The following is a 217,544-nucleotide window of genomic DNA, read 5'->3' as shown; positions in this document are numbered from 1 at the left end:
GGAGTTCCTACATTAAGCCCACATGCAAGGAAGGGAGATTGTGCAAGGGTGTGAAGACCAGGAGTGCGAGGGGTCACTGGGGGCCATCTTAAAGGCCACCTACCATACTACCCTTCTAATTGACCCTAACAATAAAGAAGTAAAATTTAAGAGTATTTTATGAAGCATGGGGTACAGCTGAGTTTTCAATATATATTGCATTGCTGTGAGTTTGTATTGCAATTTTTTCTTTGGCTCAAGGTAAAAATTCTTTTGTATTTTTTAAAAAAGATTTTATTTATTTATTCATGAGACACAGAGAGAGAGGCAGAGACACAGGCAGAGGGAGAAGCAGGCTCCATGCAGGGAGCCCAATGTGGGACCTGATCCCAAGTCTCCAGGATCATGCCCTGGGCTGAAAGCAGGCTCTAAACCGCTGAGCCACCCGGGCTGCCCAAAATTCTTTTGTAGTACAAGAAGAATTTTGGAGGAAATTGTGTAAAAATTCTGTCTCCTTCTAGCATGGCCATAAATCTGATCACTGACTCTTACATTGTTTAATTTTCCAAAATTTTTCAAAATGTTTTCCTAAGGTTTAATATAACATCTGCTATAGCTCCATACTTATTCTTCAAGCTGCATCCTGTATTTCTTCTTCAATTTATCAATGCATTGGTTACATTTGCATAAAATGCAAATTATATTCCTTGGTGAAACATCAAGTGTCTCTACTTTGAATATGAGAGTTGTTCTGGTTTCTTCTTTACACTACTGAGTGAACTAGAGAAATAACTTTTCCACTTCTTTTCTCTATACTGCTTAGTTACTACATAAGTAATTTTTTTCCTAATCACACATTTCCTCAAAATAACCCAAAGAACTGTGCTAAAACTGGAAATTATAGGTAGGTCAGGCTCGACGACAGTTACTTAACCACTGAATGATAGTGCCTCAGGTAAAGAACACTAAAGTTTTACTAAATGTGCAGTTTGAGTACTTCTCTTGATTGAACAATATGTATTGGGAGCTTTGTGATACTTTGGAATCTAATTTTAGATTTTAAACATGTGTAATTACTACTAAAAAGTATCTATAATAAGTATATCCAAACTAAAGCATAGATTAGGAAGTTTTTTTATTTCTGTACTCTTGAATTATGTAAAAATAACAAAAACTTAGGACATACAGAGGCATCTGTGGAAGCCCTAAGATAACTGTACTATCTTTAATAACAATGCTTCATATTTTTAATATGCTATGGTATTTCTATTTAAGAATCATACTTTTCCCCCTTATCTAAGTATCTCTATAATTTTATGAATAATCTATCCAAATATGCATAGCAGGCCTTTGGGAGAGAAAAAAAATACATTCAACATTTTTCTTAACTGACACCTGACTAGGTTTTTAAAAAATATAAACGTGCTATCCTATCAATTTTTATCTTCAATGACATATGAAAGGTCCAAAATCAAATTGGCAGTCTCCACAGCCACCTGCAGGCCACTAAGCTTAGCAGTAAAACAGTCCAAGGTCAGGTTGTCGGCTGAGCCTGTAGCTTCATGTGGAAGGTAGGTTTGTGGTACAAAGGGATGCCGAGTACTTTTTAAGAAAGACCAGTGGAGTTCCTCCTGGCTATTATAGAGTCCACAGCCACATCTTGAGAGCAAATCTGGCCAGTTAACAATAGAGGGAGCCTCTGCGTGAGCAGACCAAAAGTGTCCATACTTCATGTCGGTAAGAACTTCACCTCCATCGTGTTCTAAAGAGCCAGCGACAGATTCTAAGGCACTGCAGAATGCTTCGGTGCTTAGTTGAAGTTCTGTTTGAGTACATCCATCATCTTTGAGAATGCTTTCTGGTTCATTACAAGTCTAAAGAGTAATAAAACCATTGAAAACACATACACAACCGTATTATAAAAATGGTTCTTAAAAATAAGATACTTGATCAGACCCTTATAAAGTTATTACTTATGCTCAATTTCCTTAGGGGTTCAGCACAATGTTAATGGGCAAACATGGGTCCTCTGGCCAGGCTATTATCCCTTAATTGGGTTGGTTATAGTATAAATATATGCTAGTCTGTTATCAGAATGAATGAATCAGAATAAACCCCATCATCAGCTTTCTCTGAATGACTGCCCAGTCATGCCTCCTCAATATATGAACAAGGCATAATGCATATATTAGGAGGAGGTTCCTGAAGGCTAATATCCAAATGAAGTACTTAGCTGGCAAAGTGTTTGAGATTTGTTTAAAATGAGAACACACATAATTATTGAGACAAAAGCCATTTAGGGACATGTGCAATTTTCACATCAATGTTTTAAAAATAATCTAAATTAATTGAAAGGTAATAAAATGCTAAACTTTTTTTGTTCCACCATTCTAAAAAAGTTTATCCTAGCAATTTCATGATAGAAGTAATATATTAGCAAGCTAATAACTGAATGATAGTTAAAACCCATATCCAGGGATCCCTGGATGGCGCAGCGGTTTGGCGCCTGCCTTTGGCCCAGGGGCGTGATCCTGGAGACCCGGGATCGAATCCCACATCGGGCTCCCGGTGCATGGAGCCTGCTTCTCCCTCTGCCTGTGTCTCTGCCTCTCTCTCTCTCTCTGTGACTATCATAAATAAATAAATAAATACCTTAAAAAAAACTTAAAAAAAAAACAAAAAACAAAAACCCATATCTAAATTATTTCAAAGCAGCAATCGCTTTTTTTTTTCTGCCCAGGTGGTATGAACCAGATGAGACCATCTTTACTGTGTATTCTTTTCCCATATTTTCAGTGCTGTGTTGTTTCTTCAAAATCCTACTCAAAAAACTTTCCTCTTCCAAAAAACTTTTTCTAGTTTACTTAATTCAATTTGCAGGCTATATTATTGTATATTCAGCATCAATACATGGGCACTAATTTTGTTTTTCGTAATGTATATTCTAGTAACCTTTCATGAATGGACTTTATCATCAAATAGATTTTAAATCATTTTGGGAACCAGGGTGGGGTATATCCGTAAAAAGCATGTATTCTCTCTCTAATCCTAGTCAGCCACTGGAAGCTATGCAGTCTCTCTTGCTTTCTTTTTTTATTTTTAAAGTTCAATGCAGGGCTTGAACTCACAACCCTGAGACTTGAGCTGAGTTCGAGTCAGAAGGTCAACTGAGCCACCCAGCCACCCCCTGCAGTCTCTTGATAACATTCCTGACTAACCAAAGAATCAACTGCAAATATCTGGAAAACACATACCTTTCTGTATCCATTTTCAAATAAAGTAGGTCAGTATTTATGAAATAATCAGAACTATCCTGCACTAAGTTTATCTATTATCAGGACACAGAGTTTCTTAAAATGAATAAAAAACATTCTATTTGATAGAATTTATATCATAAATAGATGCAAATTTAAAAATTATAATAGAATCTAGTGCTTAGAATGCTTTATTAAATGAAACTAAGTCTTTTCTTGATAGTCCAGAAGGTACTGAGTATTTTATAGAATCTTAATACTTTCATTATGACTATCAATTATTATCGTACCGCGGCAGTTGAAATCTGTATATAATTTACATTACCAGAATGCTCATTTCAACACACAGTATTTCACAATACTCAAAGATTGTGATCATTTGGTGAAAGGCTGGATTGATAATAATCGTTGTGATAAAGATACTACCTTATATTTGCAAGTATTATTTTCCTCAAGTGTTTTCAAATACAAAATCTGAATTATACTACTGAGAAAGTAAGCATTAAAAGCTGCAGGGTATTGTGATTTGGTTTATTATCTATAAAACAAATGTTGCTGAGAATTTAGATAATCTGAGCAGACTACCTAACCTACCTTGTGTCTGATATATGCTGCCAAATGAGTTTCAGTACAGCCGCCTCCCAACAAAACACATGGTTCCTTGATGGTTAATTGCAAAACATGCAGTGCAGTTTGACATGTGAGCTAAAAAAGAGACGAATTATCAGAATCAGACATTGGCATCAGACACACAAAGAAATATAACCATGTTTTCAAGGGAACTTACGTAGTAGACTCAGAGCTGAATTTTAGTTGCAAAAGAAAAAACTTGTGTTGCCAAGGTTGTAATGTAATTAATACATTTTGGAATAATAAAGATTAGAAATTAAAGAAAAATACTTTAGCCAGATGTTTGTCTCCATGGACAAGATTAATATCATCTTTCATATATACTTCGTTCTTCAAACTGAGATTCACAAATGGATGGCCTCAAAATAACTGGGTCAGCAAGGTTTGCTAGTATTTCTACTAAAAAAAATTATTTCAGTCTAAATAAGTTAGCTGTATACCTGCTATAGAATACCATTCAAGTTGCTGTGGAAGTAATAATATCTACAATCCAGTAGTAATAAAAACAGAGACCTTTCATATTTACCAAAGATATATTCTTGAGTATACATGAATCCTTAAGATTGTGACCAATACCACAGGTTATCACTTTTTTTTTTTATGATTTTAGTTATTCATGAGAGACACAGAGAGAGAAAGAGAAAGAGAGAGAGGCACAGACACAGGCAGAGGGAAAGCAGGCTCCGTGCAGGGAGCCCGACATGGGACTCGATGCCGGGACTCCAGGACCACGCCCTGGGCCAAAGGCAGGCACCAAACCGCTGAGCCACCCAGGGATCCCCCAGTTATCACTTCTAAGTTGCGTTTGTTATTGCTGGTAGAAGACAATAAATTCTATTAAGAGGTGGATGATGGGTATGGCTGGGGAACTAATTTTCTCAGTGAATTATTCATACACATTAGCATAAAAAAGTACAGAGTTCAAGTTAATTACTAAGAAAGTTCACATGTTAAAAAAAAAGAAAAGTTCACATGTTAAAGATCTTTACATTGCTTGTAAATACTAGAAATAGTAACTGGTAGCACGTGCTACCAGTCTACTGTAATATCACAGGTAAGTAAATCAGCTTACTTATGACTTTAATTCCATCATTTTTGTTGTTTTTGCTTTCTATATCACCTGGGAAAGTTACAAAAAACAAAATACATAGCTCACCTATATGAAAAAAACTATTGTCTATTTAATCCCTGCCTCAGCCCCTAGATAATGGAATGCAGTCTGTGACCTACCTTCAGCTCATCCCAGGCAGTATCATTTCTGTTGCAGAGAAGCAAGCTGCAGATAGTTGCTTCATAAGGAATAAGATGAAGAAAATGTTTGAAGCCAAATTTTGCAGGGCACAAATCTTTCACACTTCCATAACTACTAGGAGAGATTGAGCCTATGGAACCAATAGGCTGTGTTCCTATTTTTTAAAGTTTAGAAAACACAAAATATATGAGTAAAGATGGAACTTAATAATCATTTAAAATTGATTCTTAGCCAATATTAAAAGTCCCACAAGCATATACTTTAAAACGTGAAATATAAATAACAAGATGCTTCTAATACCTATAAAACAAGTAGTATTCTATTAAAATGATATACAAATAAAGCAGAGGTTCTTTTGGTTTATAGACTTCATTGAACATCTGTTAGGAGCTATTTTGTATTCTCTAGAAAAAGGCACACAGAAATGTGAGTATATTTTCTGGGAGCTTAAAAAATTTGCAGGAGCCCAGAAAATAATCACTGAACAACTAGACTTCTTTGAATAATTTTTCTCTTCTGAAGCCTCAAAGATTAAGGAATACTTGGATGATCTAAAATTTAAGGATTAAAAAAAAAACCTACAAGATTTATTATTTCATTTGGTGGGTGCAACAGAAAATCTCTGTATTGAGAGGATCTGGCTCTGCAGCTTATGACCCACTGGACACGAAGCAAGTCACTCATGTCACTTAATTTTTCTGAATGGGTCCCCCTACAGGAGTAAAATGGGGATGGTATTATCTCCTTCACAAATAAAACAAATCAAAGGTTCAATCTTCTGTATGCCCATGACAAGCTTCAAACACACCAGGGGCCCATGCACAATAGCCCTACTTAATCTGTATCAATAAGGAGGAATGTTGTCTGAAAGGGGGGAGGATGGAGGTAACATTAACTTAGATAAACTAGGGACAGTGGAAAACATAGTTTATCTGAGCCATGGGCTCAGGTGTAGTTGTTTTCCCCCTTCATCTCCAAAGGTCTTTGCTCCCAAGAACCAGGATTAAAGCTGTGGCTATTTACACTATGTTCTAATTATATATGGGATAAATAAGAATTGTTGGCTGGTATGGTAACCCAGTGCCCCCTTGAACTATTTTTTTTTTTTTTTTTTCTAAGATAGGTAGAGACACAGGCAGAGAGAGAAGCAGGCTCCATGCAGGGAGCCTGATCTAGGACTTGGTCCCAGGGCTCCAGGATCACGCCCTGGGCCCAAGGCAGACGCTCAACCACTGAGCCACCCAGGTGTCCCTAAACTATTATTTCTATGGCAAAATGTTTCACATTTTAATATTTTTGAAGTATATATTCTTAAAAAGATTTTATTTATTTGAGAGTGAGAGAGAATGAGAGTGCATGAGCAGGGAGGAGGCGGGGAGGGAGAGGTAGAAGCTGACTCCTTGCTGAGCAGAGAGCCTAATGAGAGACTTAATCCCAGGACTTTGGGATCATGCCCTGAGCCAAATGCAGACACTAAACCAACTGAACCACCAAGGCACTCTGTTTTTTGTTGTTGTTGTTAGAGAGAGTGAATCTTTAAAACTCTCACAACCCTGAGATCATGACCTGAGCTACAATCAAGAGTAGGACACTTAATCCACTGAGCCACCCAGCTCGAATTTAAAAACTAAATAATCTGTAATACCCAATATTTACAACCGGAAAAGTCATGAAAAACCAGTAAATATTTAAAACTATGGGTCTAATCCAGAACATCAACAATGAGTTCCACAGAACCATTTCCATTATTTAATAATTTCCACTTTGACAATCGTGGACAGCCTTATAAAGATAGGGCAATAACACAGATATTAGGTATTCAATACTGACATACATACTACCACCTTTTAATGACTTGTTAATAACTAAAAACTAAAAATAGTAAACTTTAACAATGGCTTGTCTGATAAGTGTTGCAATTGATCAGAATGGAATGACTGATATCAATGCAATTAAAGGGATATTGAAAGTGGCTCAAATCATGAACTCTACATTGTCAGGTTTCTTTGGCTGTAATTAATAGGTGAATATCAACCTTATGTCTGATTTTAATTTACAAAATACAGTGAATTTCTTGCCTGTTACAATTCTGTACCTTATCACGTTAGTCAGTTAAACAAACGTTTTAGAACACCTACTGTGGACCAGGCCTGTTGTCCGTACTAAAAATAAAAGACAGTCCTGATTCTCAAGCTCAGCTGGAAATATCTGGGATATTTAAAGCTAGTGTGCGCACACATCCACCCACCTACCCACCCCTAATTACGAATTTAGGCAGAAGTACAGTAGTGAAGAGGTAGAAAAGTAGAGAAAAGGAGATATTTTAGCTATAAAATTACCTTCTGAATATAATGGAAGAGGTTTGTAATATTCAAGTAGAAGAATTTTGTGTAAAGTATTAAAGACCTTAGGATTGTGAAGCTGTTAAACTTCTCCATATTCCTAAGGTATTTGGGGGAGTTAATGGTTTTAGATTTTTAACGGATTCTGTAGCCTTTTTGGGATTGGAAAATACCTAGAAATTGCCATAATCACTCAATTTTTAGAAAATGAACATTATAGGATGTTTTTGAGAAACCACCTTTTCTGGCAGAAACGATACACATGCTGTTGAGGTTGGCAGCTTCTAAAATTTTTCAAGATGTTAACAGTGACACACATCAAGAAGGTCTCCGCTCAAAAAAAAGGGGGTCATTTATTAACTGTAAGGAGCAAAAGCTGAAGGTGCTTTTTACCTGTCACTTTACTCAGGGGTTCCATCAGAGCTACTCCAACTCGGTCTATGGCAATGACACGATGCATACTGAGAAACTGTTTCAAAGACGGGTGTATAACTTTCTGACACACAACAAGATCTACGTGATCACTGACAAGCTGCCTCCCTAAGCTGAGCAACTGCTCCAGGACTGCATTTTCAAGAGAAACCCCGTAAGTGACCACCATAGTTCCTTCTCCAGTATCAGAGAGATCTCCTGATAAAGAAGCACAAAAGAGTGCCACCTTGAAGGCTTCGGATTTTTTGATAGGTAAGATCTTCATCAACTGAATTTCTGACATTTCAATAAGAATTCCGGGTAATACACTAGAATCTAAAACCCTCTGACCTTTTAAAGGCACAATTATACTGTTTCCTAAAATGAGGCGGTCTTTGGTGTTTTCTGGAATTGTAAGCAAAAAGGCTCTCAGAATCAAAGCACTGAGATGGTCTCTTTCCTCTCTGGTGAGCATACAGGCAGGTTTACTTGTAACGATACTGCGCACCAAACAAAGGAGGGTCTGAGGACTACTAAAGTCAACTAGAATTCGACAACCACAGGACTCGGACTTGAGGTAACTGGTGCAGAGGCTCAAGAGATGCTGATTTAATTTAGTAACAGTGGTGGGTGTCAAGCCTGTTCTCTGAACATTTTCAATCAGATTGCAGCAAAGAATGGCTGTGAATAAGCCACAGTCCCTGAAGCATGACACGTGATTCTGCATGGATGTTGTCAGGATCTTTAAGATGGGATGGGTGACGGGAAGGTTAGAGAGTAGGGCCGACGACTGTGAGGTTGTACACACACAGCCTCCGAAGCCGCTATGCACTTGCTTCAGCCTACCCGAAGGGCCATAGCTTGATGTCAGGATTCCTTTCAAGACACAAAGTGTGGCCCTGACTCTCTCACTTGTCAGTGGCTCACTTTTACACAACGACGGCTTTTTAGCTTCTAAACGAGACATCTTACTTCAGGTGGTAATTGGTGAAGATGGCTTTTATTTTGTTAACCATGTTTTTTCTATTTACTGCATTGTCAGGGGTCTTGACATTTAGAAAAAAAAATTAATCTTCAGGAATGGAAGTCTTGAACATGTAACAATGTGGCTATAAAACTAAATAGCTCCAGATTTATGAAGCTAATTAGCATGTAATGACTTAATGACATATTAGTAATTCCAAATATTTATTTTTTACTTCATTCTCCAATACTTTGTTGTTTGCCTCTAGATTGAGATTTTACAGATTCTTTTGCAGCCCTCTGTATAAAGTATGTTCCAAGATGGACACCTATGAAAGACACCCCAGCTACAAGAAGCCAGTTCTTTCTAATCCAGCTGGTGTTTTTCATCTCTTCTTTCAATATCAAGCTCAGATTCAAAGACGCTTCTTTCTGTAAGAAATAAAGGAAAAACATTTCAGAGAAGTAATTCCAAACATTTAATAGAATGCAGCTTAATATTTTGATGCTCTGCTCCCTCTTTAGATAAAGGAATTACTAATTGGCACAAGACTCCACAAAATCCACTCAGGCTAACAGTCATTCCTTTGTTCTTCAATGAATCCCTACAAGAAAAAGTACTGATATCTGAATGATTTTGGAATGCAGAACATCATAGCTAGAAAGCTTACAGTAAGGCTATTTGAAAATAGTATGCCTCTATAAGAGAAATGCTACATTATAAAACTCATTATAAAACTGAGTCTTTAAAAAAAAAAACCCAAATGTTTTTATTCTCTAACATCAAGATTTAATGTTTTTTCTATAATTCTGGTTTACTTGGAAACCGTAGGTCTAAACAAAGATACACTTACATCAAACCCTGCTTGTAAATAATTATGAAATAAGAGCACTGTTAGTCTCTTTATAGTAGACACACTCTGTATTGTACAGGCTACCTCTAACTGTATAAATCTGCACAGCACATTGTACCAAAGAATAAGCCATGTCTTTTGGGGGCATCTGGGTGGCTCAATCAGTTAAGCGTCTGCCTTTTTTTTTTTTTTTTTTAAAGAATAAACCATGTTTTCAATGTTTGGCTAACATCAGAACTAATTTTATACAGTTTTATTCCATTAATCAATGATTGCCAGTTTTAATGTCCTACAACTGAATCCTCTCCAAGACTCTGGTTAATGACAGTACATATAAAAACCAGAAGATATGCTGTTTGACAAAGAGAAAAATGGGATCTGATTTGCAATTTGATCTCAAAAGGTCTAAATACAATAAAATGTTAACAAGTGCAGTTGCAACTTCTGCTGGCTTCCTTAACAAAGCTGTAAATAAATTGTGTGCCTTGAGGCATAAAATCCTGACACTTTAATAATGTGTGCAAAAAACATAAAAAATCTCAGGTCATAGACCTTATCTGTTGAGGTTAGGTGCTTTGAAGGTGAAGATTCAGCCAATTATTATTTTCAGGAATATGATAATTATGCTCATCACTTGGACAGTATTTAGCATAAATAAAACTAATTGGACTACCAGACTACAGTATACCTGAAGTAGATTATGGCATACATAGTGTGATACAGACCAAAAAGGTGATGTGAAGATGTGCAAAGAGGTGAGGAGAGGGAGGGAGTGTTATTCAAAGTGTTATTTTGGTTACCACTCCTCCCCATTTAAAGGACTGTAACCATGGCAACTGGGCCCAATAAAGGAAAGGCAATGATGGCTAGTTTTCTCCCCGCAATAAAGCTTTGGTCGTCTTTTTTTACAAGATGAGGAAAAAATCTTTCATCTTAAGCCAGGAACAGCCAAGGTACTTAAATATTATTTCAATGGTTATTTTAGATTCAGCAAAATCTGGGACATACGTTTAAATGAAACCTTAGTGAAGTGACTTCCATACATTATTTTACATGATATAGTACAACACAAATCATAAATCATAACAGAAACTGAGACCAATAAAATGATTTTTCTAGTTAAAAAATATTTTTTTTTCAATATGTAACAGTGACACGCAACTTTTCAAAAGTGGAATTTGTTAAGTTGGCACCTCTAACAGTCTTGTGGTAGTGAGACCAGTAACCCCATCTTTTGGCTAATATCTCTACAAAATGAGAAAGGAAGAAATCACTGAAAATGCTGGTGACTCCCAAATCATTTTTAGGATGTCAAAATTTGCTAACTTGTGGGTCTAGATCCATATAAAACAAGCTACAATTGAAAGAAATGAAATGAACCAAACATATTCTATAAGGCTGGCCAGTTCCAAAGGCTACCATACATGAATGACTGACTTCCTGGATGCATGGGCTTGGCAGGCAGGCTTTTGCAGTAATGGTAACTTAATTAAAATAACAGTAAAATTTACATGACTGTATTCTGAATTTAGACATACATTATAAATTATGATTTAAAGAAATAAAAACAGGTAAAGTTTTCTCCTAAAAAAAAGCCAGGTTTCCTTGGAGAAATGGCTGATTCTAGGTTTGAGGTAAGAAACACACAAGATGAGCTCAGGACTGTTTTTTTTGTCAAAAAAATAACATATTTGGGTCATATTGAAGAGCATAGGAAAAAAAAGAGGCGTCAACTTGGAGGGCATCCAAGATGGTACAATTTGAGTCATAAAAATAATATTGATAATAATAGCTTGAGATAATTCAAATAATATGCAAACTCATGAATTCACATTGTCATCAAACCCCAAAACCCTCATTGCTATTAGGGCATTAACTCATTTTTGTAAAAACTGATAAAGAAAATAAAGCAATTATCTTGCTTTTCCTGATAAATGCATTTTGAGGGGAAACTGAATTGCTGATGAGGGAAAGTTGTTCTAGCTCATAAATGGAAAAGGAATGACAGAATTTGAACATCATTTTGCAACCCCTAAGGAAAACCACCTTTATGGCTGGCAAATTACAGCCCATGGGCCATATCCTGCCGACTATTTTTGTAAATAAATTCTTATTGGCTCATGCTCATGTATTATGAATGAATGCTTTTGTGCTACAATAGAAACTTGAGTAGTAGACTGTATGGTCTGCAAAGCCTAAAATATTTACTGTCTGGTCATTTATAGAAAAAAGTTTGCCAATGCCTAGACTAGAACAATGATCATAAATAATTTTTTTTTGGGGGGGAGGGTCAAAGGAAGAAAGACAGAATTCCAAGCAGGCTCCACACCCATTATGGAGCCTGTCATGGGGCTCGATCCCACAATCCTGAAATCATGACTTAGCCAAAATCAAGAGTCAGACACTTAACGGACTTGAGCTACCCAGGTGCCTGATCATAAATAAATTTCTAATAGATTTTATAATGGAGAGATTGGACTGATAATGTACTTTATTTTTTTGGAAGATTTTATTTGGGCAGCCCCGGTGGCTCAGCAGTTTAGTGCCGTCTTCAGCCTAGGGAGTAATCCTGGAGACCTGGGATTGAGTCCCACGTGGGGCTCCCTGCATGGAGCCTGCTTCTCCCTCTGCCTGTGTCTCTGCCTCTCTCTCTCTGTCTCTCATGAATAAATACATAAAAAAAATCTTTAAAAAATTTTTTTATTTACTTATGTGAGAGAGAGCGTGCGACAGAGAGCTCAAGCGAGGGGTGGGGAGGAACAGAGGGAGAGGGACAAGTAGGCTCCCTGCTGAGCAGGACCCAGGACCCTGAGATCATGACCTGAGCCTACGCCAGAAGCTTAACTGACTTAGCCACAGGCGCCCCATGACGCACTTTAATCTTAGCAACACTGAAAGTGGACTAGATATTAAAGGTGAAACAATATGATTCACTAGGATGTATACCATAATAGCACATCTGTGAAGTATTCTTTTTCAAGAAGAAAAAAAGTAAATCAGAGCAGGCCTTCTGATCTAACTACCAGATACAGGAGATACGGGAGTGAGAAACTCATTAAATGACAAAATGAGGACTCAATCAACCAAATTCAGAATGTGGGACATTCAAAAAGCAGCAGACTGGAAGGGGAAATCTAGTAGTTGAAAAGAGAGAGATAATATCTATCAAATGCAGTATGTGGACCTTGTTTGGATTCCAATTCCAACAAACCACCTATAAGGGAGATTTTTTATTTTATTTTTTATTTTTTAAAAGATTTTATTTATTTATTCATGAGAGACACACAGAGAGAGAGGGAGAGAGAGGGAGGCAGAGGGAGAAACAGGCTCCATACAAGGAGCCCGACGCGGGACTCAATCCCAGGAGTCTAGGATAAGGCCCTGGGCCGAAGGCAGGCGCCAAACTGTTGAGCCACCCAGGGATCCCCAGGAGATTTTTTAAGAGACAAATTTGGAAATACATACACGGCCCTGGGTATCCAATGGTAGTAAGTTGTTACCATTAATTTTTTTAGTGTTGTTGGTGGGAACATGAACTGGTACAGCCACTCTGGAAAACTGTGTGGAGGTTCCTCAAAGAGTTAAAAATAAAGCTACCCTATGACCCAGCAATTGCACTGCTGGAAATTTAGCCCAAAGATACAGATGCAGTGAAACAGCAGGACACCTGCACCCCAATGTTTATAGCAGCAATGTCCACAATTGCCGAACTGTGGAAGGAGCCTCAGTGTCCATCAAAAGAGGAATGGATAAAGAAGATGTGGTTTATATATACAATGGAATATTACTCAGCCATTAGAAATGACAAATACCCACCATTTGCTTCAACATGGATGGAACTGGAAGGTATTATGCTGGGTGAGGTAAGTCAATCGGAGAAGGACAAACATTACATGGTCTCATTCATTTGGGGAATATAAAATACAAAAAATAGTGAAAGGGAATAAAGGAGAGAAAATGACTGGGAAATATCAGTGAAAATGAGAACATGAGAGACTCCTAACTCTGGGAAACGAACAAAGGGGTAGTGGAAGGGGAGGTGGGTGGGGGGGATGGGATGACTGGGTGATGGGCACTGAGGGGGGGCACTTGACGGGATGAGCACTAGGTGTTATGCTGTATGTTGGCAAATTGAACTCCAATAAAAAAAAATACAAAAAAAAAAAAGATAGCTTGTGCTATATGAAAAAAAATTTTTTTTTCAGTGTTATAATGCACTTACCGTTGTGTGTGTATTTATCCTTAATGTTAAAGATATACACTGAAGCTTGGGATTTGCTTTAAAATACTAGCAGCAATCAAAAAGGGGGTGGAGATGGAAGGATAGATAAAAGAAGACTGGGAAAATATTGTTAAGTGTTAAAGCTGGGTGATGGATAATCAAGACTTGAATGTACTGGGATGCCTGGGTGGCTCAGTGGTTGAGCGTCTGCCTTTGGTTCAGGTCGTGATCCCGGGGTCCTGTGATCAAGTCCCACATCCCGTTCCCTGCTTCTCCCTCTGCCTGTGTCTCTACCTCTTTCTCTGTGTCTCTCATGAATAAATAAGTAAAATCCTAAAAAAAGAGTTGAATATACTATTCTCTATTTTGGGATATGTTTGCAATTTTCCATAATAAAAGTAAAAGTTATGGAGTGCCTGGGTGGCTCAGCTGGTTAAGCATCAGACTTGACTGAGTGACTTTCTTTTTTTCTTTCTTTCGTAGAAGATTTTATTTATTTATTCATGAGAGACAGAGAGAGAGAGGCAGAGACATAGGCAGAGGGAGAAGCAGACTCCCTATGGGGAGCCTGATGCAGAACTCGATCCCAGGACCCCGCGATCAGGACCTAAGTCAAAGGCAGATGCTCAACCATTGAGCCACTCAGGTGCCCCTCAGACTTGATTTGGGCTCAGGTCATAATCTTCGGATCCTAGAACTGAGCCCTGTGTTGGGAATCTGTGCTCAGCAGGGAGTCTGTCTCCCCCTGCTTGTGCACCCCTCCTTGCTAAAATAAACAAATCTTACAAAAAGTAAAAACTAAAAAATAATAAGGTACATATAGCAGTACATTTTTTTTGATAGAATCAGTATTTAACTCACTCTGAATCTGGTTTAACATTTGCTCATCCCAAACTTGTTTTAGTATCTGTTTCTGATGCTTGACTAGCAGTGTTGATCACTCTAAGACTTCTAAGTGCTGCAACACTGACATCCAAAATCTCTATTTTTACCTTAATGTTTTAGAGGGGATGTTTTCTTTTCTCAACTTTACTTTTCCTCTAGGAATACCTCAATAATATTCCTTGTATTTCTTTTCACAGAAGGAGAAAACAAACCCCAAAGTTTGGCTATAGTAGGCCTCCAAACTCCTATGACAAGAATTAAAGGGGAAAAAATTATGCCATAAGTAATACACATACACACTATATTACACTATACATGAATTCTCACTCCCTCTACACACGCACACCTATGCACTCTCTCTAATGATTTCATTAGTCTAGAAAAGCTCAGAGAAAAAAAAAAAAATCAAGCATCTAATAAACTCTAACTCCCTGATCATGTCCACTAAAACTCCCTTTATAAACACAAATCTTACATAGAATGTCTTAAGGATACTTTTTTATGAAGCTTCTGATATTTTACTATTTGGCTTTTTATAATAATTGTCTAATACTTTAAGCCATGCTCTTTCCTTTCTCTTTGAGAGCATTTAAAAAATAAAATCTTGATTTAAAATAATGTAATATTATATCATAGTTTTATCATGTCAAAATCATAGACCTTTTAAGAACGAGGAAAATCTTACTGAAGTCTTCCTTCTATAAGGAGCTGACCCTAAATTGACCTACCTTATGTCAAAATTTAAAGCACATTATTACTCATCTGAAGGTCAAAAGGTATATTAAGATAGAAAATGCTCCACAATTATAGGGCTATAATTCTCTATTTGGGGCCAGATTAATTTCATAATTCAGAATTTCTGGGATTTTAGAAAAATAATATAGTGACTAGTACCCATAATCAAAATACTATAGAGTTTAATACCCATAAGCAATATAATCATAATATAACACTCATAATCGAACATAACAGTATTTCTGCAGTGAAACTAAATATTCATATTGAGTGAAATACAGACTGTAAATTGCCTCGTGTTAAGATCAAATTTTGCTACCAAAGGAATTATGACAAAACCTTTTGGATTTTAGAACATTTTGGAATTATACTTGAGGGATTATAATCCTCAATTATGTAACTATATTCTCTTACTTTAGTGACTCTCAGAAGTAAATTATTTTGAAGCTAAAATATTAGATACAAAAAATTATAGATATTAAAGAAGGAATACAATTAGTATTATTTGCCTTGGAAAGAAACAGAACAATAAAAATAAAGGAGAGAACTTTTATAAGTTACAGATTTATATGCTCTGGGATGGATTTATGGCAAGTACACAACTGCTCTTTTGGACACACCCAAATGATCTTTGCAACATCCTTAATGAAAAGGAAAGGATAAGTAATGGGCTATTCTTTCTCCTTTCATTCAAATGACTCTGCAAGGCAACTGTCAAAGGTCTCCATGGAACAAACTTTTCTAGAAGCAAGCGCAGAATAATATTATATCAGTGGGTCATAATAAAAACAGTAGGTAACTTATTACCAACTTAAACTTTTTCCTCCCAGAGCTATTTTTTTTTTTAAAGATTATGTTTCTCGGGGGATCCCTGGCTGGCTCAGCGGTTTAGCACCTGCCTTTGGCCGAGAAGTGATCCTGGAGACCCGGGATCGAGTCCCACGTCGGGCTCCCTGCATGGAGCCTGCTTCTCCCTCTGCCTGTGCCTCTGCCTCTGTGTGTGTGTGTGTGTGTGTGTGTGTGTGTGTGTGACGAATAAATAAATAAAATCTGTAAAAAAAAAAAAAAAAAAAAAAAAAAAAGATTATGTTTCTCATCATTGGAACATACCATTTGGTTGACCAGATTAAACTGAACTTACCTGAAGATTCCAAGCCTGTTATTTCCCTTGGATGTGATTCTTCGGAGGACATCCAAGTTCCGGATTTTCTGGCTCAGAAACATTGTCCTTATTAGGCATTTGGAAAACAGGGCTGCTCTTGATTCTGTGCCATCCCATATGTATGAGCCCAACTAAAGGTACCATGACAATTAGAACTTTATAGTCTTTCCAGAAGTTCTGAAAACTCATAGTACTTCAGCATCAGTGAACCTAGGAAAAGGGCAACAGGTAAAGTAGAGACAAGAACAAAACAACTCCCTTCAAGTTACATCCATGAACTGTTACAAGTAGAATATTGCACTCTAATAAAAGTCAACTATTAAATATTTTGGGGCGCAATATAGTGTAATATTAACTAACAAAAATGGGTTTGTTGGGGCAAGCCCGGGTGGCTCAGTGGTTCAGCGCCGCATTCAGCCCAGGGCGTGATCCTGGAGACCCGGGATGGAGTCCCACGTCGGGCTCCCTGCATGGAGCCTGCTTCTCCCTTTGCCTATGTCTCTGCATCTCTCTCTCCTTGTCTCTCATGAATTTAAAAAAAAAAAAAAAAAAAAAAAGGATATGTTGTAGGTTCAAAGGGATAGCAGGAAGTCAGGCTTGAGAAACTTATAAAGCAACATAAACCTTTAGTTAAAGATTGTAAAGGAGCCATATGACCTGCTAGAAAAGCTATAGAAATCTTTGGAAATGCTCATGCATAGATATCATTTTCCTTATATAATTAATTATATATTCTCTGAGCCACAGTAAAATTAGATTAAAAAAATTACATTTAGTCAGAATTTTAACAGAAGAATCAAATGGTAATCCTTATACATGCACTAAGAATTTAGATTCTGCATTCTGACACACGTAAGTGATGGTGTTTCAGCTGAGATTGGGACAGTCATGCATGGATTCCACACGTAGCAAGTGAATTTTGGCATGCACTCTGAGGTAGAATGAAGTAATGCCATTTCTACTTATGTCCGGAAGCACAGGATTTTAATGTTTACCCTTATAACTAATAACTCTACCCTATAGGGTTTACTGTCTACCCAGTTTACAAAGAGAAATTGGGGCTAGTAGCCTGCCTGGTGTTACAAAGCTAGGTGGTATTTAAAAAGATTCCTTTCCTCTGTCTTGGGTTTGGAAAGCATGGGGTGTGGTCCAGGAAGTCTGTTTTTGATGATCTGTTGGGTTTGGGAACTTGAGTCTGGACAACCTCTAAAAACTCATTATACTTTTGAATTTAAAGGATGCTCATTAGATTTTAGGGGTTAGACTTATGACACTATGCATGGGCCCACTTTCAGAGTTCCTTTCCGAGCACAGAAAGACAATAAGGACTACTCCATCAACTAAGGAGTATAACTAAGAATTAGAATTAGGTTCAACTGCACGTATCTGAGTTTCAGTACCATGCAGTCTTTTATGTTACAATAATTTTGTATGAATGCCATTAGAAAAATGTCTGAACAGAACTTTTACTCTTTTCCCTTTTAAGTCAAGATTAAAATATGCTGCTAATGAGTTAAACACCTTAACTGCCTCAGTGTTCTGTGTGCATTAAAAATAGAGGGGTACGTGGGTGGCTCAATCAGCTGAGCATCCGACTCCTGATTTCCGCTTAAGTCATGATCTCAGTGTCCTGAAATCCAGCCCTGTGTGGGGCTCTGTGCTCAGCAGGGAGTCTGCTTGGGATTCTCCCTCCCTCCCTCTGTCCTATGTGCCACTCTAACACATGTGCTTTCTTTAAAATAAATAAATCTTAAAAAAGAAATAAACAGGGATCCCTGGGTGGCGCAGCGGTTTGGCGCCTGCCTTTGGCCCAGGGCGCGATCCTGGAGACCCGGGATCGAATCCCACATCGGGCTCCCGGTGCATGGAGCCTGCTTCTCCCTCTGCCTATGTCTCTGCCTCTTTCTCTCTCTCTCTGTGTGACTAATAAAAAAAAAAAAAAAAAAAAGAAATAAACAGAAAGCTTAGAGTTATGCCTATGTACACATATCACTTCCAGCATTAGAAACCCTTTCTCCCAGTGTCCAAATCCACATTTTATAAGGACTTTGTTGTAAAACTTAAACTATTATATGGAAAAAATAATGGCCTACTTTGTAACTGAAAGTATTTTATGCCCTTTTCCTGTTCTAAAGTGCTCTTGTGGGACCCTTGGGTGGCTCAGCAGTTTAGTGCCTGCTTTTGGCCCAGGGCGTGATCCTGGAGACCCTGGATCAAGTCCTGCATCAGACTCCCTGCATCAGAGCCTGCTTCTCCCTCTGCCTGTGTCTCTGCCTCTGTCTCTCTCTCTGTGTGTCTTTCATGAATAAATAAATAAATAAATAAATAAATAAATAAATAAAATATATAAAAAAGATAAAGTGCTCTTTTATCCTATATACTTTTTGTAACCTTTAGGGACCATACCTTTTATTGACATACTTATGTTCTGTCTCTGGAGAAAGCCAATCACAATGAACTGTATCATTAAATTTCACTGTGAAGCCCACTGTACAAAATGCCTTCAATTTGAAGATACAATAAAACCCTTCGTGATTTGGGGTAATGAGGAAGAACTATAGTAAGGACTACTTCATAGAGGGAAAGAGAGACAGGCTGCACCAGTTAACTGGCTTGTGTTGACAGATTTGATATTTTGTCCACAAAATACCTTCAATGAAAGGTTTCAAAGATATCGTCATTCATATCTAGTCTCATCAATACTTACGGTGACTCCAGCACCTCCGACACTCTCGACATGAGGTTATCAAGACACATTACTTTTAATGGATGGCATCTCTTCTATTCACAGTTTACTTCTCCCTGATTACTAACATAATTCAGTATTTATCAGATTTTTCTTGAATTACAAACTTTTAGGGAAACAGTTTACAGAAAAGAGAGTTGTTTGTATAAAAGAATAAAATAATAAAGTTGGGACAAAGAACTCAATAACTAAAATTCAGAACCAATTGAATAAACTACAATCTGTAACAGCTATGTTTGGGAATGTGTACAGAATATTCTCTCCATGTAGAACACAGTGTGATGATGTACCTGTAAACTTTCTTTGAGAAGAGTCTGGATTAGCATCAAGTTAGCGTACGTTTAATGACTCCTTGGGTTATCCAAGGGTTAAGGACAAAGGAGGCATTCCATTTTATTTACATAAACCTGTGTTTGACAGTCTATTATTCATTTCCATTAGGATAACTTAAGGGTCTATGTATCTTTTTCTACACTTAGGCTTAGTTAAAACTGGGAATTATTATCTATTTTGGTTGAAAACTCATTATTGGCCATTGTCACTGAGGTCCCGTTAACAGGCTTCCTGGTTAGCAACTAATGTAGACTGATCTAATGATTAATTGCTTTAATGTTTATGCAACATCTACATGCCCCCATTTCCTCTATATCTCATATACTGATTTGGCTGATGGGAGCGAGAGGCAGGTAACTATTTTCCAGTAATAATTCTGTTGTACTGAGATGCTTGGAAAACTATCAGGATCAGGATGATAGGGCTTTTTAATTTACATAAAAATACTACCACACTGTATACCTAATAGTCCATCTCCATCAAACCAGATGGAACTAGCAATCTTTTAAAATGGTACAGAAACTTTAATCTTCTTCATTTCTTTCATATAATAGCTTTCCAGCAATCATATGTATCCAATTGCCTGAAGAACCCACTTCCCAGGACAAAACACATTAGACTTTATTAGGTAAAGCTCATTATTAGTTTTAAGAAAAAAAACAACAGACTTTTGAAATTTGACATTCAACCTGGAAGTGAGGTAATATGCTCCTTATTTTATCCCTATCTTCTTGTGAAGCTTTAACATACAATCAAATATATTTTGGGGATAAAATTTTAACAATTTTTCTTTTTTTCAATTCTTTTGTGGGATTTTTTCAAAATGAAAAGTAGCATCCTGCCATTTCTAATATGATATAGGCTTGCTTTTTAAAGTTAGAAAATATAGGGCAGCCTTGGTGGCTCAGTGGTTTAGCGCCATCTTCAGCCAGGGGAATGATCCTGGAGACCTGGGATCGAGTCCCACATCAGGCTCCCTGCATGGAGCCTGCTTCTCCCTCTGCCTGTGTCTCTGTCTCTCTCTCTCTGCCTGCGTCTCTCATGAATAAATAAATAAAATCTTTAAAAGTAAAAATAAACTTAGAAAATATATAAATAAGGAAAAGAAAGCTCAAAACGTCTGTCATCTTTACATGCTGTTTTAATAATCTTTTCTTGCCTAAGAATATAAATCTTCATTATTTTTGATAGCTGCATAGTTTTTGATTGTATGCAGATAAGCTAATTTGATAGATCTCTGATTGACAGAAATTTGAGATTTGTCTCAATGTTAAAACTTATTGCTAAATGTGCTATGGCAACAAAAATTCTTTTTTTTTTTTTAATTTTTTAAATTTATTTATGATAGTCACACAGAGAGAGAGAGAGAGAGAGAGAGAGAGGCAGAGGGAGAAGCAGGCTCCATGCACCGGGAGCCCGACGTGGGATTCGACCCCAGGTCTCCAGGATCGCGCCCTGGGCCAAAGGCAGGCGCTAAACTGCTGTGCCACCCAGGGATCCCGGCAACAAATATTCTTGAAAATATTCCAGAGTCCTTGCTTACAGTCCCTATATGCCTCAGGATAATATAAAGAATTATCAGATTTTTTTCATTAACTCATTTTCCAAATGAATTTATGAGATTTTTAAAACCTTGACTTTTACAAAGTCTCATAGTATCCCTGAGCAGAAGGGATACTGAGATTCAATTTGGGAAATGGGAAATTAAGCTAAATACAACTTCTCTTGAGATAGTCCTTCCCTCAAAACACCTGGCAAGTCATTGCAAGTGAGATAGAGCTCTTTTACTGACAGGAGAGATTCCTGAGTCTGAAACAAAACAAGAACGCACTCAAAATGATCAGATTTGATGAACAGTAACAGGCTGGTCCCTGAAAATAAGGAAGTCCTTCCTGTTTATTCATTGAGCTTTACAAGTTTGCCTGGAGTGAAGCAACAGAAATGAGAGCAGAATGATTTTTCCTCCTCCTCCTTACCCGACTTTGGTGGACCTGCAACTGCCTTTCTCTTATCTTTTCTGAATCTTCTTTAAGCGCACTTTTAACAAACCAAGAAAGCATGGGACTCTTGGAAAGATGAGAGAAAGGGAGAGAAGTAAAATTACTAAGTTTAGGTCAAGTAAAATAGCATGTATAGTTTTATTAATTGAAAGGACTTTCGTTAAATTTAAAATACATTCAGAGGCAATCTTAACACAGATAATGCTTTTATATACTCTAATCTTGCATTATTCCAAAGGTTTCTCATTTTGTTTTCATAGCAGTTTTATGAGGCCACTTCATAAATGAGGAAAAAATATATGATTGATTCCAAGATTACTTTCAGGTAACTGTGGGACTCAGCTTGGGTTTTGGAGTCCTAAAATCTTGGCTGGTATTCTTTCAGGCCATTTTCAAAAGTCAAGAATTAGTGACCCAGCTTTGGCAGTAGAGTTAATCAGAATTTTCAGTGCACGATGATGGACAAGAAGAACATTCTGAGTGCATCGTGCACACTTGTAAGAGTCACCGAGATCAACTATCCTAATGCATTAAGCCTGGCATGTTTTTCTGATTCTCATGTCAGGTATGTAAGAGGTTAACACTGGTCTTGTGCCAACTTATCCAAAATTAAGAGTCTATATCCTGCAAATACACATCTGTGACCTACTAATAGTTCAGATTAGCTGTGCTAATTTTAGTTCAGTTTTCTTTAGCTTAATTCTTAGTACAGAATGAACAGCAAGAGTTAATGAACAAAATGGGGAGAAGCTTGCTTTATCTCCTCCACCTTAATAAAATATTGTAATCTTCTGAGTACATATAAATAAAAAGGCCAAGAAAGGAAAACACAGATATATTACTTCAGACCACAAATAGTATCTCAAGTTACAGTATTTCTGTATCTAAAGTAGCAACTCTCCCTCCTTCTACTATGTATTACAGGAATTATCTCTTCAATTTCTACCATTAAGGCCTCTGACAGGCTTGCTGCAGCTTGTCACATCCAAGCTAAATGAAGGTTTCTGGGTGACAGGACAGTAAGGCAAAGGACCAAAAGGCAATGAAGCTTCCTACCAAATCCTAAACAGCCTGGTTCTAGATGTCAGTTTACTCTTTCTGTGTAGCATCATGTCAATTACAACCATCAAGTTTTGTTACTGGCCATTACTAAATTAGGCCTACAGCAACCTAGGTCCAAGAAATATTCTGTAAAAGGTCATCACTTTGTCTACTGGGCTTGCTGAGCGCCATCTGCTGGTCTTTTGGACACAATGTAAGGTAGATTCTAATTCAGGCTTTCATTACCGCTCTGCTTAAAAGTATTTGAAAAATAATAATTTTTAAAAACTTCCACCAAAAGTAATTTAAATGTGAAGAGGACATTAGACAGAATGTTAAACAAACAATTAGCCCAGATCTTGTAATTATATGTGATGAAGTTTACTGGAGCTGTAGAAGGCCTTTTCTTTTACAATGATAATGGTGGCTTTAGTTATTTGGGAAATCTTCATTTCTGAACTCCAATCTCTGACATCAAAAATATCCTCAGTTTTTAATATGGCAGTTTAAATGTTGGCACTTTCTGTGTATACATTTGAAATTTCTGTGTACTGTCTTCATGCTTATTCAACTGAGTGACATATTAGAGATCAAGTGTTTCTTTTTTTCCCCCCTTTTCTATCTGTATCATCAAAAATAACAGTTTTGCTGAATTTTCATCTTGTAAAAACACACACACCAAATACATTACTATCAGCTCTTGGTGAACTGAGTGGATCATACCCAAGTTCTAAAGTTTCTATTTGGTAAAATCCTACGATAGTTCTCCCCACTCCCAAGGTCGGCTTGACCTACACCCAGTAGCTACTGTGCTTATAGCACAGCTGGTCTAGAACACAGTGAAGGTCAACGTTATGTATTTTATGGTCTCTACTACCTCTCCCACCATTGATGTGAATTCAGTGTCTTTATAAATAAATAATATACTGAAAGCATCACAAGTTATATGGGAGCTTTACTAATTGTCGGCAGCCCAAAATTTGAACAGTGAATGAGTGATTAGGGCCTAATGAAAAAGTAAATCAGTTTACTTCAGGCTGTGTATCAGAAAGGTTGTGCTGTTGTTTAGAGTTTATACCTAAGTATACTTAAACTTTACATTCCCTTGCTGTTTTTACAACTGGCTGCCATTTGATGCTGAGGATGGTCGGGGAAGGGGAGTGCGTATCATGCTGAAAGCCAAATTGTTCCAGATCAAGTGTGCAGTTAACTGGTCCCTTAGGGCTACAGCAGTGACCACATACTCCTAGTTAGCTCTGAATCCCTAAAAGAGCGATTTCTATCTTCATCATTTTCAAGAGTTCTATTTTACTCTGCACCTGTTTCTGCAGCTAACCTCAGGGCCAGAAGAAATTGTGGCTATTGGGTATTAGCACTCTCAGCTTCCTGTCTCACATGTAAAACTGATCCATCTCAGCTCATCTTACGCTCCTTCCTGCTACTCCATTATCCCTCTTACATCTCCCACCTCCTACTTATAATGGGTCTTCCTCCTCTGCAAAACCTGACCATTTTTCCCCATTGAAGAGCCCAAACAAATTTCCTAAAGCAACTGCCCTTTCCCGGTCTCCCTTCCAGCTACTATGCACACGGATTCCTTTCAAATAATGAATCCTTTCCTAGAGTCACTTCCCACTTCCATTTTCAAACTCAAGTAATCTGCTTTTGTTCTCCACTCTCCATGGAAACTGCTCTGTGAAGATCACCAATCTTTCCCTTACTTGATCTCTGAAGCATTTGGATGTGTTCCAGAAACTCCCTTAAGTACCTGGGACTCTGGTCTGTTCCTTGTGAGTCTCCTTTAATGGCTCCTCGGTTTCTATCCAGCTATTCACCCTCATCAAAGACCTGTTCTCAGTCGTCTCTGTCTCTTCCCTGTGTCCGTTCTCTGCGTGGTCTCACTCACATCCACAGCTCCTATTATATATAGCACATCCATCCATCAATGTTGGCTGCACCTTCATCTTCAGCTCACACACATCCAACTGCTACTGTTCACCTCTACCTGTACCCACAAACAGTCTAAACTCATTTCACATAAATATGAATCCTCTTTCATTTCCAAACTGCTGTTCTACCTCTATTAACTATTTTGGTTAAAAAACAAAAACAAAAGCATTACCTTCTAAGCCTTTCGAATTCAAAAGTCTGGATATAGTGGTCTCTGCCTTTTCCTTGTATTCCTCATCAAATCAGCACCCAGTCCCGCCATTTGACATGATAATCTCATATAACCTCTCCCCACAGTCATAGTCCAGACCCTCATCACTTCACGTGATGTCCCTGCTTATAATCTCAAAGTGTGGTCCAGTCATCAGTAGCATTAGCATCATCACCTTATGAGAAAGGCAAGTTTTTGGGCCACCTCTGACCTACCAAATCATAAACTCTAGGGTGGGGTCCAGTAATCTGTGTTTTTTAAGTTAAAGTTTGAGAACCACTGTTCTCTTTTGCTCCTCCCTAAATATTCTCCAACCATTTAACAGCCATCTCGCAAAAAACCCAAATCTGGTTGTTTATGCTTTGCTTAGAAGCCATTAGTGATATTTTTTTATTTGAAGGTGAAATCTAAATTTCTTAGTACAGCACCGAAGCCCACCAGGATCTAGTTTCTATTTACTAGTTTTCAGAAGGTAAAGCACAGCAAATCATTTTAGTAAGAAGGCACTGCTGGGTAGTGCGATTAAGGGGATGAACTGTGGAATCCTATTGCCTGAGCTTTCAATCTCCACCTCAGCACTTCAAAGCAATAGTGTATTATCATTTAATATTTCAATTAATATTTGGTTGTAATTTATAAAACTGAAGAGTATTGTAGAGACAGATCCCAAAACAGTGTTTCTATCACTTGGGCTTAGCAATTTTCACGTCGAATACATGTGAGATTAATTCTATCCAAATGTCTATTGGGTACTACAGGACATTAGGCTGGGTGAGGGTGGGACTACTGTAATGAATGAGGCATGGTTCCTGTCCTCAAAGAGAAAGCTTGAGAAGAGAAAGGCACAATCCAAATAAAACATGATTAACTGCTGTATGCGAGCAGGAAACCCCCCAAAAACAAAACAAAACAAAACTGTAGAGATTAAAAGTCTTTACCAAAAGTCACTAATTTTTCAAAACTTCTGGACCTCTCAGTTTCTCCTCTCTCTTCCTCTGAATTAGTTCCCATCTATTTTTACGTACTCCATCTCTAGTCATAGCAGGGAGTCAATAGGTATGAGAACCAGTAACAGCCACCCACTGTAACAGAAGGTAGCAGCCATTTGTTTTCTGTTGTATTCTCAGTGCAGAGCAAAAAGCAGAGTATCTTCCCCCACCTTGTCCTGCACAGGGTAGCTCATTCTTGTGCTTCAGCTGTAATTCACGTGTCACCTACTCAGCCTTTTTCTGAGCACCCACTCTGAATTTCTTCCCTCTCCCACACCCATTACTCCCTAACACATCCCACCACTACCTTCAAAGCCCTACTGTTGTGGGGGAATGCTATGATGTGCCACCCCGATCCCCTTTAAGAACGAAAGGGTTATTTCCCTAGCTCTTGGGATTGCGGAGACAGCCCTCAGTGGTCAGCCCCCTTCCAGGAATGACTTGGTTGAAGAGCGGAGGTCTCCCCTTCTTTTCAGTACAGCAGGCATCCAATGACCAGCCAGGTGGACCCCAGTACCACAGTTAAAGTTCCCTTGGGGCTGCAGTGCAGCTTAACTTTTTCTATCCACCAATTCCTGCTTCCTTTATTCCTCTGTGAGACCCAAAGAAGTTCTTCCTAATAAACGTCCCGCCCACAAATCTCCTCCTTGGAGTCTGCTTCCCAGGGAACCCAACCTCGTATAATCCGGAAACATCCTGCTCATTATCAGAGTGCTTGTCTATGGTTTCTTCTCCCATCACTAGAACATAAGCTCCATGGGGGTCAGGGACTGTGTCTGTCTTGATCACTGCTGAATCTGCCAACTCGGCACACTGTCACCGATATCACTTGTTTATGAATAGAAACACAAATGGGCAAGGGTAGTGAATGACTGGATCAAACTGCCAGAACTGAGGGCCTCCGACACAGCAACAGTATCTGGGCATGGTCCTGCTCCAGAAAAAGATGAACCTGACCCGGGGGGGTTTCCATCTCTAAAGGATTTCCGTCCCCATAAAGTCAAGTCCCCGGAGCCCTGCTTCTGCTTCCACACACTGGGCACTAGCCACGCGGTGCAACAGTTCTGACGTCCAGGTCCGCGTCAGGTGGCCCCAGCCCCAGCCCCAGCCCCAGCCCCAGCCCGGCCCGGCCCCTCCCTGCGAGGGCGTGGCCGGCCAGTCCCGCGCCCCAGCGAGCAGCGGGCGGCGCAGGCGCAGTCGGTGCCTCGGCGGGAACACCTCCTGCATCTCCTCCACGCGTGGCCGCGCACACGGGGCGGGCGGGGGCGGGGGGTCTACACCCAGAACTCTACCTCTACGGGAACACTTGCACCAGCAAACACGGGCTGCGGCTACGTTAAGTGTCGGTCTTTAGCTTTCCAAGAAGCCGGCCTCCTCCTTGTCCCCGCCCCCAAGTATCCTTCAGCGAAGACGCCAGTGACCTTCCTGAGACGGGGAAGGAGGCACCACCAAGTCCACCTCCCCTCTCTCCGGGCAGGCAGAAAGCAGGTTTTCCACCTGCGGTGCCAGCGCTCTCACCTGCCCGCCAGCCGCTGAGCCTCCCTAGGCCGCCGCCGCCAGCTGGCCCCAGAGGCCGGGCCCCGCGCAGCCGCCGCAGCCGGAGCTGGTAACCTGCGCTCGGCGCGCGGACACGGAGCATGCGCGGCGCTGGGCGGGCGCGGGGGCGGGCGCAGGCGCAGGCGCGGCTCACAGGCCGCTTCTCCGGGTTCTCGCGAGGTTCTCAGCCCAGAAAGCCTTTGGCCGAGACCGGAAGGAGCCGGGGGCGGCGCTTATTCGGTGTTGGTCTCGGCGAATGAGTTGCAACTAAGGAATTTAAATAACATCAAGTGGACGTGTCAGGGCACAGAATCGGCCAAGTGGCGCGCACTTCAGAGCTGTTATTGAATGAATGACGAAGTAGCCAACGGTTTTCCGCAGCCCGGGCTTCCGAGGGCGCCGACTCGCCGTCAGGCGCCAATTGCCTCCAAAACCAGGAGAGAAGGACTCGCTCGGCCCCGCCTCCCTGGATCGGGCTGGAAAGCGGACATGCGCAGTGAGAGCCGGCCGCCTTCACGGAGCTTTCGCTCTGAGCCCTGCCTCTGAGGAGGTCGGCAAAGTGCAACTTTACCCTAAACAAAGTGGCAGGTCGGGCGCTGTCTCCCCATCCTGCTTCCTGCTTCGAGGACACAAGTTTTAGTCTGTGGAGAATTCAAAAGAATTACGAAGTTATGCGTATCGCTATTTTAAAGTTTATCCGGCATCGTGAAAGCCACTTTTGCTTTCCGACCTTTTTAATAACCTAATTCTTGTGCTAGTAATTTCCCGGTATCAAGAAGCTCTGTACCACAGAAACGCGTATTTCGCCCCCACCCCCCCGCCCCCTCCATCACCTCCACCCCCCCGCCCCCTCCATCACCTCCACTGTCTAGCACTATGGGTAACCGCGATTCATTACCTGCCAATCATACGGCGTTCCTAGTCTCCGAAGAGCCAGTCTTTTCCGCCATTTTTGTTTTGGGCCCTCCTTGAAAAACGGGCGGAGGCCATTTTTCTTTGGGGTAGATTCCTCGCGCTCTCCGGGGCCCCTCGCCCAGCGCTTCGCCATCTTGGGTGCTGGTTTTGGCTTCCGGCCGGCTGTGAGGCCGCCCCGTTCATTTTGTGTTTGGGCGGCGGCTGCGTTTTTACCAACGCACGGGGAGACCCTGGGAAAGGGGAAGTAAGGCCGAAGCTTGGGTCCCCAAAGCATCTGAAGGTGGGCTGGAGAGCCTGCTCCCTGTTGAGTCTGAGTTCCTCAGCCAAGTACTACTACATCTGTGACCCTGGACAGTAACAAAACTAATAAAAGCCCGAACCCAAACCCTGCTACTATCATAGGTAAGAACCTGGTACTCCTGACAAGCGAAGATGTTCTTTCCCTCGAGCTGTTTGCTCATCTCTCTCCCCTTTGGTTTTTTTTTTTTTTTTCTTTTGATTTTTAAGCTTTTTCTGAGTTCTTTCCCCTGTGCTTCCACCTTTTTTCATTGTTTCCAAGTGCTAAAGAGTTGTTAACATAAGAGTGTGGAAAACCTGGGCATAAAAGTGGAAGTAGGGGTCTGGAGAATTTTTTTTTTTTTTTCCCCTAGGGAAAAATGGAGTGTAGTGAATGGGCCAGGTATTCGTATCAACCTGTGGCTGCCCACAGCCGTCTGTACAAATACAGTCTCTTCTCAATCTGTTTTAAGTTATGGCCTACGTACGAATGGTGTCTGTATGTACTGCCCGGTCATTCATGTATTCATTGCAGTTACTGAGTACCTGTTGTGTGCTCGGCCATCAGGATTCTGCAGTAGACCAAAAGAAGACAAACCAACCAACCCTTTTCTTTCATGGAGTTTACAGTCTAACTGACCTGAGCAAGTAGCAATATTCTGTGATTGTTTGCACTGCTGGACTGTGACGCGTATCCCTTTGCTTCTTCCTGGATCTCCTCACCTTCCTTTTTTTCTGTACTAGGGATCAGTTGACACTTAGGTCTTCGGTCCCCCGTGCCATCACATTTGTAGGCCAGGTGGCTAATTTTATGACCAATTTTCAGGTTACTTACTTAGTGTCTTGCTCAAAGTGTGGTTTACCGACCGGCATCACCCTCGAGCTTCTTAGAGACTTTAGTGTCAGACCCCACCTCAAGACCCACTGAATCGGAATCTTTTCTATTGAGTGGACCTTAAAATTCAAGGAACATTAATTCAGAACAGGAACTAGAGAATGTCTCTTTTCAACATGTGTTTCTTTCTTAATTTTTTTTCCCCCTTAAGGTTTTTATTCATTTATTGGTGAGAGACACACAGAGAGGCAGAGACCTAGGCAGAGGGAGAAGCAGGTTCCCTGCGGGGAACTGGATGCAGGACTCCTCCCGGGACACGGGGATCATGACCTGAGCGACCTGAGCCGAAGGCAGAGGCTTAACCACTGAGCCACCCACGTGCCCCTCAACCTGTGTTTCTTAGTTAACGACACATCGTCAGTTGATTACATGTTTTACATGCAGTGGACCATACGACATGTTTTCCTGGGTTTTTCTTTTTTAATTTTTTTTTTTTTTTATTCGAGAGTGGCAGACCAAGAGAGAATCCCAAGCAGGCAACAGGCCCAGTGTGGAACCGGAAGCGGGGCCCCCTCTAAAGAGTCCTGAGATCATGAACTGAGCCAAAATCAAGGGTCTGCTTGAGCCACCGAGGAGCCTCTTTCCTCAGCCCTTAATGGGCTGAGCCACCCAGGAGCCTCTTTCCTGTGCTTTTAGTCCATCAAGTTGATGTCAGGGTACCAATTTAGCATTCCAGAAGGTTGAGGATTTGTCAGCCTGGTATATTATCAATATAACTGTAGTCATGGCAACACCTTTGCGCATATTTTACTTTTAATTTATTACAAGTTGAATTCAAAAGCCTGCATGTTTTCAGCAGTTCAGTATTGACTTGGAAAACCTTGGGCGCTTTTATTCCCCATGTTTTGTTTTGTTTTTTTTTTTTTTTTTAATGCCATCTTGCTCTCTTCTGTCTTCCTGTAATGAGAACTCTAAATCTCACTTGTCTCAGGAATTCTCAGTCCTGCTTCTGAAAGTGGGGATGGTGGGATGGGGTAGGAGCAGCATCATTCCCCTGAATTTCCTTGTATAGTTTTATAATCCTTCTAGCCACTGTCTTCTAGGCAACCACTCATTTCTCTGTCACCATAGATGTCACTATAGATAAGTTTGCATTTCTTAGCTTATCTAAAAGGAATCTTAAGAGTGCTGGTTTTTGGTGGAAGTTGGGAGAGTGGCTGGTGTCTTTTCAGGATTGAGAGCCTTCTTTGTTACAAGTATCATAGTTATTTTTAATTGCTAGGTAGTATTCTCTTGCTAAATGTACTGTGATTTGTGTACACATTCATCAATTGAAGGACTTTGAGGTTGTTTTTATTTTCACAGTACCCCTTTTCACATTGCTTTGTTCTCCAGCTTATTGGGATTCCAGGAGGGGGGAAAAGTCCAATTATTTTGTGTGTCCGTGCCTTCTATATATACTGAACAGAGGATGCCAGTGGTAAAATGGGTATGTTTTGGGATTTTTAACCTTGGCCTCAGTCAGTTTATGAATTAATGTTTTATGAAACGTGTTATGGCTTTTTATTTTTTTTTTTAAGATTTTATTTATTTATTCATGAAAGACACAGAGAGAGAGGCAGAGACACAGGCAGAGGGAGAAGCAGGCTCCATGCAGGGAGACTGATAAGGGACTCTCAGTCCATCCGGGAACTCCAGGATCACGCCTTCAGTGGCAGGCAGACACTCAACCACTGAGCCACCCAGTCATCCCTGTGATGGCTTTTTTAAAATGTAAAATGCATGCGTTGACTTTTCAGTTGTAGCTCTTGATAAGTACCTGCCTAATCATTTTAAACTGTGTTAAATCTTTAAAGCCTACTCTTTGTATATTACTTTTCGGAGATTGAAAATGATAACGGATGCACACTAGGAAACCTGCCCACTAGGTAACAGAGTAGACATCTAAGTGGAGAGTACCACTCATTTAGTGTTGGTATGGGTACATTTCTAAAGTCTTTGCTTCTGTTACAGAAAGGCAGTGTCTCCTGGTTATTATGGTATTGACGTTTTGTGCTTGAATAAATCAGAGCTGGTAACTAAGATTGGGTTTGACTTACATTAGTTATAGGATAATGTATAGAATTTGCTGTTATAACATCTTGGACATTTAAATTCATTTGTGTCCCTATGTTGATTCTCTAGGTAGAAAAGGTTGAATTTTTTGTTTTGCAATTAAAAATTATTTTTAGGGATCCCTGGGTGGCGCAGCGGTTTGGCGCCTGCCTTTGGCCCAGGGTGCGATCCTGGAGACCCGGGATCGAGTCCCACGTCGGGCTCCCGGTGCATGGAGCCTGCTTCTCCCTCTGCCTGTGTCTCTGCCTCTCTCTCTCTCTCTCTCTCTCTCTCTCTCTGTGACTATCATAAATAAATAAAAATTAAAAAAAATTATTTTTAAATTTATGGTAAAATTCATTCTTTCTGGTATACACTTTCATGAATTTTGACCAATGCACTGAGTTTCATAACCACAGTGTCAGTCAGAATGTAGGACAGTTCCATCATATCCCTTCCCCTGCCAAATTCCCTCCTGCTGCTCTCTTAGTAACTCTACCCCAAAGGAGCAACCAAAGAAAGATACGCAATCCATCTCTATGGTTTTCATGTTGAAAAGATTAGATTTTAAGACAATTACATTAATGATTATCAAAAGGTTTTTTTGTACTGTGAAGGTGACTGGAAAACAGTTGTTATCAGTGTGGGACTTGGGATACGAAGTGGATTGCTTAGTTGCTCTTGATGCCTGCAATGTTTATAATGATTATGGTTAATAGAGACTGAGTAACTGATGGAAGAAAGTTAGAGTTTGAAGGCGCGGGTCAAGAAAGAATTCTTGAGTCATCTTCGTGCAAAAGGTGATTTTATTAAAGCACAGGACAGGACCTGTGGACAGAAAGACCTGCCCTGGGGTCTTGAGGAGAGGCCCATTATATTCTTTCAAGTTGGTAGGGGATTAGGGACAGCATAAGTCTCTCAGGTATTTTGGAAATAAGGTTTCCAGGATCCTGAGGGGGCTAGCTATTGTTAGGAAAAAGTCATTTATTACCATTTAGTAAAAACTCAGTCATGAGATTCTTCAGATGTCTATCAGTGGGTCATATGTTGTAGGATGATTGCCAACATGTGTCTTTGTTGGGGGGCGGGGAGGGTAGAGATAAAGAGAGTTTCCAAAAGGAATTTTTATATGTTAAAGTAGACTTACTGGTTCCTGGGGTTCATGCTAAGATTGCCTTTTGCCTTTCGCAAAGTGTCAACATCAAGGCAGTTGAGCCTCTAGAGGAAGGTCACGCTGCCTGTTTTGAGGACTTGTCAATGGGCTGTTGGTAGTAAGGAAATTTAATAATTTCTCTTCTGCCTTTGTTTCCCACATCACAACCACTGATGTCTCAGGAACTCTGCAGGTACTACCTATCAGATCTTATGTAGTTCTGAAAGGATCTCTAGGTAGACACTCATTTATTATCCCACTTCATAGACAAGAAAACAGAAAACTTAGAGAAATTGAATAACTTGTCTGAAGTCATAGAGTATGACAGGATTTTAAGAGGCAGATTTGAATGCATCTCTCTTTTACTAGAGCCTGAAGACTGCTCACCGCATGAGCAGGTGCCAGTATCTATTTCTGACAAAGGATTAAATAAAAATTAGATCTTGCCTATTAGGGAAGCATCCTATGCCAGGACCAGTGAGGATTTTCTGTGGGTACAGCAGGAAATAAGGGGCCCAGATCCTGGGCTAACTGACTGGTTGAAGGGTGTAGAGGGACTGAAAGATAAGACTGTTCTGTGGAATTATTTTTGATAGGGGATTTCAGTATTTGACTGACATTTAAAGACAAAAGGAAAAAAAAGCCCAAATGTTTTTGTCAGTTGCATTATCCTCCTTCTACTGTTGGAGACTCCCTGTTTGTTTTTTGTTTTGTTTTCCTTTTCTACAAGCTGATTCTGGCATTCACAATTACCATAGGAATAATAGGAAAAGCTAATTCTTTCTTACAATGAAGTTGCCTTCTTAAGCTTTATCTGAGTTGTCAACAGCAAGATCTTTGCTCATTTGTCGATTTCCCTTGGTATTTTGTTAAAGTTTGTGATTCCTTCCTTGATACTCTTTTTTGGTTTTTGTGTTTTTGTGATTTTTTTTTTTTTTTGTGATAAAAGTAGATTGAATGGGCAGGAAATGAAATTATTTCTTACTCTTGAATTATAGTTGTTCCTTTAGGTGTCCAGGGCCTTTGTTGTTTTTCTGTTTCTCCTGTTTTTCTCTGTTTCTCTCTGTTTTTCTGTTTCTCTGTTGCTCCTATAGTTAGCACAACCTTTTTAAGATGAGAAAAGGAAGTATAATAATTTTCTTGATAAAATTTGAAATCCAGAGATTAGAAACCTAAAGTTAATTTCTAGCCTTCTTAATCTGGAGTGGTTGCTTTGGTTTATGACACAGGCCAGCAAATGTAAAAAGAAGACAAATGTGAACTTCAGAGTGCCTTGGATTTTCCCACAGTATAATCTAGAAGGTCACTGACTTTCTTTATTAGCGTTTATCTCTGCTGTGTATTTAAATGACAGGACAATCATGTGATAATGTTTAATCTACTTCCATTCCCTCCCAAAACTAATTTTCCTAAGGATCTTAGGATCTTTCCGTCTCTATGAAAAAGACATTAATGCACACATATTTTTGGTAGGGTCATACTCTATCAAAGTCTCCTCTTTATGAAAAGAATGCTTGTTTTCAGGCCAGAGAAAGTGGGCTTGAGAATGCGGAATAGACGATGAGATGTTATTTGTAAGATTTATAATATACCCTAACTTCTCAGTATACTTATGTAAATTATGTTTTCAGATATTTGGAAAATTTATCTTCTTGGAGATTGTCCTGAACTTCTTAAAATCAGGCAATAAACTAAAAATTCCACTGAACTTGGACTTCAACTAGAAGCTCTGATAGATAGCAAGACTTGTTATTATGCTTTATTTTTTATTTATTTATTTTTTAAATTTTATTTATTTATGATAGTCACAGAGAGAGAGAGAGAGAGAGGCAGAGACACAGGCAGAGGGAGAAGCAGGCTCCATGCACCGGGAGCCCGACGTGGGATTCGATCCCGGGTCTCCAGGTTCGCGCCCTGGGCCAAAGGCAGGCGCCAAACCGCTGCGCCACCCAGGGATCCCTGTTATTATCCTTTAAACCCCAGGCACTGAGCTTGTTGATGATGATTCTTCTTTTTTTAAAGATTTTATTTATTCACAAGAGATACAGAGACAGAGGCAAAGACATAGGGAGAGGGAGAAGCAGGCTCCCTGTGGGGGGGCCCAATGTGGGACTTGATCCCAGGACCCCAGGATCACAGCCTGAGCCAAAGGCAGATGCTCAATAAGGCACCCCTTGTTGCTCCTCCTTGAAAGCAACTTTAGGCCTAGGAAAGTAGTTTTTTTAAGGTGCATACTTGCTTTTTGTGTGTGTTTGCACATTTACGTTTTAATGATCAGTAAAGCAAGTGTAGAAAAACCTCAGGGTTTTCCCAGATTTAAAATTGAATGAATACAGAGGCCAATAATCTTCTCCATTCAAATGAATGTTAGAATCTCCACTTTTTAAAAACAAGAAAAATCATGCAGTGAAAAACTAACACTTATGGCCTAAACTTCAACAGTACCTCTGATCTGTTGCCCGTTATTTTCAAGAGGAAACGCTTTGATCTTCTGTTTACAAATTTATGTGTTTTACAACTTGTTCAACTTAGGCTGCATGATACATTCAACTTAAGTGTTATTTATGTATTGAAATAGGTCCAAAGTGCTTTGACCTCTTTTTAAGAAAGCTTAGTGTAGAGTTTGGGATTTGGTGACAGTAGGGATTTATTAGATTAAATAGGTAGTAGAAGTTTAAAAAACATAAAAATAGCCTGGAGCCCCTTATTTGTAACATCAATAGGCTCAAGTCAGCAACCCTTGGATGCACACCTGTGCCCTGCACCAGGTGTCAAAGAAGATAGGGATGGACCTTGTCCTCAAGACACTTATGGTCAGACAAAGGAGAGAGAGAGACTGAGGACCAGAGTTATATGTAATTTGCTGAGTTGAGTATGAGAGTAGTGGTGGTGTGAGGTGCCCATGTGGCCCAGAGAAGAAAGTGATTCACTTTGGAGACTTAAAGAGGCCTCTAAGGAGCAGATGGTGTCTGAGTTGGGTTTGCGAGGATAAGTCCCCTTCAGAGCGAGAGGATATCATTCTCCAGGACTGCTGTGTGGGTGAAGGTGGTGAGAGCTAGAGCTGCATGTTCAAGGATGCACGGTGGAGGTGGCTATGTGGGGGCAATGAAGCTGTGAAGTTGCTTGAGCCTTGAGATTGAGGTTTGGACAGAGGGCCTGTGAAATGTGTGAGATCCTAGCCAGTAATACTGAATAGAGTACTCCTGCTCAGTTACCTCTAGTGATGGCTTTGGGGATAGAGAAGTGCAAAGATGGAAACAGGATTTATTTTATTTTATTTTTGTTGTATTTTATTTATTTTTTAAGATTTTATTTATTTGAGAGAAAGCGAGAGAGAGAGAGAATATGAGGTAGGGAAGAGGCAGAGGGAGAAGCAGATTCCCCACTGGGCAGGGAGCCCAATGCCAGGTTTGATTCCAGGACCCCAGGATCATGATCTGAGCTGAAGGCAGAAGCTTTTTTTTTTTTTTTTTTTTTTTTTAAGGCAGAAGCTTAATTGACTGAGCCACCCAGGTGCAGCAGGGTGGTATTTTAAAAGCCTCTGGTTGTGGAGACCTTCAGGATAACCAGCTCTTTGGGGTCTGGGACTTCTGGCATCATCAAGTAATGATTTTTCCTTCTCATGGGAGGCAGATGGATCCATCTTTGACTGTCATCTGTTCTGTCTCAGATGATGGGTTGTGTGCTTGAAGTAAGAGAGCAGAGTGTGTGCTTTCCCCAGATTCGCTAATAAATGGTCATTCTGTATTTAAACTTCATGGTTTTCAGCTTTTAAGAAAGAATAGTGAGAGACATACCTCCCTCCCTCCAATGGGGAGATAAGAGGGTGAGTCATAATTGGTTGTTGCACAGTGGTTGTAAAGGCATGAGTAATAGAAGGGATCAGGAAACTCTTCTGCCTCTACTCCCTACCACCTTGCCAGACCTGCAGACATGGCTAGGAGATGGGTACCTTGCTCTGGATACCACCTTGGCCTGTTTTTCTATCGGATTGTTTAATTTTGGATTGTCATCCTTTGCTGGTTATATGTCTTGGAAATATCTTCTCCCAGTTTGTCGGTGCCCCCCTCCCCATTTCCTTATGATGTTTATTGATGAAGAGAAGTTTTAGGCTTTTTATTTTGAAATAATCGTAGATTCACAGGAGGTGGGCAAAAAAGGGGGAGTCCTCTGTAACTTTCCCTAGGTTACCCCAGTAACAATAGCATGCTTATAGTGCCAATATTAAAGCCAGAGAATTGACATTGGTACAATATGCAGAGTTTATTATTACATTTAAGCAGTTTACATGTATTTATTTAGTTCTGTGCCATTTTATCATATGTGTCTGTTCACATAACCAGTACCAACAATAATCAGGGTTTGGAACAACACTGCCATAGGCTCCTTCCTGCTACCTCTTTATGTAATGCCACATACTACTCCTCCATCCTTAATCTGTGGCAGACTTTAATCTGTTATTCATGTCTATAATTTTGTTATTTCAAGAATATTATATAAGTGGAATTCTACATTATATAACCTTTTCAGATTGTCTTTTTTTTCACTTAGCATAATTCTCTTAAGATCTACTCAAGTTGTTACCTGTATCAACAGTTCATTCCTTTTTTTTGCTAATACTCTGTGGTATGGATATACCACCATCTGTTTAATCACTCACCCTTTGGAGGACATTTGGGTTGTTTCCAGTTTGGGGCTATTATGTATAAAGTTTGCTGTGAACATTTGCATACAGATTTTTCTGTGAGCCTAGGTTTTCATTTCTCTGGGATAAATTCCCATGAGTGAAAGTTTCGAGTCATATAGTAAGTGCATATTTAGTTTTATAAGAAATCTGTCTCTCTTCCATTGTGTCTGTACCACTTTTATGATCCCACAGGCAGTGTAGGATGTAGAGATCCATTTTATTTGCATCCTCATCAACATTTGGTGTTACTGCTATTTTTAATTTGCCATTCTGGTAGGTACGTAGTGATGTCTCATTGGGGTTTTATTTGCATTTCTCTGCTAGCCAATGATGTTGAGCATCTTTTCATGTGCTTATTTACCATCTGTATATCCTCTTAGATGAGATATCTGTTCATGTCTTTTGTCCATTTTCTAACTGGATTATGTTTTTTTATTGGTGATTTTGGGAGTTCTTTGTAACTTCTAGTTCTAAAACTTTTGATGGATATATGAATTACAAATATTTTCATCTAGTCTGTAGGGAAGTTTTAATTTTAATATGCACCATTCTTTTTTCTTTATGGTTTGCACTTTTTTTGTATTCAGTTAAAAAAAACTTCCCCTTTACTTTGAGTTCTTGAGAATGTTCTTGAGAGGTTCTGTTTTTTTTTTTTTTACATTTTAGTCCATCTGAAATTGATATTTGTGTGTTGTGTGAAATAGTGATCCCGTTTCATCTTTTTCCAAATGGATAAACAGTTGTTCAACAACAATTTATTGAATGAGTAATCTCTTCATTTCCCATTGATCTGCAGTGCGACTTCTATCAGCCATTTCCATAGTGTGTAGGTTTGTTTTCTGTCCTTTCAGCCTGTTTAACCTTTGCCAATTCATATTATTTTCTTTACTGTAATATTGTAGTTTTGCTGTATCTGGTAAGACAACCCACCTCCTTTGTTTTTCTTGACTTCTTTTTTCCTTTACAAGTTATCTTAGTGCCCTTTGCTCTTTCTTAGATTCCTGGTTCAGGATTATACTTAGAATTGCATTAAATTAGAAGAGCAATTTGAAGAAGTCTTCCACATTTCCTATTCAGTTTATTCCTAGATGTTTTATATTTATGGGATTGCTAGTTTAAAAGATATTTAAAAATTGACATTTTCTACCTGTTTCAGAGAAATTCTTTTTAATAGTTTGTCATGAAGCTTGTTTGCTATATTTTTTTATAGATGCTTTTTTATGATTAAGAAACTTTTTAAAGTTTATTTTTAGTAATCTCTACCCATCATGGGGCTTGAACTTAAAATCCCAAGGTCAGTCACACATTCTTCTGACTGAGTCAGCCAGCACCCCTATGATTAAGAAATTTCTTTTCTCAGATTTTTAATGTTGTTCTTTATTTTTTCCTACCTCTATTAAAATGGCCATATGTTTTTATTCCTACTTTAATTTTTTAGTATGGTGATTTTTCTAATATTAACCCAACCTTGCATTCCTCTGATAAACGTCGCTTGGTTCTGGCGTATTTTTTATATGTTATTAGAACCAAATTGCTCCTGTTTGTTTAGGTTTCTTGCCTCTATTTTCATGTGTAGAATTGGCTGTGATTTTCCTTTCCTTATGTGGCCCTTGTCTGGTTTGGCTGTCAGGACTTAATAAAATGAGTTGTTTTATGGGGGTAGGGTCCCTCTTCTCTTGTCTGGAGGGATTTGTAAACTGGTATTATTTGTTCCTTGAACTGCTGTTGGATTTTCGATCACAAAGATTTAAAAATAGAAGAGACCTGAGACTCACCTGTGTAACAGTCTTGCCCTACTGAGATAGGAAGATTTAAATGCTGAGGCTCAAATCCAGAGGACATGGTTCTCTGTACCATGACTCAGTCCTTTCATCATTCCAGAAACCCTAAAGTTAAGGTAACAGCCATTTTATTTCTTTCACACTGAAGTCCATGCAAAACCATATAACAGAGGCTAGGAAAATACCCCATTATCCCAACAAACTTGGTCCCTTAGGCTTTTAGCCTTATCTGATTAAGTTGCAGAACCTAGAGGGGAGAGGGAGCCTTGGGAGACAGGCGCTGTGACATGTCGCTCAAGGATAGCCTAGGAGAGCTGGCAAAAATCTCACTGGTTCCACTGTTGAGGGGCATTAATATGTATATTGCCCAGTGCCCTAAGAGGTGATAACTTTCTTCTGAATATCAAATATTCACCATGTGGCATTTTTTTATGAAAGTCATAAAGATTCAATATACTTTTTGGAAAATTTCCGTAATAAAATGGTTGGGTGCATAAATGACTCAACTCCTATTTGGAATATTTCTTCATCCAACAGACATTTCTTAAGTACCCTCTAGTGTCAAAGCAGTACTCTGAGGGTTCACCTTTGAGAACCTGTTCTTACCAGGGTAGGTAATAGTGCTTTAACCATATTTGGGAATTCACTATTTCACTATTAAGTTCATTTCTAGCACTTGTCCCTAATGGTGTAATGAAGCAAAAAAAAAAAAAAAAAAAAAATGTGTCTTCCTTATCTAAAATGACTTTAGCAGATTTGCAGGCTCAGGGTCTATGCATTGGCTATCCAGATGTGTTTTGGGCTTTATGTTGGTGGACTTTATTTTTTTTTTTTTTTATGAAGATGTATGCAGTCACATAGCACAATAGTTAAATTAATGCAGATTACATTTCCTTAGCTGTAGACTTCCTTCCTCTTCATTGGTAAGAGAGAAACACCACTCATGTAGCTCTATTTGAAGTCTTACTCTGTTGGGATCTTGTACCTTCTTGGTGGGAATGTGGGGTGGGGGAGGAAAGGGGATTTGAAGGAGAGAGGGTACACATACCTTGATAGTCCAGTTAACAATCGACCTTGGCAGTTCTGCAGTTGACAGATGGTATTCGTTTACCCTTCGCCGAGTTGACAGGACTCTTCTCTCACCCTTGACCCTCAGCTGTGAGACCCTGGCCTGGTCTTACAAGTATACTTTTTAGAGGAATAGATGGCAGAGCTGAGAGTAGATAGTTTGTGAGGTTGTGACTCTAAAGTTAGCTCTAAAGTTGTGACTTGTTGAGCCTTCAAATATTGTGGAAACAAATGAAGAAATTATATACATTGAGAGGCAGAATGCCACATGATACTAAAAAACAGATTAAAAATAAGCAAAATGTAAAAATATGAAATAGGTGAAGGGAATTAAGAAAAAATATATGTGCAAAATATATAATGTAATTCCTTTTCCCCATGTGGCCTAATTTTACATTAATGGACCATATTATTTTATATAAAAATATATACTGTTCAGTCCTACATTCTTACAGATCATACTTTTGAGATTGGGCTTTGATGATACTTTTTTTATTAAAGATTTTTTTTAAAATTCATAGAGACACACACACACACACAGAGGCAGAGACACAGGCAGGGGGAGAAGCAGGCACCATGCAGAGAGCCTGACGTGGGACTCGATCCAGGGTCTCCAGGATCATGCCCTAGGCTGCAGGCGGCGCTAAACCGCTGCGCCACCGGGGCTGCCCTGATGATACTTTTTGAAGAATCCAGTCCTTTAAAAATGCAGCTATTCTTTACTGATAAAAGCAAAAAGAAAAAAAAAATGACTATTTAAAAAAAGAATACTGGAACCTTATCGTGAAGTTGAAAAAATGTAACCTTCACAGTAACATGGGCTATAATCTAACAGATATGGCTTGAAAGCCTTGCTGCAGCCTTTGGTGTGGTCCACCTGTCCTTCAGGAAAGGAAGGACATATGGGAAAACCAGTGTACAATTAAGCTTCAGTTTGGTTGGGTACTTGCTGACAAAATGTTCTTTCCCTTTTCTCTGTCAGCTGAAAAATTTAAGCACCCTTCAGTGGAGGATTCCCTAAATTCTTGGCAGAAGTTTTTCAGACCTAATTTAGTATATTTAAGGGGACTGATTTTGTGTTTATCAGGCTCAAATAACAGAGAGATCTACTTAAAGTTTGCAGGACAACGTTTATAAATGTTGTTTCCAAACATGTGTTCCTGATTCTCTAAGAACTTATTTTTTTCCATTTACACCTATTTCTAAATGAGGTTACTAGGTGAATGTTCTTCAGAATTTCTCTAAATCATTTGCACTAGATCATTCAGAGAATAGAAATGAATAATTAAAGTGATTTGGGGTTTGGATAAAGATATCTTTGCCTAAAAGAATAGAACCAACTGTGGGTGGCACAGTTGGTTAAGTGTCTGACTTTGGCTTGGGTCATGATTTCAAGGGTTGTGAAATTAATTAAGCCTCAATTGGGCTCAGCGCTCAGCAGGGAGTCTGCTTGTCCCTCTCCCTCTGCCCCACCCCATGCTCTCTATGTCTCTCTTTCAAAATAAATAAAATCTGGCATGCCTGGGTGTCTCAGTGGTTGGGCATCTGACTTGGGCTCCCAGGGTCCCAGGATCCAGTCCTACATCCTGCTCCCTGAGAGGAGCCTGCTTCTCCCTCTGCCTGTGTCTCTGTCTCTCTGTGTCTTTCATGAATAAATAAATAAAATCTTAAAAACAAAATAAATAAGGTCTTAAAGTAGAATCAAAGGTTATCACATTTTGGAAAAAAAAATTACCAGATTTTAAATCACCACCGACCAATTGTTAACACTGCTCAAGTGCTTAGTGTTTATAAATGATTGCATCAGGGGTTTTCATATATCATTTTATTTAATCCTTTTGATAATTTTGAGTGAGATATTTCCCTATTTTTTAAATTCGTGATCTGGGACACAAAAATAAGTGTTTTTTTTTTGGTAATGAAACCAGATACTCTCAGATTGCACTGTCCATTATGGTAGCCACTGATCACTGGTGTCAAACACTTGACATGTGGCCAATCCAAATTAAGATGTGCTGGAAACAAAATACACAGCTGACTTCAAAGCCTAAATTCAAACACTAAGAATGTAAATATTTTTATAGTGATTACATGCTGAAATACTAAGGTGTTGGATTTATTAGGTTAAATTAAAATATTATTAAAATTAATTTCCTCTATTTCTGTTTACTTTTTTATTAACTGCAACTGCAAGAAAATTGAAAAGTACATCTGTGGCTTGCATTCTATTTCTGTTGTACAGTGTTGCTCTATGTACCTGTGCACACAATTGAAACACGGGAGGGCAGCCCCGGTAGCTCAGCGGTTTAGCACCGCCCTCAGCCCAGGGCATGATCCTGGAGACCTGGGATCGAGTCCCATGTCGGGCTCCCTGCATGGAGCCTGCTTCTCCCTCTGCCTGTGTCTCTGCCTCTCTCTCTGTGTGTCTCTCATGAATAAATAAAATTTATTTAAAAAAAAAAAGAAACAGATGAATATTTCCATGTATACAGCTTGTGAATTATGGCATCCTTTTCACTTCATTCCTTCCTCCAGAGCAACTCTCTTCAACTTGCTCTTCTTCGTGTTGGAGCCAAATTTAGCACTTAATGATTAGGTCCATATCACTAAATTACTTGCTCAATTTCTGCTTAAATTTTTCCTGTTGTGGTGGAAGTTGTAACTGTTTTATATTGATTTTATTTAGGCTCTGCCTTTTTTTTTTTTTTTAAGATTTTATTTATTTATTCATGAGAGACACAGAGAGAGAGAGAGAGGCAGAGACACAGGCAGAGGGAGAAGCAGGCTCCATACAGGGAGCCTACATGAGACTTGATCCTGGGTCTCCAGGATCACACCCTGGGCTGAAGGTGGCGCTAAACCACTGAGCCACCCGGGCTGCCCTAGGCTCTGCTTCTGAAAAGTCTGCTTAGTATTAATGGGAGCTCTGGCTCAGTTTAGCTCCTATGCCCCTGCTGTATAATATGCACATACACACATATTCCCCATCCTCATAATATTACTGTAAACATAACATTGCTTAGGTCAAGATTCAGTGTTTGTTATCATGACTACACATGCTAGCTGTAAGTGAGCTGTGTATGAACTACTCTTTTTATTTTCTGCAAAGTTTTTGTTTATCCTAGGATTAATATTGTCTTGTTATTCTTCAGTTGCCTAGCTTTCCATGTTCCTGCTCTAATTCAATCTCATATTCTCCACCATTTTCTGATTTTGCATGCTTGCAGATGCTTTTGAAGATGTATCTCCTGGAGACTTGTAAACTGCACTCATGGTTCTCTCCTGGTCTAGCCCATGATCTCATTCAGGGGCTTTCACCAAATTCTAGGATTTCCTCTGCCTTTTGCCTATTGTGGCCTTCCTGTTTCCTGTATCTTCCTCTTTCTTGATTAATTTCCTCATTTTGGCGAAACATATCTTCAGTAGCTTCCTGAAAAAGGATGCATGGGACTTAAATTTTTTAAGACCCCTTGCATATATCTAAAAATGTCCCTTCCCCCTCATGTTTTTGTTTTTTCTTTTTTTTAAGATTTTATTTATTGATTGATGAGAGACACAGAGAGAGAGAGAAAGAGGCAGAGAGAGAAGCAGGCTCCATGCAGGGAGCCCGACGTGGGACTCGATCCCGGGTCTCCAGGGTCACGCCCTGGGCTGCAGGTGGCGCTAAACCTCTGAGCCACCGGGGCTGCCCTCCCCCTCATGTTTTAAATGAAATTGGAGTTTGGAGACAATTTTATTTAGAATTTTGAAGATATTTCTCTATTGTCTTTTAGTCTCCAGAGTTGCTTTGAGCCGTTTGGAGCCAGGCATTCACTTACCACTCCTTTTAACTTACCTCCTACTCCTTTTTTAAATTTTTTTTTTTTTTAAATCTCCAGTGCCTGATGTTTTACTGTGATATATGCCCTAATATGAGATGTTTCCATCCTACCTTTCATATTATGAGTCCTCCTGTACTGGTCCTTTAATTTTTAATTTATTCTTTCTTATTTTTCATCTTTTTTGTTTTTGCTGAAGTTTCTGAATGACTTACTGAACTTGGTCCTCTAGCACTTCTATTAAGTATTTTATTGCAGCTATCATTTTGTTATTTTCTGAAAGTTTCTTATTTTTTTTTGTTATTATATTTATTGCTTTATGGTTGCAATGTTTCCTATCTCCCTGATATTAATGATAGTTTTTAGAAAATGGTTTCTTTCTCCATGCATAGTCCAATACTTTTGGCCAAGTATTTTTTTTCTTGTTTGTTTTGTGTTCTTTCATGACAGTCTTTCCTTAGACAACAGGTGATTCCTACTTGTTTCCTTTTATTTGAGAGTGGAATATTAAAAAGATGGAAGTCAGTTCTGCATGCAGATGTGGGGCTTGTGGGTGTGGGCTTCACTTTGGAGCCATCTGTCTAGGCTGTTTCCTTGGGGAATCCCTGGTGTTACTACTTATTGATCATACCTTTAGGTTAAGTCCAGTTCCCTGAACGGTTTTAGTCTCCTACTTGGAGAAGCTAGGCAGGGTAGAGGGGTGTATTAGTTAAGAGATGCAGAACTAATAGAAGGAGTATAAGTATTATAGGAATTGGCTCTTGCAATTATAGAGACTGAGAAGTCCCACCATCTGCTGTCTGCCAGCTGGAGAACGAGGAAAGCCCATGTGTAATTCATTCTCAGTCCAAAGGCCTGCGAACCAGGAGTGCTTAAATCTGAGGACAGCAGTATCCCAACTCATAGATAGTAAATTCATCCTTCTTGTACCTTTTTGTTCTATTTGGGCCCTCAGTGGATTGAATGATAACTACCCACATCAGGGAGGGCCATCCACTTTACTGAGTGCATCAATGTAAATACTGATTCCTTCCAGAAACACCCTTACAGATACACCCAGAAATAATATCTTATTATTTATCTGGGCATCCCTTAGCTCAGATAAGTTGACACATAAAATTAACCATCATAAGGGACATACAGGTTGGGGAACATGCATATCAAACAGTTTGTTAATGTTCCCTTAATTTTCTCTTTTTTCTGTAGGGTATCCCCTACTTTATGCTGTGCCTGGTGCTTTCCATACCAAAGATCCTCTGTCTTACTCTCTTCAAAAGATAATTCTCTACACGAGGGTGAGAGAGGACAGTTGGCCTGGCTGAGCACAGTAAAGGGTTTGAACTGTGTGGGTCTACTTATATATGAGGTATCATTATTATTATTATCACTGGTTTTTTCCCCCAATAATACAGTACTATAAATGTGTTGTTTCTTATGATTTTTTGTGAGGGGAGGGGCAGAGAGAGAGAAGGAGAATGAGAATCTTAGCAGGTTCCATGCTTAGCATGGAACTCAATGAAGGGCTGTATCTCACAACCCTGAGATCATGACCTGAACCAAAGTCAAGAGTCAGACACTTAACTGACTGAACCACCCAGGTGCCCCAATGGTGTTCATTCTTTAAACATCTGGTCGAATGCACCTGAGCCTGTGCTTTCCGTTGTTGTTGGTTTTTAAGTTACTGATTGAATATTATGTTTATATGTATAAATATGTATGCATATATGTATTATAAAGTAGGCTCCATTCCCACTCTGCAGCCCAATGTAGGGCATGAGCTCATTGCCCTGAGGTCAAGACCTGAGCTGAAATCAAGAGTCAAATGCTTTACTGACTGAGCCACCCAGGGCCCCCAATATATTTTTAAGACCAGTTAAAAGTAGATGTTTATCTTGCAAATGCTTACTGTTACATGATTATTCAGCCAAACTTTCTCCTATATATGATTATATAGAGATTTTGATACACTTGCTTATAACTTTTTTTCTTCTATTAAAGGTCTGTAATTACTCTGGAATCAATAATCCATGGCGTCAAAGAAATTTGCTGTTAAAGTAAGTAGTGCTTAATAGTCTTCTTTAAAATGGTTAATCATTTTCTAATATAACTGAGTTCTGTGTTCACTGACAGCTGATGTTCTGAACTTGCCTTCTATTCTTAAAATTAGGTGATTGAAGATTTGCATGTTAAGAATGAGATGGGGGAGAAAAGAAATAGTTCATATGGTTATGGGAATTTCTTGCTTCAGGTCTTCAGTAAGATGCCTTTGGTCATAACTTGGTGCTTAATGTTAAAAATTGTATTCACATATATGTGTCCGTGACATGATTTTTGATTATGAAAAAGCAGATAAAAATGATGTAGGCAGCAAATGCCGCAGGTGGGTGAATGTCAGGAGAGAGGTCTCTTGTCTGTTGGTCCTCTTTTGTTTTTCTTTTTTAAGTATCCCTCCTCTATCCCTTGATGGCTGGGGCTGAGACCTTCTCAGATGTGAGGGGTGATGGGAACTGAGGGGAAGAATTTATAAATAGTATGAGGTCTCTAAGATGCCTTCACTGATGCTGGCTGTTGACATTTTTTTCTGTGCTAGTATTATATTAAATACATTCAGAACACCAAAACAGACAAATTACAGTTGTTAACCAGATCAGATACTAATTAATATTGTAGTTATTTTTTACCAAGTCACGGGTTATTAGATTTACAATGGATATATAAATTTCATTGCTTACAATTATCTCTTGTGTCCCCATGTTCTATCATATTTCTTATGAGAGATTATAAGTGGTGAACTTTCATCATTTGTCTTTCTAAAAAATGTATTTTTGTCTTAACTCTAGAAAGTTGATTATAGAAACCTAGGTTGAGCATTATTTTTTCCTTGGCACTTGGAAGATATTTTTCCATTGTCTTCTGGAATCTGTTATTGCAACCGAGAAATTTTGTAGTTATTAATGTTTAAAACCACCTTAAAACTTAGTAGCTTAATACAAGCCATTTTATTCTCTTGTGATTATGTAGGTTGCCTGGTATCATTTGGGTCATCTTTTTCTCTTTTTGATGGTGGCTGGGACAGCAGTATCTTGGTCCTCTAGCACTTTTGCTGGGGCTGCAATTACTGGGAACCCAGTTCAGCTGGAACATCAATGATGACATGCTCACATAGCTGTCACTTGTTACTGGCTGTGGTTGGGACCTTACCTGGGGCTGTTAATTGTTGCCTGTCAGTTCTCATTCACCTGGCTACTCCCTGTTGCTTGGGCTTCTCCATGCTTGGTGTCTGTGTTTGAGGGATGGTGTCCAGAGCAAGAGTTGCTAGAAGAGAGAAGATAATTTGCCAGTTCTTTGAAGACCTGGGCTCTGAAGTCTCAGGTGACACTTACACTGTACTCTATTGGTCAGAGCACTCAAAGAGCCCAGCCCAAGGGCAGCTACAGCTTTTGATGTGAGAAGCAGCATGTGCTCACAGGGAAGCAAAGATTTGTGGGGATGCATCTGTGGAGAATAGTAACCACAAGAGGTCTGTTGCCTGTCTCATTGTGATTTCTTTCATAGTTATCTGGGTTATAAACTTTTATTTTGTTTTTGTCTTTGATGTTTTACAATTTTCACTATGAAGCCTCAAGCCATAGGCCTGTTTTTGTTTTATCTGGCTTGGGATGCAGTTTGCATCTTTATTTTAAAGATTCACATCTTTTTTTTTTTTTTTTTTAACAGTTTTGGAAAATTTCAACCATTTTCTCTTCAGATACTACTCTTTATTCTCTTTATTCTCTTCTAGAACTTTCATTCATTCATTCATTCATTCATGAAAGACACAGAGAGAGGCAGAGACCCTATGCAGAGGGAGAAGCAGGCTCCTTGCAGGGAGCCTGATACAGGACTTGATCCCCGGACCAATATCATGCCCTGACCGGAAGGCGGACGCTCAACCACTGAGCCACCCAGCTTCCCTCTGAACTCTTATACTAAGTTTTCTGGGTAGTCTCACAATAATTTCTTATGTGCTTCGAGGGTGATATTAACTTGTCCAAGACAGAGTCCGTGTGGGCTGTCTTCGTGCAAAGCTCTGCCAAAACTGTCAGTGGCCCAGTAGGTCAGATAGTTCTGGTCAACCACTGATTTTGGACCTCAGGTGCCTAATTATACCAGAGATGAGTCTCTTGATTTCTAAGCCATACACAATGATGAGGCGGGTTCTGCCACCATATTGCCCCATCTCAGCTACCCTAGCAAGGCCTGGAACTTAGCTCCTAGGTCATGCCAGACAGGGGAATTATTCCAGCCATGAGTCTCAAACTAGCAAGTTAGGGATACAGACAGCATTCTGACACATTATATGGAAGATTGTATGCATCATGTTGTGATTATATCTGTACATCTGATCACACACAGGCAAGGGGCTGGTGCTTCGCTAATCATGCAGCCTAAAAAGCCCCACCACCCAAGCATTGGGATTCCATTCTGAATGTCTGACATCCTGTCCTGCCAGATTGGGTGTATTGGCCATGAGCGTCATGGGGATCTACACACCTGCTACTGATGCTCATCATGTGCCTTTTCTGACGAATGCTATTCCAGTAGACTTGTATGAGTATTGTTGGCCATTTGCCTTTTCTTGTTTCTCTTAATGTCTCTATGCTGCATTCACAGTGATTTTTATTAGACCTCTTCCAGTTGATTAAAATCTTCTCATCTGTATTTAGTTTCCTGTTTAATCTGTATTTAATCTACTCTTTGACTTTATTTTTAGTGACTATATTTTTCAGTTGAGAACTTGATTTATTTTTTTTAAATTCATATTCTATCAGTTCTTTTTTTAAATATACTTGTCTTATTTTTAAATGTTCCCATATCCTTTTATCTTTATAATTTTAAAGCAGTTTATTTCATAGTCACTTATAGGTTCTATTATTTCCATTATTATTTACTAAGTGTGCAATAAATTGGTGATTAAATTGCTGGATTGTTCATGTGTGGAACAGTTTTTTTTAAAGACTTTATTCATTCATTAGAGAGAGAGAAAACACAAGTGGGGGAGCAGCAGGCAGAGGGAGAGGGAGAAGCAGGCCTTCTGCAGAACAGGCTCGATTCCAGGACTTCGGGATCATGACTTGAGCCAAAGGCAGATGCTTAACCACTTGAGCCACCCATGCCCCACAATGTGTGTAATTTTTAATTGTGTGCTCATTTTCAGTCACATCCTATGCATGTGCATGTGTGCTTGCATACATGTGCATACGCACACGTGTGCGCATCAGGACTTCTGAGCCCTGTAGTGCAGTTGAGCAGTTTCACGTTTACTTCTACTGGAGCCATTGGCATTTCAGTGGTTTTGGACCAGGCTTCATATTAATGTCATGGCTTGGGATTCCACCACCTTGTGGGTAGTACAGCTTTGCAACCCACAACAGAATCTGGCACAAGGTTGGTGTTTTTAGTATTTTCCAGTATTTGCCCTACTGTTCTCCCTTCTCTTCCTTCCCGCTGAAGCCCTGGTTGGATGGCAAGCTTCCAAGTTGCTTCCCTTGGTCCACAAGCATTGATTATTTTTAGTTGCATTTTCATGAAGGTCACAGTTTATCAGGAGAATGAAGGGAAAACTATGGAATAGTTCCTGCTCCAAGAAATTATGGACAGACTTACTGTATAAATCAGAGTATTGCATGAGGATAGCTACAAATCCCATACGTACATAGGTGTTGAACATTGTACAAAGAACTGAGGTCGAAGTTCTTCACAGCTCTGGGCTTAAGTGGAATGAGTTCCTTCAGAACTCTCCTTTCTCTTCTATCCCTTTAGGGCATCAGGATCCCAGCTCTCCACTATCCTGACTGGTTCAAACCTTCCAAAGGGGTGATCTTACCCCCCCCCCCCCCCCCCGCCCACCAACACTGTACAGAGATATGATTGATATACAACATTGTGTAAGGTTAAGGTGCACAATGCAGTGATTTAGTAAACATAAGTGGTGAAATGTTTACCATGGTAAGGTTACTTAACATGTCAGTCACATAATTGCCATTTTGTTGTTCTTGTGGTGTGAACATTAAAGCTCTACTCTTACACCTTTCTAGGATACAAAACAGTATTGATAATTGTAAGTCACATTAGATCCCCAGGACTTACTCATCTTCCACCAACATCTTTCTGTTTCCCCACCACTTAGCTCCCCACCATTCTATTTTGTTTCTATGAGTTTGATGTTTTTAGATTCCATATATAAGTGAGATCATACAGTATTTGTCTTTCTCTGACTTATTTCACTTATAAGAGTGTATTATATTCTCAAAGTCTATCCATTTGTCACAGCAGCAGGATTTCCTTTTTTTTTTTTTTTTTTTTTAAATTGGCTAACATTCCATTGTGTATTTATGCTACATCTTCTTTATTCATTCATCCACTGATGGACACTTCGGTTGTTTCTCTCTCTTGCCTATTGTGAATAATGGTGCAACGAACATGGGGTGCAGATATCTCTTTGAGATAGTGATTTCATATTCTTTGGATATATACCCAGAAATGGAATGGTTAAATCACATGGTAGTTCAATTTTTAATTTTTTTGAGGAAGTTGTGTACTGTTTTCCATAATGGCTACACCAGTTTACATTCCCACCAATCCGGTACCAGCTAAGGTTTCCCTTTCTCCACATCCTTACCAGCATTCCTTATCGCTTGTCTTTTTGATAGCCATTCTAGTAGGGGGCGAGGTGATAGGGTTTTGATTTGCATTTCCAAAGGAGCAGTTATTAATACTTTTGGGGTTTTGTTTATTTATCAGTCTTTCCAGACAAGAGAACCATCTTTTGGCTTTGATTTTTTTTTTTTCCTGTAGTGTACTTTTTTTTTTTTAATTAGTTTTCTATAATTTTTTTTAAAGATTTTATTTATTTATTCATGAGAGACAGAGAGAGAGGGGCAGAGAAGCAGGCAGAGGGAAAAGCAGGCTCCCTGCAGGGAGCCTGTTGCAGGACTTGACCCCTGGACCCCAGGATCACGCCCTTGGTGGAAGGCAGGCACTAAACCGTTGAGCCACTCAGGGATCCCTGTTTTCTTTAATTTAAATTTGGTTTGCCAACATACAGTATGTAATACCCCATGCTGATCACATCACGTGCTTATTTTCTATCTTACGGATTTCTTTATGATTTTCTCCCTTACATGTTCTTTAAACAGATTTACTCTTCTCTGTCCAGTTTAAGGTGGAAGCTTAAATCATGGAATTTGAGCCTTTCTTCTTTTCTGATACATACATTTAAAGCTATAAACTTTTCTCTACAACTGTTTACTGCCTTCATTGTATCCCTCTCTTTTTATGAGATGCAGTTTTTGTTATTTTTGTTTATTTGTATTTGCTAGAGATTTTGTTTTTCAAATAAACATTTTCTAATTCTTGCTGTGATTTAATTTTTTTTCCTCTTCTTTTTGAGTGTGGGGTGGGGAGAGAGAGAGAGATTGAGCACAAGAGCAAAAGTGGAGATGGGGGAAATCCTAAGCAGGCTCCCTGCCCAGCATGGAGGCAGATGCAGGGGTTGATCTCATGACCCTGAGATCATGACCTTAGCCAAAACCAAGAGTCAGACTCTTAACTGATTGAGCCACCCAGGTGCCCCTGTGATGTCATTTTTTTTGTGATGTCATTTTTGATCACTGGGTTATTGAAATGTATATTTTATTGTTTCTAAGTATTTGGGAAGTTTCTGATCATTTTGTTGTTTGGCATAATTCTTTTATTTTGAAAAATGTTCCATAAGCACTTGAAAAATGTGATGGTTGTCAGGTACATTGAAGTATATATGTCATTTAGATTAGGTTTGTTGATTTTATTGTAAAAATCTATTTTTTTTTACTAGTTAATTAGTAACCTAATATTTACTAATAGTGTTTTTGTATTTTTGGGGTAAATACCCAGTAATGGAATTATTGGATCATCTGGTAATTCTATTTTTAATTTCTTGAGGAACTTCCATACTGTTTTCCACAATTCTTGTACTGACTGCATTCTCACCAGCAGAGTACAAGTTTTCTTTCTTCTTCACGTTCTTGCCAATACTTGTTTTTTGTGTTTTTGATTTTACCCATTCTGACAGGTAAGGCAGAACAGAGACATTCTCAGAGATGCAAAGTCTAAAAAAATTTCCTTCTAATGTACCCTATTTTAGGAAGAATGTGGTTTTCCAAAATGAGGGAGTAAACAGAGAAGGAGTGAATTTTAGGGTCCAGAATTTTATAGGAAATCTTGCAGGTGAGTGCCTGAGTAAATCCCATGTGATCAGCAGTGTGTCCTGCCTAGAAAGCAACCAGTCGAAATGACATGGGACGTAGGGTTCCATGGAAGATGTCGCACAAGAAATGGAAGGATGAAATACCTCACATATTTGAAGGTAGAGAGATTTTTTTAGGTCTGTCAGAAAGTGTGTCAGAAAGGAATGATGGAGTGATAAGAATATGGGAAACTAAGCAAAAGAAAATGAAACCACTCTTTCTTTCTGTGCAAGATTGGAAGGTAAGCAAGGTACACTACATGGCTCAGCTTTGAACGGAGGGTACATTTCATATGTTGTGAACTCCAGATTTTGGGAGACTAGGGAAGGAGATGTGTGGGTAGTGGGTTGTAAACATTGTCCTCATGTTCAGTAGAAAGTATGTGAAACTGGAATAATAAGAAATTGGTAGAATCACATAGTATTTAGAAAAATGCTAGTAAATACCATATCAAATAGCTGAAATTTTCATTGTGGTTGCTCCTGGTGAGAGCTGGGGAGGGTGGTGACAGGATAGGGCAGAGGAGGCCTGTTTTTGATAAAGCATTTTAATCAGTGTGTATATATCACTGTAATCAGTAATTAAATGAGTAAGTGAAGTTCAAAAGAAATTAACCTTAGCAAATTTTCACATAGATGCATGTACTTCTGGCTCTCTGGGTTGAAAAATACTTGGATAGAGCATGGTTCCGAAAGTAATAGAAAACTAAATAGTTTGCCACTTGCATCTCAGTTGTTTATTCTGAGACTTTCTCTGGAATGGTATTAGTTATCCACGCAAACCCCTTATCCTTCAAATGATGAAAAGCCTTCTGACGTTCCTGCATGTAAGAGAACTTTTTTTTTCTTTTTTTAACTGCTGTGTCCTTGTCCTTAAACTTTTTCTTATAATTGTATCCTAGGCCAGAATTCCAGGAAATGGCAGCAGTGAATGAGATGACACAGTCCTTGGAACCACAATTTTCAGGGTCTTTTGACATCTGGGTTACTACAGCTTGTGGTGGGGAGATTAAGTCCTATACTTCTATGACTCTTTTCTCAGGTGTTGTGGTGACAGCTGACCTGTGTGTTCCCAGGGCACCTTTGTGATCTCAATTCTAGGTCTGCATCTACCCCCGTATCTTAGAATTTCCAAAATCAGGGGTCAGGGGTTAGCAAATTATATCCCACAAACTAGCCGGTTGCTTTTGTAAATAAAGTTTTATTGGAATGCAGCCGCTCCCATTTGTTTATATATCGTCTCTGGCTGCGTTTATGCTATACTGGCAGAGTCGAATAGTTGTAACAAAGACCTCATTGTCTACAAATCTGAAATATCTGTCTATATCAGTAAATCTTGGTTTAGGTGAATAAATTAATCTCTTAAAGCACATCTCCATTCCTACTAGCCACAATTCAAGTGTTCAGGAAGCACACGTGGCTAGTTGCAGCTATATTGGACACCATGGATATAAATCTATGCATCCTTCTGTGCTCCTGCCTCCTTACCCCTTGTCAGAGTAAGCTTTCAATGAAGTTACCTTGGATTAAACTGGCTGCAAGGGTGAGTAAATTAGCAAGGCCAAGATGAGGCTGTTTCTTTTCCAAGTGGAAACAAGAAATAGACATGGACATCAATTGTGTTAATTATGGACTTTTATCCATGAAATCACATAGTTTTAGTAAGAAGAACATAAATTTGAATAATAAATTAAGGCCCAAAGTGTCAAATCAGTATATATGGTGTTTGCCTCTGAAACGTTTGGGTCCATCCTCTGCTGTAAAGGTCCTTTTAAAAGTATGTAATGTTGCTAGGTCTCATTCCTGATAATAATTACATCTTAGGATTTAAAATTTTCAGCTCAGGTTCCAGCAAAGCAGTACTTTGAAAGGTTCCTACCTCATTGTCTCTGTTTGTAGATCATTTCCTCTGCTTCCTGCATCTGTTTTCTTGGATTAGTTAGGTATTATACCAAAGTCTAGAATTCTTTTGGCTACAAAGCCTGCTCTGCTGTTTTCCCTCCCCCCAATCTACTTTATTGTGGGTGGGAAAATTTTTGTTGGGAGGGCTTGATTAATTAGAAGGGATTCCTGGCTTCCCTAGCAGTGGCAGCCTGGGAAGATTACAGAGCCTGGCTTAGTGACAGGCCAATCTGTATTTAAGGAAAAACTCGGACCAGACAGATTTCCCTGGAATGTGGATCTGGCTTTGTCTTCTTTCACAGAGAATGTGTAATGACCCCCTCCTCCTTCCCACCCACTCCAGGAGACTTAAAGCTTTTACTTTTGCTGTTGATATTTGTCCACTTTTTTTTTTTTTTTTTTTTTTTTTGGAGTATTTGTCCACTTTTTATTCTGGGGACAGTGGGGAGCTGGAATTTTGGGATAGGAAGACTGAGTCATTTTCTGAATCTAAAGTAACAGGTTTAAGATTTTATTAATGTTAGAAGGACAGGAGAGATTTAACTTTAAAAAAAAATATTTCCCTGCATCTTTACTATCTATATTTTTCTTTCTTTTGTAGCTATTCTAGTTTTATGTACTGTTCTGAATTTAAGTTAACCTTAGTCTCTACATTTCTTAGAACAACTACAAAAAGAAATATGTCCAAGAAGTGACAGTAATTTCCCCTTTGTAGTAAAAGTGAAGAGCAGTGCTTTGAACTTCTAGAGAAAGAGAAAGTTGAATAGCAAATGGGCTTTTGTCTTGCTGGCTTGCCTCAGTGAACCACTTCAATTCTGTGTCCTAGGTTTTTTAGTCTACCTAAAGGGGAATGTGGTACGGACCCTGTCATCACTACTCATTTGAAAACTGATGCATTGACTTTATGTATTACATTGAAAAAAAAAAGATTTATACAAATATTTTCATACCAGTTGAATTCTAGGTAATGATTTTCTACTAAATTTTAAGAAAGAATAAAACTAAACTGTCCTAACAAATTACAGAAATTTTAAATGGTTGCATTCTTTATTAGAAATGAATTTGAATGAGGAGTACAACCCTTATCCCTGGGAATGTTTTTACAAAGGCATTTGTCTTTGTCTTTTTATCAAGGTAAAAAGAAGTATCTCTGTATTTCTTCTCCGGGTACTTAAACTCTTCTCATCTTCCAGTTCCTTCTTAATTTTGTCTTCCTGGGGAGAGCTTTTAAGTTTTCAAGACAGAGCCAATAAGAGTCTGCATAGTGGTGGATGACAGGCTCCAACTAAAGTACGCTGCTCTTTGTCCCCTGTTGCATGTTATCTGTTCTGTTACACTGGCCGTGCTGGAAACTGTAGTCAACTCAGTGTGTCCTGATTACTTGATAGACTCGAAATAAAATTCATCGAATTCACCAATAGTCACCGAGTTAATTCTGCCTCAGGTTTAAAGCTCTGAGGTTCTTTCTCACTCGTAGGGCATTTGCTCTGAGTGTTGATGACTTTGAAACAGAGTTCTTGTTGGATTTGAAATGAAACTTCCTTTTCCAAGCGTTCTCTCTGTCTTTCTGGCCAGACACCCAGTTTCTGGGCTTTCTTTTCCCAGTCTCTTCTTGTACATATAAGCTCATGTATTCTTTTCTTTGGATAATTAGAAAGTGCTTAAAATACAGCCCTGGCTTCTCATCCTCTTTTCAATTTCAACTTTCCACCTGCCTCTATTAAATCTCTGCCTAAATTGATTCCTAAGACCTCAGACGAAGAATTCAGTGTGTCATAGTTTTCTGTTAAACTACCTTTTGCTTTGAATGTCCATAATGCTATCCTCATATGTCCCAGGCTTGTCAAATTTTGATATCTCCTGTCCTGTATTCATGGTAACCTGTATAAGGCATGCACCCTCTGCAGAGTATCTTGGGCTTACTTGGGCCCCTTTTTAAAGATTTATTTATTCATGAGAGACACAGAGAGAGGCAGAGATGCAGGCAGGCTCCATGCAGGGAGCCCAACGTGGGACTCCATCCCAGGTCTCCAGGATCACACCCTGGGCTGAAGGCTGCGCTAAACCACTCAGCCATTCAGGCTGCCCTCTGTCTTCTTTTCTTAAAAATTCGGACTTTATGATCCTTGCGGTGTGTGTTTCTTCATTAATCTCCGGACGATCTCTATTCCTTTCCTATCCTGCCATTCTAGTTTATCTAGACAAGTGCCAGGATACTGTTTTCTTAATACTGTTTTCATCATGTCACTTCCTTAAGTGATCAGAGTAATTCCTTTTGTTTTATCAGATCTGATCTGAACTCTCTGGCCTGATTTAAGGCACTCTGATAACTGTTCTTTCTTCCTCTTTAACATTGACCCATGTTTTCATCTTGGAACTTGGGAACATGGCCCACCTATTCCTCTGAAACTGATGCCTTTGCATTTCCTGCAGTGATCTAGCCAGTGGTTTTCTCACTTCCTGTACTCTTTTACCTTTTCTTCCTTAGTGTCTATACAACAGCTTGTACCAGGCTTGATTAATGACTTGCTTTTTCCTTTGACACACAATCTAAACTTTTCTCACATTGCTTATCCTTTTTCTTTGTTCCTTTGACTGTTATGTGCAGCTTATGTTTTCTTTTTCTTTTTTTAAGATTTTCTTTATTCATGAGAGACAGAGACAGAGAGATAGGCAGAGACACAGGCAGAGGGAGAAGCAGGCTGAAGGCAGATGTTCAACCACTGAGCCACCCAGGCATCCCAGCTTATGTTTTCTATATGAGCTCCAATTATTGATATATATGTTTACACACAGTTTTACAACATACCATCTCAGCCACATTCTGTGAGAAGAAGGACTTGTACTCTGCATCTTTTGTATTCACACAGGGCTTGAGTAATCTGGAATATTTCTGAGGTGCTCAGTACCCACTCACTTTCCTTATTACAGAGACGAGTTTTTTTTTTCCTTATGATTCATGGAGAACAGGAAGTCACTTGTGCTTAGAGTTATTTCTTACTGGTGGTTTTTTTTTTTTTTTTTTTTCAGTTGCAAACAGGGAATGAATGTTGTAATCCTCAATTCGTGGTACATTTCTTTTCTTAAAAAAATTTCATTTCAATCTATTTCTCCTTTTAAAAGTCCACAGTTCCACTTTGAAAATATTTTAAGTAATTCTTTTGAAAATGGCCTCTGTTAATAGCCAAAATGACCACCGCTTCTGTAGGTTTTTTAGGAAAGTGAATTATTTTTGTATAATGTTAGTTACTTGGACATTATCATATTTCATTTTAATTAACACTACATTAAGGTAGTTTTAGACCTTGATATTTTAATTTTTCCAACATACATACATATGCTTTGTATATTATAACTTACTCTAGTATAAAAAAAAAAATAATTCTGGATAGAAAAGTAGATTCAGGATCTTTCACCAGATAGGAGAACTCAGTAAGTTCCTTGGATTCTCTCTGAAGGCTGTAGAGGGCATCATTGTTCTGTGTTTTGTTAAGTATGTGTGTCTGCAGACATTGTGATTCAAGAAAACACACCAGCTAAAGTGCTTTTAAAATCCCTGGCTCATTCCTAAATTATCATGACATCCTAAATGCGGGTGTTTGTTTGCCTGGGAGTTGTGTGTATGCTCTCATCCACAGTCTGTTATGCCTGTCGATGTTTAGTTTGTTCTGTCTTATAATTGTTCTAACCAGGAAACAAACACCACCATTAACTGAAGCAGTAGAAAACAATCACAGCAATCTAAACTGGCCTCAGAGAAAACATTCTTAGAGTGACACAAGATTGCCTCTGGTGTTCTTCCTTTCCAAATTCAGGAACCGGAAGTGATAGGTTGAGAGTGAGAAAATCCCCCTTGTCCTTGGAATGCTTTGGAAGCCCAGCACCCCCCCCCCCCCCCCCCCCCCCGCCGGTCCTAGCAGTAAAGCCTGGAGGATTTGGTTGGAAGTGGCACGAGTCCTTGAAACCATGGTGTTACTACACTTACTGCTCTTTCTACTCTCCTTATTGCCATCATCACTGTTCCTTTAGGGGATGGATGCATGGTTGAGGCGTCAAGAGGTGTGTGGGGGCGGGGGGGCTGACAGAGTGTTCTTGGATTCTTTAGTCCCTGGGAATTGCATGCAGATGACATTCCACTGAAATAGCTCTGTGTGCAGCAGTCCAGTCAGCCAAATCATGGAAACATGCAGAGTTCACTTACTGTCCTTTAAAAGCTCCTCTTACAGTAATGTCTTGGAATACCCATGATTAAGTAATATAGGAAGCTGGTCCACTGCATATATCACTTTGTCGCATGTGAGTAGCATGTGACAGTAACATTCTGATTTTAAGACTACAAGAAACAAAAAAAAAAAAAAAAGACTACAAGAAACATCAAGTAATGAGTTTTAAACAGTGACGCTACATACACACACAGGCATGTGCTGTGTTTTGCAAGTGTGGTATGAGATGAGAAAGAAAGTTACACTGTTTGTTTCACAAAGGTGTAGTGTCATGTAGATGCTGACATGGCATATGCCAGGCCTAATAGCCCAGTTCTCATTACCTGAAGATTCACTATATATTGTATATATGGATATATTATATATGGATAATATTGAGGTTATGCCTAGTCCTAAATTTCTGTTATTGGCTATATTCTATTCATGTTGTTTTAAGTTCTTTTATAGTACTTCTTGAAATTGAGATCATCCGGTTTTTTTAAAAAATTGATTTTTCATGAGAGACACAAAGAGAGAGAGGCAGAGACAAAAGCCCGCTTCCCGCAGGGAGCCCAGTGTGGGACTTGATCCCGGGACTTCGGGATCACGCCCTGAGCTGAAGACAAACGCTCAACCACTGAGCCACCCAGGTGTCCCAAGATCATCAGGTTTTTGAGAAAGAATTCTAGAAGATGAAATTAACATCGACATTTAATCAGATTTCCTGAATTCACATTGTGGTTTCACTTGTGAAAATTGGATGACTTGGGGTGAATCCTGTTACCTCTCTGGGTAACTTCATTTCTTCAACTCTAAGAGAGGAATAATAGCGCTATACGTTTGACTTGTTTCCTTGTGAGCATCAGATATATAATAAAAGACAATGCAGTGAAAGTGTTTGGGAAAATTATATTTTATACACATCATGGCCCTTAGTGATTATTTTACAGTGATAATTTGTACAATAATAGAGGGACGTGGTGTCAGCATCTCACTTGTTCCTGGTCTCATAATTCTTTGGAGTGAGGACTAGTCTAATTCTTTTCATATGGGAGGTATCACTTAACAAACTTGCGTTTATGCTGGGCTCTGGGTTAGGCACTAGAGACACAGGGCTGATGATCACTCTTCCTTATCCTTAGGAGGATTTGCAATGATAAATTAATGTGTCAAACTGTAAATAGCAGTAGGTTCGTGGAACACAGATGCCAGAGTGCCCCGCTTAGCCTAGTTGTAAACAGATGAGTACAGTAGTCCTCCTTTACCCATGGGGGGGTGCGTTCCAAGACCCACCCCCATGGATGCATGAAACCAGAGAGAGAGAGAGAGAGATATGTATATGAAACCATATATATATATAATGTTTTTTACTGTATGTATATATGTCTGTGTATATATATATACACACACACACACACACACACCCCTAAGATAAAATTGAATTTACAAACGAGGCACAGTGAGAAACAATAATAAAATAGAGAAGTTATAATGATAAACTGTAATAAAAGTTATGTAAATATGATCTCTTTCAGAATATCTTATTACACTAATTCTTCCTGTGACAACATGAGATAATAAAACACCTATGTGATAACATGAAGTGAGGTGAATGTGTAGCATTAAGTTATTGTTGGGCCTAAGCTACTACATATAGTCAGAAGGAGGATCATCTGTTTCCTGTCCTTGACTGACTGTGGGTAACTGAAACTACATTAAGTGAAACTGCGGACAACTATTGTACAGTGATTTTGTTCAGGTTTATTTTGAATGGGATGTTGTGGCAAAGCCATAGGTCAGTCAGTTGGTTTGGTGTCTTATTTGTGTGTCAGTTTACGTGGTGGACTACAGTGGCAGGTAGCCGGGGCTAGAAGTCAGGGGGGTTTAGATGTCCTTGCCATTCCTGGCTACGGACAGGTGAGTCCATCTCTTTTGTTTTAGTATCTGTAGTTGTGTCCCCAACCAGCCCCAAACTTCATAATCCCGTGGGTCAGAAAATCCAGCCAGGCAGTTTTTCTGCTTTACATGACATTGGCTGGGGTCACTCTCTGGAATGCATTCAGATACTGACTTGGCTGGAAATCTCAAGAAGGCCTTGCTCACATGTTTGGTTTTCCTCCATGATGCCTCCTTTTTTGTTCACAGGATGTCTCATCATTCAGTAGTGTAGCTTGAGCGCCCTTAGAGCATGGTGGCTGGCTTCCCTAGAGAACTTGGCAGTGGAAACCACAAAGCTTCTAAGGATTGTGTCTAGAGCTAGTAAACTGTTTTTTCCACCATATTTTATTGGTCAGCAAATCACAAGGTCAAGAGAGAGGAAATAGACTCTGCCTTTTAATAGGAGGAACAGCAAACATATACAGGGAAGGTGAGGAATTGTTGGTGGCCATCTTTGGAGATTTTTTTTACTAAAGTTCCCTTATCTATTAAATGAAGTGTTGAATTAGGGAGTCTCTAAGGATGTGCTCGCCCTACATTTTTATGATTCTATAAATTTTTATTTGAGGAATTTTTTTGTGTATGTTATAGTGGAAAGAATTTGGTCTTTGGAGACAGAAAGGTCTGGATTTAAATCAGGGCCTTAACATTGACTTGCAGTTTCCAAAACGACATACTCTTTCTGAGCTTTTGTATTCAGCTGTTAAATAGGGTTAAATAAATAGTGTTAACATAAACTCTCTTCTGGGATAATTGTCCATCGAAGCACAGAGTCATCTTTCAGAAAGTGTTAGCATTCTTTTCTTTCTATTCGTGTTACCTGACATGGGCTTTTTTCAAAGCCAGTAGGAGTTGAAGACATTAATTGCAGGTCTTTTTAATTCTAATATGAAGATGTTCAGGTCTTTAATCACGTTTTGTGGGTGATAGGATATTTTTGTGAGATCAGAAGCTCAAACAAGACGATTCGGCTTGTTTACCCATGTTGGTGTTATGAATTATCCCTCGAACACATTGCTATTTAGAAAACACGCTTAAAAATAACTAATTTGAAAATGTATTTTGGCCTGTGCACAGCTGACTTATTTGGCATTTCTAGTATCTTTTGTCTGGAAGAATGAAAAAAAAAAAAACCCATGTGGGGTGGCCAGCATTCTGTCTGGTGGTTTTGGACTGTGAGAGTACCTCGCCCATGGGCCAGGACCAATAGGTGAACTGGGACATGTGCTTCCACTGCCATGTGAAATGGGTCCAAAAAGCTCAGAGACTGAGAAGAGTAAGAGAAAAGAAAGATTGTATTCACTGAAGCACTAACTGTCATAGTGCTTTCCTTGGATCAGCAGCATTAGCATCTCCTACACTAATTGTGGTATGTATTTTTGTCATAGTGTGATTGTGAAGGTTAAATGCAACAATTCATATAAAGTGTTTGGCAAGGGTAATCATTTTAATAAATATTAGACATTATAATAATACTGTCATCATAAATACTAATCATTTTGATTAAGTTTTTCTTCCAGGATGTTTCATGAAGCAACTTATTTTGCACTTCTTAAAGCTGCCAGAGTTCTTTTTAGTCCTTTTTAAAGTTTCACAGATGGTCTGTCAGTCTAGCTGTATTTCATGTTGTTATGTAAATGAAGACTTGTTTATGCAATGTCTTAAGGTGTTTCTTACAAAAGCTCATAGTTCTAAAGAAGATATTCCTCAGTCTAAAGTGATGTTGAGAAATCATATAACATAGTTATGCAAATATGTTCAAAGCCTTAATGTTTGTGGGAGTCATTTATGCCATTTAATGAATCCCCAGGCAATGTCTGAACTCTGGAGTTTGCTTTTAAGGGCCATTCTGTCTCTAGACCTCCTTTCTTTCTTCTTTTAGATCTTGATGTCCTTAAACAAGTCTCTGTGGAAGTTTCCCCCCCGCCCCCTTTTTTTTTTTTTCCATTTGTGGTCTCATAAGGATCATGGTTAACCCCAAAAGGAAGGCCAGCTAGGCTGTGGGGGCCTGGGCTAGGGCCTGGAGCCTCTACACCTCAGCCTGCTGCCTTATTCACTTCCTCTTTTCTTCTCCTTAGCACTATGTTTAAGCCAAATCTCAAAGTGAAAAGCAGTTTATTTGTCTTTGGGACTTGCTGATTCAGAGGCATGGGTGCTCTCTGGGATGTCACTGTCTGACCGCTGAGCTGTCAACTATCCTTTGGCTGAGCTGTCAGCTTCCTTCTGGCGCCTCCTTCTAGGACTAGAAGTGGTTGCTTTCCCCAAGGAAGCCTCGGCTGCAGGCCATGGCCAATGATTGACAGTTTGTCTTGGTTATACTTGCTTGTCCTGGCCCAAGGGCTGGTGTTTATCCTCATATCTCTTGCCTCTCTGGGGGAGGATGTAGAGTGGCTCATATAAAACTGCTGTTCCCTTGGAGAATGAGATACTGAGGCAGGGGCCCCAGAGAGCATTCTGCTCTGGATTTTCAGCAATTGTTCCCTGGAAGCTCTTGCTGTGTTCCATGGAAGAACCCAACTTCCCTGTCCCTGCTCCAGCTCAATGGTACCGCTCCCAGCAGTTTAATGTATTGAGGTTCTGCATAGAATTTAATGGGGGAGGGGAGACATAAAACACATTGAAGAACACCAATGTAGTTCAGTTCCTTCACAGCGGAGGTCAGAATCCCTGTGGAGCAGAAGACAGAGATCTGAAAAGTTGCCCAAGAGAATTTTGTGCCCTACAAAGAGAATAAGGACTCTATTGGACTGGTGGTAGTGAAGGTTCATTGGAAGAAGAAACAAATCTGGCAGGCTGCCAGGGCTGAAAAAGGATACTTCATGATAAGGGAATGGAAGTGTCTCAGAGTACGCCAGCATTGAGCTTCCTGAAGGCCTGGAGACAGCTTTTGGCCCCCCATGGCCCAGCTCCACCATGGACTTTTCTTTGACAAGCAGGGCCCTGGTCTCTGCATCTTCCTGACATTCTCCCTCTGCTGGTATCTTTCTGCTCCCCATGCACGTTATAAAATGTGATGGCTCCTCACCTCCCAAGTGGTAGATTTTTTAACTTCTAGAGGTGAGCTTCGGCAGGTACCCACCTTTGCTCCAATGACTGTGAAATAGGGGCAGTGTCACTTAGCACATATGTGGTTGTCCATGCCTATACTTAACCTTGGGCATGGCAGTTAGAAAAAGGGGCACAGAGTACCTCAGAAGTTATGCAGTAGTACTTAGGGTTTAGAGACTTTACTTTGAGATGTCTCCTTGGCAATCCCATAGACAGGCTTTCTTACAGAACATAATAATGAGTACTTAAAGTTTGTAAGAGGCCTCAGGGGCATCCTGGAGATAGCTAGAATAATCTGACCCTTGAGAAGGTTCTCTTGGTTACTGGGGATGAGGATGATCATAATTAGGGCTTTACTTACAGTTTGCAACTTGCTTTATTGTTGGTATGTATACTAAGGTGCTTGAAGGTTGTTCACATACTGTAGTGTTTGATATGTTATGGTAGTTACACCAAAATATTACTACAGTCAGGAAAAGTATCAAAGAGGATGTCATTCTACTAACATTTCTGAATGTCTACTCTACAGATGACATTGTGAGTCAGGAGAGGACCCAACCTTGAGTAGCGTGAATCTGTCATTAAATCTTAAACTTCAAAGCACTGAATACATTCCAAAGACTCAGCTTTGAGCCCACATATTTGATTTTTGACTCAGCATTCCATTTGCATTTCCTCCAGTGTGTGAAACAACGAAAACTGAATTGTAGATTTAGTATTTTTAATTGTCACCAAATAGTGCTGCTAGCCACTGTGCAGAGTCTTTTAACAGCTGATGAAACGCTTTTTTAAAGATGGCCTGGTGGGATCAGATGTTGCTGCATCATTGCCAATGCCGCCTGAGCCTGTTTCACTTCCCACAATGACTGATTCTCCATCTGCCATGACAGTGCATTCCTGAGCTGCTGCCCCTTCCCTGGGTTGGTGACTAGAATGTTTATTTTTAGGAGAAATTAAAATTATCCAGAGAAGGGTGTTTTCTATAAAATTTACATGACTCAGCCCTTTACTGCAGTAATCAGGGAGGGGTGTGTGTGTGTGTGTAGACCTTAAAACACTTTTTATAAAAAAATTAAAACTACCAAAGGGGAGGAGTATAATGAACACTGCTGTGCCCATCACCCATATTCTATGTTGTGGACAGTTTTAAATTAAGTAATATGTAAGTTGAAGGCTGGTTTGCAAAAAGTGAGTGGTACCATGTGACCTTAACACTCATGTGTTTAAACTGAGTTTTCCAAATTTCAGCACTGTTAATAGTTCTTCACAAAATCAAAAGAGTCTGTTCTTTCCTTCAGTTTAAATTCTAAGAAATATTATTACAAGTGTATAGGTACAAGAGATCTTGTTAGGGTGTTAATGTGGATAGTCCATGGCAACAGGATCCATAAAAGCTGCTGATTTTGGTTGTCTAGGTTCTGAAGATACCAGAATTCCTTAGATTTCTGATTCCTTAGATTTGGGGAGTATTACTGCACAATAGTGATATAGACTTCACTAGTTTTCCTACCTGTGGGGCTCTATTTTTTTTCTTTAAGATTTATTTATTTATTTGAGAGAGAAAGTAAATGGGGAGAGGGGCAGAAGGAGAGAAACTTCAGGCAGACTCCCTGCTAAACATAGAGGCTGACTTGGGGCTTGATCTCTTGACACATGAGATTATGACCTGAGCCGAACCAAGAGTCGGAAACTCAACTGACTGAGCCACCCAGGCGTTCCGCCTACCTGTGGGATCTTGATTCCTTTTCTCCAACATGGGGATAATGTGTCAGTTTTCATAGCATTGTTACATAAAAAATGTCTAACCCAGTGCCTGGCAATTAGTAAGCATTCACTAAGTCTCAGCTATCAGTAATCACATTAAAGACACAGCTGGGAGATAGAGCTGTTCTAAGATTGTGCAGGCTCCTTCTTGCCCTTTCAGGTATTTCATTTCAGCAGCCTAGTATGTGAAGCACAAGTGTGGTATGATGGGGTTGTGGGGTTGTTATTGTTGGGTTTTTTTTTTTTTTTTTTTTTTGGTCACAGGCTCTCTCTTAAAAGCTTTCGTGATAGCAAAAGAACGGTACTCATATTTATTACCTACGGAACTGGTGTTTGTCACATATTAATCTATTTAATTCTCACAACATTGCCAACTACGCTTTACTGTTGACAGTCATGGAGGTAAAGGACAGTGAGCTTGAAGAATTGGCTCAGGTTGGAGGTTAGAATGGTAAAGTTAGGTTTCAAGCCTGGGACCTCTTACTGAAAGTTGTATGCTTTGATGAAGAAGGCAGAGACTGCTAGATGCAGTCTTGTAAAGATATTAGTTAAGAATTGCCCTTGACCAGTAATAATAGGACTACTTATAGATTTTAATTTTTTTACACTTTATTTAAAAAATTATTTTATTTTTATTTGACAGAGCACAAACAAGAGGAGTGGCAGAGGGAGAGAGGGTGAAGCAGGTTCCCCACTGAGCAGGGAGCCCGATTTTGGGAGTTGGTCCTAGGACACCTGAGCCAAAGGCAGACCTTAACCGACTCAGCCACCCAGGTGCCCCTAGATTTTAGTTGTTAATGTTTAAATAACTATATTACTAACATTTACTAGCTGTATTAAAAACCCTCTCTTGGGAAATAAGCAGGGCAGATGTAATTATTAAAGAGGGGACCCTGGAGCTCTCAATTCTGGTTCTTTATTGCCCTCCCTTCAAAAAAGTCTTTCAGTGAAAAAGATGCATTGAAGATCATATTAGTCATAGGTCAGTTTTGGGCTCCATTCTCCTTAATGAACCAGGCCACTTCTGCCAAGCCCTTCTTCGGGTAAGTGCCCCTCTCAAGGGAGAGATTCTTGAGCTCCTTTGGCTTACCAAATGGATAGGGTGAGAGAGAATGAAGAGGGACAGTGAGAGAGGAAGAGGTCAGTCCCAAAGCAAAAGACATGTTGACTCCATAGTTAGGGAAAAGGAAAAGAAAACTGCCCAAGAGCTAGAGTTCCAGGGACAGGCTGGTCAGTCCTTCCCCAACTAAGGCCTCTGCCTTGGTCTTGACCTAGTTTGAGGGAAGAAGTTAGGGAGACCTTGGGAAGTGAGTGGTATCATTGAGCTCTACCTAGATGCCCACATATCAGTGACTATGGCTTCTTCCCAACATGACAAATCTGCCTCTCCGGTTGGGGATAATCTGGATAGTCAGCTGGTGTGGATGCAAAGTAAAAATCAGTGTGCGGTAACCTCTAGACTCTTCGTGTACTTCTTTTTTCAAAACCTATGGAAAATCAAAGAAATCCTGAAATGCATAACGAAGAAAAATTGTATGCCCACCACTCATATTTATATTCTAATAGTTAATATTTTTGCAGTATTAACCTTTATACTTTTATTTAAAAACAGACAATAGACTTGTTTTATACAAACTTGTTTTATTAAAACAAAAAGGACCCTTTTTCATTATGAAGAATTCAAATATGAAAAAAAAGATCACTCAAGATCTCTTTTGGAAACAGCTCTTGCTAGCTTTAGATGAACGTCATTCCAGGTAGATACTATGAATATATCATATATACTGATAGAATGATCACAGCAAAAGGTAGAAACACTTTTGTTAAATCTTGGATATTACAGCTGTTACTTCAATTAAAAACAAAATGTAATTTTACTTTAATAGTAGAAAAAAGCTGAAATGAAATGTAAGGAATTGTATCTCAGATTTCTTCTCATGTAGATTTTATTTCCTGAAAGATATCCCTAAGATTAAAATAGTTTGCAAATAAGCAGCTGAACTCATTTTTTAAAAGCCAGATTTCAGCCTTAGGCCCCAGAATAGACCATTTGCTTTAAGAGTGGGCAACAGCCTCTCACCCTTTCTTCTCATCTCACTATTTTTGTTATTTTTATGTTTTTCAGTTTTGTATTATTGACATTTTTGTCCCATGCTGTTCAGTATGGTAGCCACTAACTGTGTGTGGCTATTTAATTTTAAACTTAAATTTACATAAAATTAAAAATTGAATTCTTCAGTCTCACCACATTTCAGGAGCTCAGTTAGCCACAGGTGGCTAGTGAGTTAGTGCAGGTATTACAGAAAGTTCTCTTGGACAGAACTGTGTGTCTTGAAGGGGTTATTGGAGGTGCTTATCCCGAATTCTTTCATGTTTGAGACTGTCTCTTATTTGCCATTATATTTGCAGGCTACTTTGGCACATATTTTCTTTCCCTCAGGATCTCGTAACAGAACTTTCACCAGTGTCTTCTGACATTAAATACTGCTGTGGAGAAATGTAAAGCCAGCCCAGTATTTCCTTTGTTATACAGATGACTTGTTTTTTTATTCTTGGATACCGGAAAGATTTCATAAATATCTCTCAGTCTGGAGTACTGTCATATCTTCTAAAAAAAAAAAAAAAATTTCTGGAACATTTGTTTTTTGGTCTACAAATTCTGTTCATTCTTCATCCCATGGAGATTTTTTTTTTTAAAGAATTTATTTATTTATTCATGAGAAACACACACGGGGGGAGGGAGGGGAGGGAGAGAAGCAGGCTCCATGCAGGGAGCCTGACGTGGGACTCGATCCCTGGTCTCCAGGATCAGGCCCTGGGCTGAAGGTGGTGCTAAATCCCTAAGCCACCTGGGCTGCCCCCATGGAGATTCTTAGGTTGTCTCTTATCCTATGTTGTCTATTATTCTTAGTTGTCTCATCTCTCACCTGTCTGTTTCTTACGTTGCCCACTTCACAGATAGGTCCTCCTATTAAATTATTTTCATTCGCTTTCTATATTTACTTTTCTCTAATTGTTTTAATGTCTTTGTTTCTTTTATTTTTTAATCTGAAATGATTATACTAACCATATCATCATGATTGTCAGTAAATTAGTTTTTAGGGTTGGTAATTTCTTGTCTTGTTTTGTTTTCACTTATTATTTATATAATGATACTAATTTTGATCGAGTCCCGCATCAGGCTCTCTGCAGGGAGCCTGCTTCTCCCTCTGCCTATGTCTCTGCCTCTCTCTCTCTCTCTCATGAATAAATAAATAAAATCTTAAAAAAAACCCACAAAAAATAAAAATATTTGCTGAGTCACAGTTTCTAGAAATCTAGATGCATCTTGTTTAGGATTTCTCACAAGGATTTAATCACTTGTCAGCTGGGACAGCAGTCTTCTCAAGGCTTAGTTAGGGAAGATCTTATTTCTAGGTCACTCACATGATATTGGCAGGATGTTTGAAGTGCTCACTGGCGGTTAGCTGGAGACATCTGTTTCTCAACACATGTGCCTCTCCAGAAGGCACCTCACAACATGGCAGGTGGATTTCCTCAGAGAGAGCAAGAGAGGGTGCCCAAGATGGAAGCACAACCTCTTTGTAACCTAACCTCAACATTATATCACATAATCACCTCTGCCACCTTCTGTTTGTTAGAAGCAAGTCATTAAACCTAGTCCAAAATCAAGGGAACAGGGTTATAGAAGATCGTGAAAACCAGGAGATGAGATCATTGGAGGCCATCACACCCTCTTTACCATTTTATTCTGTTTTATCATTGTCTTTGGGTTCTTGATTTAATGAATTTTCTCCCTAGCCCTGAGTGGCTTGGGTTTCTTGAAGCAATTAGATACTCCTATTTCTCACATTATGCTTCCCTTTTAGAGTGGCATATGCCTTTTGCACATGTTCCTTTTTTATATCGTGCTTTTTCATAGAAACCCAAAGCCATGCCATTTATTTCGATCTCCATTTTCTGTGGCTCTGTTCACACATTCTATTTGCTTTGATACAGTGTGAATGACTTTTTTATATTCTTCCCTCTGTATCTGATGCCAGTTAATTTCCCTTCAAACTAAAGTTTGAGGATTGGGTATTTTGGCCAGTCCATTTTTATGAAGCTGTAAAGGATGGTCTCTGGAGGAAGGAAGCTCAGTTGCAGTAAGGAAGTTAATACCACTATATCTGGATCCTCCTCTCTTCTGAGGTTCTGTTAGAGGTCCTGTGCCAGAATTCATTCCTTGTTGGGGAAGGGTGAGGCAGGGCTAGATCATCTTCTGTGAAAACGTTCTGTTGTTAACTCTGCCCTCCAAAAGGCTGTTTCCCATATTTAATAGAAGGGAATAAAAAGCAGGTTTGCTGGAGTAGGCAGATAAGCTGAGGCAACATTTTGGGGTGATGACTCTAAAACTAAACTATAGGGGATCCCTGGGTGGCTCAGTGGTTTGGCGCCTGCCTTCAGCCCAGGGCGTGATCCTGGAGTCCCGGGATCGAGTCCCACGTAAGGCTCCCTGCATGGAGCCTGCTTCTCCCTCTGCCTGTGTCTCTGCCTCTCTCTCTCTCTCTCTCATGAATAAATAAATAAATAAAATCTTAAAAAAAAATAAAACTAAACTATGATGACTCTTGCACAACTATATAGATTTATTAAAACTTATCAAATTGGCAACCTAAAATAGGTAAATTTTATGATATGCAAATTAAAACTAAATAAAATTGTTTTACAAAAGCATATTTGTTCAGTGTGCTTTTCTTGAGAATTAGAAGTATTAAGAATAATTTTCAGGATGGTGATGACTCAGTAGTCCCAACAATTCATGTTTATTAATTAATTTAGTGGACGTGTACTACCATTGTTAAGTAAAACCAGAAAGATAGTTTTATAATTATTATGGAATGAGTTGATTGGTTCTCTTTAGCTTCACTAGCAACCAACATGCTAGTTTGCTAGTATTGATTGTATGGTATATAAATGAAAATGTCCTACCTAAATGTTGCAAAAATGCAAATGGATTTTATTTATTTTCCAAATGTAAAAGAAGCCAGGAGCAAAAAGAAGAAAATGTGAAGTAATGCTTTCCTAAAAATATTCTATGATGAGCTAGCCTTTTATTTATGTAGAATCGAGTAGAGCCAAATCTTGATGATCTTAAGATTGCAAAGATTTGATATATTGTAGATAAGGAATTACAAAATTACAACCTTCATTTTTTTTAAGATTTTATTTATATATTTATGAGAGACACACAGAGAGAGGTAGAGACATAGGCAGAGGGAGAATCAGGCTCTCACAGGGAGCCCAATGCAGGACTCGATCCTGGAACCCTGGGTTCATGCCCTGCGCCAGCCAGACGCTCAACTGCTGATCCACCCAGGTGTCCCACAAACTACATTTCTTTTAGCAGGAGCTTTTTTTTTTTTAAATTTTTTTTTATTTATGATAGTCACACAGAGAGAGAGAGAGAGAGAGAGAGAGGCAGCGACACAGGCAGAGGGAGAAGCAGGCTCCATGCACCGGGAGCCCGACGTGGGATTCGATCCCGGGCCTCCAGGATCGCACCCTGGACCAAAGGCAGGCGCCAAACCGCTGCGCCACCCAGGGATCCCCCTTTTAGCAGGAGCTTTATTCACTTATCTAAGGTATCTTTATTGGGTGCTCATTACTCTGGTAATCAATTAGTTGCAAAAAGAAATATGGCAAGCTTCCTACTGGTCAGCCTTCAGCAAACAGATAGGTAAAGACTTCTGCGTGCTTGTCACTGTTAGGCACTGTGGTGGGACATACGAAAACTGTGAAGTCCTTAAAGGAGGAGCTGGATCTTACAAATTTCTTTTTATATCTCTGATCTTTGTATATTACAGATGTTTTGTAAATATTTAATGCGTGAGTGAATAAAAGAATAAGAAAGATGTACTCCTTATCTTCCAGAAAAGTATATTCTAGTTAGGAGACTAAATTACATGCATATGAAAAAGATAGATGATAACACAGGGCCCCTTATACATCCCAAGTATTCACATTGTCCGAGTTGTGCCTGAAAAAGGTGGAGAAGGGTGGTGGCTAAGAGTGCTCAGAAGAGCCAGGAGAGTTAGTGATAATTGAGTGGGTACACCTGCATCCTGAATAAGAACAGAGAATATTCTTGAAAAGGCCAAATGCACTGGCTTCAAGGTAGAAATGAAAATGGTTTTCTGGAGATCTGGGAGACAGGACAGAATCTGGATGCAGAGGAAAGAACTGAGAAAATTGAGTTGGATGGAAAGAGTGGCTGTAGTGCCCATGGCTTTGAAAGCATAAGTGTAGAGATTGGGTTTGTTTTATTGGGTACTGTGGAGTCAGTGGGTTCTTGAGCCAAGAAACAATTAGATTAAAATTTGTAAACTCACTCTTAAAGTTACTGATTGACCCTGTGGATAATTTTGCTCTTTTTTGCAAATCAATATGCAAGATGCTTATGGATTTTAATAAGGTTTGTACGTTTGATTGTTGCATTTTCTTTTTTTTTTCTAGCACCTTATGCACATTCTTCATTTTTTAATTTTCCTACATAGGGATTCTAACATAGTCTTGCAAATAAAAACAAAAATATTTTATTTGAAACATGGAGGCAGAAATTCATTGAGGGTGTTGTATGCAGGACACAAGTGAGGAGTTTAGATGTGAGGTACTACACAGGATGGTCAGAACATCATCGAGGAAGTGATGAAATGCTTCTGGAGGAAAGAGAAGGTGCTGCTTTCTGCTTGGGAGCCAAGGACTGGAAGATGGGACCTGTGCACCAGGCGCTTTCCTATGTTTTCTTTTAGTTCTCACCACCTCCTGGTAAAAATCATCCCTAAGACAGAGGAGAAAGGAGGCTTAGGGCTGATATATATGGAAGTGAGCATCTCAGTCATAGGTCTGGATGAATTTGTTGATAGTACGTTAATAGGAAAGGCAATCAGTCTTATAAAATAACTCAGTATTGTTAGATCTCTCCTGGGATAATTGATTAGGCAGAGGATATAAGCAGAGCAGTCCAGTGTCCCTGTTTATGAAAAGTTAGACTCTAAGATCATAGTCCCTTGAGTGTTGTTTAGAATCAAGTTAGTTACCCTAAATACCGAACCCTGCTATTTCTCAGAAGCTTTAAAAATTGTCCTTTGAAAGGATTTCTAGTCTGAAAAATTTCTCCTGATGAAACAAAGTAATGCCCCAGATTTTGCATTCAAACGTACTTCGTTTCTTTCAAATAATCAAATGAAAGGTACGATTAAGTGTATTGGTGTAGTTCTCTTCATCATTTGATTTTGATTTGTTTCAGTGTGGGCCTTGCTGTCCTACTCAGTAAGCAGAGCAGCCCCCAGACCTTGTCAGCTGTGTACTCTCTATCCTATACTGTAGAAAACTCCTCCTTCAATAGTTCTTGGAAGGTTAATGAGGACACCCACCACCACCACTCCTACCACCCCTACATTCATTCTAATCCTGCTCTTCTATTATTGCTCTTATTTACTCAGACATTTTTTGGAACTGTAATAACTTGTTAGATCTTGTGCTGTAAAACATAATTCCCAATTTTCCAAGGCCAGCTGTAAATCAGGATTCTAAAGGCCTTAATGGAAAAGGGTGGGTATGTGTTTGTTAAGAGGCCATTTAGAGAAACCAGTTCCATGTAATTTTTAATACAGTTCTTTGGATAGACTTTTTTTATGACTCACTGTTACAGATGTCATTAATTTATAATGGAACATAGACAATATGACAGTTATCTTCAGACTCAAGAATACTTAGGCACTAAGATGAGTGATGATTGAACAGAGACTGCTGCAAAATGCCACTGCCAGGATGCAGCCCTAAGATGAAGGATGAGCCTGAGCCTTGTTGCCTTTGACCCTGCTCTGCCGGCCAGCTGCTCTCTGTATATATAGCCTGGGTGGCAGAAAGAAACAGGTCTGCTGGAACTCCAGGGCCCTCGAGGTGTCGTCTCACCAAGGGAAATTCCACACATGTGTTTTCTTTCCTAGGCAGGCTAAGATGTGTGAGATGAGCAGTCTTGGACAATGTGGGAGATACTTCATTTGTTCTTCCTCCACAGTCATGTTTCCACATATTCCCCTCCTCTGGACAGTAGACATTTTAGATGAGGGCTGGCCTGTGACAAAAATATTTCAGGCTTTTTTGTGAGGGAGGATATTAAAATATGTTGGTGAGCATTTATTGACCAAATGGAATCATATTTTTCCCTTTGCGTTTATTTTTTAACGTTTTTGAAATGTTCTATGGGCTTTTGCAAAGTTAGCTTGCTGTGGATGGGAGAAGTCCTACCTGAGTTTGTAAGTAGGGCCTGTTGTCTCTGGACCTTGCAATATGCAATATGTGCCAGTAGCAGAGAGAATCTTCTACTAAATAGGAAAGGTTGCAGGTATAGAGTTAGGAGACCTGGAGTCCCCTCAGGTCCTGAGTAGAATTCTCTCATAAGTGCTTGATATGCACTGAATTTTGTCCCCCACCTCCCACAAAGAGATGTGTGGAACTTCTAAGCCCCAGTACCTCAGCATGTAACCTTATTTGGAAATAAGGTCTGTAAAGAGGTAATCAAATTAAATGATGTCTTTAGTGTGGGCCCTAAGCCAGTATTACTGGTATCCTTATAGAAAGGGGAAATTTAGGTGCAAGACAGGCATGGGGGGAAGATAGAACACCATCCTCGAGCAGAAGAACGGGGGACATGGAATTCGTTTCATGCCAGGAGTAAGGTATCGAATAGATTTTCCCTCACAGCGCTCAAGGGGGAACCTACCTCATTGCACCTTCATTTCAGACTTCTAGCCTCAAGAACTGTGAGACAATAAACTTTTGTTGTTTTAAGCCATCCACTTTTTGGTACTTTGATATGGCAGGCCCAGGAAATGAATACAGTTCTAATCCATCTCCCTTCGCCCCACAAAGCCACAAAACTTTGAGTGAGTCTCTCAACCTCCTAGACTTCTGCTTCCTTATTTGTCAACTAGCAGCCTTGGAGTAGATGATGTCAGGACCTTCCTGCTCTGACATTTGATGATTAATACTTCAAAAAGTGTACTCCATTTCCAGCAAAGTAATAATTGTTACATTTCTTAATATAGCTAAAACACGCAAAGAAGAAGTTTTTTTCAGTTCCCGATTTTGTTCTTTTCATTCAGGAGTCATTCTTAATACTTCCCTTTATCTAAGAGATTGGGCAAGGCTGTCCCTTCCAAGTTGACACACTAAACGAATGACAGCTTGTCTAGTCCGTACGTAATACGTAACCAAAGAACATGTCACTTGAGAGCATGCGGCTACATTCTACTGGTTGGAAGTTAGCATGTTTTGGATGACATTTCATTAACTTTTCTTCCTTATATCTGTAGGATGATTTCTTTTAGATGTCCACAGGCTTACTCTATTTTTCCCAAAGGAACCTGCCACGTAGATACAGGCCGCTCAGGTATTTGCTGGAGATCTTACCTCTTTGGTGACTAGCAGCACAGCAAGCACCCTGTGCACTGTGAAGTGTTCTTCCTGCCAGAGTCTCACATGTCCAGAAGTTCTGCAGGGGAGCTTGGTTCCTTCTTGCTTGACTTGTCAATAGCAGATAGTTCTGTCTACTGATGCAGCAAAATTAAGACATTGGATTTAGTGCTGTCCTAGAGGAATGCAGTGAGGAGACAGTTGCCCACCTCTTCAAGAAATGTCTTTCCTCACAAAATCAGCAACTGAAGCGTGTAAGATATCTTTGAAATAATGCTCCCTTTGGATCTGCTCTGTAGTTTTTTTTTTCTTTTTTCCCCTTAATCTTTATATGATAGTGAATTTTTTTTAATGTGCCTTAACCTTGTTAAGAAAAGATAAGTAAAAGAAAGTTATTTTCTCACTCTAAAAAAAAAATCACGTATTTTATTCAAAGTACAGAAAAGAAATTTTTTAAAACAAGATAAATGTAATGTTTAATAGCACTTGCCCTCCTATCTGAGGCTCTGTCATGTTCTTCCTATTTTCTCAGGGCTCTTTTATATCTTCTTCCTCTATTAGGATATTCCTTCTTCTCAATCTGTTAGAACTAAAAGACCAGGGAGTCAAGTTAGGCCTAGGAGAAGAATTTCAAAAGAGAATGGGAATAGCCATGATGGGATATGGCTGGGTGGGCCTTAATGGCTCTTTCTGTTTTCTTTGTACTCCTTAGTGAAAGGGGTAGAGAAATGATTAACTTGAGGATGGTTTTACTATATCCAGCCAAATTAAAGACAAAGATTTTATTCACGTTTGTTCACAAGCTTATCTGGTTCTTCAAGAATTACTGTGCTGTCTTCTAAAAGTGTTTTATATTTTCATGCATGACATCTCCCTCTTGGCTTCCAGTCTGACTGAAATTGTCTTCCTCACTTTCTTCTACCCCACCCATTTATATCTATAAGTCAAAACGCAGGGAATGGCCTAAGAATGTCCTTAGTCTTAATATTTATTCTAAAGAGGCTCCAATGAATCACCTGCACGGATTAGAAAGAACACCACAACTTAGAAAAATACCATACCGTGAGAGGCCTTAGGAAAGAATTTCTACGGAAACCTAAAAAACATGGTGTGTTTTGAAAAGACTTCTTTTTAGTACTTAAAAGTAGTGAAAATCTCTTTTTTTAATATTAAAAACCTTCTCTGTATGTCTGTACATTAATTGTTTATTACTATAATTTTGTTTCTGAATAAAATAATTAAAAACCTTCCATTTCTGGCTCTTCTTTCTTCGTGCTGGTTCTAGGCCTCTGCACTGGATTAAGCAGAGTAGCAGTGACAAAAGAGATGGTCCCCTAATTTGTCCATGTCGTTTGTCGTTTTCTGTAACATTTTTCTTATGGTGTCAGAGGTGGGTTAGAAATAAAACTCATGAGGAGTCATAGTCTCATAGATTCTTAGAATAAGATTAAGGTCCCACATTGGTTATTCTGATGTCACATTGTTGAGACTGGTCACTTGTTCTGTGAATTTTGCCAGCTCTTTAGTTCCAGAGCCTTTTCTGGAGACCTAGTGTTTTGGCATTTTTATTTCTCCCTTTGTGCTCTTTCCAAAGGACTCTGAAAGGATGGTAGATCTTGAAACCCAACCATCGTGTTGCTCTTAGTTAATAGAAGTTGAAAAGATTTGATGGGTCTGCAGTTAAAAATCATTAACCAAATAACAACTTAGATTTTTTCTTTCATTGTTTTGTTGTTTGTTTTAAAGCATCTCTGTCAATTTTCCTTCTCCCTGTGAGTATAGTTTCTCATGGTAAGAGTCCAGTGTGCATTCATTATTTGATTTGAATGCTCTGATTCAGTGGCTCTCAACTTGTTTTCTGCTACAACACAGATGGCTTTCACATGCTTCACATACTCACAGGGGGGTATCTAGGCCTATGCAGAATTCTAGGCAAGCTACTTGTAATTCCACCCCTTTATTTCCCATTCAGGAGAGTACAGTGAAAAGCAAGTGAAAGAATGGCTCTATCCCATTGCTGTCAGTTGGCTCCATTTCTTAAAAAGCAAATGGTTACAAACTTTGGCACTTGATTATTGTCTTTTTTAGTTATTTGTAGATTTGAATGATTTTTACTATTTGTATCTTATGTACTTAATAAAGTGAATAATGACATAAGCAACACCTTTGTACTCATTCTCTGATTTGAACATCTCATAACATTTTGCCAAATATAGGCAATATCTGTCAACTTCTCTTTAAGAATATGCAGTTAATATTTTAATGTTCTGTGTTTCTTCCTCAACTTCCCTATTTTTTAGATTATGATTTTATACCACTGAGATTGTTCATATTTATCCCCTTTAATCATGTTTATGACATTGTTTGGTCTTAGTTCTTAGTTCTTTGGTTTGGTTTGGGTTTCATGCATAACACTCTTTCCTTCCCCTTGACCACGTCTTCTCTGTTTACCCCTCAGTGGCCTGAGTTACTCATGCAAAGGAGTCTTTGAGAATGGCTCCTGGATCCCATGTTCCCTGAGGGTTTTTGCTTTTCCATTTTTGACATATATGGCTTTATGTTGTGTGTATTCTGGACCAGCAACTAGGACAGGTCTAACTCTTTCCCTCAAAGCTTTTGGACTTTGTCCATTGTCTTCTCCGATAACCAGTGTAAGGAAGTGTCCAGATAATTACCTTGTTTCTATATAAGAACAATTCACGAAAGTTTTCCCTTCATGACTGGATTTTTCTGTGTGCATGGCTGAAGAATGCCTGAGTTCTATAGCCTAAGCACCATTAAGCAATTACGCTGTATCAGCCTTCCCCAAAACATGATAGATCTGAAGATTTATTTATTTCTTAATTTCAGAGGGCATTTCTTCTATTAAATCTTTATACTTTTGTACTAGGTAATAGTTTGATACATACAGAGAACATGTGTAATGTATTTGTAAACTATGAAGCACTAATTCAACAGAAATTCGTGAGCTCGTCACCCAGCATCACAGCTAGTACAATGTCAATATCATTGAGTTAAAAAAAATGACAGACACATTTGAATCTCCCTGTGTACCTCTCCTCAACCTGTAATTCTTTGGCCTGCTCAGAAATAATAATTGGTATTTATTATTTCTTTGTATGCTCTCATGGCTTTTCTATAAGCAAACATACCTATAAGCAGCATATAATACTGATTTGCATGTTTCCAGACTTCATATAAATGGAGGCAGCCCTGGTGGCTCAGTGGTTTAGCACCACCATCGGCCTGGGGCATGATCCTAGAGACTTGGGATTGAGTCCCACGTCAGGTTCCCTGAATGGAGCCTGCTTCTCCCTCTGCCTGTGTCTCTGCCTCTCTCTTTGTGTCTCTCATGAATGAATAAATAAAATCTTTAAAAATAAATGAATTAAATAAATAAATAAGTGGTATGCTGTGCATAGTTCCTGCAGTTTGTTTTCACCTTGTTAGGTCAGTGATACAATCACATTGGGACCTGTATCTCTAGTGATGGGTCTGCTGTGTAGGTTTGTTTTCTCTTTCATAACTATATGCCATTTATTTTCCCATTTTTATGTTGAATGTGTAAGTTTTTTCTCATTTTGTGCTATTCCCAGCAGTTTCTGAGGTGCATGCTGGTGTAGTTGAGGGAGAGTTGTACACAGTTGCTAATTGCTTTAGGAAATATACCCGGGATGGAATTGCTGGACTGTGGGAAACTGCTCATTTTTCACTGGACACTGCAAAGTGCTCTCCACACTAAAGTGCTATTTTCCCTACCACCAGCAATGTTTGAGAATTTCCTATTCCTCACATCCTTGGGAATTCTTAATATTGCCAGAAATTTTACAGTCTTGCAGGTATAAAATGATATCTTAGAGTTGATTTTTATTTCTTCTACAGGTGTCCATATCTTTACTCATTTTTCTGCAGGATTATTTGTATTTATCTTTTGATATAATCTTTATCTGATATACTGATCTTTTGTCATTTGTATGTATTGCAAAAACTGATCTGTGACTTGATCAGAGACAAAGTAAAACCCAAGTTTTAAATTCCAGTAGTTAGATTTATCAGTCTTTATGATTTGTGTTTTTTAGATCTGGTTTAAAATATCCATCTTTCCAAGCAAAATGTGTCCTATATACAAAAGGTGCCCTATATACAAAATTTTTAGAGTTCGAGTTTTCATATTTTGGTCTTTAGTCCACCTGGTATTTGGTTTTATGTGTGACATCAGATAGGTATCTACTTTCACTTAATTCCAGATGGAAAGCCAGTTGTCCCAGAACAACTTATTCTTTTTCCACTGATCTGTAATGCTCTTTTGTCATATATTATAATTCTAGATATACATAGATGTATTTTTGTTATTACCTTGTCTCTTGATAAGCCAGTGCCAACTTTTTAAAGATTGAAATATAATTGACTTATAACATTATATTACTTCCAGATGTATGTGATTTGATATATATCTATATTGCAGAATGCTCATCTTAAGATAAATATTGTTAATATCTGTCACTACAGTTACCAGATTTTTTCCTTGATGAAAAGTTTAAATTTTTTAAAAATTATTTATTAAGGTTTTATTTATTTATTTGAGAGAGGGAGAGAGTGTGTGAGCTCAAGTAGTGGGAAGAGGCAGAGGGGGAAGCAGACTACCCCTGAGCAGAGAGCCTGAGACAGGGCTCCATCTCAGGACCATGACCTGAGCCGAAGGCAGATGCTGAACCAATGGAGCCACCCAGATGCCCTTAACTTTTTTTTTTTTTTTAAAGCTTGCTTTATTTATTAGAGAAAGAGTGTGCTGGGGGGGAGGCAAAGAGGGAGAGAGAGAGAAACTCAAGCAGACTCTATGCTCAGCACGGAGCCCATGTGGGGCTTGATCCTATGACTCTGAGATCATGATCTGAGCTGAAACTATCCAGGAACCCCTTTCGATGAGAGCTTTTAAGTTGTACTTTCAGCAACTTTCAAATGTACAAAATAGTATTATTAACTAGAATCATCATTGCATATTAAATTCCTAAGGCTTATTTTATAACTGAGTTTTTACCTTTGACTACCTTTAATATCAGTTGTTTTGATTACTATAACTTTATATTCTACTTTTAAATTCATTTTCAAAATTGTCTGCTCTGGGCCTTTGATATTCCTTAAAAATTTAGAATTTTGATTCAAGTAACATTGATTTTGTTCATCAGTTGGAAAGTTTTGCCATCTTGATCATTTAGAGTCTTATCTTTTAACCAAGTCCATACTGGCCTTCTGAAAATCTTTTATTAGTAGGTTTTTCCTGGGCTTTTGTTACCATTGTTGCTACTGCTACTGTAAATGGGATTTTTTATTCTGTTGTGTTTTGTCATAGGTTATCACAGGATTTAGGAGAGTTCTTCATTTTTTATAGATTGATGTTGAAACCACCAACCTTATTGAATGAACTCTTTAATAGTTTCTCAGATATTTTTTTTAATGTAAATATTCATCATCTACAAATAAGTTCAGTTCTCTTTCATTTAATTCTATATATCCATTTTCTGTTTCTTGAATCATTGCATTGGGTAGGACCTCTGGTTCAATGATGAATAGATGTAGTCTGTACTTGTCTTATGTCTGACTTGAAAGAATTTTAGTCTCAATATTAAGAATAGCATTTGTGTTAGGTCTAGATAGATACAGCTTTTCTGATCAAAGAAGTTTCCCACTCGTCTGGTTTGCAACCATACTGTCTCATGAATGAATGTTGAAATTTATTAAAGATTTCTGAAAAGCATTTATTGAACTGATGATATTTTGATCTTTAATCTCTCGATATGGTATATTTTATTTGTAGATATTCTGATTTTGTCGATATTATTCCTGGGATAAACTCTGCTTTGATTGGCCAGTATTAGGTTTTAGGATTACTGTAGCTATTTTAATAAGTGAGCTTTATTTTCAGAATTTTTTTTTTACTGTCTTTGTTACTAATCTTACTAAATGAGTTGAGTAGATCACCCCCCTTTTAATATTCTTTAGTAGTTTGCATAAGATTGGGATTATCTGTGTCTTGAAGACTTGGTAAAACACTCTTGTGAAACTGCCTGGGTCTTTGGGGGTAAAGTTTGGGAATGTAGACTTCTGATTATTGGCTTGTTTTCTTTATGTGTTACTGATTTGCACACATTTTAATATTTATTTTGAGTCCACTTTAGTAGTTAACATTTATCTAGACAAATAGCCGTTTCTTCTATATTTTCACATCTATTGCCATAGAATTGAGTTATAAGTTTTTCTTTTCTTTCTTTCCTTTTTTTTTTTTTAAACACTACTTTGGGGTACTGCTGGTGGCTCATTTGGTTAAGCATGTAACTCATGAACTAGGCTCAGGTCTTGATCTCAGGGTTGTGAGTTCAAGCCCTACATTGGACTGTGCTGAGGGTGAAACTGACTTAAAAAAAGACTCTTTAAAAATGCTACTGTATTTAAAGTTCTATCAGTCTTTTATCCAATATTATTTGTGCTAGAGGTTTGCCTGCTTAATTTGGTTTTGTTAGTAATATTTGCTATTTTTTCATTTACTGTTTAATTTTTACTTTCTTTATTCCTCTCACTTTTTCCCCCTTCTTCTATCTCTTCCTCTTTCCTTTAGTTTGCCCTGCCTTAAAATGAAATTATTTTTGGTTCCTTCTTGTGTTTTGGAAAATACACAAAGACTCTAAAATTACATCTATATATCACTTTAACTGCATGTTATATGTTTTGATATGCAGTACTTTAATCATTGTTAATTTCTGAATATTTTGTGTTTATTTATTTTTAAATTTATTTTGTGTTTTTTTTATTCTTATTTCCTAATTCCTGATTTATTTAGGATTGCATCTTGACTTTCCCAAACAGATAGTCCTAAAGAGCACCTACATTGTCATTTTCTAATCTAACTGCCTATATTATGGTTAAGAGGATGTGGTCTGTATGATCGCAGTTGGACATTTGTTGAGGTTTCCTTTCTGACGTGGTTCTTGGTCTGTTTTTGTAAATGTTCCTTGTATAATTGATAAGAATTGGCATTTAGCATTTATTAAATGCAGGATTCTACTTAAAAATCAGGTCAAGGTCATAAATTTTTTAAAAACATTTATTCATGAGAGACACACAGAGAAAGGTGGAGACACAGGCAGAGGGAGAAGCAGGCTCCTCGCAGGAAGCCCGATGCAGGACTTGATCTCAGATCCTGAGATCAGGCCCTGAGCCCAAGGCAGATGCTCAGTCGCTGAGCCACCCAGGCGTCCCTCAAGGTTATAAATTTTATTGCTCAGATATATGCTGCCTGATATCTCAGCTTCTGATAGTTTCTCTCACAATGGTTATAGAGTGGTTTTCTCCTTATAATTTTGTCAGTTTTTGCTTCATGTATCTAGAAGCCATGTTGCTAGGTACAAACAGATTCAGGATTGTTCCATCACCCTCCTGTATTTCTCTTTTTATTGTCAGATATTCTCCTTTAGTGATATTAATGTTTTTTCTCTCTGATGATAGTTTGTTTGATATTGACATTTTGGTTCAAATTTGCAAGATATTTGCTTTTCCAACTCTTTCTTTGCCTCTTCTCTTTCGTAAGCAACAGGTAGCTATTTTTTGTTTGCTTCATTATTTGCCTAGTATAATATAATATGACCTCTTCATTGATTACATTAATCCTGAGTATTAATATATTTGGACATATTATTTGCACTTATTTCGACAACAGTACCTTTTGCTTATCATTTATTTACTTATTTATTTTAAAATATTTATTTGAGAGCGAGCAAGCATGAGTTGAGGGGAGGTGGGAAGGGGCAGAGAGAGAAGGAGAAACAGGTTTCCTGCTGAGCAGGGAGCTCAACGTGGGGCTTATTCCCAGGACCCTGGGATCATGACCTGACCTGAAAGCAGACCCTTAACTGACTGAGCCACCCAGGGGCTCCATCATTTGTTTTCTTTATATCTTTCCCTTTCTTGCTTTCTGCCAGATTAATCAAAACTTTTTGTTTCCTTCCCACTTGAAGTCCCTCTTCTGTTTGAGAATATATATATTATATGTATTATATATGTATACATATAATAATTCTATTCTTATGGAGTTTATTCTTAATTCTTATTATATAGTTAAAATGATATTCAACTACAAGTAGCAGGAACCCTACTTATATACAAAAAAATAGGTATTTTTGTTTTTACATAGCACAAAATCTGGAGGTGAGCCTGCCATCAGGGACTGTGGCTCCTTTCAACTTTCTACTCCATCATCCAGAACTCTTGGCCTCTCCTCATTCTTGCTGCTTTACTGCTGCAAGCTGGTCACTGCACTTCCAGGCATCACATCCATCCATCAGGCAGCAAGAAATTGGGAAAGGCAAATGGGTAAAGAAAGCTGGGCCTACCAAGGAGTCCCCACCCCACTCCCCGATTTCTTTTTCTTTTTCTCTTTTTCTTCTCTCTCTCTCTCTCTTTTTTTTTTTAGTCAGAAAAACAAAGGCTTTTCTGAGAGCACCAAGACCCTTCTATTTTGTTGGTCAGAGCTGTGCCATGTAGCTTTCCATAGCTGGAAAGAGGCTGGGCTGAAATTGAGAATAGGCTTTGAGGAAGGGCCATCAGCAGTGTCTTCCACACAAACTTTAATGTAAATTTTTCTGATAAACTCTAAGTCTGCTCTAAGACTTTATGATAGCTTTTACATCACAGCTTCCTTTTAATTCCTGATATTTAATGGTCTCACTATAGTGTGTCTAAGTGTGGATTTATCAATTTGCTTTGTACTCAAAGGTCTTTTCATCTGTAGAATCATTTCTTCAATTTTGGAACATTCTCCAGTATACTCTCTTCAGATAGTGTATTTCCACCATTCCCTCCTCTGTTCTTACTCTTATTCCAGTCTTATAATTCATCTTCTATGTTAGCTGTGTTCTGTCATATGTATGGGTTTCTCTCTTTCCTTGTACTGTGTCCTGGGGAAATTCCCCAGCACTATCTGCTAGCTTACTAATTTCTTTCTTTCTTTTATTTATTTTTTTCTTTTTTGTCATCTCACTTCAGTCTAGACTTGATGCTGTCTAAAGATATTTTAAAATATTTTCCAAGATTTCTGATTTGTTCTTTTGGTATTTTTCATTAGTTTCTTTTTTTGTCCCTTCCTATATTTTTAATTTCTTAATATTTTTAATGAAAGCTGTGCTTTTATTTACCTCTTTAAACTTCTCAAACATACTTATTTCTAAGCCTATGAGACTTTTCTAGAAAATTACTTTACCTATTGACTTTGTTGTTCACCTTTCTTAACAGAATTCTTTGTATATTTTGGAATTCAGGTTTGTTCATTTTCAGTAGGTGGTGGGCGTGGCAGCTCTGCTGCTGCTTTTTGGTTTTTGATTTTCTTTTGTTGCCCTCTGTATGAAATCTTTACCCCAGCTCTTACATTTTCTAAAAAGCTGCCTCTTGCCCCTGAGAACCAGCTCTCTTTTCTTTTGGCTCCTTCAGCATGGGGTCTAGAGCCAAGTCATAGGGTATGTTTAATTAGTTACAAAGCTTACATTTTTCATGTTTTAAAATCTTTCAGATTAAGATACACAATGTGAATACACACATGCATTCATATATACAACTGTGAAAGTATCACAAAGCAATTATTTAGCTCTCATAATGCTTTAGAAATGTTTCTTTTAACATGTAGTAGTATACTTTCCTTCATTCAGTTTCAGAGTGTTCACTATACTGAGTTAAACAAAATACTGATTCTAAACCCATAAGCTGATTTCAGGATCCACTAATGGGTTACTGTTTGGAGAATAGTTTCTACTGTATATGTGATAACTTCCATGAAAGTTAACTATTGTGCCTCACCTTCCCACTAGTATTATTGACACAGGAAGTATTCAGACATATTAAAACTATTACATACAGACAAGAGACACCTTCTGGTGTCCCTGAAAATGCTAAGAAAGTGGTATTATATATGAGAACAAAGGCATTATTTACCCCTTTTCACAGAGTGTGGCATAAAATCTATTTGTTCTGAAATAAAAGCTATTAAAACTTTAAAATAAATTTAAAAATCTTTTTTTTTTTTTTTTTTTTTTTAATTTTTTTTTTTTTTTATTTATTTATGATAGTCACAGAGAGAGAGAGAGAGAGAGGCGCAGAGACACAGGCAGAGGGAGAAGCAGGCTCCATGCACCGAGAGCCTGACGTGGGATTCGATCCCGGGTCTCCAGGATCGCGCCCTGGGCCAAAGGCAGGCACCAAACCGCTGCGCCACCCAGGGATCCCAAATTTAAAAATCTTTAAAATAATCTTTAAAAATCAAGATGATAAAAAAACATTAAATTCTTCCATCATAAACTATAACTTAGGTTTAACTGGACTAAAAGAGCAAATACCACTAACTGTGATGATTGCTGTCAAAGGTACAAATAAACTCAAAACCTGAATGCAAGAAAAGGGCATGTCAATGAAAAAGCAGTATCTGTGATTAAAACATGATTATTGCACAATTCTTAGATGATAATTTAAGAAACACATACCACTTTGTTGGGAGACCAGAAGGCTATTTAAAAATCCTGACCCTTTTATTTTCTGAGCTCTGGGGATAGAAGGAGAGAGAGCCTTGCATTGATGATGTTCTGTGTCAAGATCTTGCAGGTAGTTTTTTTTCATGTGTGTAAAAGAGGGACTTTTCTAAAGGCTTTCTATTACATCCTTTGCTCCTGCCCATGCCCCAGGTACTCCTTTTGGAATAATGTTTTGTTGCCAACTTTATTTTCTAGGGTAATGTTCTTGGTAAAGATGTTTCCAAACCCAGCATCAGATGCAGAATGTATGATGGAAGCACATGTATGATGTATGTGGAGGGATAGAGCACCAGAGTGCTCTAAGACCAGTCTGTCTTTTCCTGAGTTCATTTGGCCTGGGCTTCTATCTCCCCTGGGCTGATGATGTTTGAGGAGATCAGCTGGTTGTTTTGTTTACATGAATAATACCTAAAAGTAAATCATGAAAGTTCTTATGTGAAGTGCTGGTGTAGCCATTATGTACTTGCATCAATGGCAACTAAAATAAGTGAAACTTACAGTCACTTTGTAACTAGAAACATTGGTGGTGGCAATGATAATGATAATGATGGCTAGCATGTATGAATATGAGCCCTCTCATAGACATCTGTCAATGAACAAATAAGCATTTGACATGGAGTATCTCATGGAAAAGTATTTCATGTAAGACAGCTGTCTTGTGACTTTTCAACTTTTCTTCAGATGAGAAATTGGGTGTGAAGATTAATTTTATGTGTCAACCTGGCTAGGCCATAGTGCTCAGTTTCTGGTCAAATACCAGTCTAGATGTAGCTGTGTCAGTATCTTTTAGATGAGATTAATATTTAAATCAGTAGACATCAAGTAAAGCAAATTACCCTCCATAATGGTGGGCCTCATCCAGTCAGTTGAGAGCCTGAAGAGAAAATATTGAGGTCCCCCAGAGAAAGGAAGAATTCTACCTTCAAATTGCCTTCTGGACTCAGGCTTCCCATATCAACTCCTCCCTAGGTAATTAGACTGCTGGCATCTCCTGTATATTTTGGACTTGTCAGCCCCCCCAATTGTGTGAGCCAGTTTCTTAAAAGAAATTTCTCAGCACACACACACATCCAATTGGTTCTGTTTCTCTGCAAAATCCTAACTTACACACTGAGATAGCCTCCATGCTGTCTGAAGTTTAATTCCACAACCTGTGTTCTTAACCAATATAGAAGAATTTCCACCATATACTAATGATTCAATTTAAATTTAAATTTAATTTGTTCTCTCCTCACCCCGTGGTCTGTCCTCTCAAAAATGGTATTAGTAAATAGAAGGAATTCAAGCTTAAAAAAAAAATGAGCTGTCTTCATCATAAAAAGTGGACTCACTTTCACAGAAGAGTTGCAAGTTAACTTGTTTGCACTTGCCAAAGAGCTGGTAGACAAAATGTTCATGTAACACAACAGAATACCCTTCTTCCAGGACTGTAACTGCTAATATTTCTGTCCACAGAAGTCTCCTGTTTTACCTTCTCTCCACAGTTCCCACTCCAATTGTTTCTTGAGGCTGGCAGGCAAAGGCCCTCACCTGTCAGAGAGCTCAAGACTTACTTTACAGCCACAAAGAGTTGGTGATCATGCCAGATAGCAGGTTATACTTACTTTTACTTACTCAGGTAAACAGACTTAAAAAGGTCTGATGTTGAAATTAAAATTGTTATCGCTATCAAGAAAAGTTTATATTCTAACGTATTAATTTCTTTTTATTTTCTCCTGAGACAAAGATAACTTATTTAAAAGTTTAATAATTTAATAACATAATATTTAATAATCATTTTTATTATTATTTTAAAAATATTTTATTTATTCATGACAGGGATAGAGAGAGAGAGAGAGAGAGAGGCAGAGACACAGGCAGAGGGAGAAGCAGGCTCCTTGCAAGGATCCCGATGTGGGACTCGATCCCGGGACTCCAGGATCACGCCCTGAGCCAAAGGCAGACACGCTCAACCGCTGAGCCACCCAGGCATCCCTTAATAATCATTTTAAAAAATGCACTTCTACCTTTCAGTGTTTGGATTGCCTATATAAAGATGTAATCAATGGGTTCAGTGTATCAGAATTCTGATGAATAGGGGAGACCATTTCTTCTTAAATAGAGGTAGACGTGATCATTGATGTGCATTTTGTTTCACTAAGCAGAGAATGGTCAGATTTTTCATAGGGTGGTGCTAAGAGAGCAGTTAATGATTTTTTTTTTTTTTAGGATACTTACTCAGAAGGGGAATTCACTGACTGTACCATACTGGCCGAGATTTGTAATCCTCAGTGCTAGCAAAGGCGTGGCTGTTGCTGTAGGAGCCTCCTCCTTGGTCTCCCCTTGACTGTACCCTGGCCTTCCATGTAGCAGCCAGAGTGATTGTGTGAAACACTTGTCAGATTGTATCATCCCATAGAGTCAAAGTCAGAGCCCATGTCCTCAGCCCTCTGAGATCTGATGTATGTGTGCATGTGCATCCTTGCCCACATGTCCAACTGGCTTCAGCCTCACAGGCCTTCTTGTTATTCTTTGAAGGCTCCAGCCCACGTCTCGTGGCCATTGCTTTTGCTACTCCTAGAATGCTGCCTAGAATGCTTCCCCACCCCCCACCGCCGCCACCCCAGATATCTGCAGAGTATACTCCCTGTCCTTGAGTTTCTCTTTGAGGCCTTCCTCCAATTCTTTTAATCCAATAACTCTCCTGGTTCCCAGCATTTCCTGTCCTTTCTTATGCTTTATCCTGCTGTACTACTCAAATCCTTGTCTAATATTTTACTTTTTTATTTTTTGATCTGTCTCTATTACAATGAAAACTTTAGGAAGGCAGGGATTTTTACCTGATTTATTTACTGCTATATTTTTAATGCCCAAAATAATGCCTGGCACATAGTAGGTGCTCAGGAAATATTTGGTGTATCTGCCAGTGTGTACAAGAAGCTCTTCAAAATGTGCATCTAGCTCTTTAGACTTGATTGTCTGTACTACCTTTCTTGCTACTTAACCTTGGTGTTGGTGACTGTGATCTAGTTCTCTTTCTAGTTAAAATTGCCCTGGAATGTAGGTGTATATTCCTCCAGCATTGTTATGATAGTGGGCCACCACCATTATGGCCTACCCTACTCTCTGTCCCATTGCCTCCTCTTAACTTAGTAGAGTTCTCTCTGGATGTGAATGGAACCTTTCTATGTGCCAAGGTTTAGGTGGGGCCCTAGGATGTATATGTTGCAGTCCTCTTGGGAGCTCCTAGGTCTCCAGACCTTTTGTCTTCCAGAGCTTCCTAGGGGTAAAATAGCTGCTGCGTCTCCTTAATAGCTGGGATGTGGCTAATGGGCAGATTTTAAAGATTAAAAAAAAATTTTATTAGCGCAAGTGAGCAAGTGTGCGCGTGAGGAGAAGCAGATGGAGAGGGATAAGCACACTGTGCTGAGTGTGGAGCCTGACATGCGGCCCAATCCTATGACCCAGAGATCATGACTTGAGCTGAAATCAAGAGTCGAATGCTCAACCGAAGGAGCCACCCAGGTGCACCTAACGGGCAGATTTTAAATATGGAACCAGACATTGCCAGATGCTGATCTGCTCCCCTGAGAAGTAGCCAAACATGTTGTTTTCTGTAAAACTGCTGTTGAGGGGATCCCTGGGTGGCGCAGCGGTTTAGCGCCTGCCTTTGGCCCAGGGCGCGATCCTGGAGACTCGGGATCGAATCCCACGTCGGGCTCCCGGAGCATGGGGCCTGTTTCTCCCTCTGCCTGTGTCTCTGCCTCTCTCTCTCACTCTCTCTCTGTGACTATCATAAATAAATAAAAATACCTTTAAAAAAAAAAACAAAAAAAAAAACTGCTGTTGAGGCCAGCCTGCTGCCCCCTAGCACAGGAGGATCTGCTGTGTGTACCCTATGCTTTTACAAGCAGCTTTGCTGCTTTCATTTGAAGGACAACTCCATCCACAAATATTGTGACTTTATATCAGGCAGAAACTGCTCTTTATATTAGTTTGCTGGAGCTTTTGTAACCAAGTACAACAAATTTGGTGGCTTAAAAACAGCAATTTATTGCCTCATGGTCCCAGAGGCTGAAAGTCCAAAATCAAGATGTCAGCAAGGCCATGCTTTCTCTCTGAAGGCTCCACGGGAAGATCCTTCCTTAACTCTTCTAGTTTCTAATGTTTGCTGGCAATTCTTGGTCTTTCTTGGCTTGTAAACACATCATTCTAATCCTTGCCTCCATCCTCACATAGTCCTCTTCTCTGTTTGTGTCTCTTTTACCTCTTACAAGGACAATGGTCATACTGGATGAAAGATCCACCCTGCTAACCCCATCTTCACTTATTACATCTGCAAAGACTGTTTCCAAATAATATCACATTCACAGGTACCAGGAATTAGTACTTCAGCATATCTTTTGGGGGTACATAATTCAACTAACAATACTATGAAGAAGGAGCAGCAACCAGGAAGGATGCCTAGATATTTTGTATGGGTGAAGAGCTGAGCTGACCTCCTTTTTTTTTTTTTTTTTCTTTTAAGATTTTATTTCTTTATTTGAGATGAAGATCATGAAAGAGAGAGAGAGGGAGCATGAGCACAAATGAGGCAGAGGGAGAGGGAGAAGCAGACTCCCCACTGAGCAGGGAACCAACCCTATGTGGGACTCCATCCTAGGACCCTGGGATCATGACTTGAGCCAAAGGCAGATATTTAAATAACTGAGCCACCCGGGCATCCTGACTTGACCTCCTGACAACCTTGAAATTCTGTAAATATGTTTGCCTTTACTGTTGGCTTATTCTAGGACTGGGGTCTTTTGTTTTCAGGCCCTGTGGGATTCAGTTAAGTGTATGTACCTTCTTTTTTCTTTGGGTTCTAAGAGCCCTGGGAGAATGGACAGAATACTTATGAATGGAGAGTTCCCTTAAATGACAGGAAGAATCAGCCTCCTTCAGGCATAGGCTGGTCCCTTGTGGGAGTTCATGGACCTCTAGTGAGATGCTGTGGAAAGCTACAGCAGGACACTGGACATGGTGGAGAAATGGTCAGAGCCTCTTGAATATAAAGAGCCCCTTTACAAGGGCTCTCCCAGACCCTTTATGCTGCCCCTCCAAAGATGTTCTCAGTGCTCCTTATTTTAATAATTGCTCTGTAGCATCACTGTGTATCAAGTGGGAGCCACTGAAGATGCTTGGAGTTGTTGGAGAGGCATATATCCACCATGTTCCTTTAATCATGGCTCTGCATTTGGGAAGTGTAACATTGGACTTCCATTTCTCTCCTTTTACTGCAGGATACCGTTACAGGATGTGTGTGTAGGAGTCCCAGCAGTTAGAGAGGGGCCTCTCAGAGGCTTGTGGGATTTTCCTGGCCAGAAAGATGGTAGCTGCAATGGAGGGAGGCCAATTAAATGGCCATGATCCGCTGTCTGCGGGGAAGAGTGTGGCACACACCCAGCAGGGCTTTTAGGTAGCCGGAAATGTGGCAGCTCCATACCCCCAGAGTGAATTTTAAAGTTGACTTATTTACACCGTTGTCATAGCAACAGGAAAACTATCCTGACCTATAGTTGTAGAAGACTCTGTAAAAGAAACTTCTTCATAGAAGGAAAAAAAATAATGCCAAGAAAGAAAATTGTAATGCAGTATACCATTCTTTCACTTATTCAGTCAACTGAGAATAATAATTTGTGCCCTTGGCAGTCAAATGGGAAATCACATTTCAGGTTGCAACATGAACCTGCTCACGTTAAGTGATTTATTTTTTTTTTTTTGCTTAGACATAGTGCACTGAGAACCTTTTTCAAGTGGAGAACTATTAAAAATGCGAGAACCGGAAGTCCTTACTAACCTGAAGCATTTGGGGACTTGGAGGAATGATAAATGCAAACAGCTCAGAATCCAGAAACTGTCTTAAACCCTAGACTCTGGGAGTGAGTGTCTTCAATTAGATGTAGATAATTTTTCTTTCTGTGAGGTCTTTCTTTTTTCAGTTATATCTTGTCTGGACAGGGTGGAGCCCCTGCTTGAATTCTATTTCTAGCTTGAAGAAAGACTGAATTATTGTAGACCAAAGCCAGTGCTACTTGGAAAATGGAAAGATAGAGGAGACAAGGCAAGTCTTCTCATTTGACCAGGCTGTGAACTCAGAGTCCTGCCTCTGTTGGGTGCTCCATGCAGGCTGCACAAGGCCTGAGTTGAACCACTGGGCCCAGCCTAAGTAATGCTACTCAGCTCCCGCCCATGAAGGTCTGTGCTTGGGAACTCTTTCCTAGATCTTCCTGCCACTTGAATCTGGGCTTGTAGTTAACCCTGTGCTCAGCAGATGCGTATATGATTGTGAGTAGGAATTTGTAGGCCAAAGGCCTCATGAGCTATTTCTGTCCTTTCTCTCGTGTTCTTTTTCTCTATTTAAGATACATGTTTTTCTTTTTTTTTTACGTTTTTCTATATGTATATGCAGATACAACCTAGTTATAGCAAATTACTCTTCTTCAAAAATTTATTAAAATTATATTTTAGACACTATCCCCTCCCTCCATGCTTTCCGCCCACCCCTGCCACCCCTGCCTTGTTTAACCTGCCCTTTTATGAGTCAGTTCTTGCATAGTAACAGCTTGATTCCCAATTTGGCTGTGGAACTACATCAACTAGTTTGTTGCATGCTGCTCCACTTTGTATTCATGGTTATGATATTGAAACTTCAGGACCACACACAGATAGCAAAGTCTCTGGCCACTTAAGCATGTAAACAGTCTGGCTTTTTATAAAGTGGAAAAATATTTCTTGTGCACTATTTTAACATGATCAGCATGTTGAAACTTGGTGTGCAACTGTGTCAACATTTCTTTGGCTGGAGAGAACAAACCTGGAGAGCCTCATGGTAACATATAAAATGCAAAGCTGGTTTGTTTACTACTGGGATTTGGGCAGCAATTACAGTCTGAAGTTGACTTCCAAACTTGGGATGCAGAATAAGTGAAATAATTATTTTTGCATCATGATTATGCTAGTTAAAATAATGATTCCTTTTCAGATGGCTACGATTCTTCCAGAGAATTAGAGGAAAATGGGTAGCTGAATTCCCATGAAGTCCTTTTATAGAAGAACTTACATTGGACCTCGCCCAACATTGTCTTCTTTTGTCTCAAATGTTTACTGAACACCTCAAACGTGTCAGATTCTTTTCTACTTGCTGAATGTGGGGATTATATAGGACAGAAAGGCTGTTGCCTCATGGTGCTTGCTCTGGGACTCTCCTGGGGAAAATAGTAAATAAGTAATCAGGTAAACAAGAAAGACTATATTTGTGATTGCTCTGAAATGGGTTTGTTCAACATCAGATGTTTATTGAGGACATTATTGAAACCCTTCAGAAATGTCTGTGCACAAAACCAGTTTCTTCTCTGATGAGTCTTACATTCTGGTGCAGGAGACAGGCAATAAGCAGTAACCCAAATGAATACATAAACTACAATTGTGTGTTGGTAGGTAGTAAGTGCTATCCAACTAGAAAAAGTAGAACAATGTAAAAGGTATCAAGAGGGAGAGGCACTGGGAGCGTACAGGCTGCAGTTTTAAATCAGTGATCCCAGAAAGCTTCACTGAGAAGGTTTGAAGAGGTGAGGGAGTTAGCTTAGTGATATTTTTGTTTGTTTGTTTGTTTTTTAAAGATTTTATTTATTTATTCATGATAGAGAGAGAGACAGAGACACAGGCAGAGGGAGAAACAGGCTCCATGCCAGGAGCCCGACGTGGGAGTCAATCCCAGGATTCCAGGATCGCGCCCTGGGCCAAAGGCAGGCGCCAAACCGCTGCGCCACCCAGGGATCCCCCAGCTCAGTGATATCTGTGGGCAGAGTGTTTTAGGCCTGTGGGTGAGACCAGTGGGTGTGTTTGAGAACAGCAAGGAAGCCAGTGTGATTGGAGGGGAGTCAGCAAGACAAGGAGAGTAGAGGCCACAGACACATACTAAGGATCTAAGCATGAAAGCATGTTGGGAGTTGTGACACAATGACAGAGGCCATTGTACTGCTCTTTGAAATCAGGAGGTAGAGACATGGAGTGGGGAGACTTGGAGGAGGGAGGAGGCTTGGGTTTAAGGTCCTGCGGTCTAAGTGAGGGCTCTGGGTTTTACTTGGAATGGAAACAGATAGAAGGAGATGAGGTACCCCCTTCCTCTTCTAAGATTTCAGAGAATGGAAAAAGCATGCAGCTAAATGACACAGAAGGATGGAGGCTTTGGAGGGCTGGGACCTGACCTGCATCTTTCACTGTGTCCCCAGCTCTTCCTGGCCTGACAGCTACCAGGCCCTAAAAAAGCGGGAGATACCTGAACGGATGGACACATAGACCTGTGATTTAGTGACATAACCTCCTGGGGGACAGAAACCCATTATCTTTTATTTTTGGGGATACTTGAAAACACACATTCAGAAAATCCCAAGAATACCAGTCACTCAGAATTTATAGCACTTAACATTTTGGTATAGTTGCTTTCAGCCTTTGTGTGTGTGTGTGTGTGTGTGTGTGTGTGTGTGTGTGTCTGAAAGTTCTTTTCAATACCAACCTGCATTGCTTTCCTCACCCTAGAGGCAACCATGTCGTGAATTAGCTTAATAACTTTTTAACATATCTTATGTTTTTGGTTTGTGTCTCAGGAAGGGGAAGGTAGAGAGGAGAGCCATTATTTTCTGAGAGGCCCATGGCAGGCATTGTAGCTCAACATTTCCCTGGCTAGAGTCAACAGCAGTGTGTGTACATACAGACCCTGCCCTGAAACATCAACCCTGCTCCGCAGGCACCTCGCTTGGGCTTGCCATAGTGTTAGGTGTGATGCCAACATGGGCAGAGCATCCAACAGCCCAGCCCTGAAAATCCCTGCCTTTTACCAGTGTCCCCTAACATGATATGTCCTGAATCAGTTTGCACTGACTCCTGATACCTTTAGCAGATGAGGTGCTTAACATGGGTCATTCTCTCAGATTACTGAAATTTACCTGTTTTTAATTTTTTAAATTACTCCCTGGGGTTAGGAGAGAGGGAGAGGGAAAGGGAGAGAGAATCTAATCTCCGCTGAGCACGGAGCCCGACTCAGTCTCAAAAAGACCAAGCTGAAACCAAGAGCCCAAGAGCCAGAGGTTTAACCATCTGAGCTGCCCAGGCACCCCTCCCTTTTTTATTTGAAACACTTTTGATGCCAATTATCTTCACATGTCTCGCAGGTCTAGATTTCCCTGTCTTCTCAAATGAGGTCCCTTAACCTTCGGTATTAATTAACTGGGATCATTCCTTTGAACCCCTATAGCTGTATCCATTACTGCTCCCAAGGGCTATCCATGGACAGCTTGCTCCTCCAGTAAATGGCCCCAAACTGCTTTGCGAGAACTTTTCTGCCTGCTTCTGCTAACTTGTGCAGCTCTTTGTCTCCATCAGCCGTCAGCTCTCCCTTCTTGCTGTCATCAGCCTGCTGGTAATTAACTCCTTCAGTCCCGCTTCTCCATACTTCTGAGTTCCTGCCTGCTTTGGCCTGGGGAAGTAGATAACCAAATTAAGAAAATTCCGGGTAAGGCTAAAGGAGACTACACATGAGTGGCTCTCCACTGAGCATTTGCTTTGGGCTGCAGGGGTTAACGCTGGGCATCTGTTAGACTTCACAGCCTGAAATCCTGATACTGGCCAGTAGACTTGTTTGTATCTGTACACACTGGTTGGTTGGTGAGTTGGAATGCTTTGGCAGCACCATCAAGTAGGTGGTCTCCTGTGCATCATTTGTGAGATTTGGTGGGATATCACCTCTGTGCAGACCAGATTTTCTGCTGGTTAAAAAAAAAAAGTGATTTGGAACCTATTCATTGTGTGGACAAAGGTTTATACAGAAAGATGTTCATTGTGGCATTATTTATATAGTGAAAAATTGGAGACAGTTGGTCTAGTATTGGGCTATGAATAAATTTTGAAATAGTTGTATAATTATGCAGCCGTTAAAATTACATGTACAGAGTAGCTAATAGTAAGGACTGTAACAAAGTTGCTGATCATTTTTGAGCCAAGTGTTATAATATTACGTCAAACAGGCAGAATTAAGGAAGAAAAACAGTAGAAAAATTATATATACTATGACCCTAGCAATATAAAAGCTTAAAGAGAAAAAAGACTAGAGGAAATATTCCAAAATGAGGCTGCCTTTTTGTGAAAGGCTTTCTTTTTGTTACTTCATTTCTGTACTTTGCTAAATTTCTAGAATGCGCATTTACTGTTTTCATAAATTAAAAAATATTCTTTAATGGGGTGGCAGGGGTGGGGAGGCAGGAGTAACTGGTTGGAGAGATAAGGTGAGAACCATATTTAAAGTTCCCTAGATAAAATAGTGAGAAGCCACATGACTCATACAAGTGACACACACCTGTTATTCTGTATGTGGTGCCACCACACATGTACAGGGTGGACTTCTCTTACAATGTGATCACTAAATGTAAGCTAGCTATATTGTTTGTTACTTAGCCAAAGAAACTGATTTGTTTTCAGCAGGAGAGAGGAAAAAACAAAACCGGCCACATTATATTGATTTATATGCAGACAACACTAAACTTACGTTTTACTTATTTTTGTGTTTAAGAAATTTTCAGGAATAATTTTTTTTTTAAATTTTTATTTATTTATGATAGTCACACAGAGAGAGAGAGAGAGAGAGGCAGAGACACAGGCAGAGGGAGAAGCAGGCTCCATGCACCGGGAGCCCGATGTGGGATTCGATCCCGGGTCTCCAGGATCGCGCCCTGGGCCAAAGGCAGGCGCCAAACCGCTGCGCCACCCAGGGATCCCGTCAGGAATAATTTTTAATGTAGTCATTTCTTGGTGAATTTAGAACCCAACCATCATATAAGCTAAATTTCCACTCTGTGTGCCTAAAAAAATGTATGTTATTACTGGTGTGCTTATGCAAGCCCTGGAGGCTTTGCAATGTAATCTTTGCCCTTGTGTGGTGTATTTATCAGGCTCTGAAATGAAACCTGAGAGGGAAGGAGAAGGCAGATGGAGGAGAAGAGAAGCCAGGGGAAGAGAGAATTGTTACTTTGTACTCCACATCACACCAGGCCAACCCAGCCCACCTTCCCAGTATTGGATGAAGAGGGAGAAAATATAGAGAGCTAATGTTTATTCATGAGCTACTGTATGCTAGATGAATAGTACCGTTTAGCATACCTAGATTCTAACAGATGCAGTGTCATTGATTCTTTCCTGCAACATTTTCAGATAAGAATCCTTATCCCCATTTTTCAGATCAGGCAACTGGGACTCAGCGAGCACTTGGTAGAGTTGAAATTCATATCCACGTCTGCATAGGTCAAAGCCCAAATCATTCCTTCACCTTCTACAGCACCTTCAGGCAATTCACGCTAAAGGGAAGTCAGAAGAGAGCCCCTGGCTGACTAATAGAGCAAGGTGGCCATTTGTTGCCAGGATGCCTGGCAGTGGCAGTAGAGGAGCTGCATGGTTCATTGTAGCCCCATCCTGCTGGTCTCAGTATCCATGGTGTTTGGCTAGGATGACAGACATTGATTAAGAGTCCAGAAAGCTGCAACAGAGATTCAAACCCTTGTCTTCACCTCCAGCTGGCTTTCTAGAAACTGTTGAGAAGCATAGGGGATGGGATCTCCAAGGGGTCAGGACAGCTCTCCCAAGTGGCAGTGAGAACATGGCCTGGATGAGAGCATGGGATGAAAAGGAGGCAGGTGTTGCTCCAAACATTGGTTTTTCTTTATTAGGGTTGAACTTCCTCTTTTCATCAAATCAAAGACTAATTACAAACCACTGATTGGTGTATTTCCCATGACTCCTTTCAGATTGGATTTTTAGAGCTTTGGCTCCACCTGCTACAGTGGGTAAGCATGTGTCTGAGGTCCCCTGCTAGGAGATATGGTGCTGGGTCCTTCAGACCATCTCCTTCCTTTACTCCTCCAACCCCTACCCCTACCCCCTTTTCTTTTGCCTAGATCCCTAGTCCTTTCTCACCAAGTATCCAATACTGATCCTGCCTGGGCTCTGGCATCCTTGTTCTCCGAAGCTGGTGAGCATCTCATGGCACAGAGCTGCCTCCAGAGCTACCCTCAGTGTTTCTCCAGCCTTACTGCCTCCACATCTGGTTTCCAGGCAGCCTTGGGGTATGAAAAACAGCCTGGAGTTAATGCTGTCAGCTAGTTCATATATGATCTTGAACTTGGCTCCTCAGAGTCCACTTTGCCATGCTGAGGAGTTCTACACACCAAGCAGGGTTGACATCAGAATTGTGTGAGGAAAAAACCTCTGAGAAAGGACCTAGTGCTCCTCCTTCCCTGTCTGCCCACTTTGTTCTCCTCCCACCCTGTCTTTTGATCCTAGCTCTGAAAAGCAGTCTGATAAAAAGTACAGTGGGTTGGCAGACTGTGTTATCCTTTAGTTATGAGACATTGGTCAAGTCACTGATCTTTTTTTGAGTCTGTGAACTCATCTGCAAGAATGAGAGTAGAACTACCTGCCATACCAGTTTTTGTATTGTGGTTGTGCTTTATAAACTGTCACGTTCCACACAAAGGAGTAGCGCTTGTTAGGCATTCCCGTGCCTGTCCAACCTGGGGGAGGGGACTTGAGATGGATGGCATGGAAGATTCGAAAACCCGTGAAAGGATACTTCATAATTGTAATTCAAGAAGAAAACATGGACTGTGTATCTTCTCACAGTACACTTACCTTTATCCACTTCTCCACCACAGCCTCATTGGTCTCCTCTTGGTTTTCAACTGTGATTTTCTTTTTTTTTTTTTTTTTTTCCAACTGTGATTTTCTGTAGCAAGTCCGTGCTTTCTCCTCCTCCTCTTTCTATTCCTCTATTTAAAAGCCAAAGCCAAAGCCAAAGCCAAAACCAAAAAAAACCCCAAAAAACAAAAACTCTTGATTTGTATTCTGATCCTCAATTAATAACCCTCAGTCCCTTACAGCACTGTGTGTGAGTCTATACTTGTGGTCACACTTACCTTTCATCCTGAGTAACTGGCAGCTGGGGCTGCAGGCCTATTATACAGTTGGCAGTCTTCCACCCACCATGATCAATGAGGAAGCCTCCTGTTGGAGCTTGTCCACAAATGGTAAGGCACGCTGTGATGAGAGGGAGCCTGGGCCTACCCTCAGGTGCCTGGCAAATAATCAGTGGGCCCAGATTGAATGGACCCACCCAGAATTGGGCACAGTGTGCCTCTCTGTAGGATCCTGCCAGCCAGAACCATCAGATGTGTTGTTTGGGAGTGGGCCGTTTTCTGGGTTAATCCATCAACATCGTGGCATTCATTCCTGCCACTTTCTTACCCTCCAGTCACCTTTCTGGTGAAATAGAACCAGCTTGTTTTCTGATTCTTTTGAGTAGCTTGTGGTCCTTTAAAATTTCAAAAGTTTGCAATATATTGTCCTCATAATCTGCCAACATCTGTTTAATCTCTGGTATGTTATATTTCCCTGTCAATAAGATGATTTCTCAGGCACATATAAAACTTTCTTAATCACAGCCACAGAGAAAACAACATTGAAGTCATTCAATACAAATTATTCATCTTCTGCAGCCCCCTCTGCATCCTCTCTATTCTAGGGTCATGACTCCTCCAGGGACAATGTCCGGGATTATGAGAGTGTCTGTTTCTCTGCTTATTGGGCAGGCAGGGAAGTGGTAAGCCTTCCTAATGTGAAGCTGAAACTTACTCCTGATTGTTTTGATTTTGCCAGCAGAATATATCTGCCACCTCTTCAATGGTAGTAACAATAACAGAAATGATTGATTTAATAAAGGTAACAGCAGCTGGGCACTTTTCTTCTCAGTTGATGCTCACTACCCACCTTTGAAGAAGGTACTATTACTACCCTGCTTTCACAGACGAGACTCAGGGATGAGGACCTCAGTTAGGTGACCACACTCAGGAGCAGAGCACTGAGTCACTACGTCATGCTGGCTCCCACTCTTCATGACAGCCCTTCCTGTGTGCCAAGACCATAGTCCTATCCTTTGAAACCCAAATCTTTTTTCCTTATATTTTAAATAGTTAAGTTCCCTCAACCATTCCACATGAGTAATATTCCTAAACATGACACTCAGATATTCCTACTTTTTTGGATCCTCTCTACTTTGACAGAGTCTTCTGAAAATTTGGTGTTCATGAGGAAGCTGTGTTTTGAGACATTTTAGTTCATTTAAAACATGGAATTGCTATATAATAAGAATCTGTCCCTATCAGAAGAGAAGTAATTTGCTATTTTATCCTTGTCAAAGAATAGCACACAACTGTGTGCCTGTGGGCTTGGAAGGCAGTGTCTCTGAATTACTTGAGCCTAAAACAGGGGCTGGCAAACTTTTTCTTTAAAGAGCCAGCTACTAAATATCTTGGGCTTTGCAGACCATCCGGTCTCTGCATCAACTTAACTCCACCCTTGTTGATGAAAGGAGACATCGACAATGTGTAAACAAATGAGGATGGTTGTGTTCTGGTAACACTTTATTTATAAGAAGCAACAGCTGGGTTTGGACCCTAGATCATAGTTTGCATTTAATGGGGTTTTCCTTGATGGTGAGAAAGTGTTTACAAGTGGGTGTTAAGTAGTTCTATTATTAATAGAACTCTCTTTCAGTTTCAAGTGTCTTGGTCATAAATTAACGTATTGTCACCCTAGTATTATGTCACCTCAAGGTTATTAATGAGACTAAGATGAAATAAAAACTTCGGTGTCTGTCCTTCCTTCATTCACTTATTTTGTGTTAGAACATTCCAGGCCCTTACTGCATCAGGGGACCTGTTCATAGATTATTATCCTGTTCTAGTCCAGGAAGACGGCCTGGAACTGGAGGGAATGAGGGAGAGAATACAGAGACACCCCCCAGCCCCCGCATATCCATAGCTCACGTTTTTTACAATACTGCCTGTGTGCTGGGCATTATACAAGGACTATGTAGGGACTGTGTCATGAGATATACCCTAATCTCATGAATTAAGTATGATTATTATCTTCACTTTACTGATAAGGAACCTAACGCACAGAAAGTTAGGAAATTCACCCAGAATCACAAAGCTAGTAGTTGGATTTGGGTTCCAACCTGGACTGTCTAATCCCAGAACCTAAGCTCTGAGGCTGATCAAGTATGAAAAAATTGCATCTAATAAATCAGGCAAATACAAGCAGAACGAGATTGTGATCAGGTGAAACCATGCTTTTTCCGAGATAGAAGAGGTGACAGACATCACCTCCTGCCCTTTTCACATTAGGTATAAATATCACCAAGGTCAGTGAGCCATAGGTGGGACTTTTCAGTAGAAATAAAGGAATTACAACATCCTTAGGTCCTTTGGGTTGAAAGAAGCCTCAGAGCATTGGAGGGACTTGAGGCCAAAAGATGCCCGATGGACTAAGGGCATCCTTGGACTTTAAAGGATATAAAGCTTGATGCGTTGGGGGCTACTTTTGTTTAGAGCCTCCTCTGGCCTACTCATGTCTATGGCTGGCTGGCCAAAGGATGAGAAGTCATGGCTTTGCTTCTCACTGGTCGTTGCCCCTCTTCAGCAGAGTAGTCAGTGTGATGGGAATTAAGTATTTGCTTAATTTGCTGGGGAATTAAGCATTTGCCTGGGAATTAAGATGTGCTTTTCCTTAGGATACCTGTAGCTTCCAGCTGAGATAGTGGAGAGGGGGTGGCCCACACTAGTCTCTGGACTCATAATAGGTCAGACCTCCATATTTCTAGCTCAGTGATTTAAAGAGAACACCAAGTTGTATATAATTTTCAAAGGGAGTTGCCTTCTTCAGATAAACCTGTGCCAAAAGGAAATCTTTAAAAATAATTCCCATCAACTCTATTATTTCTGGGTGGTATTTTTTTGTAGTTTCCAGAGCCGTGACCCTAACCACAATGAGGACGGTCATTTGGAGCTTTTGCAAACTACTTATTCACAAGTGCAAAGCAGGGGTGCCTGTAGGTTTGGCTACAGAACTCCTCCCAAGGGTAGGAGGTGAGAGTGGAAAACCAGTGGGTATGCCTCCTGACCCCTACTTTTTAACGTGTATTCTTCGAGGTGTATTATAGTTGGTGTATTTTCCCAGACTTTCAATATTGCCCCAGGACAATTGTCTAAGTTCATTTTGGCATCAGGACAAATGAGAGGATGTTTCCTGTTTGCCTGACTCTTGCCCCTACTTCTTTCTCTGTTCTGTTAAGCTTTTGGCTAAGTTCTTTCCTCTTGTATTCCACATTTCAACTGATGTTAGGGCACTGAGTGCAAAAATCTGCAAACAGTTAGCTTTCATGTTTGAGCATTTGGGTTGGAGCATACTAAAGTTAAAGTTCTCATAGCACGGAAAGATCACCCTCTGTATAATGCATTAAACATTTAATAACTATACTAATAACCCAAACACTTTTAATGGGCCACATGGGAGCCTTAATGTGGTAAAAATGTATTTCTTCACTGTCAAGTTAACTTGCATCAAATTGAGAGAAATTCCTCGAAGCAGCTTTGAGGGGTTGGAAGTTTATAAGCTTAGAAACAAATAGCATATTCTGAAAGTAATTTTTATGTAAAAAGAAACAATAGAAATAATGTGGGTATTATTAATCTAGTGCTTTGGGCAGTTTAAGACTTTTGAGGTTGGGAAGAAGTGTCCCACCAGTGTAGTCCATCTGCTTTGTGTCAGGTTAAGTGATTATGAGAGCAGTTAGTGGTAGGACCTGTACAGAGCACAGGTCTTACTGGCCCCAAGATCTTCCTCTTTGAGGAAGATTGGATTGTTTGAATTTGGCCCCTCTTGAAGTATATTTTAAAATACAACACCTTTGGAAGGAAAAGTCAAAGGCTGATGGGTGTATTGTGTTAAATTGAATTCACATTTATTTCTAAGTGGAAGCATTTTAAAGAAATTGTTTCCTGGTGAAATAGGTGTGCATTTGAAATGATACAATTGCTCTCAGAAGCTCAGAAAGGATTGATTGGTATAAGGACAAAGTCCAATAATGTAATTACCAATTTTACTTTGTTTTGGCTTATTTAAAATAGCCTTGGTTCTTGACTGTAGTGAAATCCAGTCAAAACACTTATAATGTGCATAAATTATGGACTTAGGAAACTGATATTTCTCAAGTGTTGGGAAGGAAATGATGTCTTCTAAATAAAATTCATGACATAAATGTAGCTCATCAGTTCACTGGCTTGAATATTACACTTGAATTTTTTCTTTCTTTATTTTTTATTTTTTATTTTTTTGCCTGAAGACTTTGTTGTTTACTTGAAAATGTCAGATATTTGCATATATTAATTATCATTTTAGGTCTGTTGGTATGGTTGATATCAGAATATTGATTAGTTTGTTCTTTAAAGCCTTTATTATAAGGGTGATAAAGTCTTTACATCAGATTTTGCTGTGTTGTTTATTAGCTGAAATCTCTCTCTTCTCTCTCTCTCTCTATCTCCTTGAGTCAATTTTTGTCTGCTCCATTATATCTACTCTGGTAGTGCCTTCTTTGCCATGGTTAGGTGCACACACTCACAAAATCTTTTTTGCTGGCAAGTTTTTAATCTTGCAGGGGAGATTGAGATTTTTACTTCAGAGGAAATAACAGGCTGTTGACTATGCATGACAGATAAGGTAGGTAATGTTATTGAGCAAAGCAGGAGGTTATGACTGTGAGGCTTATAAACGGACTCTGGGGGCTATTCCAAAAAAGAGATCCCTGCACCTTGGAAGTATTCAGGAAAGAACATCATGCCTTCTAAGATGTGTGTTTGTTTGCATGTATCAGTTTTGGGCTGTCTTATGACAGGTCAGGTTCTTGCTTAATGGCCCTTCTCCAATCAGGTGGCTCTACTCTAACAGGGAGAAACCCAAAAGCCACGAAACAGAAGGCAGCTCAAGACAGATACCAAGTAATAGGTTTGCTACTTTGTTTTTTAGAAGGAATTTGCTGGCAAAAGAAAATCCCTGAGTGGCTTAGGTTGTCTCCTTTGGCTTTTATTCATCTTTCCCTTTAAGAGAATGAAAAATGTCTGGGCAGTTACAGCTTTGTTCTAAAGTGGCCCATAATTTTGTCTGTTTTACATCGCAGTGGATTCCTGAGACCAAATATGGGATTGCTTCTCAGAGAAGTCTCCTTTTCTTTCCCTTCAATCTATACAATATTTAATAGATTTATTTTGAGGTCAAGATTATCTTCTAGGGCAATGTGCAACTTAAAACCTGATAGACTAAATGGGTTTAGTAAAAGAATTGCTGAGAATGAACGTGGGAGGGACTGTGTATCCCCACTCTGGTCCACTTTAATTTGTCAAGCCATTACATTTGAGAAAGCATTTATAATAATTTGTATCAGTTGTTTCTCTCAACTCCATGCCATCCTCTCTTACTGGTTCTTTGTTTTCATAGAATACCACACAAAAAAGACTGTGCTTCTTTAATACCCGTTGTCAAGTGGTCAGCGCTGTGCTGGGCACAACCAGAGACAGGTGTAATGCTGTGCTCCTCAGTCTGGCTTGACAAAGGGAGATTCAGAGAGAGAGAGAAAGAAAAGAGGCTGAATTCAAGACAAAAGATAGACATAGACCAGAACATAATTTGAGGTAGGGATAAACAGTGTTCTAACAGAAACAATGTGTCAGGAAGTGTATTTCAATATCTTAGAAATATAAAAACCCAACATTTATTGAAAGAAGGGTAAATGTAGATATAAAATGTTTACTTTAAGGAAGTGGGGATATCTTATTGGTTAGAAGTTCAAGTTCTAGAGACAGATGGCCCAAGTGGAACTCTGGCTCCCTAGGTACTAGCTCCTTGACTGTAGGCTGCGTACTAACTGCTTGGTGTCTAATTTCTCACCAGTCACTTGGAGAGGGTGGGTGGGTAATAGAGTCAGTAGAAGAATAAGTGAGGAGAGCATTTCCTCTATTAGTGCAGGTCCTGGAATTTAGGAACCTTCAGTGTATGCTGATTATGGGGGCCTTGCCTCTGAGGATTCTGATAACGGACCAGTGCTGGTATTCATGGAAAAGGAATCTGGTTACATCTTTGCCAGTTTACCATCTGTGTGATCCTGAGCAAACCTTTAACTTCTCCAGGCCTCAGTCAGTTTCTACACCTGTACATTAAGGGGTTGATACCTGTGTTCCTACCAGCACAAAAAATGTTATGTTTTTAGGGTGAAATTGTGTCTTTCCCCTTAAGCTGACAGAGAACAAATAGTACTTTAATAATTAATAGTTCTATTTAGAAAATTAGATATTCTGCTAGGACATTGCTTTTGCTAACTTTAGGAAAATGTTGATTAAATTGACATTGTAACTTTTTTGCTGGACATTGAATCTTGTCTCTTCTGACAGATGACCATTGTTCTACCGATATTAGAGGCCTTCCTAATAAAAGCAGATGATGTCTGCCTAACAGTGATTAATGCTAGTCATGGAAAGGTAGTGACGAGTTTTATCTTCTTTCTTGCTTGGTGCTCTGAAAGTATCCTTTGTTTAAATTCACTGTAATAAAATTATTACATTGGAGATAGTTTTTAGAAGTCTACTTTATTGAGGCCTAATTTATACACAGTCAAATGTACCTGCTTAAGTATACATAGCTGGGTGAGTTTTGACAAATGTTTACATATGTGTAATAACCACTGCTTTATACCCTTAAAAAATTATTTATTTATTTGACAGAGTATGCTAGCAAAAGAGAGAGAAGCAGAGGGAGAGCAAATCTTAAGCAGGCTCCACGCCCAGTGAGGACTGTGATGTGGAGCTCAATCCCACGACCTTGAGATCATGACCTGAGCTGAAATCAAGAGTCAGACCTTTCACTGACTAAGCCACCCAGATGCCCCTGCTTTATTTATAGGCTTTTAAAAACAGCTTTATTGAGATATGATTCACATAGTACAAAATTCTATGAAAAGTACATAATTCAGTGGGTTTAAGTATTATACAAACATTACCACAGTATAATTTTAGAGCACCTTCATCACCCCCAAAAGAAACCTGTAACTGTTAGCAATCACTCCTTATTGTTTCTCCACCCCTTGCCCTCATTTCTAGTCCTAGAAATGAATGAAGCAACCATCAGTCTGCTTTCTTTATAAATTTCCCTGTTTTGGACATTTTGTATAAAATAGAACTTTACAACATGTGGTCTTTTTTTTTTTTTTTTTTTTTTACAACAACATGTGGTCTTTTGGGACTAGTGTCTTCACTTAGAAAATTGTTTTTTAAGATTCATCTATGTTGTGCTCTGTATTAGTACTTCATTTCTTTTCTTGATTGACTAATATTCCATTGTATGGATATACCACCATTTATTTATCCACTTATCAATTAATGGACATTTGGGTTGTTTGCATTTTTGCCTGTTAGGAATAATGCCACTATAAACATTTGAGTTAAATTTTTTGTTTATACTTGTATGTTTTCATTTCTCTTGAGTGTAATTGCTAGGTCATATGGTAGCTCTGTTTAACTTTTGGAAAAACTGTCAAACTTTTCCAAATAGGCTGTACCATTTTATATTCCCACCAGCAATGTACGAGGGTTCAGTCTTTTTCTACATCCTTGGCAATAACTACTGTTTGTCTTCTTTAACATTAACATTATTTGTTTCAAGGTTTTATTTATTCATGAGAGACACAGAGAGAGAGAGGCAGAGACACAGGCAGAGGGAGTATTGTCTTCATTATAGCCATTCCAGTGGTGTGAAATGGTATCTTATTGTGATTTTATTTTACATTTCCTTCATGGCTAATGATGTTTTCAGATACTTACTGCACATTTATTAATCTTGTTTGGAGAAATGTCTGTTGAGATCTGCTCATCTTTTTTTTTTTTTAAGATTTTATTTATTTATCATGAGCGACACACAGAGAGAGGCAGAAACACAGGCAGAGGGAGAAGCAGGTTCTATGCAGGGAGCCGGACGTGGACTTGATCCCAAGTCCCCAGGATCACACCCTAGGCTGCAGGCGGCGCTAAACCGCTGTGCCACTGGGCTGCCGATCTGCTCATTTTTTTATTTTATTTTATTTATTTATTTATTTACGATAGTCACAGAGAGAGAGAGAGGCAGAGACACAGGCAGAGAGAGAAGCAGGCTCCATGCACCGGGAGCCTGACGTGGGACTCGATCCCGGGTCTCCAGGATCACGCCCTGAGCCAAAGGCAGGCGCCAAACCGCTGCGCCACCCAGGGATCCCCCGATCTGCTCATTTTTAAATTGGGTCGTCTATATTGGTGAGTTGTAAGAGTTCCTTACATATTCTGATTAGACACGTGATTTGCAAATGTTATCCCCCATTCTGTGGATTGTCTCTTTACTTTTTGATCATGTACTTTGAAGCACAAAGATTTTTAATTTTGACAAAGTCAAATTTATCTGTTTTTTTCTTTATCATGTGTGCTTTTGGTATCATATCTAAGAATCATTGTCTAACCAAGGTCATGGAAAGTTATGTCTATGTTTTCTCTTACATTTAGAACTATGATCTATTTTGAGTTAATTTTTGCATATGGTTTGAGGAATGGTGGTTCCAGCTTCATGCTTTTGCATGTAGATATCCAGTTGTCCCAACACATCTGTATGTACATGTTTTCTTTTCTTTCCTCTTTTAATTCTTTCCTTCATTTAATTGCCTTGACATCACATTATAGACTTTGAAAGAAAAGCAGTAGCTCCCTGTCCCATCTGTCTCTTTACTCTGTTCTCCCTAGAAGTAATCACTGTGAACTTTTTAAAATTTTTTTTAAAAGATTTTATTTATTTATTTGTGAGACAGAGAGAGAGAGAGGCAGAGTCACATCACAGGCAGAGAGAGGAGCAGGCTCCCTGCTGGGAGTCTGATGCGGGACTCATCCCTGGACTCCAGGATCATGCCCTGGGCTGAAAGCAGGCGCTAAACCGTTGAACCACCCAGGGATTCCCTCTTTTAGCTGTTTCTTCTGTTTTTTACCTCCATATATCTAAGTAGCAGGCTTATATGGCAATTTCTTTCTTTGTAGTTAAACTCAATCTACTTAATTTTGATATATCTTATATAAATCTATAATGTGTCTCATTATTTTGACAGAGTTTTATGTTATTATGACAATATTTATTACAGAGCCAAGTAGTATACTCCGATTACAGATCTTTTTCTGTATCATTTCTGTTTTCCCCTGAGTTAATTCCTGCTCCCATGTTCCCTACAGGCCCCCGCCCCTGTTTTCAGTCCCCTGCCCTCTTCAGCAGTCAAGCTGATCTGTCCTTACCCACCAGCAGCTCTTTAAAGTGCCTGCCTTTCCAATTTTCCAAATGATCAAGCCCAACAGATAATCTTTCTGTTCTATTCTTTCCCTTTGTCTTTCTGTCCTTTTTGTTCTGTGGGTCATCTGTCCTGGATTCCTCTCTCACTCCATTCATTCCAGGCTTGGTCACTCTCTAGGATTGCTGTCTTCCAGAGACTTCCTATTGCTCTTATTTTAGGAGTCCCCTTCATTCTCTCCTGTCTTGGATACCCTGCTTCCTAGCCTAGCATGAATGTTTCTATCAGAGATCTTTCTGTACAGTTGAAGTACTTGATGCCCAGATTAATGAAGTTTCTTATTAATATCCTTGAGCCAATTAGCTACCCCCCCCTACTCCTGACTACTGAAAATGAAATAAAGTCAATTAAAAATCCCAAGTCAAGAACCAGCTCCTTTACCCAGAAGGGCAGTCTTACCAAAACTGTTAACTCCAAGAACCAAGAAGCTACAGGAAGACCAGAAATGGTGCCTCATCCCCAAATATGGCCATCACTATATCTATCTTTATCAAGCCTGCTTCTCTTTTTCATGCAGTTCTAAAATATTTGCTTCTTTGACTTTCTAGGGTACAACAGATAATTAGTCAAAAAATTTAAAAATCAGAAGCAGAGAGAATGCTAGAGGTAGACACCCTGTGAACAGTAAGAAGTGCCAGTTAGCTAATAGATAGGGATATTATTTTAAAAACCAGTATATAATTAGTAAAGAACTGATGCATACATCATGTATCATTATTATAGAAAATCCTATGTGCGTCAGAATCACATGGAGATATTACTTCATTATGGTCCTTCTCAGTGGCCTATCTCCCCTCAATACATTCCTTTCTAAGATACTAAATAACTTCTTTGTGCTAGGCATCATGCCTGGTGCTCTTTATGAACACAACCTATAAGGAGTAAGTTTTAATTATCGGGAAAGTAATTTTATGTGGAATAATCCGTTTGTTACAATTACAAAATAAAGGATTATCAACTTATATCCTTATGAGAATAGGATACTTGGTGGGCCCTGGACTTAATCTCCTTTATCTGCTTTTGAAAACACATTATGGGGCACCTAGGTGGCTTAGTGGTTGAGCATCTGCCTTTGGCTCAGGTTGTGATCCTGGGGCCCTGGTATTGAGTGCCACATCTGGCTCCCCGCAGGGAGCCTGCTTCTCCCTCTGCCTATGTCTGTGCCTCTCTCTCTTTGTCTCTCATGAGTAAATAAATAAAATCTTAAGAAAAAAAAAACCACATAATGACTGTCTTTATGAATGGCATTTGTCATGAAAACTTTGTGTTCAGTAAGTAAAAAAAAATTGTATATACATATGTATGTATATATGTTAGCATATCAATGATTTCTTTGAGAGAGGAGAGAGCATGTGTGAGCAGTGGGGGGATGGGCAAAGGGAGAGGGAGAGAGAGAACCCCAAGCCGGCTCCATACCCAGTGTAGAGTCCCATGTGTGGCTTGATGCAGGACTCGGTCTCATGACCCTATAAGATCATGACCCAAGCCAAAATCAAGAGTCCGACGCTTAACTGACTGAACCACCCAGGCGCCCCTCAGTGATAGTTTTAATAAACTTCTGAGTTCTCTCCGTCTTTCCTCCCCACCTTATGTTGTCTTAGTTAACCAAGGAATCTATTATTACAGCTGTGATTCTAAAAAAGAGTTTTGTATAACGTGTTGTAATAAAAATACACCGAATATGTTCATTGGAGTGCTGTCTTCAAGTCGGACCACTTCTTAAAACAAACCATCTGGATGGACATGGTGTTAGCCATGATCAGGACTGGCCCCTTCAGATTGTCCAAAGGAGGAATCTGAGGTTAGGATTTTTTGAGTAAAACAGGACTGAAGTGGAACCCACCCACCCGGCTGTGCTATCATCTCTGTTACATCAAGAAGATATAGCTTCATTTTGAGGGCTGATCAAGACCTTGCCCAGTAAATGGAACTCATTAGAACTTCCATTAACCACAGTAATGAAACAGGAAGAAGCCACTGTGGTGGATGCTACGGATGTTAGAGATCAGTGCAGTAGACTGGGTGGCCGCTGGAGTCTGGGGAGAGTAAGCTCAACACTGCAGAGGCTGAATATGAGTTTGGTGGTATGTATTGCATGTGACACGTGAGCATTGGAGAGAATTATTAATAAGGTAAAACTGGTAAATGTTTGTTTTGATCTTTTGCTGTCAGAAAATGTAAATTGTGTTGCAGTTAATATCAAGGGGTTATTAGTTCTCCCTTGGTGTCACCTTTTTCTTGGGATCATAGATCTTTTTGTAAAGTTTTATTATCAACCTCCCCTCCTAGCTCAGTGGTGCAAATCAGTGGTTTTCAAACCTCTTCTCTTTGTCCCCACCATAGAGTGGAGGTGTTCTGTTGGTAGGAGCCTGTCTCCCTCCCCACTGCCATCCAGGCTGCTCAATATGGAGCAGGAAGGAGATAATGAAGGAGGGAGAGAGATAATATGGCCTCTGGTCTCCTGGGCCTGTGACTACCAATGACACTGCACAAAACTAAAATCTGGATTTTGCTGACCCATTTTTTTTCTCACCCACTTGCCCCACCACCTATTAAGATGTCCTTTGCCCACCCAGGTCTGTGTGTTCCTGGGGAGGAAGGGTTGTCCTACACGTGTTCATGTATCAGCCTGGGTGCCAGCTGCTGGTCTTCTTCCCCTAGCACTTTCCTTATCCTTCTTCCCAGCCAATGAAGCACTTAATACATAATCCATCCATGTGACAGCAGCCCAGCTGCAAAAATGTTGAAGGGAACATACCCCATTGGTGGGGAAGGGATCCTGCCACAGGGCTGCTTGGGCCTTTTGCGAATACAGAGTTTGGTAAGATGGCAGGTCATAGCCACAAGGCTGGGTGCACAATCCCCTTCCCTTCTGCCCTAAGCTTTTGCTTTTTTCCCTGCCATTTAGCCTCTAAGTCTCCGGTCCACTTGTCTTCTCTGCTTTTGTTAGCTGTATCTGTGTGTGCAAACAGAGGTCTAATCTTTCCTCTGCCTCAAACCTATTAGCACTGGATCAGTGGATACAAATGAATGGGGAAAGTGGCCATCACTGCCTCCCTGGCCAGATGGATGTCAAGCTCAGATCCGCCTGGAAGGGACACTTGGCCACAGATATTGTAATGGTCACCGAGACATGGAAATTGTTGATAGCTTTCTCCTCCTGGTAGAAGTTTATATTAATTTTTTAAAAAAGATTTTGTTGATTTATTTGAGAGAGAGAGAATGAGGGGAGGGGCAGAGGGAGAGGGAAAGGCAAAGAATCTCAAGATCACTCTGCACTGATCACGGAGCCTGATGCAGGGATTGGTCTCACGACCTTGGGATCATGATCTGAGCCAAAACCAAGAGTTGGATGCATAACTGACTGATCCACCTAGGTGCCCATATTAAATTTGTTCCTAATGATTAAGTTGCACTGAACCAATTGAGAGGAGGGGAGTTGATTGAATTCATTCAAATCACATTTCACTGATTTTCATGCTAATTGTTAGATTGGCTAAATTTATCCCCTCCTCTGTATGGTAACATAATGAAATGCTTTATTTTTCCATAGTTGTTGAGGTACAATTATATGGAGAGAGATTAATTATAGGATAAATGAGGTCATATTCCCTTTACCCTTTTAAATGTTATGTTAAAGTCTAATAATTATTTCTAAAATGAGACCCTAAGCACCAGGGAAGATGAGGACCATGACTGCTTATTCCTATCATCTTCCCCAGCTCCTGGCATGGTGCCTGGCACAAGGCACCCAGTGCTGCCTTATTGAATGAGTGAAAAATTTTTTGCAGGAGAGGATACATTGGAGCTGTCTGCTGGAGGATATATTATTATGTAAGAAGCTCATGTTAAGCTTTAAAATTATGAGCAGGTTAAGAAATCTTTGTAAGTTATCTTTCATATAAACAGTAACTCACATTTTCAGCTTCGTCTGAATTCTTTTTTGCATCTGTAAGATCCATTTTTTTAAAAGGATGTGAACAAAAGGTGAAGTATTCTAAAATGAATCCAGAGTAGGAGGCAGTGAAGTTTGGTGGTTTGGTTTTGTTCTTGCCTGGCACAGGATTGGGAGGGCTGGGCTGGCTGGTTCAGCACAGAGCCTGCAGGGTTGTCTAGGGGCCCCAAAGACCCTCAAGATGGGAGATGTGGAGGAAACAGAAAGGTCTGGCAGTAGTGGCAGTCTGCACTCAGCCCGGGGCTGTGTGAGGGAAGAAAGCTGCAGGCCTTATGGGGTTATTAGTAAAGTGGACCAGCTGTGTCCATTTGGTGTTTATTACCTATGGATGGTGCACAGAACTCCATGGTGGGGAGTGGGGGCTGTATGGTATTTCTCAGGTCAGCTCCTCTTTGGGCATCAGTGTGGTTCTTCTCAAGCTCTGATGCAGCCCCAACATTTCCTGGGTTAACATGCTACAGATATGGCCGTTGGGGAAACATTGTAGGCTACCTGCCTTGTTCTAGTTCCAATTACTGAGAAACATGAAATGATTGTTCCATCTGCTATGGCCAGGCCTGGGGAGGAAGTCAGACACACCCAGGGCTCTGCGCAGGGCTCCCGGGGCCTGTTTAGTGATGCTGAGACGATGATCGTAGGGAAGACATTTAATTGGAATTTCAGTTTAATATGCACATAAAAATTTCTTTGATGTTTACAATAATTAATATTTTTGTGAGTTGCTTTCAAGTTTTCATTTGACCCGAGGGGGTGTATGGTGGTAATGGTGCCATAGACACCAAGATACGCATGTTCAGGAGACAACAGAGCAGTGTGGAGACCTGGGTGGGAATCAACCAGTTACTTGCCACTGGATCTTTTCAAAGCTCTCAAAAAAGGATCATGATTCATGTTTGCCTATATTTTAAGATGCAGATCAGCTGACATTTTGCCCCAAGCCCTCATCGTCTCTTGCTCTGTACACTGTCTCCTGGTTTCTTATTTTCCTAGTTTCTGTCATTACTTGAACACTTATGATATCAAGTAAACACATCTAGCCTGAATTCCCAGGCGAGGCCTCTGCATCCAACATCCAGAAGTCTCATTCCCTTCCTGCCATTGGAGTATTTCTGGGCCATGCTCCCTTCTCTTGCTTCTGCTGCCATTGTCTTGGCTCCAGATGGCACCTTCTGTTGTCAGACTGTCTGGTGGCCACTTGGCTACTTTCATGTCTCAGTTTCTCCCTTCTTGCAGCCACCCTGCCCTGTGGGGCCAGGGTGATCTTTGTTATTTACCTGTGTGTGTGTGTGTGTGTGTCTGTGTGCATGCATGCACATGTGTGTTCATAGTGTATGATTAAAAGTCCTTAGCACATGATTTAAAGTAGAAGTAAAGAAAGAAGGAAAATCAAAGAAAAGCTTGATATTCTTGTCCAGTCTACTTTTTTCTTCCAAGTGTATTTTGTCTTTATAGTTGATGTATATATATATTTTAATCATTTTATTTATGTAAATAGTTTCAAATATGAAATAGTACTGAAAAGACTTTAATGAAAGGTAGCAGGTCCCTGGCCCCCACTTCTCCTCATCTCAAAATCCTGTACCTCAAAGATACTTCTTTTTAGCTGCTGATATTGTAATTTCTTGATTTGCCAAATTTTGCTGTTATCTATGCACTTCTGTAGTTGGGAAGTGGCATTCTTACACTTTTTGCTTCCTATCAGCCCACATAGAAACTTTCCCTGTGTCCCCTGTAGTTGTATCACGTTGTTTATTAGCTAAATCTGGCTTTGGTGTTTATATTATTGTAATTGTACAAGTATTTTCACTGCTGTACCAAACTATACCACGGATATTTTCTTAGTGTTACAATGTTTTGTGTTTCCTGGAATTTAGAGTTGCTTCTTTTTTTATATATATATAGTTTTTTCTTTGTTTCTCTCACTTTTTTCCATCTAAATTATCCAAATAGACTATACCCTTCTAAAGAATATTTTCCCACGATCAGCCCTATTGGATAATATTGGTACATTTCTTTGTCTCTTCCCAGACATGTTATCCTGCTTTCTGTACTGGCTGCATTTGAGACTCAGTTCACAGGCATCATCCTCATTTCCCCCTCACTTCTATGTTAGATCCTCTCTCTCCTCCTTTACTCTTTCCACTTTATATTTATTTATAACTTATTATAAGTTATTATTCCAATAACTTTCTGAATAAGAAATGTGGATGTAGGGGATAAGGACTTGCAGTTTTGTGGTCAGTGCCTCTCTGCCAGCATCCCTGGGGATGAGCATCAGAAGGGTCTCGCTGTCCCCTAAAGTCCTCTCCCTTGCTCCTTGCTGGACCCATGGGCTGGTCCTCTTCATTGTCACCTACATGTAGAGCTTCATTTTCTCCACCATACCTTCCTCCATGTTTCAACATCACTGTAACCTTTCACACTTCTGCATTTGTTCATGCTGTTCCCTCAGGCTGAAGGGTTCTTCTCCAACTGTCTATCTGGTAGAAGTCTAGTCAGCATGCTAGATGTCTGTTCAGGTGATAAAATTGTAATTGAGAAAGAACATTATTTCTACATTTGTTTAGCAAAGAATGAAATGGCAGTTTTCAAACAAGCATATGGCAACTGTTGGATTAGGGTTTGTCAACTGCTTTAATCCTTTTGGGAGTGAGCTAGGGTATAACTCATCAGCAAATAGAGTTAATACTTTTTCAGCATGGCAGGTGACTTTAGAAATGGTGAGCAAACTAACATGCTGGCTGTCTGAAGTACATCTTCAAGATTGCCATTCAGGTGTTGTGTCCATCAAATTCATTTTGATCTTCTGAGATAGTTTTAGTAGGCCTCTGCATTAGCTTCCTAGGCTGCCTGAACAGGTTACTACCAATGAGGTGAGTTAAAACAATTAAAGTTTATTGTCTTATAGTTTGAGAACCCAGACATCTGAAATCGAGTTTGAAGTTGGCAGGACCTTGCTGCCTCTGGAGGCTCTAGGGGAGAAGCCATTCTCTGCCTCTCCCAGCTTCCACTGGGTGCCAGCTTCCTCGTTTTCTGACTGCATCCCTTGCTTTGTCTTTACATCACCTTCTCATCTGTGTTTGTCTTCTCTGTGTGTCTTTTATAATGACACTTATAATTGGATTAGGGCCCATCTGGATAATCCAGGATGATCTGTTCATCTCAGAATCCTTGTTAAAGACCTTTTTTCTAGGGACGCCTTGGGTGGCTCAGCGATTAAGCATCTGCCTTTGACTCAGGGCATGATCCTGGAGTTCCAGGATCAAGTCCCACATCGGGCTCCCTACATGGAGCCTGCTTCTCCCTCTGCCTAAGTCTCTGCCTCTCTCCTTCTGTGTCTCTCATGAATAAATAAATAAAATCTTTAACCAAAAAAAAAAAAAGAAAAAAAAGACCTTTTTTCTAAAAAGGGTAGTATTCACAGGTTCTAGCAATTAGGACATGCACAGTGAGGGGGGCAGGCACCATTCAACCTAGTATGGCCTCTAAAGCACGGCGCCCTTTGAGATATGTTGTCTCAGCTGATAAATTTGTTCTCGGGTCATAGTGATCACGCATCAACCAGTATTTTCCTGGTTTATTCATTAATTAACAGATAAACATACCATGTACCAGACCCTGTGCTAGGTGCTAGCATTACAAAAGCCAACACAGAAAAAAATCCCGACCCTCCAGAGCCCACAGTATTACCAGAAAGGCCAGCTTTCTCATGATGATTCTAATCTATTATTTGAGCACATTTTTGAATAACTATAGAAATAGATTTGGAAATACAAAGGGGAATGCAGGCAGATATGGTAGACACAGTGGAAAGTGTAGAGAGGTCTAGTCAAAGGATTACTGTCAGTTTTACCAACCAGAGGGGTTTTGAGCAGACTTTTAGTGTGCACAGTGGTTGGACAATACAAACATGAACTCATTGGTAAAGCTAGGTGTTAAACTCTCTATGGAATCATCTCAGTTTGTTTAATATGAGCCCTGTTACTTCATGCCCCCCAAATTTATTCTATCCCCAAGGAAGATGTTTTTAACAAAGCAAATGGAACATACCCTCAGCCTTTGGAAATGCTTTATTACTTTCCATTGTTTTAGGATACTTGCTTGTACTCAAAACTATTTCTTTAGGGTATTCTTATAAGGCTCTCTGGAACTTCATTAATAGAAAGGAAGAATACTTTTAATCCAAAATTATGTCTTCTATTAGAGGTTCTAATCCAAGGTTTCTTTATAATAAAGTGTAGTGTTTTAGACAAATTGATACCATGAATAAAGGACTTGACTTTGTCAGTGATTACTGGGGGAAGAAAAGAGATTGACACATTTAAGATTATCCATTAATATAATTACACCTTCTCTTTTGCATTTCATTCTGCTTTTTCATTTGGGGAAGAAAAGGTGGAGGGACAGCTGGTGCCTCTGTAATTGCACATCACAGCCAGCCAACCTTATCTGTGAATTCCTGGGAGTGGATCACAAATGTCATCCTCTTTCTTGCATGTTACAATTAAAAAAACAAAATGCAAACAAAAATGTTGACAGACCTAGTGGTTCTATCTTACCCAAATAATTGATCATTATGGGTGTTGTGCAATCATTTACCAATTAAGAGTGGAATTGATTTTATTTTTAACCTTTGAAGCTAATTAAAAAATAGTTTTAAGTTCTTTTTTTTTTAAGATTTTATTTATTCATGAGAGACACAGAGAGAGAGGCAGAGACACAGGCAGAGGGAGAAGCAGGCTCCCCACAGGGAGCCTCATGCGGGACTCAATCTCAGACCCTGGGATCATGCCCTGAGCCAAAGATGTAGACACTCAACCGCTGAGCCACCCGGGCGTCCCAAAATATAGTTTTAAGTTCTTAGAAGATAATTCAAAATGTGTTATTAAGAAATTCTCCAACATTGTACTGTTCTCACAATTTTTCTAAATTTGAAATTATATCAAAATGAAAGATGGGGGTGCCTAGGTGACTCAGTCAGTTAAGCATTGGACTCTTGGTTATGGCTCAGGTCATGATCTCAAGGTCATGGGATCAGGGTCATGAGATCAAGCCCCCCTCCTCAAATAAATAAATAAAAATCTTTTTTTAAGAAAAAGCATCAAAGCAATTTTTAAAAAGTTTGTGCTTATTACAAGAACTGGACCCTTCATGGGAACGTGACATTAGTTTGACAAACATCATTTTTGAAGCATAATTAATTTTCATGTTGCAATTAAGTTATTCAAGTGGGATTTGTACTTTCCATAATCACTCATCCCCTTGCCCCTCTTTTTTCCTCTCCATCTCCATACTCATGAGTAAAAACATACACCAGCTAACATTTATGAGGTAGAAAATAACTTTACTTATATTACCAGAGAGAGTTAAGGGGCTTGGGCCTTAGGCTTCATTGGCCTTGCTGTATTTATAGATTTTTCTTTTTCTTTTCTTTAAACTCCTGGAAATATGTGTTACTGTAATAGATTTGGTCTTTGGAGTGAGCTCTGGGCCTTTCTACTGATGTATCAGGACAAGGGAGGAAGGCCTAGACTTGTCAGTCCCTGTCTGAGGACCCAGAAGACAAACACTTTTGAGTCCACATGAAGACCTATGCCCAGCCAGAGTCACTGGACATGTTTGGCTGGTCATGTTTGTTTTTGCAGTTTGGGATTTTCCTTCTGAACCTGGATGGAAACATCTCAGATACCTTTAAACTCTATGACCAAATGCAGACCAGCTCAAAGTTAGGCTATCAGAGATCCCTGGATCTTTCCTTCAGGTGTGTGACTTACAAACATGGTGGTATAAAATTTCATTTTGATCTGTGCAAGGAAAATAGATGGAAATGTGATGGAAAATATCATCAGTGATATGTTCAGATGGATTTCTGGGTCTATTTGCTTTGTAATAATAAGTTTAGGATGGCATCTAACAAAAAGTGGATTCAGATATTGCCCACTGCTTTCCTTTAATTAGAAGTCCAGTTTCAGGTGGGCCATGTAGATATAATTTTCCTCTCATGGTGATAAGAGTTTTGATTTTTATAATTCAGTCATATTTTTTGTTCATTAGCCTTGTGGTAAAAGAAGATAAAATAAATGGTTCGCCATTGGAGACTCATTCTTATCACTTTCTTTTTTTTTTAATACTAGTTAAAATTTCATATCACTAAGAAAGAAGGAACACTAAAATCATTGAAAATTCAAGGACTCTGTTTAAGGACTCAGGGACCATGTTCCGTAATTGCTATCAGGTGAAGTGTTCTTTTTAATTCTAGTCCACCTGGATAGAAACTAACTTAAGTCAAAATTAGCATTATTTTTGATGCCAGGAGAATTTCATTAGTGCAGGAAGCCTTTTTCAGTCTCTGCCTTCAGAAGAGACTTACTTTAGCAGTTGTTTTTATTTCTCCACTGATGGAGAAGTCCAGGACCATGTGCAGCCCACAGAACTGCCACCTATGGAAGTTGGGAGACAACCAGCAGAGTTGGCACTGTGAGGATTCTAGTTTTCTCTGCTCCAGGTTTGGCTACCTAGCCAGTACTCAGCCATAGAACATGGTACCTATCAGAAGTTTTGGAATCCATATTGGCACTCAGTTATGAACAGGCTGACACTTCATTTTTTTTTAAGATTTTATTTATTTATTCATGAGAGACACAGAATGAGAGAGAGAGAGAGGCAGAGACACAGGCAGAGGGAGAAACAGGCTCCATGCAGGGAGCCCCACATGGGACTCGATCCCGGGTCTCCAGGATCAGGCCCTGGGCTGAAGGCGGCGCTAAACCGCTGAGCCACCCAGGCTGCCCTGACACTTCATTTAATATTTAAGGGAATCCGCTTTGTAGTAAAGACAAAAATGCTAAAAAGCTTTGCAGGGGGATGAACCACCTCTGTTTTTGAAAACAAAAATAGCATAAAAAAGCTTTCTCATGTTATCTGTCCTGGAGTTAGGCAAAGCAGTCTCTGAGATACAGATTTGGAGTTTTGAAGCACAGTACTTAACTGTATTGGTTGGTACTGTCCTTTATTGGTTAGTCTTTATGTTTCTGGTATGAGTTTGTGTATTTAGATGGTTCAGTGAGTCTTCAAGCTTTTGCCCTTGTGAGATCTGTTTGCACATTGGAAAGATGTGTGAACATGGTACCATTGGTGTTTTGTGGCTTTGCGCTTTTGATTTCCTTCTGAAGCTGCCACCATGATGTTAACTTTTGATGAAGTTAAGAGCATCAGAGTGTAGGAGAAAATGATTACCAGTGCTTAATAATGTCCCGAAGTTTTAGGAGTTTGGGAAAAGTGCCCATTTCCATGAAGAAGTCAGAGCTCACATGGGGAGAAGCTCCCTGACCACATGTAAATTGAGAAATAGATTTCAAAATCAGTTTTGATTAAAATGGGAATTTGAGCCTGTCACTGAGAAGCAACCAGCTTTCTGTAAATTATTTATGGCATGAGCATAAGGGTTTGGTATAGAGGCTGTAGGCCTTTTTCCATTTTGCTTCAAAAACTGGATTGATTATAAAGAGAAAATAATGAATTTTGATATTGAAACAATTTTTTTAAAGGGAAGTGTAATTCCTAAAGTGATTCTAAGGTGGAAAATAAGAAATGATTAGTAATACTTTTCAAAAGAACCAGTGTTGCAGCTAGCTTTTTTGAAAAGTATGTATGCATGTAAAAACAGAGATGGTAGACCCTGATGAACACAGTTTCTCATATTAGACACATTGAGATGTTTCTTATAGTGAATACATCAGTGGCTTAAGGAGCATGTATATTTGTAGAGTCCTCTGCTTATTAATACATCTTTAGATTTATTCCTGGCTAATGAGGCTGTAGCGTATCTTTATGTTTAGACTGTGCATAGAGAGTCCACTAAGTAATGTGGCATGCAAGATCTAAGAGACATCCTAAGAGATAGATTCTGGGCAGTAGCCCAGCTTGTCATATTGACCCCTTTTCTGGAATGGGACTTCTCCCCACACCATGGCTGCAATATCTTGCTTATGGGATCAGACGCTCACTCCCACCTGCTGCCCGCTCTGCCTTTGAATGAATCTGAAGTTCAGATTCATTTTGGAAATTGGTAGTTTAGGCTGACAGATACAGAAACTGTTTATGCTTGAGAAGATGGTATATTATCTGCTTTTATTGTACAGGTTTGCCAGGTAAACCTCCCTCCAGCCCTTTTCTGGAAGTGAGGGTCTTTGTACAGAGCACAGAGTACGTCTCAGCTAAGGGGTGATGATGATAAGGAGGAGATGATGATGATGATGACGATGATGATGATGTGGGTGGAGGGCTTCTGCTCCCTGCCAGAACCCACTGATCACATTTGAGCCTAGGAGGGTGGGGTGAACAGGGTCAGAAGCTGAGATCAGGAGAGGATTTGTAAGGTTCTAGGTACCCTGGGGGTCACACTGGGACCCAGGAAGGAGAGCTGGCCTAGCGTGGAGGAGTGGGGTACACTCCATGCCTCCCTTCTTCCTTCCTGCAGTGCACTCTTGAACACCTTCTATGGGCCAGGCATTGCTAAACATCAGGGCTTCAATAAGTAGCGAAAATAGTTGCAGACCTCATCACCTCTCAGAAGAATCTGGTAGTCAGATCAGTGACACAGAAGCAGGAAAAATTGGAGTCTTGAACCGTTGTTTCAAACAGAGGCACATGATACTGTTGGCAAGGTAAAAGGTGGGATGCCTGTTCTGGAGCCCCCAGGTTTCCATGAGGAAGAGGCCTTGAGCCAAGCCTGAATGAAGCCCCAGTGGGTGCCCAGGAGGAGGTGGTTGCAGCCAGGGTTGGGGGAGTGCCTTCCAGCAGAGCCAGGGTCCTGTATCTTTTGTTTTCTGTTCTGTGTTCAGCTCCCGGAACAGGGATGGTGTTTGGTATATATTCAATAAATAAAAATTAAGTGAATGAAGGCCAGCAGTGAGTGTAGAGACCGTGGATTGACATGAGGCTGGAGAAGCTGGCAGGAGTCAGACCCCATGGAGACTTGTGGCTAAAGAGACCATATATATGGGTTGTTGTCGAAATCGAGACAAAAGGGGAGGTGCTATTAATAGTTGTGTTTGGATACTAGGCATAAAATGAGACTGACTTGGGGAAACTAGAATATATGGACAGCCTCTTATAGGCCACCACAAAGAATTTAGTCTTTTTTTTTTTTTTTTCTAAGAGCTGAATGCCTTTCAAAAGTTTTTCAGCTTGAGTTGGGGGTAGGGGGGAGGTGGAGGCAGGGTAAGACTTGATCACACTGGTAGCAGATTGAAGGTGAACTGACTTTAGGGGATCATGGGAGACTGGTACAGTCAAGGGCCAAGCAGGAGGAGGTGGTAGCTTGGACTGGAGGCCAGGACGGTGGGAGGCGGGGGAAGGACACAGGATGTGGTGATGGGTTGCACGTGGCTGCTCAGGAAAAGGGAGGCAACAGGGTCTCAGAACTGGACAGATGTTGGGTGCTGCTGGATGAGCCAGAACAGGGTAAAGGAGCAGGTCTGGGGAGAATGTATAGTTTTGGACAGGTCGAGAAGGTATGAACTTAAGAGCTCTCATTCCTTGGCTTGTGAATTCCTAACACAGGAGGTAATAATGCAACTCCACCAGTGTTGCATGCGATCATGCCCTGTCCCTCTTCCAACCACCCCCAGCCTCTCTCACCTGTTCACTACTCGCTTATGCCTGAAATTTGATTAACCAAAACCAAATTCTTTCCTTCATTAGAGGTTGATGTGTTTATAGAGCAAACATTGAGTGATCCTGCAAAGCAAAGTGAAAGGTTTGTGAGGGACAGGAGGTTGGTGAATGCTTCGTTTAGAAAAACTCCAAGACCCTGAGCTGGAAAAGTACTGCTGAAGGTGAACTTGGAAACACTCATGAGGGAGAAAAGGATCACAGAATTGAGACTCCACTGAAGGGCTCTGAAAAGCTTGGGTACTATGAGCAAACAAGAATCTAAAGAGTGCCTCTTACAGTATCTATAAGCTGCAGACTTCTAATGTGCTATTTATATAATAATCTCTATTTGGAGATCTTTAACGGACACTCTTTAAAATGTGTTGGTTGGGTTGCAGTGAGCTGTAGTTCTCTATCATTAATTGGAACTATTGGAATGATATGGTCTTACAGCTGGATGAATGTTAATTCATTCCAGAAAAAGGAAAGGCAAAGGGACTGGTCTTTGCATATGTGGTACTCAGAAGCCAGCTGTTCTTCAAGCCGTATGCTGAGCTTCAGCTCCTTGGCAGGTAATACCTGCATTGGAGGTAAGTGGCACAGCTTCGTGGATTGCCAGCTGGGTCACCATTGCCCTCTTCTGGTAAGGGGCTCCTTCTACAAATGTACTGAGTTTTACAGAGAGGGAGAATTCAAGCTCGTTTTTCATTTTGGGTCAACTGTGCTTTGCCAGCTGGCCTGAATCACTATAGTGAAATGAGTGTTTGGTTTGAAATGTTGTAATGTATACTCAGACCATGGAACCATATGAGGGTCTAACCTTATTTACAGTTTTGGCTTGTAGAGGCTACCTTAGATATCCATATCATTTTCTACAGTTGGGCCACTTTCTTTTGGCAAAAAAAGTTTTCTTTTGGCCTTTTTTCTGCCTATGAAACCCTGTCTGACTGCTTCATTAGCTAACACGTTTGTGAATTTGTATCATTGATAGCAGCAAGCGCAAGGAACATGGTTTTAATAAAATTTTAGTATCTAATATCTCCGAAGCATTAGGGCACAGAACATTATAGGCCTGGGATAAACAATTCATATTCAGTAGGGGCTTTGTAGCATTTCTTGGTGACATATTTACAAAATTTATAATTTAGAGATGAGTTTATGTTACATGGTAAAACTTAAAGAATATATTAAAACAACTCCATTGGGAAGGGGTGAGGAGAAGATGTGGTTACTGTGATGGCTTATATCATAGCTAAAGGACAGTTCCTGTTGTCCAACTGGTGCTTATTCTTCTCTGATCTGTCTTGGAGTGGAAACCTCTCTTTTCCTACCCAACAGAAGGTAAGCGCTCAGACAAACTCATTGGGCTTTGTTGTTTAAAGGAACCCTGTCGTGAGTCCCTAGAATGGAAATACTATTTTGTGAGGCATTTAAGCATGTGCTTAAGCATAACCCCTTTGACAATTTAAGTTTTTCAGTAACCCATTAAGAAGCTATTTGGCATTTAAAATCTGAAGAGTACCACAAATAAAAGCTAGCTACTGTACTCGCTTTGGTTATTAAAATCTAAACACATAGAGTTGATCTTTTTAAGCTGGACCAATTTGATATTTACAGGTCTATTGATCAATGTAATTTTTTTAGAAATTCAGGAGTCATAGGACAGACATCTAATAGTCATGATCTCATAATGATATTAATGATGTGTGAGAAAAGTCCTTAAGTACTATCCCATTCACCCCTATGCAAAGAACCCTATGCAGATTGCCCCAAATAAAAATGGTTAGATAACAGTCTCTCAAGAGAATGAGCAATACTCATTTCGATTTTTATAAAAATCAGGGTGTAGTCTATTTCTAAAATATCTGTTCAAAATTCCTGCATTTATTCTTTCTTTCATTCATTTATCAGTTTAGACCTTGTTAAAAGTTAATAGTGATATAAGAATGCTTCATAGAGTGAGGGTAGTCTGTCAGTTGGCCAGGTGATGAATCATGGAACTGAATCATTTTATCAAATTAAACCTTTGACCGTATATTTTAAAAAAGCCCTTATTGACAAAATCTGGCAAGGTCAAGGCTAAGAGGACCTTCTTCTTCTAGATACTTGGCAAGATGAGCAGCAGTCTCAGCTCTCTCTTCTGGCTGGGCATTTTGTAGTACTTCTTTGACTCTGGACCATTTGCCCCTCTTTTTCTTCCTCTTCCTGGCTGGCCACAGATTCCTGCAAATTCCTCTAATGCCTGAGAGATTAGCTGGCTTCATATAGCAATTTCTGGAGCAGGGTTTTTCTGCTTGGGCATTAATGACATGGACCAGGTGATTCTTGTGGGCTATTCTGTGCATTATAGATTGTTTAGCAGCTTTTCTGTACTCTATCCCACTAGGTGTCAGTTGTGACAACACTAAATGTCACCAGACTTTGCACATTGGGAGGAGACAGGTGGTGGAAAGATGGTGATTTTGCCTGGCAACCACACTTCTGGATTATGAATGGTATATTCCTTCTTCTTTAGCCTTATTACTTGGAGGTACACTGCACTGTCACACTTAATCAGTAGGTACTGATGTAGGACACACGGTGTATTTTAACCAGAAAGTTCCTGAATTTGAGGAATTCAGGGTGGGAAATAGGTTTCCTGTTGAGGGCTAATGCCCAAGGCAGAGTTAATCAGGAGGAGCATACCAAAAATAATTTGATTTAACTTCTTTCTTCTCACCAAGAAAAATATTTAGTTCCCTTTTTTATTAAATTAGGAGCAGGTATCATAAAACTATTTCATAAGAATAACTCAACTTTATACTTGTCATTATTAATGAGGGAAGACTAGAAGAAGCAGGCAAATGATGTGTAGAAATGAGGTAACACAATCTGATTTGCAAAGAAGGAAAATGAATTTGAGGAGAAAGATTGAGGGAAAGAAAATGTTAGATGATTTTAAATGTTTAAGAATTGTTATGTGCTATTTATCTCGTTATAGGATTCTCATTTCATAATTTATCAATTGTTACAATATTTTTAGAGGATTAGCAGACTTACCAGTGTTCATAGATCTTTAATCTCTGTAATTAGTAAATCTTCAGAGAATTCTTGTGCAGAGAGAATGAGAATATGTGGTTTGCTGGTGCAAGGAGGATTATTATACTTTTGTTTGTGGGGGAAAAAATGCCCAGTGAATATTACCACTGAGGGTAAGTGGAATCAGGCAGATCCCAGGTCGGCCTCCCTGTCTCTGGTTTGTAAGAGTGTATGTAATCTCCAGATTTAAATAGTTTGAAGGTGATCTTGTCTGTAATGGTTCTCAAACCAGCTAGCATATTACACATCAAATAGAGAGCTTTTAAAATATATTGGTGTCCAGGCCCCATCTTGAGAGAATCTAATTTAATTTGTCTGGGGTAGAATTTAAACATAATCTTTAAAAATTCCCCCAAATGATTGTAGGGTTCTGCCAGGGTTGCAGACCCCTATTTCTAGGCCATTGATTCTCAAAGTATGGTCTCTGGACCAGCAGCATCAGCATCTCCATCACCCATGAGTGTGTTAGAAATGCAAATTTTGGGCCCCATCTCAAGCCTGTGAAATCAGAAAACTCTAGGGGTGAGCCTTTGCAATCTGCGTTTATGATACACCCTCTTGGTGAATCTGATACATGCTCAGATTTAAGAGACAGTATTTCAGGCTGAGGGTAGTGGTGCTCAGAAGACAATGAATCAAAAACAAAACAAAACAAACAACAAAAAAAGAAGACAATGAATCCTGAAAATCAAAGATATATGTGTGTGTGTGTATGAATGTTGGAAATAGTACTGTAGAGTCTATATATATGTGTATATATATTATATATATATGTGTATATATATAATAGTGGATGTTGGAAATAGTACTGTAGAGCCAATGCTATCTATAGTCTTCAGAGTTCAGTTGCCTCAGGAGACTCTTCACTCATCCAAGGAGGAATGCCTGGGAGCTGTAACTTTCCACTGAGAGCCTTCACCAGGCTTAATTGCTAATGTGTAGGTCGCAGCTGATACTGAGTTGTGCCTCCCGCTCGTTCCAACGAAGCTTTCAGCCTCACTCTCAATATTCTTAATTAATGATCTTCAGCTTCTGAAGCCATTTCATCAGTAGGTCTCCTGTCCCAGCACGTTTCCCCTCGAAGCAGCCCTTGAAGAGGGCGTTATTCCCAGCAGTCAATTAGAAAAGGAAAGTAGAGGTGGCTCTAAACAAGTCCTGTGACCAATTAACCACCTCCCTTTATTCCTCTTTGTGATTCTTTAGAAATGGATTGGGGCGGGGTGGGGAGAAAAAACTCAGGCTCTCACCAGTGGACTTCGCCTGTGTTTGTCTAACATTCTTCTATTCCACTTGGTATTTCAATTTCCTGCCTTAGGCATGAATTGGTTGAAAATTCCCTTTGAACTCTTGCTCATTTTGTAGAAACTTGATGAAGTAGTGATGAGAGTAGTTAAGAGATTGTGTCCTGAGCTCTGAGAAGCAGAGCAGAGTAGGAAGGGGGAAATTCACCAAGCTTAAAAGGTTCATTCTTGGAGAAAGCCATGGGATTAGGAATGATTATTATGACTGCAATAATAATTTTAAGAATGCTCCTTGAATCTTGTTCTCTGATTGGATAAAGCAGGTCACAGTGAAAGGGGTGAGAGGTGAAGGGGAAACTTAAACTTCTTAATCCTCTAATTGGCAGTAACAGTTTTTATTGCTTCATTTTCTGTTTACAAGGAAAACACCTTTACATAAAATAGTTCTACTGGATCAGCACCATCCTTGGTAAAGTTCATCGAAATCTCCCAGGTTAGTCCCTATCATTCCCTCACATGCAGTCTTGAGCCTTCTGGATTTCCCTGCGGGATGGGAATCCCCTTGCATCACTGGGCACTTCCTATAATGGGGTTCCTGTTGTTGTTTTGCTCTTTTGGTTTTATTCTCTCACCAAAATAATAGAACCAGGACTTCTGAACTCAGAGTCACTTTAAGGAAGTATCTCTGCTGTCCAGTATAGTAGCCATTAGCTGCTTGCAGCTATTCAGGTGAATACATTAATTGCAGATCAACCAATTTATTATTATTATTATTATTATTATTATTATTATTATTATTATTTAGATTTTATTTATTTATTCATAAGAGACACACAGAGAGAGAGGCAGAGACACAGGCAGAGGGAGAAGCAGGCTCCATGCAGAGAGCTCAACATGGGACTCCAGGATCACACCCTGGGCCAAAGGCGGCGCTAAACCACTGAGCCACCCGGGGTTGCCCAGATCAACCAATTTAAATTAATTAGAATGAAATAAAATTCAGAATTGGCACTAGCCTCATTTCAGGCCTTCTTAAGACTTGTGGCTAAGGTATCAGCACAGATAAAGAGCATTTCTGGGGCTCCCAGCTGGCTCATTTGGAAGAGCATGTGATTCTTGATCTCAGGGTTATAAGTTTGAACCCTATGTTGGGTGTAGAGATTACTTAAAGATAAAATCTTTAAAAAAAAAAAAACATTTATGTCACCAAGGAAAGTTTTTGGGCAGTGTTGGTCAGTTTTGTGACTCTCATTAGTTGGGATACTGAGACTGAGAAGAATGAAACCATTATTTGTTAACTACTCCCAATTTATTGGTTAACTACTATTTGTCATTGTACTCTATTTTATTCTCTTTGAATTTAATCCTAACAACATCTCTGTGAGAACCCTAACCCCATTTTACAGACAAGAGGATTAAGATTCAAAGGCTGAAAAACTTGCCCCAACCATGTGACTAGAAAAGGTTCAGCCAGCCTTGGGGCAATCATTGGCCTGATTCTAAAGCCCAAACTTTCCTTGTTAAGATGTCTCTTAGAAGACAAGTTCTCTGGTTCTTGAGGCCAGAAAGCCTGTATTTTTGGGTACACTAAAAAAACTCCAAACCAGTAAGTGATGGTGCCTTGGATAGGTTAAGTGGCTAATTGATAAAATGGAGCAAGTCAGTAGTAGCACGTCCTTTCCTGTGTGATTCTCATCACTCCTCACAATCAGACCAGTGACCTATGATAACAGTGAGGTATTACTCTGTTATCTATTTCAGTGCTTCATGCTTTGATCTCTTGGGTTGGGTGGTGAGCACACCGACCTCCTATGGCATATCATTTTCCTGTCAGAAAGTCTTGCTCATGTGGTTTCTCTGCTCTCATCTGGTTCTCTATTTCTTAAGGCCCTAAAGAACTAAAAGAATTGTTTTCCACCTTTAAAGATGCTGTTAATATTCTGGCTTCTTTTTAAAAAAGTTAATCATTCTACTTTCTTCAGTTGATCCTTATAATATGATTTTATGTGTCATTCTAATACAGTTTGTCTCAATATGTACATTGAAACTAATTGAACACTAAATGCGTAAAACATAGCTATATCATAATATGTATTCTAGCTGCTGCTGTTAAAGTAACCTTAAATGAAGTTGCCATCATTGACTGGCACAGCATGATACTGCCCACTCATAGGGCTGACTCTTAATCAAGAGTACCTCTGTGCTCAGGTGGTTAGTTTTTTGGAGCCAGAGGTTGGCCCTTACATATATCCTTGTTACATTCCATTTAGTTAGATTGATCTAACTACTTTCTTTAACTCATCCTCATAACCTGATTTTAAGTGTCTGTGAGTCACAGAGATACCGTTTTTTGTTTGTTTTGTTTTGTTTTTTCCTCCAGATCATTTTGCCAACCCAGATATTCACTATTCCATCCCTTGCAGTATCATCCACCTATTTTGTTGCCACTGTATTCTCATACCTTCTTCCATATCACTGCCAAGAATGCAGACCAAGATCAGAGTCAAGGAAAAAGCTCTTTACCATATCCCTCCCATCTCCCTCCATGTTGTTCTTTAGCATTCATGGCTCCTATGGTTATGGCTGTTGAACTGGTTATGAATATACCTAATCGTTGTTTCTTCTACCCCTATTTTTCTGGTTTTTCTTCAGTATTCAATTGTTCATTCAGAGATTCATTCATTAATATTTATTGAGCTCCTTTTGTGTTTCAGGCAGCCCTTTTGGAAGTAGAATTATTACGGTTTTGTTAATAGGTTAGGTTTAGACTATGAAAGAAGAGAGACATTAAAGATCACTCCACGGTTTGGGACCTGAACAACTGGGAGAACAGAGTTGTCATTATGAAGCCAGCTTAGCAACACCTGGTGAGAGCAACTTTTGAGGGTAAAATATAGACAGTTTGGTTTTGAGCTTGTTAGGTTGTAGATACCTGTTTGACAGACAAATGGAGATGTAGAGTAGGCAATTGGATGTATACACGTGGAGCTCAATGGAGGTCGGGGCTGGAGCAGGAACACTAGGTGTCATCAGCATATGAATTGAAATGTGGAGATAGGAGGAGAGGTCTAACAACTGAGCTCTGTCTGGTCAGTTTAGATTCAGTGTGATGAGGAGGACCCAGCAGAAGAGACTGAGAAACAGTGGCCAGGGAAAAAGGAGGAGAACCAGGAAAGCAGAGCATCCCAGAAGTGAAGGTTTCCAGGGGCAAGTGAAAGAACCACTTTCTTAGATGGCACTGAGAGGTCAAGTAACATGAGGACCAGGAACCAACCACTGGACTTGGTTACATGAAGATCATCGGTAATCTTAACAGAAGCTCTTCTGGTGGAGTGGTCCAGGCAAGAGGACATCATGGGAAACTGCCTAATTCCTGGCTGAGGTTCACACCTACCTTGTCAGCTACATTACATCAGTCATTGCAGTCTGGGAACCTTTTTATGAAGAGAATGTAGTTAGTTTTATGTACCTTGGGTTTTCTTCCAGATCCCCTCAATAATCTGGATTAAGGGATTAGGGATTAAGTTTATAGTTGCGAAATCTATCTTTCTCCCCTTTTGCAAATTGCAGTGTCATTTGCCCCCCTCTCTAGGATCTCACTGCAACTGCAGTACCCCTCATCATCTCTGTGGCTGAGCCCTATTAAGTGCCCATCCTGCTTGTGCCCTGGGACAGGTTCCCTCCAACCCAGTGAGCTGACTTCATTTAAAGGACTGAAGTGCCACTGTATAACCTTCCCATGTTTGGGGCTTATGATCTCCTTCCTTTCTATTTTTGCTTAAGACTTGATCTCAGTGTGGCAGATAGGTCCTGTTTTCCCTTTGGATTTTTGTCACCATCTTTATCATCCTAAGCCAGAGGTGAGTTTTTTAAGGTTCTCAGCAAGGCATTATTATATCTGTGGTTCTCAACCCTGGCTGCACATCATATTCACCTCTACAGGGTTTTTATGTTTTCTTTCTAAGGAAAATCATAATTTGAGTTTCTTACAACTTTAAGGGTATTATTTTATCATTGTGATAAATTGTGATGTTCTTATAAGTTTTAGAATTGTAATAATTTCACAGTGTGTTGGTTGCCACATTCCATTGTCTTACATGGTAAAACCTGATTAGATTTTTCTTCCTTTTTATTGTCACCTCCCAAAAAGTTCCTGTATTGTACTGAGAATGCCACAAGTAATCTTCAAGAAGACTTAATGGCCTATAGCAGTGGTTGTTTTTTTTTTTTTTTTTTTTTAAGATTTTACTTATTCATGAGAGACACAGAGAGAGAGAGAGAGAGAGAGAGAGAGGCAGAGACACAGGCAGAGGGAGAAGCAGGCTCCATGCAGGGAGCCCAATGTGGGACTTGATCCTGGGCCTCCAGGATCATGCCCTGGGCTGAAGGCAGCACTAAACCGCTGAGCCACCCAGGCTGCCCTATAGCAGTGGTTCTTAAAACTTGATTGTGTACTAGAATCACCTGGAAAACTTGTTAAACACAGGTATCCCTAAAGTTGGGTAAGTCTTAATTTGTATAGCAGACAAGCTCCAGGAGATTCTTTTTTTTTTTTTTTTTTTTTTTGAAGATTTTATTTATTCATTAGAGAGAGAGAGAGAGAGAGAGAGAGGGAGAAGCAGGCTCCCTGCAGGAACCCAGTGCGGGACTCCATCCTGGATCCTGGGATCACGCCCCAAGCCAAAGGCAGATGCTCTACTGAGCCACCCAGGCGTCCCAGCTCCAGGAGGTGCTGATGCTCCTAGTACTTTGAGAGCCCGGGCTCTCTTTCTAGGCTCCAGTGGGTAAATATCCTCAGCATTGTGCACACAGATTCCTATCCTGAGCTGGCAGAACCAGGAGAATAAGTATGGCTAACAGCAGAGATGAGGCTTTCATGTGACTTGGTTGGGTCTCTGAAACTCTGGTAACCCTGCAGCCGTGCTGAAGTGGAAGCTTTTTGTATGTCATAGGCCTCAGGAAGTCCTCACCCTGAGGTTGTGTTTTGGTTTGCAGCCCTATACTTGCATTTTTTTTTTTTTTTCCCTCCTGTAAAGGTTACATGTAGCCTTATCTTTGCCTCTTTAAGTTGGCGTTGGAAGCACTGCTTACTCGGACCTAGTTTAGAAGAGCAACTTAGCCCCCTTTATCAACATATCAATCAACAAATATGTGCACGATATTTGTACTCCACAAAAAATGAAATGGCACCTAGATTGAACAGAGAGTGCCTTGTAACTTTACCTGGCAAGTCCTATTATTATATCTGAAAGTAGATGAGAGGATTCCAGAGAAAACATACTGATGTGAAGGATTCCTAAAATTATTTTACAGTTAACCAAATAAACAGAATTCCTCTAAGTCACTCAGATTCACCAGAGTATCATCAAAAACTGTCCCCCACACTAAGGAAGTTGGAAAATTGTGCTGCCTATCCTGTATGTCTCTTCCTCTTTCAAGGAATTTCCCTCCAGGACTGATGACCCTTTAGAACAATCCACGAATTCTGGGCATTGATCAGTAGAGGAATATTTACAGAGTTTCTCTTTTTCCTTCTTTTTTTCATTCTGATTCATTTATAATTGGTCTCAAGTTTCTTTTAACTCAGAGGCTACACTGCTTTTATTCTTCTTGACACAGAAGAACATCAAGATTCTTCAGGGATATGAAAAAAGTATTTTCTAAGATGTTAATTTTTAGAAAGTTCAAAATCAAACTCACATTCCAAAGTTTCTTGATAACACATATGCTAAATAAAATTGTGAGGGGAATTTGTAGAGACCAAACCCCTATTGTTTATCAAATTCCATTTTCGAATTGCTAAGTGGTTGGCAGTAATTGGTCCTGAACACACTCCCGATGGCCTGAATGTTGCTAACTATGAACTTGCTTGTCTTTCTAGCCACTTACAGTGCTTTCAAGGCACGTTCCCTATAGACAAATGCATAATAATTTATTTCAGATTATCTTTTCATTTCATGTTCTCTGTTGCGTAAATATGCGAGAGGAGAATTCATACTTTTGCTTTGTAATCTGCCATGATACAAGCCATCTGTTGTTCTTCTAAGAAGCAGTGTGTAGCCCAAATAAAACCGAATGAAGGAATTATGAGGCATTTATTAGCTCTTAGTAGGAATAGATGGAAACCTGTGCCCTGTTTGTAAATCTTATGGAACTGCCAGTTCAGAGTTCATTGAATATGCCCTGGAATTTGAGGCAAATTCTACCTTTGGAGTGGGGGGAAACCCCAAAACAACCCATTGAACTCTTGGTATGGCTGGCGCTGTGCTACAGCTTTGCACCTGCATGCCTACATTTCATGTTCAGACACCGCCATAAGGTCTTTCTCATTGCTGTCCCCATTGCATTGCTGGAACTTCCCCTGGCCTGGGAGAATTGAGATTCAGGGCAGGGATTTAAAGTCAGGTCTGTCCTGGCCCCAGTCATTGTGCTCCTCGTTTCTGCACAGGCTTCGTACACACCTCAGGCCAGTCCTCTGAGGAATACATTGCCTCCTGGTTACTTTTGAAAGAATAAGTTCTGGAAAATCATCAGGGAAAGTGTCTAAAGAAGTGAAGTCAGTCCTTACCATTCCAAAGGAGTGGCTGAGGGCTTTTTGCTAACTGCATTCTTCCTGTGATGGTGGGTTTGAGTCTGTGATTTAGCCTCGAATGCTACCTAAAGGTGCCAATGGCGTATGTCCAATTTAAGCATCGTTTTATAATATATACCACCTTAATTACCCTTTGCTTTATTCCCAGCAGAGCTTTACTTCCATTCCCAAATTTCACCCAGAAAGACTGTGAGCCACTTTCTGAGCACTCTAAGCCAAAACCCCCAACTCTTTCTTAGGAGGGGACCAGAGACAATTTACGAAAGATAAATTGTCTTATCAGTCCCTTATTGTTTTTCCCTCCTTGTCATCAAATCCATTAGCTCTGCTTTTCTGTGTTCTTTCTCATTCTTTTTTGACTTGCTTCTTCCCCAACTGTAACAGTAAATCTGTTAAGAAAAACAAACAAGTGACTGGTAAAGTATACATCCCTGATCTGTAGCCAGAGGCCCCATAACAGACACCAATCAGGAGAGAGAAACTCCCTCCTCTTCTGATTCCTTTTCACTTGAGACAGGTCACCTCCTCCCCTGCATCCCTTTCAGCCTGTAAAACTTGAGCTCAAAGGACTAGTCATCTATTAGCAACCAAGGAAGCCCCCACACAAACCCTTTAATGGGTTTGAATTCACACGGTCAACCAGGGTTTTGCAGATCGTTCTGCCTGATTGGAAGGTGGTAAAATAATTGCGTGGCACGGAGGACTGGGCATCACTGCCTGTTTTCTGGGGTGACAATATTATGTTCATAAATGAGGCAACCTTAGTTGTAAACCGTAAGATTGATTCTCTGGTGTTTCTTATTCTGAAGACAGGGTGCAGTTAAGAGAGAGGTAATCCCTCCTAGGCAGAGAATAAAGCAGACACTTAAAGTAATTTTTATCATTGATGTATTTTTTTCAAATTCATTTAACACTCTCCACTGTTCTTTCCGTGCCAGGCCCAGTTTGGGGCAGTGACCACCCAAGGGGAACAGAAGGCAGCCCATGGGAAGTGGATGTATGCAGCCATATGTTTACAGCCTGTGGTGATTCCACAGCGGAATCATGAATAAAGTGCTGTGGCAGCAAACAGGAGCTTATTCCTGCCTGAAGGATGTCAGAGAATGCTCAGGGGAAAGACTCATTGGTTGCTAGGATTTTTCCTATTGCGCTTGTGTGGCCCATAGTGAACTGATGCAGGATGAGACAATGCACCAGACTCAGCATGGCTCTTTCATAATCTATACATCAGGGCACATGTGTGCAAATAGAATCCAAACAATGGTTGTAAACGGAAATACAACCAGGAGGTGGGATCTTAAAGCGGAAGGCACCTTGAAGGAGATCTTAGTTGTGGCCCTTCATTTTACACACAGGGAAACTGACACCTCGAGAAGGGAGGTAGTTCACCCCTCCGAAACTGGGACTTCATCAGAAGAGATTCGTGATCTTGGATTTCCTGCACTAGGCCCTTCTGTTTGTCATCAGAGGGCTTTCTTCAGGCCTTCTCTGTGTGCTGTGTTCTTGAATTCAGGCTGTGCCTAATTCTGTTACTAAGATCATAGTGTTCCTTCTACCTGGCCTGACAAGGATTGCCAGGTTGGCAAGGCACCACACCAAACAAAACCTAGCCGTGATCACCAGGGATCTTCTAAAAGTAAAAGAGAGTAGAGCTCTTAAGTTTCTCAGTGTTTCCAGAACACTGACTGGTAATCATTTATGACTCTCTGGGGTCATGAGAATCAGATGCAATAATGTACAGACAGGGCTTCACACAGTATCTGGCATAAACTCTATGCTCAATGAATCTTAACTATTATTATTGCCCATTTGTTCATGCTTAAGTTTTCCCAGTTAGATTAAGGATACAGTATATCCCAATGGAAAGGCTCTTTATTCTCTCCTCCCCTTACCTGCCTGCTGGTTTATTGTATATGCCATTCTAAAGGTACGCTGCTTGCTTTTCTTGAATGTAAACTCCAAGCTTGGATTCCTTGGGCGAGTATTGTAATAAGGAGCAGGCCAAGGGGGTTAAATCAACAAAAGATTTGTGCTGACTTTTCTTCTGCTTTAACTCTGGGTAAGGATTGTTACTGTCCAGGGACCATTGTTCCTGCCCTCCCTCCCCACTGCCTCACCTTCAGTATGATTTATTGCCCTAGTGCTCTGCTGCATTCTTTCCCTTCTCTTTTTGCTCCTGCCTTCTCCCTAACCGGCCCTCCCACCCCAGTCCTTCTGCAATGCGGCTCTTGCCATTACATTGCCCTCTTATCCTAAGATGGCATCCCACTTTGGCAACTTCAGCATCTGAACTTTTAGTGCTCTTCTAGCACAGAGTGAGTCATTCTGCTTAGGGAAGGGAGCTGAGTGACTCTGTTTGGAATCCTTGGTTCAGTCCCCTGGCAGTAATGGATAGATACGGCTATCAGTGCCCACCCTAGAGGGAATAGCTATAGTGGGGTGGGTTTCAGGCTAGGCAGCCTTAACTGTGCCTCCACATGGCTTCTGGAAGAAAGTTCTCAGTGGCCTTCTGCAGAGAGGATGTTTTATTCAAAGTAATGCATGGCAGTGGGCTTTTAGAGTCAGATTTGGATTTGATTCCTGGGTCTGTCACTTAACTGACTGTATAATATTGGAACTAGTCCTTACTTTCTCAGATTCCTCTTCCTTACCTATAAAATGTGAGTAACAGTTGTGTTCTTTTATAGGCTAGTAGTGAGGATTAAATTGAATAGTATTGGTAAAGCTTATTAACCCAATGCTTAGAACATAGGTACTCTGTAAACTATGCTTTTTCTTTAAAAACCACATGACTTTTAAATTTCATGTTGTAACATACAGGCACTTTATTTTGATATGAAAATATTTAATATGTTCCTTAAAACCTTTTAGTAAAGTTGATACTCCAAGAAGAGAATTACCATGTTTTTTTGTTTTTGTTTTCTCATGAAAACATTCAAAAGAAATGTCTTTCTAGATGTAATATTTAGGAATATTGACTTATCGAGAGGGAAAGCGAGAGGGAGACGGACGTTGAGAGAACGAGAGGGAAGGAGAGAAAATGGCATCCATGGATTACAGTATCTACAGCCAAGCTGCAGCCCAGCAGGACTACAGTGTATACACCGCCCAACCAACTCAAGGATATGCACAGACCACCCAAGCATATGGGCAGCAGAGTTATGGAACCTATGGACAGCCCACTGATGTCAGCTGTACCCAGGCTCAGACCACTGCGACCTATGGGCAGACCGCCTATGCAACTTCTTATGGACAGCCTCCTGCTGGTTATACTACTCCAACTGCCCCCCAGGCATACAGTCAGCCTGTCCAGGGGTATGGCACTGGTGCTTATGATACCACCACTGCTACGGTCACTACCACCCAGGCCTCCTATGCAGCTCAGTCTGCATATGGCACTCAGCCTGCTTACCCAGCCTATGGGCAGCAGCCAGCAGCCACCGCACCTGCAAGACCACAGGATGGTAACAAACCCGCTGAGACTAGTCAACCTCAATCTAGCACAGGGGCTTACAACCAGCCCAGCCTAGGATATGGACAGAGTAACTACAGTTATCCCCAGGTACCTGGGAGCTACCCCATGCAGCCAGTTACAGTACCACCATCTTATCCTCCTACCGGCTACTCCTCTACACAGCCGACTAGTTATGATCAGAGCAGTTACTCTCAGCAGAATACCTATGGGCAGCCGAGCAGCTATGGACAGCAGAGTAGCTATGGTCAACAAAGCAGCTATGGGCAGCAGCCGCCCACTAGTTATCCCCCCCAAACTGGATCCTACAGCCAGGATCCAAGTCAATATAGCCAACAGAGCAGCAGCTACGGGCAGCAGAGTTCATTCCGACAGGACCACCCCAGTAGCATGGGTGTTTATGGGCAGGAGTCTGGAGGATTTTCCGGACCAGGAGAGAACCAGAGCATGAGTGGCCCTGATAACCAGGGCAGGGGAAGAGGGGGATTTGATCGTGGAGGCATGAGCAGAGGTGGGCGGGAGGAGGACGCGGTGGAATGGGTGCTGGAGAGCAAGGTGGCTTCAATAAGCCTGGTGGACCCATGGATGAAGGACCAGATCTTGATCTAGGCCCACCTGTAGATCCAGATGAAGACTCTGACAACAGTGCAATTTATGTGCAAGGCTTAAATGACAATGTGACTCTAGATGATCTGGCTGACTTCTTTAAGCAGTGTGGAGTTGTTAAGATGAACAAGAGAACCGGACAACCCATGATCCATATCTACTTGGACAAGGAAACAGGAAAGCCCAAAGGTGATGCTACAGTATCCTATGAAGACCCACCAACTGCCAAGGCTGCTGTGGAGTGGTTTGATGGGAAATATTTTCAAGGAAGCAAACTTAAGGTTTCTCTTGCTCGGAAGAAACCTCCAATGAACAGCATGCGGGGTGGTATGCCTCCCCGTGAGGGCAGAGGGATGCCACCGCCACTCCGTGGAGGTCCAGGGGGCCCAGGAGGTCCTGGGGGCCCCATGGGTCACATGGGAGGCCGTGGAGGAGACAGAGGTGGCTTTCCCCCTAGAGGACCCCGGGGTTCCCGAGGGAACCCATCTGGAGAAGGAAACGTCCAGCACCGAGCTGGGGACTGGCAGTGCCCCAATCCGGGGTGTGGAAACCAGAACTTCGCCTGGAGAACAGAATGCAACCAGTGTAAGGCCCCGAAGCCTGAAGGCTTCCTTCCACCACCCTTCCCGCCCCCGGGCGGTGACCGTGGCAGAGGCGGCCCTAGTGGCATGCGGGGAGGAAGAGGTGGCCTCATGGACCGCGGTGGTCCCGGTGGGATGTTCAGAGGTGGCCGCGGTGGAGACAGAGGGGGCTTCTGTGGTGGCCGGGGCATGGACCGAGGTGGCTTTGGCGGAGGAAAACGAGGCGGTCCTTGTGGGCCCCCTGGACCTTTGATGGAACAGATGGGAGGAAGAAGAGGCGGGCGTGGAGGACCTGGAAAAATGGATAAAGGCGAGCACCGTCAGGAGCGCAGAGACCAGCCCTGCTAGATGCAGAGACCCCGCAGAGTTGCATTGACTACCAGATTTATTTTTTAAACCAGAAAATGTTTTAAATTTATAATTCCATATTTATAATGTTGGCCACAACATTATGATTATTCCTTGTCTGTACTTTAGTATTTTTCACCATTTGTGAAGAAACATTAAAACAAGTTAAATGGTAGTGTGCCGAGTTTTTTTTTCCTTCTTTTAAAGATGGTTGTTTAAAAACTAAACAATGGGAACCCCTTGTGAGCATGCTCAGTATCATTGTGGAGAACCAAGAGGGCCTCTAACTGTAACAATGTTCATGGTTGTGATTTTTTTTTTTTTTAATAAAATTCCAAATGTTTATAAACAGTCAAAAAAAAAAGGAATATTGGGATCCCTGGGTGGCGCAGCGGTTTGGCGCCTGCCTTTGGCCCAGGGCACGATCCTGGAGACCCGGGATCGAATCCCACATCGGGCTCCCGGTGCATGGAGCCTGCTTCTCCCTCTGCCTGTGTCTGTGCCTCTCTCTCTCTCTCTATCATAAATAAATAAATAAATAAAATTAAAAAAAAAAAAAAAAGGAATATTGACTTATCCTCAGTACTGATTCATTCTCATCTTTTGGACTCTGGCTTTTGTTTTTTGACATTGGAAACTAGCAAACTCAGAGCCAAGTATTGCAGAGACCTCTGACAGTGGTGGGAATTTTGTGCAGACCTACCATCGGCTTCATTTTATGTTTCGACCTTTGTTTTTCTTATTTCCTCTATTTTTAATCTTTGCCTTGTTAACCCAGCTTGCCTTAAATCCTTGATTACAGGTGAGTATAAAATGCCAGTGACAGAGCAGATCCATCTGGACAAGCTGCCTGTGGACAGACCCACGGGCATGGTTGAAACTACTCACATGCGTAGGACATCATCTTTGTTCTTCCTCCTCCTACACCCAACCACATCTTCTTCTTTCTCTTGAGTTTCTCTCAAATCTTCACCCATCAACGTCCATTGTCTCTTAGTTGGGCTTTTGGGGTGGCTCTAAACCCATTCTTCATGGTTCCATGATTTCTCCCTGCCAGCTCATGTGTGCCACACCTACCTGAGAGAGCTCTGCAGCCTACAGGTCTTCTGGTTCCCCCTTGACCTGCCCTGTTGGCCTCATCTGCCAACATTGCTCTGTTTCTGCTTATTAGACTCTTTTTTTCATCCCCAGAGCATGCCAATCTATTCAGGCCTTTTTCCCTGTGTGGATGCCATTTGTTTTTCTTTCTCTACCTCTTGCCTTCTTCCTCAGGACTGAGCTGAGAAGTCATACACCTTGTCCCCGACATAGGCTCAGTGCCCTCCCTTTGTACATAAGGCTGTGGTTTGCCCAAAATTCAGAGCCCAATTTATCTTGTCTTTTTCATTCATTCCTTTCTTCCTTCTATTAAATGTTAAGCATTTGCCTTGTTTCCTTCTCCTTGAGAAAGATTATTCAAAGCAGTGGTGGCCCGGATGCTGGAGGGCAAGGCCAGGATGGTCACGCTGAAGATTAAAACTATCTACACACACACACAAATACACACAATATTAAGCACTTATTGTGAGCTGGTCCTGTGTTAATTGCTGCAGTGTAGAGTCGAATGAGATTGGGACCTTGTCTGTCTGTACCAAGGAGCTAAAAACCTAGCAGGGGCTACCCATACATATACCAGCCATTAGTGCAGGAATAAATAAGGGTGTGTAACATATGCCTGATCCAGAGAAGGAAGTGACAGACTGTTCAGAAAAGCTCCACAGGGATGTCCATGCCCTTGCTAGGGTTCGAGAACGCATAAAAATTCACTAAACACAGGAGCATTGAGGTGCATTAGAAGCAGAGGGCTGAGGGGCACCTGAGTGGTTCAGTGGTTGAACATCTGTCTTTGGCTCAGGTTGTGATCCCACGGTCCTGGGATCGAGCCCGCATCGGGCTCCCTACAGGGAGCCTCCTTCTCCCTCTGTCTATGTCTTTGCCTCTCTTCCTCTGTGTCTCCCATGAATAAATAAATAAAATCCTAAAAAAAAAAGCGGAGGGCAGAAACAGTCCGTATGTTAGAAATTGCTCTGATAGGGGCATTGAGAGTTCATGAGACACAAGGAGAAGTAGCCATCATATTCCAAGTGGGAGGTGATATGAGCTGCAGAATAAGAGATGGGGGTGTGTTTAGCTCTTTTAGAAGTAAAATCGACAAAACTTGATGACTAATGGTGGAGGGTTAGGGAAAAGGAGGAGTAAGAGTTGACTCCCAGGCTTTTGGCTGCAATCTCTGGGTGGAGGGAGCTAGATGGTGGATCAGACCCTGGTCTGTTGACTCACAACCCAGGGCATGGATGCAAAGCTTTTTCTAGTAACCTTTGGTCTACTAAAGATATAACTTGGCCTGTCTAAAATGAGCAGCTCTGGCCTAAGAAAGAAGTGATGGTTAGCGTGTTCCTCCTTTCTGAAGAGAGCTGGAGAGTTTATCCGTTGAGAGATGAAATGACCTCCTCCTAATTAAGGAAAGTGAAGGCTATGCTTCTGGCAGCAGTTAAGAGCCCCTATGTCTCTTCACTCATAGGAGCTAAGCAACAAAGCTTTGAGAGCAGGGAACTTTTGAAAGGCAAAATACTTGTGCTTAGTGTGGGAGTTTGAGAGAGCTCTTGCTGGATAATTCAGAACTGCTGGCTGCAAAAGGAGAACGCTGCTGGGCGGCGGGGGGTGGGGGAGGGCACTGCACGCGTGCCCGGTGGCAGAGTCTGGCTGAAATCCCAGGAAAGTTTGAACACCAGAGTAAGATTCCATGGTTTATTAAAAAAAAAAAAAAAAAAAAAAGGAAAAGAAAAGAAAAGACATTCTAATCAGTCTGTTTATAATCAAACTTACACTAGGTTATTTGTGATCAAAGTTACGAAATGATGAGAAAATATCAAATTGCTATTTAATTCTTTAGAAAGCTATTATATAGTATCAATTCAGAATGTTCAAGTATCACTTAAAAAAAACTATTTTAAAAGATATTTTTGCTAATGAAGAAGGAATAGTAGAGAACTTGGTTTGAGGAGTCAAGATGAAACACTTGTAGGGAACTCAGTAGGATGTGTGTAAAGCTTTGCTCCCATTGCTTTGAGAGGCTCTTGTTCTGCCATCTGTGGAGCCTCCACAGGTCTGGGATAGAATTCAGAGGATCAGTGAGCTTGGATTGGAACAAAAATTACATCTTTATTTAAACCAAATTCTAATCAATTTTTTTTATTATAAGTGTTTATTTATTTTAAAGATATATTTACTTTAGAGAGAGTGTGCAGCATGCAGGAGCTGGGGGTACAGGAGAGGGAGAGAGAGAATCTCAGGCAGACTCCATGCTGAGCATGGAGCCCAACCAGGGAGGTGATCTCATGACCCTGAGACCATGACCAAGACTCGAGTGCCACCTAGGTGCCCCATAAGTTAAGTATTTAAAACACAGTGGTATTTACAGTATATGTCACCTTTAGAATTATAGCTCTTTTCATATTATAATTGTGGCACATATCTGAAGATATCATCTGTGCTTACCACTACTTTGAAATTATGGTAGTTATTAGATCTACCACTGTGTAAGAAGAGCCAGTGCCTTAATAAACGAGTACATCCATTACTAAATCACACGCAAAAATTTTTTTAATTTCGATAATTGTACTTCAGTCAAGTTGGTTTTATCTTTAGTCCTGCGCATTGTGTTTCATACATTTTTAAACATTCTGAGCAGATTTCATCAACTGCACAGCTGCCCAAAGAGATCCATGGCACACAAAAGGTTAATAACCCCGGCTAAGATCATGTAGTTGTGGCATATGACCTCCACCTGGTGGCAGCATACTCCTTAAAGGTTAAATCTGTAATTAGCATTGTGAAGAAGCATAAAATAACTGTATGCTTGAGTATAATTTTCAAACAGTTTTGACCTCAAGTCCACAGTAAGAAATAGGCTTTTCATCATAACTCATTATACTCATGTATAAGTTTCACAAAACAAGACTTGACCTTACAATGTGACACATTGATATTTTTTATTCTATTCAAATAACTACTTTTGATTCTCTTTAAAATAAAGTACTGATTATAACACAGTATACTGCACTTCAGTAGGTCACATTGTACTGTTTGACATTATAGGAAACTCTCTTTCATCATATTTCATGATTTTTTTACCTAGTGAACTTCACTTTGGTCTTCCCCAAAATACCCATACATTTTCAGAGACACAATACATTTTATATATGTCAGTAAATATACATGTGCTTTTACACAAACACAGCCTTTAAAAATTATTTATTAGTGATGTATAATTTATATACACTGAAGTGAACTGATCTTCAGCATATACCCCACCAAGATACAGAACATTCCCATCACCACACAGAGTTCCTCTGTCCCTGTTCTTAATCAGTTCCTCCCTAAGTAATCGCTGTCTGATTGCTTTGATCACAGATTTAGTTTTGCTGTTCTAGAACGTGAAATAAGTGGAATCATACAATATGTATTCTTTTAGCCTGGCTTCTTTTGCTCAACATAAGGTGGAAATTAGTCCCTGTTGAGTGTATGAGTAGTTTTGTGAGGAGCATTCTACTGAATCAATGTACCACACTTTGTTTATTCTCCTGTTGATAGATTTAGGTTGTCTTCTGTCTTAGCTGTTATGAATAAAACTTCTACAAACATTTGCATACAAGTCTTTCTGTTCATATGTTTTATTTCTCTTGGTAAATACGGAAGGTGGCATTGTTGGCTTAGTAAATTAAATTGTGTGTTTAACTGTAGGAAACTGACCATTTGCCAAAGTGGTCAAACCATTTTGCATTTCCACTAGCAATGTATAAAAGTTTGGGTTGCTCCACATCCTTACCAACATTGGTGTGTCAGTCTTTTTTATTTTAGTCATTCTGGTAGGTATGTATAGTTGGTGGTTTTAATTTGCATTTGCCCAGTGACTGATGTTGAATACTTTTTCATGTGTTACTGGCTGTTTATCTTGTGAAGTATCTATTCAAGCTTGGGTTGTTTGTTTTTTTAATATCAACTGGTAGGAATTCTTTATTTTGGATGCTAGTCCTTTATATCAGATAAATGAATTTATGAATATTTTCTCTTAGCATGTGACATACATATCGATTTTATTAATGGTGTCTTTTAATGAGCAAAAGTTTTAAATTTTGACAGTTCAATTAAAAATTTTTTTTTGGCTGTCTTTGGTGCTTTCTGGGTCCTAAGAAAGTTTTTCTACCCTAAGTTTGGCAAGATAGCTTTGGTTTTTATGTGTAGGTCTCTCATCCATCTCAAATTAATTTTTGTGTATGGTGTGATATAAATGTCATGTTTTATTTTCTTTCCATATTTATATTTGGTATTCTCAGATCATTAGTTGAAACTACTTTCCTTTCATCATTGAAATATAGCACAGAATCTTAAAGAAAAAAAAAAAACTATTTAGCCAGAGAGGTACAGAAGTGACATTTTCCTATAGGCTGTCACTGACCCTTTGGGCCTCTGGGATCATCCCCAACCTGCAGTCTTGGTCTTCTATTCCTTTCTGAGTTAGCCCATCCAGTTATTTATATATCTTCAGAAATTACTTTACTCATAAGGTGTGAGGATTTATAAGGCTACCACATTTTACAGGATCTATAGTTGTGCCACAGAGTGGCTGTGTCACATACTGTTTAAATTAAATTAAAGTTAAATGCAGTTTAAAATTCAGCTTCTCAATCATAGTAGCCACATTCCATGTGCTTAGTAGCCACACATGGTTATTGGCTACCCTGTTGTACAGGGGCAGGAAGCAAGATTTGTACAACTTTATAGCATATTTTAATGAAACCAAGTTACTAGTTTTGTTAACTGTAATTTAGCATCTAGCTTCCTCTCCTTGTTTCTTTTTCATTTGTCCTCACTTCCATTTCTATTCTAAGATGTGCTGTCACAGCCATTCCTTTTGTCTGTCTAAAAATGCAGTAGCTTATATCTGTTGTTGCCTACCTAGAAGAAAGAATTCCCCTGACTATCCATGGAACCCTTCTTTTCTGGAGCCTACCCAGGACTGACCCATTTAACTTCTTTCAATGTCTGATAGTCTTCCAGCTGTCACTGAATGTCTTGAACATCCCCCTTAAAGGTGTGGCCCAGAGATAGATATTTTGTCTTTACTATCATGGTGAAAATTATATTTCTCCTTAGCTTTTCTACTGTAAATATTAAACTTGCAAAAACTAGTAGGCTTATGACCTGTAGCCCTGCCCCATATGAAGTTTTCTGTCCACTAGGGAACTTTGTTGCCATTTCATCATGAGCAACCACATAGGAATTTGTGAGATTTTCTTTCATTGTTTGCTGGGTGTGAGCTAACTCTGCCATTAATGTCTTTTTAGTGTGGGAATTTTGCTGTCCTGGTGGATCTTCACGTATTGCCTCAAGGTTCAAACAGAGATACCAGCTGGTTTTCTGAACATAAGAAAGAGGTATCACAAACCTTTTCACTTTTTAAATGCAAGTGGCTGCTGCTCGAAGAAATATTAACTCTTTCCAGCTTTCATTTTCATTAGTGAGCAAAAAATATTGAATGATATTTAACCTTCAGGAAACAGTTGTTATATTCCTGATCACAGACATCCACTTTTTTTTTCCCTGAGAAAGTGACACATCTATATATTTCATAAACTATATTATTTATTTAAATCAGACATTTTCTACCACTTTGTTGTTGGGGAATGGGCTCTTTATAGTTAAAACAGAAGAAGACATTAACGTGGGGGTTCTAGGCAAGCAGGGATTTTAATCTAACCAGTTGTAAAGGACAGACTGAGCCCCTGAAACAGGCATGGGGTGAATGCAAAGCTAATCTTTCACACTTTGAAGTCAAATTCTTATTTAATTCTTAAATTCTCATTGTCCACACTTTTGTCGCCTACTCTACTTTTATTAACATGAGTCTTTGAGTGTACCTCTTTTGGACTGTGTTCCTTCTCACTGTGGTCCATCTGGGAAGCAGACAGCTGGATGGTCATGTGACTGGGAACATGGTGTTTGACCTCCCTGGGCCTCAGTCTCCTCATCTGCAGATGAAGGAGTTGGACCATCAGCCTCTGAGTCACTCCTAGCCCTCAGTTTCCGTGATCCCACCCCAGTGCTGCTGTGCCAGAAGGCTGGAGAGTGCATCTGGCTCTCCTCACGTGTTCTGCTTCCTTCTGCATGTCCTTGTACTAGAGAGCAGGGAGAACCATAGCAAGGCACTGTCTTTCACAGAATTTTCAGAGTATTATAGCACTTTGTATCCTCCATGATTCTCATCACAATAGCTTTTTAGTGTTAGAAATAAAGTTAAGTTTTATGGAAAGGTAGTGTATGGAGAAGAATTTAGTGATAGTAGCAACAAAACAAAGGAAAAAAACCCCACCATTACTGTGGTGACTGTTTTCAGTTAACTTTTGAAGATTATTGGAAACAAAAAACTCCCTCAAAGAAAATTTATAAGGAATACATTTTCAGTCACAAAGTAATAATATAATCATGACATGGTTAGGCAGTATGTAGAGGATATCTGGTGGCCTACAGCTAGGGGAAGGCAGGCACAAGATTTGGTGTAATGGGATTTGTTGTTCAGGTTAATAAATGGATTTTCCTCCTCAGGACTTATTATTTGGTAAGCCAGCCTCTCCTAGTACAACTCGACTCCAGGGAATTCCAGCTTTGGCTTACCAATACTTGGTTTCCCCAAAGTGACTAATGCTCACCTGTGGGGACCTCACCCCAAAAGTCTTCTGACTTGACTGACAGGAACAGCATTCTGGAATCCACTGTTTTGGGCCCACCTTCTTCTCTGTTCTCTCCCAACTTCACCACCTCAGCCTTAGCCCTTTCTTGTTGGTATGTAGTCAGTTTTGCCAAGAGTCAGTCGATTTGGAAGGCTTTAAAATAAGGCTAGGAATATGTGATTCACCTGCTAGCCAAAGCATGAAGCTAGATTTTTCCAGGGTGCCACACATAGCTATTGCTGCTCCACCTAGTACTACGTCCCAGCAGCAAGGCATGACTTAGCAAAGGTGCTCAGTGCACGATTGGACCTGCAGAGCTTGGCTGCAGTGTTAGCTGCAAGAGGGCAGGTTATGCCAGCGAGCCAAGCTTCCCTCTCAAAGCAAAAGCAGATGGTTTGCTGCTTATACTTCAAATTGTTCCTTTAAAGTTTGTTCACTGACATTAAAATTGCTCTGAGAGAGAGAGAGAGAGAGAGAGAGAGAGGAAAAAAGTTAGTCAAGGAAAGGATATGACTCTAGTCTGTATTCAGTGTTTCAGTGCTTTCATATTTTTTTAATATTAGATCTTTTCATGAGTGGGATTTCATGAGCAATCAATTTGATTACATTTTAGCCATCACTTTATATAGTGAAAGTCTCAAGAATGTCCAGTTCCTTTTCAGAAAAAGGAACTAATTGCATGTATTAAACCCAGGTTTATTTTGAGTCCAGCACGAGTAGTCTTTGTACCCAAACAGACAAACTTGAACTGTTTCATTTGTAAACTTGAGGAAGCAAGTGTGAGCCCCATTAGCCTAGAAATACCATATATATCTATGTCTTTTTGCTCATTGATTCAGCTTGGTCTTCTTATCTGCCTCTCCACTATAACTGGGAATTTGTCTTTTCTTGCACTGCTCTGGTTCTGAAAAGAATGCTTTGCTAAGTGTGCTGTGGTCAGTTACTAGGGTATCTTGACCACATCACCCATGGTCTACCTTCCATTCGTCAAACCTGACTCATGGAAGGAAAGCCCCGTAACTATAGGGAGAAAGTTTGTGTTGTATGGGCCTTTGTTTTATTTTTGTCATACTATTTTTAGTTCTAGCCTTATAGGGTATTTATAGCCAAATTTTAACAATCTTTGTTTCCATGTATGTCTTTCACATATTTTCTAGCTCAGTCATAGTTGAACCCTGCATGTGAAGCAAAATTCTTTGTTAAAACAACAGTATGAGGCAAAGCTGCCTTTCTGTTGTGTGAACAATGCCAAAACGCTCAACTGTAAATGGATATCTCTGTAGTCCACAAGGCACTGCATCTTTGGGCTGCAAAATGAGAGCAAGAGAGAAGAGACCAGTGTTTACATTTTATGTAGAAGATCGCATTTGTGAATTAAATCAGGTATTTTTGGTGCTGCCAAAGAGTGTACGTATTTGCAATAAAAGAGAAATTTAGCTATCATTGTCCCTCAGAGCTGCTTAAAATTTTGCTCTTGATTTAATTTATGAAGATTCTAAGAGATCAACCTGAGATGGTATTGAATAAACCAGTGAAACAGGTTTGAGTTGACCTTGGCAACTCTGAGCCTTCTGCAGTCTGGGACTCGGACCAGAATGACCAGTCCTTACACACCAGTTCTTAATCTAAGCTAAGGAATTTCAATTGGTGTGCCATGTTTTTTCCTTTCCCTACCTTGGCTACATGTCTCTGATGGACAGTTTCTTTCCTGTTGTGTGGTGGACTTTGAGAGTTTTGTTTTTCTTCTCATAAGTAACACTGATTCATCAAACAATAGCTCCAGAAATTTGCTAGTGATGTGGTATGTTGATGTTGAATTAAAACCATCTGTTTCTGTTGTCTAATAAATATTAATCTACTTTAGAGAAATACGAGAAGTTAAATTATTTTCACCATTAATTGGCAGATATAGTGCAGTTTTTACAAAAGGAAATGGGCATATAGAGTATGGTCAGCAAGAACATGGAAGAAAATCACATTACTGATTCCCAGTTCTTTCCAGCCCATCACTTAGTGCTGTTCCTTTTTCAATAGATTTCTAAATCTGAGGCCAGAAACTAAGGAATAGTGGTGTTTAGGATAAAAAAGATTTAAACCAAGTTTGAAAAATGGGAAATATTCACATAGAAATCACTGTGGCTGGCTCCTCTTGAACAAATTGGAAGAGCTAATAGCACCGTACCTGGTACTCCCACATAACAACCGTCCACTGCCATCCTCAGTCTTGCATGGCCACACAGGGCACTTCACTGTTTTTGTCTTTCTTTTAGAAATGTGAAACTGAGGCAGAGGGAAATTAAATGAATTTCTCAGTTCACAGAGTAAGCCAACGTCATGATTTTTGAACAAAGCTCAGTAGCAAACTTACGTGTGGGATGTTACCCTGGAACACAGATAGCATTCTTTTCAGCTTTCACAGCTAAGTAAAAAAGCAAACAAATTGAAATGTTTAGTGTTGACTTTTTAATATGCACGATGTTGACTCTTTTTGCATTGCATTACATAGAGAATATATCTCATTTTTAAATTTACTTTAGGAACTCTGTTTACTGTTAAAAGAAACCATCGATTCAAGAGTTAATGAGTACTTGGAAGTTCGTAAACAACACAGGCCATCAAATACAGAATTCACAAGATCCAATCCCTTGACCTTAAAAGGTAGGCACAGAGTACTTTGATTTTGGGTAAAATTTCTGCTTTGTGGAGATGGCAGTTTTGTTGGACTTTGTCATATTAGTACAGTGATACATTAAAAACAAGTTCTAATGAAGATGCTTTGTTTGGGTAGAGAAAATTAACAAAAAAGCCCTGGAGGGCTTTTAATGGGAGGCAAAATATATAAAGATAGAAAATAAAACATTCCTAAGGAAACTTGTGAATACTTTAAAGGATTTTTTTTTTAACAAGTAGTCTTACAAATTGATTTACATTAATACTGACTTGATTTGGGGTTCTATGCTTTTTTAAATGCTTTCATATATGTCACCATATTTCAGAGGATCTCAACTGGGGGTGATTGTGCCTCAGGGGACATTTGGTTGTCATCCTGGTAACTACTGGCATCTAGAGAGTAGAAGCCAAGGATGCCACTAAATATCCTACAATGCACAGAAAAGCCCCCACAGCAAGGTGTTATCTGGCCCCAAATAGAAGGGCACTGAGGTCGAACTATCCCACCCGATTTCCTAACAACACTTTGAGAATGGTGATGTCTGAGTTGTAGGTGATAATGTTGAGGAGCTACAAGATTAAGAGCTCACCTAAATCAAAGATCATCTTTTTGAGGACAGAGATGATCTTGTTTATTTGCCGTCTTACCCCACACGCCCCACTCTTCCCTACATAGCCCAGTGCCGGATACACAGATTCAGTGACCTGTTGAAGAAAAGCATACCTGGGTGACAAGTGGCAGAACTGGACTCCAGACACAGCTCTTCTGACTCCCAGCCTGCTGTTCTTTATACTCTGTCATTGTTGTGATTTTAATTTTCTTTTAACTTTAAATCAGTGTCTCATAAATACTCTTTGTGGTACAGATAAGGTCAACCTCATTTTAATCCTCAGTGTACAGGACTGGATGGCAGTAAACTGGGTAATGCTAATACAGCACCCCCTTAGAAGAAGAATTGTGTTAAGTAACCCCTTTGAAGCCATACTTAATCTACAGTGTTCACCTGGGCACAGCTGATAAGTGGGTCGACAGATTAATTTAACCCAAACCGAAAGCTTCAAACAAATGGATTTTTCAGTCCAAACAATATTATATTAGATGATGCTTTTTGGTATTTCGATTAGTTGTAGGACAAATCTTGAGAAAATCCAGAGGAGCTTGTATCCTTTGTACCTCAGCAGACTTGGCTGGTCTCAATTTCTAACTGGTACAAAGGAGAAGGAACAGAGAAGGGTCTCAAACTTCCATTTCTGATATGCAGGTGGCATGGGAGTACTGATTCTCAATTAGCCTTCCCCCTGGCTTCCTCTATTGCAGAGTGAAAAGTACTAAATATTCCATTTCCCTGCTTTTTTTTGAGTCCCTGCTTTCAGTTCTTTAGGTGTATACTTAGAAATGGAATTGCTGCATCATTTGGTAATTACCAGTTATATTTATTTTAATTATTTTTTTTCGAAGAATGTGCTATCCTGTTTTCCAGTGACTATTCCATTTTACATTCTCACCAAGAATGGATCCCAGTTTCTCCATAATCTTGTCAATACTTATTTTCTGTTGTTTTGATAGTAGCTATGTTGAGTTGTGAAGTGGTATCTTATTGTGATTTCAGTTTGTGTTTCCCTCATTTGTAGTGATTTTTGGCCATTTTTTCATATGCTTACTGGCCATTTGTGTTTCTTCTTTGGAGAAATGTCTATGTCCTTGGCTCATTTTTTATTATTTGTTTTTTGTTTTTGAGTTGTAAGAGTTCTTTTACATATTCTGGATATTAATTCCTTATCAAGTATTTGACCTGAAAATATTTTCCCATTGTGTGTTGCCTTTTTACTCTCAGTAGTGTCCTTTGATGTGCAAACGTTTTATGTTTTGATGTAGCCAATTCATCTATTATTTTGCTGCCTGTACTTGATGCTATATCCAAGAAATCATTACTGAATCCAATGTCATGAAGCTTTTAAGAGTTTTATAGATTTAGCTACTTTTAATTAGGTATTTGATATATCCTAATTTCAAGGAAAGGGTCCAACTTCATTCTTTTGCATATGGATATTTAGTTGTTCCAGCACCATTTGTTGGTAAAGTCTGTCCTTTCTCCCATTGAATGGTCTTGGCTCCCTTATTAAAAGTCTTTAATCATAAATGTGAGGGTTGGGGGTGTCTAGGTGGTTCATTCGGGTAAGCAACTGCTTTTGGCTCAAGTCATGATCCCAGAATCCTGGGATCGAGCTCTGTGGCAGGCTCCCTGCTCAGTGGGGAATCTGCTTCTCCCTCTCCCTTTGCCTACTATTCCCCCTGCTTGTGCTTTCTCTCTCTGTCAAATAAATACATTAAATAAATAAATAAATAAATAAATAAATAAATAAATAAATAAATAAATAAATAAGTAAGTAAGTATGTATGTATATATGTATGTATGTATGTATGTATAAATGTGAGGGTTTATTTCTAGGCTCTCTATTCTGATCTATTTATTGTTCCATATATCTGTCTTTATGCCAGTACCATACTGTTTTGCTTACCATAGGTTCATAATAAGTTTTGAAATTAGGAGATGTGAGTCTTCGAACCTTCTTAATGTTTTTCAAATTGTGTTGGCCATTCAGGGTTCCTGTCACTACTTTTAGTGACTGTGTAGTATTCCATTAAATATCCATACTCTGATTTATTGGTAGAACATTTAGTTTGCATCTAATATTTTCACTGTGGTAAACAATGCTACAGTGAATATCCTGATGATATATACATGCTTGCACATAGCAACTTCTCTGTAATATTTTTAGTTTTAATGTTCATATTTTTGTTTGTAAGAGCTTCTTAAGAATATGAATGCTTTGTATGTTTTATAGGTTTTAAGTGTCCTTTCTGAGTTTGTCATTTGCCTTTGACTTGGTTTATTTAGCTGCCCAAACACAAACTAGGAGAAGCCTGTATTTGCCTCATGGAGCCTTCAGTGATCAGTCACTTGTGGGGATGAATGCTAGGCTTCTCTGTAATGAGATAAATAGTGTAATCGACTGCTAGAGGTAGACAGGGTGATACTAATGAACCATTGCATTATTCACTCTTTAGGAAGAAAAGCTGTGCTAAGTATTCCTCCTTGAAAGTCAACTTGGTATAAAAGCACTCTCTTTCCTGCCTACTTCTGATCACAGTTAACCTTTAATTGACCATGTCTTTTGATGTTCATACCTTAACTAGTCCCCTCCTCTTCTGCCACCAACATCCCTGCTCCAGCCTCCCCTGCATGCCTGGGCATGGGCACTCACAGCAGCTCCCTGGCTGGCTTCCTTGCATCTGCTCTGGCCAGTGCCTCTCCTGCTGTTTATACTTCAGTTAGTGTCATCCCTTAATATCACAGGTCTGGGGATGCCTGAGTTGCTCAGCTGTTGAGCATCTGCCTTTGGCTCAGGGTGTGATTCCAGGATCACGTTCCCCACATTGGGCTCCCTGCATGGAGCCTGCTTCTTCCTCTGCCTGTGTCTCTGCCTCTCTCTCTCTCTCTCTCTCTCTCTGTATCTCTCAAGAATAAATGAATAAAATAAAATAAAATCACAGGTCTAATCTTGTGAACCACTTCCCCACTACTTCCCCAAGGCTTCCAGGTACAAGCCAGGATCCTTCGAGTAGCAGCCTCTCCAGCCTCCACTTGTCCCACTTTTTCCTTCTTTCTTACTCCACTGATGGCAGTTTAATTGCTTTCTTTCAAAGCTCCATTCTTCTGCTCATGGGGCCTCTGCCCATGTTGGAGCCCTGGTCTCCCCTTTCCCTGTGTTCCTTCTGCTCTCTGCTCAAAATCACTCTTTAGGGAAGCCTACCTGGGGACAGATCTCCTTGTTACAGGCCCACAAGCATCGTGAACACCATTCAATTAATATCTGTCTCTCCACAAACATATAAGCCACCTGAAGACAGGTTCTGCCTCTTATTACCATTGTGTCTTCAGCTTGGAGGACATTTCCTGCTTTGTAGTAAGTACTTAATAAATGTTTATACAGGTAATAAATTACATACAGGGTACTATCTTTCCTCTTCCTAGTAAGGTCAAGGCCTGCCCTAACATCCCCATCCTGCCTTGTCTCCTCCCGCTACTTACTTTCCTGCCTCCCCACAAGCCAAGCCTGCATTCTTTATACCTCTGCCTTAATATTTACACAGTTCACCTTTGTCTGGAAAACTCCTATTTAACTTTTGAGACCCAACTCAAATATTACTTCTCCAAAGTCTCCCTCGGTTTCTCTTCTTCTGGCACTTCACACTTTTAATACAGTTGTCACATTATGTTATAATTGTATACCTGCTTTTTTCCCACCTCTTAGTTGGCAAAGACTGATTCTTTGCCCCCCCCACAGGGCCTCTTCTTTTCTTCTCCAAATCATATAACTGCCTCCTTCCACAAAGAGGTCCATCTTGCTCTAGGATGTGCTCACCTGTAGGAACAGTGGACACATACTGTAATGTACTATCTATCGCCTTATATTGTTCATTAACAACATCAATAAAAATGGAAACTGAGTACATGTTTTTAGTATTGCCTCAGAGCCAAAGACATCGCTCTACATTTAATCTGCCTGTTCTCAGCTGTTCCCCATAATCTTACTGAAATGCCCTTTTCAAAAGCAATTTCAAAGCCACTAACCGTAAGGCCTTGCTATTTCCTCCTCGGTATCCAGTTCTGTGTCTCATGTTCCCTGAAAATAGAGTCCACATACTATATTGGTGGTTTGGATGAATGTGAGTAATTTATGCTTTTGTGTAAAGTAGATATCTTCTCTTATTTACATGAGTTTCTCACCTTTTTTCCATTTCTAGATCCACATAACAAATAATATACCTCATCACAGTACAGATACATAGAACATAATGCTGGCTGAGGTGAAGTCTCTGAGCTGGTAACTTTGTTGATTATTCAGATAAAAATATTTTTCATGCCAGTTTTCTGGTTTTCTTTATGAAAAAAAATTGCGTAAATGGTTTTGAGGCCATTTCCTTGATCTTACAATATAAAGGAACGCAGAGTATTCACCAACTAAATGAACAGCATAACACAGACATTTGCTGATAGTTTCATCTTTTTTAAGTCACCTGAGGTGTTATTTCAATAGATTCAGTAAAAATTAGTGTTGTAAGTCATGGGGCACTTCAGTGGCTCAGTCGGTTATGTGTCCAACTCTTGGTTTCAGCTCAGGTCATGATCTCAGGGTTGTAAGATTGAGCCCTGCAATGAGCTTCACAGGCTTGGCGTGGAGTCTGCTTGAATTCTCTATCCCTCTGCCTCTGTACTCCCATCCCCCATGCATGTGCGTGCTCTCCCCCACCTCAAATAAATAAATAAATCTTTAAAAAAAGGCTTAACTGTCAATTTCTGCCAATTCTGTTTCATTAACCTTGCCAAAACTAGGTGTTATCAGTGTTTTTAATTTTTCCCAGTCTGACAGGCCAAAAATCAAAAAAGGAGATAGTCTGCTCTCTGATTTTTATCTTTCACTTTTTTATGTGCTTGTTGACTAAACTGCCTGTTTACAGCTGTTGCTCATCTTTGTACTGGGTTGTTTGCCTTTTTCTTCCTAATATTTTCTCTTTCCTAGTGTCCCTTCCTTGATCACAGCCTTCTTAATCAACATTTGAATTACTGCCACAGCCTTCTTATTTTCCTTCCTTGATTTTCCTTCCAACTTATCCACACCTCTGCTGCCAAAGTGGCCTTTCGAAAACAACTGTGATAGTCTCCAGCTTAAAACCTTCTGTGGTCAGGAGCCTTAGTTGTCTAATATCCTTTATTTTAATTTCATTTCTGCTTGAGACTATCAGAATGGATCTGGCTCTTTAGCAGAGTCGGTAAAGATAATAGATAGCTCACAGGATCTACCTTTGGGAGGACACAGCATAACCTCAGCCACAGATGGGGACAGCTTTGGTACATGTGCCGTTTCAGCTGCAGTCTGCTATGCTCCGGACCAGGGGTCAGCCTCTGGTGCTGAGCACCATGCTGCTCCTTCTGAGCCTAGAGCAAGGCAAAACTAGATCCCATGGCTGTACCCTGGTTGCAGGTGGGCCAGGGAGGACAGAATGTTTGGCCTTTACCTTGGTAAAGTGGGATGTTAAAACGTGGGAAGTTGCCAAAACTTTGCAAGGAGGATGGTCAGAAGTTTTGGTGGGTGGACACAAGTTACAAAATATCCTCTCAAGTTTTTTTCTTGGCTGCCTTCTTCCACAAACTTCCAAACAACAACAGACTTCTGCCTAATGACAGCTCTCCCAAAGCCAGAGGAAATAAGCTCAGCATCTCCTCTGAGAGAAGGAGAGAGGGAGAGGGAGGGAACCCAAAGTCTCACACCCTAGCTCCAAGCCTAGGTTTCCTGAATGACATTCATTCACAGCCCTTGTTTGTTAACCCATTGACTAAATTATGAAGTTAACTCTTGACAACATACCTTAAAGAAAATGTAGGGAAACAGCCAAAAAAACTTAATATATGAAGGAAGAGAGTGCAGGAGGATGCCACCATTCTAACTTTTAAAATAAATAGTTGGTATTTATATCTTCTCTCCTCTTAACATTTGTGTCATATTGTCTTTGCCCTCAGCTAGTAACTCAGCTGATCAGGATTCTTTGCCTGGCAAGGTGATCCAAACCTCCATTCCAGAGAGATTTGAGCCTACAATGATCCTGCCTTTATGAGGCTGTCCACAGTTCTCATGAATTTTTAGCACTGGAAATGTATCCCTAGATAGAGCCTGTCATAATCCCTGTGTTTTATCCACTTGCCTCTGTTGTGTCATCATGGGCCAGCATTTCTACTCCCCTTTTGGTCTGTTTGTCTAGTGGCATAAAAAAACCTAAAGTAGTATGCGACACTTTTAAATTTCTGCCTGGGTCATTGTTACCCCTTCATTCCAGTTTTCCTTTGAATACTCATGAAGCACAGTCATGAGGATAGAAAGCAAACTTTTGCTGAGGTGGTCACTTCCCACTTCCACTCCCTGGTTCCAGGAATTCTTGCCAAGGGAACACATATTGTTCTGCTGGTCACAGCATGTAATATGTCTTGTAGGACTTTAACCCAGCCCCACAAGGTCCTGCCTTGCAGTTTGTATCACAACTGAATTTTCAGTAGGCCCTTCAACCACCCTGTAAGGCCAGCCACATTTGATCCTTGCTTGATTGCTTGGTAGGACCTTTGCATTTTATGATGTACCAGTGTATTTCTAAAAAGAGTTTCTTGGTCAGGAGTAATATGGTAATGGTGAATGAGGCCTTCAGTAGGTCCAGCAGAAACATGGCAGGCATAGAAAATACACCCAAATTCTGAATAAGGGTCCATTTCAGTGAGGATATTGTTTTCTCTGTGATGAAAGATGTCTAATATAATAATCTACCCACCATTGCTGACTGCTGGCCCATCTACTTGCAATATGAGAATTGGTAGGGAGACTCAAATTAATTGCTGCTTTGGCAGATTTTGCATTTGGCAAGGCTCAGTGTTGGTGAGGTTAAGTCCATGCCATTGAGCCCAAGCATAATACTCATCCTTGCCAACATGGCCACATGCCTCATGAGCCATTTGAGCAGGTAATCTGACATCTGGGGAAAGAGGCTGGCCAGCATCCACAGGGCAGGTCATTTTATCCAGGTCATTGCACGAATTTCTTAATGGAGGTTTTTGGAGAACATTCACATAAGATAGAGATATTTTCACACACACACTCCACTTAACTTTTCCTAAAATGTCCTCGTCACCAGTTGGTCTGAGATCCTGCCAATGAATGAATGAATAAATGCACACGTGCACACACACACGCACACACACATCAGGCTATCTTTCCTTACAGGCCAAATGAACCCAAAGTATCTCTCTCAACATTCTGCTCACTGGACAGATGTCTTTTCTCCACCCCAAGTGAGGTTATATCATTGCACTCCTTCACTTCTGGCTGATACTATCATATTGGGCAGAACCATTGAATAACCCAGAACAGATTTTTAGCAGATAAAAATCTGTTAGTAAGCTGATCACTCAAGCTGTCACCCTTTCAGGTCACTTACATAGGTCAAACAAACATGCAAACATATGCACAAGTGTTTGTGTTTATTTCTTAGTAGTAAGAATTACAGGGTGCAGAAGCTTGAATGAACTTTTTGACATGCCCAGAATGATTCTTTGATTTCCAGGGGTGCCTGGGTGGCTCAATGGTTGAGCATCTGCCTTCAGCTCAGGTCATGATCCTGGGATCCTGGGATTGAGTCCCAAATTGGTCTCCCCGCAGGGAGCTTGCTTCTCCTTCTGCCTCTGTGTGCCTGTCATGAATAAATAAAATCTTAAAAAACATTTTTTTTTTTATTTCCAAGGATCAATACTGTTTTTGTTTTTGTTTTTTTTCAAAAGATTTATTTATTTTGAGAGGGAGAGCAGGGGGAGAGGCAGAGGGAGAAATTCTTACACAGACTCCCTGTTAAGTGGGAAGTCTGATTTGGGGCTCAGTCCCACAACCCTGAGATCATGACCTGAGTTGATATCAAGAGTCGGATGCTTAACTGACTGAGCCACCCAGGCACCCCTGCTTTTGGTTTCAGTGGGGAGCGGGAACTTCAGAGACCATTTTTCTGGCCCTTCATTACTGTATAGCACTTACTCCAGGAGATATGGAGTCCAAGTTTAGGTTCCATTGGTTGCAGGGTAAATCTATCCCAGTTTTGTACTCATCAACTGAGAAGACAAATACAGATTTTCATAGACCTGCTGGGCCCTCTGTGAGATGTATTGAAACCAAGTTTCTACTTACCACACTCTGTTGGGTTACAGTGGCAGTCGGGAACCCCAAGAATTAGCATTATCTCAGAGCCACTGTCCAGACATTCTCTTTTTTTTTTTTTTTATTTTTTTAAATTGGAGTTCAATTTGCCAACATTTAGCATAACACCCAGTGCTCATCCCGCCAAGTGCCCCCCTCAGTGCCCATCACCCAGTCACCCCAACCCCCCACCGACCTCCCTTTCCACCACCCCTTGTTCATTTCCCAGAGTTAGGTGTCTCTCATGTTTTGTCACCCTTACTGATATTTTCATTCATTTTCTCTCCTTTCCCTTTATTCCCTTTCACTAATTTTTATATTCCCCAAATGAATGAGGCCATATAATGTTTGTCCTTTTCCGACTGACTTCTTTCACTCAGCATAATACCCTCCAATTCCATCCACGTCGAAGCAAATGGTGGGTATTTGTCATTTCTAATGGCTGAGGAATATTCCATTGTATACATAAACCACATCTTCTTTATCCATTCATCTTTTGATGGACACCGAGGCTCCTTCCACAGTTTGGCTATTGTGGACATTGCTGCTAGAAACATCGGAGTGCAGGTGTCCCGGCGTTTCACTGCATCTGTATTTTTGGGGTAAATCCCCAGCAGTGCAATTGCTGGGTCGTAGGGCAGATCTATTTTTAACTCTTTGAGGAACCTCCACACGGTTTTCCAGAGTGGCTGCACCAGTTCACATTCCCACCAACAGTGCAAGAGGGTTCCCCTTTCTCCGCATCCTCTCCAACATTTGTTGTTTCCTGTCTTGTTAATTTTCCCCATTCTCACTGGTGTGAGGTGTATCTCATTGAGGTTTTGATTTGTATTTTCCTGATTGTCCAGTCATTCTCAAAAGTTCTAGGTATTCCCCTTTTCTCATTGTGCAGGTATCCTAGGAAACAGTTGCACATCCCAAGTGGAAGAGTTATGGTCCTGACTTAAGGGACACCTGGCTTTCTGTTCAAGGAGATACGATTTTGAGAACTGAGTCAAATCTGGGGACTGGGTGAAAGTCTGTGGCACTCCTTCAAAGTAGCCCAAGTCAGGCCCCTGTTGACCAGACCTAGATTTTTTTTCCCTCCTATTATATATTATTTTGCTATGGCTGCCATAAGAAAATACCACAGATTGAGTGGCTTAAACAAATTTATTTTCTCACAGTTCTGGAGGCTTAGAAGTCTAAGATGTAGGTATCAGCAGGATTGGTTTATTTTGAGGCCTCTCTCCTTGGCTTGTAGATGCGGCTGTCTTCTCCTTGTGGCTTCACATAATTTTCCTCTTATTTGTATCTGTGTCCTGATTTCCTCCTGTAATATGGACATCAGTCACATTGGATTTGGGCCCAATCTGATGACTTCATTTTAACATTTTAACTTAATTACCTCTTTAAAGATCCTATATCCAAATACAGTCACATTCTAAGGTGCTGGGGATCAGGATTTCAACATACAATTTTGGAGAGACACACAGTTCAGCCTATAATACACAGTTTAAGTAGGGCCTAAGTATGCTCTCCATTTTATTTGGAGTTATGGACATATCTGTTAACCAATAAGCCAAAGATGTCTGTGGATTGAGCCACTGGCAGATTTCCTCCCAAGGTTACCACTGAGTAATCTTGGACCAAGTGACTTGGCCAGCCATAGGCCTTAGTTGACCACAAAGTTTAGGCCACCCAGTCACCAGATGACGCACCCACTCTTGGGCTTTTGTGGTCTACAGACACCATGTCTGTCCTGGTCATTAGTCTCAGCAACTATACTCACTCCCTCACCCTCATCCCCAATGTGGCTGCCCAGGAATAGGCCTGGTAACAGTATCCTCTCCATGTTGACCCCTCACCATTGTGCAGACAGTTCTGGGAACACAGGACAATCACTTGGTACAGGCTGACATTCTCACACAGATCAGTATGCATATTCTCCATTCTCTTGGCATCCTGTAGCTAGGTGTGCATGGCTGAGGTACAGCTCAACGTACCTTATGTCTGTATTCCAACAGAGGGGCCCTGGTTCTCCCACTGATTGACCTTTTTATTGAGCAAGTATGAAAGTGACCTTGTGGGCATGGTGTTGGCACACATTTTAGTACCAGGTTCAGGCACCAAGCAGTCTGATTATTCAGAAGAATGTTGTGTCCAAGCCAACTGCCCAGTGCCTGTTGACCTTGCCAGCCCTACAACTAGACCCATGGGAAGCTGCATTCAAGAGGAGCCCCTCTCCCCCAAGTAGTCCCAGATAGCTTCGGCCAGGCAACCCTGGGAGAGCTTCTGTGATCATTTATCAGCTTGTCACTGTAGCCTAACTGACCAACAGCACCCAGAACATCATACTCTTGCCTCTGGGCTTTTGCATATGTTCCCCTCCTCTCCCAGCAACTCTCTCCTCCTTCCCATTGCTAGGTCAGCTCCTCCTCCTGCAGGCCTGTGCCTGGGTGTCACTTCTCCTAAGAAACTTTATCTGACTCTCTGTACCTTCTCTCTCAGGGAGCTGCCCCCTGCCCTTTCCCGTGTACCCGGCCCACCCTCAATAGTAGCAGCACTCACCATTTCAGCTGGTTCCTGGCTTCCCAGAGAGATTTCACTTTCATTGAAGGCAGGGTTCTTGTGCTGTTCAGCACCCAGCGCAGAGCTGTTACTCAGGAGGAACACAAGCAATGGAAGAAATAAAGAACTGAAATGTAGTTTCTGGTTACAAGTCACATGTTTATCTGCCAAGGCTTTGCGATGCACTTCCATTGCAACATCTCTTGCCCCTTCAACAAAAGGCAGAGGTGAAAGTGGTCTGTGAGTTAACAAGTTATTAAACAGTTGTTCTCGTTTGGTTTTCAGAAAGTCAAAACCACATCCTACTCCAGTATAAGGACAACTGCAGTATCTTCTGGCTTTTTGGCACTTCGGGACTGAACACATCCTCCCTCCAGCCCCTCCCTAGCCCAGGTGTCTGTTAGCATTCTTACTCCTACCAGTTAGTTACCTGTTAGTGAGCTTCAGCCTGACCAGCCCTGTGCTGGCTCTCCTGCATCCCCATGGCAGATCCTCGGGCAGCCCTATCTAGCTGGCATTCTTAACTCTTGATCTGAAGATGAGAACCAAATTCAAGAGTTTAGGCAGCTTGCCCAAGGTTGAAAAGCTACTAAGTGTCAGAGGCAGTGTTAAAATGCTGCTGTCTGATGTCTGGCTGGTCTGAGAGAGAGAGAGAGAATGTATGTATGTTTTCTCTTTTAATAATAAAAACAAAGCTATCTTTCGGTTAACCATATGAAAGCCAGGAGCAGTGTTCTGCTTGAACTATCATGTGGCTGTCTTTGTTTGGGTTTCTATCCTCTATTCTCTGATCCCAAGATGGAAAAGGAGACACAGACTCCAAAATAGAGTTCATCTTTCACCTCCAAGCACTTACCTCAGTGCATTGTCTAAATAGTAGGGGTTTGCTTCATTTTTGTGTTTGTGGAGCAGTAAATTTTCTTTTTTTTACTGCCTATTATTCCATTTTGCATAACCTTTTTCTTGCACTTAACATCTAAGAAACCCAATCCTTTGGAAAATGCCATAAAATAAATTAAATTTTCCTGGGTACTGTGGTTTCTGTCTGCAGTGGCTTTCTTTTTGGCTTTTCTTCTAAGCTGAACATGCCTCTAAAATCTTAGCTTAAATCTTTAGCCAATGCATGTAGCTGTCTGCTCATTCTTTTGTGGCATCCAAGGTATCCTCTGTGAATGTTCAGGGCTGAATTACCAGGCTTCCTCTCTCTTCATCAACACCCACGCAGCATTCTGTGGTGGGGCACATTACCACCATGTTAGGAAATCAGTGGGTGTTCACACCAGAGGAGAAAAAGAAAAAGAATCGCCAAAACAAGCAAGTTCTTCCTATTCTTCCCTCTGTCTGAGAAATGTTCCCCTCCTTTTCCCAACGCCCAGTGTGTGGTACCTGCCAAAGAAAGCTTTCTCTTTGCTCTTCAGACACAGGCCTGATTGTGAGCCCTTCTCTCTGGTGGCCCCAGGAGTGCAAATTTGTATATGGGTTGTTTGTTTGGGTTTGTGTTTATTTTCCCAGCACATTGAAAACAGGGCCTTTTCCTATTGAAAATAAATTTTGGAAGTGAACTACTTTTCCCTTTGAGCCCAGCCCTTCCTCACCATAAACGGGCAGGCATTTTCCAAGAGGACAGTGAAAACTGGCCTCAAAACACCATCCCTAAACATTCACAGGAGTACCTCCAACAACTGTTAACCCCGAAAAAGCCCCTGTTGACAAATGCTACTGACTACCTCAGCCACTCCTGACGGCTATCAGCTGTCCCCGCGGAGTGGCAGCCTCTGCTCCGTGGTGGCAGAACTGGGTCACAGTCACGTGTGCAGCTATGGTGGGGTCCCCAGGCTTCCCCAGCCAGACACAGACGACTGAAAGGGGGAGAACCCGGCCCTCGTGTGGTTTTATAAACAGCAAAACAGTGCAACACATTTTCAATTATCTACTGTTCTGGTAAATATTCTTAATATTTAGGCATTGTTTTTTCTATTCACAGCCCTTTACAAAGAGAAATGGATTTCCTTAAATTTGTCCTAGGGCACAGTGGAAACATGTGTTTTCTTTTTACACATGTGTTTAAATAGCTTTGCTTATTATTTACATTTCTTCCCATAGTGTACTCAATCAAAACATTTTCTAGGCTTTCATCCACATGAGAAGCTTAAAAGGGCAATAATGAAAGCAAGTGCCTATAAGCCCTCTGGTGAATATGCCACAGTGTCAGCAGAGATTATTTTTCCAGGAAAGGGCAGTTTGCAGAATTTAAAGTTCTTATACTGTCTACCAAAAGTATGCAAAAACAGCGTTGACAACACAAGATGCTTTGGATTTGCAAAAACTAGGGAGGCTTTGCTAACCATTTATTGCAATAAGTGGAAAGAAAACAAAAATCCTTAACCTTGAAGGGCAGTATTTCCACTTGTCACAGTCACCTGTTAAGGAAATTGCCAGTTTTAGTGACTGGTCTTTTGTTCACTTTTTAATTTTGGAAGAAATTAAAACACACACAAAACCCCCTCTGATACACAAGGTTTCAAAAAGAGTTAGGATTCTCTCTGCCACACCAAGAGGTTGTCACGCTTCAATTTGAGCCACCTAGAAAACTTTGTCCATGGTAGCGTGAACCTCATGAGATTGATCCTACTGGCCTGTGAGTAAGCTGCTTCCATCTCTCCCACCCCACCCTTCTCCCTTAACTTCCTACCATGCACATCAGAAAGACAATGATTTTTCCCTCATAAAACAAAGTCTGTATTGCCATTGCTTAGTTTCAAATTACAAAGCCAGTTCTGTTGGAGCTTTTATGGTGATGCAATGCCAGTATTCCTTTTGAGTCTGCTTGTTCACATTTATATCTGGGCTCAGTGCTCCCACATTTCTGCCTATTCTGGAACTGGGGAGTTCAAAACAACTCTTCCAAATCCTCTGGGAGGACTCTTAGGTTTCAGAAAGATCTTTGTCATCAAATGGTGATTGCAAGGCTTTTTTTAAGCAGTTGGCCCAGTTGGCTGAGAGCCCTGCCCATTACCAGCTCTATGAAGATTGATGATTTGTCACCAGATATTCCAAAGACAAATCCCATTTGGTGGTCAGGTAGAACTGGTTGGCACTCCTGCCCTGTGGTGGGTGGGAGGAGAAGTAATGGAAGAAAAAGTCACTGGCCTTTAATTGATAATAAGGGTGAGATAAAAAACTTTCTTTTGGTGTTCTCGTCTGTCACATTATCTCTAATGGTGACAACTGGATGGGAGGCCTGTAATTCTCTGGGTTTGCCCAGTGGAAATTGTGATTTATCCCAGCATTTTGGGAATGTGTCCCCTGTGGCACTGGCTTTGTTGTCCAAATGGTTTGGCAGCTGCTTAGCGTATGTACGTGTCTGTGTGTTGAGGTGAGGGGTAGAGGGCTGGGTGGCACACAAGGATAGTGAGACTTCTATAAGGAGGTACTTTCTTTTGATGCATCCCAGATGAAGTCTTAAAAAGTGGCAACCTCTCCTGTGTTTGACAGATACTAATGAGGGCAGCTCCTCTTCCCTATCCTCCCACTGCCACTCATAAAGCAGTGGCCTTGTCTTGTAGGGGTTGCATATAATTTTTTAATGTGTGGGATGACAAGGGATAGTGGAAACTATTTGCCTTGGCATGTACTGTTCATTTCTCAGAGGAGTTTTATGTGCATTACGCTATAGTAGTACCCTTCCGATGTCTGGGAAGTGCTCAGAGCATTTACCATTCTTGTTTATTCCCTTTAAATTCTTTTCCTTTAGCCAGGCTCTCCAGTCACATGCAAAGATTTTAACATTTCTAGTAATTGAGTTTCACATCACTAGTATTAATTGCCACTAGAAAGCCTGAGAGAGAAAACAGTAGTTATCTAACAGATTAAATGTCTATAAGAACCCCTTGATTTTGAAGGGTGGAGGGACAAGTGAAGAGGCCCTACTGTAGGATAAGACACTGTGGTTTAACACTTTGGAAGTGAGATTTGCTAACTAAATACCTTGGGAATTGTGAGGACTACAACCCACATGATGATTGAAACCCAGAGATGCTTTCGTTTTCAAATTCCCTAACATGACACCTAATCAGTGTAATTATTTAGGACGAAAGTGAAAGAATCTAAAATTATTTTTTGTAGTTACTATTTTCAGTTTACTACTTCAATTATTTATAATAAAAATAATTTTACACACACTGTAATAACTTCTGTGAACTGGGCAGGTAGTATCTGCTCCCTTTGACATTTCTGTTGTCTCTAAGTGAATCCGCCACAAATTTCTGAGGTTGGTATTTGTGAAGCACTGTGAATGCCTGGGCTATTCCCCAGAGAGTTGAGTAGAAGCGTATTTAATAAACTGCTCAGGTACACTTAATTGTGGAACTTGTTTATATTTGTTGCTCAAACACAGTGCTGTTATTATTTAGAGCCTAAACTCCAATCAGATTCAAATTTACTTTAACTATTTGATCATGAACCATGCAATCTAATGGGAAACTTGGCTTAACCTGTTTTGTGAAATGTCTTGAGAACCAAATTATCCATGTCTGTGTCAAGCAAAAACAAAACTAGGTCCACATGATCTGAAACATAGAAAATGAATGCCTAGCGGAGATGCTGGTTTTACCTTTGAGGCCAAGATCGAATTACAATCCTGGGGTATGTGTGTGTTCATAAATGTTTATGTTTTTTATTTCTGTGTGTCTTTAATAAATAATACAGATAAGTATATACCCACAGATATAAGTTGCTGGTAAAGAAAATAAAAAGTTACAAGGTCTGAAAGGAGACACCAAAAATATGATTTCCTTACAAATATTTGCAGGAATTTTACTTAATTGCAACCAGAAGTCTGACCTGGAAGTGTAGTGTTTTGACCTCTGAGCTGTCTGGTTTCCTATTTGCGGTGTTTTGCTCTCCCCTAACTGTGAGAAAATCTATTTTACACGGTTTTAACCCTGTATATTCTTAGAAACACTGAAGTAGAAATTATTCCCTTGAGGGAAAAGAAATTCTCATTATTTAAAGAATGACTTGTAAAGGTTTCTCTTAAATAGAAAACATTTTTGAAACACTTAGGAAATCTTTCTTCATAAGATATATTTGAAAATAAAACAGCTTCTGGGTTTCCTTTCAAGGTAATGTGAACTTCTGGAAGACTCAAATTTTTGCATTGTGTAAGTTTATCCTTATTTTAGTAAAGTACTAACTTTTTAATAGCAAAAGTATAGAGTTTATAAATAGTTCCTGTATGAGGAAGCTTTTTCATACTTTTTTTTTTCTGTGTCCAACTTAGTAAATCTTTTTTCCCCCTCTCTCTAGTATTTTAGATAAGTAAAAATTAGGCTGAATAAACTCTGGGGACTCGGAGTAGTGTATGGTATTCTAATGGGCTAAAAGACACCAATGGAATTTAATTGGGATAACTGTGGGGTAAGGAGGCCTACTATTGGAAAATTATAGAATGCACATATCAAATGTTTGTAGATGGTATTTCCTGAATCTAGTACAGTGGTGGGGAACATTTTTCCTGTGTAGCCTCTTAGAATTTGCCTGCATGATCAACCAGTCATATACCCCATTTTAAAAGCTCAGACATTTTCAGTTGGAGGAAAGCAGCATTCTTCCTAAGTATTTGAATTTAGGGATTTAAGAATGAGGAACACTGACAGGTCCTATCCATTTAGTTGAAGAGCATTTCATCCCATTCTTTTTTATTTGTTTAATAACAGCTTTATTGAAATATAATTTACATACCATACAGTTCATTTATTTAAAGTATAGAATTCAGTGGTTTTTATATATTCACAAAGTTGTGCAACTGTCACCAGAACCAGTTTTAGAACATTTTCTTCACTCTGTAAAGAAACCCTGTGCCCGTTAGCAGCTGCTTCCCATTTTTCCCCATCGTGACTCCCACTCTGTCACTAGGTAACGATCAATTTCTGTTTGGTCTCTACTGATTTGCCTACCTACTCTGGACATTACATATAAATGGAATCTTACAATATGTTGTTTTTTGTAACTGGTTTTTATTTAGCACATTTTCAAGGTTCATCTATATTATAATTATTTATTGGTAATACTTCATTTCTTTCCGTTGCCAAATAATACTCCATTGTATGGATGTATCACATTTTGTTTATCCATTCATCAGTTGGTAGACACCTGGATTTGCTTTCTTTGGCTATTGGGAATAATGCCACTATGACTACTTGTACAGGTCTTTGAGTGGATGTATGTGCTCCCTTCTCATGAATAGATATCTAAGAATGGAATTTCTGAGTAACTTTGTATTTAATATATTGAGGAACTTCCAGACTTTTTTCCAAAGCAGCTGCACCAATTTTATGTTCCCGCTAAAAATGGATGAGTATTCTATTTTCTCCACATTCTTGCCAACACTTGCTATTATCTGGCATTTTGGTTATAGCCATCCTAGTGAATGTGAAGTGGCTTTGATTATGATTTTGCAATCTATTTCCCTGATGGCTAATGATGTTTATTTTCTATTTAAGTACTTATTTGTCATTTGTTTAATCTTTTTTGGAGAAATGTTTTCAAATCCTTTGTCCATTTTTAAGTTGAAGGTTTTTTATTATTGAGTTGAGTTGTAGGAGTTCTTTACATATTTTAGATTCAGTTCCCTTATCAAATAGATGATTTGCAAAATTTTTCTCCTGTGGATTGTCTTTTCAGTTTCTTGATGGTATCTTTGAAACAAAGATGTTTTTAATTTTGATGGTGTCCAGTTTATTCAACTTTTTTGTTACTTCTCCATTTTGTATTATATCTGAGAAACCATTGTCTAATCCAAGCCCATGAAGATTTGTGCCTGTGTTTATTTCCTAAGACTTTTATAGTTTTAACTCTTCTGCTTACATCTTTGATCCATTTTGAGTTAGTGAGTTAATTTTATGTATGATGTGAGGTAGACTCCAGCTTTATTCTTTTGCATGTGGTTATCAGGTTGCCCCAGTACCATCTATTGAAAAGACTATTCTATCCCAATTTAATTGTCTTGGCCCCCTTGTTGAAAATCAGTTGTCAGTAAATACAAGGATTTATTTCTGGACTCTCAGTTCTATTTCTACATGTCTGTCCTATGCCAGTACCAAACTATTTCAATTAGCCTTGTATTAAATGTTATTTCTTTCCCAACAAGGTTAAAGCTGGCATTTACCAGGATCAAGAGTCTCTTTTAACCTAGTCAGTATAAACATCATTTTAAATTGTTATAAACGCCTTATTTTTAAAGAATTAGTAAGATATTAATTATACCAAGCTTTTTTCTAGGATTCTTAGATTAAATTAAACCCTTTCACAAATTTATCAGCTTTAATTGTTCCATTTTAACCAAATTAGTGAAGAGAAAAGTGATCCTCAGTATAGTCAAGGTCTTCATATTAATGGAAACCCATAGTGAGTCATCAGTATTTGTAAGATATACTGGGGATGCTTACAAGTCTCTGGAACTCCTGTTAAAATCCTTTACTCGAGGTTGTAAAGCTGACTGCAAGTCAAACACCCCCCCCCCCCCCCCCCCCCGCTGCCCCTCCATCTCTCCTCTGTACTTTGTCTCTCCCTATCCTCTTGTGCATACTGAACTCTAAGCCTCCCCTACCTCCCAGGCTTCCTGGGAGCCAATAGGAGTTGTCTGTGGTTTGAGGCAAACATTCTTGTGGTGCCCACCATTCTCAGTCCTTCTAGCAGGATCCTTTTGATCCCTCCAGATTCTGCTTAGATGTTTCCTTTCCTTGGGGAGCGCCTTCCCCCCCAATTTAATTTGTTACTCTCCATTGTTTAATGAAACATACCCTTCCTTTCTCAGTCTCCCTGGCTTCCAGTGCATGTCTTTGTTGTAGCACTTAGATTGTAGCCATCATCCTTTCACTGCACTATCTCTCCCTCTGACCTCAGTTGAGTACCTCAGGAGCTAAGCAGTTTTCTTGGCACAGCCAGGGATTCACATAGCACTTGTATGTGGTGGGTACATAAAGAGGGCAAGTGGGAAGACTCTGGTATGATTATTTCTTTTAGAGGAACACCTGGCTTTTGACAGGATGAAAAAAAAATAACCATTTTCTGTTCATATTAATCTATAACTCTAGTGAGATCATTCTCAGGGTCAGAAAGAGGAAAAACTCTACCCTGTAGGGTGTCTCACTTGTATGAAACTACTCCAGTTTGCTGCCATCCTGCTTCCTCAGCAGCAGTTCACTACTGTCAGTGTGATATTTAGTTCATGTCACGTGACTAACATAGACTTCCCAGATAGAGATATATAACTCAAACCTGTTTCACAATATTGGCCTTATTTCTCTTTCTAAGGAATTTTCTATTTTTCCTGAGCCCGGAAAAGTGTTTTCTAGAAGAAACTGTGTTTTCAGAAGAGAGTTGAGAAAGAAGTAAGACTGTTGTGTGAGAAAAGATTTCAGTGATGGGACTCAGCAGAGTGGAGGGGTATAGGTGAAGGTAGATAGGGAAAAGCAGGCCCATGAAGCATCAGCTTGAGTAGACCACAGGGCACGACTGAGGAGCCAGGGGAGGTGATGATGGGACGGTGTAGATGGGGCTGGTGTTGAGGAAAACCCTAAGAAGTGACAGAAGCTTCTTGTAGAACCTCAATGGTGGGAGAGTCCGTGGAGAGGTTGCACCACTGAGAAAAGATGGAGAAGAACATAGTAAGCCATTGAGGAGCACAAGGCCAGGGAGGAGGTGGGAGGGCGGTGCAGAGCACAAGATAGAAGGAAATACATGACAAAGGGTCTTGATGTCTTTGCTGAGGTGGGTATCACCTTGAAACTCACAGCCTGCTCCAGGGCCTCACAGAGATCTCCAGGACTCCCTTTCAGAGACTCCAAAGCACTCCAATGTCCAGTATTTTCAAATACCAATTGCAAAGGTCTCCTACCATACGAAACTTCTATGAAAACCCCTAAAAGGAAGAGAGAAAGCTGCTGTGAAGAGAAGGGAAAACTGTGGCTGGGAATAGAGGAATAGCCTACAGAAGAGTGGTTCTGTGGGATGGATATCCAGGACGCTGTTTGGGATGTTGTAACATTACAAGAGGCTTTTGTGGAGCCTCAGGAGCATTCAACAAAAGGAAAAATTTACAGGTCAGGAGAAAGTGGGATTTTTGTGGACTGATGGAGCAGTGTCTGTCTACTCCTCAGGGTGTTGGGGACTGAGCTGCAGGCAGGGTACATCTTCAGTCCTCTCCTGTGTATGTCTGATCTGATGTTTCTCCAGAGACCATTAGAGTATCAGCCCACTAGTTTCCTACTCCTTCCCTCCCTGTTTCTGGTAGTTCCTTCGTATTTCCATTTCTTTTGAGCTCTACTATTGTACTGAAGTATGTTTTTCTTTTATCCAGATTCGATATGTTTTTAGCAGGAGGGAATCCTTTATCTCTGCCTCCCCAGATTCCGCTTTTAGGCATATGCCCTTTTTACTGCAAGGCTCAATTTTTTAAAAGTATGATATACTTTTTACTCCATACCTAAGAGCTTGATGATGTGGCTTGAAGTCTGCAAAATGTATGTATTTGTATCTATATGTATACCTATACCGATAATCAATTAACATATTCAAGCAAGTAGCTCAATAATGAAATTACCATTTCTGTTGTGCATGCAATAGTGTGCTTATTTAGGGCTTAAGGAAGATGAGAGCTTTACAGTCACTTATTAGATAATTTTTGTTTAGGTTGCTTTTGAATTGTTACTTACAAAATTATTCTAAAGATTATGGTTACAATTCACAACATACTATGGAGATCCCTGGGTGGCTCAGCGATTTAGCACCTGCCTTCGGCCCAGGACGTGATCCTGGAGTCTTGGGATCAAGTCCCACATCAGGCTCCCTGCATGGAGCCTGCTTCTCCCTCGGCCTGTGTCACCTCTCTCTCTCTCTCTGTGTGTGTGTCTCTCATGAATAAATAAATAAAATATTGAAAAAAAAATTCACAACATACTAAAGAATGTTTTTGTGTTTTTTACGTAATGCTATTTTCAAAGTCAGCAAATTAGAAAAGCAAGCTTAAATTAATATTAATTAAATTAATTTGTGTTAATATTTAACAAATAGTTTTTAAAAATGCATCATCTTTAAGGGGTTCTTTTCTTTAAAAAAAGATTTTATATATAAAATCTTAAAATCTTAAATCGCATAATATATATAGCTTAAATCTTAAAACGCATAATATATATAGCTATAAAAACTAAGAAGCTTTTTGTTTTTTGAAGATTTTATTTATTTATTCATGAGAAACACAGAGAGAGAGATGCAGAGACACAGGCAGAAGGAGAAGCAGGCTCCATGCTGGGAGCCTGATGTGAGACTCTATCTCAGGTCTCCAGGATCACACCCTGGGCCGAAGGTGGTGCTAAACCACTGAGCCACCCAGGCTACCTGCCTTTTTTTTTTTTTTTTTTTTTTAAATGATCAGAGCACCATTAAGGAAAAAAAATTCTTGATGTCATCAGATATCTTCAGATTTCTCTCTCTCTTATTCTTTTATAGTAGTATTGTTCAAATCAGGGTTCAAACAGGGTTGGCCCATATATTCATCACATTTGGTTGATTTTCTTTACCTTCAGTGAATATCTCTTTGAACTTATGGGAACACCCCTCTCATTTTTTTTTTCTTGCTATTGAAGAAACTAGGTCAAATGTCCTCTGAAATTTCCTACGTTTTGGGTTTGGCTGGCTGCATATGCATGGTAGTGTTAACATACTCTTCCAGCCCCTGTATTTCCTGTAAACTGGTAGTTAGATCCACAGACTTGATGGGATCAGATCCCTGTTGTTGTTTCTTATACAAGATAACTTGGGGTGGTTGGGGTATATTTCCTGTTGTTCTCATTGGGAAGTACATGTCTTGTTATATCTCTCTTAATTTTGTGTTAAGGACATGTGTATAGTGAAGGTGGTTTTATGATTTTTTTTTTAACCAGTGTTTTTGATTTGTTCATTTGATATTTGTATTAACAGTAAATACTTGTAAGCAAAACAACATTAAAAAGTCCTCTTTACATATTCTAAACTTGGCCTCTTTTAGGCAGTGAAGATAAGAATATCAAGGTAATATTTCAGAAATAAAACCTGAGACAAAGCCTACATCGTTAGTTTCTTTTTATTTATTTATTTGTTTTTAGCAGTTTTATACCTTTATTTGACAATCAGCGATCAGTTCTCATCCACATTAATAGTCTGTAGATTTTTGAAAGTGGTGACAGGTACGTAGTTAACCAGCGTGTAGAGCTTGTTTGGTGAATCTTCATCCTCGTTACGTTGTCTGGACAACCGCACATGGATACGGTATGGAACATTCCTTATTCCTTTGGCCCAGACAGCTTTGTTGAGCCTGGTGTCAATGCGCACATCTGGAGTTCCCATCTCCTTCATGGCAAATTTCTGGATCTCTTTGAGTGCCTGAGGGGCACGCTTCTTGAAACCCACTCCATGGATATGTTTGTGGATGTTGATGGTGTATTCTCTGGTCACTACCTCGTTGGTGGCAGAACGGCCCTTCTTCTTCTCGCCACCCTTCTTTGCGGGAGCCATTCTGCCGGGCCCTAGTTGGAAAGGAAGCGTTAGTTTCTTTTTAATCTGAGTCTGTGTGAGATCTGATTTAGCATCTTAATTATGATCAGAAGTCATTGCATACCTATCACATTAATTTTTACGTATCAAAATGATGTACATTTTATGTGAACTCTAAGGACTTGGGGAAGGTAAAAATAAGAAGTGGTGATCTTTTTTTTTTTTTTTCTGTGAAAAGGTAGATCGTCTGGTAGTTAGAGAGAGAGAGAAAATGAAACAAAGGAGGCACGAGACTTGTTTTTTGAAATCCTCCAGAGATACGATAGTAATTGAGCTAATATGCATTGGCTTCTCATAAATTGCCTCCATCATTTGGGCCTTGAGTGCCTTAGAAATGATTTCTCTCCCCATGCCTCTTCACCGTTGCTATAGTACTCCTACTAGAGGCCTATTTGTTTGTGTTTAAGGAGCTGGGAGAATTTCTCTCTTACATTCACTTACAGAACTTGCATTTTGTGTTTGTCTTCCAAGAACTCTGTAAAGACTCCTGCTACTAATTTCATTATAACACACCAGTAAATCAACAAAATAAGATTTAGAGCAGTGACTTCCAAATCTGAACTGCATATCAGAATGCACTGGAGCTCTTTAAAAAGAATACAGGTTTTTGGAACCACCCCAGACCTACATCAGATTCTTGGGTGCTGGGGATATAGGAATCTGTACAGGTGAGAAAGACTCCAGCCTTGGAACTTTAGATTCCAAGTGATGAGATACTCCTATCCAAGTGATTAAGATATGGATGGTGAACTCATGATTGGGAGTCGGAAAAACTCTCAACTGGTAGGTGGTTACTTAAACGTCATAGTGGTTTATTTAATAACCGAAGATGGTAGGATTGATAACTTTGGGAATACTTACTGTTTTTACATGACTTAAGTGAATGTGTCAAAGATTGAAAAAAGACCCAGCACATTATAAAATGGGCTACAGATCCCAAATGACTGTGACAATACGGAGGGGAATGTTTGTTTTTTAAGGGGCATGTTTGTTACAGACAAATGCTGAGTAGAAAATATAGAACAGAAAATAGGCTATATAAACTTCATAGGAGAAAGCAGTTCACTGTGTGTCTCAGAGGACAGAGCCACAAATCTGAGATGCAGTGCCTATTATGATAGCTTATTTAATAAACACAAAACCTTAGGTGAAATGGAAATGCTATTCTCAGTGCTGAAACATTAAGAACTGTTCTTTTATGATGAAGAGGCCCACAACGATTCCTACTAGCAGCAGTATTCAACATTTACTGAAGATTCCAGCTCAAACAATAAATCAAGGAAGAAAAATACAGGTGAAAAATTGGAAATAAAGAATAAAAGTGTCATGAAAAGTCTAATGGAAATATAGCGGCTAATTATTAGAATTAATAAGAGGGTTTAATAGGTTTTTCAGCTGCAGATCAAAGTACAAAAGTCAATTGCAAAAGCAGATGATTTGAAAATGAAATTTTTAGGAAGTAATATGTATGATGGCAACAATAAAAAGTAGGAAATACCTCATAATAAACTTAATGAAGTACACAAGAACATTATGAAGAAAAAATTTAAAGCTTATTGGAAGAGATTTTTAAAAGTCCTTAAAAATAGTTGGGAGGTCTGCCATGTCAAATGTATAGAGGTCCTATTTGTCTCCAAATTGATCTATAAATTCAGGGCTTTTCTAATCAAACTCCCAAAAGAATTTTCTCATGCAACTTGATAAGCTATATGAAAGCATAAAGGAGCAGGAATAACTCCCAAGTGTTCCAGAAGGCTAGGAACAGTGTTGAGAGTCAGGAAAAGAATTTGCCCTACTGAATATTAAGGTTTATTGTAAATAAAGCTTAGGTAGTTAATACAGTGCATACTGACTGATAAGCCAACGGAGTAGAGTAACTCTGAAAGAGAGGCCTGTATATGGCAGAGCTGCCACTGCAGACCAGCAGAGCCCTGTTCTATTGAATATTAAATCATGAAAGAGCAGGAGTGGATTTCTCAGTGATGCGACACCTAAAGTCAATCAATGTATGTAGCATTGAGTTTTTTTAAAAAGTAAAATCAGGGGGATCCCTGGGTGGCGCAGTGGTTTAGCACCTGCCTTTGGCCCAGGGCGCGATCCTGGAGACCCGGGATCGAATCCCACGTCGGGCTCCCGGTGCATGGAGCCTGCTTCTCCCTCTGCCTATGTCTCTGCCTCTCTCTCTCTCTCTCTCTCTCTCTCTGTGACTATCATAAATAAATTTAAAAAAAAAAAAAAAAGTAAAATCCGGTTATGAAGCAGCATTTGTCATGTGATTCCATTTTTGTTAAAAAAGAGTGAGAGAGAGAGAGAGAATATCTATGTATTTATGTATCTTGAGAAAAGACCTGGAGGACACCAAAAGTCAAGGTGACAAGTAATTGTTTCTGAGTAGTCACATTATTGGCAATTTAACTTTTTCCTTAATACCTTTTTGCTTTTGTCTAGTTTTTTTTTGTTTTGTTTTTAACACATTGACTATATATCACTTTAAATTAGAAAAAAAAAATTTCATTTGGAGTTTTTTCTTCCCTTAGCTATTCTTATTTGATTAGTCTTCTAGATTAATTTTAGAATTGTTTTTGACAACTTCCAAACTGCCTCCTACCCCCATACACACTCACAAATAACGTTTCATTGTGATTTTGATTGGAATTGTCTGGTACGCAATAGACACTCAGTACATGTTTGTTAAGTAAATAAATATGGGAACAATTGGCATCTTTATAACAGTTAGCCCTTCCAACCCAGAATATGGTATGTTACTCAGGCTTTTCAAGTCCTTTTTCAATAAATGTAAGTTTTGTGATTTTTTAAAATACAGATCTCACACGTTCACATGATTAATGATTTCTGAAATTGTAGTCTTTTCATTTTACCCCACATTGAGTCGGACTGTTAGCTGTGTATCTTTAGTGTCAGGACTTAGAAGTGTCAGAATGATTTAAGGTAGATAAACATGTCCTGTGTAGTGAGGTTAAGGACCTGGGTTTATTTAGCTTAGAGTAAATGACTAGGTTGAAACTGGCTACCTATCTCCAAGCATTTGGTAGCAGCCAGCCTTCTTTCAGCTCTGCCAAAAACAGAACACAAGAAAATGAACTTCAGCTATAGCTCGAGGAATTTAGATTATAGATTGCAGACTGGCAGTGCAAAGCTGAAGCTGCCCTCAGAAACACTGTCTTTGGACTGCATGGTATATTTTAATTTATTAGTAATTTAAAATTTGGGAGATTTCACATAAAAATTTGGATATACAGTTTTTCTGGAACGCCCAAAATCTGGTACCCTAGTAGTGGCTGCTGAGGGTGGAGTTCAGTAGCTTCTGTCTCCTGTAAACCAGGCATGTGTTTTCACCATTTTTTCACAGCCCAAACCCAACCCTTTTCATGTTACTGTCCTGCCCCTTAATGCATTTAAATTTGCAACCTCAATTCAAATGATAAAGGAAAAATTAAGTTGCACATGGCGAAGTGTAGCATCTTCCCATTTGGAATTTTGGTGCTGTTTTTAAAATATGATTTAAGTATGATCCTGGCTAACAAGCAGGAGTGAACTGGATGATTCTTCAAGGATGTTTCATGTCCTGTGATTCTGCGATCCTGTTAGAATAGTACAGTGGTTCCCAAACTCTTTTTCTCATTGCACATGGTTGTAGAATTGTAGGGTTGGAATAGACCCCCTGCAAGACAGGGAGGCCACAGAGGATATGCTTCATCTGGAGTTCATCCTACGCACAGGAAGTGTGAAAGTTGTTGCAGAGGGGCCAGCTTGAACAGCCAGCAGTTCAAACAACTGGCTACCTCATTACAAAGCTTTATTAAAAAATCTGTTTCTTTTATGCATAGTTATTTAAAGGTGAGGGAAGGGTTTTGTAGAGAACGTTGAGTTTTATAAGTACCCAGTTCTGTCATCCCCATCATTATGCATGGTCTGGCAGAGTTACGGTTGTGGGAACCATTGTTTTGAATATCATTTCATCTGTGCTTACACATTATCTAAACATGGTTTTCATACCTAATCTTAAGGACATATTTTCATAAACCAAAAAGTGGGAAAGCAGTATAGGAAAGAAATCTGAAGCGATAATTTCTCGATTTGTTTTATTCTAATTTTTGTCTGCCCGAGCAGCTTTCTCGTTCAGTGGTAACATGCTCAGATGGATCCCATAGATAGTAAAATTAATAGCACATGTGGCCAGTGGTATTGCATACAAAGTCAATGAAGTGACAGGTAAAAAAAATTTTTCTAAGTAAATTTGGCCTTAAGTAATAATTTTGTTCATAGGTCTTTTGTTTTTTTTCGTGGAACTAACTAGTTTGCCCCATTTGTTTTGGCATCAAATAGACATAGCTTTATTGTGACTCAGAGTCCAGTACTGTCCTTATTTAAGAACGTGAAATGTTCTCTCAAGGGATCCTTTTGGAGTCTCTAAATGTCTTGGTTTATAAGTGAAATTTTTAGCCTAGAACCAAATATTCCACTTACCCACCCAAATTGTTTCCCACTTGTGGTCTTAAACTAGGATCCTCTGTGTGTGTGCGTGTGTGTGTGTGTGTGTGTGTGTGTGTGTGTTCTTAAACTTAGGGTAGGACTTTTGTTTTTTGGTTCCCACAGAACAACTCCTGTCCTCAACCCCATCCATCACCAGCAATGGTGAAGATCACATTAAGCCTATAATATGTTTCAAAGGTCCCCATCAGGGCTTTTCTCACGTCTCCATCTTGTTACTATACCTAACCTCTCTGTATGTTCTGAATGTTTCATTCAGAAAGCATCACACTTGTGACTTCTCTACCCATGGCCATCTGATAAGGACAGGTGTAACTTTCCAAATGGACAGTTACAATGAGTTGTAACTTCATTTTTTCTGAACAGAATAGCTTTAAAATACACATGTTCTTTATTTTTAAAATGCTTTCTATGTTCCTGGTCTAGTCTAGCATAAAAGACATTGTCAGACTTGGTAGCTGTCAACCCCTTCCTTCCTACCCTCTTATTAAATTTCACCAAGTCTTCAGATAGAGAGTGAGAGCTGACTCATGATCTCAGACTGAAAACAGTCACAAGTCTGAACTGGTAGAAAATTGGGAGCTGCTTCCAGGTCAGCATATAGTCATCTGATTACCACCAAATACCCTTTCTTCAAACAAGTAGGAGACCACTATCCCACCTGCTTTTACCATTGCTAAAAATTTGTTTACAAATTTAAGATCTCATTTCTTTGAAATTATCTTTAGGACTAAATCTTCAAGTCATCTGTGTTCCAGACTTTGAATTATAATTACAGCATTAGTTTGAACCTGCTGTTTCCCGCAGCATTTAAAGAAGCTATCAAAATTAACAAAGGGCTGGCATTATAAAAGAGCATACAAGTTGAAAATTTGTATTTAGGCAACTGAGATTTCATTTTTAAAGTTCAAATCCTGAATAGGGGTCACTCTAGAAGGCAACTAGCCTGATCTCTGTAATAAGTCAGAGTTATAAATAAAAGAAAGAAAGGGAGAAATTATTTGAGATTACCAGAAATGTAAGAGACCTAACCAGATGCAAAATGTGATCTTTGGTTAGCTTCTAATTCAAGAGGAAAATCACTGATACACATTTTGGGGGTATTTTGGGAGATTTGAATATGGGCTGGTTATTTGATGGAGCAATAATGTCATGCTCAGTTGTGATCACAGTATTTTGGTGATATAGGAGAATGTCTTGTCACATATGAATCTGTGCTCACGTATTTAGGAGTGAAGGGTCATGATGTCTAATATACTTTGAAATGGTTTACCAAATAGGTATATGAAATATGATAAGGTATTAACCATTATCGAGTCTAGCTGGGGTTTTAGGTGTTCATGGCACTATTTTTCTACTTTTCTGGATGTTTGACATCTTTCATGATTGTGAGTGATGATAACAATAACGAATAAGTCATCTTAGGGAGAGAAGTATTGTGGGACAAAGTAGGTCTTTCTGCTTTGAGGCTGCCTTGAGGTTTGGGAGGTTTGGCTGGAGGAGAGCCATGCAGCGTTGGGTGGAGCCAGCTATGAAGCAGTGCTTACCTGTCATTCAGTCCTGATGGCTCAGCAGGCCACTCAGAGGCATTTTCCCAGGCTCCACGTGCTCTCAGAATAGCTGTGGGAGAGGGCTTTGCATTGTGATGCACTGTACCACAGACTTCTCTTGGCAGCCTCAGGGAAGTTCACATCACCTTGGCTATGAGTCCCCTGGAAAACAAGTGAAGCTGTATAGTTTTACAGTAAAAACTCCACATTGGATATTTGTTCTCAGTGTCTTGGGACTATGAAATATATAACAACCCAAATACACGACCACTCCCTTAAAAAGTATTACTCACTGGAGCACGGTACTACTTAAAACTAATGTACTGCTCTACTAAACCAGGATGAGATCTGTTCAACCCATATTTGATTTTTGTTGTTGTTTTTCCTTCTATTCATAAAGTCTCTGAATCTCTATTAAAGCCATTTTGGAGGAGTTTATTTAGACAAAATATGGAGTAAAATAGCAGAACTCAGGTTTGTCCTTAAAACACGGGCCACTCTTTCATAAATATTGCTGAGTCCCTTCCCTCCACCCCCACCCCTTTTTATCTTAGAGACTTAAACTCTTTAGTGATGACCAGGTGAGCCAGAAGAATGTGAATGTGGTAACAAATCATCATTTGGGAGATCTATACAAAGGAAGAGCAGCAGCTCTTTACAAACTACAGAATGCCAGAGGCATGGACTGGAGACTTTTGGGGGCTGTTCGGAGGTCAGGGGGACGGGAGATGGACTCTTGCTGGTACTGGACATCAAGTGACATTAAGCAGCACAGAAATATAAATTATTTCTAGAAATATGCCTACTTGAAGACTCCCGGTAGAAAGATGATTCCACAACAAAACTGTTGCCCTCCTAACCCCAGTCTCTTCCTGGGTCTAAAGACAATATTCTCAGATACCCAGCAAGGAAACAGGCATATTTAAATGTGATTTACAAGTGCCTCAGGATCTTGGAATGCTATTGTCAGGTAGTTTTCAAGTGAAGAGATGCTCACTTTGTGATTTCCATTTTGTCCCCTACTCCAATTCTGTGCATTTACAACACCAGTGTTAAGCTTGGAGTGTAGGCCAGGAGAAGGGAATAGAAAAGGCCTCCTGGATTCTTTGCCAAGTTGCTATTTAGTTTTAGAGAATAGTGAAACTTTGCTTTAGCTCTGGCTAAGTACAAAATCTCAGTGGCCTGCTGAACTCTGTGAGGAAGTTAATTACATTAAAGAGCAAAGATAAGCCTGTAGTCTTTATCACTGCCTGTTATCTATGGATAAATGAAATACATCTCTGTAGCATTTCAAGTCCATATATTTCAGTGGCAGTTATTTTCTCTGTTTATATATCAAAATTAGTTTGCCATAAGAACTGACACAGTATCTTTTGTGTTTAATCCCTTTTCAAGTTCTCTTTAAACAATAAACTTTCCTATGGCTGGTGGAATTTAGATTAAGCAGGTGCAAATCTTTTTTACATGTTAAATTTGCCATTTCTCTTGAAGATGCCATGGTGGGGTGGGGGTGGGGCTGGAGAATTGGTTTTCCATTAAAATCATGACAGGTGGCCAGTTTAGGAATGATTCTCTTTAGCATAATCCTATCCTGGGGGTGGGAAGCATAGGGAAACTGGTTCAGTGAACTCAATTCTAGTAAGTTTAATAATCACTTAGTTACTATTTTCTTTATACTGCTTTCTTTTTCTGTTGGAGAAGGTGTTATATTCAGACTGTTGTTTAGCCTACCAAGTAAGAGTTAGTTATCACTCAGGGTATGTCCAGATACCGTGTTTTCTGAATTCAGATTTCAGAGTCAACCTCAGATTTAGACCCCTTCCTAATAATAACATTTTATTGCTGGAGATTTTGTACAGGGAGAAGATTTTGAGAATCTGAGTCTTACCTAGAGCTGTAAGTATTAAGTATGATTCACTACTACCAAAGGCAGAATGACTTAGATACTGGATTTTGTTATTGTTATTCACACCTTTGGAAGACTGGCATTATAAATCATTACTTTGAAAGTCATTGTAAAATTTTCCTGTATTGGTGAATTCCAAATTGTTAAGGACTCCTTTCTTTACAACCTCGACCCCTCTTAAGCAGTAGGACAAATAAACAGATGTGGAAGTCAATTCCCTTTCAGTGACCTAAGGAATAAAGGAATTGTTTTAAAGCACTCAGAATAATGCCAGTGGTATGCATATTTTGTTTGACATTTTACACAGAAAAAGAAGGCATGTGACATGACCAAAATGCAATCCATTCCAAATGTGTTAGAAAAAATGTATTTCATATCTATAAATCTGGAGATTATGCTGTCATAGATGTCACTGTTATTTCACAATCCCCCTGACTAAGGTAGCTGTGCTGTCAAAGCTGTAGCTTGTGCAGATAGACGTCAGATCTATAGTCCCTGATTGATGTTCTGGATCTTTCTACAGGAGTGTCAGAAGGATACCGAATGTAAAAGTGGGAACTTTTTTTCTTTTTTTTTTTTTCTTTTTTCTTTTCTTTTTTTATAAAAGTCATTTCAGAACAATTAAAATCTGAGACTACCTCTGATAACTCCTGGCCCTTCCAATTTCATGGACATAATACTATCTCTGAGGTTGTCTTATAGCCTGGAGATACCCTATTTGGGAGGACATTTTTATTTAATCTTTTCAGGAAGGTCTTCAAAAGAGTAGTTTATACTTGGAGGTGGGCTGGAAGGGAAGGAAGAAAAGAGTGAGGGAGGAAGGAAAAGGAGGAGAGAAGAAGGAACCATGCTGCACTTTTAGTGAAATTCTCTTGCTATCCCATGAGATGAATGGTGATGTCTCCATTTTCAGTTGGAATGTATTTCTTTGTACCAGGCTTCTTTAACTTAATATTTTATTTCTGAGACTTTTTTCTAATATGGCCTGGAGTTGTGGTTTATTTGTTTTTAGGAGCAATGTAGTATTTCACTGACTATGCCCCTTTCCCTCTAAATGTAAGTTTCAGATATACATCTTTATAATTTGATGTTTATATACATTACGAAGTGATCGCCACAGGTCTAGTTATCATCCATCACCATCCAGATAACTCTCTTCACCCTTTCTTGCCCCCTCACCCCCACCCCCTGTAACCACTAGTCTCTTATTTTTGTTTTATTTTGTTTGTTCATTTGGTTGCTTTTTTAGATTCCACATACGAGTGAAATCATATGGTATTTGTCTTTCTCTGCCTTATTTCATTTAGTCTAACACCTTCAAGGTCCATCTGTGTTATCACAAATGGCAAGATTTCATTCTTTTTTTATGTTTGAGTAATTACTATTGAGTAATAGTCCATTGTATAAATGTGCCACATCCTCTTTATCCATTATTCGTCTATTAATGGACACCTAGGTTGTTTCCATACCTTGGCTGCTATAAGTAATGCTGCAGTAAACATAGGTGTGCATATATCTTTTTGAATTAGTGTTTTCATGTTCTTTGGGTAAATACTACAGAGTGGAATATCAGGATCGTATGGTAGTTCTGTTTTTAATGTTTTGAGGCCACTAGGTTCTCCATAGTGGGTACACCGATTTACACTCTCATCAACACTTGTTATTTGTCTTTTTAAAATAACTGTTCTAACAGATGTTATGTATTTCTCATTGTAGTTTTGATTTGCATTTGCCTATTAAATAGTCATGTTGAGCATCTTTTCATGTGCCTATTAGCCATCTTTACATCTTCTTTGGAGAAATGATTATGCAAATCTTCTGCCTCTCCTCCTTTTTTTTAGAGAGGGCATTGGGGATAGTAGGGGCAGAGGGAGAGGGAGACAGAGAATCTTATGTAGGCTCCATGCCCAGTGTGGAGCCGGACTCAGGGCTCAGTCTCATAACCCTGAGATCCTGACCTGAGCTAAAATTGAGAGTTGGACACTAAACTGACTGAACCACCGGAGAGAGGTGCCTCTCACTGCTCATTTTTAAATCAGATTGTTTGTTTTGTTGTTATCATTGAGTTAAATGAATTTTATATGTATTTTGGATATTAACCCCTTATTGGACATATAGTTTGCAAAACAAAACAAACTTCTCTTATTAGTGAGTTGCTTGTTCATTTTTTTGATGGTTCTTTTGCTGGGTAGAAGCTTTTATGTTTGATATAGTCCAGTTTGTTTACTTTCACTTTTGTTTCCCTTCTCATTAGAGTCAGATCCAGAAAGATGTTGCTAAGACGATGTCAAAGAATTTAACACTTCTATTTTCTTCTAAGGAATTTTATGGTTTCAAGTCTTATATTCAAATTTTTAATGCATTTCGAGTTAATTTTTGTGTATAATAGAAAACAGTGGTCTAGTTTTATTCTTTCACATGTGACTATCCTGTTTTCCCAACATCATTATCGAAGAGACCATCCTTTCTCCCTTGTATGTTCTTGGCTCCTCTGTCATAGATTAGCTATCCACATATGTGTGGGTTTATTTCTGGGCTTTCTATTCTGTTTTATTGATCTGTGTGTCTGTCTTTGTACCAATACCATAATGTTTTGATTTACTACACTTTGCAGCATAGTTTGAAATCAGGAAGTATAATACTTCCAGCTTTGTTATTCTTTCTCAAAATTGCTTGGGCTTTTCAGGATCTTTTGTGGTTCCATACAAATTTTAGACTTGTTTTATCTAGTTCTGTGAAGTATGCCACAGGAATTTTGACAGGTATTGCATTGAATCTGTGGATTGTGTTGGGTAGTATAGACATTTCAGCAATATTAATTCTTCCAGTCTGAGCACAGAATATGTTTCCATTTATTTGTGTTGTCTTTCATCAGTGTCCAGGTCATTCACCTCCTTGGTTAAATTTATTAATAGATATTTTATTCTTTTGCTGATGCAATTGTAAATGGGATTGTTTTCTAAACTTCCATTTCTAATGTTTTATCATTAGTGTATAGAAGTACTACAGATTTCTGTGTATTGGTTTGTATCCTGCGACTTTACTGAATTCACTTATTCTAACAGGTTTTATTGGTGGATTCTTTAGAGTTTTCTATACATAGTATTATGTCATCTGTTGTAAGTAGTGACAGTTTTACCTCTTTTCTGATATGGCTGTCTTCTATTTCTCTTTATTGCCTAATTGCTATGGCTAGGACTTCTGATACCAGTTTTGAATGAAAGTGATGAGAGTGGGCATCCTTGTCTTGTTCCTGATCTTAGGGCTTTCACCTTTTCACCACTAAGCATGATGTTAGCTGTAGGGTTGTCATATATGGTCTTTATTATATTGAAATATGTTTCCTTCATACTCACTTTGTTGAGATTTTTTATCATAAACAGATGTTGGATTTTGTCACATTTTTTCCCTGCACCTTTTGAGATGATCATGTGATTTTTATCTTTAATTTTGTTAATGTGATGTGCAGTGTTGATTGATTTGCAGATGTTGGACCATCCTGGCATCACTGGAATAAATTACACCATGGTTTATGATTCTTTTAATGTATTTTTGGATTTGTTTTGCTAATATGTGTGGATTTGGGATCTATGTTCATCAAGTATATTGGCTTTTAATTTTTTTTTTTCTTTTTTGTGGTGCCCTTGTCTGGTTTTGGTATCAGCGTAATGCTGGCCTTGTAAAATGTGTTTGGAAGCTTTCCCTCCTCTTCAATTTTTGGAAAAGTTTGAAAAGGATAGGCGTTAAATCTTCCTTGAATGTTTGGTAGGATTCTTCATTCTCAGTGAAACTGTCTGTCTGGTCCTGGACTTTTGTTGTTGGGAGGTTTTTGATTACTGTTTCAGTCTACTTATTGGTCTATTTGGATTTTGTATTTCTTCATTATTCAATCTTGGAAGATTGTATCTTTCTTGGAATTTATTCATTTCTTCTAGGTTGTCCATTTTTTTGGTATATCATTTTTCATAGTAGTCTCTTACAATGCTTTGTATTTATTTAGTATTGGTTATAACTTATCTTTTTTATTTTATTTGAATTATCTCTCTCTCTCTCTCTCAGTTTAGCTAAACGTTTGTCAAATTTGTTTATCTTTTCAAAGAGCTAGCTCTTCACTTTATTGATTTTTTTTTCTACTGACTTTTTATTCTCTATTTCTCTTCTGGTCATTATTTCCTTCCATTAGTTTTCAGCTTTTCTTGTTCTTCTTTCCTGATTCCTTTAGGTGTAAAGTTAGATTATTTGAGATTTTTCTTATTTCTTGAGGTAGGCTTCAAGAAATATTGAGTATTGCTATGAACTTCCCTCATAGAACTCCTTTTGCTGCATCCCATATATTTTGGTAAGTCCTATATTTATTTTTATTTATCTGGATGTTTATTTCTCCTTTGTTTTCTTCAGTGGCCCATCCGTTGTTCAGTAGCATGTTGTTTAATTCCATGTTTTTATGTTTTTCCTGTTTTCTTCTAATTAATTCCTAGTTTCATACCATTGTGCTTGGAAGAGATGCTTAATATGATTTCAATTTTCTTGAAATTATTGAGACTTGTTTTGTGGCCCAACCTGTGATCCAACCTAGAGTACATTCTGTGTGCACTTGGAAAAAAATATGTATTCTGCTTTTGGATAGAATACCTTGTTTATATCTGTTAAATCTGTCTGGTCTAATGTGTTGTTTAAAGCCAATGTTTCTATATTGATTTGTTGTTGCCGTCTGGATGATCTACCCATTGGTGAAAGTGGGGTATTATACTCTCCTAGTATTACTGTATTGCTTTTAATTTCTTCTTTTAGATCTGTTAATATTTGCTTTATATGTTTTGGTGCTCCCCTATCTGGTGCATATATATTTATAAATGTTTTATTTTCATGAAGGATTGACTGCTTTATGTAATGCTCTCTTTTTTTTAAATAGTCTTGTTTTAAAGTTTATATTGTTTGATACGAATATAGCTATTCAGCATTTTTCATTTCCATTGGCATGGAATATCTTTTTCTATCCTATCCCTCCACTTTCAGTCTGTGTGTTCTTATTCCTGAAGTGAATGTCTTACAGGCAGCATGTAGATGGGTCTTGTTTTTTTATCCATTTAGCACTCTGTGTCTTTTGACTGGCAATTTCAGACTATTTATGTTTAAAATAATCATACATAAGCATATACTTATTGCAATTTTGCTCATTGTTTTCTTGTTTTTGTAGTTCCTTTCTGTTCCTTTCTTCTCTTTCTCTCTTCCTTTGTAGTTTGATGGATTTATTTAGGGTTATGTTTGCTTCCTTTCTCACTTTCTTTCATATATTTACTATATATATATTTCCTTGTGGTTACCATGAGGTTCACATAAAATATCATATGTAAATAGTTTGTTTTAGGTTGACAGCAACTTAATGTTAAATACACTCTAAAGCTTTACCTTATTACCTTCTGCCATATTTTATATTTTTTTGATGACACATTTTCCATCTTTCTATTTTTTTTTCCATCTTTCTATTTTATGCTGCTCTTAACTAATTATTGTAATTTGAGGGAATTTTACTACCTTTTTCTTTTAACTTTCATACTTGCTTTACAAGCACTTGTCCACTACCTTTGTTATAGATTTTCCTTTTCCAGTAAGATTTTTACTCATTCATATATAAATATGAAACTATATGAGAATATATAATATACATTAATTATGAATATATATAATATATAAAATATTAATTATAACCAAATAATTTTTTTGGTTATAATAGTGCCATTTCTTTTTGGCTTAAAGAAGCCCTGTTAGCATTTCTTGTAGGGCTAGTTTCATGGTGATGAATCCTTTACCTTTTGTTTATATGGAAAGCTCTTAATCACTCCTTCAATTTGTAATGATAGCCTTGCTGGGTAGAGAATTCTTGGTTGAATTCATTGTACAAAGTAACTGAGTCACTTCAGGGACTGGAAACCATTCTAGCCAGGTGTTCTGGCCAGGCTAGAAGAGCTCAGATTGTAATGTTTACCTCTTTCTCTCAAGTGAGTCCCTCTCTTGATTCTTTTTTATTTCATATGCTAAATAATTATTGAACACATGCTATGTAATAAGCACTGGGGAGGCCTATGGAATTTAGTGGCAAACAAGCTTATGGTCTAATGATGCCCTCTTTCACTTTACAGGGTATGGCTTTCAAATCACAGCCTATTTCCTCAAGAGAGGGATACGACTTCACTGTTTCAGGGGCTCACAGAGTGCTGGTAAGAAACTGATTTCTTGAGTTGTCAGGCATTTTGATTATTAACTTACTCTAGACAGAATGAAAATTAAAGAATGAAGATTTCAACTTGCTTCATTGCCTTTGTGAAATTGAAGTGCTAATTAAGAATATTTCTAAACGTTTGTGATTTTTTTCAATTTTCACTGCCTGAGAACTGTGAGTGGAGCCACATTATGCTTCACTCTCCTGCTGCATCTCAGCACTTTCATTGAGCTTCCAGAATGATTTGACAGGCAGTTAAACTATGAATCACTTCATCTTTGTCTGTGCACACCAAGTCCCTGGGATATAGAACAAGTGTGTACACGAGAAAATGCTTTCCCAGCCCAGAGCTGTCAGAGCCTTTCTTAGGTGTGTGACAAGGCCAGCTTCCCTCCTCATTTCCCCAAGTCAAGATGTCCACTTGGGAAATGATGTCAAACATATCCAGCCAACAACAACAAAGTCAGATGCTAATGACAATTCTCCAAGCTGATCTGAACATTGGAAAGAAAATCTAACTGAACTTCCTTGGATGATTTTAATATATAAGATATGAAACAGGGACTTTGAAAATAAACTATATGGAGATTTGCTCTTGGAATCGTAACAATTATCTTCACTTTTTAAACTGTTAAGTGCCACTCAAATATTTTACTCTCCTAATGGAGCTTTCCACTTTATTCAATTCTCTTAGTAAAATAAGCCAGTTAACTTTCTGCTATTAAAATGAAGCCTAGCTACCCTGTATGGTAGAGATTGCTATTATCTAAATCTTTACTTTATTTAAATATTAAAATAATAAAATTCTCAGTTGTGATCTAAGCAAAGAAAAGGTGTATAGAAGTTTCTTTCTGTGTATACAATACCTGGCCCCCAAATGTTCAAAATTCATCATTCTAGCATTCTTATTTTTCAGAGAAAGAAATGGAAGGACAAATCAGAGGAATTATTGGATAGAAATGATCATTTTGAATTTGAATTCTGATCTACTGAGGTGTATTTCAATGTTATGAAAATTGACAGGGGATAAATAATGACAGGGGATAAATAATGAATTCTGTGGCTCAGTTCCTCCTTCCTGAAAGTGAGAAGCAGACTACTTACCACTTACCCCATTAAGAAATTTTAAGAATGGAGTGCCTGGGTGGCTCAGTCAGTTAAGTGTCTGCCGTCAGCTCAGGTCATGATCCTGGGGTCCTGGGATCAGGCTCCCTGCTCACTGGGGAGTCTGCTGCTCCCTCTGCTTGTACACACACTCTCTTTTTCTGTGTCAAATAAATAATCTTTTACAAAAGAATTAATAAATAAATATTAATGACTTTGGGGTTTTTTTGAGGAAGGGTGGGTTTTTTTGTTTTTTTGTTTTGGTTTTATTTTTGGCTTTTCAGTATCCACCCCTAGTCTCGTAGCCAGATAGAACATCGTTGAGAGGTCAGTTTCAACACACTCAGGCTTTTTGAAATGGAGATTTCTACATGAGGAGGACAACAAGGGTAAGACCAGAATGACAGGTTAGGCCCCACACAGGGAGGGCTTTGAAGTTTGCAGGTCATGTGGTAGCTACTGAGGAGCCAGGATGGGGTTTTGAGCAGGAGAAGTGGAGCTGGTTTTTTTTTTTAGTACTGTTAACCTACTTGCACTGAGTAGGATGAATCAGAATAGGGAGGAGTGATCACCAAGGACAAACACATCAGTAGTCTAAAGGAGAGATAAAGACTTGGCTATTACTAGAGCATCAACTCATTAGGCCTTTGGTATAATTTAACTTAGCCAGGTGGTACAGTGTTAAACTGTGTTTAAGTTGTGTGCTTGCATAATCAACACCTTCATGTTGTATCAGGCTAAGAGGAGTTCTGCCTCTGTCTGTTCCTCACATTGTCATCCATTGTTAGAAATGAACAATGTATGCAAAAGGATTCACTTATCTGATTCATACTATCCCTCTTTGAAAATATTGGTCACATCTAAGAGAAGTTTTCTCTTTTAGAAAAATGGCTTTGTGTTGTAAGTATGATACATGTGTATTATAAAAATATTAGAGGGATACAATCAAATATAAAGAAGGGAGAAGGTCCTCACCTCCCACTCAGAATATACACTGCTAGCATCAGGTAAACATCACTCCAGAGATAGATGGAGGCTGCATAAGTACATGTGGATGGATAGGCAGGCAGGTTAGAGAGGAGGAAAGATAAAGGTGGCATTTACCATTTTATTTGCCATTTTCCTGTATAAATTCTCTTTTTCATTGAGTGTTGGGGCGTCCAGTTCTGTGATTCTTTTCAGCCTTCCCCACCCATAAGTCAGTGGCTTTGCTTTAAGAAGTTGTAATGATAGTTTAGTGTGACTGTGGTGTAATTCTATCATCTTAACTATCACATATTTTACCGTTTCCTTATAATTATTCCTATTAATGACCCTGCTGTTTTCATAGCCTAATTCAGATTGGGAATTTGCCCTCTACTTTAGGGGACCGATCTAAGACCAGTTGACCAAAGAGATGATAAGTAAAAGAATTAATTAGTAAGAACATTGATGGGTTTTCAGATCTTATTTCCTATTCTTCCTTTTCCTGTATAAATCTGCACACTCATTAGAGAACATTGATCCTATTTCCCAAATGTGGGTTCTGGTCAGAAAACAGCAAACTGACACAGTGGGAGGGCTGCAAGGGCCCTGCCTGGGGGTTTCATGGGATAGAACATAATGGTCCAGGGGCTCAGGTGGACCAATTTGCAACCTCCTGGGTGCTCCCCAGAGCTCTGTGCTCGCTCCGCCCTGCTGATGGCAAACACTGAAAGGCGAGGAGAAGAGACATATGTTGTATACATACATGCTTATAACTATAACTGAAAAAATCTGGTACCAAGCATTTCTGTTTTCATAGATTTTTGATGCCTTTAGTAACTTGATTTTCTTCATTTTGTGCAGAGCTCCGTGTATTTCCCGACAGATTTGTGGTCTGTGTAAGTCAGCTTTCATTCAGTCGTGATCTTTTGTCAAGTCAGAATGAAGAATTGGTATGTACAAAAATATTCTACAAATAAATCTGCTTAAATGACAACTTATTATATATAAATATAAAAGGTATTGTCTTCAGTTATTTATCATTCAGCTATCCAGCATTCAGTGCATGTTTTAAGGGACCAAAAATGTTCCAGCTATTGCATGATGATATTAACTGATGTGTTTTTGTTTGTTTTCTGAAGACCCTTGAAAATTTAGTTTGATCAGCCATGTCTTTTCTACTTCAAATTTATTTATTTATTTATTTATTTATTTATTTATTTATTTATTTATTTAGATTTTATTTATTCATTTGAGACACAGAGAGAGCATGAGCAGGGTGAGGTGCAGAGGGAGAAGCAGACTCCCCACTCAGCCAGGGAGCCTGATGTGGGGTTTGATTTCCCGGGCCCCAAGATCATGACCTGAGCCCAAAGAAGACAGTTAGCCATCTGAGCCATCCAGGCACCCCTCTACATCAGTTTTAAATGAGAAAGCAACATATCACAAAAACTGTGATGGTACTTATAATAATATTCAAATGAGATAAAGTAAAGTCTTTCAGTGAAATGAAGCAAAATCCACATGTTTCCACTGGAAGCTTTCATTGGGGTCAGTGGCTTTTGAATTTTATTCCATGGTGAATCACATTTTCATGAGAATCAGTACTTTTCCCCAGTGTGTTGTTTCTTTGCTGATAGAGCTTTTCTGTATCTTTTCTCAGGCTTACTAAGCTTTTTTTAGGTCCTGTTTCATTTGTGTTTCATTGATGTTCTCTGTGCAGATAAGCAGATGCAGAAAACTCACCTGTAATGTTGTAGCTTGCAGCTTTGTCTTGTAAGCTTAACATATACACTCGAGAGCGTCTACTTGGCGTGCACCTGTGTGTGTGTGTGTATGTGTATGTTTGTTTGTGTATCTTGCTGCAGCCACAATCCGATCTATCAGAACTTACCTCTGTGCAGACTTTTTTTTCCCCATAATTTTGGATATATTACTTGAACTTTAACAAAGAGAAAAAAAATCTCGCAGATGTGAAACCAGGACATGAAGTGTGATATGATTATTATGCTTCTAAAATAATTTATGGGAATATTAGATTACTCCTTATGTTTATTATTTTTTAATCCACACAAAATATGAAATTTGGCCCACATGGTCTCGAACCAGCTTCTTACCTCATCTTAAATAAATGCATAGAGACTGACCTAGGAAAAGCAAAGAGTAGAGATGCTTTTGTTTGGAGCAGATGAATCTTTTGGAAAAGCCAGTGGGACCCTTATTTCTTCATCTATCAATTAAATAACATAAATCGAAACAAATTTGGTGAGAAGTATTAAAAATGTGTTCTTTGAAATGTTTCCAGGATGTTAAGAGTTGTCTTAGTAAAGTAATAAATACTAAAGTAGTAATGCTTTTGGGAAACAGCTATAATATAACAACTGATTCTCAGGGCAGTGAAGAAATTGATCTGTGGTTTAAGAAAATAACTATTAACAAGAAGTGTCATTGTTTCAGATGGAATACAAAAGAAATTAGATCTTGTATGATATGTAATATTAATACTTAATGTCTTAAATTATTAAAGGTGGATTAAAACATTTCAATACAAATGAAATGTTATCCTCCTTAGGGGCACTGGTCTTTATACTGATTTTTATATAGCTGCTGTCATATAAATCCTGTAATTGGGAGGACTTCCTAAATGTTAAGGTTTTCATTCTGAAAAATTGACAGTCTGAGCCTTTTACACGAACCAGTTTAGTTTTCTTATCCTCAGTGTGTTCTGACTTCTAGTGATAACACTATCAGAGTTTATATCATGAGGATCTTTAGTTGTTTTAGTGACTGTCTTTAGATGTGCTCAGTCTCTGTCTCTTCAGTTGCTCTTTTTCCAAACTTCTGACCCTGCCTTCACATACACACTTTCTCAGCCACATACACGGGAATCAGCTAATCAGCACCACTAACCAGCTCCCTACCTGGACATAGGCTCTGTGTACCCCTTCTTGCTGGCCTGCTCACCTGTGCACCTCCCTTCCTTTCAGGCTGCAGTCCACCACCTCCTTAAGCTTATTGTCCCTATAAAGAGTGAAATACGCAGGCTTAGCAGAGGGCCCTCCTGCAAATGGCCCATCAAGCCAACAGCATGGTCCTTCCACCACCAGTGCCTTGGAGCTTTAACCTTACTGATGTTTGACCTCGGTAGAGCCCACCTGTCTCAGCCATTTGAGGATCAATAAACCATATTTCCTTCCCATCCTTAAATCTATCAGAGAGAAGGCATGCATACTGTTTGTTACATACTTCAAATGCCCAAAGCCAGTGATATCTGGCTGTGTGAGTATTCCTTGAACTTCTGGAAAGCTTTGAATTCTTTATCAGTTTACATTGATATTCACCAAAGGGCAGGATCTGTCTCCTTTCTGTTGGTAGTTATTCTCTAGGAATGTCTGACTGGGCAAGGCCTGGGAAATTGGCTTCCTAAATAGCTGTATTGGAGAAGTGTTTTTGTCAATAAACATCAATTGTTTTCCTATCAGTATTTACTGAACACAGTCTTCCATGGCCCCAGAAGTGATAGGGGAGGGAGCCAGTACCTAAGCAAAAGCCTGGGCCCCTTGCTTGTGCCTTGAGTAGCAGATTCCTTTTCCTTCATCTCCCCCCCTCCCCCCCACCCCCTTTTCTTTTTCTTTTTGGTTCCTCAGTATCTAAATGACAGTTGGTTAGGAAATCTGGGAGTGCCTATTCAGAACAGCTCTGCCAGGGGATTATTTCAGCCTGTGCAGAAGGAAGCCAGCTGCACTTAGCTCCCCAGTGCTTAAAGGTGGCTGTACAAAAGAACCACTGTTCCAGATCAAGCAATACAAAGGGAGAAATCTCCCTTCTTTGGAGGGCAGAATGAGAGCAGCCATGCCACCCCCTAATGCCCTCCCCCAGCACTGGGGAGGTCTGTTACCCCAGCATCGGCATTTCTGTCACCCACTGAGGGGTGTTGGTGCAGGGAGATGCTCCGTGTTGCAATAGCTCTGCACCGAGTGCCCCTGTGCCAGGGATGTGGGAATTGTGATGTGTACTTTGGGAAGAAAGGGCATTATTATGAGATGAGTCACTATATTTTTCTTACTACAGTTTCTCATAAGAAATCTTGAGGCCCTTGTAGCCTCGGTTTTTGACCTATTGCTAGGAACGGAGCTGGGAAGTCTTTCTGAGGATTTTTACCTTTTTTTTTGTTTGTTTTGTTTCGTTTGTTTTCCCTTTACCTTTTTCCCTAGAAACATGAAAAGCATAAAGTGAATTTTGATTGCACGCAGTTATATTCCATTTCAACAGGATTATCTTTCATATTTACAAACCCATGTCCCTGTGTAGAGGTTGCTTTTTTTCCCCCTCAGATGTAAAGCTCTGGGGCTTTGAGGAAATTAAAAATTATTCATTAGTTTTATTATTTCTTTATTAAAATCAATAGCCCATAATCACCAAAGTAATTACTCTACAAAGTAATAACTTTATTGTATAACTAGAACTCTGTATATATCTGGGACCTTTCAGGTAGAGCATTGTAATCTGGTAGGGCATTGGTTACAGGCCCTCCTACGCTCCAGATATCCTTCCTATCTGTCCTTACCATCGCACTTAATCATAATTTGCTGAATGCTCACTCTTTGCCAGGAGCTCTGGTAGGCCCTGGAAAACAAAGACAAAATAAGAAAGTGAAGCTTGTAGTCTGCCTTCAAGGAGCTTGTAATCTGCCAGATCAGGGTACTGAAGGCTACTCTGGTGACCTAAAAAAAAATGTAATTCACACAGAGCCTCTTTTTTTCTTAAAGATGCATCAATTCTGCACCTTAATGGTTCACTTGGATCCTGTGCTATTCAGAAGAAAGTTCAAAATTCTAAACTACTCTTTTACTTTTAAACCAAAGCTGTAAAAAAAAAAAAAAAAAAAAAAAAAACCCAAAAAACGAAGCTGTACAAATCTGTGATTCTTTTAGAAATTAAAAATGGCATTTAGTTTACCAGTGTTGCCTGAAAGTGGGTATATAAGTAAGATTTTTGAGTTCTCTGCCTTATGCTTCATTGGGGGTTGTGGCCAAGCTGTGACAGGAACCATCGAAGTTGTGCAGATGTACACCAGTCACACATGCTCTGCACTCATCGCTGTAGCATCAGCTCGGGGGATGATCACCGGCATGTCCTGACAGAAGACAGTGTTTTAAGCACTCAGCTGAACTCATAAGTCAAACTACTGTATAATGTAAAAGAATTCTGCTAGTTTATGAGTATAAAATTGAAATGAGAACAAGTCTAAAGAAGCAATAAACTATGCTAGCCTGAGTTATTTTTAGCTTGGTTGTCATAATTGAACCTCTGTGGGCCTTCAGCCCTCATTTCAGTCAAGGGGGGAGGGTATCAAATGATCTCAAAAATCCTTTCTCACACTGAATTTCTGTCGGAGGGAGTGGATGAAAATGTAGCTCAATAAAAATGGGAAAATAATTTTGTACCAAAGAGAGCCTCACTTGTAGATTTAAACGTGATAAAAATGAGGGGGTAGAGTTACTTTTTATTTTAGGAAAAATAAAAAGAATATAGAAAGAAACATTTTGGACCTTCTGCCTTTAGAAGAAATAAACTACTTAACAGTTTGACTATGCATTAACTTTGCACTCTTACCTATAGATTAAAGTTTTCAAGGGAACTAATGCATAAATATAAATCAGATCATTCGAGAAAAGAACTTTTTTTGTATCAAAAAATTAAGTGGTGGATTTTTTCTAGGTTTTTCATGATGTGTCATAAGCTTTTTAAGAATCCATTCTTCTCATCTTACTGTATTTCCTAAACAATGCTGATGGTAAATTAACCAGAGATTCCTGTAGTACTAGGAAAATTTCCTTGAGGGAGAAGAGGTTGTTTCTATATTTCACATTTCCCACAGTGTTCTGAACTTAGTTTTTCACTTAATAACTGCTTACCAAAATTGTCCATGTTCACTGTACAAAAACTCTAGAATCCAAATATAAACAAAGAAAGCAAAAATTATCCACAACTCCCAGCCTAAAGACAGCCTTTCTTAATGACCTAGTCTGTACCCCTCCATGCTTGATACTTGATAGCTGAGGTCACTGTGTGCTTATTTTAGCCAGGACCCATTCATTTGTGAATTGTGTGTTTGTGTCCACTTTTCTATTGGTATTTTTGTATTTCACCAACTCCTGGCTATTTAAAAACTTCTTACATAGTAAAGAAAGTTAACTTTTAGCGAATTTATCATTAACTTTTCAATTATATGACATTGCGTATGTCTTCAATTTTATGGTTTCCGTAATGATTTCTGCCTTTGATAATCTTGGTGTTAATGATTTTCAAAGTTGGACAAATAGTCACTGATATTTTTCTTGTGTTTTTGGAATTTTTTTTAGTTTGTAATATGAGGTAGTTTTTATTCTGTATCTTGATCAGTGTTGTCATAATTGTGGTTTTTAGGTTTAAAGGATAAACGTGCTCAGTCTGCCTCAACTAAGGAGACTTCACTTTTGGGTGCACACAAACAGAAGGCTTCTCCAGGGAACAGACTCTCCTTTTGACTCTGTAGCAGCAGGACTAATCTAATGCCCACTATCTTGCCTTCTGCCTCCCCTCCTCTCCTGAAGCCAGTGCTTAGGGTCAGAACATGGTCACCAGATATTTGAGGAACAGATTAGGGCTATACCTTAAATAGGTCCTATAGATGGGCTGTTTTCCCATGGAGTTGAATTGGAAACTAGAGCCATCACACACCTGCCCTTATATGGATTGTCAGGTGCAATGTCATAATGAACATGCTGGTGGTAGGGATGAGATCTTCTTGGCTGGCTTGGTCTGCCTAGAACATATTTCTAGACTGTGACAAAAAAGATAAAAATTTTCTCAGGTGAAATCATTTTTTTAAAGATTAACTGTCCTTGGGGCCCTTGGGTAGCTCAATCAGTTGAGCGTCCAACTCTTGGTTTCTGCTTAGGTTGTGATCTTGGGGTCCCCATGTTGGACTCTGCTCAGTGAGGAGTCCGCTTGAGATTCTTTCCCCCTCCCTCTCCACTCCTCCCCTTGCTGGCACTTGTGTGCTCTTGCTCTCTCTCTCTCTCTCTCTCTCTCTCTCTCTCTTGCTCTCTCTCAAATACATAAATAAATTTTTAAAAAAAGTTTATCCTTTGCTTATATGTTGCAGTAACCTGAGGTTTTATTTTCCTTTCCTAATAATAAAATCCTCCCCAATGATGAGCCAGCAGTATTTGTGAACGAGATGGGTCATGCTCCTGTTTCCAGCATCCCTAAGGAACTGCCCTTTGCTGACTTGGAATAGGTTAGGCTGGATAAACTAGAATAGGACATATTTAAGTTAGACTAGTTAGATAGAATAAGTTAGAATAGGATGTCTCTGGGACCTCTCATCTTTTGTGCTTATTGTCCATAGTGCAGACCAATAATCTTCCTTTGCTGACCAGTTAGATGATAGACTGAATCAGGAAAAATAGGGCAGGACATAGAACAAGTAGAAAAGAGATCAAACTTGAAAATAAAAGACCTGGCTTTGACCACTGACACTTTGACCACTGCCTCTTTCACTCCCTGGATGACCTTGGACAAGTCATTTGGCTTGTTAAGCAGAGGTAAAAACAATGCCTATTATACAAGCCTTCCCAAGTTTTAGTAAAGATCAAATGAGATAGTGAATATAAAAATGTCTTTTAGACTTGAAAGCACTTATTCAGTATTAATTATTATCATTTCCTCTTCCTCCCTGAAGAGGAGTTAATTTAAATGTCATTAACACCAGATTAGCAGATTGCTATGTATCTTACCCTGCCTGCTAGAAATGGAATATCCATCTGCACATATTATTTTCCCAAGAAGCTCATTTTTTGTTTGTCCCCACTTGCCAACCCAGCTTCATTTTGTAGCTATAAAAAGAAAGGTATCAAAAAGTTAAGTGATAAATCCTCATTTAGTCAGCAAGTCAGTGGTAAAGAAGGGATGCAATGAGAGTATTAACTCGTGACCTCAGTGGGACCTCTGTTAACCAACATCTAGAGGAGGAAGGGAGGGGTAGAGACCACGAGCTAAAATACCTCTCATTTCTAATAGCTGCCAGTAGACTCACAGTGAGATACGGCTTTGGAGGAAGGGCCTAGTTTCTTCTCTGAGGGACAGGAATTGGGAGTCCACAGACTTCTTAGACCCAAATTCGTAAAAGCTCATGTGTTATCTGAACACCCACAGTGAAGCATAGATAGAGTTTGACGTGTAAGTGGATTATGTTTAGAAAGTTCATTTAGGAAGCAGATGATTTAGAATTCAGTACTCATTTTCCCAAGGAAACTGTGTCATAAATGGGGTGAGATTCCCAGACTAGTTCACAGAAGCTGTTACTGTCATGAGATGGGAGTCTTGGAAAGGGGGTCTTGCTGTCTGTGTTCAAGAAAAATGGGAAGAGCTATTCATTCTGCATCCCTGGGCAGAGGGCCAGCTCTGAGTAGAATTTTGAAATAAGACAGTCATCTGTAATATCTTCTCTTTGGCTCTCGTGCCTCTTTCCCACTGGTGTCCAGGACTACCATAGGCCCTCTTCTGGCCAGCCCTACCACCTGCATGGTTGGATATACATTTACCCACCTGCCTCCTCTCCCACCTGGTCCAGGCACACACACACACCATGGGAGATGTTAGGGGGAAAAAAAATCATCAACTTGAATGAAGGACTAGCAACCTTTCTGCAGGTGTTGGCATTTTTCAACCACAGGTGTCTGTGGGAGGAGGTATTTTTTAATAAGGAGACCCCTAAAGGTGGGGTATCTCTCTGCCTGAGGTAGTTCCCATTAAGTTCCTATTTTTCACAGATCTTTCCATCCTGCTTTTAAACTGGGCACTATAAGCCTATGATTCATGAATTCCCTGAAATTGAAAAAAAAAAAAGTTTTGGGGTTTTTTTTTCTTTGTTTTCTAATCAAAGTTAAATGGCTTTCATTCAGTCCTCAGAGTGGTCAACAAACCTCCCCACCATCATTAAGAAGCACAGGTCCCAAACCTACAAATTCTTTAAAGCATCCAAGTTTCATCATGCTTATATGAGGCCAGAGACTTCGACAGTGGGGCTTAAGGGTGCTCAGGGTTTATTTTTAGATTCTCAAGGGTAAAGTAAATGTAAACTGGAAAATCCCTGTGAAATGTGTACTTCCTGCAAAATAACTTCCTTGATTTTTTTTTTCACTGATTTCATTTTCAGGTTAACATTCTTTGCAGCTATTTATTGGTACTTCCCTAGATCTACATAAGACAGTTTAATAGTCATCAATTCAGAATAAAAGAAAATTTTAAAATTTAGTGTTTGCTACTGATCAAGGCAGCAGCATCAGCAAGGCTGCACTCCACTTTTCCTTAAAGATCTGTCCTTTCACAGCAAGGCAGAAAAAAGGAGGGCTTGGAAGAGGGACTTGGCCCAGAGAAACAGAGTGAAGCAAAAGACTTGTCCCTCACTGTGGGAATTGGACAATGACTTAGCCTCATAGGGCATCAGTTTCCTCATCTATGAAATGGGGAAGGTCACATCAGCCTCTTGGGTGTCCCATGAGGACTCACTTGGTGCTAGTCTCTATATCGACTGCTTTGTCTGTGGTATTTCAGTACAGATGTCTTCCATCCTTATCATCTTTAGAGAAAATGACTTCATTTTACAGTGGAAATCATGAGATACTCCTGTCCCTTTCATTTGACCTCTTTTTTCTTCAGTGCCTTTAGTCTATATATGTAATTATGTGTAGTTTATATTCATTCTTTTAATTGTTCATTACTACTATATCCTACCTGTTGTATCCTTTTTCCTTCCATAACTTATTAATTACTAAATTAAGAAAATTTTAGAAGTGAAAATTGGGAAAGAGAGACCTCTTCCTCATTTTAAGACATGTGGCTTCTGTATGGTTACAGTGCATCGCGATCTAAGATTGTGGTCGTTATCAGAATTCATGCTGTGCTGTGGATGCTTTTCTGTAAGTGACTCAACCTTCACTAGCATGTCACATTTCAGAATGCTGATGCTCCATAAAATCATTGGACATTACACTAAAGTTCAAGAATAACTTTTCTTTTCACCTTATCACAGAGCTATAAAGAATTGAAAGTGGTCTAGGCTTATACTTTAATACTATTATTTGCTGCCCAAATAAGTTGATAATAAATTACTTTTACTCTGCTTTTATTGTTTGCAAAAGGCGTTTATTGTTTGCAGGGAGCTGTCACATACAATAACTTATTCAATGCAACAAACCTGAGAAAAGATTGTATCAGTCTTGAACCTTTTAGTTTTCAAGGGACAGGAAGGCCAACTCAAAATGGCTTAGCAAAAAAGGAAAGTTTTTGGCTCATGTGCCTGTAAAGGTCAGACTTCAGGTATGGCTTATTGATCAGAAGCACAAAGAATATCATCAGGACTATTTCTCACATCTTCTGGCTCTGCCTTCCACAGTGTTGGCTTCATTCTTAGCCTGTACGTGGTGGTTGGCTCTGCTAGCTCTGCCAGGTCCATGGAAACAGAGAGTGGGCCTCTTCCCAGGCCAGCTGAAGCTTATGCATCTTTTTGAGCCTCATGAATTCAGTATTGTGATTGGTTTGGATAGGGTCACGGGCCTATTTCTGGAGTCTGGTGTGGAGACAAGACCTCTGGAAATACATGGACACTGGATAGGGACTGGAGACAAAATCTGAGTATTATTTCCAGGAAATGAATTGAGTATCTGCCATAGAGATGTTTTTATCATTCCTCTTTTCTAGACAAGGAAACTGCTATTCAGAGAAGGTAAGTAGCTTGTCTAGTTTTTACTGCAAGGAAGAGACCAAGTGAGGCTAGACCCAAGGACTTCTGACTCAGCATCCTATACTCTTTCTACAACTCCCATCTCTGACTGTGGTGGCAGATGACCCACTGGGCACAGTGGAGAGAACACTACACAGAGGGCCAATCCTTCTCTACTCAGTTCTGCCCCCAGCTAAATGTATGGCCTTAGGCACTTAGTCTCTTGGTTCTCGTTCTTCTTGTCTGTCAAAGAGGGACAAAACTTGCCTGCCAAATAACTCAGTAAGGCTCTGATGAGATGGCGGATAAAATAATTATATAAGTTCTCTACAAATGCAAGGCAGCCTTGCCTCCTTAAAGACCCTTTATGGGGCAGCCCGCGTGGCTCAGCGGTTTAGTGCCACCTTCAGCCCAGGGCATGATCCTGGAGACCTGGGATCGAGTCCCATGTCGGGCTCCCTGCATGGAGCCTGCTTCTCCCTCTACCTGTGTCTCTGCCTCTCTCTCTCTCTGTCTCTCATAAATAAATAATAAAATCTTGAAAAAAAAAAAAAAGACCCTTTATGGTTTACATGGGCACCAGGTTTTCTTTACCATTAATGTTAAGAAAATGTGTTAGCACTTTCCAGTTTCTAAAGTGTGCTTCATACACCTCTCTGCATTTAAATTTCCCAAGCCATCCCGAAGGGAAGATGAGAAGCCCCCTAATCAGAGAATTGAGAGACGGGCTCTGGGACAAGCAACCGATGAACACCAGACCATGGCTTCTGTCTCCTGCTTTGCTGTGCTCTGCCTCTAATCCCAGAAGTGTTAGCCTGATTTGATCAACTCTGGAGATGTGTGATCACAAAGAATTCAGACAGAGGAACATGTTGAATGTGACCTAAGACTAGTATACTATGAGTTATCCACTTTTAAAATATTCTGGTTGGGTTATTAATTATTTTCATGTAGGAGTGAATAAAACAATCAGAGGAAACTCATGTACATAAGCATAAGAAAACAGATCTAAAAGAAGATAAAGACTGAACACCACATTAGTACATTCAGTACTACTGTGAGAAAATCCTTAATGGCATTGAAAAGCTTTTTTTCCTGCCTTCTCCCTTTATTGCCTTCATATCAGGCAGGATATTCTGCAGTCCTGGAAGCAAGAGTGTGGAGGGATAACTCCTGTTATCCCTTCTAAGTGTGGCTGTGAGGATGGCAGGGAGCACAGGGAGGTGGGGAGGGGGGACTGCATTGTGATGGTGATGCACCCACAGGGCTCTAGCAGTGACCTGTGTAGTCTGGTGCTATGGCCCCAAGGACCTTCCCCAGCGTTCCAACTAGGGCTAATACTGATGTCCCAGGGCCTATGCCTGGGGCTGAAAGCTGGAGCAGGATTTTCCTGACAGAACCCTCGTTTGTCAGATGAGTAGTGGTATTGCTATCCATGCTGTCTCTCCAGGTTGGGTGAGGTCGCTGGAGGGTGGGAGGAACAATGTTACCTGCCTCACCATGCTCTTCTGAGGGTGACATTGGTGAATAGTTGCAAAACTTCTGAAATAGTGCCTGATGCCACTTGAAACTTGGCACACAGTAGCCAATCACATCCTCTAAATATGCTCAGAATCATCAGTGATGCCCCCTCCATTAACCACCCCAGCCAAGCCACTACCTCATTTCCATGCTCCCCCTTACTGTAGAACCCTTCAAAAGTAACTAGCCCTGCAAGGCCCAGTACTGTAGCCACTGGCCATGTTTAGCCAATGGAGCATTTGAAATGTGGTGAATCAGAAATGATGTCCTGTAAATGTCAAATAACATACCAGATTCCAAAGACTTAGCTTAAAAATATAAAATTTCTCAATATTTTATATTACATGTTATAATGGTAATGTTTAATGTTGGGCTAAATAATATATATTATTGAAATCTAATTTTACCAGTTTTCTTTTAGTTTTTTAGTAGTCTGTAGAAAAATTTAAAGTTACATGAACAGCAAATGTTATATTCCTGCTAGAGACCCCTAGTCTCTACTATGTCTTCACCTCACTCTTGAAACCATCCATCCCAAACAGGCTTGGGTCCCAGACCTTCACCAAAAACAGCCTCTGTCATGTCACCTTCCACTGGTCAGTTTTCACTCCTAATTGCTTGGCAGCCATTTGACGAGGTTGTCACTTTCAGTGAGACACTTTATTCTCCTGCCTCCAGGGACATCATGTTATCTTGATGTTTCTCTTTCTTCACTGATGGCTCCCTCATGGTCTCCTTTCCTGAATCCTACTCATCTTTTTAACTTCTTTTTTACTCATCCAAACTCGCCCGGTAGTGGAGTCATCCTGACTGATGACTTTATATACCATCTTCACAGACTTCCTAACTTTGTGTCTGTAGCCCAGACCCTTCTCTTCCTGGAACCTGTGTCTTAACTTCCTGTTCAACATCTCCATATGGATACCCAAGAGAACTCTTTAAGTTTACAAATCCAAGGTTGATTTCTTGGTTCCATTTCCCCAAGCCTACCCCTCCCCCAGTACTTCCTGTGTTGGTAAAAGCTAACTTCCTTCACCCACTTATTTAAACCACAAATCTTGGAGTCATCCTTGACTTTTCTTCTGACCAACTATATCTAATCGATTAACAAATTCCATTGGGCCTCCCTTCAAACTGTATTTCTAGTCTAACCGTTTCTTACCATCATCAGCTCCTGAAGATCCCTCATCGCTGAGTGAACTCTTACAGTAGTCTCAGTACTGCTGTCCTCGCATCCACCTGTCCCTCTGCTGAACCTAGAGTGATCCTTTTAAAATACCAAGTCACATTTCTCCTTAGAACCTTCCAAAGGCATACCATCGTCCTTAGAATAAAATGTGTCTTCCTTACAAAAGCCATATGTGATTTGCCCCCTTCACCATTACCAATACATACGCACCCCTGATACCTGCCCTCCAGCGGCTTCCCCTGGTCTGCTGCCGTTTCTCCCCTCCTCCCAAGGCACACTGCCTTCAGAGCCTTGATGTTCACACCTCTCCCTGCCCGAGATACACTATGTTCACATGGCTCCCCTTCCACTCAGATCTCTGGGTAAAGCTTATCTTCTTACCTACTACAGCCTTCCCCCACCAATATATCTAAAACAGAGACTTTGGAGTTTTATTTCTGCTCATAACATCACAACCTTCTGACACATCATTTGTTTATTTGTTTCTTGTCTTCCCCATGGGATGGAGACTCCATGAGAGCATGGATGTTTTCTGTGAGTCCACATCCTTTTCCACAAGGGCCTCAAAACAATGTTCAATACAGAGTTCAGTGTTTTCTGATTGGATGCTTCTGCCAGACTCCACTCAGTTATCAAGTCCACCCATGCCACTTTAGAGTGGACAGAAGTTTGTTAACTCTGCTGGGTATCAGAATCACTGGGGGGGTAGGGCACCTGGTGGCTCAGTGGTTGAGTGTCTGCCTTCAGCTCAGGTCCTGACCCCGGGGTCCTGGGATCAAGTCCTGCATCAGGTTCTGCAAGAGGAGCCTGCTTCTCCCTTTGCCTGTCTCTGCCTCTCTCTCTCTCTGTCTCTCATGAATAAATACATAAAATCTTAAAAAAAAAAAAAATCCCTGGGGAGATTGCTTAAAATGCATATGCTTTCACTCTACCCCCTGGAGATCTAAATGCAGTAGAATCTGGGGTAGAATCCTGAGCATTAGTGAACAAACAAACTCCCGAGATAATTTTGATGCCTGAGGTAACTGCACCACACTTTGCCAACACCGCTTCAGCATACCAGTTGACATTTGTTTATCTGTTGCTCTGCTCTGTCGACTATTTTTCACATATATCACTTGGGAACCTAAATATAGATCTCATGGACCCACCCTAGATCTGGTGAATCAGAACTGCCAGGGATGGGTCTTGGGAATCTATGTATCTGAAAAGCTCCCTTGGTGCCAGTCTTCCCAGTAGCCTTTGGGAGCCTCAGCTCTGTTTTACAGACTCCTTGAGAAGGTTATAAACTCAAGAGCATGTGTTCCTTATGTCTTTTTAGGCCAACTTCTCTTCCCATCCCTCATTAATCCCAACATTGTTCTATTCAAAAGTGGTGTTCAGTAAGTCACATGGAGTGAACACCTTGATTTATCCACAATTTTGATTTGCCTTTGTAACCTGAACACCAACCAGCATTTCTAACTACATTTCAGTCTAGCCCATTCTCTGATTAAGAGGCATGAAGTGCATCTTGGCTGCCTTGATAATTCCGGTGGGGATTTTCTTGGTAGTATTTCCTGTCCACAAATGTAAAATGTGTTTCTCAGGTCAGACCAGACAGCATTGAGGTGACATCACCCATCTTCATACTTAAACACTCACCTATTCAACCTTCCTTTTAGACCTGTACTAGGGTGTGCATGCTTTGGCTTCCTTAGCCTCAGGATGCATCCACTAGACTCTAGAACATCCCTGGGGATGGTGACAAGACCTGACCCCTTGCTCTGGGAGCTTGCCTGGGCTGCTCAGTCTGCCAAAGAATGTGTCCCCCTGGATTTGATTCCCTTTGGGGCCTGTGGCCCTGCCCTACTTCTTTTTGGCTTTGTCCTGGAATTATATTTAGACACTCTTTACAGCTGGAAAGTTTAAAACTAAAATCAAAGCATTACTACCAAAAGTTAAAAAGTAAATGGGGGCAACCCGGGTGGCTCAGTGGTTTAGTGCTGCCTTCGGCCCAGGATGTGATCCTGGAGACCCGGGATCGAGTCCCACATCGGGCTCCCTGCATGGAGCCTGCTTCTCCCTCTGCCTGTGTCTCTGCCTCTCTCTCTGTGTCTCTCATGAATAAATAAATAAAATCTTAAAAAATAAATAAATAAAAAGTAAATAGGTTTTTAGCCAAAGCCATATTAACTGAAGAGACCATCCAAGATGACAATTATTAGACTATTTCTTCTTAAATACTACTGGAAAATTTGCTGTTTTTTTAAAGTGAGTGCATTTACTAATCCTTATGTTGTATCTTGTCTCATGTAAAAAAAAAAAAAAATGTTTTTTTGTCCTAGGTATTTAAAGTAGATATTGGAACTTTCCCTTTCAAAATTAAAATAAAAATTCAATATTATATATATATACATATATATGTGTGTGTATATATATATATATATAAAGTAAATGAGTGACAAGTGGACAGAACAGGTGATGTTACTTATAGAATTTTATTCCTTAGCTAGACTCAGAGCTAGCCTTTAGGTTAAGAAGAATCACTGAGGGCAGCCTGGGTGGCTCAGTGGTTTAGTGCTGCCTTCAGCCCAGGGCATGATCCTGGAGACCCGGGATCGAGTCCCACATCGGGCTCCCTGTATGGAGCCTGCTTCTCCCTCTGCCTGTGTCTCTGCCTCTCTCTCTCTCTCTCTCTCTCGAATAAATAAATAAATAAATCTTAAAAAAAAAAAAAAAAGAAGAATCACTGATGAAAGCCCAAAGAGAGTCCCTTGGTTAACCTATTTCTTTCTCTTTTTTTAGTGATATTTTGAGGGTTTTTTTTAAAAAAGATTTATTTTATTTTAGAGAGTGAGCAGGGAGAGGGGTAAAGGGAGAAGGAGAGAGAGAGAATCCCATATAGACTTGCCACTGAGCACAGGGCCTGATGTGGGCTCCATCCCAGGACCCTGAGATCATGACCTGAGCTGATATCAAGAGTCAGATGACTAACCGACTGAGCCACCCAGGCACCCCTTGGTTAACCTATTTCTTAAATACCTGAGTCCCCATGGACTGTGCACTCTGGACTCTGGATGGCCAACTGGTGACCTTTTTTTAGTATATTGAGTTTGTGTGTATTCTTTGCAGAAGATGTCTGGGTTGTTATTCAAGGCAGAATCTAAAAAGGAGTCATGTCATTTAAGTAAACCCAAGAAGTGCTTCTGAGCACACATTGTCTGTACCTTAGAGTTTTGACTCTGGATAAGCCACAGATTACATTTTGGTGCCAGATGTGAGAAGCCATTAGTAATCAGGACAACTCCCTTGGGAAATCCTGTTCCCAGATCTATTCCAGAGGATCTCTGCTTCCTCTGGAATATTTGTTTGGTAGGCTCCGGGGGCTGCGATTTAGTGACGAAGGGGAATGAATTGACCCTAGGAAAATAGGAATGAGAGATTTCTAATGAGATCTGACAGTTCAAGGACTGAAGAAGGAATCTAAGCTTTTTTTATTTTCCTGCCCACCCAGTCTTCATACAAATGTAAATATGCCTCCTTCAACAAATTGCCAAATGTGGTTTTAATTTGTAAGCAGGAGACCCTGCCTTGCTGGTTTCTTTTTCTCTCTTTTTTAAAATCGAAGTCACAGGTTTTGCACTTTTTGAACTGGACATTTCCTTCTGTCATTCCATCACGTTTTCTGTTGTCCTTCTCCTTCCAAGGACATTTTCTCTCATTGTTTGTGATCAGAGGAATTTGGGACAAGAGTCAATTGTCATGTTTCTTAAAGAAGTTTTTGAAGTTCCCATAGGAAATACATCATGCTCTTTAAACTGAGTTTAAAAAATAAATAAATAAAGGCAGAGATTGGATCAAGTATGAGATTTGAAGAGTGTCACTATCGCGGCATCATACTTTATGTGGTCTACGCAGTATCCATTGTTGTTATTTATGACCCTGTCTGCCTTCCATTGTGGACTTCTTCAAGCCTTGGGGAATTTACATCATTCCTAATAGCAAAAGGCTTTCTGGTTCCCACAGAGTTGTTCAAAGCCTGACTCATGCTCCTTATGTTAATTGTTCAGCTCTGAAAATACAGCACTTACAGGGTGTGGTCGTAAGGGGAAAATCTACTGTACTTATAGGGCATGTTTAGAAGTGTTTCACACATAAATCTCAGTCTCTCTCTCTCTCTCTCTCTCTCTCTCTCTCTCTGTCTCAAAGCTCTTCCCCTCTTTTCCCCCTCCCCCTTCATCTCTCTCTCATTTAACTTTAAAACTGTAGCTTATTTAGTCAACTGGGAAGTCTTAAGGGGAGAAAGGGAGAAGCATCAAAATGCAGTATAATCCAATAAAACCTACAATATCCTGTTCACTAACTCTTAGAACTGACTTAGGTTATAACTGGATATGACTATGAGTGACATTGATCCAGGTCTGAAACCATAGGCAGGATTAGTGGGAGCTAAAGGCTCATACTTATGGTTCAGGGCAGTGATTGCACAGCACCCGCCTGTGGGGCAGCCATGCATCATATTGGTGGCTGCCACTGTTAAATTCCAGTATAAGTCTAGGGGCTCTTGGGTGGCTCAGTTGCTTAGGCATCTGCCTTTAGCTCAGGTCATGATCCTGGGGTACTAGGATCAAGACCATCTCAGGCTCTCTGCTCAGCAGGGACCCTGCTCCCTCTCCTTCTGCCTGCTGCTTCCCCTGCTTGTACTCTCTCTCTCTCTCTCTCTCTCTCTCGTCAAATAAATAAAATCTTTTTAAAAATAATAAATAAATGAATTCCAATGGAAGTCTAAAGCAAGAAATCTACTGATAATTTCCCAGAATTGTTCCTCATGGCCTCAACATTTTACTATGGAATTTGGTGGAGAAGGGTTCTTACTGTCCCAAGAAATGAGAAAAGTTAACACCTTGTCTCAATTATCTACTTGCTTATTAAAAAAAATGATTCTAAAACTATGAAATAGGTCAATGTTGGCAAAGGTTGGGAGTTTTTGACATTTTAGAAGTACTTCTGTATGAAGCTTCCATGGGAACATGTAAGGATAGATACACAGATAATCTACGAATTATGTAAAACTGTGTTAGTGCTGTTAGTTTAAGAACATAACTCCCAGTTTTCTGGTAGCTAAGAATCACAGACTTCAGTTTTCAAAGTACCAGTATTAAAAGACGTAACTCTTTATGCAGCCTTGACTATTATAAAGGCCACATTTTGTATTTTTGTAGGTAGAGAAAATGTGTGGAATTCTTAGGATAATCAGGGTACAAACCACTGTGCCACTAGGTCTCTCTGGAAGATCAGAGCTCACAAACATGTTGCTGCCTGGCACCATGATTCTGGGCTTCATCACACTTTGGGCTGCAGAGATAAAGATATTGGCCAAGAGTTCCCAGATGGTTTGGAACCAACATCCTTTCTCTTATAATCTTGTATTTTGTGGTGCATATCACTGTATGAACTGTGTTGGGTAGGAGTCCAAAAAAAAGTAACAATTTACCAAAAAGTGCTAGATTTAAAAAATTAAAATAGCCTAACCCTGCGTAGTTTCACCTAGTCTTCACAAAAATCCATTCACTGGGGGCATTCAGAGTATAACTGTTTTTCCTCATGTTCAGCTAATAGATTTCTGGTTGAACCTTTGTTATCTTTTGGAGTAGACGGAAGGAGCTCTCCACGGAGCGTCTGATTATTTTGCTGAGTGTGCGGAGAGTCCACTTCCTCCCAGTGCAAAGCGCAAGAGAAGTGCTCTGAAAAAAATGTAGGTCTGACAAGTTTTCTTTTCCTTCTTTTTGACTGTGTGTATGTGTATAGATATGTGGCATGGTGTAGAATTCAACAGGAGTTCCTGGAAATTAGTCACAAAGCCCCCTGGCATCAACCTTACCCTTAAGTCCCATTCTTGCTCTTCTACTTTCCTGTCTCTTGCATTCTGGACAGTGGGGAATGAGTCCTTGCTTCACAGGTGTGTTGCAAGAAGTAATTAATGACAAGTGCTTTGAAGATGAAAAGCACCTGTTTGGTGGTGTGTTTCATACAACTTTCCAAGCGCCTACAGACCCATCTTAAAAAAATACATTCCTTTGCTAAATGCAAGTTCCGATTCTAGTATAATTATGATGATCCTCATGCCCTGATTAGAAACAATAAGAACATACGTGTGTGTGTGCGTGTGCATGTGCGTGTGTGTGTGTGTGTTTCCAGACTAAAGCTTAGCCAAAATAAACATTTCAGCTTCAGTGTTTTGAGTTTAGTGGTTTAAGAAATTTCTTGCTATTCACAAGCCTGCAAATCTGTGTTGAAGTCAGTGTCTGGTCTCTTTAATTCTCCCCAGGCAGCTCCTGCCCTGCCCCTCAAAGTGAATTTTACAATCAGAGTGAAGTTTGCATTGACTTTGTGCTGTAGAAAAGGTGTATGTGTGTACAAGCACATCCTTATGTGTGCATGTGCATACACATGCAGCCTGTGTTTTGGATGTGTCTGGTCATTTACTTCTGGGGGAAGGAAATCAATCTATCAACTTTAGGCAATATTAACCCTTAACATCTGAAATGAATACCTGTCTGCCTTAGTTAAAATAGATCCATCGTAACTCCAATATAACTACATTGATAACCCAGTGATCAGTAAACAAAGCCTGTCTTCATGTATCCTAATAACAAAACTCTTGTGTTGGAAAATGTGACAGCTATGGCTTGATCCAGTCTGAATTTAACATAACACTTGGGGATTTCTCTAGATTTGCCAGGGAGGTAAGGGAGAAAGAAAGGTAGCACATACTTCCTTTTCTGGGTATAGGAAATGTGACAAGGATTGTAGGAATTGGAGGACAGCATGCCATTACACTTTACAAAACAAAACAATCTTTCTTTCTTTTAGTGTGAAAAGAACTGAAACAAAAAGCAGCAGCGTTGTGAGCAGACCATGGAACAGCAGGGACATTGTGGGAACATCAGTGACCCAGTGATTGTGGAGCTAGTGAAGAGGAGGGGTGACAGGCTTCAGCCAGTCCCCCATCAGAGTCCACGGGACAAGCAAAAGATTACATAAAGGCAGCTGAGAGCCACTGGGGGCTTCCTGCTCAAAAGCTGGAAAATGTTCATCAGAAGCAGCCAGAAGACACTAGCAGCCAGCAAAAACCTCATCTTGGGGAGTGGTTAGAGACAGGGCTTCTAAGCAGGAGCCCTGTCTATAGCTGTGAGTCAGCATCACCAGGTCCAAAACAAAGTCCGTAAGGGGCCAGAACACAACAGAAATGCAGGAACTGTGGCTCTGCAGAAGACGTCGACCACCACAAGAGAGTTTCTCTTGGAAGTGATCGATTAGTCCCAAGAGAAATAATAGTGGAAAAAAGCAAAGCTGTCAGAGTTTTGCCAGCCTCAGAGCTGTCAGATCCGGGGTTACTTTTGAAACAAGGTTTGGCAAAAATGACATCTAATGAAGAGTTGCATGTTTTGGAAAATCTCTCCTCCCGACATCTCACAAAAAATAAACCAGAGCAGGCACAGCAAACCGCTCAGCCACAAACACTGAAAGATTATCTGCAATCCGGGACAGCCCAACCAAGAAAAGAAAGAAGTATGAAAGAGGCCACTAACCTACTAAAGGGGATTGCAAAGTTGTATTTGGGTGTATAATGGCTGAAGGTGTGGAAAGTGAGAGGGGTGTGCTGCTGCCATGATGTTAAAGGAATTAGAGTGATTATTTTGTATAGAAAATAGGTATCTGTGTGCAGGTTACTTTTTAACACATTCATCTCCAGGAGGCTATGTGCTTTTTCTAACAACATTGCTGATTTCTCATCATACTTTATAATTGTCTTCAGAGCCATTCACCTTGTCAAGGATGACCGCATCCCTGAAGGAACTTCACGAAGAAACCAATCATATGCCTTTGTGGCTCATCACTGTGCAACTGTAAGGTGGACCATATGAAGACAGTACCACAGTGCTGTATCTATAGGTACAATTTCTTCTCCTGTTCCTCGGCCTGAATTGAGCAGAAGTGAAGGAACAGGCTAGTGGTCCTCAACAACATCTGGTTCTGAGGCCAGCATCATTGTCTGAAAATGTGTTAAAAATGCAGACCTTGGGCCCCACCCCAGACCTACTAAATGAGAAGCAATTCTGAAACATGCTCCCATTTGAGAACCATTGTACTAATTAGAGACTCCCTAGTGTTTGTTTTCTCCAGCCCGGCTCCCATGGCCTCCAGCTTATCAGCTGGGGCCCACTTGTGGACAGGCACCCCCTCATGCTACCTTAAACTTGTAAAACACCTAGGTTCAGTGTATGAGCTGCTGAGTTCCCGGCTTCTCTGCAGCGTGGTGGCCATAGACTATTACCTACCCTAAGAAGTGCTAGACGTTTATGGGTAATTTGGCTCAGCATTAGAGGAAGACAGTGGAGGGAGAGGCATACTCTCACTTGTAACCCAGGCATGTCCCTGTCCCTGCCCTTGCCCCCATCTCTAAGATTTTGGTCAGGTTCAGGAAGGATTAGAACCCAAGCGGAACTCAGTGGCCAGAGTTTCCAGTTTCCCAGTTGGAAGGCATTACAGGCAGTTTAGATTTCAAAACAGGAGCCTTCCATTTGCAGTATCACCCGCTAATGTCTCCAGTGGGCTTGCTGAAATGTCACAAAGTGAATCATAGCAATGACTTATTTTGGATGGATACCTACTAAAGATTTTCTTAACCCAATTTCATTCTAAAATAGGGGAAAAACCATATTCAAAGGCCACCCATCAAATATATCTTTTTTTTTTTTGCTCAACATTGTGTGGTCCTTTGAAGTAGCACCTCCCTAGTAACAAGGAACATCAAGTATATTCCCAGTGTTGGAGTTAGCGAAAAATAACCCAGAAAAGGCCCAATGAAATAAAAGAATATGGAAACAGACACAGTGTAGGTGGTTCAGAATGCTTGAAACTAATTGTGGTTTCTCCTAGCTCTTTTTTACTTCCCCATGATTCCTTTCCCACTTATAGGGTAAGACTCATTAAGAGGCAACCATATTTCATGACACCATTTTGGGTCGTGAAATTCAATGTTGGTCAGTACGCCTGGCCATGAAAGTATATGCTAGTCCTTTGATGTTCCCCACACTGCCTGGAAACCTGTCCCCTTCTCATGGTACCAGCCTCACCACCCACACCAGGAACATACCCTGCCCACCAGTGTCTTCCTCTTCCTACAGTTTTTTTCCTGCTCTCTGCTGATCCCAGTCAAAGCATTCTATAGGAGAAGAGGGAGCCCAGCAGAGTCCTAACCACAGTGGAGCAGATTGTGTTCATTCAGTTAGAGTAGATTAGACTGCCCAAAATGGAAATGCTCCATTGTGGGCTCCTTCTCTTAGAGTGACAACTATTCTCAGGTGTGCTCTTCACTGAGGACAGGGGCAGAATGTGTCACTGAATCTTCTTAAACAGAATTCTTGGAACAGTTTAAAGAGAAGGTGTACAAATAATAACCTAGGTGATCGGCCAAGAAACAATAAGCTCCTGGGAACAGAGTCTAGAATAAAAAGGACAACCATTTCAGAACAATAGCTGCTGCCTACCCCAGAACTAGAAGATGTTTGAAATGGAGGCGCCAGAGAGAAGGTTTTAACTGAAAAGTTTTTATTTCATTTGTTAACAGGGGCTTGCACAGTGGGTAAAGCCAATACTTGCGATTTAATGATTTTCTTTCAAGAGCAGCATTGGCTTTAGAGTTTGGTATATTTGTGGAAATAACAGTTACCTTGACGTAAGAGGGAAAATAGCACCTTTGGTTGTAGATTGATAGTCTTTCTCACAGCCCACAAGTCCATGGGATTGTGACAGGATTAGCAGAGGGAACAGCTCTCCGCTTCCACACTGTGGCATGTGTTTGAGGAATTTTGCCTTTAAGCATTTTCTTCCACATGTCTGAAACACCCCCGGATCTCTTATTACTTGAGTGGTTGTGTGATTCTTTGGATGTTTGAAAGTACAAAGGGGAAAATGGCTGCCAGGTTTTATTATTGCTTATTAGCTGGGAAATGCACAGTTCTCTATGACTGGGAGTAGTATGTGTGTAGACATTCTTAATAATCTTGTTAATTCCGCATCTGAAAGTCTGAAAGCCTGTCAGTATTCTTAGGCAAAAAGAACAAGTTCTTCAACCACTTACTTAATAACCTAAACTCAATTTATATTCAAGTTCCTGTAATTCTGATGCTTGGGAGAAATGTGGATCCAATTCGGTTAATGTTACAACTTTGAACTCGCTTTCTCAATGTCATGGCTTCTAAGTCACATCCATGTGCTTTCAGATGACTTTTTAATAGATTGATGTTGGGTTTTGTGTTTTGTGTTTTTTCTTTAAGTGTTTGTAAACAAACGTCTGAGAACAGTCAGTGTGATTTTTCTTACATGTTTTTTTTTCTTTGCCCCTGGAGGTTAACTGTTGTCCAGCTATGCATATAAATTGTTAAATGCCAAGGAGCAGCATTTGGGGAGAGAGGAGTGAGGGCTACAGCTTTTTTGTTTACTTTTGTTAAAGAAGTAAGAAAGTGTATTTCATTTTATACAAAGCAAGAATCATGGAAAACTCTGTAGTTGGATTTATGGAGAACATAGTCTGTGTCTGAAGGAGATATCTCAAGATATGTCTTGGGGACAACAATGTGATCACCGTTAATTGTTTGCTTCTGGTGTCCTGTTCGGATTTGAGCATGAATTGTTATGCATGTCACAGCCTTTGATTTTTATTGAGAGCTTGGTAAGGGCAAAGCACATAAGGGAAGGAAACCTCTGTGCCCAAGAGAATGGCCTGGGATCACAGTGCTGCCATTCCCAGTTTCCTTGAATTCCTTCTTGGCAGCCCCACTGTCATATTTCCACAGAATTTTAGTGAGTGGCCTTCCTTTGGAGGTAACAAATGCCTTTCCTAAGAGCCAAAAGTCCTCTCTTCAGCATTCCATGACTTGAATATGGAAATCATTTTAATTTCTTCTTTTCTCTTATGAAGAAATTTCCATGCTTGGTTTGTTAAGACAATAGAGTTCATTCCTTATTATGGAAACACTAATGAATTGAAACATGGTGGAGCAAGTAAAAAATCAAAATTAAGCTGATCTCTGTTAAGTAGTGTAAAATCTGCCTTAAGTAAACTAAGCATTGTAAAATGAAGTTAATGCACATAATTGCTCAGGACATAAGTCTAACTATAAATATATCATTGGTATTACAATTTAATGATACGATTAAATTCTCAGAAATCTGCAGAACTTCTAATTTGGTTTCTGTATTTATTTAACAAGATAAGAAACGGATATATGTCAGTGTGTGCACTTAACAGAGAGGACTTGGGTAGATGAAATTATTACCTGTAATTGTGGAGAACAACTCAGTACTGGGCTTTAACCACATTATGTAAGTTTTATTTTGCAGCATAATATTGCCATTTATTGCTTTATAATTGCCGTTAGAATTACTTATCAAAAATCTTGATTTTTTAATTAAACAAAAATCAATAAAACCATACCTAAGACTCCAAAGCATATGATCAGATGACTGTAGGTGTGGATTTGACAGAACCAAGTTAGAAAGCCAGACATTGCAGTCATCACTTGAGTGTTCTTTTTTCCCACTGCCCTTATCCTGTCGTTTGTTTTGTTTGAGCTATTTAAATAGTTTAAATAGTTGAATGTGCCTGAGAGTACATGAGTGAAAGTAGTATGTAGAGGAAATGAACCCACTTATAAATAAAATTGTTTAAAAAATTAAATTAGTGTGTTATCACTTTTCTTCAAAACAAGTGAGTTAGCCCCAAGAAATATATATCCAAAATGCCCTTTTCTGAACATGCAATTTAAAATTACATTCTATTAGAGACTTTTTCCTCCTGGAAGCAACCCTGTGATTTCAAACACTGTTTTTAAAATAATCCAAGGAGCTCCGCTTTAGAACACCTAGGTCTGGAAAACCCTGTCTGGGGTATTGTGATTAAATCGTACCATACGATTCTGGGATGGTCTTTACAATGCAGATATGTTCCCACTTCTTCCAGTTGTGAGCTAAGATAGATCCCTCTTGTGAGAGGTTAAAGTATGCAACCTTGACTCCTTTCCAGAAAATCTTGACATTTCCCAAGTGGTTTCATTTCCAATTTCTAAGTGGATCTAGTCCTTGTTCATCACTGACTGAAGTCCTGGGCCAACTCTGTCTACATTGCCTTTTATGACAGGATCCCAGGCCTCTCTAATTGCTTGTGTATGTATCTCCCCTCGGATCTACACAAAATTTTTCAGAAGCGTTTCAATACAAGGTTGGGATAATACATTTGAGAAGCTGTGGATGAAATGGTGAGAACCACTGCAATCAATGAAGCAAAGCACTTTTCTTAGTGTTTTGCTCTTGCTGGTGCACTGACTGACCTTGCCCATGGGAAAGCTGGCCTGCCCTGGACATGGGGTCTGGGCTGGGGATCCAGAGACTGGAGATGGCCTGGTGCTCCAAGCTGCAAACCCTGGGTTCAGGTGTTTTGGGACAAGTCACTTAACCTCCCAGGCCTCAGTTTCTTCCTTTGTCAAATAAAATTTCTCTAGCATTTTAAGTGCCACATTGAAGGCCACGTGTTAAATTTCTGTATTCATTTATAAAACATGTTCTTTGCACTGGCCGAATTTTGGAATTACCCTGAATAGCTTCTAGTTAAATAGGAATCCTTGAAATTTGGTCTGGATATCAGCAGTTTTAAAAGTTCTTCAAATACTGATTCTAATGAGGAGCCATAGTTAAAAATTGTTTTAAAATGTAGGGTGTGGGGCACCTGGGTGGGTCAATTGGTTAAGTGGCTGCCTTCAGCTCAGATCATGATCTCAGGATCCTGGGATGGAGTCCTGCATTTCTGTCTTCCTCTGCCCCTCCCGCTACTCTGTGTGTGTGTGTGTGTGTGTGTGTGCATGCACGCGTGCGCACACGCACATGTGCACGTGTGTGCGCTCTGTCTTTGCCACATAAGATCTTAAAAAATATAAAATATGGGGGGGGTGTGTTTCAATAGTGGGTGTTTAAAGATGCAGGGTGTCCTCACAGCTAAGTAACCTTTATAAAAGGGGCTTGCACATCAGGAATGTGCCCACTTTTAAATGAATGAGAAATGCTTTGGTGACAAGGTGTCAATAGGTGTACAATTTAATCACAGAAATGTGTTTTGTTTTCTCCTTCGGGCCCTCTATGTTAGTAATGCTGCTCTAGACCCAACACAGAACAGTTTCATCTTTGCCAACACTGAGAAATTGTTGCCCTCATACAGAAGATGAGTTTTTAAAGCACCTAAATAATTGTCTAGGGTTTGCCTTTGATCCATGATCATTAATATCTCTAATAAGCTCTCAAAAAGTGCGTGTGAATCTCAAGTTCGCATTTGGCAAGGCAGTGGAAGAATGAACGCTTTTAAAATAGTTTGGCTCAGAAAGCACATCTGAAATAACCCTGTGGGAAAGTCAGGAGAATTTCTCATCCTCCAAAGGATTACCTACGATGAGATGCTGACCTTGTATTTTAAGTTCAGCTACATTTCTTAAAACCTCATTCATTACCCAGCCTGATTTATTTTAGTGGGTGAAGCAGGCTGTGGGAGGGGACTCTGGTGATGTACAGTTCTCATGTTTGCCTTTTGTTTTCTCCACAGTTTCCAAAAGATCGTAACATACATATATATATATATATATATATATATATATATATATATCCTTAAAACACATGCAGACCAGGCTCCTCATGAGATTTACTACAGCTTTTCTCTCAGAAATTAGAGCTGAAGATTCTGTCCTCTTCAGGCTTCTAAGGCGATCAAGCCCCAGAAGGCCGAGTGTGCACAGGGTGAGCAGAGCGCTGACCTCTGCCGGGGAGAGGTCAGTTCAGCACACAAGACTCAAAAGGGAGGAAGAAAAAGCAACTCCTCAGCAGGGAGTTTGACTTGCTTTAGGGCAGAAGAGATTTTATAAATAAGTTCCCAGTCTCCCACGCCCTCTCACCGCTCTTCTGTTACTAGTCCTGTCTCTGCCCTTAGATAGACACACACACACACATGCACGTGCACACACACATGCCCTCAGCTCTTACCACCACCCTCTGCCTCACCTCTCTCTCTCCACCTGCCCCAGGAACTGCAGATTGGGCTGGCAGACCCTTCTCCGGAGGAGGCAGGTGATGGATTGACTGGGAATGTTACTAAGCCCAGTGGCTCATAAGGCCTTTTCTCTTCCTCCTTAACATGCTCAGCTGGTGAGAAGCATGCAGAAAGCTCTTTCCCAAAGGCACTGTGGGTACCGGGGAGGATTAATACCAGCCTATCCATTCCTGTTGTCAGAGGGAGAAGGTGGAATGGTGAATTAGGGCGACCTCCAGCCTTGATGTGGCAGACGGGGTGTTTGGGATGTGTCCCTATAGGAGGAGCCTAGAAGGCCCTTCTGTAATGATGCCAGAATGAGTTGAGGCTTGTGAAGCAACAACACCGCTTTGATTTGTATTCCCCTTAATATGCATCCTGAATGAGCCTTTTTCCAGTGCCTTCTTCTCGGCTCGGTGACCATCTAGAGCAGAGTGGTGACTGCACGGGCAGACCCTGCGACATCTAGAGAGGTGTCCTCCAGTGGCTTCCCAGTGGAAAGTGCCCATCAGTACAAAAGCACTTCTGGGAGCAAGAGCCTTCCAGGTCAAAGATTCTGCTGTTGGTGTTCTTGTTTTGATGTTAATTACCTTCTGGATCTCGTCTAAAATCTCTATATATGCTCAAAGACAAGGCTACTGCCCATCTGTGAATTCTCCACATCAAACTGGCTTTGCTTTCTCTTGAAGACAGTACTCCTCAACAGTGGTTTATCAAATTGCATGTTCTCGATCCTGGCTGTAGAAACAATTTTGTCTGTTGCTCCACAAGTTTATAAGGTCTAATTCTAGATCCTAGTAATGCTTTAGAAAAGCTTGCTGAACTTGAGAGAAACCTAAACCTCCTGCCACTGGCTATGCATGTTCATCTAGGCCAGCTGCCCCTATGAGGGCTGACTCAGGATAGAGGAGATGGTACGAGAGAAAGTTGGGCTTGATATTTAGCTCTGACTCTATCCAGAGCAAATGGCCACTCACAGTGAGAACAGCTGAGGAGGGAACTTCCTTCTAGGGAAAGGCTGCTTGTTGGGAGGGGGACATTACCAAGCATTTCTGGGACGTCCAGTCCTCTGATAAACCTCATCAAGAAAACAAGTCAAACATTATCACATTCCATAAGGAGAGAAAACTGACCCAAGACTATGTGTCCTAGAGTCCTCTGAGGCCAAGCACCTGAGCTTTTACCTCATTTGGCTCTAACTGTATAAAATGATAAGGAGGATGGATATGGAAGACAGAACCATATTCTATTACTGTTATATAGAGGCTGTCGAGGGCGGTCTACACTGGCAGAGCACACACTGTTGTAGAATTTAATTGGGAACCAAGTTTTCTTGTGCTCCTGTAGTTGACCCTTACCTTAAACTTTTCTTTCTTTTACACTGATAGCAGGCACTGAACTGATGGGAGGAAAGCCAGTGATGTGTGTAGCCAAGACCAGCATCTTCTCATCATGTTAGCCTGGTATGGCTCCCTTTAGAGAACTTTGCTCTTGCTGCCTAACAACCATAAACTTAGCAGCCTGCAGCAATGCAAACTGATGATCCCTCAGGTCCTGGCACTTTTTAGCCAGATCCTCTGCTCTGGGTCTCCTGAGGTTGGGACCAGAGTAGCAGTCAGGCTCTTCATCTGGAGGCTCAACTAGGAAAAGACCTACCCTCAAGCTCCCTTGGGTTTTTGGCAGAATTCAGTTCCCTCCTGTTTGCAACTGCAGGCTCCATTGTCCTGTTGGTGATTGGGGGATGGGGCGTTCACTCAGCAACTGGAGACCATCCTCAGGTCCTTGTCACATGGCTGCCTCCGTCTCGAGAATGGAGAAACCTACCTTGTGCTCAATCTCTGACTTCTCTTATAACCATCCAGAAGAAAAACTGCTTTTAAAGAGCTCCTGTGATTAAGTCATCCCCACTTGGAAAATCTCCATAATTTAAGACCAACTAATTGGGGACTTTAATTATGTCTGCAAAATCCCTTCGCAGCAGTACTTGGATTAGTGTTTGATCAAATAACCAGGGCCCGGGAATCTTGAGGGGCTATCTTGGGTTTCTGTCTACCACCAGACCAAGAGCCCTTCCGTATCTCTTCTCAGGGGTCCAGTTAAGTGGCAAGAACAGAGACTATCATTGGAATCTAGCTGGATTCCTTAATCGTTTAGTGGACTCTACCTCCTATCCCAGGATGCTGAGACAAAAAGGGCCGCGTGCATTCTTCTTTCTGCAGCCCTTTCTATGAATACGAACAGTGGCACACATTTATTATCACCATTTCACAGGTGAGGAAACTAAGATGCAAAGAATTTCAGAAACTTCCCAAAGTTAGTAAGTAGCAGAGCCTAGAATCCAGGTCCATCCAACCTCAGAGGCCAGAGATTCTGCTGTCGGGCTGCAGTTGTGTGAGCCTCACACCGCACAGGCGAAAAACAGCATGCCAGAAGCCGGGAAGGAAGAGCTGCGACTGGAATCAAGGAAGTCTGGCTCCAGAGCATATGCCTTTGCCACTCAGCAGACATCCTGGCTCTGCACACCAGTCAGGCCCATGTCGGGGCACGACGCCCTGGAGGAAATGTTCGGGACCTCTTTTGCTGAGTGTTGTACCAAGAGCTCACAGGAAACACAGAAATATTGGGGTCGTGGATGTGTGGGGAGGCCTTACCCACCCCCTTTAGGCCCCATCCCACTGGTTCTTTTTCCTTAGTTTTGTGCAACCTTGTAGCTGTTTCACATTTGTGCTCTCCCTTTGTGTTTTGTGCCTGAGTCCTTTTATTTATTTGAAAGTGAGCGAGCTCAAATAGAGGGAGGCGGAGGGAGAAGCAGGCTCCTCATTCAGCAGGGAGCCCGATGCAGGCTTGGTCCCAGGACCCCAGGATCCCAGGATCATGACCTGAGCGTAAGGCAGACGCTCAACCTACTGACCCCCCGCCCAGGCGCCCCTGCTTGATTCCTTTTAAAATGCCCTTCCACAGACCATCCTGGCAGTCAGACAGAGCCCCGTGAGGATATCTGGTTGTTAATGACGTGGACTGGGAGGGTTTACCTTTCTGTCTCTGGGACAGGGTTTTTCCAAGTGGCTCAGCGTGGGTGCCTCAAGCCACAGCAAAGTAATCCTACAGGGTTCTGGCTACCCTGACACGACAAACAGGTTGGAAGTGACTTGTGGGATGCGCTCCTAATCCCTCGGTGGTGAGTGGGGAGGGCACGGGGGTGTAGGCTTTCTGGGGTGTTGG

General features: G+C 40.0%; 5 protein-coding genes, 1 long non-coding RNA gene and 1 pseudogene across 14 annotated transcripts; 3 read left to right on the top strand and 4 right to left on the bottom strand.

The window, feature by feature from the left end:
* Nucleotides 1–1,097: 1,097 nt before the first annotated feature.
* MKKS (MKKS centrosomal shuttling protein) lies at nucleotides 1,098–8,835 on the bottom strand. Of its 4 annotated transcripts, none has more exons than XM_077872205.1 (4): nucleotides 7,851–8,835; nucleotides 5,094–5,269; nucleotides 3,828–3,938; nucleotides 1,098–1,853 (listed from the first exon to the last, which is right to left on the bottom strand). In XM_077872205.1, exons 1-4 carry the CDS (start codon nucleotides 8,833–8,835, stop codon nucleotides 1,413–1,415), a joined length of 1,713 nt encoding a protein of 570 aa, XP_077728331.1. In that variant the 3' UTR covers nucleotides 1,098–1,412. The 4 variants fall into 4 exon arrangements, with proteins under 4 accessions (XP_077728331.1, XP_077728333.1, XP_077728332.1 ...); XM_077872207.1 differs by having other exon boundaries at nucleotides 5,094–5,152; XM_077872206.1 differs by lacking the exon at nucleotides 3,828–3,938.
* A 14-nt stretch (nucleotides 8,836–8,849) lies between these two features.
* Nucleotides 8,850–16,552, bottom strand: LOC144297943 (uncharacterized). 2 transcript variants are annotated; one of them, XM_077872212.1, is made up of 2 exons: nucleotides 16,423–16,552; nucleotides 8,850–9,259 (listed from the first exon to the last, which is right to left on the bottom strand). In XM_077872212.1, the coding sequence occupies exons 1-2, from the start codon at nucleotides 16,484–16,486 to the stop codon at nucleotides 9,069–9,071; spliced, it is 255 nt and encodes an 84-aa protein (XP_077728338.1). In that variant the 5' UTR covers nucleotides 16,487–16,552; the 3' UTR covers nucleotides 8,850–9,068. The 2 variants fall into 2 exon arrangements, with proteins under 2 accessions (XP_077728338.1, XP_077728339.1); XM_077872213.1 differs by lacking the exon at nucleotides 16,423–16,552 and having other exon boundaries at nucleotides 8,850–9,221.
* LOC144297944 (uncharacterized) lies at nucleotides 9,040–27,635 on the bottom strand. 5 transcript variants are annotated; one of them, XR_013364890.1, is made up of 5 exons: nucleotides 27,478–27,615; nucleotides 21,745–21,834; nucleotides 16,669–16,899; nucleotides 16,427–16,577; nucleotides 14,900–15,037 (listed from the first exon to the last, which is right to left on the bottom strand). XR_013364890.1 is itself a non-coding variant. In XM_077872214.1 (3 exons), exon 2 carries the CDS (start codon nucleotides 16,876–16,878, stop codon nucleotides 16,687–16,689), a length of 192 nt encoding a protein of 63 aa, XP_077728340.1. In that variant the 5' UTR covers nucleotides 16,879–16,899; nucleotides 27,478–27,635; the 3' UTR covers nucleotides 9,040–9,263; nucleotides 16,669–16,686. The 5 variants fall into 5 exon arrangements, 2 of the variants coding, with proteins under 2 accessions (XP_077728340.1, XP_077728341.1); XR_013364889.1 differs by lacking the exon at nucleotides 21,745–21,834 and having other exon boundaries at nucleotides 16,423–16,577; nucleotides 27,478–27,635; XR_013364888.1 differs by lacking the exon at nucleotides 21,745–21,834 and having other exon boundaries at nucleotides 27,478–27,635.
* Nucleotides 27,636–28,334: 699 nt separating this feature from the next.
* SLX4IP (SLX4 interacting protein) lies at nucleotides 28,335–211,934 on the top strand. The gene is given in 12 exon segments (XM_077872210.1): nucleotides 28,335–28,812; nucleotides 45,329–45,488; nucleotides 46,121–46,176; nucleotides 143,486–143,575; nucleotides 147,406–147,526; nucleotides 184,579–184,656; nucleotides 187,590–187,678; nucleotides 205,843–205,943; nucleotides 207,062–207,132; nucleotides 207,135–207,176; nucleotides 207,179–207,697; nucleotides 207,700–211,934. Coding segments are annotated over 10 exon segments (1,218 nt in total). The 5' UTR covers nucleotides 28,335–28,812; nucleotides 45,329–45,488; nucleotides 46,121–46,149; the 3' UTR covers nucleotides 207,780–211,934.
* Nucleotides 135,086–137,429, top strand: LOC144297939 (RNA-binding protein EWS pseudogene; annotated as a pseudogene).
* On the bottom strand, nucleotides 169,992–176,647 carry LOC144297942 (large ribosomal subunit protein eL31-like). The gene is made up of 2 exons (XM_077872211.1): nucleotides 176,530–176,647; nucleotides 169,992–170,442 (listed from the first exon to the last, which is right to left on the bottom strand). The coding sequence occupies exons 1-2, from the start codon at nucleotides 176,534–176,536 to the stop codon at nucleotides 170,054–170,056; spliced, it is 396 nt and encodes a 131-aa protein (XP_077728337.1). The 5' UTR covers nucleotides 176,537–176,647; the 3' UTR covers nucleotides 169,992–170,053.
* LOC144297946 (uncharacterized) lies at nucleotides 190,383–198,475 on the top strand. Its single transcript, XR_013364891.1, has 2 exons — nucleotides 190,383–197,499; nucleotides 198,173–198,475. It is a non-coding gene; the product is annotated as an uncharacterized LOC144297946 (long non-coding RNA).
* Nucleotides 211,935–217,544: the final 5,610 nt, after the last annotated feature.

Source organism: Canis aureus, chromosome 26, assembly GCF_053574225.1.
Source record: "Canis aureus isolate CA01 chromosome 26, VMU_Caureus_v.1.0, whole genome shotgun sequence".
Taxonomy (NCBI): Eukaryota; Metazoa; Chordata; class Mammalia; order Carnivora; family Canidae; genus Canis; species Canis aureus.
The sequence above is the reverse complement of the archived record's forward strand: the minus strand, read 5'-3'. Positions and strand labels throughout refer to the sequence as shown.

Coding starts and splice junctions, on each gene's coding strand:
- LOC144297944 (XM_077872214.1), bottom strand. CDS start 16,878: ATGAGTTTTCAGAACTTCTGGAAAGACTATAAAGTTCTAATTGTCATG.
- MKKS (XM_077872205.1), bottom strand. CDS start 8,835: ATGTCTCGTTTAGAAGCTAAAAAGCCGTCGTTGTGTAAAAGTGAGCCA. Junction 5,270..7,850: donor ACCCCTGAGTAAAGTGACAG/GTAAAAAGCACC, acceptor TTTAAAAAATAG/GAACACAGCCTATTGGTTCC. Junction 3,939..5,093: donor CTGCCTGGGATGAGCTGAAG/GTAGGTCACAGA, acceptor TCTCTTTTTTAG/CTCACATGTCAAACTGCACT.
- LOC144297943 (XM_077872212.1), bottom strand. CDS start 16,486: ATGCAGGGAGCCCGACGTGGGACTCGATCCCGGGTCTCCAGGATCACT. Junction 9,260..16,422: donor CACTTCTCGGCCAAAGGCAG/GTGCTAAACCGC, acceptor TCTTACAGAAAG/AAGCGTCTTTGAATCTGAGC.